This window comes from Chelonia mydas, chromosome 6, assembly GCF_015237465.2.
Source record: "Chelonia mydas isolate rCheMyd1 chromosome 6, rCheMyd1.pri.v2, whole genome shotgun sequence".
In the NCBI taxonomy this organism is placed as follows: Eukaryota; Metazoa; Chordata; order Testudines; family Cheloniidae; genus Chelonia; species Chelonia mydas.
This window is the reverse complement of record NC_051246.2, coordinates 109405606-109687016: the sequence shown is the minus strand read 5'-3', so window position 1 is coordinate 109687016 and position 281411 is coordinate 109405606. Positions and strand designations below refer to the sequence as shown.

At 42.9% G+C, this 281411-nt stretch overlaps 2 protein-coding genes across 9 annotated transcripts; one reads left to right on the top strand and one right to left on the bottom strand.

The window, feature by feature from the left end:
* The first annotated feature begins 19413 nt into the window (after nt 1–19413).
* On the top strand, nt 19414–50233 carry DEGS2 (delta 4-desaturase, sphingolipid 2). 3 transcript variants are annotated; one of them, XM_037900942.2, is made up of 3 exons: nt 19414–19581; nt 38518–39260; nt 49746–50233. In XM_037900942.2, exons 1-3 carry the CDS (start codon nt 19500–19502, stop codon nt 49890–49892), a joined length of 972 nt encoding a protein of 323 aa, XP_037756870.1. In that variant the 5' UTR covers nt 19414–19499; the 3' UTR covers nt 49893–50233. The 3 variants fall into 3 exon arrangements, with proteins under 3 accessions (XP_037756870.1, XP_043404347.1, XP_043404346.1); XM_043548412.1 differs by lacking the exon at nt 49746–50233 and adding an exon at nt 44194–45772; XM_043548411.1 differs by lacking the exon at nt 49746–50233 and adding an exon at nt 43431–43993.
* A 2528-nt stretch (nt 50234–52761) lies between these two features.
* EVL (Enah/Vasp-like) lies at nt 52762–265906 on the bottom strand. 6 transcript variants are annotated; one of them, XM_037900939.2, is made up of 14 exons: nt 265341–265865; nt 159994–160162; nt 151699–151876; nt 87608–87671; nt 81878–81942; nt 77463–77689; nt 75880–76001; nt 66554–66614; nt 63807–63870; nt 61574–61640; nt 61406–61465; nt 57986–58052; nt 57468–57525; nt 52762–53364 (listed from the first exon to the last, which is right to left on the bottom strand). In XM_037900939.2, exons 1-14 carry the CDS (start codon nt 265343–265345, stop codon nt 53327–53329), a joined length of 1245 nt encoding a protein of 414 aa, XP_037756867.1. In that variant the 5' UTR covers nt 265346–265865; the 3' UTR covers nt 52762–53326. The 6 variants fall into 6 exon arrangements, with proteins under 6 accessions (XP_037756867.1, XP_037756866.1, XP_027683109.1 ...); XM_037900938.2 differs by lacking the exon at nt 265341–265865 and adding an exon at nt 238188–238346; XM_027827308.3 differs by lacking the exon at nt 265341–265865 and adding an exon at nt 178030–178225.
* Between the last annotated feature and the right edge of the window lie 15505 nt (nt 265907–281411).

The window sequence follows — 281411 nt, the reverse complement described above, 5'->3', positions numbered from 1 at the left end:
TTGCAGCAAAGCCATCCACTATGACCTGCACATTTCCCAGGGTCACTACCCTTGATATCAGTAGATCTTTGATTGCATGGGCTACTTGCATCACAGCAGCCCCCACAGTAGATTGGCCTACTCTAAATTGATTCCCGACTGACCGGTAGCTGTCTGGCGTTGCAAGCTTCCACAGGGCTATTGCCACTCGCTTCTCAACTGTGAGGGCTGCTCTCATCTTGGTATTCTTGCGCCTCAGGGCAGGGGAAAGCAAGTCACAAAGTTCCATGAAAGTGCCCTTACGCATGCAAAAGTTTCACAGCCACTGGGAATTGTCCCAGACCCGCAACACTATGCGGTCCCACCAGTCTGTGCTTGTTTCCCGGGCCCAGAATCGGCATTCCACCGCATGAACCTGCCCCATTAGCTCCATGATGCCCACATTGCCAGGGCCCGTGCTTTGAGAGAAGTCTGTGTCCATGTCCTCATCACTCTCGTCACTGCGCTGACGTTGCCTACTCGCCCGGTTTTGCTTTGCCAGGTTCTGGTGCTGCATATACTGCTGGATAATGCATGTGGTGTTTAATGTGCTCCTAATTGCCAAAGTGATCTGAGCGGGCTCCATGCTTGCTGTGGGATGGTGTCTACACAGAAAAAAAGGCGCAGAATGATTGTCTGCCATTGCCCTGATGGAGGGAGGGGCGATTGACGACATGGCTTACAGAGTTGGCTTACAGGGAATTAAAATCAACAAAGGGGGTGGCTTTACATCAAGGAGAAAAAAAACAACTGTCACACAGAATGGCCCCCCTCAAGGATTGAACTCAAAACCCCGGGTTTAGTAGGCCAACACTCAACCCAATGCTCAACCCACTGAACTATCCCTCCCCCCAGTATTTCAGGCAGGACTGAATCTCCATTAAACTTTTCAAGGTGCCCCTGACAGACCTCACCGAAACGATTGTCAGCCGTTGATTTCACGGAGGGAGGGAAGGAGGGAAGGGGGAGCAAATGAATACAAAACAAATCTGGTCTATTTCTTGTTTTGATCCACTCCATCTATCTTTTACATTTTTGGCTGGCAGCAGACAGTGCAGTAGGACTGCTAGCCATCCTCATCTCCTGGCTGCTCGGCAGAAGACAGTGCAAAAGGACTGCCGGCAGGTCTAAAGAGAATGACCTGGTCGAGTCACTCCTATTTTAGTCCTTGCGCCTATGTCTGCCCAGGCGCTCCTGACTGACCTTACCGAGGCGGCCAGGAGCACCTCGGACATGATGACAATGGTTATCAGGCCTATTGCACCGTCTGCTGCCACAAGGCAATGAGCTGCTGCTGTGTAGCAATACAGTACCGCATCTGCCAGCACCCAGGAGATGTAGGGTGACAGTGAGCTGAGCAGGCTCCATGCTTGCTGTGGTATGGCGTCTGCACAGGTAACTCAGGAAAAAAGGCACGAAACGATTGTCTGCTGTTTCTTTCACGGAGGGAGGGAGGGAGGGAGAGCCTGACGACATGTACCCAGAACCACCCGCAACAATGTTTTTGCCCCATCAGGCATTGGGATCTCAACCCAGAATTCCAATGGGCGGCGGAGACTGCGGGAACTGTGGGATAGCTACCCACAGTGCAACGCTCCGGAAGTGGACGCTAGCCTTGGTACTGTGGAAGCACTCCGCCGAGTTAATGCACTTAATGCACTCAGAGCATTTTGTGAGGGGACACACACAATCGACTATATAAAAATGATTTCTAAAAAACTGACTTCTATAAATTCGACCTAATTTCGTAGTGTAGACATATCCTAACTCTGTGTACTGGGAGTGGTCACATGGATTTCAATGGGACGACTCAGTATGTAAAATTAAGTATGTAAAATCACAGATCTGTAAAGACTTACCAATATTTAATTTTACATACTGAGTCGTCCCATTGAAATCCATGTGACCATTCACAGTACACAGAGTTAAACACATGCATAAGTCTACACAGGATATGGGCCTAGAAAAAATATTCAGTACTTTGCTGGATCAGGCACCAAGCAACTTGCAGCTGGTGCTCAGCGCATCTTGCAGTTTTGGCCTCTTACCACATTTCTCCACTCCTGGTTTTCCTCTGGTGGTCTATTAGTTGGCAGCATTTGAAATCATAGCCCCTGTAACTGCACCAATCCAGTCTTGTTGTGTCACCTCTAATCCTCTCTCACACAAAACATACTAGCTGTCTCAGATGTAAGGTAAACATATGCCCCATACCTTAGTAATGGCCCTCAATTACATCTAACCAGAACTAGATAACTAGTCCCTTGAAAACAAGAAATCACTCACTAGAAGAAAAATATATTTGAAAGAAAAGGCAGATCAGACAAAAATGTAAACCCTTAAACATCTTCCATCCTGTAAAAGACAGAACCAGGATCATCCCTTTTTTCCCCCTCAGGAGCTGTTTTTGTTCCTAACTAGTCCTACTAGTTGAGTATTCTTTTCTTTTCTTTTTTTCTTTCTTCAACTTACTCTCAGTTCTCTAATACATGTCCTCTCTCACATACTTTAAGCAGCTTAGCTATCTTTCTCCTCCACAACCAGTTCCCATTTTCCTTTCAGTGCTACTTCTGTCACTGAAGGTGGTTTTTGTTTTTGTTTTTTTTCCACCTCCTCTCCCAAACTGCCCAAATCCACTCCCTTGGAACTTTCTGCTTCTAATATTCCATCCTTTCTCTTGTTAAAGGTGTATCACCCACAACATTCTGCCCAATATTTGAATAGCTTTGGAGGAGAAGAATATCACTTCCCTTGTAACCCAACACCTATCTATTATATATTAAGACTGATGTTTTTGTTTACTACTGGCTTAAAAATATCTAAACTAAGCAGTTTTAGAAATAGTTAAGCATTGAATTGCTTATAAATGAGTTCAAATATCAGACACATTTACACATGACAGGAAAATAAAGTCACTGTTTTTAAGACAAGACTTTTCTCTTGGATCACACTCTTAATGGCTATTAGAGGCCCACATAAGCTGTTGAATAAATTCTGCTTACTCAGTGTAGCAGGTGTTACCTCTCCCTGGGAATGACTTTCTACTGATATAGTTAAGACAAGAGAGGTCTTGGAGGGGAAAACCTGGGGTAAGCTCAGGGTGAAAATTTAGGTTAGTAAGAACATAAGAACGGCCATACTGGGTCAGACCAAAGGTCCATCTAGCCCAGTATCCTGTCTTCCGACAGCGGCCAATGCCAGGTTCAGGTGCCCCAGAGGGAATGAAGAGAACAGGTAATCATCAAGTGATCCATCCCCTGTTGCCCATTCTCAGTTTCTGGCAAAGTATTCAGGTACAGATTGAATTATTCTTAAAGCTAAACCATAGGAAGGATGTTAGTCATTTTGAGTCCCTCCATTGATGCAGAGGTGAAGGCAGTCAAACAAGATTTTTGTCTTCATCATTAAGACCCTTCACAATTTAGCCAGCCTTATTCCCTACCTGTCAACTTCTGTTAAATATCTTTGTACTTTCTCACATACCACTTTTTACATGTAGTAAAAATCCTGGATATAATCTGTATAGCTACTACTTTATTCTCCTTCAACTCTCCCCTTAAGATTCACCTCTCCCATGATGACTACCAAACTCTATCTACTGATTGTGGCTAGGCAGGTGATGAATTGCTTATACTGTCACTTCTTCCCTGCCTTTCTTTTCTTTCTCACTTACTCTTATTAATTGCCCCATTTCTGCTGTTCTTTACTGTACTTCAAACCCAATTAATAAAAATCAAACAAAAAAAACCAAAACACATAACTAACAAAGCTGCACCAATTCCTCACCATATTAATTTGTTTATATGTTACATCCTTCTCCCTCTACCTGTCATGTTCATGTTTTATAGGCTGTAAATCCTCCAGAGCAAGGATTTTCTTTTATCTTTGCTTTTACTGTACCCAGCACAGTAGGGCCCTGGTTTTTGCAGCCACTTCACATTGCAAATTCATTTCTAATGTATTGTCCACTATCTCCTCTAAATCATTATAATTATGTATAACTGTTCTAGCAACAACCCTCATCTGATAAGTTGTACCCTTTATTTCCCTTGTTTGTAGTTTATACACACACACACACACACACACGGTGTCTGCTTGCGTTACTCACACAAGTAGTCCCACTTAAGTCAATGGGTGTGATATGCCTTCCAGTAGTTAACCCTGATTTACACTGCATTAAGAGATGGGAGAAGAATCAGGCACTAGAGGAGTACTTGCGTGAGCAAAGGGAGCATCATTTAACCCCCTATATTTAATGTGTTAAATTATATCTAAGCAAAATTATTATTGTTTATTAAATTATGAATCTGAAAGACAAATGCAAATACATTAACTCGTTCACGATTTCCCCCTCTTTCTGATGGATGAAGATTTGTAATTGTGCTTTCCTAATTCACCAAACTTCATTTTTCCATTTGGTGTCCAGAATAGATCTGTCCATGTGATATGTGTGTTGAAGTCTCAAAGAGCCAAATCACAGTGAATGCAGGAGGCCCAAAACCCTGAAAAATAATGTGTATCAGCTGGGTGGAGAGTCCACAGAGGTGATTTCAAAGATGGGAAGGTGGTGGGGGTCATGGCCAGTGTCGTCAGTAAACATATCCACATATGGGGAGCAGGGAGCAACAGCCTGCAGCTGCTACACATACCTATTGCCTGCAGTAATGGCAGTGCTCCTGAGCCCCACACTTGGGTATCTGTTTACATGGGTTATGCACTCTGGGTCTGATCCTGCAAGCTGCTGAACCATTCACTCCCATTAAAGTCAATGGGAGTTGATGGCACCCAGCATGAAAGATCAGACCCTGAACCAGCATTTCACCACATGAGAGAAGAATTACTGACCGAAATTACTAAAATAAATCATTTAGAAAAAAAGAAGGTAAGTTAATGCAGTCCTATGGCAGCATGAGGGCAGCAGAATTTCCTATGCCAAACTAATCATGTTTGTACAAAACAATATATGCTGTGCCTGTTAACACAAAATTAATACTTACTCCAACAGCTCACACGTAATAAAATATATTTTAGCATATTATCACATAAAACTAAGCATGAAAAGTATTTAAATGTAGAAGTGTAGTTTACTTTTCAGTGTGCTAATATTTTTTGTTGAAACACCCATTTAGAAATGCCAACAATTTTCAAAAAGAAAAGGAGTACTTGTGGCACCTTAGAGACTAACCAATTTATTTGAGCATAAGCTTTCGTGAGCTACACGAAAGCTTATGCTCAAATAAATTGGTTAGTCTCTAAGGTGCCACAAGTACTCCTTTTCTTTTTGCGAATACAGATTAACACGGCTGTTACTCTGAAACAATTTTCAAGAAACAGCTGTGGGTTATAAACTCTTTGGAGTGGGAAGTGTCTTTTTGTACTGTGCTTTTTCAATGCCTAGCACAATAGGGTCCTGGTCCATATAAAAGGATTTTGTAGTGCAACATAACCTTTGGAATTCAATGCAGTTTCATATTATTAAGGCAAATAGCCTAGGACTGTATGGTGGTTTTCAAACTGACATCTGTAGAGCACTTCCAAGTGGAATTGTTTCTGTGATGAAGCATCTATCTGTTTCCAAGTAGGGAAATTTTTCTCTAGTTGAAGCTCATTCCCTGATTTGTGGGGTTTTTTGGACCAGCCAGTCTCAAAAACCGAAGCACTTCTCTGCACCTTACTTAAGCCCTCTCTTTTCAGAAGTTTGTCCTTTGGATAGGCAGGACTCTCAGAGATTTTGGTTCTTTTGTTAGTCCAACCCAAAAAGCAGTGAGTCTTCAACTATAAAGCCCTTTGATGTAGAGTCCATGGCCTATTTTTTTCCAAGAGCCCACTCATTTTGAGTGCATTAGGTTTTTGGCACTCACTTCAAGGCACCTTGGATCTGATTTTTAGAGGTGGTTTGCAGCTTTGAAAATTAGATCCTAGGTGTTTCACACTGAATACTGAAAATTAGTGGATACTTTCACAAGTGTAGGTCCATCGGGGTCTGATGGGGCCAGTGGATGCTGCCCTACTGTGTGCCAAAGCACTGATGATGTATAGTGAAGTTACACAGGAAATCCATCATCAATATTAAAAGGGGAAAATCACAGCTTGACCTTGTTTCCTTATCTTCCATTGAGGATCCCAGATTTTCTAATCATTTCAGGAGAAATGATTTAACTGAATAAGCACCATACAGTTCCCTGTGATTGGCAAACATATTTTTGAGTCTGGACTCTCCATAGAATTTTTTATGACAGCTACCCACCTTTACCAGCTGAAACATATGGTTACACCTGCAAACAAGGCAGCTAGCTTTTTTTGGGTGGGAGAAGAGAATTTCTGAGTTCAAATGATTGATGAAATATGTTACTTGGAATCAAATGTTTAAAGGATTGAAAACATGATTGTGTGTATACCACAAAATCTGCTAATGTAGCACATGGAGTCTAACATATCATGAATTAGCAGGGAAACAGAAGCTGGTTAGTACAAACAGGCATTTTTATCGACAGATTATTCCTCACTCTCCAGTTTAGAATAAAGCATAATCTGCCAGTACTAATGATGTGGAAAAATTTATGAAAACTGCTTCTCCTTTTACTTCTTATTAAATTGGGTTCTTGAGATGGAATCCATGAAGGGAATTAGGCATTGCAGTGCTGAGCATCATGGTGCCTATCTTGTAGGTGCCTAGAAAATCATAGGCACAACCCTGTGATCTGCAAAGCTGGGTTAGGCATCTGGGCACCTATACAATGAATGGGGAGAGAGAGGCATCTAAGAATGCAATTGTGATGGGTTCAGTCACAGAGACCCCCTTGGGACTGTCACCTGATGTGCTGAAACTATCTCTGAGCCCATTTTCTCTGATGGCTTGGGACTCCAGAACCCTGCCTTGTTGAGCCAGACATGCAAGCCTGCTGCAACACAGACCCAGGGTCTGAACCACGCCCTCAAAGCTGCAGACTTAACTGAAAATGGCTCAGCAAGTACTCCTGTCTCCAGCACCCAGACACCCAGTTCCCAATGGGATCCAAACCAAACCCCAAATAAATCCATTTTACTCTGTATAAAGCTTATACAGGGTAAACTCATAAATTGTCCACGCTCTATAACACTGATAGAGAGATATGCATAGCTGTTTGCTCCCCCACGTATTAATCACTTACTCTGGGTTTATTAATAAACAAAAGTGTTTTTATTAAGAATAAAAAGTAGGATTTAAGTGGTTTCAAGTAATAAAAGACAGAACAAAGTAAGTTACCTAGCAAAATAAAATAAAACACGCAAGTCTAAGCCTAATACATTTAAGAAACTGAATAAGGTAAATCTTACCCTCAAAGATGTTCCAATAAGCTTCTTTCACAGACTAGACTCCTGCGTAGTCTGAGCCCAATCCTTTCCCCAGTACAGTTCTTGTTAGTTCCAGTTCAGGTGGTAACTAGGAGATTTCTCATAACTGGCAGCTCCCTTTGTTCTGTTCCACCCCCTTTTATATCTTTGGCACAAGGCAGGAATCCTTTGTCTCTCTCTCTCTGGGTTCCCACCCTTCCTTCTAAATGGAAAAGCACCAGGTTTTAGATGGATTCCAGTATCATGTGACATGTTCACATGTCCTGTGAGACTTAATTACTCACTGACTGGTACCCATGGTATACAGGAAGGCTTACAAGTAAACGGAGCCATTTACAACCAATTGTCCTAGTTAATGGGACCATCAAGATTCTAAGCCACCATTAATGGCCCACACTTTGCATAATTACAATAAAACTTCAGAGTAATACTTCATATTTCTAGCTTCAGATACAAGAATGATACATTCATACAAACACACTCAGTAGATTATAAGCTTTATAATGATACCTTACAAGAGACCTTTTGCATAAAGCATATTCCAATTATGTTATATTCACACTCATTAGCATATTTCCATAAAACATATGGAGTGCAACATCACCGCAATTCACAAAAACCAGCATGGGAGGTGGGGAGCCACCTAAGCTAGAAGAAGGAGGTGGTAGTGCCACTGTCCATCTAATAACTTTTAGCACAATGGTTAGAGAATTCACCAGGGATGTGGAAGACTCAGTTCAATTCCCCCCTCTCTCTGCCAGAGGGAGAAGAAATTATTTGAACAGGGCTCTCCCCATGCTCACTAAAGTTCTCTAACCCCTGAGCTATGGGATATTCTGATATGGGGAGTCCCTCAGTCTCTCCTGTTGAAGCCATTTCACTGTCAATAAATAATGAAAGCATGACTGGGGAAGGGGGACTGGATCCAGGGTCTCTTACGTTGGTGCCCTAACTCCTGGACCACAGTGTCAGTCTTACATGTATTTTCTCTCTTGCCCTCTGGCCCAAATACTGTTCCACTATCATTAAATACTTAAATAGTCATTGGGCCAGAGCAAGAGCTAGAGAGAGAGACTCTGTAGTTTGTGGTTAGTGGTTCCTGGGAAGTGAGAGATCCTGTGTCGGGTCCAGTTCCCCTACTCCAATCACTCTTTCATTATTTATTCATTTATTAGTGGAACTGCTTCAACAAGATACACTGAGGGAGCCCTACAGCTCAATATCCCATAGCTCAATAGTTATAGGATTGTAACCCGTATGGTAATTTCTTGCAATATGCTTGGAAGCCACTATTGTGGTACTGGATTGTATATAAACTCTCTAGGGAGGACATGTGACAGAGGTGAGCCCTAGGAGTTCAAAAGGCTATACTGAAAATGTGCAAGACATAGGCACCTAGAGGGAAGTATCAGTGTGCAAACTTTAGACAAAGGTAGGGTCTATAATTTAGTTACCTAGGGAACTTTTACAGTAGAAAATTAGGTGCCTACTGGGTTAGGCAGCAGCCAAGCAGAAGTTTTTGGGATCGCAGTGGTGTCACGCCAATGATGCAGGTGCCTAATTCTGGAAGTTAGGTGCCTAAATTGCTTTGTGGACTGTACCCTCTGTGTTCAGGACACATATATTTTGGGCTCAAAGGTAAATGTAATGCCTACACAGAAATAATGTGAAAAACAACAAATCAGACTAGAATAATCTACATGTATATTCATAATTAGGGAATATTAATATCTATTTATATATAATCTTGTTGCTTTAGAAGCAATGCATACCTGTCTGAGGCTTATTAACAGTTTATATTAGAACCCTGGGATCAAAGTAAAACTGTTCCTGAAATTCCAGAATGGCAGAATTGCTCCATGATTACATTCCCTATTCATAGCTCAGTGCTTATAGTACGGAACAGCAAATCTGTCTCACATGACTGAGAAAATAACCACAAATCCTAACATCGAACAAAATAAAATGCTTTACAGAGCCACCCATCTTCAGAAAGGTTGTAATTGTTTTGGATGTGGTAAAGAAAGAGAGAATGAGATTATAAAATTGGAGTAGTATTTATGTAAAATAAATTATTTCCAATCCCAATACAGATGGCTTTCCTACTGCCTATGCTTTATGCTGTTAATTGCTAGTTAATTGCTGTAAGACTGAATTAGATAAGGATCGGGATAAAGGTCGGGCCAATACATTCTAAAATATTTTAAACAATTCACTGCAAAAAGATCTAAAACTTTTAGATGGTAAAGTCAAGCAATTTCTATTATAAACAGAATGCTTTAGGGAACAGAATTGTCCATTTGGGTGTTCATTTATCCACTACAATCATAACTTAAGAGAGGCATAGAAAAGAAAGGTGGTTAATTAGTCAATCCAAAAAGAAATTAGGATTAATCTTAAAAACTGATTGGCTCTGAAAACTGTCCTTTGGTGTACGTTTTACTTTAAGGATTCCACTAATATAATGTAATAAAACTATCTAGGCATTGTTATTATGCTCATCACCATGGTAACTAGGTGCTAAAATCAGTCTTTGAGCCAAATTCTGCTGGATGAGAAAAGGTTAAGAATACAAATGCATCCCTTTTTGGGTGTATCATCACATAAGAATCATCATTTTGATATTCACTGTGGATTGAATTGGTACCTCCAGGGCTAAAGCAGAAGCTTCTGCAGCTTGAACTAAAGGATTTGCGCTCCTAATTGCCCCCTTAACAAACAGATATCCTTTGTGAACTGAACAGAGAGGGAGTTACAATCACTTGCCTTCACCCTAAATCCAAGCACTGCTGTTTTACAGACGTATTTCTCTAATTCTGTCTAGATTCCATGGTGATAGAATGCATTGTAGATAGATTAGATAATGGAATTTCTGTTAAAATCTTCAACAGTTAATGTCAAGGAAGAATTATTCTAATTAGAAGTGCCGAGGAATGCTAATTCAGATCTAGAAAACTAAAAGTTACTAAATAGTATCTATAGAAAATTCATTTGTGATTAATCTAACTGACCACTAGATGTCAGATTTCCATCAAAAGAGTGGTTTACATAGCAAACAAACAAAAATCCCCTAATGTCCATTTATCTTGCCATCAATTCTTCAGAACTTCCTAATGAGTTCAGTGGAGAGTTCCAGGTGTAGATCAGTGGCAAGATTTGGCTTAAAGAAGCTAGTTTAAGTGTAAGAGAGAAGTGGAAGTACAGCAGTTATTTAAGTAGAATGACCAAATTATCTTGTATCACTTACTTGATATAATAAAATCAATAATTTTCATCATGATTTTGCCTCTGTGTCACTGGACTGGGAGTCAGGAGAGCTGGGATGAATTTCCAGTTCTGTCAAGTCATTCCCCTCTCTGTGCTTCAGTTTCTCCACCTGTAAAATGGGTTTAGAGATACCTACCTGCCTTTGTAAAGTGCTTAGAGATCTATGGATGGTAAATATTATATAAAAGCCAAGTATTATTAAAAGCAAAATAGCCCGATCAGAATAAATATATGAAATATGATTTTTCCATATTTTCCATACACCTTATTCACAAAGGTGCATCTTACTTAATAATTTGTATGCATAAGAGAAAACCACTACGTTCAACACTTTTTCGAATGTGCTGTTTCAAGCATCACAAAGCCTGTGAAACTCAGTTTCTAATAAAATGAATACACTGATCTTTATTCCATTAATGTCAGCTGATCAAAATAGCTGTGCTAATGAAACTCCAAGACTCATTCATAACAGAGAGAAACATAAATGCAGATGTGACTGGATAACTCAGTGGACTCTTAATGGGACACAGAGTCTTTTACTTGTGTGTTACAGGACCAAATCTAGATCACAGGTCAGTAAGCTATGTAAGGTTGTTCTCTGGTTTATGTGAAATTAGTTGGTGATCACAGAGCAGAAAGTCATCAGTAGCTCATTAATCACCACTTTAATGGACTCTAATGTTTAGTCTTGTGGCAAAGAGGCCAAGGACTATCATAGACTATCAGGGTCGGAAAGAACCTCAGGAGGACATCTAGTCCAACCCCCTGCTCAAAGCAGGACCAATCCCCAATTTTTGCCCCAGATCCCTAAGTGGCCCGCTCAAGGATTGAACTCACAACCCTGGGTTTAGCAGGCCAATGCTCAAACCACTGAACTATCCCTCCCCGCAGACTGAACAAACCTGTCAAATGCATACATCTCTCACTTCCAGGAGTGGTCCTTTAAGGTGAATATTAAAGCACATTGGTTGGGTAGTCTGGAGAATTTTATCCAACACTATTGCTGCAGCTGTTCTGTACATAAGTATATGACTTCTTTCCCCATGACTGTCCAATAGACTGGCGCTTTCTTGTAAACCAACTTATACCCAGTGGTGTGAATATACCCTCCTCCACAGATGATGACTAAAATTATCTCTATTATGGTTTATCTACCATGGGCTAAATCCCTCCATGTGAGAGGCACATACAGCTCTCCTTGTCTTCACTGAGAGTAGGAGTAGGCATCTGTATTTGAGGGTAGGATTTCACCATATATTAATATGTGTATATTATATATATATATATATAATTGCATAGATTTATAGTAATTTGGGAGTGCTTGTGGATGCCAGTCAGGACAAGGAAATACAGAGGGATCTAGAGAGATTAAAAATATGGACAGAAACCTAACAAAATGAAATTCATCTTGGAAAAATGCAAGCGAATACATCTGGGCAAATAGGATCCACAATCTGCATATTTAATGGTAGGGAGTAAGTTGGAAGGCAATATTGTTGAAAGACATCCAGAGGAGAGGGTGGATAGTAAGGTAAAAAAGAATTTGCAATGGCTAATGACAGGAAAAAACTTAATAAAATAAAAATAATTATTATTAGGGCTGTCAAGCAACTAAAAAAATCACATGATTAATTACACTGTTAAACAATAATAGAATACTATTTATTTAAATACTTTTGGATGTTTTCTACATTTTCATCTATATTTATTTCAATTATAGCAGAATACAAAGTGTACAGTTCTCACTTTGTATTTATTTTTATTACAAATATTTGCACTGTAAAAAACAAAAGAAATAGTATTTTCAATTCCCCCATTACAAGTACTGTAGTGCAATATCTTTATCATGAAAGTTGAACTACAAATGCAGAATTATGTACAAAAATGTAACTGCATTCAAAAATAAAACAATTTAAAACTTTAGCGCCTACAAGTCCACTCAGTCCTATTTCTTGTTCAGCCATTCGCTCAGACAAACAAGTTTGTTTACATTTGCAGGACATAATGCTGCCTACTTCCTGTTTACAATGTCACCTGAAAGTGAGAACAGGCATTTGCATGGCACTGTTGTAGCCGGCGTCGCAAGATATTTACATGCCAGATGCGCTAAAGATTCATGTGTCGCTACATGCTTCAACCACCATTCCAGAGGACGTGTCCATACTGATGACGGGTTCTGCTTGATAACAATCCAAAGCAGTTCAGTCCAACGCGTGTTCATTTTCATCATCTGAGTCATATGCCACCAGCAGAAGGTTGATTTTCTTTTTTGGTGGTTTGGGTTCTGTAGTTTCTGCATTGGAGTGTTGCTCTTTTAAGACTTCTGAAAGCATGCTCCACACCTCGTCCCTCTCAGATTTTGGAAGGCACTTCAGATTCTTAAACCTTGGGTTGAGTGCTGTAGCTATCTTTAGAAATCTTACATTGATACCTTCTTTGCGTTTTGTCAACTCTGCAGCGAAAAGTGTTCTTAAAATGAACATGTGCTGAGTCATCATCTGAGACTACGATAACTTGAAATATATGGCAGAATGTGGGTAAAATAGAGCTGGAGACATACAATTCTCCCCCAAAAGAGTTCAGTCATAATTTAATTAATGCATTATTTTTTTTAATAGCGTCATCAGCATGGAAACATGTCTCCTGGAATGGTGGCTGGAGCATGAAGGGGCATACTAATGTTTAGCATATCTGGCACGTAAATACCTTGCAATGCCGGCTACAAAAGTCCCATGCGAATGCCAGTTCTCACTGTCTGGTGACATTGTAAATAAGAAGTGGGAAGCATTATCTCCTATAAATGTAAACAAACTTATTTGTCTTAGCAACTGGCTGAACGAGAAGTGGGACTGAGTGGACTTGTAGGCTCTAAAGTTTTGCATTGTTTTGTTTGAGTGCAGTTATGTGACAAAAAAAATCTACATTTGTAAGTTGCACTTCCACAATAAAAAGATTGCACTACAGTACTTGTATGAGGTGAATTGAAAAATACGGTTTCTTTTGTTTAACATTTTTACAGTGCAAATGTTTTTAATCAAAAATAATAATATAAAGTGAGCAGCGTACACTTTGTATTCTGTGTTGTAATTGAAATCAATATATTTGAAAATGTAGAAAAACATCCAAAAATATTTAATAAATTTCAATTGGTATTCTATTGTTTAACAATGCAATTAATCATGGATTTTTTTTTAGTTAATCACATGATTTAACTGCGATTAATCAACAGCCCTAATAATAATTATTATGAATAACAATAAATAAAGTCAATATAATTTCAGGGCTGCACCTGGAGAGGCATCAAATGATGAAGCAGTGAAGCAATAGTCCTCCTCTGTATGACTCTGATATAACTACCTGGAATACTGAATTCGTTACTGGGGACCTTACTGCCAGAAAGATACTGAAAAACTGGATGGAATTCAGAGAAGAGCAACTCAGATATGAGGAGGCTGAAGCCAAGGAACTGATTTATGAAGAAAGATTAGGATGGAGAAATATGCAGTCAAGCTAAGAGAGACAAAAAGTCTGGGACTTAATTATCTACAGCTATTTTAAAAGTGCAAAGAAGGCTAGAGTAAGTTATTTAGGGTGGTATGTGGGGTATAACTAGGACTAATGGGATGAGCAGAGCTGACCTTGGGATCCAGCAAAACCAGTGGCCAAGATCTCCTCTGATTTTCTCTGTAAATGTCACACCTAGTCTCAATTTATGGGACAACAGGTATATGGAAGATTGCAGAATACCCATATCAGAAGAGGCAGAGGATGCTCTTTGGGTAACCTAAGGATGTGGTGGACGGGGAAGAGAGTTCATGGCATTTATCAACACCATCCCATTCTTCCTAAAGTATTCCCAAAAGGAGTTATGAGTGGGTACAAATATTTCTCATCAATTCCTCCTGGCATTAGGCTCTTAGGGGAGGGATTAACATTTCCCATTTAAGATTGGCACCTATATAATCATTGAGATCAGCAAGACCTTTGGGTTAAGAGAAACCTTCTTTGTCTGACTTCATCAAGGGAGCAACAATACTTTCCATTGTTCCTGAGAAGCAGAGTCAGAACAAGGAAACATAAACTAAGGACCCCAGGATTAAGAGATGTAGAGAATAACAAGGATCCCAGAAATTACAAGCAGTGATCAAAGAATAGATTCAGCTCCTACTTGACCATCTTATTTAAGTATTTCTTGGGGTGTTCAGGAAAAGATGTCTAGACAGAGAGTAATTAATATATGGATGTCTCAGATTTTGACCACCTTACATTTTTAACTTCTCATCTCTAGAATGAGGATCAATTGTGTTCAAATATTTGAATTATGCCTTAGTAAGAGCTGGAGTTTCAGCAACAGATTCATCATGGTTTGACTGCTCATTGCTACTGAAAATACTGCCTGAAAATGGCCAGGAGACTGGAGAAATGTGACATCCTGTTTCTATCAAGAAGAAAGAAGGAAGAGTTCTCATCCAGGTCAAGCATTTCCACAGTGCAACACAGGAAAGTGGGGGAAGTGAGCATGAAGTATTTATCTACATTACAGGGATAAAAATTTGTATCATTCTCACTTGGCAAGGTTCCTCAAAAGGAGTTTCTCCAAAGCTTTGCCTGCATCTGAAACAAGTGCATGGACTTTACTAGGGCGAAGTGAGAAATATTCAAAGATATTTTCTTTTTTTATGGAGGTGATATTAAATGCTGATGGATCATTTGTCACAATTGGAGTAAAAAAAAGTGCATAGGGGAGAAGATGCTCAAAAATAAGGAAGTGTAAGCTGTATCATTATCCCATCAATCAATGTAAATTCCATAACGGACATTCATTTCTAGACAAATCACGCAGAAGCACTGCTCCCCTCCCTGCCCCCCACTTAGTAGCATACACCTCACCAAACCACACACATCCCAAAGCATAAGTACGGCCATACTGAGTCAGACCAATGGTCCATCTAGCCCAGTATCCTGTCTTCCAACAGTGGCCAGTGCCAGGTGCTTCAGAGGGAATGAACAGGACAGGCAATCATTGAGTGATCCAATCCATGTCATCCACTCCCAACTTCTGTCAACAGAGGCTAGGGACACTCAGAGCATGGTATTACATCCCTGCCTATACTGGCTAATAGCCATTGCTGGACCTATCCTCCAGGAACTTACCTGGTGTTTTTTTCATTGTAGACATAGCATCAATCTGACATTAAAATGTCCATGTAATAAAGAAGTAATAGCTAAGTTATGTCAACAGTCCATTCTACAGGTATCCAGAATCCCCCAAGAAGAAATGACCCCACAAAGGCACTTATTTCTTGTTAAATATTTACTACCATAGCCTAGGGAGGAAAGGTCACTATGTCAAGTAGCAAGAACTCCTTCCGCTGAACTTCGACTCTTGACTTTTCTGATAAATGTGAGTTGTGATAAATGAAAGGGGTGGAGGTAGCTCCCTTTAATGGACACCCACCCAGCCAGTTAGCTATAAAATCCCACTTAGTAGTTGTTCTCTACTTGCTTTACCTGTAAAGGGTTAAAAAGTCTCCCTGTATAGGTAAAAGGAAGGGAGTGGGCACCTGACCAAAAGAGCCAGTGGGAAGGCTAGAACTTTTTAAAATTGGGAAAAAACTTCCCCTTTGTCTGTCTCTTGTTCTCCAGAGAGAGGGAGCAGAGCAGCAATGCTGTAAGAAGCTTTGGGCCAGGTATGAAAAATCATCAGATTATACCTAGAAACTACTCATTTGAAACCCCAAATATGTAAGTAGATCAGGAAATGTCTGGGAAGATGCGATTAGGTTTATTTCTTTTTATTTCTTTATGGCTTGTGGACTCCACTGTGCTAAACCCAAATGCTTTTGTTTTGCTTGTAACCTTTAAGCTGGACCTCAAGAAGGTTATTCTTGATGCTTAACTTTTGTAAGTGGGTTTTTTAAATCTAGCAATAGCCTGCGTTTTCAAATGTATTTCTTTCTTTTTGTTTTTAATAAAATTTACCTTTTTTAAGAACAGGATTGGATTTTGTGTCCTAAAAGGTTTGTGCACATTATTTAATTAGCTGGTGGCCACAGCTGATTTCCTTTGTTTTCTTTTTCAGCTATTCCCTGGAGGGGGTGTGAAAGGGCTTGAAGGTACCCCACAGGAAGGAATTCCCAAGTGCACCTTCCTGGGTTCTCAAAAAAGCTGTAACCTTGGGAGTTTAATACAAGCCTGGAGTGGCCAGTATTAATGTTTAGAATCCTTGTGGGCTCCCATCTTCTCCACTCAAAGTGCCAGAGTGGGGAATCAGCCTTGACATGTGTCATGCAGCATTCTTTACACTCTTGCATTAAGTATGTAATAAAAGAAATGAAACTATACTGTTCATTATAGTGAAGTCTTGTTACAACTCTCCCAGGACAAAATACTTATAAATAATTCCAGAAGCAGTTAATGCTAACCCACTCCAGTCCAGCCCATTCCTTACTCTTCTAGCTATCTGAACCTTCCCCATCCCTGTATAACCCACCCATGCCACCCCATTTGAACCCATCCCATCCTATCCCCATGTAACCCATTCTAACAAAAACTATCCCATTCCATTAAAAACTCTTGTATCCCAACCCACCTATCTCCATATAACCCATTCCAACTTATCCCATTCTAACCCCTTGTACCCTAACCCACCTATCTCCATATAACACATTTCAACCCAACCCACCTCATTTCAACCCATTGTTTCCCAACCCATGCACGTGTAAGCCATTCTAATACACACCATCGCAGTCCCTTCCAACCCCTTGTAACCCAACCTATTTCCAAAAACTCATCCAACCCAACCCAGCCGATTCCAGCCCTCTCTATCCCTGTTATACCAATAAAATAAAAACCAGCAGGATCTTATTAAAGGGGAAAAGGCAAAATGCCACATTTATTGTGAATACAGAAAGAATCATAGTAGGCAGTTAGTTATAGCTATAACATTCCATTCAGTTTCATATTTATTCACACATTCATTCATACAAACACACACACACACAGGTTCTGCAAGGTTGTTATCATACTTACTAGCCTTAGAGTTGCTCATGCCAAGTCACTGGCCAGGTGGCCTGGACATGAGGAGGGAGCAGGGCCTTGTCAGATACTCATCTGTTGCTCCTGGAAGTTGGTTTGCAGAATCAGACCCCAAAGTTCTCACTTTCTAGAGTCCATTTTTATAGGAATTTCTTCCTATGCCAGTCTATGGGAATTGCTTCATCATGCTGTTGCTGAATCAATCAGCAGATGGCACATTCCTGACGACTTCGTGCTGCCAGATGTTATCTTGTTCTTTGGTTCTCCCATTCTTGAGGCTGTTGGGTGGATTCCAGTCTGCCCTCCGGGGGTCCTCTGGTTATTTCCACTTGACGCCTTCTTCAGCCGATGGACACTGGATTCTTAGGCTGGCACCTCCCTGATTATTCAGTTATTATCCACACCAAGCATACATCCACATACATCCTCTATCTCTATTTTAATTACAATTGTTAACAAAGTGAGATGAATACAACAAAAGGGCAGGGAGTCTCTGGGTGCTGTTTCTGTTGTTACAGAGTATTGCTTTGAGTCTCTCTCTCTGTGAGTAGTTGTTGTTACAAAGAATTGCTTTGAGAACAGACTCTGTCTTAGAAGGTACTAACACAATTAGCAGCTTGCAAGTTTCACACATAGAGAAACAGTACCAAAAATCAAGAGACCTCTTAATTAGTAATACCCTGGAATTTAAAACTTAAAACTTAAAAATTTAAAGTATGGGGAATCAAACTCATTTGTGATTTTACTACAGAATTTCTTTAATATGATCCAACATCCCAACCCAGCCATGTGTAACCTATTCTAACAGGAGCCATCCCATTCTTTCCCAACCCAACCCAACCCACCCCCACCCTCCAGTAACCCATCCCATCACAGGCCACCAGTTCTAAAACAGCCCACCCCCCACAGCCCACTGTAACCCAGCATAGCCCATTGCAGTCTCACTCTTGCCACCCCACCCCTTCCACTTCATCCCACCCCAGGGTAACCCAGTCTCACCCTCACCAGGCTTCCTGACCCATCCCACCCCCGGGTTACCCAGTCTCACCCTCACCTGGCTTCCTGACCCATCCCACTTCATCCCAGCCCAGGGTAACCCAGTCTCACCCTCACCAGGCTTCCTGACCCATCCCACCCCAGGGTAACCCAGTCTCACCCTCACCAGGCTTCCTGACCCATCCCACCCCAGGGTTACCCAGTCTTACCCTCACCTGGCTTCCTGACCCATCCTACCTCATCCCACCCCAGGGTAACCCAGTCTCACCCTCACCAGGCTTCCTGACCCATCCCACCCCAGGGTAACCCAGTCTCACCCTCACCTGGCTTCCTGACCCATCCCACCCCAAGGTAACCCAGTCTCACCCTCACCAGGCTTCCTGACCCATCCCACCCCAGGGTAACCCAGTCTCACCCTCACCAGGCTTCCTGACCCATCCCACCCCAGGGTAACCCAGTCTCACCCTCACCTGGCTTCCTGACCCATCCCACCCCAGGGTAACCCAGTCTCACCCTCACCTGGCTTCCTGACCCATCCCACCCCAGGGTAACCCAGTCTCACCCTCACCAGGCTTCCTGGCCCATCCCATTCGGGTGCAGCTCGGCCCAGGGTAACCCAGTCTCCCGCAACCCGGCCTCCCCTCTGAGCCGCGGGGCAGGGCTGGGGCCGGGGTGGGAGGAAGCGCTGGCCGGAGAAAGGAGCAGCCAGTCCCGGAACCGGGCTGGGCGGGGCGGCGGGGGCCGGGCCGAGCCTGCGCCCGCCCCTCAGGTGAGCCCAGGCGGTATAAAGCTCGGGGCCGGCTGGGAGGGTGGGGCGCGGAGCTGGGAGCACGGGTAGGGCGAACATGGGCAACAGGGTCACCCGCGGGGACTTCGAGTGGGTTTACACGGAGCAGCCCCACACGCAGCGGCGGTGGGAGATCCTAGGTAGGCGCGGGCAGCGGGGGGGAGCGGCTGCTGGCTGCCGTCGCGGGGAGGGCGCGGGCAGGCACCTGCTTTCCCTGCTGCCGTGGCGAGACGGCGATGAGCGGCTCTGCCCTTGCCCTTTGCCCGTTGTAATCCCGCGCCTGGCACTCCCCGCGCTCTCGGGGCTGAGCCGCATCCCTCCGCTTTGCCTCCGGGGTCCCGGCGCTCGCCCGTTCCCGCAGGCAGCGCGTCCCCCGCGCCGGGGAGCCGCCGCAGCGCCTAGAGGGCGACCCTGCCCTGCCCCTTCGGGGGGACGCTGCTATCGTGGGAGTTACTTTGTCTTCCTCTGTGGCTCTGAAGCCCTGTGGGTGACAATCTGCCCTTGCCCTGTTTGTTCTCCCTCTCTGTCCCCTTCCCCCCCACAAACCCTGGGAGATTCATTCAGGATAGGGAAATCCGCAGCAAACTGCTCTGGCCTAAGGCCTGCAAGGTTAAATTGGTTAGCTGTGGCATGTTCTGCAGGAGAATTCCTACTCCAGCTTGCAAACTCTTATTACTGGAGCCTTCTGTCCTACTTACAAAGGAGGCACTGGCTTATTGATCTAGCAGGTTTTCCCCATAGCTAAGTTAGTTTAGACTGGAACTGAGCAGCCTTCCCTATGGGAGAGAATAGCAGCAGCAGCTTGGAACAGCAGGCCAATGAGCCATTACTGGGGGTTGTACTGAATTGTAACCCAAATCTCAAGTGCCAGGAGAGATCAGAGATCAAGTGGTGATCATAGAATCATAGAATATCAGGGTTGGAAGGGACCTCAGGAGGTCATCTAGTCCAACCCCCTGCTCAAAGCAGGACCAATCCCCAACTGTATGTTTATGACCCCCTTAGCTGTATGTTTATGACACGCCGTCTCTTACCTGTAATGTAATCTGTCCGAGCCCCTTGCCCCACCTCGGGAGCCGGGGCCAGGAGTGGGGCAGCGGTCAGCATACAAGGCTGGGGCCTTGACTTCAGGCAGGTCTGGAACAGAGCTGGGGGCAGAGCAGGATTGGTGGCACTCATTCCCGGCCCACCGTGGGGTCTGGCCCATGCCTCATCATGCCCCCCTGCACATTTCTCTGAAGCCCCCGAGAGGGGTACGCCCCACAGTTTGGGGACCACTGTTCTAGGCCCAGTGAAGGACAGATATGGTTGTAATCCATACTTCCACAGCTCCTCCAAACCAGAGATTTGGCTGTGTGGATGATAGTAATGTTGGGGCTAAAACCCAGGTTAACTGTGCAATGAAGACATGCCCTATTATAGTTGCCTCTCTTATTTTTCCTCCCACCCCCTTCTCCACTGAAACTTTTCCCAAGGAGCCAGTTTTCAATGGTGGGAATTGGGATGGGACAGAGATCTGACCATATATATTTCTAGAGTGGCATCTACAGAATCCCACTAAGCAGCTACAAATCTAGAAGCACTCAACAACAAAACAATGAGCAAACAGATCTACAAAACTCAACGTTCTAAAAAAATCTGCCTTGAAAACGGGCCACTTTTAAAAGTCAGTTAAGATTTATACATATAATTTCTGGCCAAACAAAATTTGTTTCTATTTTTGACCTGCTTCAGACACGGATCAGGTACACCCTGCTCACTCCAGGGCAGAGCAGGGTACAATTTTTCTAAGGGTGTGTAAGAATGGCCTGGCAGGCCACAGTTTGACAGGTTGGGGCAAAGAGGTCAGCAATTGGTAGGACCCATGCCCTAGCCAGAAAAAAAAAAATCCCATTCCAGTGACTCGCAACATGCTTTGGCATGGGTTAAAGCTGTAAAGATTTATAATAACCAGGGATTGGATCACCAGAAATATAGTACTTCAAAAACATTCAAATCTAGTTAAATCTTTAGTAAAATGAGGTCCTTGAGACACTTCCTCAAAAGTAGACTCCTAAACTTTAAGGTCAGAAGGAACCATCATGATCATCTTAAAAAAAAGAGTACTTGTGGCATCTTAGAGACTAACCAATTTATTTGAGCATAAGCTTTCGTGAGCTACAGCTCATTTCATCGGATGCATACTGTGGAAAATACAGAAGATGTTTTTATATACACAAACCATGGAAAAAATGGGTGTTTATCGCTACAAAAGGTTTTGTCTCCCCCCACCCCACTCTCCTGTTAATAGCTTATCTAAAGTGATCACTCTCCTTACAATGTGTATGATAATCAAGGTGGGCCATTTCCAGCACAAATCCAGGGTTTAACAAGAACGTCTGAGGAACGGGGGGGGGAGGTTGTAGGAAAAAACAAGGGGAAATAGGTTACCTTGCATAATGACTTAGCCATTCCCAGTCTCTATTCAAGCCTAAGTTAATTGTATCCAATTTGCAAATGAATTCCAATTCAGCAGTCTCTCGCTGGAGTCTGGTTTTGAAGTTTTTCTGTTGTAATATCGCAACTTTCATGTCTGTAATCGTGTGACCAGAGAGATTGAAGTGTTCTCCGACTGGTTTATGAATGTTATAATTCTTGACATGTGATTTGTGTCCATTTATTCTTTTATGTAGAGACTGTCCAGTCTGACCAATGTACATGGCAGAGGGGCATTGCTGGCACATGATGGCATATATCACATTGGTAGATGCGCAGGTGAACGAGCCTCTGATAGTGTGGCTGATGTTGTTAGGTCCTGTGATGGTGTCCCTTGAATAGATATGTGGGCACAGTTGGCAACGGGCTTTGTTGCAAGGATAGGTTCCTGGGTTAGTGGTTCTGTTGTGTGGTATGTGGTTGCTGGTGAGTATTTGCTTCAGGTTGGGGGGCTGTCTGTAGGCAAGGACTGGCCTGTCTCCCAAGATTTGTGAGAGTGTTAGGTCATCCTTCAGGATAGGTTGTAGATCCTTAATAATGCGTTGGAGGGGTTTTAGTTGAGGGCTGAAGGTGACGGCTAGTGGCGGTCTGTTATTTTCTTTGTTAGACCTGTCCTGTAGTAGGTGACTTCTGGGAACTCTTCTGGCTCTATCAATCTGTTTCATCACTTCCGCAGGTGGGTATTATAGTTGTAAGAATGCTTGATAGAGATCTTGTAGGTGTTTGTCTCTGTCTGAGGGGTTGGAGCAAATGCAGTTGTATCGTAGAGCTTGGCTGTAGACAATGGATGGTGTGGTCAGGGTGAAAGCTGGAGGCATGTAGGTAGGAATAGCGGTCAGTAGGTTTCCGGTATAGGGTGGTGTTTGTGACTATTGTTTATTAGCACTGTAGTGTCCAGGAAGTGGATCTCTTGTGTGGACTGGACCAGGCTGAGGTTGATGGTGGGATGGAAATTGTTGAAATCATAGTGGAATTCCTCAAGGGCTTTTTTTCCATGGGTCTAGATGATGAAGATGTCATCAATATAGTGCAAGTAGAGTAGGGGCGTTAGGGGACGAGAGCAGAGGAAGCGTTGTTCTAAGTCAGCCATAAAAATGTTGGCATACTGTGGGGCCATGCGGGTACCCATAGCAGTGCCGCTGATTTGAAGGTATACATTGTCCCCAAATGTGAAATAGTTATGGGTGAGGACAAAGTCACAAAGTTCAGCCACCAGGTTAGCCGTGATGTTGTCAGGGATAGTGTTCTTGACGGCTTGTAGACCATCTTTGTGTGGAATGTTGGTGTAGGGGCCTTCTACATCCATAGTGGCCAGGATGGTGTTATCAGGAAGATCACCGATGGATTGTAGTTTCCTCAGGAAGTCAGTGGTGTCTCAAAGGTAGCTGGGAGTGTTGGTAGCGTACCAAATGCAGCCACCGGGGGCTTTTCGTGCAGCCACAGCCTCGTGGGTGGTGATGAGTGGGGCAAAGCAGCGGCCCCTGCCCCAGACCTACCAGCAGGGGTTGGTCCCTGTCACCTTCTGGAGCTACAAACACTGTAGGAGCAGGTGATCAGTGGGAGTTCACTACCTGTCTGGGGGCAGTGGGACTTGGTCTTCATCCATGTGGAGGTGGGCTCCTTCCCCCAACCACAGGGTTTCATGTTCTGGCCCCAGGTTAACCCACCATCGTCCTGGCCTCTGCTGCCTCCTACAGCCCTCTATCTGCACCCCCAATTGCCACTGCCTCCCCCCACACACCTCTCCCTACACACCTCCCCATCCAGAACTTAATTTCCCCCCCAGCTTGCTGGGGCTGAGTAAGTCTGCTGTGAAAAGTAATATTAACAAATTGCTTTTCACAGTAACAGACTTACTAGCTAGCAAGTTTTTTAAAAAAGCAAAACATGCAAAGCACCTTATTTGTGTTTCTGTTCTGTTTAGGTCCAGTAAAGAATAGAGACAACTGTTGATTATTTTGTCTGCAAAAAAACTCTACATAAATTACAATGATTTGGACCTTTATATATGCACATTTATTTGTTTTTCCTAAAGTTAATTAAGCGTTTTAGGAAAAATTGTCAGTGGCCACCAGCAAGAGTTGGTGGCTGAACTCTGAGACCACCAAAATTTTTCTTGTGAGAACCTCTGATCTAGTTTGACCTCCTGCACATAACCTCACCCACCCAAGACAGCCCCTCTTCTCCTCCTGCGTGCCCCCCCGTCCCAGCCTCTGAGACAGACACCTGCAATCTTAGAACAGTGTGTTTTTTAGAGTTAAATTCTTGTTATGTGAATGAGGAAAGAGCCTGGCCATTCTATTTATCAAACAGGCATTGAGTATAGACTGGGATTCCTAAATAAGATAAATCTATTGAGTATACTGATAGTACAGCACATAAGAAAGTGTGTTCTGGTGTGTTTTTTCAGGGCTTGAGCCCAAGCCACAAAAATCACTATGCTTTCCACTCGTGTGTCACAGCGTATACTTCTCATTTGTACACTATGATGTCCACTTCCAGGCTGCAGTACAGAAATGTGTTTGTTATGGGGGCTACCTCTGGAAAAACACTCATCAGCAGGGCCGGATTAACCATTTGTGGGCCCCCCGGAGGTAGATGGAGCATGGTGTGGGGAGGTCAGTCCCCAGAGTGAGGGGCCAGCCAGAGGCAATGGGGTGTGGTAGGGCAGGGGCAGCCCTGCTCTGCCCAGCTCAGTGGGAGGGCACTATTTACAAACCAGCAGTTGCCAGATGCACAGTGGCCTGCCTGGCCCTGCGGTGCCATCATGCCCCTTTCCTTCAGGGGTGGGTCCATGCTACACCACACAGCCCCTCCCCCCGTCCAACACCTCCCTGACTCCCTACGGCCAGAGCGCCCCCCCAGCCCACTGTGCCCAGCGCCCCCTCTAGATCCCCCCACAAATGCACAGCTCCCTGCACACCCCCAGCCCCACCACAACTGCCCAGCACACCACACAGAACCCCCACTCCCTAGTACCCCAACAAACACAGATCTTCCCTACCCCCTCAGCCCAGCACCGCTCCAAGACCCCCCAGAGACCCCTATCACATATCCTGCCTCCCGGCCGCACTCACAGGCCCTGCTGGGAGGCGACTGTTTCTGCTGGGCTGAGCCAGCAGTGCAGCCATGGCTGGTCCCGGGGTAGGGAATCGCTCCGGCCCCTCGGGAGTGGTACCGTCAGCCAGGCCAGGGCCTGCCCCAGCAGGGCTCCCTCAGGACCAACTTGCCTGGAGGGGCCCAGCCAAGCCCCCACACTGTCTCCCTCAACCATCTGGCTGAGACAGACCAGACTTCTGCACTAGTCCGAGGCAGCTCAGCTCTGGGGAGACAGGGCCCCACAGGTGGTAGGAAGCAGAAACTGCCCAGAGCCAGAATTGCACTGGGGTCTGGCCAGGGGGCAGAGAGGAGTCGGTGGTTGGGGCCAGGGGGTGGAGAGGAGGTTTCGGCCAGCCGGCAGGCAGGCCGAGAGGAGCAACTTGGGGGGGGGGGGCAGCGGGGTCTCGGGCTGCAGCGCAAGTGGAGCAGGCCAGGGACCCTTCTGAGCATGGGCCCGGTTCCTTGGAGCCACTGGAACTATTGTAAATCCAGCACTGCTCATCAGCTGCACTTGTATAGAATACAGCTGTGTTGTTGCTAATCTAAGTACTCATGCTATTATCTTCATAACACCCCATAAGGTAGGGAGATATTATCTCTTCCTGTGAAATGGGGCACAGCTCTTAAATGACTTGTAAAAGAGGCAGATATGTCTTGTGGTTAAGACAGTAGAGTGGGATTCTGGAACTGAACCCAGAACCCCTGGCCCAGCCAGCCCTCCTGTAGGACTTCAGACAATTCAGTTAATCCTACTGTGTCTTAGTTCCCTATCTTTAAAACAGGATAATGCTTCTCTCTTCCACCTTTCATCTGTCCTGGCTAGTTAGTAAGCGGTTCAGGGCAGGGACTCTTTATATGTTTGTACAGTGCTTAGCTCAGTGGGACCCTGATCTTGGGAGGGGGAGTACATCTAGTACATCTACCTTGAACCAGTTGTTACTGTAACACAGGAAGCTTGTGGTCAGGGCCAGTTCTAGGGTTGGACAAGCAGAGCAGTTGCTCTGAATGCCAGCTTCGAGGGGGTGCCAAGTTGCTGTGCCATTTAGCTTGTATGTATGTATTTAGTTAGTTTGCTCTGCTCCAAATGGCTGGCTTTCTGGGGGCTCCATTCTGATTGGCTAGCTGTGTTTTTCTTTGCTTACACCAGGGGTGGGGAAACTATGGCCCATGGACCAGATCTGGCCTGCAGCAAGTCTCCACGCCATGGGTCAGAAGCCCTGAGCCTTGGTGCCCCCCTGCAGGGCTGGAGCCACAAGCACTGACTCTCCCTGCTGTGGGGGAAAGCTGCGGTTACCAGGCCGTTAAGTCTGGTCAGCTCCTGGAAGCAACCAACATGTCCTTGCAGCCCCTAGGCGCAGGGGCAATCAGGGAAGTTCCATGTGCTATCCCTGCCCCCAGTGCTGCCCCCACAGCTCCCATTGGCCGGAAACCGTGGCCAATGGGAGCTATGGTGGTGATGCCTGTGGGCACAGTCAGTGCACATGGCGCAGAGCTCCCTGGCCCCTCCACCTAGGGGCCAGACATGGCAGCCACTTCTGGGAGCCCCACTGAGCCAGGGCAGGCAGAGAGCCTTCCTTAGTCATGCTGCGCTGCTGACTGGGAGTTGCCTGAGGTAAGCACTGCCTGGCCAGAGCCTGCACCCTGAACCCCCTACCCCAAGTCAGAACTCCCAGACCCTGCATCCCCATCCCTGAGCCCTGTCCCGAACCTCCTCCCGCACACCAACCCCATGCCCCAACCCTTAGCTGCCTCCGGCACCCCAAGCCCCTCATACCTAGCCCTGCCCCAGAGCCCGCACCCCCAGCTGGAGCCCTCACCCCATCCCACACCCCAACCTCCAGGCCAGAGTCCCCTCCTGCACCCTGAATCCCTCATTTCTGGCACTGCCCCAGAGCCTAGGGGAAGCCCCGAGCCTCCGCACCCCCCTGCGGGGCTGTGTGACCCATGACTGATTTTTTTTTTTTTTTTTTCTGTGGGTCAGTGGCCCCTGATGGGGGGGGGGAAAAAAGGTTCCCCACCACTGGCTTAGCCTGTGGGGCAGAGAGGGAGATGTTGAAAGCTGAGGGAAGGCGAGCAAAAACTATTTCTATCCTGGCCAGCAAAATGGGTAGGCCAAAGGTGGGAGTTGATCCCCAGTCTCTGGAGTCCTTGTCCAGTGCTTTATTCATCCTTCTGAGGAACAGCTTAATAAATAGAAAAAATGTGTGTGTTCTGATGGGTTTTCTTTTCTTCATGTGTGACACTTCTTGGAGCAACTAGGGCTGTGAGTCACCTTATTGCCGCCTGCCTTTAGCATAAGGGAGTCTTTTCTGCGCTAGCTCCTTGTCGCAAGCAGCCTGTTGGCCACTCAAGCACTCTCCTCTGGGCTATACCAGCCCTACCTATTGACAATAGATGCACCCTTGCCTCTGAGTCACTTCAAAGTGTTCCCTTGTGATATCCATCCCCAAATCACTGGATACCCACAGATATCCCGAATCCTTGGTTCCCAACGGAATAGTGCACCATAGTTTAGCAGTTTTACCTCTGATCACTTCACCTCTGTTTGAGTATAGTAAAACAAAATAACTTAGAAAATTGAGATTGAAACAGACACAAATGTGAGTGATGGAAACAAATGGTTACATAAAAACAAAATGCGAACACATAGGGAAAGTAATATTAATATCTAATAGTTTGGATTCCCACTACCAAAGTTTAGTCTTTTGCAGTGTTTCTTGGCCCCAAGGAGCCAGGACACAATCTTTCATGAAGCACCCTCATTCATCAAGGTACCTCCTCAATGAATGGATGCACAATGTCTTTCTACACTCTGTGGTATACTGAATCCAACTTTTGTCTTTATCCACAGAGAGGGCCATCCTCTCACTATCATATTCCTTGTCGCCAGTGGTTTTGATTCTTATAGTTTCTTTGGTTTTTCATTGATTTATTTTTTTTTTTCGTGGATTGGTGCAAAGGTGGACAATTGAGCAATACACTATGTAATTGGTTAGCCCAGGAGGGATGACAACTTCCTTGAATGGCCTATTACTGTGACACATGATTCCCTAGTGACTCATTTTTTCACTCCAAGATCATAATTTTGAACGTAGTTACATTATTCCTTGTGCACACATCTCACAATGAGTATTGATAAGTTGCAAGCTTTCAGTAGAGACTTCATATGCTATCCTTTATGGATAAACACCAAGGAAGCAAAGTGTTAGATGTATGTGTTTGTCAGGTCTCAGACAGGAGTTGCTTGTAAAGAACAATGTGAATCCTTTGCTAGATGGCACCCTGCATCACAGTGGGCCATTACCTGGGACTAGAACTAGCTGAATCTTTTCATTTGAAACTTTTCTGGTGATATGTTCTCGCTCCTGAAAGAACTTTAACAGAAAAAGTTAGTAGTTTTTAAATGTTCCAATTTTTCAACAAAATTCAAAGAAAAATGAAAGTTGTTTTAGTCCGCTCTTTCTCCCCCACCCCCATTTCCATTTCTCTCCTTTTTTTTTCCATTTTGTCACTGAAAAAGGATGTTTGGGCGATGGTGACTAGAAAAATCAAAAAATTCAGACTTCAAAACATGTTCACTATTTTCTGACCGTCTCGTCTTGTGAGCCAGTAATGTTCACCCTCCACAATTGGTACTAACTGCCCATTTGCTCAGAAAGTGAGTTTCAAGATTTTGATTATACAGTATAGGTTCTGTCTACCTGATGGATAGACTTTCACTCTATCTTATGTCACAGCAGCACAGTTCAACAGGTCTGGAACTGCTGACCATCCCATGGTGTAACTCTTCATACCTGAACAGGGGCAAAGGAGGAACTGGACTTGCTCCCTTAGCCTGTTTGTGCCCCTTCTTCCCCTTCCCCCCAATCTCTTGCTTTCATTTTTGCCCTCTGTTTGAATTTAACTGCTTATTCTCCAATTTTTCTTCATCTTATTCATTTTTCCCTTTTTTTTTTTGTAATGTCTCCTTTTCTTTTTCTTTTCCCCTCAGCCTCCTGAGGGTGTGTTTCTACCCATTATTCTCCTCCTTCCTGTTGTCTTTCTCACTTTCCCTCTCCTCCTTATGGCTATCCCATTATTTGAGAGCTGACAACGTGCCTGGTGCTGTATCCCATACAGACTAGAAATATCTTCACATCTTCCCCCTGCCATGTAGTGTTAAGGGTAGTGGAAGTCCTTGCTGACTCCTTCTACTTGCTTCCTAGTTCATATTTTACCTTTATACTCTGTAGCATAAGACAGATAATTTGTAGAGAAGAGAAAGGACACAATCAGCCAGTGGTCATGCAGGGCTTCATACAGGTCAATATTCTACTCTCCCTGATGAGATATGGGCTAGAAGGTATGGTGCAGTCCAGGAGATGTCCTATGTTTGCAACCAGGTATAATGAGACTGAAACCCATCCTGACTCCAGGATGTGCTGTGTCTGTCACTATCTGGCCCAGACTGTTTTCACCCACAGTGGGTGGTGCCAATTCTTAATCGTAAGATAGAGAACATCATTTAAAAATCAATAACTCAAACACAATGAATGTTAGTTTCAGTTAGCTAAAGGCATCCAGATAGCACAATGAGCAGAATGTTAAGGCCTAGATAGAATGAGACCTCACTTGCATGCATGATTAAGGCTAGTTTATAAAACCATTCTAATAAACTTTACTGGAGAATGGTGTTTTGCTTCACGGAACTTACTTTAAAAGAACAGAGGTGCTTAAATACAGCTGAGATAAAGACTGAATCAGTTAACCTTGCCAGTGGCTGGCTTTGAATGTTATAGCTGAAAGTGATTTACCTTTTAACTCGAAATCTAATTACCAGGTCTCTAGGAGAACAAATTCATTTCCTTTCCTGTTAAGGAAACCAGTGTAATTGATGCACAGTCGACCAGTGGATCTCTTTGCCAGGGGATGTTGTGAGGGCCAAAACTATAATTGTGTTTTGGTTTTTTGTGTTAGAAGTTCATGGAGGATAGGTCCATCAATGGTTATTAGCCAAGATGGTCAGGGATGCAACCCCATGCTATGGGTGTCCCTAAGCCTCTGACTGCCAGATGCTGGGACTGGATCACTTGATGATTGCCCTGTTCTGTCCATTCCCTTTGAAGCATCTGGCATTGGTCACTGTTGGAAGACAGGATGTTGGGCTAGATGGACCATTGTTCTGACCCAGTATGGCCATTCTTTTGCTCTTACTATAAGTCTTTTTTGTGAAAGAGACTTATGCCTATATGTGCAGCACTGCAGTGGTACAGTTCTAGTACAGCTGGTGAAGATGCTGTATGCCAACGGGGTTGAGCTCTTCTGTTGACATAAAAAAACCACTTCTGTGAGCAGCATATGCTGTCAACAGGAGAACCTCTCCCGCTGACGTAGCATTGTGCACACAAGTTCTTATGTTTGTGTAACTTGGGTGTGAATGAGCAACATACGTTTTGTTGACTTAGCCTCTATGCCAATGATTCAACCATAAAGTCAGACACCAGAAAGCAGTGGTGATTTCTTGCACTTGCTCGCTAAGGCTATTTGGCTGCTGTGTCTACACTAGCAATTTTGTTGGTGTAACTTACGTTGTTCAAAGGTGTGGAGGAAAAAAAATACCTTGAGCGGCAAGTTACACCCCCAGAAATGCCACTGTGGACAGCATTATATCAGCAGGAGACTGTCTCCCGCTGACATAGCTACAGACGCTTAATGGGGGTGGTTTAATTATGTTGATGGGAGAGCTCTCTCTCCTGTCAGCATAGAGTGGCTACATGGGAGATTTTACAGCAGCACAGCTGCATCGGTATGTGGCCTAAGGCTGTTTTTACTATGTATCCTGCAGTACATTGGGCACCTTACTGTACCTAAAAAGCACACCCTGTGATGAGTGAGTTCAAAGTGGCTGCTGTTGACACTCGTATATTATGCTTCACTCATGGAGACTTTACACTTTGTCTTCACTAATTCTTTTAATCTGAAATAAACCATCCCAACTGAAAGCCCAGATATGTTTAGGGAACATCACAACCAACCTCTCATTTAGACTAAATATTTATTTTATTTGACTTGCTCAAATTAAGACTAACTGAAGTTCAGATTGTAAAAATGTTCCTTGCTTTTGTATATTTTGACTCCTTGAGTGACTGTTCAGGAGTATTTAGGCTAGTGTCCTACATTTTTGGTCCTTGGTCTCCTAATAGCAAATACTTTTCTAATTATAATACCTGAAGTAGTACTGGCTTTGCTCTCTTTCTCAATATCAAACTGTCGCTTTTGGGCCAACATTGAGAATAACACAAAATCACCACAAACATCCCATGGCTGCAGTGTCTCGTCACTCAACAGCACACCTGGTGGTTAATTAAAAGTTGTATTGAGGGTTTCTGAACGGAATCTATCCAGTCCTCATCTGGTCCAAGAGCTCTACAAGGGAATAGAGAAATTAGGAGATCCTTGGCCACCTATGGCGGATATATTGCCTCACCTAGGCCAAAATGGGGGTGGGGGAAGGGAGTTTAATGGTTGGTGAGTGCAATATTTCTGTATCTAAAGCCTTCTGGTTTATCATGATACATTATGTGGTGCTAGTATCCCCAAGATAGCATGCTGGGGGTTGTGGGTGAAGGGAGGGATTAAAACACAAAAAAGGGTTTGTTCGTTCTGGTGAGCTGCTGAAAAACAGTCTTTTCATGAGAGAATGAAGTGAAAATACATTTACTTTGATCCTTCTTCCATATAAATACCAGATCAATTAAAGGGCGCAGCAGTGTGGTAAGGTTAAATATGCTGTGCTTTTTGGTGCCTCTTATTTGTTCTGGCAGGGAGTCACTACAGAGTGACTTCATGTTTAACAGGGCACTGTCTTGAGGGCCCAGGTGTCACTGGGTTTTTTCCCCTTTGCTTATAAGGCCCTTTGAAAGCCTGGTGTGGTGAGGAATGTCCTTACTTCCATTGCACATGCATGTTGCTGCTATTGTCACTTAGTCCATGAGTCAAAGTAAAGAGGAGCATGAGGGAATAAAACTTCCTCTCTCTGCTAAACACAAGTATAGTTCCAACGCCTACTTATTTAGAGCTCCCTTTCCTTACTATTGCCATAGAGCATCCCTTCTGTCTTTCTCTCTAACATGGTGGGCATAATTATGCCACTATGAGCTTCTCATGTCAGCAAGGAGAAATGGCCCTACTGTCCTGCCATTTGCAGGCCTGATTGGATCTCCACCTCTTGTTCTGCATGTGAGAATGGACCACTTGCTCAGATCTCTGAGGCAACACTAGTGGGAGCCCAGAGCAAGAGATCAACTGCCATTCTAGATGCAGAGAGGGAGCACAGAGCAGTAGCCTCTGCCAATATTAGTAGGTTTTATCCGCTATTTATTTCTTGCCATGTCAAAAAGATTTCTCCAACTGTAATTGGAAATCTCTTTGTATAGCTATAATCCTGCCCTGCACCTATTTGGCTGAGGGGTCTTAGATATGGGAAGACTAATTCCACAGCACAAGTTTCACATATGACATTCATGTAACAAGATGACTGACTCTAATGTGCTACAGTATTTTCAAAACCGTTTTTGACTGGGGTGACCTCAGTGAGCAACCACTAGTTAATGACTTGTAGCCTACTAATACTCCTCAGTCTGAACCTTTTAAAGGGGTATTTTTAGGGTAAACGTCCTTAATTTTGTTGCTAGTAACTTAGATTATTAAAAGAAATAATTACAAAATGTTTTGTTTCCCATACACAAAGAACAGCCATCTACTCTCAATCAGTGACCTTCATTGCATAAGGGAACCCTACAAAACAAAAATAAGGTGTCCATGAAAGAGCACAGTGCCTGGAGGAGGCTACCTTTGAATACAAAATGGCAGGTAGCTCTGCAGGGAGGAGATGTCTCCATTCTAAAAGTGCAGTGGTTGGCACCGGGGGCTACTACCCCTGAATGGATCTTTAATGGCTCCCAGTGGAGCAGATTACTGTCATACCAGTGAAAAAGGTCCACAGTAATTATCTTGCATACACTGTAGTTTATTTGAGAAAAAATTACACATGCGGGGTAAAGGGTTACATTAAGCACATAACTCCTATGTTAGACATTAAGAGCATACATTCCTCTTAGTGAGCCTCTCTTTCACAAACATACACAAACAGGCTCTGTGCTAGCCTCATGCAGTTCCTGCTTGGCAAACAGAGAAAGTGGTTACCAATTCTATGGACAGATTCTTCTCTCCAGGTCTGGTCTCCTCAGCCCTCTGGTCTGTCTCGGATTCCCTCGAGGCAAGGCCTTGGCTGCCTGGAGACCCCTCTGGCTCAGTCCTACTTGAGCCCACGGAGCAGAGTTTTGGCTACTCTGTCTAGCAGCATTGCTTCTTTAAGTGTTAATTAAGGAATCCCTCAACAGTAATTTAATTTGCTTGATTTTTATACTCTACGTCCTCAAAGGAGTCACATGTCTTAAAAGCATGCCCAGTGGGCGTGTGGCTACTAATTTTTACCCAATTAATACTTTAGGAGGAGACTGCAGAGTGGTGCCAACTGAAAATTACCACACATTCACTCCCTTATCAATCATTCACTTCAGCCTCCTGCGTGATGTCCTTCAACAGGGTCGAGATGCCCTGGTCAGCCCAGGCTCCACTCAAGATGTTCTACATGTGTTGTTTGCTTTCAAGTGGACATATTTGCTGACTCAAAGATCAGTATCGATCATAAACGCAGCATGGAGGCAGTAAGTTTCACCTCTGGCATCTGCCTGATGCTAAGAGAAGGATACTGCTCCCAAAATTCTCTTTTGCAGTTCAATCATGTCAAGCCATGTTCTTACACCATTCATTTAGTATGGCTACACCATTCATTTAGTATGGCCACACCAATGTGGCACCATCCCAACACAGTGCAACCTTCCCTTACTTCCATTGTGCAATGCAAGTAGTCAGTGTTTAGTCACTTTTTCTAGTGAGGGTTTCAGACTCTAGTCCAGTGCTGTTTATATGTTTGAGCCAAAAATGCTGCAGGGTGTTAAAAGATCTGTTACCTCTAGAACTATTCACAGCCTTTCACACTGTATGAGCCCTTTTTAAGCAAAAAGCAAATTGAGATAGGCTCTGACCAGCATCCCCTGGAGCTACTCTTGCTCTGTCTGTACTAAGAATACCACCTACCATTAAGGATACTTTACTAAGTTGCTGTGCTACAACAAAGGGCTGAAATGTCCATTAAAATGAGTTTTCCTACCTGTAGTGCTGCACAAGCAATTCAAGTAGCCTTATGAGATTTTCTTAAAGAACTATTGTTTCTGTTTAGGACACACAAAGGGCTGATAGCTATTGTTAGCCCACACAGGCCAAAGAACTTAGGCATCCATGAAAAGTTATCATGGTAGTATCCCAGGCTCTGAATATGTGTTACTTTTTTCAAGTGAAAACATTTAAGTTTTGTCTTCCTATGCCTTTTGGAATACCTTAGCCTGATTCATAAATAAATGTTGACCTTGTATAAAACACCCACTTTGACATAGCTCTTCTCAGTCAGTGGATCTCATTCATCTGCATGTCGTCGTTTAGTTATGGTTAAACTGCAATTATAAATTATGATTGACTATTCTAAGGGATGAAATTTATCCTTTATATTAAAGTTTGAGCCTCATTAGCATGTGCCATGATGTTTTGCATATGTCTGAGCAACAAAGTAATGAACACTTAGCATGTGCTGCTCTCGTGAACCAGGAGGCCTTTTTAAGAGCCTTGTTATCTCCCCTTCTCCCCTCCCCACCCCCCCCAACTGTATGTCAGTACAGCAAGCCTAGAAATCTCAGCTATTCTTTTCAATTCTATTATTTTCTGGCAGTGCAATAATGGCATAGGAGACTAAAAGGTATGTGAAAATTAGTCAACAAATGTTTGGCAGTATTAACCTAAGGACAGTCTTTCTGTGCCATTAACTATTATGCCAGTATTTACTTCAGGGTTTCTCATGTACAGTGTTCCTGAAATTAACCACAATCTTGTTCCTAAGCTAAATTTATACAGATAGTAAGGTACTTGTATTGACTGCAAGCTCTTTTCTGTACTTATTACTGAATCTCTCAATACAATCATTATGGCTTGATCAGAAAATGTTGCTTTCAGATGTGGTTGGTGCCTACATTCTAGTGCAAGGTATCATATATTGCACAATGGGTCAACTATTCTATTATCTTTTAAATATGTATGTAAAAATACTCTAAGCTACTAAATGGCTTTGAAATAATGGACAAGCATCTGAATTGTGTAACTATTCAGGAGATGCTTTCCTTTGAATACATGAGTAGACATTTTTCCTGTGGGTGTTTTTGTTAGGTAGAAATGCACTGTATGTGGTTTAATGCCTACAGTGGGCAATCTGACCAAAGGACTACATGATGCCATCCTTCAGGATGAGATGTTATGTGAAGGCCTTGTCTTAAATGCTGCTCGCTGGCTGGGCATTGAGAAATGATCCCATGCATACTAAAATAAATCTACTAACTTCATCTGAAATAAGAATGTGGCAGTTGTTTAATTATGTATGTTTATACAGCACCTGATCAGTTGCCAACTTTCACATGGTAAACAAGCACCCCGACTTTCACAGTAAGCCAAAAATCAAGCTAATCCCATTTCAAAACAAGCCAATCCCTAAGAACCCCTACAGTCTGTGACTAGATTCCCGCGGTATGCAGTCTGGGGCTGGTGGACCCGCTGTGCACCCCTGACTCTTTCCCCCCTCCCTGCATCTGCTTGCCCCCCCCCCTTGCCTCTGCTTGCCAGGAGCCAATAAAAAAGAAAAAGCAACAAGCTACAAGCCAAAAACTAGCCAACAAGCAACTCACAAGCCAATTAAGCCCAAAAACAAGCCCAATTTCTGCATGTCTCTTCCCCCCCTAGAAACATAGGGGGTTTAGCATGTCTGCACATAATACAATGGGGCCCTAGTCTGTAACTAGGGCTCATATGTACTTTGGTAATAGGAATAAAAAAAGTGATGTTGCAAGCTTCTCAGGGCTGGGTGCGTCTTCCTATGTATTTGTACAGTGCCCAGCACAATGGGGCCTCTGGAAACCTCCACATTATAAATAATACTGAATTACTGAGATTATGAAAATTCACTTTTCTATTTAATTGAATCTTTATTTTAGTACAAAACTTCCATATCCTGTATATGTTACACCTGTCACTGCTGCAAAGTCACAGAACTTATTTGCATTGCCTCCGATGTTTACAGTATCCAGAGCAGCACTGTTCCACACCTTCATGAAATAGCAAATGTGGTGTAATGGTCAGATGACATTTTACTTGTCTAATTATAAAAATTCACCCATCACCCAGTGTGAACACAAATACAGTTTGCAGCCTCAGTTCCCAGATAAAGGAATTGATCCTGTAACTTTCCCCATGTGAGTTATACTTACTAACATGTATAGTGCATAAACAAAAGCCCCCAAAGATGGGTGATAAGGACATAGACTCCCATGTGAGGAAAAACTGGAAAGGATATAGGATTTCTTTAAAGAAGGGACCTAATAGGAGGCTATATTGAAATGGGGCACAAAAAGTAAATTGCACATTCTTGTGGTTTTTTCGTCTTGTAAATCAAGTGGACATTCAACAAAACCAGAAGGGAACATATTTAAACTGATAAAAGGAAATACATCTTTACATAAGTAACCTATGAATTGATTGCTGCATGATATCTTGAAACAAAAAGCTCCTTATGGTTCAAAATCAGACTATTGGCATGGGGGAGAACATCCAGAGTTGTGTGTGGTGTGTTTTTTTTTTTTTTTTTTTATCCTATCTAATAAGGATATAAAACCTCATTCTATAATTGCCTTCTGTAGAATTTCTTGCACCTTTCCTTGAAGCGTATGGTATTGGCCACTGTGAGATGTTACTGGGTTGCAGAGACCAATTCTAACCCTGAGTTACTAATTTAACTCCTCTTCATCCTCAGTCAGTCTGACCTAATCCCACCCAATCAACCCTCCGGCTCCCAAACAAGAGCATGAGTAGAGATTCCAAGATTTCCCCACAATATATTTAGTCAAACTAATCTGATTCTTTTGTTGTAAAGAATAAATCATAACTTATAGAATGGGTAATACCTTCTGGAAGAATCTGAATTCATGATCCTTATGTAAAACATACGGTGGTTTCTTTATTTTTCTTCAATAGTGACAATGTTAAAGTGCATGATGCTCCATGAATATCCACAGCTCCTGTTATGGGCACTTAAAGTAACAAATACTCTGCCTTTATAGAGCACCTTCATCCAAGGGTTTCAGTGTTCCCCAACAGCTAGTATTAACTAGAAATGCTGAGCACCATCAGTATCTTTGACTACACACTAATTCTATCCCATCATGTTGTGTAAATTGAGGGTTAGCAGCTAAAATAGAACTTCTTATAGGTATGCACCCAAAAGAGTAAAGTGCTAAATAGGACACCCTGATCAATTGAAGGAGTATGTTGCCAAATACTTCTGATATAAAAGATGTAAAGTATGTTCCTACCATACAACAAATGTCTTGTAATGGATCCCTAATGCTGTAGCTACATATATTCATAACTACTCCAAATTGGATTGGACAGAGCATTAGTAAATGTTCTGTAGGCAGCAATCTTGAACTAGCCTGGGGGATAAATAGATGTCTTAGCTCTTTGTCTTCACAGCACCATGGAAAGATATTGCAATCGGAGCTATATCAGGTTATTATGGATTTTTCTGGGTGGCATTCATACCTGTCCCTGGTATGTAACTTTACTAAGGCTAATGAACACAAAGATATGGAAATCTACCACTTATCTTCCTTCCTTCCTTTTTTTCCTCCTGATAATTATAACATTGGTTTCTCTTATGTCAGTGCAAACAAGGACTGGTTCCTGATATAACCATTGGTGATTTTTAAAAGGTCAGATTAATGAGTAAAATGCTTGGTTTCCCCCTTATTAGGGCCTGTACAAAAGAGCACAAAAGTACTCTCTATGGATGTGTCTTGTGTCCAATGTTCTGCCCCCTGTTAGCACCCCTGGTTTGTGGGTGTCAAAACACCTCTGTCTACTTTGGGGTCCATTCTGTGGGTCTACCATCAATCTGCTGTTATCCAGAGCAGAGAAATGACCATTAGATCAGGTTAAGTAGCCAGGGGAGTGACTCGCTTGAAACAAGGTGCTCCTTAAGTTTTTACTTTAGTGGCTCTTAGGATACAACCACACATTTCCCATCCCACTTCCCAGTGCACGTGGTACCAAGGACCAGACACCAGGGCTGTACACTTGCTCAAGAGAGGTTTGGTGCAGGGTAACAGTGTTTGAAACTACTCTTTCAGTAGGGTTAATGCACACCACATGGGAGTAATTCTGTACCTGTGCATTACTTTCAGCAAGACTAGGCCCCCGTGCATAAACTTAATGGAAGAAATCAGAGAGGAATGCAAGTGGTGACCATGCTTACTTTCCTGATACTTAATGAGTTTTTTTTGTTTTTGTTTTCTCCCCCCTTTCAGCCAAATATCCAACAATTAAATCTCTAATGGGACCAGATCCCCACTTAAAATGGATTGTATCTGGAATGGTGTTGACACAGCTTCTAGCCTGCTACTTGGTGAAAGATTTATCTTGGAAATGGGTTTTCTTTTGGGCTTATGCTTTTGGGGGCTGCATCAATCACTCAATGGCGCTAGCAATCCATGATATTTCACACAATGTTGCCTTTGGTAACAAGCAGGCTAAGTGGAATAGATGGTTTGCAGTGTTTGCCAACCTGCCAATTGGACTTCCTTACTCCGCCTCCTTCAAGAAATACCACATTGACCATCATCGATACCTTGGTGGAGACGCTTTGGATGTGGATATTCCAACTGACTTCGAAGGCTGGTTCTTTTGCACTCCATTTCGGAAATTTATTTGGCTCATCCTCCAACCACTCTTCTATGGCCTGAGACCTCTTTATGTGAACCCCAAAACAGTTACTCAGATGGAAATATTTAATGCCCTGGTACAATTCTCTATTGATTTTATAATCTACTACCTATGGGGCCTGAAGCCTGTCGTTTATTTAATATCAGGCACGTTACTTTGCATGGGTTTGCATCCTATTGCCGGGCACTTCATAGCAGAACATTACATGTTCTTAAAAGGCTATGAAACCTATTCTTATTATGGACCTCTCAACTGGATCACCTTTAATGCAGGCTACCACATGGAGCACCATGATTTCCCTAGCATTCCTGGATGCAAGCTGCCAATGGTAAGCATATATGTGGATCCTTGTAAAAGTTGCTAGAGCAGTTTAATTTGGAATGGCGTGTATTATAGCAATAGCCACTTTTAACTAAGGCTAAAGCACATTTTTCAACCTACCAAAAGGCCATTGTGGGAGAAAATAGAAGTTAGAGCCAGAAATGGGAGTGTGTGTGTGTGTGGGGGAGGTTTACACACAAACAGTGCAAGGGGGTTTAACAATATGATTTCTTTTGCATGGAAAAACATTACCTAAGAGTTCCAACTCTTCAACTTCCTAAGTTCGGCCTCTTCAGCTTATTGTGGTGTGTACAGCAGTGGTTCCCAAAGCTGGTCCGCCTCTTCTTCAGGGAAAGCCCCTGGCGGGCCAGACCAGTTTGTTTACCTGCCGCGTCCGTAGGTTCGGCCGATCGCAGCTCCCACTGGCTGCGGTTCGCTGCTCCAGGCCAATGGGGGCTGTGGGAAGTGGCGTGGGCCAAGGGACATGCTGGCCACCCTTCCTGCAGCCCCCATTGGCCTGGAGCGGCAAACTGCGGCCAGTGGGAGCCGCGATCGGCCGAACCTACGGACGCAGCAGGTAAACAAACTGGTCTGGCCCGCCAGGGGCTTTCCCTGAACAAGCAGCAGACCAGCTTTGAGAACCACTGGAGTACAGTATATGTGCAATGGTGGATATAGATGAGTAGGTTTTTATGGGATGGAGGTACATCTATGTCTAAAATGGTGCCCTTCATATATGGGCAGGGGCACCGGAATGGGGGGCCAGGGGGCCATGGCCTGCCCCCACTTTCCCAAATGATAAGGGGCAGTGCAGGGGCGGGGCCTCAGGGGTGGGGAAGGGACTGTGCGGGAGGACAGGGCCATGGTTTGGGCACTCATGCTGCCCCCCCACCTCCCCCCGAGAGCTTCCGCTGCTCCTGTATATGGGGATAGCTGAGATGGCCACGTGTCTGCTGCGTACACTAAGTTGGCAATGGAACATCCTACTCCGCATACCAGATGCTGAGGTGGCTCAGATTATTTACATTTAGTGTCAAAATCCTCTTTGGCTGTTCTTGAACAGGACCTGTGAATAGCTTAAAAATGAGTTGGTTGCTTCTGTGTAAACTAAAAACAGCAGCAATTTATCAAGTGGAACTTGTCCAGTGATCACATCACCAGTTGAGTTGTAAAGTGTAACTGCAGACCCTATGTTTGGTGCTGAACAGAACATGAGGGCTTGGCTTGGATTCAGCCTCACTGAGCTTACCAACTTGACACAGACAACAGGGCAAATTAATGGAGTAGCTGATACGAGACTTGCTAAAGTATTAGAGGAGGGGAATGTGATTAATGCAAATCAACATGGGTTTATGGAAAATAGATTCTGTCACAATGACTTTTTTTATGAGATTACAAGTTTGGTTGATAAAGGTAATAGTCTTGACATAATATACTTAGGCTTCTGTAAGGGGTTTGACTTGGTACTGCATGACATTTAGATTGAAAAGCTAGCACAATATAAAATGGTGCACATTTAAAATGGCTAACCAATAGTTACATTTTGAAACCTATAAACAAGGAATCATAATTGAATGGGTATGTTTCTAGTGGGGTCCTGCAGGGAACAGTTTTTGACCCTATGCTATTTAACACTTACCTGGAAGAAAATCATCACTGATAAAGTTGCAGATGACCCAAAAATGGGGGGGGAGTGGCAAATAAGATTGCTCTGAATTAATGACCTATCTGGATAGCTTGGTAAACTGGGTGCAAGCAAACAATATAATATTTTAGTATGGGTCAAAGTAAATGTACACATCTAGGAGCAATGAATGTAGGCCATACTTACATAATGAGGGACTCTGCCCTGGAAAGTAGTAACTCTCTGAAAAAGATTTGGTGGTCATGGGGAATAATCAACTGAACATGAGCTGCCAGTGTGATGCTGTGGCCAAAAAGAAGTTAACGCAAACCTGTGGATGCATAAACGGGGGAACCTAGGAGAAGAAGTTTTTTACCTCTGTATTTGGCACTGGTGCAACTGCTGGTGGAATACTGTGTCCAGTTCTGGTGCTCACAATTCAAGAAGGCTGCTGATAAACTGGAGAGGGTTTAGAGAAGAGCCGTGAGAACGTTTAAAGAATTATAAACCTGTCTTACAGTGTTAGACTCATGGAGCTAAATTTTTTTAGTTTAACAAAGAAATTTAAGGGGTGACTTGATTAGTCTAAAGTATTTACATGGGGAATGAATATTTGATAACTAGCTTTTCAATCTAGCAGATAAAGTTTTAACATGATCCAATGGCTGAAAGAGGAAGCTAGACAAATTCAGACTGGAAATAAGATGAATGTTTAACAGTGAGGGTAATTAACCATTGGAACAACTTACCAAGGGTTATGGTGGATTCTCCATCACTGATCATTTTTAAATCAAGATTGGATGTTCTTCTAAAAGATCTGTTCTAGGAATAATTTTGGGAACATTCTATAGGCTGTGTTCTACAGGTCAGACTAGATGATCAGTGGTCCCTTCTGGCCTTGGAATCTATTTGAACCTTTGAAAACACAGTTCAGAGACACAGGCCAAAAGTGACTAGTGATTGTAGATGCTTCAGTTATAGGTCCCCAAAACTGGAATGTATGAAATTGGCTTGATGTTCAGAAAGTGCTAAGTATTCACTGTCTGAAAATCCAGCCATGTTTATATGTCTAAAATTAGACTTCCAAGAGTTGATTACCTAAGTCCAGGGCCAGGGATGGCTTTGCCTTGGTCTTTGTTTTGTTACAAGTTGCCTAACAGCTCTTCTTGCTTTGGTGGTTGATGCTGGGCTTTATGGAAGAACCCCTTTTAGGAAGGGATTCAAATGTGGAATATTTGGAGGCTTTGTGTACAGGCCAACAGGAGAGAAGGATACAAAAGGAGTGGTGAAGCTGAGGCAAAGTTATGGCATGGACTCCACTTTACTACTGTTTACTGCAGAGAACTCTGGTGTTCTCCATATTGGTTCAAGCACCACTTTATGCTTGTAAATGCTCTGTCCATCCAAGTACTCCTGACACTTCACAAGCATCCCCATGACTGTTGTGGGCACACTGAATTTGAGCAATCCTTGTGTATGCCTCCTCCCTGTGGAGGCTCAATGCAAGCTACTTCAGTGCTGGTGTCTGTGGGGAAGTGCAGGTGTTACTCTTTAAGTGGCTTTCCATGCCTGCTCCAAAGTGCTCTTGCCCTTCAAGTGATGGTTCTGCCACCTGTGCCTGGAGTAGGATGGTGACAGACCCAAAATCAGTCAAGTTAGTCTTCAGCTGGTCTTGGCTCCCTCAAAGCTTCCCTGCTTCCAATGAGAAGAATGCAGGACACAGCCTTCCTGAAAGTAGCTTTTAATTTTAAAGTTTTGATTGCAATTACCTTTATTGATCATGCTTTAAAATGTGACTATAAAGATATCTGCTTCTGCAATGCCAAGCAGAGCAAGGTTAGTGAGTACATTCTGCACACACAAACAAAATAGTGTTATTCCATAAGTGAATGTGTGTACTTCTGCTGGGGGGGGGCCTCTGGTTGGCTGTGAGGCACGTGTTCCAGACTAGTGAGACCTGAAAAAGGGACACTTACAAAAACAGTAATGTGACCCCTGCCTCTTCATGGCACTCAAACAACCACTGGTGCCTCTTCCCACCTCTTCACTGACAAATCCAGGGGGAGGAGGACACCATATAAAATGGGCAGGTGTGGGGTGGTGGTGTGAAACTAGCTGGGAGTCATGGACTTGTCTGGAAGCATGTCCCACTTGCAGGTCAGTGTGTACGGACTACTCTGGTTTTTGGAACTTAGAAGGAGATGTAAAGAGAAGGAAATGAATATGTTGTGATTATGACAAACTTTTAAAGCTATTGCACATTGGAGCTGGCAGAGAACTTTCCGTGGATGTCTTTGACAGAAAATAGCTTTTGGCAGATGCGGAAATTTTTGCAAGCTACTTTTTTTTTTTGGTAGAAATTTTTGACTTTAATTAGAAAGATCAAAACTGAACTTTTCCCTTCATTCTTCAGTTACCAAAAATGCTAGAGACCAACTTTAAACATATACTTTCCCTGCAAAAATTAGTTTTGTTTTCTTCTACCAGCTCTATTGCACAAAATTCACAACATTAGCAAACACATTTTTATGTTTCTAATTTCTATTTTAACAGCAAGCACCTGACCCACCTGGAGCATCCCTGTCCAAAGGCAGTGGCTGGACTAGTTGTAGTGAGCTTAAACCTAGCTCTCTCAAGGGAATAACTCCTGGCTCTCAAAGTCTTGTGTAGCTTTGTGGGCAGGACAACCAATGGAAGGAGCCATTGGAACAGGCCAAATATGTAGGTGATGATATAGTATTGCATATAGTCAGAGTGGTTATATTGTACCTGCTTTATATTAATAAGCATTCAGGGCTTTGGGCACTACAAAAACCCTTCAGTTCAATAGATCAAAGACTAACAAATGCATGCTGCATCTGCTCCAGGGAGCTGTGATAAAATTATGGGATATATCTCAATGCACAATACTGCAACAGTTGGAGGGACCATTTTGTGCACACGCTGCACTGGCTCACTTAAAGGAGACAGGCTAGGATGGAATGAGTGGCCCTCAAAACACTCTGCTGTATTGATGGTTGAAAAATTGTACTGATTTCTTGAATAAAATTTCAAGAAATGTTACCACATTCAGATAAAACTTACTTCATTAGGTCTACTTAACTGCAGTGCTTAACCTTGGAATTGTTAAATCCTCTAATATAGTTGGTCCTTTAGATGTAGAATCTATAGCTTTATCTATCAGCAAGTACAAAATGGGAGCTCTTTGAGTATGATCAGGTCTCGTACATAATGGGGGAAATGAGGGAATAAATGGACCTTGTACTGCACTTTCATTTGTTTATCAGAAATTGATATTTAGCTTCATCTACCACAGATGGCTCATTCAGAATGTCCCAAGCAACGTGTTTGCCATTGGAAAAACCTGTATCAGTGTGACCCTCAGAAGATCTCTGAATAGAAACAGAAAACATTAGGCTATACTGTAACCTAGTAGCCGTTAAAATGGGAGCCTCCTATGATGGCAGCAGAACTCCTTTCCTCCTTCAATGAGCTGTGGGATGACTGCTTTTCTTGTACACCATGAAATTAGTATCCTGTCCTGAAGTACCAGTTTTGAAGAAAAACATGTTCTGCTCAAGGCTGGCTAGTCTTTGTGTGAATTTTTTTCACTGTCAAATTTAATAATATTGCATTCTTTTCTGACCAGGGGAAGAAAGATCCATTCTGCTTATCTGTAGAGTTGACACCCTTGTAAAAATGCTCCAAAGGATAACGCAAGTCTTTCCCACCCCTAGCATTAGAAAAAAAGATCCACTGTTACACTGGGTATTACCTGAGGCAAAGAAGTTATTCATAAAACTTGAGGGGGAAGTACTGGGCAGGGTGTGAAACCAGAGTTCCTAGGCTGACAGCCTCAGAATAACTCTAGTAGCTGTGCTTGTTTGAAGCACAAGTTAAATTGACAGCAGAAGCAGTGGAATTAGCTGGCTTATTACAGTTTTGTATTTTTACACATACCTTAGAACTATCCAGTTGCTCACAGCTAGCTTATGATGTCCTTGTCCTCCTCCTCCTATTCTTTCCTTAGACTTTCAGCACTACTAAAGCACTTACTTTGGAAAGTGATGAATACAGCTGTACTAAAGCACTGGAATCGCAGTGGCGTCTAAGAGCTCCAGTTATAGCCCTGTACCCTATGGTGCCTGGGTGCTGTAGAAACCAAACAAAGTCCCTGTCTCAGTGCTTGCAAGCACTTTAAGAGAAGAGACATCAGTTGGTTAAAGGGGGAGCACAAGCAAACAACAGCACAGTACAGCTTAGGATGATAAGCACTGGCCTCAACATACCACCTGCCAACTAGTTATCCAGCCTCTTGTAGACATTAGGGCAATGCTTCAGGCTGCTGTAGTGCCTTCCACCTGAAGGTATCAAAACTCTACAAACACCAACAAGTTAAGCCTCACACCAGCCCTCTGAGGGAAGGGAGTATTGGTATACCCATTTTACAGACTGGGGAGGACAGGACCTGAGGCAGAGATGTAAAGTAACTTGCCCAAGATAATGCAGGAAGCTAGTGGCACAGCCAGGAATAGGAGTCAGGCATTGACTCCCAGTCCTATACTTTAATCACAATGCCTCCATTTTCTTTGAGATAATGGTAATGCAATCAAATGAAATTAATACTGTGGACTACTGCCCTCAAGTAATACTATAGCAGACGTTAAGTGACTGGAAAGATAACTATTATAGGGTACCTGTCCTTATCTGCATTATCAGGCCAGAGTACATTTAATAGCAATTTAACTTCAGTTTGCTGATCTGTCAGTGTTAGGGTTTTAAAATAAAACTTGCATTAAAATACGCTTCCTTATGTCTAAATCAATGTACACGGTTCATGTTTTGTGATGCTGTTAGCATAGACAACTAAACATGCTCACTGTTTTCATATTGGATTTCTTTATACGGGTAGTTCATCAACAAACATTACAAAGCAGAACTGCACAGAACTTCAGTGCTTTTATTTCAGTGCACTTTCCAGTACGTCACAATACAGGAAACAGGCCATGAGACTTAACCCTCAGAATGCTGGTGTTTTCCAGACACTAGCTAATCAATGTTTAGGACATGGAGTATGGTACATCTGCAATCTGTAAGTGCTGGATAAAAAGCAGGGAAGTCGAGTGTCTAGGTATACAGATATCATGAACTTTAATCCTCCAATAAGAAATGTTGGCATTGTAGATAATTCCTTAAATCTAATACTACTGTTCAAACAGATATATTTTAAGGTAAGGTTTCCGAAGCTCGATGCTTCATTCTCACTCTCTATTGGTACCAGTCCCAGAGGTGTACTGATGCTGCTATTCGTGCCCTGGGGTCAGTTATAGGACTGCCCTTCCTAACTGAACTGGTGGGATGGAACTGCTTTATGCACAAGCTGGGTCCACGGTAGACCTGCCAACTCATGGTGCCATTTTGCCCTACAGCCACAGTGGGGCTGCTCTAAATCATTTTAGTATGTCCCCTGGGTACCAATCCTGCAGAGCCTGGCTCTGCTCTCAGAAACAGTGGGACTCTGGGAGATATAAAGCCTCCTTCCCCATGCAGAGTGGGACAACATTGGGAAAACTTTCTGACTCATTAGTGCTGTTCACATTAAACTGTTCCAGCCTAAATCTAGTTAGCACTAAACTGGGCTCTAACTTTGCTGGAAGCATATTTTACTGAACCCGTATTTGGTGTGCTTATAAACTGTAGGGCACTCTTACATGAGACGTTAGGAGCATATTAAGGGATGATACAATTCTGGGCACACTCAACTTGTGTAGTGTAGACAGCCTGAGAGTTGCTATTTAAACTGATTGTTGAACAAAGCCAGCTGTGTTCAGCTCCTTTCAAAACATGGGCAGGAGTCTGTCAACATAGCAGGATGCTTAACCATGGGATTGGAGAACAATACAATGAGGAGCTTGATGCCTGTTGAAAATTAAACAGCCTGTGCCCATACCCACATGGCAGGCAGAGGAAAATCCCAGTGCTTCAGGAAGCGGTGGTGATGCTCCATAGATAGCACTCAGTCTTTATGGAACCGCTGCCTTAGCACTAGGGTGAAGGAGGAGTGGTGAAGAGAAATATGCTGTTAGAAATGTAGACTCAGATGGGACATAAAACCAAGCTCCTGATTATCCAGGGCCATTTAAAAAGAAGCCCATGATAGTATTGCAAGAGTAAGGATGTTCCCCTGGTATCCTGGCCAAATCAATTTACCTAATTGATTCTAATTAATTGATACCTAAAATTCTCTCTCTAGTTTCACTAACCATCATATGCAGTTGCTTTTCCATTCTGGTGGTGGCTATATTTCAGTGGAGAGGGAGCTGATCTAATAGTCTTAAAGGATTTTACACTTCCCAGAAGATCCCAGTGTGCTTTGCCAATGTAACTATTAATTTGTATTGCAGTAACACCTAGAGGCTTGGGCTCTGGGCTCCATTTAGTAGACACCACATAATGAGGCTTGCCCCAAGGAGCTTACAATTTAAATGGACAAGACAGGGGGAAATGAAGGATTATCCCATTTTACAGAATGGGGGATGGGAATTGATGCACACAGGGAGTATGATTTGAGATTAAGGTCATACAGGGAGTTTGTTGCAGAACCAGAGTGTAACTACAGCTCTCAAGAGTCCTAGGCCAGTACCTTACCCATACAATCACCCTTTCCTGAACTGATACATGAATACCACATATGGGTCATGGTCACTGTTCCCTCTAAGCTGTGAGTGTGTGCACAAGCACAGATCCTAAACCACATGCACACCACGAAACACTGTGCATACAGAATTTTTTTTGTGCACATGGCCTGTTAAAAATTAGAGGGAACATTGGCATGGTCACCATCTCTAGGGTGAAATGAAGGAACTGTTATAATACTGCATATCAGCCCTTCACAATAGCTTTAAAATAGGTTGTGAAAAATATTTTCTAATGGAAACAATGGCATTTTATGAGATGGCAGAATGTGATAACCAGAACTGGGTCTTAACCCTGGTGTCCTGGAACAATACCCTATCTCATGGGAGGTGTGTGTATTGTTCGTAAGGCTTGTGGATTGCTTTCAGCCCTTGCATTTATATAGCACTGTTCATCCAAGTCCTTATTAACATAGTAACTTCCTCTTTTCTTGGGTGTTGGGACTGTATTACACAATTCACGCTAGAGGAGAAGTATAAAAACAGGTAAATGAATTTACAGTGTGACTAACACTGGTTTACACTTTAACTTTATCTGAGTTTCTTTCACTGAAGGTCAAAAACTTGCATATAAATGGCTCTATGGGAAGAATGGCTCATAAAAGCCCAAGTTTAAATGGGGGAAGGGATGGGGGAATTTTTATTGCATTTAACAACCTCGCTGGCTTTTAAATACTGGGTAAACAATGTTCTGGAAGGAAATCTGCTTTCAGCTCCACTACTCTGCCTGGGGCACTATGGCCCTTGTTTGTCTAAAGGGCTGAGTTCAATTTAAAAAAATAAAAATCTGCCCAGGTAAGAATAATCTTGGCAGGTTTGTGCAAATGCAGAGCAGCTCCACTGAGTCACTTGCTGCTACACTCAAGTACGTGCAGAAACAGAGTGCTGAGCTGTTGGTTGGTAATAGCAACTGTATCACCACTGTGTTGCTATAGCATCCCAATTCCATGAGTTCTTGAAATCTCTTCCTTTTCAGGCTGTCCCTCCCGCCTGCAAAACCAACTCCCTGCCCAAACTACACTTCAGATGTCGTCCTGTCCCACTAAAAATCTTTAAAATGATTTAAAAAAAACTTGTTCAGATATTGTCACTTAAGGTTTACAGCCCCCCAAACGGAAACTCCGCTATATGGGAAGGGCAGCCTGCACATACCTACGGCACTAGAGAGAGCACTTCTGAGAGCAGGCAAGGTGAATTTCTGTCACTCTGAGATCAGGTGTGCAGCTACAATACCAGCTAGTAATGGCGCACAGGGAGAAACAGAACTGTGGCCAAGCGGCACTCAGTGTGTCTTCTGAACTGGTTTGATCTTTCACGGACTTGCCACTTGTTCTTGAACCCTTAATCATGTTCAGAAGTGGGTGGCACAAAATGCATGAATTATGCTGTGATGGAGTCCTGATAGCTCAAAACAACGCCTTGTTCTCATGATGAATCAGACTAATCCATGTATCCCTTCCCTCCTCATAAAAGACTTAGTTCTGGCTGCTGAATTCTAGTCCCGTGTAACCAAAATACAAAGATTAGATTCAGAGCCATATATTTTTATTTTTTTTTTTCAAATTCTGGGGGCATGTTTGGACCAAACAGTTGGTTTTGTCCATTGGACATAGGAGCTCCTTATGAAGTTTCCAACTGGCTCTGGATACAGATCAGTTTTTTGGGTTTTTTTTTTTTTAATCAAAGTTCTAGAACCAGAACATCCCTGAATTCTTTATCAGGCCCATGTCTACTGGAAAGTTTAACAGGATGCCAGATTAGTTTGAGACTAAATTAACAGCAACTATTAAATGGGGAAACTTGAAGTGGTGCAGAATTTAGATGCTACAGCTAAAAAGACTTTGGTTTCTGTAATATTTTTTTATTTCCAGTGCAAGCAAGGCTGTTGCTGGAGTATTTCAGTCATATAAAGTGGACTACCAAACACTGTGTGCAAAAATACTCCAGAGGAAAATATGGAATTCTAGTTCAACATTTCTTTCCAGTAGAAATAGTTGTCAAAAATGCTACATCATTCATAGTCATTCAGCAGATTATGACATGGGATGCTTTTCACTGAAAGACTTAATGGTGTGGATCTTAAAGTTACAGTGGGCAAGACGCAATCTAAACTAGATACAGAAGAACCCCTGACAATGCAATGCTGGTTAAATGGGTCTCTTGTTCTTTTCAGGTGAAGAAGATAGCAGCAGAATATTATGACAACCTTCCTCAGCACCAATCTTGGGTTCGAGTTCTTTGGGATTTTGTTTTTGATGACACCATTGGTCCTTACTCACGGATTAAGAGAATATGCAAACTAGCAACAGAAAACCAATAGATTTGCTTTAGTGTCTTCATTAATAATGTTTAAAAAAAATCCAAAATTTGTGAACTTGAGTTTTCGGAGCTAAAAAATGATCTGAAGTAATATTTCTACGCACTTACCTTTTCTGTAGTACTAAAGGTGATAAAATATTGAAGCAAACGACAGGCACTGTCTTTTAGAATACTGTAACTTTTATTAAAAGGATTTTTGCTTATGTAACATTGCTCTTTGGCAGGATATCACACATGTATGTTTATAGCAGAGGCTACATAGATTCACCATCCTTTGTACCTTGGTGAAACTTTTACATTTTAAATCCATATTAAACATTTTTTTCCCCCTTTTCATCAGGATCATGCATGTGTGGTGTGAGATTCAATTTAGACTTGTCCTGGGGTGCAGAATGCTTCTAAGCTTGGGAGGAATGGAGAAACATACTTCAAACAGGTGGTTGGCTTGCCTTAATAGGTCAATGCAAGCAGGAGGCAGCCTGGATTCAAGAGCAAACTCAACCTCTTGCTTCTTTTGATGGATGAGGGCTAGGGCTGTATTATACATGCTACTTCAAGTACAGTCATCTCTGAGCTACGTCTTGGTTTCTGAGCAGATTACAGCTGGGTCAGCAGCTGCTGCAATATTGCTGCCACATCAGATGGGATTGGGAAGGCAGGGACAGACCCAAAATGGAGTAGATGGAAAAAAAAGCTGGAATCTTATTGCCATGAGCAACACAATGGTATGGTTTGTCACATCCAGTGAAGTTATCTGGACAGTGACTGTACAAATGAAGATGGAACTTCATTTCCTATTCTCATCTGTGTCAGATCAACTTAATCAATGTAGTGGAGAGATTGCTTTTCAGTTTGCCAAGCACACTCCCCTTGAGACATCAGGCCTGATGCTGTTGAACATGTGAGTCAGAATAAAACCCTGCTCATTCAACTTTCTCTGTAATTAGCTCTGCTGGGCTAACCTCCTGCCTGTGATGGTTGCAAGCATGATTCAATACATATAGTACATATGCATCTGTTGAATAAGAATGGTGCCATTATGACTGAGCACAGAACCATAGTCCAAGAGGAGACCAGCTATAGCCTTTCTGGGGCTAATGTATTCAGGGAAAAGCCATAAGCTTCTATTCTTTTGGAGGTGCAAACTGAGAAACAGGGTTTCTAATACCTTGAATTAACATCTTACAGGACAACTGCACCGTGTGCTGAACTGTTAACAGACTAGCTTAAGACTAAACACTCTTCTACAATGTTATCTTACTTTAAAGCGTCTGTGATTCATTTTGTTTGTACAGAAAAACAAACTGTACATAAATGTCTAAACTTCTGCTATTTCTAAACATAATGCTCCCTCCATCCTGCTTCACTCGGTCTTGCTGCTTTCAGTTTATGGTATAAACTAGCATGGCAGATTTCTTAATCCTGCCTGAGAGACTTGTGGCAGATCGATAAACTGGATCTCTATTAAGTAAACTTCTAACATTACAAGGCACCCTGACCCTCTCCTAATTTCTTGGCTGTCTTTGATTACTATTGAGCAAACCATCCTTCCTCTGTTGTATCAGCTGCTACCTCATTACTTGCCTCTATGCTGCTTTTTCTGTTTTGCTATTAATTTAGCACTGCTCAAAGAGAGGCCAAAAGCCTAAATAAAATACTACATGCTCTTCAGCTGGGGGACTAGCTGATTAGACTTCACTCATGAAATAAGAAGTTTGCACAATTCAAGCGATCTGGGCTTTTAAAAAGCTGACTGCAGGAGCTACTGCTTCAGTCGCAGTTGTAGGTGGGAAATGACAGTTTTAATAAGAAGTGAGCTCAAACTGTTTGATTTCTCTCATGCATCACAAAATGATCCAGGGCAGGAGGACAGAACAAGGATTCTGCTCTTGTAAATCTTAAACAGACCTAAGTTAGTAGAAATTCTCAAGCCTATACTTGGCTGAAAGAATGGCCCATACTTACTGCACAAGTAGTAAGAGCTGAGTGGGCAGGCAGTGCTGGACTACAGAAAATAAAGGTCAAGTACCAGGTACCAACGTTGCCTCCAGGACTGCGGTGTGACAATGCAGAGGTTGAAATGCCCAGTCTCAATTGAATTGTTGTCTAAAGGCAGCCTCTAGGCTTTGCCTGGAGTAGGGTCATGTGAGCAACCATGGGAAATTTTTAGATCCTCAATAACTGCAGCCACGCTGTTGCAGCTTTACTAACTGTCACCCTCTCTTACTCTGAGCAGCCTTCTTAAAAACAAAACAAAAAACCCTTTACAAATTAAAAGTCAGGGAATGGGGTTGGGGTTTTTGTGGGGGAGGAGGAGGGAGGGAGGTAGGAAGTGAATGAGTGAGAGAGTGGAGGGGTTAGTGGTAATCTGAGTGGAGCAGTGGGACACTGGGACCAACTACTGGTCAGTAAATGTTACTGATGACGATATGAGTTTGCAGGGCTGTGGTATTTCCAGATTCTAGTAGCCTGTTTGCAGTCTGGCCCTGGTCAACATAGACGGAGGGCAGAGGTAAGACTCTGTGCCTCAACTGCTGCAGGAAGATGGGGCTAGCAGCCAGCTGTTCCCCTCCTGGAGCTGCTGCACAGCTGGCATTGCACTGCTAGGAGTGGTCAGGGAAAGGGGAGTAGGTAATGAGTTGCCTGCTTGGACAGATTCTGAAATGCTGGTTAATGCCACATTGATGGGCCTCTCCTGCTTGTTTTATTAAAAATGAACGTTACATGAGATTTCACAACATGCAGGCAGCCTTGCTTTTGTGTTCTCACCAGAGCCTCCAAAACCAGCAAGAAAACACACCACAGCAACACAGTGAAATTAAAGTGCAAAGCTAGAGCAACTAATGAACAAAACCAAAAGCAGGGCCATATGGACAATAAACAGTTTATTACCAATATGAACACAGATACTGTGGTGCACTGACGTACCGTTTTAATATTGTGATAACTGAGTCAAAGACCTTGTCAGCTGACAACTAACATGTCTCTGTTTCTTCTGGTGATGCCACAATACATTTCTGTTGGCAAAGGGTCTTCATTTACATTGCAGACTACCAGTAAAATGACTTTGAAGTCATCTATTAAAAGCAAATGGTTCACATGTTTTCTTATCTACTACTAAAAAGAAACATAATACATTTAAATAAGCAAATACAAAATACAAAAAAGGGCTGACAAATCTGATGTGCTGTGTCAGATGAAATCTAAAAAATCCAGAAATTTAAAATTTAATATTTTCTTTAGATTAAGACTTTTAAAATGAAGCAAATCCAAGGCAGCAGCAAGCTTCAAAGTGTGCTCAGTCTGCTAATAAAAAGGGTTTAAGAACAAAGACAGTGCAGGTGTCCTCTTTCACCATCTTGCATGACCTTGGTACACTTAGAAATGATCCAATCTTCCTAGCATCCTTAGTACCTCGCAGATGCTGTGCAGTCATTATGTTGTACTGATTCTACTCAACTCCTGCCTTATGGCTGGAAAACCAAACCAAAAGGTTAATTCAGACAACTACTCCCAGTGACAGGCGGTAAATACTCAGAGCCAATGGCAGAAGTAGTGTAAGTTATACACTGGTAAGAGGATGCGAGTAACTTGCATAGCAAAGGGGGCAGAAGGGTGGGATTGCAGCTGGGGAAAAACAAGAGGAAGCACTAAAAAAATGTGTGTGGAAGGCTGGAGGTTTGAAAGGGCTGTTCTATTTTGCACCTTCTTACACAAGCCTAATGGTTGTTTCTCCTGTTAAAATTTGCCCCCGTGCCACCCAACTTGCACTCCATGTGTCTGCTCCCGCTCCCATTTAAATCAAAGACAAAACTCCCACTGATTTCAATGGCAGCACAATTAGGCTGCCTTACACCACCATTTATGTTGTCCCAAACGGCAAATCTTAGTCAAATAGTATCAAATTTTTCAATGCCTTTTAACAATACATTGTATTAATACACACACAAAAATAAGGGTCACATTTCTATAATACTGTTTACTGCTTTATACGTTAAGCCTCACACTGCCCTTATGTGTACATATGTACAGGTCAAGTATTATAGTGTAGGTCATACAGCCAGGTGGGATCAGAGCCAAAGAATTCTGACTCTCTTTCCTCTTCCTAACAAATGGACCACACAGTTCATTCTATGCTACCGTAGAGACTAACCAATTTATTTGAGCATAAGCTTTCGTGAGCTACAGCTCACTTCATCGGATGCATACTGTGGAAAATACAGAAGATGTTTGTTTTTATACACACAAATCATGAAAAAATGGGTGTTTATCACTACAAAAGGTTTTCTCTCCCCCCACCCCACTCTCCTGCTGGTAATAGCTTATGTAAAGTGATCACTCTCCTTACAATGTGTATGATAATCAAGGTGGGCCATTTCCAGCACAAATCCAGGTTTTCTCCCCACCCCCACCCCCCCCCAAACAAACCCACTCTCCTGTTGGTAATAGCTTATCTAAAGTGATCACTCTCCTTACTATGTGTATGATAATCAAGGTGGGCCATTTCCAGTGCAAACCCAGGTTCCCCCCCCCCCCCCCAACCCACTGACTTCCTGAGGAAACTACAATCCATCGGTGATCTTCCTGATAACACCATCCTGGCCACTATGGATGTAGAAGGCCCCTACACCAACATTCCACACAAAGATGGACTACAAGCCGTCAAGAACCCACTATCCCCGATAATGTCACGGCTAACCTGGTGGCTGAACTTTGTGACTTTGTCCTCACCCATAACTATTTCACATTTGGGGACAATGTATACCTTCAAATCAGCGGCACTGCTATGGGTACCCGCATGGCCCCATAGTATGCCAACATTTTTATGGCTGACTTAGAACAACGCTTCCTCAGCTCTTGTCCCCTAATGCCCCTACTCTACTTGCGCTATATTGATGATATCTTCATTATCTGGACCCATGGAAAAGAAGCTCTTGAGGAATTCCCCATGATTTCAACAATTTCCATCCCACTATCAACCTCAGCCTGGTCCAGTCCACACAAGAGATCCACTTCCTGGACACTACAGTGCTAATAAACGATGGTCACATAAACACCACCCTATACCGGAAACCTACTGACCGCTATTCCTACCTACATGCCTCCAGCTTTCACCCTGACCACACCACATGATCCATTGTCTACAGCCAAGCTCTGCAATACAATCGCATTTGCTCCAATCCCTCAGACAGAGACAAACACCTACAAGATCTCTATCAAGCATTCTTACAACTATAATACCCACCTGCGGAAGTGATGAAACAGATTGATAGAGCCAGAAGAGTTCCCAGAAGTCACCTACTACAGGACAGGCCTAACAAAGAAAATAACAGAACGCCACTAGCCATCACCTTCAGCCCCCAACTAAAACCCCTCCAACGCATTACCAAGGATCTACAACCTATCCTGAAGGATGACCCAACACTCTCACAAATCTTGGGAGACAGGCCAGTCCTTACCTACAGACAGCCCCCCAACCTGAAGCAAATACTCACCAGCAACCACATACCACACAACAGAACCACTAACCCAGGAACCTATCCTTGCAATAAAGCCCGTAGCCAACTGTGCCCACATATCTATTCAGGGGACACCATCACAGGGCCTAATAACATCAGCCACACTATCAGAGGCTCATTCACCTGCACATCTACCAATGTGATATATGCCATCATGTGCCAGCAATGCCCCTCTGCCATGTACATTGGTCAGACTGGACAGTCTCTACGTAAAAGAATAAATGGACACAAATCAGATGTCAAGAATTATAACATTCATAAACCAGTCAGAGAACACTTCAATTTCTCTGGTCACGCGATTACAGACATGAAAGTTGCGATATTACAACAGAAAAACTTCAAAACCAGACTCCAGCGAGAGACTGCTGAATTGGAATTCATTTGCAAATTGGATACAATTAACTTAGGCTTGAATAGAGACTGGGAGTGGCTAAGTCATTATGCAAGGTAACCTATTTCCCCTTGTTTTCCTAACCCCCCCCTTCCTCAGACGTTCTTGTTAAACCCTGGATTTGTGCTGGAAATGGCCCACCTTGATTATCATACACATTGTAAGGAGAGTGATCACTTTACATAAGCTATTACCAGCAGGAGAGTGGGGTGGGGGGAGAGAAAACCTTTTGTAGTGATAAACACCCATTTTTTCATGATTTGTGTGTATAAAAACAAACATCTTCTGTATTTTCCACAATATGCATCCGATGAAGTGAGCTGTAGCTCACGAAAGCTTATGCTCAAATAAATTGGTTAGTCTCTAAGGTGCCACAAGTACTCCTTTTCTTTTTGCGAATACAGACTAACATGGCTGTTACTCTGAAACCTGTCATTCTATGCTAGCGTCTGATGTGCATGGAAAAGTCTTACAACTTCCTATTGACAGTCGCAGTCTACAGAAATTAGTATTCTTTTTATGTAGTTTCAAAATAATTCTAGAAAACTGTATTTTGCTAGAATATGGTTAAGAAACAAGCTTATGAGAAACAAATCTTCTGAGATTTAGTTTATGATCACTGCAGCTGTTGGGAAGGGGGTTTTGGCCCCCGTGTTATGCTATTACACACTTTGCTGGATGCATTGTGGGGATTTCTCAGAACCATCACCCTGACACATCAATGCTCTGATATGGTACCACCGATAATTAATAATTCTCATACAGCAAATTAGGGGATGGAGTTGTAAATACTAAAACAAGATTTCTTCCTGCTTCTTTTCAGTTGCCTTAGCAACAAGTTCAATGACCCCAGCAATTCTGTAATGGAGTGTTTTTATTGCTGTGTAAACAATATCCTTTGGTCTTGGAACAGTACTAGGTGATAGGTGTTTTCTCAGCTAGAACAGCAGCCAGTATCGGAATCTAGTTAGTTTGTTTAAGGTAGCGCAAAACTTGCTGAATGAACAAAGCCACACACGTGGACAAACTCAGTTTTGTTCTATGTGAGGATTTAAAACCCTATTTTATTTACCACAGGTGAGAATTCATAGCATAGCAGAGTAACTGGAAGACCAAGGACAGCAGAACTTCCTTCTTTCTGGTCTGCATTTAAACCAGTGCTGAGCATCTCAGTTAGATATGCATGGAAGAGTGCAGTCTTTGTATTGCTGGTAAAAATCCCTTACATGAAGCTTTGATATATATACACAGTTGACTATGAAATCAGGATGTCGGGTAAAAGCTAAGCCATCCCCAAAAGGCAACGCAAAACCGCTGAAAAGATTCAGACTGAATGCCTTGTGTTCAAGCTTCAGAACAGAGCACAGATAAACAAGGCATGTAAAAATGCAACTGAGTGATCAAAATTCAGTGGATACTTCTGGGTAGATACTTCTGTCTCTTGAGGTTCCACTCCAGCTTCTGAGCAATAGTCACATCCATACTTGTCACATCTATTTCATATCTACATATAACTAATACATATTTAACAAAGAGCTTCTTGGAAAGTAGATGTAAAACTACTTTCTGAGGAACTCTCTGCAGCTTTTATTTTCTTATGTGTTGAATCTGAGTGAAATCTCTCAGGATCAAACTTAGAAAAATAATGTATTTTGATATTTCTTACCATCAATGATCTCTTCTTTCACTTTGTGTAACTCTCTTACAACTTCCTCCAATATTTCCTGATGAGACAAAACAAAAGATGTACGTTCAGAATTCCATGGCCTCCATTATGGGCTGGTCCATATAGATGATAAAAACTCACTACTGCTGCCAGCTAAATAACTTTACTCCTTTAGGTCCAGTGGTTCTGTGTTCCGGACCTGTGTTCTGACTATCAAAGGGGTTGAGTTCTGTACCTGTTGATGTGCCAGGGAAGAGAGGGTGGCATTGCTGCACAAACATTTTGATCCAATAACAGTGGGACTGTTTCCCCCTGAGCTTCAAGGAACCACTATGATCTACTCTGATCTCCTCCATAATAGAATAGGAGCTTTGTAAGTTTGGGCAAACAGAAAGGCAAAAAGTGATGTTTCTATCTTCATTTAGCCTGACCAGTTGCCCTTCATGTATGACAAATATAAAGGGGAAAGACAGCTACCCATATCAAATTCCCTACGCTCAAAAAACCCACTCACTCACTTGTTTCATTCGATCAAAATCTAAGGCATCCATAGCCACATCATTGCTGCTGCTCACGGGCTTCATCCTTGAGAAATGGAAACAAAGGATAAAGGAGCAAATCAATTCTCTGCAATGTTTACTAAGCCATGTGGTGTTTGCTACTGTCATTATGATTAAAGTATGTTAATAGTCACTGGCTGCAAAACATCTAGATCAGAAGTTCTCAACCAGTGGTCCGCAGCCCCCTGGGGGGGCCCTGAGCTGGTTTCAGGGGGCTGTGGGGCCCCACAGCTGAAGTGTGGGGCTGAAACTGGGAGCAGAACCACAGGAAGCCCCAAACCTCAGTGCCCCCTGGGGGGTCTGAAGCCAGGAGTGAAGCCATGGGGGTGAAGCTGGGTGTCCCAAGCCCCGGTTGGGCAGAAGCCGGGAATGGAGCTGCGGGGCTAAAGCCCTGAGCCTCGGTGTCCTCTTCGGGGCTGAAGCCAGGAGCGGAGTCACCGGCAGTGGAGCCACCGGTACCCCGGAGCCCTGGCGCTTCCCTCAGGGCTAAAGCCCCAAGCCCCAGTACCCATCATGGGGCTGAACCTGGGAGCGAAGCAACGGGGCTGAAGCCGCGAGAGCCCCAGCGCTCCCCCTCAGTCTAAAGCCCTGAGCCCCGGTGCCCGCACAGGGCAGAAGCCCCAAGCCTGGAGTCCCCCCACCCTGCAGCTGAAGCCCCAGCCTCCCCATCCCCCAGCCAGTGGCTGAAGTCCAGAGCCCCAACCCCCTCCTGCCATTGGGCCCTGGAGTTTTTATAGCGTGGGGACGGAGGGGGGGCTGGGGATGAGAAAGAAAAAGGTTGAGAACCCCTAACCTATATGAAATCCCAACACACATCACTTGAGTAGGTTAACTTTTTTAAAAGTTCCATTACTTCCTCTTGTGCCATTCAGGAGTATTTTGCAGCCAGCCTATCTTGCGAAGCAAGCAGCACTATACTGGGACAGCAGACTGCAGCTGATCACTACCATCCAGCAAGAGAGCTTGTTTTCTAATCTTAAAATGCAGCGGAGAGGCTGAGGAGTGAATTAATATGTAACACTTTATCCAAAGAGTTCTGATCAATAATATTAAGTTCTAGATAGTTCTGTGGCTACTTTAAAGTAGAGTCTTCATGGCTGTTAATTATTTACAGTGACAAGGCGGGTGAGGTAATATTTTTTATTAGACCAACCTCTGCTGGTGAAAGAGACAGGCTTTTGAGCTACACAGAGCTGTTCCTCAGGTCTGAGAAACGTTCTCAGTGCCCAGACCAGAAGAAGAGCTCTGTGACGCTCCAAAGCTTGTCTCTCTCACCAACAGAAGTTGGTCCAATAAAAGATATTACCTCACCCACCTTCTCGCTCTAACAGCCTGGGACCAACACGGCTACAGCACCACTGTGTAGTTAGTGTAGCAGTGCTGGAGGTTTGCAGAATCAATGGCTGACTCAAACATTTGAAAATTAAGTCTCTCCTCCACACCTGCATTTCCTAAAAAATAAACACTGTCTTGACTGCTCAGGACTCAGTCAGCTGCTAAAATCATGGTAAACCCAAAAAAGCGATGCTTGCTTAACCTAACTGTATTAGTGACTGTAGTCAGCAGTCCACCCCATTGCTGAGTCCTGCCTTAGGCGGGCTGAGCGGTAAGGCTGTACAGCACAAGCTGTGTTTCTTGGCCTAGCGTCCCAAAGACTTCAGGTTTGTGTAACTACACCCGAGTCCTGTCTCTTTTCTATCGCCAAGGGCACCGCAGTGGACATTATTGAAAGGGCTGACCTCAAGAGAGGCTTGCTTTGTTAAAATAGCCAGTAGAGGTTATGAACCCTTTTTTGAAATTGGTGACTCTTTATGAAGTGTTTTACAAAAAGATCAAGTGGCCTATGCCTAATGAGAACATTTCAGCCTTGGCTCTGCTATTGTCTTTAGGCGCAAGTTCGTTCTTAGGCAAGTCTTGCATTGATTCCAGCGGCCCTTCAGCCGAAGAAAGAGCTGCACAACCAAGTCCTTTGTGTTTCCTGAATTCTGGTCCTTATGCTGCCCACGTGAGCTATGAGCAAGATTATGAGTGGGGTTTTCTGAAGGGACTCAGTGGTGGTCTCACTCTGGTTGTGGTCAAACGCCCACTGACGCTGCTGGAGCAGAGCTGGGCCAACAGGGAGCGCTTTTGAAAATCCCACCCACAAAGTGTATGAATGAGAGAACAAGCAGAGTAGTTTCTTGTGCTAGGCCTAGAACAGAACGTGAATGCACTTCCCACTGAACATCCTCCAAACAGCAGTGGTCTTACAGCAGTCACTGCGTGAAAACCTGGTAACTAGCTTTAGCTCAGCATTTGCAAGGACAGGGAATACTATGATCATCTGAATCTAATGAAAACTGGCACATCTTTAATGGCTGACATTGTATGGTGGATCTGGGATAGACCCAGGCAGCCAAATTTTGCCTTTAGTTACACCTGTGCAACCCCACTGAAGTCAGTGAAATGTGGGGCAGGATTTGACCCTGTTCTTTCACACAGTGCGCTCCGACATCTGCCATCACCCACTTATTTTTCTGTGTGTTAACAACACTGTAGCACAAAATAACAGTGTCAAATAAGAGAAAGTGTTTGTTACTGAAATGAATAATTTAAAGCACTATGTCCCACCTCCAACCCCTAACTTATCCAACAACGCTCAGAGCTCTATACGATAGTCACATTGTGGTACTGGCCGAGGACTGGAAGGAAGCCTCTTTCTAGCTTCCCAATGTCACATTTTAACCTTTCAATACCTGTGATCGTATACTGTGCCTGTAATTTGGCCATTTGGACGGACAAGCTTTGTTGGACTCCTCCCTTTGGACTTTCCCATCTACAAAAGCAGACCCATCCTGTCTCCTCTTTCCTGGTTGCCCTCTCTGGTGGCTCCTATGCTGCACTCAGCTTCATTTTTCCTTCCCCATTCCTCGCTGTACATGTTCCTTACTGGATGCAAAAATAATTTCTCCTCTCTTGGGTGCAGGCCCCCAGATGGATTCTGCTTTTGAGTGTTCTCATGTGCTGGGCAATGGAAGTGTCTCCTGTTAGGAAGGATCACCCGGAAAGATGCTTAAGTCCCGTTGACTTCTGTGATACTTAACCATAGCTTACTTGAATGAGGGCCCCGGGGCAGAAATCCTAGGGCATCCATGGCATTACCACTCACTCCCTGAGCCAAACTTTCTTTGATATCGGATATCGCAAATTCACAATCACTCTGCCCAGTTGAGACCAGCCTCTGGCTCAGAGTTAGTAAAGCAGCGGACAGGAGCAAATCACAACAGGCTGAGGACAGTCATGACAAGGACAAATTAATGTTAGTTGCTGTACCAACGACGACATGATTTCCCAAAGGACAAGCTGAGACAGTTAAGAAGCCAGATCATTTTTCAGTACCTAGAAGGTAGTTGGGACTGTATGGGGCTCTTAGCTTCAAGACTCTTCACTGATGGATTTCTATGGCAATGGAATGAAATAAGACATGAATTGAGCACACGTTATGTAGATAGCATGCTTACAGTCCAGACTGTGCTACTATTCTAGAGACTAACCCGTGCAGCTCACCTAGAGAGTAATGAAGATACAGGCTTTTCAACAGAATTGCTTCTTTCCCATGGCTTCTTCCCAGGGTCTGTAAAGTAATAATGAAGAATTACTGTTTGTTCTGTTTTTTTCCCTTGCCCAGTAAAAACATGAAACTGTTTTTCTTATATATTTATTCATTCAGCTGGGATGGAGGCTTTACAGAGATGTATCCAAGGGAGCAGATAGGCTAGCAATAATGAATAATAATGACTGCTGCTTTTAATTGGGACAGTATTAGTAAAAATCTATGCAGAGGAGGGGCAATGACACTTGATCCCCTTTAGCTAGTGCCAAGCAGTTAAGTGATGTTTAACCTCATACTAAAAGATGTGGAATTCTGAGTTTTGCTTTTTTAATACAAAAATCACTCAAATAGTAAAAGAAGAAATAAGGAATAAATACTATGAGTATAATTTTAATTCAATTACAATATTTTCATTTTGTTTTTCTAGACTTTTCTACATTTAAAGGGCCTCTTCTCCTAATTGCGACAACTTTTTCATCGAAATGACAGACATGCAGCTCTCCAGCTGGGGACCATGGGCCACTAGTGGTCTCCGGACTCCGGATCACCCCTGGTGGTCTGCAGTATGAAGCATTTTGAGAATAAAGCAGTAGGGTTCTGGGAAGCTGGGTCTACAAGAGGCTCTCATGCTTACAAAGTGGTCTACAGAACAGAAAAAGGTGGAGAATCCCGCTGATAAACCCAGTTAAGTGGATTCTCATGCATGTGTCTAATATCATGAATAAAAAGGCTATTTACATTTTATAATATTTAGTTCAAATGTCAGTGGGACAACAGAACTGTAAAGTATTTGGATATCTCAGAAGGGATGGCAGCATTACAGCTATGCAAATCACCATGGAGGATTTCATATGGTCCAGGTTACAAAATGCCAAACCCACTGTATATTTTTACAAAACACTCAGCCAAAAATACCCCATTTTTCCTGCCTTGGCATATCTAGTATATAACCTTTCCTGAAGTTCCTTACTATAAGCCCAATCTTTCTGATTGTAGTAGACCATATGTAAGTGAATAGCCCCACTGAAGTCAATGAGATACAACGTGTGTGTGTAAGGATTTGTAGGAACACATGAGCCCCCCCCAAATATGATTCTTAAGAGAATTACTCAGTTCAACAGCTTAGAAAGCCCTAAAATCCTACAGCTCATCCATATGCACCCTTTCAATCTGATCTTCCTCATCTTCACAAAAACAAGCAAGCAAACAATACCTTCAAAAGCGTTCAAAAGTGATGCTGATCTGACGGTCCCAAAGGACTGACTAAGGCCTGGTCTACACTAGGAAATGAGATCACTATAACTATGTTGCCCAGGGTGCGTGTGAAAAATTCACATCCCTGAGCAACGCAGTTAAACCGATCTAACTCCGCACCCCGCAGACAGCACTATGTCAATGGGAGAATTCTCCTGTCAACCTAGCTATTGCCTCCCAGGGAGCCAGAGTTACTATGTGGATGGGAGAAGTCCTTCTGTCGGCTTAGGAAGCATGGTCACTGAAGTGCTACAGCAGCGGAGCTGCCGCTGCTATGTTTTAAATGTAGATAAGCCCTCAGTGCTCATTTTATTGGAAGGGTTTCCTTGTAGGGCTCGCAAGTCCCAGGATCGTCACCAGGTTGCGTCTGTATGACTTGTAGATGATCTGTGGTTTAATCTTTTCTTCTCAACTTCATCACTGAAAACCACATTATGTTAAGAGCCCAATTCTGTTTGGTGCTGAGCCTCTCAAACTTCCTTCGTTTGGCACGGCACCTTGTGGGATCAGGCCCATTGTGAATAGAAATTGCATTAAGGGCCAGATCCTCAGATGGTATAAATCAGTACAGCTCCCCTTAACTCTCATAATGGAAGCGTATGCAGATACAAGCCAATGGGAGATCTGACCCTTAGAAACCAAGGTCCATATCCCCAAAGGTATTTAGGGGCCTAACTCTCACTGATTTCAGTGTGTGTGAGAATCTGGGCCCAAACAACTAGATTCACCGTTCTATCTTTACGCGGATCTGAGAAGAAAATTCACATTCACCCTTTATTGCTCAAAAGAGATTTTAAAACAAAAACTATTTGTAGATGTTCTGTTAGTAAATCCCCCTTACTCAGAGCTAAGATAATCAACCCAGATTCCAATGGTAAAATGTTTCACTGGATTAAGGAGAAGATGAAGAGTGCTAATTATTAGATTTAATACCTGAAGAATTCTGCTGCTGGCTAGGGCCTCGTGTGACTGGTGAAGGTGAGGTGCTAGCATCTTCCTAAAAAAGAAAAATAAGAAGTTTCTTAAATTTCGACTAAACATTTTTCAAGTGAACAGTCACTGATGGACATGATGGACTGTGCTCTCCACTCATCCACAGAACAGGCGGTGTCAGTGCAAGCTTCTTGCCCATGTGCCTTAACCCTGACGTGAGGGGACCACCTCGAAGGTGAGATGGTAGGTCAATCCCAAGTCCATTTAAACTCTGGTCGCTCCACTAAGATCAGCAAGGGGAAACATTCGGATGGGTGGTGTTTTCTTTTTCTTTTTCATGGGAACACTTTTCTACTAGGAACTCAGCTGAAACCTACCAACTCAGGTCACTGAACAGAGGGCAAACAGTAACATTGCTTGTCCTTCTGTGGGCAATAAATGTTACCGTTCCATTCCTACCTACTAACCACGGCTGGTCTCATGCTCATGACTGAAAGGTGTTGGCTGCCGTTGCCCATTCTTTGAGCTAACTAATCCCCAAGTTCAGAAACTGTCTGTATTGCTGGAGAAATACAGGACCAGATACTGGTCTGTTACCCGCGTATAATTTCAGCTGGATTGCATAGGAGTAAGTGACAACAGGATTTAGACCAATCTCTCCACTAATGATGGTAGCAGCAGTTTCAGTTTATTTAGCTATCCTAACTAGGACATTCAATATTTCTTCACAGAAATTGGGCTGAAGTCACTGGGGTTTACATAAGGGTAAAAGAGCAGAATCGAGAATCTTTACAACAGAGCAGAATCCAGACTAATGTATTTGATCTGTAATTATTATTTAAGAGCTTCCTATGACAAAGCACTAAACATGTCAGCTAAAATGAAAAAGCAGTCAGTTAGTTTGAATGGCTGCTGGCTTTGCATTAGGCTTGATAGAAGGTACCAAAGCAACAATAAAGGTATTGCAAAGTTGTTATTGTTGCACAATCAATGGGGGAATTCCAGAACCATCACACTAAGGAAGGCCCATTACAATGTGACTAAACTAAAGGTCTGAGTGGAATATGAGCTAATGGCAAAGCAGACAGTAGCATTTAACAGCTGAGGGAGAGCAGAGTCTGGGTAATTGTGCCTTTCATTTCTAGGTATATGGTTCAAACCCAGGCTTTGGGAAAAGCTGTGAGCAGAGTGGATGGCCATAGAGGCAGCCTCAGCCCTGCTCACCTAGCTAGGGGTCACGCAAAATCAGCCTTCATTCTCACGGAGTGCAAGCACCCTCAGCATTGTGATTGCAGCAAGCCTCTCCAAATATGGTGGGAAGCCCTGGGGCCAGGCCCCAAAGAGGAGAGGGGAGCAGGTGATGCTTTGTCTTTGAGGCTGGTGCTCTCTGAAGCTGCAGTGTCAGTGTGCCATGATGCCTCCGGACTTTCCTGCATTGGCAGTGAGCCTCCACAGACTGGGGCTCTGCCTTAAAGGCACTACAAGGCCATAAGCCAATAGCAACAGCGCTGATGGGAGTCTCAGCAGAAAGGCAAAGGACTGCATGGGAGTGGTGACTGCACTACTCCTGTCCTCCTAGACATGCTGCCTCTATGGGATGTCTACACTGCAATCAGAGAGGTGACTGCAGCATATGTAGAAATACCCGCTAGCTTTGATCTAGCTAACTGAAATGACAATGGCAGCGAACCCACAGCAGCTTGGGTATGTACTCAAACTGCTAGTCCACGCTGCCATGGCTTTGCTGCTATTGTCATTTGAGCTACCTAGATCAAAGCTAGCTCAGGTATTTCTACACATGCTGAAGTCACCTCTGACTGAAGTGCAGACATACCCTAGGTATGGTGATTGGTGGGGAAGCTCTCCTGGGCTGTAACTGTTCTGTGGATAAACAAAGGACTTCAGCCTCCTGGCTGATAATGTGGCTCCTTTCACAAGCACCAAGTTCACTTTAAAATTCAGTCAAAACTGAAGCCCTCATTTAATCTTTTAGAGGACAACTGAAACATCCAGCAGCACATGGACAGAATGGTTCAAACAGAAATGCACTGAAACTACTATCCCCTCCATGAGCCCAAATTTCATACTGTTTGATCTACCAAACTGACACAAGTGGACACTTGATGGTACAGAATGCATTTACACAGATATGTTACAGCTTTTGAACAGCTCAGTGGCCAAAGTACTGTCCCCCTCCCCATTAGAAATCTGCTTTAAATGTAATCTGTCATCTGCAGCGAGCTGATTTTTGCTTTACAGAGGGGTTAAGTAATCTACTTTCCAAAGCCATCATGTTTAATGGATGACACGGGTCAGTTCAGCTGACGTCTGCTGCCCAGGGATGCAACAAGCTTGAACTAAAATATGTGGAACTGATTTGAAATGAGATACTAATAGGATTTACCATACCAGGGGCTTTTCCTTTTGGGTGGCACAAATATTCCCGAGGGATAAATGAGGGTGAGCCTCTTCAACCTTAAAAACACCACTGTGAGCATAGTGTGAAGAGGCAACCACTGACGTGGTTTAGACAATATCTGGTCTGTGAACAAACAAGAAGGGATTCTTGTTTCTAAGTACACTGGAGCAGTTGAATTTAGCTTGTGTGAACATTTGCTAGTCATTTTATTATGTGTGCAGTGGGCAAGTATTGTGCTTCCAGCCTTCAAGGGATCGCAACGTATCAACTAGTTTGGAAGACCCTTTTTGCTTCACAGACACACAATACTGGTGAACGCTTCACTTACGTTTTGGCTTTCCTCTTCCTTTTTGTCAGCTGGCTTGTCTGACTGTGATGCTGCTTTCCTCCTTTGCACAGGGGTAAAAAAGTAGGACAAAGTCAACCCTTTAGAAATGCATTTCCTGCACAAGGCTTCAATCGTCATTTGAAAAGACTGACTGTGCCTTGCTGAGGATTATCTTTACTGCTGTGGAATTTCTTTAGCAGAAGAGGCTGCAATGGTTAAGAATCCAAACTAGGCCTCTGTGAAGCAGGATCTTCAGGCAGGGGATCAAAATTTGAGTCAAGGTTCCATTCAGAAGTACCAGGTTGTACAGTATAAAGGAACAGGGGTAAGGGAAATGTATATGGCATTGAGCAACTAAGAGGCAATTTCTTGCAAGGTATAGGGCTGCTTCTACAATAAAAATAGGCATATAGACTACTCAGGTAGATGTTCTAATACTGGGCCAGATTATTTTCCCCCTAAATCCACATGCAGAGTGGACTCTCCATGTACAGAACTCACTCGTCCTGCCTCCCCCACCCCTGACCCAGAGAGCACAATCTGTAGGCCCAAGGATCTGCACATGGGCATGGAGATGTGGGGCTGGCGGAAATGCACATTAACCCCCCCCACACACACCCCACCAGCCTCAAAGGGCATCCACAGAGCAGCTAGTGCAGCCTGGGGACACGTTTACATTTCCAATGTGCCACAATCTCCTTTGAGTGTGGGTTCCAGGGTAGCAGGAGGTGAGGGAAAGCTCTGGCTGCCTGGAAGCCAGGAGGGGACCAGAGCCAGTAGTCAGGCCTGGGCTTTCACATGGATAGCCCTGTGCCTCTGGTGGATCCTGGGAGATTCTGAATGCCCAAAAGCCAATCCAAAGGCTGTAGAACTGCTAAGCCCTCAGGTTCATGGTACCTGTAGCATTCAGGGGCTTTAGAGAAAGCTGAATGAAAAATACTTGAGCTGAGACCAAGATTCTGTATTGCTTTGTCAGCCTGAGACAGGGTAAAGCATCACTCTCTACGTGGCTCAACAGATAAGCAGGTTACAAACAGCTGTGATCTATAAGAAGGCTTGAAAGGATTTGATTTTTATCGGTAAATGTGGGTAAACATCAATTTCAGCGTACACATAAACAGCTGAAAACGTATGTCCACGCAGAATAATCTAAATGGACAGATAGGCAAAGTAAGAAAAAATGCAGCTTGGGAAGTTATTAGAGATTAATTTAAGGCTATTTACTTTGTATATTTTGATATGTGATGTTGACAACTTGTGATTTAACAGTTATAAAGCTTAAACTTTTTGAATCTCAACATCTGCTGTCACTATTGTCTTCTGATTGTCTTTTGTCTTCTGATCTCCGCCCCCCCGCATTATTTTGCACAACTGCAAAAACTGAAATCAATAAAAATATAAAACAATGCTTAAAAGCAAACACTGATATTATCTGTTGAACTTATAAATAAAAACAAAATTGAATTCTGCCAAGCCTATTTATATAGGAACAATCCTGTCCTGGCAGAGGGATGGGACAGTGGCCTAATAGGTCACTTCAGTCTATCTTAGTTCCTATGAGAGGCATGGCGCAACCTAAACATAAGAGGGCCAGGAAAGTGGGAGAAGGAGGTTCTGGAAGGCCTGTGGCCCGTCTCCTGCTCTTGCACTCAGGACAGACCAGCACTTACATAGGTGGACACTGCCAAGGGGCTGGAAGCGAGGAAGCCATGGCCCTTCCTCCTACCCTGGCTAGTAGAGTCAGCATAAGAGGAATTCTGGCTGAACTAGCCAGTGTCTCTGGGAGTTCATGCTGTTTAGGAGTTCACCTGCTCTCTCTATAGAGAGGCTTACAAACCACAACGTAGCTCAAAGGAAAGCAAGTATTGTTCAGTTTCTACTTTCTTTCTCTTTTTAGTACATTAGCCACAATGATCATGTGATTCCTGAGGAGTGGGAGCATGCACATTGATTCTCAAGCTCTGCTTAATGTCTAAAAGTACTAGAGAAAACATACCACATTTCTATCCTCTGCAAAGCTTGGCGCCAAAGTCGGGGAAGTGTGGATTGTTTTCATTTTTTCATCAGCATAATTCCTCGCACTTAAATTGTGCTTTACATTTTCAAAGTACTGTGCAAACATCATCTAATTAATCCTAACAAAACCACTCACTCTACTGCTCACACAGTTTTTTATATCAGTTTAACTCTATTGTCGTGAATGGAGTCACTCCTGATTTGCACCAGCGTAACTGAAAGCAAACTCAGGCCCACTGCATCTTCAGAGCATAAATCACACACTATGAACTGACAGTCTAGGTGCATCTGGGATCCTCCTTTTCCCTCATTCTTTACCCCCTCACCTCCATTTACAAATGTTCACCCTTTTCACTTGGGCACAAACTTCATAGCTGCTTTGTTATGTGGCCAGCAGTAGCGAGCCCAAGATGTGTTCAAGTGCAACTCAATTTGATGGACTGTTTGCAGTGTTCTTGTAGCCATGTTGGTCCCACAATATTAGAAAGACAAGGAAAGTTATTCACTCTCACAGAAAAAATTATAAAAGTGAAAAACGCCTTACTACCTGTGTGTGAACACTTTTCACAAAGTGATCACTCCACATCTGATCTCACAGTCCTCATCCTCAAAGGAAACCTGAAAATCACTTTGCTAGACACTAAAACTTCTTGGATTTAATAAAGACACTGGATTTATGGTTTATCACAATAATCCATAACCCACTAACTCCCACTTTTTGTCCTACGACTGCAGAGGTGTTAACTGTCCACTTCACACTGAATGGTCTCTTACAATATGTGTTAACTACTTATGCTAAACAATCTATTCCACCCTGTTTAGCTCTGACACTCTGGGTATCTCTACATCGCAATTAAACACCAACGGCTGGCTCATGTCAGCTGACTTGGGCTCAGGCTTTGGGGATAGGCTACAAAATTGCTGTGTAGACACTTGGGCTCAGGCAGAATCCCAGAGCCTGGACTCCAGCCTGAGCCCAGACATCCACACTGCAGTTTTATAGTCGTGTGATCTCGAGTCCGGTGACATGGGCCAGCTGTGGGTGTTTAATTGCAGTGTAGACATACCCATAGAGCACCTTTCCCAGACCCAAATAAAAGCTCTCAATAAGCTTGAAAACTTGTCTCTTTCACCAACAGAATCAGGGTCAATAAAAGATATTACCTCACCCACCTTGTCTCTTTGATGGACTGTGTGAGCAGTATGGGAGAGTTGTATTGTGTGAATGCTACCTGGCAGCTGTAGGAAAATCCACCTAATCCGGGGGGTAGGGCTCTCAGCCAGAAAGATTCAGGGATGTCTGATTTCCTATTTTAGATTATTAGGTGCAATACAGTTCCACATACCCCATGGACCTTGGCTGTGATGACTGTAATCCATCAAATACTCCTCCACCTGCAGAAGCCACTTCATTAGATTTTTCTTCCACTAACCTGGCAGCATTTTTATTTAGTTTCTGACTCTGAGGCCAGCAACATCCACCCCACAGAAGGAAAATAAAACCCCACACAACTCTCAAAACCAAATTCCAAACCCCTTACCAACTGAATAGGAAAAATCTGTGAAGGGATTTTCCTTCTTCCTGGAAAAGCCTCACAGATTTCAAAAACAGAGGTGGTCTGTGTTTAAATTCTGAAAAAGCATGAAACTAAGATCTACCATGCTGTGTGACTGGTGTGTATGCGTATGGGGACAGGGTCAATATCGTTTATATCATTTTAATAGCATTAATAACTTTACTGTATTTGATATCTCCAGGGAATCACCATAAGTGCTGATTCCATAGGGGATCCAGAGCTCAAGCACCCGCTAAAAAAAAAAAACAAAAACAGGGGGTGCTCAGTACCCACAGGGACGGGTTAATCTTTTGTGGGCCCTGCCCCCTGCTTCGAGGCCCCGCACCCACTTGGCCTCTTCCCCCTGAGGCCTCACCCTTGCTTGCCGCTCGCACGGGGATGGTGGGTGGGCGGAAAGCGGCAGAGAGCAGCATCCACTGGCAAAAACAAAAGTCAGCACCTGGGGGAATGACAATTCCAGTGGTCAGAGGTCTTGGAACTTCTCGATCCTTCTGTGGACCAAAGCCAAGAAAAGCACTGCTGGGGTGAGGGGCTAGTGTTAGAGTTAAGTTCTGGTATCTTGCTGCAAAATTAACGGGTCTAGAAATGACAGTGGTTTGTGAGACAGCACTTCATTCTGCTTTGTTTCCACTTCAGTTCTGAAATGATTATAGCAGCTGCTATCATGGGAATCACTAAGTCTTGCAAGCAATGCTTTATATCACCTGAAACCCAGCTTCTCAGTCACTGTGCCTACCCTGGATACATTCCATCCTTAATGTGCAGACCTATGCTGAAAAATGGGGATTCTGTTGGTCTCTCCATGACTTTTGTATCGTGTGACTTCAGTTGAAAAAGGAAAGATTTTTTTTCTGACTGCCAGCCCTGTAAACACAACCTGCGACACCACAAGAGTCAAGTTCTCCTTGCACCTCGTACATCATCACCAGTAACAAAGTCCTGCAGGTCACAGGAAGTCCTCACTAACACCCATGTAACTGCTCTTTGTTCAGACGACATTCTCAGTGGACACCTGTGCAGTCTTATTGCCTTCAATGGGTTTGCACAGGTGGAATTTGGTAAACAATTTTTCTGACGACTCCCACGGGGAAACAGAACCTGCGGCTCACTCAGTCTCAGCTGTGTTGGCTGTGCAGTGCTAACAGGGGTAAAATGTGGGGAAAGCTTATTTTTGTCACTGGAGTGAGCACATATGACTCTGCATACACCAAAGGTCCACATCTGTTGGCGAAAATAGACGCCACACTTAATTAGCCACTTTCTTAGATTACAGCCACACATTAAAGATGCACATTTTGTGGGGCTTACTACTTCCAAGCATAAGAGATGGAGACTTTCCTTAACATCTGGAGTCTGTCTGCCCATCTGTTCTGATTATTTATACAGCGCTAGTCACTGGCTTGATTACAACTTTAATATAACAGTTTTACTCTTCATTCTTTATTTACACCAGCACAAAGTGAGATCAGAATCTGATCCACTGAATCCAGTGCATAACTATTCTAATTCAAATGAACCAGAGATAATTGTATATTTGGCATTTTATATTGTTCATAACCAGTTTTTCAGGACTGTACATTTACATGGTGCTTTACAACTGCCTGTCTTGTGTGTATAGAACTCTGGTTGAAACCAATAGGGGCTGAACAAGGCCATTTGAATAAGAAAAGTTCTGGGGCAGAGAACATTATTTAGCCATTTTAAATCTGTATGCTTTGTAACAGTGGACCCGTTCCTATTTATTCCTCTCCTCCTCTTCCTGCATTTTTACTCTTTCCCTGTTTACACTTTGTAAAACAATAAAAAATCCTTTAAGATAAACTCAAAAGCATCTCTGACATTAGTGACTTGTGAGCTACAGGCTGATAAAATGAACATTACAATGGAAGGGGGGGAAGAAAAAGCAAAGAAGGGAATCAGAATGATGTGATTTTTAAGGTGTGATATCTCATGTCCTGCCAAGGAATAGAAACACTTGTGTGGACTTGCCCAAACATATTTAGGACTAGTAACATTTCATTGGCACATATAATCAGTAAAAATAATTGTCAATGCCAGGTGTTATGTTATTAATAATGGCCAAAGGATATGTCAAAGGTGTAAAGTAGTAGAGAGAATTTTATTAATCTGTAAAGAATGGAATGTTGTGAGGGAATTATTTATTGTACAGGTTTTAAGATAGGTGGCAACCTATGGTGGGAGAGGTTTCTAAGGGAAGGGAAAAGGGAGGGGGAAAAGAATAAACAGTTAAAATTAAAAATGTAGGCTCTAGTCCTGTAACTGGATCCATGCAGGGGGACCCTTGCACCCATGTGGATCTGACTGCAGGTGAGGCCCATAGAGAATATTCTCCTGGCAGTTACCCCAAACTAACCCTCTGACTTCCATAGGATTGTAGAGAAGTAACTGAGGGCAGAATTTGCTTATGTCTTGACAGACTTCTGAGTGATATGTGCTTTGCTGGTTAAACCGGCCTGCACACTCAGAACTGGGCATCTATTTCCACTCAGTCTTGTCTATGTTCTCTATGCAACAGGCAGTAAGTGGAGTCGCATCTTACGCGGGGGTTAGGTTCTAAAGTCAGCGCGTAAGGCGAAAATCGCATATAATCTAAATTACCCTTGAAAATTCCTTAAATCGCCAATAAAGTACGGTATACTGTACATGATTTTATGTATACAACCCTGTACAGTAATATGTATAAATGTATAATGTATACAGTAATGTACAGTATATAATAAAGAGTACATATGCAAAATATAATTTTACAGTATTGTATTTTTAATTACTGGGGGTAAGTACAGGGGGGTAATTACAGGGGGTCGTCAGGGCTTGATGTCGATCCAGGAGACGGAGGTGACGGAGAGCTTGGGTGACGGAGAGCTTGTCGTAGACGAAGTGGTTGGCTCTGGTTCAGCTCAAGAAGTTGATTGCGTAGGCTCATCTGCTGATGGTTGTTTTTCCTTGAAAAACATGGTGATCGGCAACTGTCGCTGTTGTCTCTTGAGCTGCTCAAACATTTCTTGATACGGTCTCAAATACTCCGTAATACTACGTGTGATTTTGAGGCTTCGTTACATAGAGGGATCATATTCAGAAATTAAATCATTCAAGTGTTTTGCTGCTTGAAACACTTCAGCAAATTTATGAAGATTCCAACTTGCTGGCTCTTCCTGTTCGTCGTCATCATCTTCGTCTTCTGTAAATGATTTTATCAGTTCCTCTAACTCTTTGTTAGTCAATGTTTCTCTATGGTTCTCAATTAATTCTTCAATTTCTTCCTCAAGGATGTCAACAAAGCCATCACCACCCACTTGCCTGGCCACCTGAACAATGGTTTCACTTCTTTGTCAATGGTCGGGAAATCCTTAAAATCATTCACACAGTCTTTCCATAGGTTTCGCCAACATGCATTGACTGTTTCAGGCTTGATTGCATCCACTGCCTGTTTAATATAAGTGATGCAATCAGCAATGTTGAAGGACTTCCAACACTCCATCACATTAAGACTGGGATCAGCATCCATAGCGCTACATATCCGTGAGATCGTAAGCCTCGTGTACGTGGCCTTGAAACAGCGAATCATGCCTTGGTCGAGAGGTTGGAGGATGGAGGTGGTATTGGGGGGGGGAGAAAGACGACTTCAACATCGTTATGTGCAAACCGGAGTGCCGCAGAGTGGCTGCAGGTGCATTGTCTACAATCAGCAACACTTTAAAGTCAAGTCCTTTCTCTTCGAGGTACTGCTTGACCTCCGGAATGAAGCACTTGTGGAACCAATCCAGAAATAATGTTGCTGTCACCCAAGCCTTTTTATTTGATTGCCAGAACACAGGCAGGAGATTTTTGTTCTTGCCTTTTAGGGCACGGGGATTTGCAGCCCTCTGGAGCAAGCCCAGCTTTATTAAATGCCCAGCCGCATTGCCACAAAACAACAGTCACACGGTCTTTAGCTGCTTTGAAGCCAGGGGCTTGTCTTTCTGATTTCGAAATGTAAGTGCGGTTGGGCATTTTTTTTTCCAGACAAGCCCAGTCTTGTCAGCATTAAAAACTTGTTCTGGAAGGTAGCCCTTTTCGTCTATGATTTTCTTTAATTGTTCGGGGTAGGCTTTTGCTGCCTCTTCATTGGCAGATGCAGCTTTACCAGTAGTCTGCACATTTTTGAGGTTGAAGCGTTTCCTAAAAACTGTTAAGCCAACCTTGGCTGGCTTTGAATTCCTTCTCATCAGAAGGCTGTCCCTCTTTGGGGGGAGATTTGAACAGCACTAACACAGGCTAAGAGCCTTTTCTCGCAATGTGTTGCCATTGATAGGCACACGTTTATGGTTCATGTCTTCCAGCCATAAGTTTAATGCCTTTTCAGTCTTCACTAAAAAGTCTTATCACGCACCTTGCTCGTCACCTTAGCAGTTATTGGAGCACTTGATGCCACGGCTTAATGAATTTCTCTCTCTCGAATCTTGATGGCACTGATGCTAGATTCGTTGCAGCCATATTTACGCGCCACGTTGGAGACCGACACACTGTCTCTCAATAAGTCCAACACAGCCAGTTTTCCTCCAGCGTTGGACCAGATTGCTGTTTCTTCAGTTGAGCACCAGAAGAAGTAGTTGGCTTCCGTTCAGGGACCATGTTGTACAAAAAATACGTATCTTTAAAAACTAGAATCACACTCAGCGTGGCGAGATGCTCACACTATGAGAGGCACGTGGTAACTGAGACCGACTGAGGGAACAGCAGATTCACATCTCCCATCTCACGCTCACTCTGAGGCATATGCTCATTGAGTGGAATGGTGGGCGGAATCGCCCGCACTATTTACAGGTATCTCGTTATTTTTGTTTTTTTTCTGCCGAGCGCATATAGTTGAATTTGCGTAAGTTAAATGCGCGTAAGATGCGACTCACCTGTACATTTTGATTTCCAGCAGCATAGAGAAGCTGCAGTGACACCAAAAAGTCACATGAATGCATTCTGTACTGCCGTCACTACCTAGTAAATACTCCTATGTCATTGCTAATAACAAGCATTAATCCCCCTGCACTGCATTGATTTTAGTAAGTTATTCTTTGGGAATCCAGGGAGCATGAAGCACAAGTGCTATGGTGGGAATTATCTGCTTTCAACCCTACGTAGACTCATCAAGGAATCTGCTTAACCTGGCATCATAGCTGACGTGCTGTATTCGCTGGGTAAGAGGTACAGTGACATTTTATTTTACTACCTCAAAGGCTACCAATATGCAATCTTGTTATTACAGTTTTGGATACTTTTTTGGTCCATTCCCCTCGATATACCCCGTAATAATTATCTGGCCGGGGCTCTGTTAAAGCTCATTCCTTTAGAACACAGCAGCTTTGACGTAGATTGTAAACCAGCAAAGTCAGAGAGAAAAATCAGTAACTTCTAAGGCTCTCACTCCCACAGAATCTGCAGGCTCAGCTAGAGCAGCTCAAGCTGGTCTGACACCATTGGTGGCAACACCTATGTGTTTACTGTGTCAAAAAAAAAAAAGGGGGGGGGGTCCAGGGAATAACACCTACACAGGAATAGCAGCGTGGCAGGCTGTTAAACTGATCTCTTGAACTTCCACAATACTATATCCCATGCAGAGTTTTGCCAGTTTCAAAGAGGGATTGGAGGTACCCAATTGCTAGTAGCTACCGAAAGCGTATTGTTCCACTGTCTGCTGGTGGGCTTGTTCTAGAGTTTACTTTAGGACGGAGTACAAACCTTTTTGCCAGTAATTTATTCATTTCTTCCATTAGTCCTCCTCCTCCTCCTCCACTACTTGTTCGATTGGCATCGCTCTTAGAGGCCCCACTGGGGCTGGAGCCTCCTGAACCATCTTCTGGCTTAAGACACAAATTGACATTGCAAGTCACCAGAGGAATTTATTGTAAGCACCGGCCCTTTCTGACTAGTTTAGATAATCACTCGGAGCAAAGCACCATGATTGCAGCATGCAGTCAGAGGCAGAAAGCACAATGGGCCAGAACGGAAGCAAATGTAATTCAGGTCAAACCCAGTGGCTAATTCACATATTAGGATTGGGAAACCCCCGTGGATTTTGTAAATACCTGAGCAAATGATGAAAATGACAACAAAATGCTTCTGAATTTCTGGTGAGATTATGCAACTCGTACTCCTCTCAGTGAGTGCCTACTCACACACAGGCTGCACAATCAAGCCTTTATTTGATAAGTCTAGTGTAGTTTTAACTACTTATCATCATGGTTGATAGCATAATACTAGTGAGTATTCTACAGGATACGCTGGAGAGAAACCAATTATGTCTTAGTCATATGAGAGATCGATGCAGGCACCTGCTAGTTAATCTTCACTGAGCAGTGAGGATCAAAGTGTGAATTACTGTAAAAACAAGTCAGGAAAAAAAACCAATTGGAAAATTTCCTCCTGAAAATTATAAAACCAAACATAGAAATCTGCTTTAAGGACTGTTTCTAATGGACAAGTGGCCACTTTAAAGGCCCAGCCACACTGCACGTGCAGGTCAGGAAAAGGCAAGTGCAAACGGTCATAAATAGCCACTGAATGTGCACCTGCAGTAATTGTGTATGCGACTGTGCACCTAACTTATTTAAAAATTTGACTCTAGGAGAGAAATCCTGGCTGCACTGAAGTCAGTGGGAGTTTTGCCATTGAATTCAATAGGGCCAGGATTTCATCCTACAGGTTTCCAGCCAGGGGTGAAAGTAAGGCGGTACAGGTCAGCACGGCGTACCAGTAAAAAGTGGCTTCCGGTACCAGTCCATACAGCTGACTTTAAGTCGCTTCCCATTTTGTGCCCCCTGTTGTGCTCACCGACGGGGGGCGGGAGGGGGGTAAAGAGGGGAGGCAAAAGGAGCAGCTGCCCTGGGGCTGGCGATTTAAAAGGGCCTGGGGCTCTGGCCGCCGCTGCCGGAGCCCCAGGCCCTTTAAATCGCCGTTGGAGCCCCGGGCGCCACGGGCCAGGCAGCGTGGATGGGGTGGCTGGGGGATGCTGACCCCTAGCCCTGCCCCTTCTGGGGGAGGAGGAAGGAGCCAGCCCTGTACCGGTAAGAGTTTAATTTTACTTTCACCCCTGTTTCCAGCACAAATCTTTTTCAGCCTTCCTTTCAGTAACAGCGTGTACAAGCAACTGACTTGTCACGGTCCATGGAATGGTCACTTAAAACACATTTCATTGGGCTTTGTAACGAATTCTGACTATCCATGAAATAGATTAGCAGAAGGTTAAATAAAACTAGGTCAAGCATTCCCCATTCTCCAGTGAAGGCCAGACTGTGTGAAAACCCCAGTGCCACAAACCTTACCCGTTGTACTCTCCTGAGTTTGGCACCAGCCAGGGCTGCTGCTAGTCCTGACATTGACCCATCGTCAGTGCTACCCCCGTGTCCTCCACCTGCCGGCAGTGGAGGTGGGGGAGGTGGCGCTGCTCCTGTAGGCGGAGGAGGTACTGGTGGGGGTGGCGGAGGTGGGGGCCCACTGGACGAAGCAGGGATTGTGGCAGCAGAGGGATGACCAGGTGGAAGAATGGGACCTGAAACATACAGAAGATTAAATAAAAATAAAGAACATTCTCCCCCATCTCACATACAACCCGTATTGACAATTGGGTGAATGAAGGTCTGATGACATACAATCAGAAGAATGATACACGCTGAGTATGTCAATGGTACATCCTCTGCTTTTTAGTTATCATCGGCAGCTGTGTCCTTATGCAAAACCCCTGAAATATGGAAACACCACCTATCCCGTCCTCTGGTCAGGCTATTGTTCTGTCTCAACACAGAGTACACTTTCTGGTTTACTGTTGGGATATCTCTTCTTCATTTTAACTTTTCAGATGCAGATACATAAATGTTATCAACTAACTCTGTGAACATCAAAGTCCACTTTTCAGATAAAATCCTGGGCTTTAGCTACACATTTCCATACAAGTTCCATTTAATGAAATTTGTGTGGCTAAATCCTCTGCCAGTCTTTGAAAATTAAGGGGCAAGTGTTCAATTTTAGCCATGGTGTACTTCAACAGAAGCTACTGCGTGTAGCAGCGTCCTTCAATGGACTGATTCGAATAGGTTAACGCCTCTGGTATATTTCTCCTATTTATAATGGGACAACAGAATGAGGATTCCATCAATGGTATGTCACCTAGAATTACTCCATCTCATCAAAGGCTTCTGTTGCTATTCAATTACAAACTCAACTGTGCAACAAACATTAATTTGAAAGAGGTTTTTTTAATTGGTTTACAGGGAAAATTTGGGAATGATATTCAGACAATAAGGCCTGATTGTCTATCTATTTAGTTTTGCTTTTTTAATAACGTCAACCATCATTGTGGTCAGTGATAACCTCCAACATTATGGTCACAACATTACTCCTGCTAATAACTATGCTCACAATGCTGCTCCTGCAACGAATTATAGGTGCTATTAGCAGTACATCAGCTATCTCCCTACTTATGTGGGCCCACAAATGAGATAGCTGGCAATTCATTGCGAGCACAGTGAATTATAGGTGCAAATTTACACCCACAAAATTAGAGGCCAGGCTGAGGCCTGGCTGAAAAATAATTGAGATTATAAATTGACCTCACTCAAAAATAATGAGCAAGATACTTCTCTGGTGTAAACTGGAATAAGTGTGTTGAAGAAAATGGTTATACAGTGACCTACACCAGTTGTGGGTCTGACCCAACAGAGGCAGCTGAAATATCTGGGGCAGGAAATTTGTCAGTGGACGAAATATACAAATGTTTCCCAAGTTCTCTAGGCACATCCATTTAAGCACAATATGTTTATACAGAGAGATGGGTCCAACTTGCAAAACCTGATCTGGATTTTGAACAGGCACAACACAGAGCTGTTCTAATCCAGGCATTTTAACAATACAGGCCATATGCAAAATACAGATCCACAAGCAGGCTAGTCTACACTGGAAAAGGTTTGCTGGTTCAGCTATCCTGGCAAATCTTCCTAGTGTAGTTGCAACTTATATGGACAAAAGAGTGTTTTTGCAGGTCTACCTTTTACTGGTTCCCCAAATGAAACAAGCCAGACTGGCAAGAGCACCTTTTCTGCATTTATACTAGGCCTTTCATCAGTATAAAAACGTTAAAAATATTATGCCCCAACTGTCATTATTACACTTGCAACAGTTTCTAGAGTAGATCTGGCCTCAGACTTTAAAAACACTCAAAAAACACACCCAAAGATTGGAGCATTTGGATATGAGGTTTTGTGTCAAGTCCACCACCAGTTATAGCACTAACCTTCCATACCTTTTCCCTATTTGTCTGAACTATCTCGTGCAGTAGTATTAGTCTTTGATTACTCAAGAGTTTTTCCCACATATTGTCCTGTGGCAGAGCTAACTGGGCTTTATGAACAATCAGGTCAAATCTAAAGCTTTTTTAACTGTTATAACTAATTCAAAACAAGTACTTACTCAAGTGGGAAATGGTTGATGAAGTCATGAAAGGAGGGGTCTTCTTGGACAAATTCACCTCAGATACAGCAGCATAAGCGGGAGGTAATGAAACAAAGTGTGACACGGCCTGGTACAATTGCTTTGGAGGATGAGGTGAAGGTTGGGAGGACTGAAAAGAAGCCTGGATATAGGAACCAGCAGGGCTGGTTATAACTGGTAGCTGAGAGATGGGTACAGTTTCTAAGTATGAGAAGAAAGACCCATCCACGCTTTTTATCTGGGTTCTAGAGGAGTTTAAAGGAATTTGTGTGGTTAGAGGTTCTTCGGGTTGGCTGTTCAGGCCTATCTGAGGTACATCTGCAGAGCCTTCTTGGACTGTTATATCTGTAGATCCCCTGATTCTGCCATTCTGGACAGGAATCACAGGAAGGACCTCTGGAATATGCGGCTGCAGGACAAAACCCTTCTGCACGGGGGATGTAGATGTTACAGGAGAAGAGGAAGACTGACGAGAGTGTGAAAGAGAGGAACGTCTAACAGGCTGGTGAGGTGCAAATGGAAAATGGGAAGGAGGCTCAGGCGGTGGGGACAAAGAGATCTGTTTGATGCTTTGTGTTACAGTCCTGTGGTTTGGCCATACTGGAGAGGAGAAGGAACCCAGGGAGGGTGAGAGCTCAGAGGCAGAATGTCTGTGACGAAGCTGTGGGAATTCTCTGGCTCTGTTAGAGGATTTGAAAGAGGTTTTACTACTGGTCTCGGGGATGGTAGATGCTGAAGAGATAACGTTGGCATAAGATGGCGGTGGAGGGGCAGCACCAGTGGAAGTAGAAGCACTGTAGTTACTGTAGTCAGGAGGAGGAGACTGGCAGTGGGAGGGGGAAGAAGACACTTTTATCTGAAGGGTAGAAACTAAAAGAACAGAAAAGAAAAGTGAAAAGAATAAAATGGGTATACAGCAAGGAATGAAAACAAGGCAGAGTGGTTAGGAGACAAGGAATTAAAAAGTAAATTAAAGCAGAAAATAATAAATAAAAAAGGATGGTGTAGTCACGATTTTAGTGATGTCCAGATGACAGCAGCAATCGAGAGCTGTTCCTTCCTTTAGTTCAAAGCAGTGACACACACAGCATAGGCTAGAGGTTTTGCTTTGATGTTTGTAAAGCTTCTTCTAACCCTACAAACCATCTTGAGTCAGAATTACACACATTACCTTTGTTCCAAGGACAGTGGCAAGTGACACTTTGAACATAAAGACAGGCACACAGGTTGTGAACAGCACAGAGATGCCTCCATACATGCAAGAGGGCGCTCAGCTGGAAATGTCACTATCTCACATATCATGCCTATGTCAAGGTTCCTCGCAGAAGCAGAGGTACATCTGTTTGTTTCATTTGTTTTAACTGACACAAAATGGCACACAGTTGTGTGTGCCCAAATTAGGAGTTCAAAGCTGCGGAGCATTATTGTTTATGACTGCCACAGGTGACATTTTCTGTGGACACAACTGAGCTGCTTTTAAATTAAAAAAAGCTGAGCAAAAACTAATCTTTCCCCCCCAGATTCACAAAAAATTCTGGCTTCTTTTTTACATATTTTTTCACAAAAGCAAAAGCCAGATCTTGTAGACAGAAACTTCTCTTCCCACCTCACCACTTATCAGGTATACTTTCCCACTAAACTTACACAAGCCCTCTCACCCTATTATTCCAACTAACGGACTCTTACAGTCAGATTCTCTTCTGTACACCCCGTGGAAAGCTGGAAGAGCCAGGCACAGACAGCTGATCTCTGGGTAGGGGGATCCTATAGTGCCATGGAGCTAGTAGAGTGATTCCTATGCTACCCACTCTCCCTGTGGCTGTGTAGAAAGTGTGGCCTTTTCTGCACCCCAGTGACATCAGTCCCTTGGCACTGTGGGCAGCAGCATAATTTAGAGCAGCCTTTACACTGCTCAGTCTTAAGCCGGTCTCAAAGCTAGCATGGGACTGGAAGAGCACAAAGCTTTGCTTAAATCCACCTTTACATGTCCCATCTGAGTTGCGCTGTGTGCACTGAAGTTTGGACCTTAAATTTCAGTCAAATCGGTGAAATAATGCAGCCATGTTCCAATTTATTAGTTTAAGTCTCTAACTGAAAATGCTTTGAAATCCCATAATGATTATAGCTATATTTAGCAGGCCAGTTATTTCTGTAATAACACATGACAACCACCACCAGCTAGAGGAGACAGGAAGGGAGAGGAATATGTTTGCATTGTTTACAGTTACATTGCACTGCACTGTTTGATACATGCCTGTGGTAGAGGTTCTTCTTTCCAGAGATTCCTGGCGCTGTTGCTGCTGCTGCTCCATCACTTGCCTAAAACAACGGTTTTTAAAACATTCTGGTTTTATTTTTTACTCTTTTTAGAAAACATTCTATACACTGAGATGGGCCCAAGTAATAGAGTTTGCATCTATGGGGGCATTAATCGGCCCATTATAGAAATAAGGGCTAGACCGAAAGGGCTGAGTTGAGTTCTGATCTCATGTACACTGGTATAACTCCACTGATTTCGGTGGAGTTTCTCTTGATTTACACCAGAGAAAGTGAGATCAGAATAGGGCCCTGCACTTGGAGCATATTGCAAATACTTGTAACAGAAGCTTGTAATTTATGTGATAATTCTATAATGGATATTAAAATGTGGAATAGCCAATGAACTTAAAGTAAGAGAGTACTGCAGTGTCTCAGATCCCAATCCAGCATAGCTCTTAAGCATATGCTTAACTTGAAGCAGCTGAGGAGTTCCACTAAAGTCAATGGGATACCTAATGTGCTTAAGTTAAGCACATGCTTAAATACTGTGCTGATATGGGGCACAAGGAATGGCAGTATACTGATAAGAATTTAAAGAAATGTGATTTGGGTTTAGTGGTTGATTGTACATAGCCAACTGCTTCACAGAGGTGTATAAAAAAATTCCTTTATTACAACCATAGAGTTTTGCAGGTGAACAAAGTATTAGACACCTGGTTAACAGAATGATCATGTAATACTTTAAATACCATGAGCCAAATTTTGTCCTCAGTTACTGCTGAGATCAACAGGACCAATATTTCTTGACTGTCTGAATAAGCAATGACCACAAAATTACTCTGCTGAATTTTTAATAGCCTTATGATCATGAGCAAAGTGTTGATTTCAATACTTTCATATGTAAAGCTTTGCAGGGTTGGGCTCTTGGTTGGAAATACATAATACAAAGCAATCTATTAGAATATTCTGTATCAATGGTTTAATAAAACATTCCAAAAATCTTCTCCATTTTATTGAGTTACGCAGTTCCCCAAATTTCCCACTAGAGGTCCTCTCTTTCACACTAACAGTCCTGAAGAAATATTGCTCACTATAATTGATATAATCTCTATTTGACTTTTTTTTGGTTAACTAAAAAGCCGAACAGCTAAAACTAGATTAACAGTTAGCTATTTTAGAATTGACATGATATGAACTATATATTTCAACAACACTTAGATGTGACTCATATTGTGGAAGGAAATTATATTTATATTACACATACAAAAGAATGGTTTCAGAGTAGCAGCCGTGTTAGTCTGTATCCGCAAAAAGAAAAGGAGGACTTGTGGCACCTTAGAGACTAACAAATTTATTTGAGCATGCTAGCTCACGAAAGCTTATGCTCAAATAAATTTGTTAGTCTCTAAGGTGACACAAAAGAATGTTACATTTGCAAAGTCAGGCACTCGAAAGTCAAAGCACTTAATTTGGTCCTCTTGTGTATATGCGTTATGATACTGTCTAATTATATAATCATGTCATATATTTTCCATAGGACCCCAGCCTCATTTTATGTACAGTCGAGTAACCTTAACTATAGGTGGTGCTACCAGCTCTGCCTATAATGAATTGATACGCAGCGGCCGCTTTAAATAGGTTTTCCCTGTTATATTTTATATGCATTGTATTTTAAAATACATATATTTGATTTACTGTGGAACTTATGATTTTTACTATATGTAAATGACATGTCCAGAAAAATTACATTAGGGTATGTACAAATAAAGTTAAATGCTTTAATTTACATGACAGACATTCCTACATTTTAGGCTCCTAGCAATGGATTGGCCCATCCATAATTAGGATTATTCATTATGCAGTGATCAATCTTGTACTAGATTCACAATAGAAACCTGGAATGTAACTCCTCCACATGAAGTCACAGGGTATAAATTGTATGCAATGGTGCAATTTTTGGAAGAGCAGTAAGGGCACATGGAAATTATACTGTAAGAGATGGAGTCCGCGCAGCGTGTTGCATGTCCCATTGCGGTCCCAGTGCTGGGCTGAAGTGAAAAATCTAGCAGAACGTTCTCTCCCTAACTGTTCCCACTGCTGGAGGGGGAGCTTGGCCCAGCTGGGAACCGCAAGTCTGTATATGCTCCCAAGGGAAGGACCCAATGCAGACACTTGAATTTCTGGCTGGCCCTGGCTGGCCGGCTGCACCCTACATGTGCTAAGGGTTCAATCCTACAAACATTTGTTTATGTGAGCAGACCTTACACACATAAATTGTCACATTTATATCAATGGAACTAAGGAAAGATTATTTATGTGAGTAAAGATTTGCAGGAGAGGGCCTTATGTACATACTAAGGGCTACTGATACCAGTACGGTACTACTCAGTATGAGTAGGAGTAGCCAGATTGGGCCCTGTGACTTTAATCTATGTTGTGTTTAAAATAGTTAAATAAAATCTTTTAAACAAATGCATTTTGCATTGTTTTCCTCATCTTCATTTTCCTGCCCACACAAAACTTTAGGATAAGATTTTCAAAACGGACACACCTACAGTTAGGCCTTTGGTTGCTCTCACTCTGCTGGCATTGTCGAAGCAGGAACTCTCCCCTAGTGTAGACACACTTATAAAAGTGTATCTACTGGCGTAGCCAATACTGGTTCAGTAACTGCACTAGGACTTTTACCAGCATATGTATGGTACAATGTGTTGGTAAAAAACCCACATCCCTTACTGACGTAATTATGCTGGTAAAACTTAAGTGTAAACCAAGTCTTAGGCTCCTACATCTATATTTAGGCACCTATATTTGTGGCTTCATTTTCAAAAGTTCTGAGCACCCAGCCACTCCCATTGATTTAGACAGTATCTATAAAATTAGCTCTTTACTGGTATAGGAATACAGCTGTACTATACTGGCAAAGTGCGCCAAGTGTGGATGCAGCTATATCGGCAACACTATGCTCTGTACCGTTAAAGTAAAACCACCCCTGCAACAAACACAACAGGGCTATACCACTAAAAGAGCAGCTTTGTCTGTATAGCTGCGTCTACACTAGGGACTTCTGCCAGCACAGGGATCACACACCTTTTCCCATCCCTGACCAGCAGGGCTATGCTGGCATACGTCTGCAGTGCAGACATAGCCTTCAATAAGAACAGGATTAGGCTCGTATTGTGCAGGGCATATTTCACACAAAGCACTGCAAAAAACACGCATATTCCCCACACCTCTCTGAACCACCACCAGCATACTGGTGCACATCAGGGAGTCTCCTCTGTGAACTTTCTGAAAGTTGAATAGTCCCAAAAATAAATCTTGACTCTCTGAAATGAAACAGTCTCTCCCTCTGTCCTTTAATATTGATGTGGAAACCTTCATTAAATTTGAAGTCTTTTCTATGGGCCACATCCTGCCTGGTCCTTACGTGGATTTGCAGTGTGTGGGGCATTGCAAGGACCAGGCAGAATTGTACTACTGGTGCTTACTGGAGAGCAGCAACTACTCCCTCCCTATACCACCAGGGGTGCAGTGTCCCAAAGGGGAGAGATTCCTGCGTGCCCACATACCAGCAAACAGAGTACGTCAGTGGCATGTAGGGTAGTAAGCGGCACCATGGCCCAAAGGAACCTGGGGAGATATCCTGACTGTGAGTTGTTCCTACAGGCATAGCAGAAGCCCTCTGAGCCCTGAGTGTTTGTGATGTCATTAAGACGGACTTCTACAATTTCTGCTACTTGGTCTTAGCTGCGTTCTGCAAATACGTTCCACTAAAATCCTGACAAAGCTATTTCTTATTTATTCCAAACTTTAGGTCAATTCCCCCAAAGGTCCAACTGCACCCCTGCTGTGACTCCATTCACTCCAGCAATGACTTGGGCCCACTTGTTTAGAGAAATTTTTGCAACTTTCTAATTTAAAACAACATCTTGGCAATAAACCTTTCCTTAAATTCTTAGAGTTCTGTCCTCTGCTGGCGAATATCGGGGTAGCTCCACTGACTTCAAAGTGCTCCAGCATACACCAGCTGAAGGTCTGATCCAATCATTCTTTGTCACCTGTATTATGGCAGAATGTAACTGCAAGCCTACTTAGTGTTCATTGTATGGGACAGACTGTGCACCTGGATGAGGGCTGGGGAGTTGGGACACACAGCCTTCTCCTCTTGTCCACCTGCCCACAGTTTAACTGGGGAGCACAGGCACTACTAGCCACAGTGCCAGCCTCCATAAAATTGGTGGAATGAGGAGAAGGACACAGCCCTGACTCTTCACTCTGGTCAGGAGAGTTGGCCCAGTATGAACAGGAGTCCATGCTGCACCTTTCAAAGGAAGGGGCTGCTCCTGCTCCATTGTGCATTCCCTAATGCCCCAGGAGGAATTCTGGCTGAATCAGCACGTCACATCAAAAATTAGCATTACAGTTTGGCTATGGGTGACGTATGCAACAAAATGCAACCTAAGCATAATTTCTTTTGGACATCAATATGCGGACACGCATACAGTCAGAGACAAGGCAGAATAGGAGACAGAAAACAACTGTGGCCTATAAGCCAAGATACACATTTAGATCAGGACTCTTATTTGGATTCACAACTCCATTTTAAAGTTTTATTCAGTCGTCATCCTAGGTCAAGGCATGATCCTAATAAAGGGAACTATAAACCTTTCAGGAAGTAGCACCAAACCCAAAGGGTTAAATTCATCACCAGGAACGCATACTGCCAATAGCGTGGGCTCTATGCAACATGATCTGCTACTGCTAAGAACTGATCCAATACAGGATCATATAAAGCTCTCTTACTAAGCTTAAGAAAAAAGCACACTAAAACATGATGCAAATTACTTTAAAACTGGTGTTATCTGTATCTCTGGATATCAGTATATCTTATTCTTGCCTTTTAGTTGAAAAAAATATCTGGGGTTTGAGTTCTTTACTATTTAGTAACTAAAAATCATTGCAGATAAGCCAGAATCATGCCAGAATTTAGCTGTATAAAACAACTAAAAAGTTAAATATGGAAAAAATGGCATCTATTAGCAAAGGTGTCCTGCTTCCTATACATTGACTGCACATAAATAAAATATAAAATCATGTTAATTCACTAAAACTAAGTAGTTTGAACTCACCAAGTATTTTCAGAATAATGATATTCAAAGTACGAAATTATCATTACTAAGTGAGCCAAGTGCTGGTTAAAGCAGTCTGGCTAGTGATTTTTAAGTATAATAATGAGCCGGTAGAAGGTTTCTCTTTTAAATGTGTGTGAATGCATGTGTATGTGTGTACACAAATGACACACAGATGCCCCACTGTTATAGAGTCAGGAATGGTCCTGTTTGGGAATCCAGGGTGTACATGGGACAATGGGGACTCTGCCCATTGGAGATATGCAGTGTTCAATTTGTGTGCTGGAGCCAGAGTATATTTCCTAATTTCAAATTTTTTTTGATAAACCCTTAACAAACAAACAAAAGATGAACTGTGGGAAACTACAGAGTGTTAAGTCTGACCAGTTACAGGTGCCATCAACCTGAATGTGACCAAATCAGGGCCAGATTTTGCAAATGGATATACACAAGCAGACCTCTCTGCCCTGGTAGAGCCCCACTGACTACAACTGCATGATTGGGGCCATAATTAGTATAATTAACATGGGTCATTTCTTTTAAATATAAAATCATTTGAATCTAATACATTCTTTTCAAATTTTATTTCTTACCTTCGCTGCACTTCCATTTCATCCGGAGAGGGTCCATTCTGAACTTGGCGCTGGATATTTGGACCTATGTAAAATACAACAAATTATAATTAGCAAAGCAAATGCTGTGACAACATTGCTACCATTTCTGAAACACAGTGCTGTTCACAGACTCCTTGAGCACACGTAAAAAGAGAGATCAGCGCAAAGATTCAAGAAGCAGGTTTTCTACCCTTTATTAATTTTAACATACACTGAGTCAGATGCTGAGCTTCTGATGAATGTAGCTTCCGTTTCATTGACAGAAACTGGCCCAATATCAGCATGTTGGAACAGATCTATCAAGTAACTAATAGGCATTGGTGATAACTTTAGACAACATAATGTAATTGTGTTAGAGTGAAGATCTGCAGACCTGCAACATTCGAAAGGATGATGTGGTACAACTATTAACCAAACTGCACAGTTTAAGTTTCTACAGAGTTTAAACCAGGCCTGGTTGGATAGGCTCTTTTCAACCTATCCTTTGCTGCATACACTGTGCAAGTTCTCTGTGTGGAACTTCCACTGATATCCAATATGCAGAATGAGTACAGAATGGTGATAGGTATCAAAGGACAAGAGATCACAGCATGGATCAGAGAGAGCTCTTTGCCCTAAGAGGGTTGCTCAGCTTCACTTCACTGTTCTCTCATCCACACCATTCATAAAGGCAGCCTCAACAGCACTTATTGATTTATAGCACTCAGAGGACAAATGTAGGAGGTCATGTAAACAGTAGTGTACATTCCATATTGGTAACTCTGCATAGGTCAGTGTAAGGGAATGTAAGCTGGTGCCTCTGAAGTACCAAGCCGGCAGAAGGGCAGTGTTAAAGCAAGAAAAAGCAACAACCAGGAGGATGTAAGACTATGTAAGATAAAGCATGTGTGTTACAGGCTTTGTTTTTCCTTCTCCAATCCTGACTGTCCACTTTCCCAGAAGGAGTTACGCCAAGTTAAATCCTCACTAACATATGCTGATTTACCAACATTTAACTTATGTCCCAATTTAGGTCACATTTCTGCATTTGGTCCTAGCAGTTTAATCTGCTTCTCTTCTTGGACACCTTTATTAAGTTCACTAGTGTTTACATATTATTTTCTGAGAGGAATGAAAATAAATAACAAACACAGTTGTTAATAATCTATGCTTTATTAAATTCTATGTGTGAAATACTGGCCCCATTGAAATCAATGGGAGTTTTGCCATTGGAGTCAATGGGTGATACTTACAGAACTCTATTAAATGCTACAGGAAGTCTCCTTAGAGGGAACATTTTGAAATAACGTGGCCATAAAGTGCCCAGTGCACAGAATCATTATGGACTTTGGGCTTGTAAAATTTCAAATTTAAAGGTTCAGCCTTTTTTTATCCTCCAAGACAGTCAGAACAAAATGCTTACGATCAGAATATTTATAAATATGTATATCTAATAGACTCCTCTCATAACTCAAAAATTGCTGAGATTTCTCTCAAATTCTCAGTTTTTTAAAAAAAATGTCCCGTTGGGCAGACAAAAAGCATTGAAAAGGTGAATATTTTTGAGTTATGAGTGCATGAAAAAGAGAGGGTATAATGGAAATTGATTCGCAACCTTACCTACAGCAGTCTGTACTACTGACAGCAATAATATACTGTGGACGGCTGGGTGTCGATATCTGCATACTCCAGATAGAAACACACACCGAGTTTACATAATGTACATGATGGAGTGATGTGGCATAAGGGTTTTATAGGCCTGAGTTTTTGATGATCACTGACAGAAGGAAAAGCCAGGAGCGAGTTTAAACGGGGCATCAAAAGTTTTATTGGCACCCGTCTAGCTCACCCCACATAATCACGTATTTTTCTATGACACAGTAGATTCTACTGAAAAATTATTTTATAAGGGTTTAAAAACCGTTGGTACTATTTTTCTCTGTTTGCAAAGACTGGTTTCCTGAGTGTCATTAACGCCACTGTGCCCAAGGATTCAGAAGTTATGTCTACACAGCAAAGAAAAACCTGCGGCTGGCCTGTGCCAACTGACTCAGACTCGCAGGGCTCAGGCTGTGGAGCGGTTTCATTGCTGTGCAGACTTCTGGGCTCAGGCTGGAGCCCAAGGTCTTGGACCCTCCCACCTCACAGGGTCCTAGACAAATACAATTGAAATCAGAAAAATTAATAAACGTAAGTATAAGAATCAGATAAGTAAAGTGGTTTCCTGCATTGTTCATACTTCAACTTTATGGGGACCATTTGAAGTAACAAGGTCAGTGGAGATCCCTGGCATGACCATACTATGGCTTTTGCCATTCTGTGTCATCCCTGGTGATTCACTTTGGACAGAAAAGTAAGTGGAGAACATCATAATAGGATGAACCCACCAGTAGTAATCAGGTATTACACCTCTTAATTCATAAATTTACCTATCAGTGACCACTTAACTAAGTCTCAGTCCCTCTGCATAAGTAGCTTTTCAGGTAACCATAATTAGGGGTTCGGTTTGTTGCCATAGGCTAGATGCATCAATGTATTTGCATCACCGTCAACACCTTTCCCAATATTTCCAGTACGTCAATGCGGCTAACTGTGAGGGTACATGTTGCTCAAAACCCACCTACGATTTGGTTATTTTCCAGCTTAAACTATCTTGCGGTTAACATGTTTACAACAGGGCACTTATTGCTAAATACTATAACCTTAGCTTAGTGGCTCTCAACCTTCCCAGACTATTATACCCCTTTCAGGAATCTGATTTCTCTTGTGGATCCCCAAGTTCCACCTTACTTAAAAACTACTTGCTTTCAAAATCAGACAAAAAAATACTCAAGTGTCAGAGCACACTATTACTGAAAAGTTGCTTACTTTCTCATTTTTACCATATAATTATAAAATAAATCAACCGGTATATAAATATTGTGCTTACATTTCAGTGTATAGTATATAGAGCAGTATAAACAAGTCATTGTCTGTATGAAATGTTAGTTTGTACTGAATTTGCTAGTGCTTTTTGTGTAGCCTGTTGTAAAACTATGCAAATATCTAAATGAGTTGACATACCCCTTGGAAGACCTCTGCGTTCCCCAGGGGTACGTGTACTCCTGCTTGAGAACCACTGTCCTAGGTCACTAATGCTAAGTCTTTATGCTTCTTAAACTAACAAAATTGTAACTACTATAACTAGTAGGCATCCCTAGGCCTCAGCTTATTGCCACGCCTATCTTAATATGAAAAAAGAAAAGGAGGACTTGTGGCACCTTAGAGTCTCTACGGTGCCACAAGTCCTCCTTTTCTTTTTGCGAATACAGACTAACACGGCTGCTACTCTGAAACCTACCTTAAGAGAATACTCATATTGTATGTTCCCCTACTTGTGTTTTAGCTATACTGGCATCACTTATAACTAATAAAAGCACTTTTATACACAATATCTCAGTGAAGCTCGTCTTGTAACCTCTCCAGGATCAGGTCAGGCTCACAGGTCAATAGCCCACACATACTTGTAGATGCAAAAAAGGTGGCCAGGTTTTAAAAATCTGTCCCTTTATCTCAAAAATTGTACTATGTAGCTCCAGCCCTTAGAGTATGGAACAGACCGAACTGAATTCTGCCAACTCTATTTTAAATTTCTTTTTTGCTTAATTATATTAATATAACTTGATTTCATCTCCTTGATGAGGGCTCCATATACCTCTGTTCTGTACATTAATACATTAGCAGGGTCTCTTATTTAAGATCCTAGTTAAAGAATTTTAATTGGCATCTTGTTTTCTTTTATTTGTTAACAGCGTGTAATGTGCTTAAAGTGAAGACATTTTATTCCTCATTAAAAACACTTATCTGTTGAAACTGACAAACTCTCTATGACATCTTAAGAAATGGCCTTCTCCACACATGCAAAAGAAAAAGTCAGATGGGAAGAAGTTATTCAGGACTTAAACAACGGACATTCTCTCTCTCTCTTACACACACACACCCCTTCCATCAAGATGGTGTGGAATTTACATGTATATTCAGTTAAAGGGCCAGATGTTCATTTCAGATGCTCAGTGTATACTGCCACATAGCTCAAAAAGTTCCATTAGTTCTCTGTCAGATGTCTTGGGATATTGTGACAATTAGTGCTGTAAGTGTAAGATTAGAATGTGTCTGCAAAACAGAGTTACGTTCTCAGATAGAAATCCCTGCACTGTAGGATAATGTATGAAAATCTTTGGACAGAAAAAGATCCTCCACTGCTTTAAATGTTTTCCAACATAAACGTTTACTCCTTTCGCTGCACAGGTTAGTTCTCTTCTGCACAAATGTTTGCGTTTGACCCAATATCCCCCTCAAGCTGCTTTCAATAAAATGCAGTGATTTTGCGGTTATTGAATTTTGTAAAAGAGTTACATTTTTGAGGTGGTAGTGTGGAACTGACTTGATAACTGGGATGCATAATATGTCACTGTCAGTGAAGGACAGCAATGAAGTCTCAGCATGTAATGACTCAATCCCTTATGCTCCTCTGCATGGGTGGGTAGGTGAGAATAAAACCACATAAAACTCCATGGCAAGGCCGTGCACAGAGGAAACGTGGCTATGCAAAACTTCAGAAATTCCATGTATCCCACTGGCTGTGGGGCAACAGGAGTATGCTTAGTAGTGAAAGATGAAATTGCACTGGGTGGCTTATTTGTCTCCTCTCTCCTGCAAAACAAAAAGACTGCAGAATGATATTAACATTTGTGGAAAGATAATGCTGCTCGAACCAGCATTAACGCTTGCTGCATATCCTACTCACAGGGTTCACCCTAGCCAGTGGCAGCATGGATTCTTACTGCCAAATCTGGAAAGTGGGGGTAGGCAGTGGTCTGGACATGAGAGTTGGGGAAAAGTCCCTCAGAGGATAACTCGGGATAACTGGGAATATTGAGCCTCTGTGGCTTTTGCTGCCCCTGCATCCCCACCTAGACCATGGAGGGGAACATACCAACTCAGTTTGTTCCCCTTCACTTCCCCCACCGCCTTCCTTAACAGGATTATATACGAGCATCACCAAATAATTCCTTAGACATTCCTGCTCTGATCTCCGTATATAGGCAGAAATGACTCTTTTCTAGGGAAATGAGAAACCTTCACTGCAAAACTGACAAAAATGCATCCAATTTTGTTCAAAACCCAACATTTAGGTCAGGTTTTCCAATAAATTTACAAACCTGGGCTAAGCTTCTGGTAAACCTGGCAGGATTATCATGGGAAACTGTAGTTCTGGCTGAATTTTGCTTCAAGTCTGACTTCCCTGCAAACCCATGCAAACCCAAGCCTGATTAAAAGTTTGCAAGGGTCTTACAATCCACAATGGTGGAGTCTCACGCTGCTCAAGTCCTTCCTCATCCCTGGGCTTGTTTTAGTTTTCTAATGTGCCAAAGCTCACATAAATATTGAATGCAGGGATTATTTTCATAACAGCCTGATTTCATATATGCATGTGCTGCGGGAGACAGATCACAGACAACAGCTCAAATTGAATTTTTTTTTTAATTAAATGGAGCTATTGCATTTAACTGCTCACATTTTCATGTGCTTTCTAAATATGAGCAGACATGTGCAATCAATGCAGCTGGTAATGACATCCCCATATAAACATCCCTCTCAAGTTGCAACATGATTTACCTCCTACCCTGACAGCTTTTGGGAACATCCCCCGCCCCGCCCCGGCCAGTGTGACTGAATACAATGATCAGGAGATACCCTTCAGTTCCTACACTGTTTCAGTTTCATGGCTGCTGCAATCTACATTTTTATCTATTAATTCAGGAGATGTATTGCTGGTGTCTGATGTTTCCATGCCTCTTTGCTTTGTAATAATTTATTGCATTTTATATGAACATCTTGTGACTGAGCTCTAGGCCTATTTTTGGGTGTACAGACACTGGAAAATTTCCATATTACTTTTGTTCCCTTTTTTGTTTGATGAGAATTATCCATAATGTTTCCCGACCCAGAAAACATTTGCTGTTTTCACATCAGTTCCTGACACTGGCTGGTTTATTCCTCATCAGCCTTGGCCCTATGTGACATTGATAGTCCCAGCAGCACTGCCTTTGGCCTAGTTATAATCTAACTGAATGCAACTTCCTGGTGCTGATGCTGCTCCGTCCCCTTTTGTACAGCTTTCGCCTTTCCCCTGACTGAACTAACAGGGCTTGAAAGGGAACTTTCTGCAGTATGATACTGTTACCAAGCTTATTCTGACTGTGGGTCTTACTGTGTATATTTGCCCATTTCTATTGAACTTTTGTTGAACTTTGTCAATAAAACCTGGCTATTTCATTACCACTGCACTTTGCCATTGTAGGGGGAAAGATATTATTATTGTTTTGACTCAGAAAATTAGTCAGTAAATGAAATCAAAGCTAGATATCTGTTATTGAGAGAAATTATGCGCTACTGCTTGCATTGACTCTTAATGGAAAGCCTTTGCAGGAAGGAGCCCTCTTATTGTTTTATGTGGGAACAACCCAAATTTCAAGCAGTGTTTTTCCTAACACAGTTTTTGTATTCTGCTCTTTTGTGTGTGTTTACTGATGCAAGCGCTACCTGATCCTGGACATACTTAAGAAAACAGCAAACCACAATCATTTTTCTGAACATCCATGAACCTGGGTTCAGAGAAACAGGAACTCTCATCTACGCCACACATAGTTTTTCCTAGAGCTGGTCAGGAAACAGATTTTCTGTCCTCAAAGAATTTCAAGATTTTGGAATTTTGTTTGGTCTCAAATCAGGATAAAAAGGCAAAATTTTGATTATTTTTTGCAAAACAAAATTTAAAAAAAGAAAAAGGTCAACTTAAATGTTTTGTTTCAATAAATTCATTGTTTCATTTCTATTTTGATTTTTAATTTTTTAATATAAAATAAATGTCAAAACAAAAAGTCATTTCCAAATGAAATAAAATCAAACCTTTTCATTCCGAAAATGGCATGTTTTAACATTTTCAGAAATGCTCCCCCCCCATCTTTTTTTCCTGAACAAAATTTCGTTCAAATCAATTTAATTTCACAATTTTTTTTGGCTTTGTCAAAACAGCACTTCCCAATGGAAAACTGCTCCAATGAGAATTTCGCCAACTGCTCGAGTTTTGACACTGATTTTTGCAAGTCAGCACAGCAGCTTCACAGTGGGGCCTCCACACCAATACCGATTATGCAGGGGGGGGATCACTGTGCCAGCAAAACACAGGCTAGCGTGCTGAGCGTGGTCATGGTGGTGGGCTAATGACAGGGTCATGGGATCCACATTTATATGAATATAGTCGCCCTAGTTCACCAAACAAGTGGCACTGGAGGACTGAAGCCAATGGGCTCAAGAAGCAGCTGAAGAGGTGCCATGCTGCAGAAACATGTCCAGGACCTGGGTTGGGGACTGGATTTTGTCTCCCCAACCACAGCTTCTTCACTTCACCTGAGAAACTGAGAGGAATTACCTCCTATCTAGGCTCAAATTAGTCCCTTCATTGTGATATCGGAACACCTCATATACAGCACTTTAGCCAAGGCTAGTTGAGACTGGGGCATGGATGAGAGCAAGTTGGCTGAGGTTCAACCCAGACAAGACTGAGGTAATGATGGTGAGCTGGCGGAAGCAGCTGGAGGAGATGGCAGAGGTAAGATCAGTCCCTTTGCCTGAGAGAGTATGTCCACCCTTAGTTACTTGGGTTCACAACACGGGTGATTTTAGACCCCAGCTGCTGTTTGATGAGCATACTACAGCACTGACCTAGTCAGATTTTTACAATGTGCCTCTGTCCAAGAGGTTGGAACCTCTTCTTTTAGATGTGGACTTTGCCATTATTACCCATGCATGTGTGATGTCCAGATTAGATTATTGCAATGTACTCTGCATGGGACTACTCCTTAAAACCATTTGGAGACTGAAGCTGGTACAGAATACAACAGCTCACTTATTGAGCACTGCATCTTGAGCGAGCACCTGACATCAGTGCTCTGGGATCAGCACTGGCTTCCCATCAGTCTCTGGGTGGAGGTTAAAGTGTTGGTTATGACCTATTAAGTGGCCTAGGGACGGCTTACCTGGGGGACAGCCTGGAGACAGCCTCTCTCCCTGTGCCATACTGCAGCAGCTGAGGTAAGCAAGGGTGCCTGACCTGGATCCCCCTCATTATTAAAGAGAAGGGGTGGCTGGCAAGGTGTTCTCTCTGAGGACTCTAGACCCTGTTCCCCACTAGACTGTGGGAAACAGCCCACATTTGGCGACCTTCCAGACATGCTGCAAAAATACATCTGTTTGATGGGTTTTTTGGAGGCTGCTCTCCAGAATGATGAAAGGAAGCTTTTTCATAGGCGGCTGGCTGGCAGAGTTCCATTCTGAATTATATTAATGCTGCTGTTTTATTGTAATATTAATAATGTCACAGGCTTTGTCTAGGTGTCTTCTTTTTATTATGTAAATCAAAGTTATACTTAGACATTAGACAAACAACCTAGATACATTAAAACAAATACTGCATTGATGCTGTGCTTCTCTAATTGCTTTTAAATAATGTCGCAGGGTGGAACTTGATTTTATAGAGCACTTTTCATATTGAATAAATACTATAATGTCATCAGCTACACATCTGTGGCACTTTTCCTCTCAGGATGACAAAGCACTTTACAAGTGTAAATTTAGCATCAGCAATCCTGAGAGGCAGAAAAAGTTAAATGATGTACTCAATGTTATACTAAGGCCTATCTACTCAAGAAAGTTTGCCCCAGATTAATGACAGGTGTGATTTTAAACTAATTTAGTTAAACCAGTACAAAAGGTTGTGTGGATACTCTTATTTTGGTTTAAACCAGACTTACTACAGTTTAGCTTAAGCCAATTAGAAATCAGTTTAAGCTAACCCAAAGCAAGCCCATTTTAAACTGAAATAAGAGTGCCCATAAAGGTGTTTGCATTAATTTAACAACCAGCTTAAAATCTGATTTAAGTTAAACCTGTGCAATTTTCTCATGTAGACAATGCCTAACACAGAGACAAAGCTGAGAATATAAAGCCTGCAGTCCTGGCTGGCAGTTCCCCACTCTAACCGCAACACTGCATCCTTTTTAAGTGCAAATGTACACACAAATGTGTGTACAGTTTTATTAAAAAAACAGGTGCAAGAAAGGATCCATTGTTTGAAAATATGGCTCCTAATGTGCTAAAAGCTCAAAGAGTATTGGGTGCGAGAACAACTCTAGATTTCAAAAGAGGAATCCCACAATAAAGAAATAGTAGTGAACACCCCAGCAAGTTATTGGCCTAGCGTCCTCAACTGCCAGGGTTATTAATTAGTGAATTTTAAATCTGTTGTGATAGATACACACAGAGTGAGGTAGGTATTAAAATAATCATCAGTCATTGTCCTGGCACAGGAATTTCTAGTCCTATATAAATAGTGGTTTAATTAGTTAGGTAGAAGAGAAAACCATGAGGGAACATGTGAATTTTGTTTGCTCTGGACACAGTAAAGATGCTTCTGTGATAAAGTAGATCCTGAAACTAAGCAGATGTAGGTGCCCTGTGGTAAGAGAGACCGTATTCATATTTAATATATTAGGGACACTGGTCAAGCCCACTTCATCCTAGCAGTATCTGCTCAGTCAATATCAGGTAGGGTTACCTCTCACGGAAGTGTCAAGCAGCCTGCAATACAGAGGAAGATTGTGCTCTCACCTAACTGGTACAAGTCTAGAGTCAGTGCAACTGAAATCAAAATTTTCCCCATGGCAGAAGGCAAATTGCTTCAGAAGAACGAGCATGAAGCCACACAGGGTTCCCGTCCATTAACGCTGCAGAAGAACGGGACCAGATTTGTCAGTGTCTGTTACTGGGCGTGATAACCACTGTACAGACACAGCCCTTTATGAAACCGGCCAGGGCCTGATTCTGTGCTTGGACTGTGCAAAAGGGAGTAGATCCATTGAAGTAAACTGAGTTATACTGGTGGGTGGTAGCAGAATCAGGCCCCCGGTGTGCATAAGCCGTGAAATAGTGAGGGATTGGTGAGATGAATGCAGAAAACACATTTAGCAGAGTTCATGGAAAGGTGCAACTGGAGCATCCCAGGAGTATTGTTTTGCTGTGTTAAAGCCCTGAGCCAGAAACAAATAATTCAGCAACTGTTCAATTATGTCCTAATGAAATACAGGCTCATACAGGCTTGCCACCTGTTACCGGAACACTGAGCAGCAGAACAACGGTTAGCAGCTCCTTCCCGCTATGAAGGGAGGCTGAAACTTTGCTACATTGACAGAAATGCCCTTGTTTCCATAGACGGCTTTACTGAACATAAGCACCTCAATCAGTTAAATGTTAAGTTACATTTATGGCAGGACCATCAAAAGGTTCCTAAGAGAAGTTTATTAAATCATAGATTGTGAGTGTTTAGCCTATGGAAGACCTTCTCCTTTAAAAAAACAAAGTCACTCTGCTCTGGTTATTTAATTCTGGGGCTAGGGCTCCTTCGGATCTGGCTTCATGTACATATCAACAGAAGAAGGCGGTGGCACAAGAAGCCAGTAATGCCAACATAATGGGTTCAGAAATCATAAGTCAGGCCCCACAATCACGAGGCTTAAAACTCATGATATTTTAAAGAAAGAATATTTTGGTTCTTTGTATTTCTCTTCTCGCTTTTGAACCTTTAGGGTTCATGTTTTCAAGCTGTTTTCCTGCAATGAGGAGTGCTAGAACGTTTTTTTAAAACAAAAGTTGTTTACAGTAAATATCGCAAAACATGCAATAAAATCAGAGCAGGCGACACTTGGAGACTTCCCTTTCTTTCCCTTCCTCTATATGGAGGACTGGCCCAAACAAGGAGCCCAAGTAAGTCTAGTGCAGGGGTTATCAGGATACATTTTTTGGTGGCCTCAGAGTGCTGCAATACTAATAATTAATAACAAGAGTGCAGTGAAAAAGGTACAGTTAACTTTCATTTGTGGAAAAGACATTGGACAATTTTTACCAGACTTTCATCAGAACTCTGCATTAGGATCAGCGAGCACAGACACCTGCCCAGAGTCCTACTGAACCCAATGGGACGATACTGACAGGTGCAGGGATCTGAAGGACTAGTGCAGGAACATGGCCTTATATTGGTATGTATCCAGAGATTACATATGGATTTTCCTGTGTGAAGTTGAGAGTGCCTTATAAGTGCAACTTGAGCAAATTAGTACTCCAAGATAAAAAACAAACAGGCCACCCTTATAAAAAATATTAGGAAAAAAGAATGCAGATTTAGGACCTGACCCAGCTCACACTGAAGTCAAAGGCAAAACTTCCATTTGCTTCAATGGGTGCAAGAACTTCCCCCCTCAATCTACATACATTCCTTAAATGGTTTGAATTTCTACAGCCTAAGAGCCTAATCCTTCAACTCCAGAGAAGTCAAGAGGAGCGGAATGTGCGAGGCAGCTTCCAGGAGAAGCTCAGCACTTTGTAGGAGGAGGACAAAAAGGGTATGTCTCCACTGTGACCCTCCCCGCTTGCAGGGTCTCAGAGCCCAGGCTCCCACCCGAGCCCCAACATCTACACTGCAATTTTATAGCCCTGCAGCTTGTCTGAGTCAGTTGACCCCTCTTTTATTACAGTGTAGACATTCCCATAATAGTTAAAGCTGGTATAAGACACTGTTCTTGAACATACTTTGGTACTGTTAAAACGATACTCTAATTCCATTGGTACATGAGCAATAGGATATTTTAATGCAGTAAATAAAAGGAAAGAAAGAAAGAAAGAAAGAAAGAAAAACAAATCAATGTGCTGCTAAGAATAATTATTATACACTGTACACTACTGATTTCTCCTGGTTTAACAGCCCTTGCCGATGTAAGGGTCCAGCTGGTTGGATCATTTCCATCAAATATTGTTAACAACTCAGCATTTTAGTACCAATCTACTGAAATTAACAAAACAAAAGACAAGAAACCAGTCAAATACAATTTAAAGCATATAAACTATTTGCCACAAGAATCTGATGGAAGTGCAGAATGTTTCCATTTTAAAATGTGCTCACGTCAAACCTATACAATTTGAAGAAATACCGCTCCCGCCTCCAGCAGCAGTTCACATCAGAAAGAGGCATGCAAGGCAAGGTACAGCAGATTAAAAACATTCCATCACCTACACGACATTCTGCAAAGGATGATGCAGTCACAGTGGCAGAGGCAGAAGCAATGACAAATCCATTCCCTGCTGACCATAGTATGGCAGCGCCTGCTTTAGAACAATCCTCTATGCAACTTTCTCATGATCAGCACTTACCTACCGTCCCACTACAGGCCAGGTTACATCAAGTGTAATCAATACACCACTATGTCAGGGAAGTGGGCCTCTCCATTTAAATATTTATTCAGACTTTCTTCCTAACCTATCACACTGTTTGAACGCTGGACTTCATCATCTGACACATTATCTGGACAGTGAGAAGAAACACTGCTGAAATAGTACTGCAAAAACCAGAAATAAACTGCAGGCACTGGACCACCTTGGTCTAAGCTTTACTGACTTATTCCTGTGCAATTAATTTTAATAAATTAAGAGCTTGTGAATGACGAGAGAAGCTAATACATACTGGTGAAAAGGACTCTGTACATATTGGATCAAATTTCCCTTGGTGTCACTCCACTGGCATCAGTGGGGTTACATAAGGGCCGAATTTGGACCACTAGGTAACAGCTGACATGCTGGATTTAGAATTAAATATGTATTGTTTAAAATCCCCATCTGCTCTCTCTCAGTTCTCGTTTTCATCATCCCATCATTCCTGTTCTTCTTCTGATCCTCCCCATCACCTCTTTCCTCCCTTCCCACTTTGTCTGCTACGTCTTCCCTATTCAAATGAGCCAGATCCCACAGAAAGGACTCCTCTAGACGTTAATGGGTCATTTGTGCGAGGAGGCTCTGCAGAATATTTACTCTCTGAGTATGGCTACATTGCACCTGGGAGTGAGCCTCACAGCCTGGGCAGGCAGACAGACTTGTGTTAATAGGGCTCTAGCTCATGCACTAAAAATAGCAGTGTGGACGTGGCTACACCACCAGAGGCTTGGGCTAGTCACTTGAGTTCGAATGCACCCGAGCCCCTGGGTCTGAGCTTGAGTCTCCACCAATGCTGCAATAGCCAAACTACTGTTTTTAGTAGTTGCAGTGCACACGTACCCCTTGGTCTTCTTTTCCCTATTATTCTTTCATCCAGCCTCTCTTTTTTCCTTTCCCCACCAGTCCCTTCTCTGTCTTTTATCCCTTCCTTCTACCTACTGTGATTTCACTTGGCCCAATCCTGCATTTGTCACACACTGGGCCAGATCCAAAGCTAGTATAAACTGGTGTAGCTCCATTCACATCAATGGAACTGCTCTAATTTACACTAGTTAGTGATCTGGCCCCTTGAGTTTAACGGTTTTTTTGCATGTCATATCTAACTCTTGAGAGCTGCTGCACAGAGACTGAAAAGCTCTTGGTACAGTTAGAACATGTCAATCACCTGTTGGAGTCAATTTATTCCGCTAACTGGAAATATATCAAACAGAACCACTCTCATCACTCCTGATACCTATTTAGTACTACAGACTGTGGGCTCAGTCTCTAAAGAAGCTCCATCCTTGGTATATGAAATATTCTCAAACCGACTGGGTGACATTTATAGACTTTTTATGATCACACTGCATATTTTTTATTTTCCAGTGTTTATTTCTATTAACTATTTATATCCCATTTTCAATCAACAGTATTTATACTTCTGCATTGGGCACCCTTAAAAACTAGACAGTTACCACCTGCTGTAGTTAAATTCAAAACAGCATGTGTGTTATTGCACAGTTACAGGGACATTTGACTATTAGTCAATTTTTTCCACAAGCACCTCTGTGCTTGCTCCTATGCTGCCCCTTCTCCATGGAAGGAAATCCCTATAAAAACCAGCAGAGCCACTACATTATCCTTCTTCAAATCTCTCTGTAAAAATCACCCGTGCCATGATGCCTCCAAAACCCTTAAAGTTTAGGCAGCTGGTGTGCTGCAACAACAGTTTATTATATGAATCATAATTGCCTCAAGAGGCTCCTGTGCTCCATTGTGTTTGTTGTATCCACTTGTCTCTTGCTATATACTTAGGCTGTCCGCTCTGTGGAGCAGGGAGTGTCATTGTTATCTGTTTGTCCAGTGCTTAGCACAATGGTGCCCAGATCCCTGAATGGGGCCTCCATGCAATACTGTAAAATAAATCATGATAATAATAATAATGACAGGAAAAAGCAAAAAATACTATGATAATGGTAGATATTGCAGTGCACTACATGCCCAGGGTTTTGCATAATTACACATTCGTCATATGAAACATTTTGCTGTAAAATAAATAAAATTATTCATATTAATATTATTAGTAAATACTTTTATAGTACATGTCGCGTTAGGACAGGCGCTTCCAAAGGTTTTTCCTAGAAGAAAAGAGCATGTCATTCAAATCACTGCTTCGCTATCCCACAGTTTGAGGCATTTCCAATGTCTTCATTTCCCTCCTGCACCATGCAATGAAGGGAAGCATCTGGCCAATGGCAAATATCAGCACCGATCTCTAAAACACTGACCTATTCTGCTTTGCCGCTGGAACAAGCTGGCTCTCTCAATAGTAACAGCACAAAACAAAGGAAGGCAATTTACAAAAATAATGAGGAAATCTACAAAAAGCAGAAATCCAAAACTATACTCCATCATGGATTCCAGACCGAAAAAAAAAAAAAAAGCCACTTACTGCCTGTCTGTAGCTTAACTTGCCAAGAATGTCTGCTACATGCATGTTTCCTTTGCTGCTGAATTTATCTGTTACATCTTGCGGTTCTGTTTGCAAAGGGGTTAAATGCATCAACAGCTGAAAATACCTCTTCATAGCCAAGGCAGAGCTCAGAGAAATCCTGGACTGATCTGATGAGATTTAGCAAACTACCACATAGCCCTCCATACACCTACCATTGGCAGAAGATACCTTGGCAACAAAGTCCACTTTCCAACCAGTCACATGAGCCAGTTATAACACTCTCCTCCACTCTGCCCCATCCCTGAAATCAGCAGTTTTATTAGTACATTCATGGGCAAAGACCAGGATGCTTGAAAGGGATAGCTCAGACAATCCAACAGAGGATTTGCTATGCCTTGCTGTATACTGGGCAGGAAAGCATGCCACTGGGTCATCCCCCGATGATGACACTTTTATACTGTGAAAGGGAGATGGTTGGCCTGATGATCCCTGAAGCAGGGGGAGCGGGCTACCAAGTCGCTCAGAGGCCTTGATGTCCATATATAATTATTAAATGAGAATATGGACTTGTACTGCATTGGGTCACAAGAGCCAGATGGCTCCTTTCTAAAGTGAGAAAGCCCAAGAGAAAGATGAAAGGATCCCAAAAAGCAATGAGCAGGGAGACTCGGTGGTGGGAAAGAGTGAGTCTGTAACAATCAGTCCCCTTCCCTTTCTGTTTAGGATAAGTCAGTGTGTGGTTTGCTGGATCCTGCTCTTCTCTGTGTGCCAGTGTTGACTCGAGTTTGGAAAGAAATGCAGTTTTCAGGAGAGGCCAAGGTATGTTTCTACACCATTCAATCAGTTAGATCTTGGAGGAATTATTGTTATTTGGTCCTTGTCTTCATGTAGGTTAGGGTCCAGAAGTCCCTGGCGGGGTAGCAGATTCCTGCAAGTAATGCTAGATCAGACATTGTGCCTATGAATATGAAAAGGCTTCATGAAGCAATTTTAATTCCCCAACTTTGGCTCCTTTACCAGAAGCAAAACTTGACCCTATTGTGAGTGCAAACAGATGCCAATTGGCTGGGAGGCAAATGTTTTCACAACTAGCTTGTCCTGTTCTCCCCCCTCACCCCGCAGGAAATCAATGTGCAAACTGAATTTTGACAAACTACTGGCAAATATATTGCAGAGAGTGACAAATCCCTTATTATGCCCATTGTTTACTTAGCTTATCCTGCTGCAGGAGATGTGATGACAACACAGTTTTGAACTGAAGGATGCGGGACTCTTCTTTGAGGTTGGAAAACTTTAATTACAAAACCCTTAACAATGAAAACAAAGTAAGACTCCGATCCTGCAAGTGATAGTGTGTGGACAGACATGCCTGCATGAAGCCATACAGAAGTCTAAGGAAGGATGGGTGAAGTCAGCGGGCTTTGTTTGGTTGCAGTTGTCTGTCTGTGCATGGACCAGTTAAGCATGAAGGTCTGGAAAGCTGGAGATTTGATGAAAATGAGGTAATACATAACCATTATATATAAAATTAGAGCATTACCTTGTTTGTGCACTCTGTCTTTTTATTTTAATTTAAGGTTGGGTTTTTTTTCTACTCCTATACCCAGCTCCCATCACATTATCAATCATAGACAAGTTACAAAAGGCAGTAAATGGATTAGATGAGCAGTTCTCAACCTTTCTTTTCTGAGGCCCCCCCCAACATGTTATAAAAACTCCATGGGCCACCTGTGCCACAAGAACTGGTTTTCTGCCTATAAAAGCCAGGGCTGGTGTTAGGGGGGTAGCAAGCAGGGCAATTGCCTGTGGCCCCATGCCAGAGGGGCCCTTGCAAAGCTACATTGCTCAGGCTTTGGCTGCAGCCCTGGGGGTTTCAGCCCCATGAGGTGGGGCTTCAGCTTTCTGCCCTAGGCCCCAGCGAGTCTAACGTCGGCCCGGCTTGGTGGCCCCCCGAAACCTGGTTGTGGCCTCCCAGGGGGCCCTGGACCGCTGGTTGAGAACCACTACATTAGACATTTAAGAGCTTGGGGTCTTAGTGAAAGTGAAGTATAAATAGAAGCTGAACGAAGGTGAATGCTGGGATTTATGATTTTGGAAGTATTTTTATTCGCTGACATTCTGATGGGGTCTCCCGTTCAGAGACTCCAGCAACTACAAGCGGGACCATGAGGAGTCCAGACACGGCGGTGGTGGGCAAAATGCAGTGAAAAAGCCAAGTTAACTCCATTAATGTTACACATCCAACAGGATCCTCGGCAGGAGGAGTCCTGAGGCTCTTGGTTCTTTAAAAGAGATTATGTCTCTCCTAGGCAGGCTGTTTTAGCTCACCAGCTCTGTCCCCTGAAAAATCACAGACACCATCTCCAGGGTGTGCTCCTGCTGCCGCTTTCCCCCACTCCCAACCTCCACCATCAGCTTCCACTCTGAAAGCCTCAACAACTGCTACACAGGGAGCATGAGGTGTTCTACCCCCATACACCACTGACATGGGACAGATGTGAGTCATATAACTTAATACACTTGGAGAAGGCACTCAGATACTAGGGCGATAAGGATGATATAAGAACCTAAACAGAGTAGAATTCAGAGGTCATCTGACCAGAAGTTGGGAGGAGGCATTATGCCCACACATTCCTAGTCTCTATGAGGTTGCTTCCACCAGAGATAAACAATCTAGCTGAGACCTGATACAGCATAGTACCTAATCCTGCACCACTGAAGTCAATGGATGCAAGATCAGCCATAGACGGACCGGTATTGCTTATGAGTAGAGCATCTCATCCCCACGACCTGTGGAATCTCCTTGCTTCCCCTCAGGAGCCCGAAGTTTGAGAATCTCCTGAGACAATTTTAGAGATAACTGTGTTAAACTGGAGCTAAGGTGGAGAACACCTATCAGTAATTAGAGACTAAATTTTTTTCCAGAGAGGTTATGATGCTCCAAACCAAGCAGCACAACCCCAGAAAACTCAAAGTCAAGGTTACACTTCAATGAGGTTACGATGAAGGCATTTTAGTGTTTGTGATACAAGGTCAGATTAAACTGATTTTTAGACACATTTGCTATTCATATTCCCCTGCCCCCCACGGTGCCACCGTGGGGCAAAATTGTACACGAAAGGTGGTGATTGGTTGAGTTACTTCTGATGTCACAACGGCCCCACTTAAGAGTTACCTAAGCTATCAATCTGTCCACAGTCTATATAAACATAACAATTAAATACAATTGTTAATAATTTAACTTAATTACAAACTAATTTCTTCAAAATGTGGCCTATGCATAAGATTTTCATTAATTTTAACTATTTGGAAAGTTTGAAGAATCTGTGCTGCAACATTATTAAGATCACTCAGGACAAAGAAAAGACTGACATGCTAAATTTCCTAGAGAACCCAGTTTTAATTAATTTTAACTCAAACTAATTAATGGATTTACTTGTAAATTCTCAGAAAATTCATTCTGTATTTAAAGAGCAAGTGTTGTAAATATGGGGAAATTACATTGTATTTTTCACACAAAACAGAGAAGCTGAATGCCAGCTTTAGGTACAAAACAGAACTCCAACTTAATGAAGGAGTCGTGACCAGCACCTCTATATTTCTGGGGCAGATGCCAGCAAGGGTGACTCATAAAATATGGCAGCCTCATGTACCCGTAATTGGCTTGGTGATTAGTCAACAAGCCGATCTAGAGCCAGATGCAAAAATTAGTAATTACTGAGAAACAAGCACCAGTCAGTATCCTGGCTGCTGAGAATGCATGATTGGGTGCACCATTCTCTCCAATATGAAATGGTCTTGTAAAATAATTATGTCATCTGAGTTACACTGTGACTATTTCATTGGTGAATACATCTTGGATCTGATTCAACCTCACTACATAGAGAAACCTCCCATTGACTCCAATGAGACTTTTGTTGGCAGAATCCGTCCCTTCCTGTGATGTATGGCGGCTTATCAATCATTTGGGTTTTGCTGTTAAATTTGCTGATTATTATATTGCTCCTCAATACTTTTGAAAGGTGATTTGGTAAACAATTCCAAAAGGTAACTGACAAGGTATATGCACTTAGCCCCCAGCAAAGAGAGGGAGGAGCTACTGAACTTCCTGAATGGGAGTTAAAATAGCTGCCATGCCCTGAAGGTGTTCATGAGATACATCCACATTCAAACAAACATACAGAGAAAGTTTTAGCTCAACCACCTGAAATATAGCAATAGTGTTGAACTATATGTTCTCAGTCAAATTAGGCAACAGCAGTGCAACAGTTAATTTATTACTATTTGAAATTGAAATTGTCTGTTGCTATGTACAGGTTTCTGGTTGTTTAAAATATTCTCAGTGTCTGATTATGCTATCAAATGTTAGCTTGCCTAAGAAAACTGCTCCAGGTACCAATCCACCAAAAGAAACAGATGTACCTCAGGAGACTCATTTGATTAACATGCTAGCTAAATCATACACAAATGAACTGGTGACCAGATTTGCCATATGCTGTGATCTATCATTCAGTCTACAAGTTCTCAGGAAAAAGTTTTGATGAGTCGAAAGCAACTATTCTTTGAAAGTATCTTTTGACTAAAACTCTCTGAACCTCTTTAATCTAAGATTTATGTGAAATTGCAATAATGATTGGAGTTTTAAATGGATACATTCATAGAGATTAATCACAGGTTTATAACATTCTGTCCCTTATGGGCACCCAAGGATTTGAAACCCTACCACAGTATTATTAAACAAGAATCATGTGTGTTAGCTTGAACCACCAGATGCTGAGACTTGTGTGTGTGTGTGTGTCACAGTGTCTGTCTCCCTTGGGAGGGCTCATGATCACATTCTACAAGTACCTATAAGTGGAACCGACTTCTGACACTAGATGGCTCTTCAAGATCCATTGGTTGGAAGCTTAAACTAGACAAATTCAGACTAGAACTTGGGTGCGGTTTTTTAACTGCAAGGATAATGAACCACTGGAACAATTTACCTAGGAATGTGAATAACTTCCTAAAATACATACTATAGATCAAAGAAAAGTCATTATGGCCTCAATACAGAAATTATTGGGTGAGATTTCTCTGGCGTGTCTGATGCAGGAGGTCAGACTAGATGATCGTAACGGTCCCCTCTGGCCTTAAAGCGTATGAATCTAGAGTGCTGCCTTCTGGTAGGTGGGGACTGCCAACAGCACAGAAGCTGAACAAGGGGCCACTGGAGGTTTAGATTTTCAGCCTCAAAGACAAGCTGCCCCCACTATGAGACATAAGATACTTTATTAAAATTAAAAATCTCCATCAAATCGAGACAACAGACCACCACCGAAGGGCAGCTCCTTTCCCCAATTTTTTTTTTTTTTTACACTAAAGCCCCCCCACAGAGACCACCTTCCAGCACCAACATAATCCAATGACAAGCTGCTGCTCCGCTTTGCGACCCCTGTGTCGCTGTGTGCTCCCTGCATCATCTACCTGTCTACTGCCCCACGTTTACCAGTTATTAAGGGAAGCATAGGATTCTCCCTTGGTATGCCCCCATCATAGTGCCAGCATTTCTTTGCCTCTCTGGAAACCAAGCCCTCATCTGAACGGAAATAATTTATATTTGAGAAACAGCTGACACGACTAAGCAGAGCTAACAAGGCCTGCAAACAGTGTGCGGTGAAAAGCATTCCGAATGCTATCATCAGTGCTGGGGCAGGCAAGCCAGCTGAGAAAGACCACAATGTCCTGCACTGTTCTTGTGCCAAACATATCTTACACCGAAACACACAAAGCAAGTGCAAGCCTAGTGAAGGAACAGAACTGAGTTCGCATCCTGAGTCAACCTAACACGTCTGAGCTGCTCATAACTGTGAAATTTTGTATTGCACTGATGGTGTTCTTAGTCTGTCACCCAGCCTGAACCACAAAACACGTCTGCCTGTCCTAGTTACCAAATGACCTGAAATTAAGCACAGTCATCTGCACTAACAGCTGGCTCATTGATGAGTAGAAAAGCTCCTGTCTGCTTGCTGAACCGCATCTGTGCAGGGAACTGAGGCATGGCACACAGAAAGCCTTTCAGTGCAGAGCTGTCCTGTCAACTTTAGTAGGACAGAATGGCCTAAAAATGTCTGATTTTTCCTCCAAATTTTGCATCCATTCCTCATTGCCCTGCATATTTATTTTTCATGCATAGGTTTTTTTTAAAAAATAGATTTTGGAGATCTGACATTTCAAAGGGGAAAAAATAATAAAAGACTGCTTTGTGCAAATTAAAATGAAGCTGGGACAGGCGCCTGTCATTTTTATTTCTCTTGAAATAAAGGAAAAACTTAAAATCATATTAAGAGTAACACTTATCACCCTGACACACAAAAAGTTAGAGATCTAAATAACTGTGATGGATGTTATGCATTTTTTTAAGCCAACATCTGATCTTCAAACATAGCAAGCACTTCTGAGATTGCTTTGATGTGCACTGGATTGAATCTCTTTTACTTTATTGAGGAATAACGATCCCTTAACATACTGTATCTTTTTGCTGAATGGCGGTTTAGTTATTATCTTTTGTGGTGAAAGTCAGGTAAAGAACTACTGCAGCAAAAAGGGAACACAGAGTTAAGGCTGGGACTTTGGATTTAGATGGCCTCTCTTGTTTTTTTTTTTTCCAGGTAGGAGGAAATTTTACAAGTCTGCACTCCTTTCATGGGCATCCTCAGCTGGTGAAAATCAGCGTCACCTCTTCTACCCCAGCAGAGCTGATTTACAGCAGCTGAGGATCTGACCCATGAAGTTTTATTCAACTTGCTCTGCTGGATGGCTGGAGTTTTCCCTTGCCCTGTAGGAACGGCAAAGGGTTCTACATCTGTGCAGTATCAAATATACTGTATCAGCCACAAGCTCTTTGTTCACAAAGGATGCAGTCCTGCAAACAATTAACTCATGTGCTTAACTTTAAAGGAACTGTGCACGTACTTACAGTTACTCACATGCATAAGTGTTTGAAGACGCACTGTAGGTAAAAGAGAAATAGAACACTTCAACGCTGATGTTCTGCCTGCTCATCTACACACCCAAGTCCAAGTTCTACTATTTGAGAGATATACATGGTTAACTTGAACACTTCTGGGGATTTCTGCACACAGGATTGGGGCAACAGAATGTATACCAGAACTCACCCTTTGATTTTCAGAGACGCATGGGTATGGATCTAGCAACAGCTACGTTATCTACATCTGGGAAACAAGATCAATGTTTACTCCAAATTTGGGGTGTACCATATGCTTTGTTCTTAGTGTTTAACTCACAGCGGGCTTCTGAGTAATTTCTTTACCAGACATAATGTCAACCATCTTAGCAAATGATTAGAGTTGTGTGAAGAACAAGCTGCAGGGTCCAAAGAACTTAGCCAACATATGCATGAATGAGAAGAGGAACAAATATTATGTGTGTGTTTGACACCTCCTCTCATGCCCTAATTCTGAGTATACATTTATAAAAGAAATATGACCCAACAGTAAATGACATCTGAGCCAATACACACTGCAAAAATGCTTTCTCTAACCAAATTCATTTGTGACATTTTCTCTCAGATGGTGCTCTGAAATTCTGAAATACACAAAAAATATTTTGAATCTATACTAGTAATTTATATACAATTATTTTTGGATTAGTTGTTAAATGGAGAAGAACATTAAAATGAAGAATATATCCATGTCACAAATGAAAAACCAGTCACCACTGTAATTGATTCCCTGGTTTTATTATTGTTTACTATTTGTTAAGTGCTGACAAAAACAAATATGAAGCCACTCTGCTCTAGAGAGGTCACAGTCTAGATCAGTAATTCTGAACCTGTTTTGTAAAGGGACCCCATTTTCCATACCAGGACCCCCATATCCACCTCCCATCTAGCTGGGAGCCCCCTTCCATTTACCAGTATGGGAGGGGCACAGTGGACAAATTATACTGAATGCAAAATGCCTTTGAGAATCTGTCTTGCAGGTGTTTGCCATGCAGAACAAGTGAGGGTAGGGTCTACTAGGGATTAAAGCAGAGGTGGGCAAACTACAGCCCACGGGACCATCCTGCCCAGCCCCTGAGTTCCTGGCAGGGGAGGCTAGCCCCGGCCCCTCCCCTGCTGTCCCCCCCTCTCCCACAGCCTCAGATTGCTGCGCCGCCAGTGCTCTGTCCTGCCGCTCTTGCTGGTCAGCTCGGTGGTGTGGCTGCGAGCTCCTGCCACTCTGAGCAGCATGGTAAGGGAGCGGGAGGGTTGCATAAGGGGCAGGGAGTCCCGGGGGGCAGTCAGGGGACAGCAGGCGGAGGTTTGGGGGGGGGGGCCCAGGGGACAGGGAGCAGGGGCGGCTTGGATGGGGGTGAGGTCCTGGGGGGCGGTTAGGGATGGGGGTCCAGGGAGGGGGAGGTCAGGGGACAAGGAGTAGGGGGGGTTGGAGGGGTTGGGACTTCTGAGGGAGGATGGGAAGTGGGAGGGGGCGGGGGCCAGGCTGTTTGGGGAAGCACAGCCTTCCCTACCCAGCCCTCCATACAGTTTCGCACCCCTGATGTAGCCCTCAGGCCAAAAAGTTTGCTCACCCCTGGATTAAAGGCTCTCCTCAGAAGGAAATATAAACAACCAGTCTCACTTGGAGTAATGTTCACTCACTGCAAAGACGGCCAGCACCATTTAAATGGTGTGCTGGCCCTGTGCACCGCTGTGATTTCATCGTGAGACATTATTGCACCCCTACAGTGAGAGAGGTTACAAAGCTGTGCTGAGTCTGGACAGTTAGTGCCAGAACGGCTGTGTGGCCTCACTGAAAACAGGGTCCCCTGTCCCATCCTTTGCCTGCTCTGAGGTGTAAAGGAAACTCAGAGAAGAACCTGGCACCAGAGTGACCTTTCCCAAAACTTGTCAGAAAATGACTCTCTCTTCAGAGCCCCAGTCCAACAAAGCCATTGAGCATGAGCTCAAAGAAAAAGAGGCGAGTAGTCCCCAGGGACTACGAAACAGCTTAAAGAGAAGCACACACTAAAATGTTTTTCTGGATCTAGGCTTAGGGGAATAAATAAAATGTAATGTGTTTTCTTGAGATTTTTTTTAACAGCACTTCCTGCTCTAGCTGCATACACATTTTTACAATTCCATATGGGTTGTTATATTATTTGGGTTTGTTTTTACACGTTAGCCATTGAAAAATAATTTCCAGAGTGTGGATGTTTGAAGTATTCTATATTGTTTCTTTACAGACACAATACTTTATGATGCACTCTCTACCTGCTCATGAAACTGTTCCATAAAGGGAAACAAAGGAGAACAAGAGAGCTATATACATGTTTGTAGCAAAACGAGCCAAATTAATTATTTTAATTCTCCTATTCTTGTAGTTTTGTGAAAGATGCTGGCCTAACAGCCCTGGAGACCAAAGTACTCTCTTAGCCCACCGAAATAGTATGGTTTGGGCAGTGGCAGCATATGCTTCCACCCAGTGACGTGCCAATGTGCCTTAATCTGCAATCTCTTAATCTTTTGGAAGAAAAACCCTCTACAAGTGAGAAGGTAGGTCTGTCTGCAAGACAGTCAGTCATGGGCCCCTCTGCTGAGTTAAGTAATAAGTGGCTTTTGGGATGTATACATGGACCCAGTAAGAATCAGATTGTTTACGTGCCTATAAGAATTAGGTCTCAGTCAGGGACTGGACAGATGAAGTCTGATTTTCAAAGGTGCTGAGCGCCCTTAATTCCCAGTGATATCAAAGGAGCGGTGGTAGCTCAGCACCTCTAAAATCAGTTGAACAACAATGACTTTTGCCCACTACTGATCATGGCTGAAATTTGAACCAGACAAGAAGAGCTCCATATCCCACTTCTAATTCCCTGAACATCCAATTAAATAACAATGCATTACAAGCTATATATGACCAAGCTCACACTAACTGTATTACTTGAAGTATGTTACAGAAATTAATATACATCCTTTGCCTAAAAGGCTTTATTTTGGTAGTGAGTTCGACTTCTAGGAATGCTTGAGGGGAGCAGACTCTACAGGATCTGCTTCCTGGATGTTAAGGAAATACAGACAATATAAATATCCTTTACAAGTTATAATAAATCATGGCTCTGGCTCTATTTTAACTCATTGTACAGGGAATATGTGGTTGTTCCGATTTAGCACAATGAATTGCACTTCAATGGTAAGGTATTCCATCCCCCTGCTAACTGACAGCTTTCAGGAAAGAATGGCTTCCACGAGTGCAAAATAAAATATGTAAAATTACACATCTGTCTTCCATTTCCCTGTGGATTAGTCCAAGAGTAGCTCTGTAAAGCAGATAGGCATATCTATCATAAAAAGGTGCAGGTGACCAAAGAATTAGAAGTGTAATTAGAAAGCCTCTTGGTGTGGCTTTAAAACAGAGGGCCCTGCAGGAAGCATGTAGTCCATTTGTGTTAGGGGGGAAAATAACTGCATGTCACATTTAGATCAAACTGTAGATTTCACATGTTATTCCTATTATTCAAGAGGACAATCAATCATATTTTACAATCAAAGCCAGTCTCAAAGGGCCTGCATTCTGCCCTCTTCACACACAGATGTAAATCAAGAATTGTTCCACTAGTCAATGTGGTTACACTACTGTAAAAAGCGATACAAGAGGAACCAGAATCAAGCCATGCAAAAACTGATGCAGACAAGTGAAGAAAATCTTCAAGTTTCAATGAGTACCAAAGAATAACATTCAGTGGTTGCATTTAGCCTTAGTTAATTTCTTCCAACTAATGTGAGATAAATAAACTTTCTATTTTTTTAAAAGAAAGAATACTAAACATCTGCTTTAACCAAGATTATAGTAGCTACATAACATATTCTGTTTATAATAAGCAGTTTCCGATCTTATAAATAACAATAATTAAAAATAAAACCAACAAAAACAGTGAAGGCCATATTGCACCGTCAGTTTTTGCGAAGAAGTCCACACTGAAATCAATGAAGAGTTCCTACTGAAACACTTATGTCATGGTATGGCATTGACTGCCTTGAAATCATCTTAATTAACATTAAGATTCTACTTACCATGCATACTCAGGCTGATCGTAGCCCATCTCCCTCCTTTGAGATGATCCTGCCGAGCCCGACAGACTGGCATTTTAGAGAAATAAAATTACTTCCCAAGTTGCAGTACAAAGAGAGACAGTTTAAACAATCCTTTGGACTGATTTCCACATTAGACATAGAGGATAATGTATCCAACTGACACATCAGGAGTTTTGTAGCTACACACTGACTGAATCAATATCTAGCATAATCAGGGAAATCTGGTGTGTAGAGAAACTCCCAAAGGAAAGGGGGGAAAAAAACTTATCTGAAGTACAGTCAAGCACCCTAAGACTCCTTGGGATATTTTGGACCTAAAGTCCTCCAATCAGAAATGTGGTGACAGGAAAAATGAACGCAAGCCCTCCTAGACCATATATGTATTAGATTAGGCAGACTTTGAAGAGACTGAAACAGGAGATGAGTCTTCGAGATCAGTCCGGGCCTACCCATAACCAGCATCACATGTCACTTGTCAATGTGAAATACAGTAGGGTTAATAGGTCATGTCTGAGAGGCAGCGTAAGGGGAGAAAGAATATGCATTAAGCACAAGAGTTGAAACAGCAATGTGAACATGGTAACACTAACTAGTTTCAATTAAGCAGGACAACGCTAAAATGAAACACTAACTTCAAGGGTTATAACTTATTAAGTCTTCAAATCTAGATATTATTTAGCATCAGATCTATATAAACCAATACTGATGAGTTGCCTGAGAATCTCCAGCGAGTCTCTCAGATAAAATTAGCAGTCTGAAGCTGTTTTGAAGACACTCTGTTTTGGACCAGCGCTCTTGTGCACCCACACTTATGTCTCCAGTGAATTGTAATAAATTTAATCACAGTTAACTTCTTTTAGCAAACTGATTCTTAAATTCACCAGTGCATTCAGGGCTATGTTCTGAATACACACGCTGGATTGGGATTTTTGATTCTTTAGTGACTAGCATTCACTGAAGAGTTGTTATTTAATTTTTACCATTTAGAGTGATATTAAGTGCAAATCACAAAAAAATGAAATTATAAAATCTGGCATGAAATCAATAATAATGTAGCCCTTCTAAACTGCTAAACTGATACCAGAGTGACAGCAAGGTCACTAGATACTTTCGTATTGTTTTGTAATAACACACTTAAAAAAAGAAAATTAATGCTAAAGCTGGGTAAATTATTTTAAATCTACCATTTATTCTGCAAATTTTATCTTTTTCTGCGTACAAATGGTCTGCCAACAGATGGTTTTTTGATAAACTTGTGTGTTACTGACATTTTTTCACTGAAGAGTTTCTGCAAACAAATGGTCTTTTACCAGTTCTTGCATGTGAATAGTTCACTGACAATATCGGATATGAGCTGTTTTGATTAGACACATAGAAACATACCATGTGATCTGTTCCATGATCAGACAAGCATAATTCTTAGAATAAGGATTCTGATAAGAATATTTGTCATTACCAATTCAAAGTTTGTAATATTCACTTAAAGCACACTCACTTAGCAAACACTCCTGCCAGCAAACTTATTCACTATACTATATATAGCAGGGAAACACAACCAGGGACGTGACCACAGTTGAAACAAGTTCATTTAAAAATCTGAATGAGTATTCATGGGATAGCTGTGCACCATTTTCTCAGTTCTAATCTAAATTAGATTAGATCTAAATTTACTTTCACTGGAAAAACATCAACATACTAACTAATAACATGTCAAGTGAATTTTCAGGACTGCATTGCTTAGGGATTGGTAAACAGACACACAGCATTTCATTGCTAGGACAATGGTTCAAATGTGGCTCAAGTCAGTAGCAGGGTGATAACTATCTCACACTGTTGTCAGCTCATAACAATAAACAAACAACAACAAAAGTACTGACTACAGGTCAATTTGTTTTACAGGTACAACAAGGGATCTGTTTAGGTGGGCATTCTTAGAGCACATTTTCATTTCACTGGATGAAGCGCATACCCCTCATTGATTTTCATACCTGAAGCTGAGGCAAACATGGCTTCTGATAAAGCTCTGTCAGTCAGAGGGTGCTTGATATACTGGATTCTGAAATCTAGATTGTTTGTGGGTCTAATTTTTGAAAGGCGGTTATCTGAATATGTCAACAGTATTAAGGATCTATATCCCCATTTTGCTTTAAGAATTATAGACTTTTTTTTCCAAACAAGCAGTCTGTGTGAAATTGGCGTGTGTTCCTTATACACAGCTAGTGTGGCATCTATTTCTATATGGGTGTTACAAATGTGTAAGGACAGGAGTATCTGAGAGGAGACACTTTCATATCAGTTCTTATTGGACATGACATGATCTCACATGTAAAATATATGCTAATTATATAGCAGTCACATAAATGAACACGTTTATTTCATGTGGGTAAATATCATGACTTTTTAATACAATCTCTTGGGAATGGATACAAATGAATCCCTAGGTATCTTGGCAAAGGAAAATTTTGAGGAGGATAATAAGGTAGCTTTGCTGAGGTTTATGGGGTGCTCCTCCCAAGTGTGAGGGGTAGCACAGGAGAAATCATGGCACTTATAGAGGGGGAAGACTTGGCAGATGTCCCCAACATTCTGACAGATATGTTCCTATGCTGTGTTGTAGCCGTGCTGATCCCAGGATATTACAGAAACAAGGTGGGCGAGGCAACATCTTTTATAGGACCAATTTCTGTTGGTGAGAGAAAATTTTGAGCTCACAGAAAAGCTCTGTGTAAGCTCAAAAGCCTGTTTCTCTCGCCAACAGAAGTTGGTCCAATAAAAGATATTATGTCACCTACCTTGTCTCTTTCTAACAGAAGTACAGGAACTTTATGTAAAAGCATTTGAAAAACATTTTACTGCTGACAGAAAAGGATTAACTTTCATTTTCTTAAAACAACTGTTAAGAAGCTGCTTTGCTGACAGTCCTATCAGGAAGCCAAGGACTGAATGGGCCACATAGCATATAAGGAGTATAATTACCCTTTAAAACATGCTAATATTAATGGAAACTAGGCCGAGGGAAGAAACTGAGTCTTAACCTTGTTTTTGATCTTCACCTAACTTTAATCTGCACGCAGATCTGCTATTGAGTTCAGAAGGAAGGTTAAGGGTGGCTAAGGATAGCACCCAAAGGACATTTTAAAATAATTTAAGAAACCTTAACAGGAGTAAATCTCTAAAACAAGTAGAAATTGGCTTAAAAAGCTCCCAAATTTATGTATAATGTAGATGAGGGGAAATACCATTGCAGCGCAAAGAAAACATAAAACAGCTGATTACCACAACCAGTTATAAAGACTGCTGAGGAAAACAATGGCAGCCAGCCACCATAAATAATGCCTAAATAAGACATGACTCCATGTTTACACCACACTCAAATGAATGGAGGCTAAAAGCAGGGAAAGCTCTCGACACAGTGAGACATGTGCATGCCAACATTTGGAACGCTTTCCAAGCCCACAGCTGTTACATGGCAGTGCTGGTGTCTGAGCTCTGGGAACATGCTGGGAAGAAGGTGGGGGTGCAGAGAGGCAGAAGTGGAGCTCTGTGCATACTTAACTGTTTACGTCCAGGCTCCTGCTGATTTTAGAAATGCAGTGTTGCAGGTCCCTCCTGAAAACTACAAGATACCAAGGGCTAGATCTGCAGAGGGACTTCGGCACGTAAAGTGGCAGTTAGCCACCTAAGTCCAACATTTAGACACCACTGACAGCCTCAAAACCCCACTCACCAGCTGCCTAACCCTGTAGGAACTTAAATTCCCATGGCACCTAAGTTCCTGCTATGGCATGCACAAAACCACCTAAGCCCTGATGGCACCACGCAGCTCAGCACACTAGCTAATGCTTCAGACCTGGCAGGATTCACAAACTAGGCATTCCCCCCCAACCTGTCTTGCCTGTGGGACCCAATCTGGTAGGAGTGCTTAATGCATGCCTAACCCACACCAAAGACATCCAGGGACAAGCAAATCTGTGTGTGTGTGTGTGTGTGTGTGTGTGTGTGTGTGTGTGGGTGGGTGGGTAGAGAGCTCAGTGGTTGGAGCACTCACCCTCACCCATTGCCAGAGTGGCCTGGAGTGTCACTCTAGTACCTGAAATGCCGGACAGAGCTAGTCCCACCCCCCCTTCAGAAATCTAGTGAAGCCCTGTATCTGGGGGTGCCAGGGCTAGGAAGGGGATGGGGGGATGTGGCTTCAAGTGGAAGCTGAGCTAGCACCGTCTGTCCTTGCCAGTCCACCCAAAAGTCAGGGCCCACCCACGCTTCCACTCCTAGCTATGCCTCTATTGTAGAAGCTGATCCACTTTGCATAAATAATTAAATAGTCACTGGGCTAGAAAGAGCCAGCGAGGATAACTCTCTAGCCTGGTGGTTAGGGCAATCAGCGAGGAGGTGGGAGAGTCTAGTCGCTGCTCCCATGAATATTTATACATATTGGAACAGCTTTAACAGGCACATTTGAGAGACTTGCCTCAGAATATCTAACAGTCTGGTGGGTGGGTTGTGGATCTAGACCCAACTGAAGAAAAGCAACTGAATCCTCATTGTAGATCATAAAAATAAAGTAAATGTCAGAGTACCTTAATGTGTCATGAAATACAAGGGAATGTTGGTTTTGATTATGCAATGTGAAGACGGATATTAATGTGTTTGTTGTGAAAATTCCTATTTCTGGAACTGGTGTTATCGCATGAGCCCTAATCAAATCTTATCTTTAAAAAGAACCCTTAATAAAACAATGTGAAACCCATTAAAGCAGGATACTATTATGGCACAGTCACCAGGTGGCGCTGTTACACAGAGTTGTTTTTTAAAAAAATAATAATTAAAAAAAATCGTTTCAGTGTGTGAGCATAGAATCATAGGACTGGAAGGGAGGTCATCTAGTCCAGCCCTCTGCGCTCATGACAGGATTAAGTACTATCTAGACCATTCCTGACAGGTGTTTGTCTAACCTGCTCTTAAAAAAAATCTCTAATGATGGAGATTCCACAACCTCCCTGGGCAATTTATTCCAGTATTTAACCACCCTGACAGTTAGGAAGTTTTTCCTAATGTCCAACCTAAACCTCCCTTGCTGCAATTTAAGCCCATTGGTTCTTATCTTGTCCTCACAGGTTCAGAACAACAATTTTTCTCCCTCCTTCTTATAACAATCTTTTATGTACTTGAAAACTGTAATGTTCTCCATCAGTCTTCTCTTCTCCAGACTAAACAAACTCATTTTTTTCAATCCTCCCTCATAGGTCATGTTTTCTAGACCTTTAATTATTTTTGTTGCTCTTCTCTGGACTTTCTCCAATTTGTCCACATCTTTCTTGAAACATGGTGCCCAGAACTGGACACAATACTCCAGTTGAGGCCTAATCAGCATGGTGTAGAGCAGAAGAATTACTTCTTGTGTCTTGGTTACAACACTTCTCCTAGTACATCCCAGAATGAGGTTTGCTTTTTGCAACACTGTTGATTCATATTTAGCTTGTGATTTACTATGACCCCCACACCCCTTTCCTCAGTACTCCTTCGTAGGCAGTCATTTCCCATTTTGTATGTGTGCAACTGATTGCTCCTTCTAGTACTTTGCATTTGTCCTTATTGAATTTCATCCTATTTACTTACCTTTTTTCCAGGTTTGTCCAGATCATTTTGAATTTTAATCCTATCCTCCAAAGCACTTGCAACCTCTCCCAACTTGGTATCATCCGCAAACTTTATAAGTGTACTCTCTATGACATTATCTAAATCATTGATGAAGATATTGAACAGATCCAACCCCAGAACTGATTCCTGTGGGACCCCATTTGATATACCCTTCCAACTTGTCTGCGAACCACTGATAATTACTCTCTGGGAACGCAAAAAGAAAAGGAGTACTTGTGGCACCTTAGAGACTAACCAATTGCGAATACAGAATAACACGGCTGTTACTCTGAAACCTGTCTCTGGGAATGGTTTTCCAACCAGTTATGCACCCACCTTATTTAAGTAGCTCCATCTAGGTTGTATTTCCCTAGTTTGTTTATGAGTAGGTCATGTAAGACAGTATCAAAAGCCTTACTAAAGCCAAGATATACCACATCTACCGCTTCTCCCCATCCACAAGGCTTGTTACCCTGTCAAAGAAAGCTATCAGATTGGTTTGACACAATTTGTTCTTGACAAACCCATGCTGTTACTTATCACCTTATTATCTTCTAGGTGTTTGCAAACTGGTTGCTTAATTATTTGCTCCATTATCTTTCTGGGTACTGAAGTTAAGCAGTGTAGACTCTTTGAAGAAATGCTGTTACTTTTGTGATGTAGTTTATTGGGGGTGGGAGGAGGATCTGTGGCAACAGAATTTATTCTCAGACTTACTCTTTTTAACTGTAGTTGATTCCTGGGACAGAGTTGCTCCCTGGGAATACAACTGGGCTATGAGTTCAGAAAGAGAGGTTTGCCTGAATGGTGTCTGACCACCTCTGTTCCAGGACTGTTATACATAGGATAAATAAAATAAAATACACTAAGGATATACCCAGACTCTGAGTCACTGATTTCTTCTCCAGTGGGAAGCCAACCTGCAAGTCCTGGCCTCTGTTACTGTTCAGCAGAAAGGCAACACAAAATGTATCACCATATGGGTGATTTGTGCACTTTTAATTAACCAGTTAAATGTTAATCTTACCCCCCACCCCTTTTAAATCTTTCACAAAAAATCTGAAATCTGCCATTTAACTATAATATTGGTTTAAATCATTTAAAAATTAAATAAACAATACTTTTCAATAGATCCTAGTCTACTGAGCCTGCTTCTGCTAAAGTCAATGACAAATTTCACATTGATTTGAATGGGCGGCGTATTGGGACTCTTCTCCCCCACATATGCTTATGATTCTACTTAAAGCCCTGTAGTTTTTGCAAAAACAAAATAACACGATACACAATGTATACAACTAAATAAAAATTTGCCCCACAGTAGCAGCTCCCATGGCTCCTATTCTGGAGGGCTGGATTCAGCTCCCTACACTCAGGTGTTGAGACCTGGCACACCAGGTCACAGCACCACTCATGCAACTTTGGCCCAACCACCCCTCCATCATGATGATGGAGTGGTGGCCAGGCCAAACCTGAGCAGCGCGGATACGCTGTGCGCCAGGTCACAATGCCAGGAGCGGGGAAGCCAGGCCCAACTCCCCGTGACAGGAGCCACCAGTGTGGGGGTGAGTGCAGGTGCGCTTGCTCTGCAACCTTCCCTGGCCCTAACCTCCCCACTCTGTCCCACACTAGGTTATGATTGTTTGAAAAGTGTGAATTGGGAGTGCTTTGTTCCAGGTGAGCCTTGAGTGGGCCTGACTGTTATAAAAAGTCAGTCAGCTGCGAACCAGCTGAGCGGCAAACAACAACAGAAAGGCTAAAAGAGGGAGTTTGCCTAGGAATTCGCCTGGGGAGAGCCCACTGAGGCTTACATCTTGCAGGCTTCTCTGAGTAATTACTACAACACCTGAGGAAGCTCTTAGAAGGAAGGTAATGTGGATGGTGAGCGTTCAGCTGTTGTTACCTGCACAGGATGTGCCAAGTTTGTCTTTCTTTCACAGGACAGAAGCGACTTTGTCTGTACAAAGTGCAAGCTGGTCTCCATATTGGAAGAGAGGGTTCAAGGTCTGGAGAAACAAGTATTGACCCTGCGTTGCATAAGAGAAACTGAAGATTTCCTGGACAGACGTCAGGATATGCTTCTACGGACAAAATGTTCTGAAGATTCTGAGCAGGCTGCACAGCGGGGACAGAAGGACGGTGAAGAAATTTGGCAGCATGTGACCTCCAGAAGAAAGGGAGAAAAGAGGGAACTGAGAAAGAGGGACGATCAGCGAGTTATCTTAAGTGCCTATACACAAATGCAAGAAGCCTGGGAAACACGCAGGGAGAACTAGAAGTCCTGGCACAGTCAAGGAATTATGATGTGATTGGAGTAACAGAGACTTGGTGGGATAACTCACATGACTGGAGTACTGTCATGGATGGATATAAACTGTTCAGGAAGGACAGGCAGGGCAGAAAAGGTGGGGGAGTTGCATTGTATGTAAAAGAGCAGTATGGCTGCTCAGAGCTCCGGTATGAAACTGCAGAAAAACCTCAGAATCTCTGGATTAAGTTTAGAAGTGTGAGCAACAAAGGTGATGTCGTGGTGGGAGTCTGCTATAGACCCCCAGATCAGAGGGATGAGGTGGACGAGGCTTTCTTCCGGCAACTAACAGAAGTTACTAGATCGCAGGCCCTGGTTCTCATGGGAGACTTCAAATCACCCTGATATCTGCTGGGAGAGCAATACAGCGGTGCACAGACAATCCAGGAAGTTTTTGGAAAGTGTAGGGGACAATTTCCTGGTGCAAGTCCTGGAGGAACCAACTAGAGGCAGAGCTCTTCTTGACCTGCTGCTCACAAACCGGGAAGAATTAGTAGGGGAAGCAAAAGTGGATGGGAACCTGGGAGGCAGTAACCATGAGATGGTCAAGTTCAGGATCCTGACACAAGGAAGAAAGGAGACCAGCAGAATACGGACCCTGGACTTCAGAAAAGCAGACTTTGACTCTCTCAGGGAACTGATGGGCAGGATACCCTGGGAGAATAACATGAGGGGGAAAGGAGTCCAGGAGAGCTGGCTGTATTTTAAAGAATCCTTATTGAGGTTACAGGAACAAACCATCCTGATGTGTAGAAAGAACAGTAAATATGGCAGGCGACCAGCTTGGCTTAACAGTGAAATCCTTGCTGATCTTAAACACAAAAAAGAAGCTTACAAGAGGTGGAAGATTGGACAAATGACCAGGGAAGAGTATAAAAATATTGCTCGGGCATGCAGGAGTGAAATCAGGAATGCCAAATCACACTTGGAGTTGCAGCTAGCAAGAGATGTTAAGAAGGGTTTCTTCAGGTATGTTAGCAACAAGAAGAAAGTAAAGGAAAGTGTGGGCCTCTTACTGAACGAGGGAGGCAACCTAGTCACAGAGGATGTGGAAAAAGCTAATGTACTCAATGCTTTTTTTGCCTCCGTCTTCACGAACGAGGTCAGCTCCCAGACTACTGCACTGGGCAGCTCAGCATGGGGAGGAGGTGACCAGCCCTCTGTGGAAAAAGAGGGGTTTGGGACTATTTAGAAAAGCTGGACGAGCACCAGTCCATGGGGCCGGAGTTGGAGGATGTGACTGCAGAGCCATTGACCATTATCTTTGAAAACTCATGGCGATTGGGGGAGGTCCCGGACGACTGGAAAAAGGCTAATGTAGTGCCCATCTTTAAAAAAGGGAAGGAAGAGGATTCGGGGAACTACAGGCCAGCCAGCCTCACCTCAGTCCCTGGAAAAATCATGGAGCAGGTCCTCAAGGAATCAATTCCGAAGCAAGTCGGTCCTGTAGCTGGTTTTGTTCAATATCTTCATTAATGATCTGGAGGATGGCGTGGACTGCACCCTCAGCAAGTTTGCAGATGACACTAAGCTGGGGGAAGAGGTAGATACGCTGGAGGGTAGGAATAGGGTCCAGACTGACCTAGACAAATTGGACGATTGGGCCAAAAGAAATCTGATGAGGTTCAACAAGAGCAAGTGCAGAGTCTTGCACTTAGGATGGAAAAATCCCATGCACCGCTATAGACTAGGGACCGAATGGCTCGGCAGCAGTTCTGCAGAAAAGGACCTAGGGGTGACAGTGGACGAGAAGCTGGATATGAGTCAACAGTGTGCCCTTGTTGCCAAGAAGGCTAATGGCATATTGGGCTGTATAAGTAGGAGCATTGTCAGCAGATTGAGGGATGTGATTGTTCCCCTCTATTCGACATTGGTGAGACCTCATCTGGAGTACTGTGTCCAGTTTTGGGCCCCACACTACGAGAAGAATGTAGAAAAATTGAAAAGCACCCAGCGGAGGGCAACAAAAATGATTAGGGGACTGGAGCACATAACTTATGAGGAGAGGCTGAGGGAACTGGGATTGTTTAGTCTGCGGAAGAGAAGAATGAGGGGGGATTTGATAGCTGCTTTCAACTACCTGAAAGGGGGTTCCAAAGAGGATGGCTCTAGACTGTTCTCAGTGGTAGCAGATGACAGAACGAGGAGTAATGGTCTCAAGTTGCAGTGGGGGAGGTTTAGGTTGGATATCAGGAAAAACTTTTTCACTAGGAGGGTGGTGAAACACTGGAATGCGTTATGTAGGGAGGTGGTGGAATCTCCTTCCTTTGAGGTTTTTAAGGTCAGACTTAACAAAGGCCTGGCTGGGATGATTTAGTTGGGGATTGGTCCTGCTTTGAGCAGGGGGTTGGACTAGATGACCTCCTGTGGTCCCTTCCAACCCTGATATTCTATGATTCTATGAGCTGAGGAAGGCAGAATGCCTCTGGGAGCATACACAGAAGTCGCGAAGGGAGCCTTTAAAAAGATGCAGCATGCACTCCCCCATTATTGGTACAAGTCTTTGAGGGGGTTTAACATTAGTGGGAGTACTAGGATTCCCCCATGTATGCTCACGGAGAGCAACCACAGGGATTCTTCTTGTCATCTGAAAGAGTAAGAGGGGGCAGTGAAGAGCTCCAAGGGCCCGCTTCCTACCTTGAATATCCTAGTATGGCCTGTATTTAGGATCACATCAATGGAAAAAAGTACACAGCAAGCGATTATTTATAAACAACAGGAATTTTAGTTTCCATATGTAGCTAGACACACACACGCCCCTGAATCATGAATGATGCATCTCCTGTGTAATTTACATGGGCTTGGTATTCATCATCAAGGCTTACTCAGAAAGAGGAATGAAATATTTGTTGGTGAGTCCACAACCTGAACAGCTACAAAGAGACAAGGGCATAGGCAACCTGGCCTAGCAGTCACAGCTAGGCTGGTTTCCACCAGTCAAAGATGGCCACAAGGTGGTAGTCAGTGAGCAGGGTTTGGCATAATCACTACAGTCAGGATCGATAAACAAGAGTCAGAGTCAGGCTAGAGTCGGAGATCAGAAATAGCTACCAGGCTGGAATGAGGAGACAAGAGCCAAGATCCGGCTGGGGTCAGACACTGGAGATCACAAAGATAGGTGCAGTCTGGAGTCACAATAAGGCGAAAGTCCATATGATTGCCCAGACAACTTCCTGAGCCACTCTCCTAGATTAAATAGTGTACTTGACCAATCAAAGGGTGCACGGTGCTGTCACTCTGGACCTTTTGGGTGGTACTTCCTGCAGTGCCTAATCTTCACAGTGCTCCTTGAAGGTGACACTACCTGGCCTCCTTATGGCAATGTAGGAAGGGCAACTATCCCAGGCTCTGCAGACCTATGATATAAACCCATTAACCTTACAGTAGAGGCACAAGCAAAAGGCACAAACACACCTACCAATGCTTGAGTAAATTCTTAAGAAAACAGGAATGTGCAAGTAAAACCGGCTACTAAACAGGTCTTGTGTACATGATCTGCACTGATGTAACAGATGAGTCAAACAAGCTGATCACTGAGGATGTATTTCTACACTGTTGCGTTTTTTTTTTATAAGCTTTTGTCAGTAAGTTATGTACAAAAACGCTTTCCTTGCACATCAGGCTTTGCTGGCCAGAAAAAAAACCCAACACAGTATAATTCAATGCACATCTATCTGATGCCTCTGTAATAATTTGCACAGTAAATGCAAAAATGATTTAGAAACACGGTCATGTTGGAACATTTCATCTGCACAAATAGATGTGATAGAAAACAAGAAAAATATACAGCACATCTCTAATTGGTTATCTTCTGAATCTACCAGTAAACCCTGACTTGCAGGAAGAAGGAGGTATGTGGGTGAGCATTTATGATGATGACATATTGATAGGCTAATCCACAAAGCAATCTAGTCTGGGAGAAAAGAGTCAATGAGACAGAAAAGCAGCACTCTAGGTTCATGACAAGGGAAATTTTACTGTAGCAGATAAGAAACAAAGAACCGGTATCAACTAGCCTAAAATGGAGTACTGTATGTTCATATTTATTGGTAATATTTTACATACCAAGCACAGAATTTATACCTAAAGTCTGTGATGACTAAAGTTAGAGGAATTAGAATGGTCATCAAGAACAGAAATAAAACTGTCAGCAGAAAGCATGGTGTACCTTTTCTTTCATATTATCATGATGAATGTACCATTCTTCCTTTTATAAATTGCAGGTGAAATCTTGGCTCCACTGAAGTCAGTGGGAATTTTGCCATTAACTTTAAGAGGACCAGGATTTTACCCTGACTCTCTTTGTGCCTTTAACGTGAGTGTGCAAATCCTGTCCTTCTGCAGATGGGGCTTGCATTCCCCTGGTGCACCCCCACCATATACTCTACAGAGAGCTGCCTACATTCTGCTATTTTCATTTGGCACATCACACTGATCTATAACACTCTCCTTTCTTGCAATATTTTGGGTGCTGTTGCTGAGAGCCTTTGCATTCGATGTGCCAGTGATTGATCATTCTTAGTCATAAACAGCACTTAGTAGTTTGGCAGGTTTTAAGGTACAGAGTCAGATAAGCCAATTAGGAGCCTTCCAACAGCAAAGACCTCAGATACCAAAGCACCCCATTCAACAAACATATGTCTTTGCTACAGTTAGCCCAGGTTATAGCCTGGATGTTGCCCCTTAACCTTTTCTGTCCAAACAGAAAAATCTCTAACATGGGCTTGAGGGTGCTTTAAGCTAGCAGGCATGACTGTACAGAGAAAGGCTCATTTATTTTCTTCATCATTTGGTTAATTTTGTTGTTATTGCTGGTTTGAATTGTTTTGTTTTTCACTTAACTGTCCACAGGTGTGTACAGACAAACTGTCCCAGGAGTGATTATTTGATTTGATTTTTTTTTTATTAGAGATGCATCTGAACCTGAGCCCCCAGATTTAAACACTCTACGATGTTCGAAATATGGTTTCAAATTGAGCCACTCAGACCCGTCTCTAACGCATACAACACTATTTGTTGTTCAAGGCCTACGAAAGTATAAGCTGTGCTTTTTAAAAATACTGTAATTAAAGTGCCTGGTTGCTACGGCAATAGTTGCTACAAAAGCAACACAATGAATGAATAAATATATTGCCCGTTGGGGAACTATGTGTATTACATACGACAGAGGATTAGCACAGTGATCTAACACTCATTAGAGAAGAGCCCCAAACCTGGATCTAAAATGCTTGACTTTTAGCAGGGTTTGAAATATAAATCTAGATCCTTATTTTTTTAAATGCCCCTCCCCCCCTTTTAAAAAATAATCTACTGAGCCAAACCCCCAGATCTGAACCCTCTCTGAACTTTTGGGCCTTTCAAAATACAATGGAGCCCATCTCTTATACTACCAGATCTTTTCAGTGTCTTACTTCTGTGCGGCGTCCTGGGTCAGTAAGTAGGGAATCAGGAACCTAGAATTCTAGTTCTAGCCCTGTCACTGATTTGACCTTGAACAACTCTTTGTGCCATGGTTTCTTACTCATTTAAAAAGCTTTCATATCTTTGGGTGGCAATCAGATAGTAGAGATGACAAAATCTAGAAACAAAGGAAATCAGACTGGTAAATAGTATATCATGTTATACACAGAATGTTTTGTATTGCAAATCAAACAAGCACACTTGCCTGAAAAATGATGTTAAAAAGGCGCTACAAACACGGACCCAATCCTGAAAAGCACTGAGTGAAGTCAGTGGAAGATGAGGGAACTCAGTGTCCGGCAGGACTGGGCACATAATACGAATTTAGGATGAAATCCTGCCTTGCCATTGCCTTCAATGGAGCCGACTGTTGACTTCAATGGGACCAGAATTTCACGCCTGAATTTTTATAGATTTAAAGGAAAATGTAAAATGCTTATGTCACATTTTTAACTTCTGGTGGGTTTACACTCAATTTTGATGCGGGGAACATGGCATTTCTCATGAGGTCTATGAACTCTTATTTACTAAGCTTAATGGGGTAAAAAGAGGAGACTAGCCTCATTTGTAACGAATACCTCCTGAACACTTGCATTACTTGAATGGTTTGAAGAAAGCCTGTCTAGGCTCCTTAAACAAACTATATTTATTCTAGTGACTAACACCTCCATCTCCTGCTGAGATCAATAAGCTAGTGAACTGCATTACTAACGTACACATTAATTTCATAAAATAAACACTATCCAAATACGAGTGCTCCGTACACCAACATCCAAAGATACGAGTGAAGATGGGCTGCCACCAGAAAACTTGGTGCCCACTGATGGCCCTAGTGCGTCACAGTGTGTTTTGAGTTCTATGCTGTAACATTAGCACCAGTGATACTGAAAGAGGCCATAGTATTAGCTAAGAAACAGGCTGAATGCTGATCATTCATCCCGTCTTAGAGGCTTTCAGGGATGATGTTCCAACACATAACAGTGGAGTAACAATTCCATCTGCTCCACATTTTGGAAAGCTTAGGTCTGCATCCTGGATCTGAACTTAACAGCCGCACTCTGGCTCCAGAATGGGCCAAACCAAAGCCCTGGATTTGAATATTTTAGGCAAGTTCAAATCACCATCGGTACAGATCAAGGGAAATGAATCCATCTCTATAGCAACCTATCAAACCTGTCTGGGGGCTTCAAAATATCCCTTTGTGTGAGGAGGTAGGCTGGGGTGGGGGGGAGGGGGCAATACATGCAATTTCTGAACATGTGCATGTGATATTACTGACTTGAACTGGGACTGTATAGAACATTGTTGCAACCAAAGTCCTGTAGTGGCACCAAACCTTGTATAAAGGGGGTCAAATGAGGTGTCTAAGACAAGGTTATGGTTTGCTGGTTATGATTATGCTGTCTATATGTGTGTATCATTTTTATAGTTAAAATTATGAATACTGGATATTGAATCTATACTGTCTGTATTTCAAACTTGTGCTATGCTTCTGGGGAACACTCCAGACAAGTTGGTGTCAGCTCTGCCTAGCCTGCTTGATGGCCCATTAGGGACCATCAGCTATACAACTGACCCATTGAGAGAAGGCAGACTCGCCTTATGACTCAGCAAGGTATGCAGGAACATGCTTATGGACAGAACCCTGAGGTTTTTTCATGCCATGTGATGGACAGCTTGTCTTTGGGACAAAGAAAGAAAGACCACATGGCAAGAGAATATGAAAAGCTGCTGCAGCTCCTCCATCTTGTCTTCAATCCTGCTTCTTACCTCTGGAGGGACTTTGTTACACTGAAGCTTTGAACAAAGGACTGATGACCCATCCCAGCTGTGGATGTTCTCCACAGACTTGATTTGAACCTGCAGTTTATTCTATCACTGCTGCAAGCCTGAACCAAAAACTTTGCCATTACTGTACGTAATTGATTCCATTTAACCAATTCTAGCTCTCATCTATATTTCTTTCCTTTTATGAATAAACCTTTAGATTTTAGATTCTAAAGGATTGGCAACAGTGTGATTTGTGGGTAAGATCTGATTTGTATATTGACCTGGGTCTGGGGCTTGATCCTTTGGGATTGAGAGAACCTTTTTTCTTTTACTGGGGTATTGGTTTTCATAACCATTTATCCCCATAACGAGTGGCACTGGTGGTGATACTGGGAAATTGGAGTGTCTGAGGGAATTGCTTGTGTGACTTGTGGTTAGCCAGTGGGGTGAGACCAAAGTCTGCTCTGTTTGGCTGGTTTGGTTTGCCTTAGAGGTGGAAAAACCCCAGCCTTGGGCTGTAACTGCCCTGCTTTAAGCAATGTGTCCTGAACTGGCACTCTCAGTTGGGTCCCACCAGAACCAGCATCGTTACAGTGCAGTACTACTCTAATTAAAACCCTGACACATCTGCTCCTTCCCACACCTGGCTCCCCACTAGCTATTCAAGTTGCTTTTAAAGGTGAGTGAGATCAGCTAACAAATCAAAACATTTCAAGCTTGCAGTCTCCTCTAGGTCTCCCGATTTGTCTGATATGTGCCCATCTTTTAGACGATAAGTTTCTCAGCACAGGGACTACCTTTATATTTGTATCCTACACTACAAAATGCATATTGTCCATGCAATTATTATTAATAATACAATAAGTATCTCTTACTGCGAACCATTTAAAATGACCGTTAGCAAATTGCTTGCCAACATGATACCACAAGAGACTATATAAAAGAGAGAAAAGTTCATCCCCACCAACTGAGTATCACATGATTTTGCAAGTACTAGCATATATAAAATGTCAGGCTCACCTGTCTTGTATTCCCTTCTGCTCCTAACTTGGGAAGCACATCACCTCCACATGAGCTACATTTTGATTTTTATACCAGAGCTATTACTGTTTTTTTCTTCCAGCATTTGTTAATGGGGGCTTGTTTTCTGAAAGCATCATTAAGCCAGCTGCTGCCAGTTTCCACATAGGAGCTTTCTGCCAGTTTGCAGAATGCCACCAGCGTCCTAAGGTAAGTGAAATCCACCAGTTCCCTTGGTTCTCTTTGTTTTCTCCAGAGCCCTGCACAAAATCTGAGTAAAAGGACTGTGTGCACAGAACTATGCTGGTGGGAAAAGATTCCATTGGCCATCCTGAAGGCTGGGCAGCTACACAGCCTGTTACATTATAGCCCACTGAAACAAGGGCTACAATCTCTATGCATTCCCCACCAGGCAATTCATGGTTACCGCATCTCTGGGATTACTGACTAAGTGTCATGTCCACACTCCAGCCACCTCATGTCCCTCCCTCTTGCTGCACTATGTAGGGTTGACATAGAACCTAGCTCCACTGCATGCAAGAGGTGTGGAGTTCCCCTGCACATGGCTTTGCCCTCTCTTATGCATAACAAAAGCCCAAGTGGTTGCACTGTACTGAGGTCTATTGAGACCCCTACACTGATGAGTAAATGTTACTCATACTGAGCTCCAAACATCAGCACTCCAACACGTATATTTTGCATTGCTTTTAGTTTCAATAGTTACTTTCACATTGGGCATGTTCAGCATTTGTTTCTCCAGTGGCATCTTTGATTCATGCACTTTTGGCTAAGTGAGACAAGTTCATCAGGCTTGGTTTTCCAAAGAACGATTACACAGGTGTTTGAAAAAGAACAGCATCTGTCATTATACTAACTAGGATAAAAGTTACATGCTTCAGAGCACAAATGGATCACCAGCTGAAGGCACATGCCTATTCAGTGTAGAATATTACACAATTTAGGTTCACTGAGGTTCCAGACTTTTCTCTTGGGGATCCAACACTGACCACTGTTAGAGACAAGATATCAGACCAGATTGATTATTGGAATTTCCAGCTATGAAAATTCTTACGTCCTTGCCTCTGCCTAAGAGGCTAAATTGAGACTGTTAACACTCTAAAACTTCTCCTAAGTCTAGCAGACATTCTATCATTTTACTCAGTTGGTGTTCTGAGTGCTCACAGAGTGAGGAGCAGAACCTACTCCATGACTTGTGGGGCTGGTGGATTCTACCTAGTCTAGCAGTACAAATTCTACTCTGATAATATAGTTCCTTAACTAAAGTTGCTTTGTGCACCAGTGGCCAGATCCTCAAATGGTATAAATCAGCATAGATCATGGAGATGCTGATTTACACCAGTTGAGGATCTGGCCCTAGCACTCTTACTACTCCATCTTTAGATTCAACCTATTATAAAATTGGACCAGTCTGGCATGAACTGCTGATTTAACGACCGGCTCTGCATTCCTTGCCCACCCAACTTTTCTCAATGACTTCAGTGAGAGTTTGGGAAGCTAAAAAGTACTCCTGATTGATCCTTAAATGCAAGAAGACATGGGCAATGCATTGTGGTCTCTATGTTTGAAAGGTGGGCTTATTTAATCACTGTATGTCCTCCCTAATACCAATTTGGAGGATGAGCTTGAATCAAAATAAAGCAAAGACAATACAGCAAATAATTATTCTAAGTTTCTTTTCCCTTTAGGGGATGCAGTGTGTTTGTATTTCCCCCTTTAACTGCTGTGTCATGATGTAATTTATATATGAAACTGTATTAGATATTTACAAAGAAACACACACAATAATTTTCAGGTGTTAAATTAGCCACAAGAAGGAGCCCAAAAAGACAAACAGATGTAGAGGAAAACAAGTACAACTTTTTACATTATATATGGGGCTGTGGAGTCCAAACAAATGACATATCTTAGCTCATACCAAGATCTAGAGGTACTCAACAGTTCATGAAAATCAGATTTATAGGCCAAATCCTGAGGTTCTGGAATTTTGCCTGGTAAAGACTTCAGGATTGGATCCTGTCGGTGAGAGCCTGGCCCTATACTTGCCATTGACTGTATCTTTTGCTGGTTAAAGAAAATAAAAGAATATTCCATTTCTGGTTTTGAGTTCCTGGATTTTGGTTTTAAAATTATTTTTATTTTTTGGATCTTTAGTGGATACAAAACTGCATCCTACCAACATGGTATGGAATACATGAGTCTATCAGTTTGGACATCAGTATTTAATATAAATAAATGCAATTCAGCAAATTATTTGCTCCAACAAAGTTTTACAGAAGGATTCAAAATATCTAACTTCACGAGAATAACCAAGTACAATAATAATATTTTATGTTGAGCTGTAAACAACAATATAATCCAAAATCCACTTTTGCAAGGGAAATTCTTACTAGCTCAATTCTAGCTTGAAAGATTATAATTCTCTGTTGGCCTAAAATAATGTAAATTGCCTTTCCTAAGTATAGTACAACATCCAAAGCAAAAAATCCTTTTGAAAATAAAGAATCGCTATTCCCCCTTATTATTATCTATTACCTCTGTCTAAATCTGAGACATCTCTGGATACAAGTTTGAATTTGTCCAGAAACTGTTCTGCTGTTTCCGTCCCACAAAACATGGGATAAAATCCTGTCCTTAATGAAGCCAATGGCAACATACCCATTGGCTTCAACACCACCACCATTTCACTTATGATTTCTTGGTATGTGACACTCTTAGCTTTGCTGGGTACAAACCGCGGCTTCCACCTCCTTGTTTTAAGAACATATTTCTCACGGGTATCCGAGCTCTGCTCTTTGTTAACAGAAGCTGAAAACTGAGAAGAAAATAATTTGCTGGAATGTAGATGCTATTTCCCTTGTTGTCAGACATGTTTCAGTACTTTTTCTTTACTCTTTCAGTCCAACTATTTAAATCTCTGTAATTTGCCAGACTCTTGTATGCAATTTTAGATGCTCTTAACCATATAGAATTTTTTCTCTCTCTTTATATAAGCTGAATATTTTCATCTACCACTTCTCCATAAAACTATTCAAATTTCCCTTTCCTATGTTTTCGTATGATCCCTGTACCATGACACTATGTGCACGGGCTTGATTTTCACAAATCTCAATTTTATATTTAGAGCATTATTTTCTTTTAACAGGTTGTGAATTAAGTTAAACCAGTGATCACACTAACCATAATGGCCTTGAAAGGCTTTTTCCATCTGTCACATGGTTTTCCATTCCTGCAGTTTGATGTTCTAGGTTATTTAAATATAAGGTTTCTCATCTAGCTTTGTACCATTGTAGCTTTGGGGTGGGATTTTCAAAAGCACATAAATGACTCAGGAGCACAAGCTGCATTGATTTTGCTCCATCTCCCTTATGGGCGCCAGCCAGCACAGCTGAGCCATGGCAAAAGCACAAGTAATCTGCCACTGGCAGAGGCCACTAATGGATTACCTCCTGAAACCAAGGGGGAAATCAGGAAATTAACTGACTCTCAGAGTCACAATTCATGCCTTGGTCTGCTCCAGGGACAGTGCAGGTATGCAGGTAAGACCCCTTACTTAGGGCAGCTTGTTAAATTGCGATCTAGCACTCAATTATCATTTACACACATGTCAATTAACACTCCACTCTTTGGAAGAATTTTCCTAACCATTTAACTCTGGTGTAAATCTGAGATGATCTGCACTATGGCATTATATACGCTTCCAGCCCCACAGAGTCACTCACATAGTTATTTGGCAAGTTGCACTTTACAAAGGAGGTCAGTATCATTATCCCCACTTTACAGACGGGAAAACTAAGGCACAGAGAGGGACGTGAGTTGCCAAAGATTACCCAGCAGGCCAGTGGCAGACCTGGGGAACAGAACCCAGGTCTCCCAAGTGCCAATCCAGCGCTCTATTGACAATGACACATTACCACAAAGACTCTGATGTCCTGGCAGATTTTAATGTGCACTTCTGCACTGCGGGCATTGTACTTTGGATGTAACTTTGCCATTTGGTGCTCTCAGGCTTGTGGTGATTTGCCAATAGGATCTACTCCTCCTTAAAATTAAAAAAAAAAATGAATCTGTTAACAAAACTAATTGAATTGGGAACCTTTGAGGAAAGACCTTTATCTATACTGCTAATGCAGATGTCGAGATGAGCTGCCATTTGTAAATCCACCCAAGTGCGGAAGGCAGTGTCATTAAGTACTGAAGAAGAGTTTTACTTTCAATTTCATCACCCACTTAAGTGCGTCTATCTAAAATGGAGGCTGAAGAGGCAGAATTATAACATATGCCTGTCAGGCAAAAAAGCTCAGTGAATTTTGTTGTTGGTCTACAATTTGCTGGGACTGACAGGAGAAATTAGGGGAGCATTTCCCCAGGAAAATGAGCCTTGTTTCTGGAACGTCATACAGCAGGCAACCCAGGATGCTTGACCTGGCGAAGAGTCTGAAGATGCATGAGAACACACAGGGAATGTTTCTCTGGCACCATAGAGGAAGGCAATTAATAGAGTTTTGTGACTTCTCTGTGGAGAACGGCCAGGTGCAGAAAGGGCTGTGCAGCAGCAGCATATGGTGATTCACTCAGCACAGTTAGAGTAAAACGGGAGATTTTCCTCTCAGTTGAGTCTGTTGCAAGAGAGGACTGCATAGTTGGGCCATAACTCTTCAACTGCATCATTACCTATGTCATTGGTGGACTCTGTGCTCCCAAGCGGGGAGTGTTTTGACTGAGAACACATCTTGTACTGAACTCAAGTATGCTAAAGAGACTGTCTTTTGTCCAGCGGCTAAATTACTAATTTAAAGGTTAAGACAGACCAGAACACTATCCCTTTTATTTTGATTACATGGAAGAAACATCTCAGGAACAGGTTTCAGAGTAGCAGCTGTGTTAGTCTGTATTCGCAAAAAGAAAAGGAGTACTTGTGGCACCTTAGAGACTAACAAATTTATTTGAGCATAAGCTTTCGTGAGCTACAGCTCACTTCACCGGATGCATTCAGTGGAAAATACAGTGGGGAGATTTATATACATAGAGAACATGAAACAATGGGTGTTACCATACACACTGTAACCAGAGTGATCACTTAAGGTGAGCTATTACCAGCAGGAGAGCGGGGGCGGGGACGACCTTTTGTAGTGATAATCAAGGTGGGCCATTTCCAGCAGTTGACAAGAACATCTGAGGAACAGTGGGGGGTGGGGGTGGGGAATAAACACGGGGAAATGGTTTTACTTTGTGTAATGACCCATCCACTCCCAGTCTCCATTCTTCAACAAAAAAACTTCAAAAACAGATTCCAACGAGAGACTGCTGAACTGGAATTAATTTGCAAACTGGATAAAATTAACTTAGGCTTGAATAGAGACTGAGAGTGGATGGGTCATTACACAAAGTAAAACCATTTCCCCATGTTTATTCCCCACCCCCACCCCCCACTGTTCCTCAGACGTTCTTGTCAACTGCTGGAAATGGCCCACCTTGATTATTACTACAAAAGGTTCCCCCCTCCACGCCCCCCCCCCCGCTCTCCTACTGGTAATAGCTCACCTTAAATGATCACTCTGGTTACAGTGTGTATGGTAACACTCATTGTTTCATGTTCTCTATGTATATAAATCTCCCCACTGTATTTTCCACTGAATGCATCCGATGAAGTGAGCTGTAGCTCACGAAAGCTTATGCTCAAATAAATTTGTTAGTCTCTAAGGTGCCACAAGTACTCCTTTTCTTTTTATCTTAGGAACAAATCTTCAATAGGCTTCCTCAACTTTGTTCTTAAAATTTGCAGGCATCTTTCTTTTGGTAAGAAAAAGCAGACTATTTGCATGTGCAAAGGAGCCATCTCCTTGCAGAGATTTGGTAGCCAGAGAAGTAAAAACATGATGTATGCACAACGCGCAAACACATTTGTGTGTGTACCCACTAACTGTTCTAGGGAATTTGTTGAGGATCATTGAAAATGTGGGCCTGCATGTGCCAATGTCTGACTCCCTGATAAAAACCATGGATTTACCAGAGACCTTGGGTTTATGGCTCCTTACAACCCCCAAGACTGCCTGCTAATCCTTAACTGTCCGCTTCATTTTAAGTTGTCTCCTACAGCATGTGTGAGCCCCTTATGCTTAACAATCTGACCCACCTCTTATTGAGCTTGGACACTCATCACCTTTTCCAGACCTGAGGAAGAGCTCTGTGAAGCTCAAAAGCTTGTCCCTTCCACCAACAGAAGTTGGTCCAATAAAAGATATGAAATTCACTATGTTGTCAACAACATTTTGAGGTGTGTGCAGTGTGGTTGTAGCTGTCTCTCTCATATCCTGGGGCCAACATGGCTACAACCACACTGCATGCCAATTCACTATGTTGTCAACAATTTTTTTTTATTGTTTTCCTCTCATTTAATCGGTGACAGCAGCGTCACAGAATTTTCTTTTCACATTTTTAGTTTTAAAAGACTTTAAAATACCAATAAAAATAAAAGGGGGAGGGGAACAATGTATCTATAGGAACAGAATTAAATAAAACACGGTTCCACTTGAATGAAAGCACATTTGACAGACCAGGGCCAAAGAAAAATAAAATGCCTGTCCTGTTAAACTAATTCTTGTGCTTAATGAAATCAGTCACATTTTTCTAGAGCCACCAGAGGATACTGATTATCCAAACACTTAAATAAGGATGGTAGCAAGTGAACATAAAACTGAAGGAGGTTTTAAAAATCAAAATTATTTCAAGGATCGATTTCTCTTTCTCTGAAAGAAATTAGGTGTCCGATAAACAGACAAACATCCCCCAGTCTATTATCACCGAGCCAAAATGGCAGTGCTGAGACTCAACACACCAGATTAAATCAGCTGAGAAAGGAAAGAGAAGCCGACAGTTCGCATCAGTGAAAGTCATTTGTTTCTTCTATGCTGCAGATTTTGAGAGAGACTTGGGTGAGGATTCCAACCACAATGCAGCAAAGAGCAGAAATGAGATGTATCAGAGAAACAACCAAATACTGACGTTGCAAGTTTCAGGGGAGCCCAAGGGAACTGGGCAACCAGAGCCAACTGAGTTTTCAATGGTATTGCAGTGCCTATCTCCCCTTGGCTCCTTTGAAGATCCCAGTGTAGGAGCCTGGTTTTGCTGTCATTACACACCATTACTCAGCCAGAGTGACAGTTGCAGAATCAGGCCCTAAAACCTATGGTCTCCCCCTGCATATACCAAATTATTTCTCAACAACAAAAACTACATGATTTTCTCTGTCTGAAAGAAGGCTAGATTGAGGATGGGATGATGTGCCTGCACAAGGGAGTAGGAAGCCTTGCTGAACCCCTTCACCTTGCTATCTGGACCTTGGCTTCAGGCCCACAGGAAGAAGTGGAGCTATTCCCCTGTTTATTCCCTCTCTGGAGAAAGCGGGCAGGGATTGGGCAGAGTCTTGGCTCCACCCTCCCTACTCACTGACCAGGGTAGTTGAGCAACATGGTGGGAGGATGGAAGTAATTTCCTGAAGGAATAGGACAACCCCTCTGTGACACTCTGTACCTCAACATAGCACCCCGGATCCCCCATATTCACCACTGTCATACGATTATATGTTTTGTACAACGCATGCCTTGTGAGGTATCGTTTGTAGGTCTTGGATCTGTTGAACCATAACATCCTGTTGAATTGTATGTGCTGTCATTATATATGAAGATATGAAGTACTGCTATATGGTTGCTGAAATATTCTGTGAGGTTGGGAAACACCCACAGCCAGCCTTTCAGTAGGAGCAGCTATCACTGGCCAGACAGGTGTTAATAGCCCATCAAGAAGAATCCGCTATCCCACAAGCTTCTCAGAGAGGGCACGTATGCACTGAGGACTGCCTGATCCCATGTCACAGCCAGGGTCTTTCTAGCAGCTGGAAGAAAGTATAAAAGAGGGACAGTGATATCGTCACTTGACCTCTCTCCCACACATCTCAACACCTGGAAAACAGTCTGATAGACAAAGATTTTGAACTAGGGAGACTGGTCCAGGCTGGAAGGGAATCCAGCCTGTGTATTGAGGAACTGTGAGCTGCCTGCAAATCTGTCAGGGTGATAGACTGCTTGATTCAATTCTTGCTTAGTCCGTTAAAGTTAGAATTTAGACTGCATTTCTATTTTTATTTCTTAGGTAACCAAATTTGATCTCTATGCCTGCTACTTATAATCACTTAAAATCTGTCTTTCTGTTGTTAATAAATCTGTTTTAGGTAAAACGTAAAACAGTGTGTTTTTGGTTGAAATGCTTGGGGAATCTCACTTCAGATTACAAAGGCTGGTGCATGTCCACTTTCCTTTGAAGAAGTGGTGAACTTATGAGCTTGCACTGTCCAAGGGATTCTTAAGCAGTGTAAGACAGTATATTTCTGGGGTGCAAGGCTGGGAGCTGGGGTGAATTGCTGGTGCCTCTCTCTGTATGATTCATGAGTGGCTCAGAGAGTATTCATGCAGTTTAGCTGGGTGTGTAGCTCCACCTGTTGATGGCTGAGTGATCACAGTGCCTGGAGGGGTTTTGCTGCTTGTCACTGGCCTAGCTTTGTGAGAGACAACCCAGGCTAGAGAGTTAAGGAGGCACAGTGGTCCCAAAGTTTCAGGTTGTACCCCGGGGATCCCATCACACTCTCTCATGCGGAGCAAGGAAGAAGCAGGGGAGGGATTGTGACTCAATGACTCAGCGGACTGTCTCTGTCGAACAATACCTCATGGGGTGAAGGAGCTTCCACATTATCCCTTGCCTGAAGTCATAATCTAGCCCTACGTAACAAGATGGTAGATGCTTAATGTAGGACATGTTGATTTATAGGTCAAATTAACCCCAAATGGAGTCATCACTAGTGAGTCCATAAAGCACATTCACGAAGGAAACAGTTTGTAGATGTCCTCCACTAAATCAGAAACTAAAGCCTAGAGTAGGTTGCTATTAACAAACAAATACTACATTTCTTAAGGCTTGATGGATATTTTCCCAAATCCTCATGCTCTTCAAATACTTCTATCACTTATCGGGATTAGTAGAAAAGCCAGGGGGAAAGCACCTTTTGTCCCTGAACTCTGGGAATTTCACCAGTTTGTACATCTCTCTGGAATGTAAACAGGGTAGGTAGGGTAGGGTGACGAAGCTGGAGAGTCTCACATGTACCACTCTCCTTTTTCTCTCCACATGCTTCAGTCCCTCTTAGCTTTCTCAACACTTTTTCTTCTTTAGACTCAATTTCCTTCCTGAAGTGTTTTTCGCACAGCGCAGCAGAGAAGGGACTACAGAGCCGTTAGATTTGTTATGCTCTTCAAAGATGACGGGAAATCCTTTGTTCTAGATGAATTACAGTATTTCTGCTGCTGTTGCTGGTCTAAAGCGCAACAATGCAGGAGTCCTGTGGAAAGTGGCAAGGAGATGCTGAACGTCTGTTAGAGTAAAGAACTCTGTTGCCCCAAAATGGAGAGTTGTCAAGGACACAGGAGAAAACTTTCCACCACAGCTTATTGAACCAAGTAAATGACATCCACCTTTCAACAGCAGAAAAATTAAGCTGACACTCTGATGTTCCCTGATGTGAAAATACTGATAACATTTCGAGCACTAGAGCTCAAAGGATTCTTCAGATCTAGTTTATCTATTCACTGTTTATACCATTTCTTTACATCCTGCCTTTCACTCCTCTTGAGCCAAGATAACACACACTACATTAATCAGTTTCCCTCTCTGCTTCTCCTGCTCTAGCCAAATCCTACAAAGTTTGGGTTAGCTACAGACGGAATGTTTAAAGCACCACAGCTCTTCCCCCACCTACTCCAAAAATGGTCTCACCTGATATTTAAAATTCGTTTTTATTAATATTAGGTCAAATCATGGGATGAGGGAGATGCAGTATGAAGGTCCATATGCAGTGAAAAGGCCATGTATCCACTGACACAGTGAAGAGGGCACGGGGTGGGGGGGCTGTCCATCCACTTAGAAGGTTTTACACACTCATGGATGCTGCAAAGCAGCACTGTGACTCTCTGTGCTGCCACAAGGAAGAAGGAAGTGGCTCCTTGGGAAGCATGGACAGCGGGCTTGTATGACAGCCTTCATCTTGGCCAGCATGCCAGGAATTGAACTGAGGACCTCCAGAGCTAAAAGCATGAATTGCTATACTGACTGGGCATGGGGGGAACTGTAACACACACTTACCAATGGGTAACATGTGCACATAGGGCTAATCCTCAAGCATAATCCCTCTGTTGGCTGAAAGCAGTGGATGATGTCACTACTAGCTATGACAGAAGTTGGTGCTCAGTTGGTACCCACTGTGCTTCTAGTCCTCTTCTAGGAGGAAGGGTCAAAGAAGGAAGAAGGACCAGTGGAGGGCAGGTGGCAGGATACTGCTTCCTAGACATGCAGAGGAGAATCCCACTAAGCCCTGGTCTACTCTAGGAGTTTAGGCCGAATTTAGCAGCATTAAATCGATTTAAACCTGCACCCGTCCACACGATGAAGCCCTTTTTTTCGACTTAAAGGACTCTTAAAATCGATTTCCTTAATCCACCTCTGACAAGTGGATTAGCGCTTAAATCGGCCTTGCCGGGTCAAATTTGGGGTACTGTGGATGCAATTAGACGGTATTGGCCTCCGGGAGCTATCCCAGAGTGCTCTACTGTGACCGCTCTGGACAGCACTCTCAACTTAGATGCACTGGCCAGGTAGACAGGAAAAGGCCTGCAAACTTTTGAATTTCAATTTCCTGTTTGCATGGTCACCTGCAGCTTGCCACGCTGGCCAGAGCTCATCAGCAGAGGTGACCATGATGGAGTCCCAGAATCGCAAAAGAGCTCCAGCATGGACTGAACGGGAGGTACGGGATCTGATCGCTGTATGGGGAGAGGAATCCGTGCTATCAGAACTCCGTTCCAGTTTTCGAAATGCCAAAACATTTGTCAAAATCTCCCAGGGCATGAAGGACAGAGGCCATAACAGGGAACCGAAGCAATGCCATGTGAAACTTAAGGAACTGAGGCAAGCCTACCAGAAAACCAGAGAGGCAAATGGCCGCTCCGGGTCAGAGCCCCAAACATGCCGCTTCTATGATGAGCTGCATGCCATTTTAGGGGATTCAGCCACCACTACCCCAGCCGTGTTGTTTGACACCTTCAATGGAGATGGAGGCAACACAGAAGCAGGTTTTGGGGACGAGGAAGATGATGATGATGAAGTTGTAGATAGCTCACAGCAAGCAAGCGGAGAAACCGGTTTTCCCCACAGCCAGGAACTGTTTCTCACCCTGGACCTGGAGGCAGTCCCGTCCCCCCCCGGACCCACCCAAGGCTGCCTCCCGGACCCGCCAGGTGGAGAAGGGACCTCTGGTGAGTGTAACTTTTAAAATACTATACGTGGTTTAAAAGCAAGCATGTTTAATGATTAATTTGCCCTGGCATTTGCAGCTCTCCCGGATGTACTCCCAAAGCCTTTGCAAAAGGTTTCTGGGGAGGGCAGCCTTATTCCACCCACCATGGTAGGACACTTTACCACACCAGGCCAGTAGCACATACTCAGGAATCATTGCAGAACAAAGCATTGCAGTGTATGTTTGCTGGCGTTCAAACAACATCCGTTCTTTATCTCTCTGTGTTATCCTCAGGAGAATGATATCATTCATGGTCACCTGGTTGAAATAGGGTGTTTTTCTTAAGGGGACATGCAGAGGTGCCCGTTCCTGCTGGGCTGTTTGCCTGCGGCTGAACAGAAATGTTCCCCGCTGTTAGCCGAGGGTGGGGGGGTGGAGGGGCGAGGGGCTAGCCACGTGGTGGGGGGAGGAAAAATGCGACCTTGGAACGAAAGCACATGTGCTGTGTATGTAATGTTAACAGCAAGGTTTACCATGAAAGAGTGTAGCCATTGTTCGAGAAAATGTGTATTTTTAAATACCAATGCCTTTTTTTTTCCTCCACCAGCTGCATATGTTTCAATGATCACAGGATCTTCTCCTTCCCAGAGGCTAGTGAAGATTAGAAGGCGAAAAAAACGCACTCGTGATGAAATGTTCTCTGAGCTCATGGTGTCCTCCCACACTGACATAGCACAGACGACTGCGTGGAGGCAGACAATGTCAGAGTGCAGGAAAGCACAGTATGACCGGGAGGAGAGGTGGCGGGCTGAAGAGAGGGCTGAAGCTCAAATGTGGCGGCAGCATGATGAGAGGAGGCAGGATTCAATGCTGAGGCTGCTGAGGATCAAACCAATATGCTCCAGGGTATGGTTGAGCTGCAGGAAAGGCAGCAGGAGCACAGACCGCTGCTACAGCCCCTGTGTAACCAACCGCCCTCCTCCCCAAGTTCCATAGCCTCCTCACCCAGACGCCCAAGAACGCGGTGGGGGGGCCTCCGGCCACCCGGCCACTCCATCCCAGAAGATTGCCCAAGCAACAGAAGGCTGGCATTCAATAAGTTTTAAAGTTTTAAACTTTTAAAGTGCTGTGTGGCCTTGTCCTTCCCTCCTCCACCACCCCTCCTCGTGCTTCTCTCCTCCACCCCCTCTCCTCCGGGCTACCTTGGTAGTTATCCCCCTATTTGTGTGATGAATGAATAAAGAATGCATGAATGTGAAGCAACAATGACTTTATTGCCTCTGACAGCGGTGATCGAAGGGGGGGGGGGTGGTTAGCTTACAGGGAAGTAGAGTGAACCAAGGGACGGTGGGTTTCATCATGGAGAAACAAACAGAACTTTCACACCGTAGCCTGTCCAGTCATGAAACTGGTTTTCAAAGCTTCTCTGATGCGCACCGCGCCCTCCTGTGCTCTTCTAACCGCCCTGGTGTCTGGATGTGCGAAACCAGCAGCCAGGCGATTTGCCTCAACCTCCCACCCCGCCATAAATGTCTCTCCCTTACTCTCACAGATATTGTGGAGCGCACAGCAAGCAGTAATAACAGTGGGAATATTGGTTTCACTGAGGTCTAACCGAGTCAGTAAACTGCACCAGCGCGTTTTTAAACGTCCAAATGCACATTCTACCACCATTCTGCACTTGCTCAGCCTGTAGTTGAACAGCTCCTGACTACTGTCCAGGCTGCCTGTGTATGGCTTCATGAGCCATGGCATTAAGGGATAGGCTGGGTCCCCAAGGATACATATAGGCATTTCAACGTCCCCAACGGTTATTTTCTGGTCTGGGAATAAAGTCCCTTCTTGCAGCTTTTGAAACAGACCAGAGTTCCTGAAGATGCGAGCGTCATGTACCTTTCCCGGCCATCCCACGTTGATGTTGGTGAAACGTCCCTTGTGATCCACCAGTGCTTGCAGTACTATTGAAAAGTACCCTTGCGGTTTATGTACTCGCTGGCTTGGTGCTCCAGTGCCAAGATAGGGATATGGGTTCCGTCTATGGCCACACCACAGTTAGGGAATCCCATTGCAGCAAAGCCATCCACTATGTCCCAGGGTTACTACCCTTGATATCAGCAGATCTTTGATTGCATGGGCTACTTGCATCACAGCAGCCCCCACAGTAGATTTGCCCACTCCAAATTGATTCCCAACTGACCGGTAGCTGTCTGGTGTTGCAAGCTTCCACAGGGCTATTGCCACTCGCTTCTCAACTGTGAGGGCTGCTCTCATCTTGGTATTCTTGCGCCTCAGGGCAGGGGAAAGCAAGTCACAAAGTTCCATAAAAGTGCCCTTACGCATGCAAAAGTTTCGCAACCACTGGGAATCGTCCCAGACCTGCAACACTATTCGGTCCCACCAGTCTGTGCTTGTTTCCCGAGCCCAGAATCGGTGTTCCACCGCATGAACCTGCCCCATTAGCACCATGATGCCCACATTGCCAGGGCCCCTGCTTTGAGAGAAGTCTGTGTCCATGTCCTCATCACTCTCGTCACTGTGCTGACGTTGCCTACTCACCCGGTTTCGCTTTGCCAGGTTCCGGTGCTGCATATACTGCTGGATAATGCGCGTGGTGTTTAATGTGCTCCTAATTGCCAAAGTGATCTGAGCAGGCTCCATGCTTGCCGCGGTATGGCGTCTGCACAGAAAAAAGGCGCGGAATGATTATCTGCTGTTGCCCTGACGGAGGGAGGGGCAACTGACGACATGGCTTACAGGGTTGGCTTACAGGGAATTAAAATCAACAAAGGAGGTGGCTTTGCAAGAAACTGAATGGCCCCCTCAAGGATAGAACTCAAAATTGGGTTTGGCAGGCCATTGATTTCACAGAGGGAAGGAGGAGAAAATGAATACAAAACAAATCTGGTCTATTTCTTGTTTTGAGCCATTTCATCTATCTTTATACATCTTGCTGGCAGCAGACTGTGCAGTACGACCGCTAGCCGTCATCATCTCCTGGGTGCTCGGCAGAAGACGGTGCAGTATGACGACTAGCCATCATCTTCTGCTGGCTGGAGGTTAAAAGACAGTGCACTGCCGGTAGGACTGAATCGCCACGAGACGAAACTTAAAAGGGAAATGACCTGGCTGAGTCACTCCCATGTTTGCCCAGGCACCCGATTAAAAGAGCACCCAGGACTACGTACTGCACTGTCTGCTGCCAAAAGGCAATTAACTGCTGCTGTGTAGCAATGCAGTACCACGTCTGCCAGCACCCAGGATACATACGGTGACGGTTTGCTGAGCGGGCTCCATGCTTGCAGTGGTATGGCGTCTGCACAGGTAACTCAAGAAAAAAGGCGCAAAACGATTTGTCTGCCCTTGCTTTCACGGAGGGAGGGAGGGAACGGGGGCCTGACGATATGTACCCAGAACCACCCGCGACAATGTTTTAGCCCCATCAGGCACTGGGATTTCTACCCAGAATTCAGATGGCGACGGAGACTGCGGGAACTGTGGGATAGCCACCCACAATGCAACGCTCCGGAAGTCGACGGTTGCTCGGTACTGTGGACACACTCCGCCGACTACATGCACTTAGAGCATTTGTGTGGGGACACACACAATCAACTGTATAAAAACGCTTTCTACAAAACCGACTTCTATAAATTCGACCTAATTTCGTAGTGCAGACATACCCTTAGACTACTGAGGTGTATCCACCTCTCATAATATGGAAGACCAGCCTCACACTTCATGATGTCAGTGGGACGATACGGGGCAGGCAACTCTTTACTCCACAGAGGTTTGCAAACTTGTTAGGGTGGAAGAAATGTCATCAGCAATTAATTTCTCCTAGCTTGCGGCAAATGGGTCTTGGTTCGTAGGTTTATGTTCTGTGGCTGCCATGCTCCATTATTGATGCATTATGCAGCACTGTAATGAAGATGAAGTCTTTTGTCTTCCCACACAATGTGTCTTTTGTTGTAGTGGAAAGTCTTGGGGCAATGTTATCTACCACAGCAGTGATGGCACTGGGTAAAGGTCTATGCATATGGCTGACTCTCTAACTTTTCCATTCTTTAAAGTGCAGGCAGTGGCTTTTGCTGTCTTTGAAATACAGGTATTAAGAAATATGCCCAACTACTTGGAATAGTTCTAACTGAAAATGACTTGACTGATAACTGTCTGAAATACTGCCAAAAATAAAAAGCACATGGTCACTGGGCCTGCCACCACCCCAGCTCCAAACTATGCAGTGCCACACCCAGTCTCTTGCAAGGAGGTTTATTTTCTTAACAGAAGCCAGCAAACAAATAGAAAAACAGTCTTAGCTAACTCCTTGCTTTCAGGTTTCTGCTCCATCCCTCTCGGACCTTTGGCAGGTTCCCAATCTTGACCAATTCTACTCCTTGACCAGCAGCAGCCCCAGGGCAGTCACTCTGAGCAACTGGCCCCCTTGCTACAGGGGACCCACCACAGGACCCTCGACTCTGGTATGGTTTTCCCTCCCCAGGGCACAGCCTGTCTCAAACAATCCCTCCTCCAGCTGCCCTTTATAGGCTCAGGCGTAGCCTAGCCCTCTTTAATTGGCTGGATTGGACTCATCTGCTCTCATTCAGGGGTGCTGGGCTTAATCTATCCACAGGGACCAGCTACCCTATGACACACATGCATCACATTTCATTCAGAGTCATATGCACCATAATCTGCATTCAGATATCATGCTGATAGGTGCATCATGAATGGGAGAGATTTTATGTCAGGCTGCACTTTTACCAGTGTACCTAGAACCTGATAGATTAATATCTTATATTGATAGCATGCCTTTCCTTCTTCAGGATCCCAAAGTGCTTTATCCTACTCCTATGTCACCAGTGAAATGCAGCCATTCCTGGAACAGAGTGCAATACCAGAGGAAGAGGAGTCATGCTGAAAAGACGGAGTGGAAAGGATCCTAAATTCTGAAAACTCCCTGGGATCCAGCCCAGGGGAAAGGGTGCTGGAGAGGTACATGTAAAATGACCTACGCGGAATGGTGAAAAAGAAAAAGAGCTGCAGCAGAGCTCCTAAACGAAAAACAGGAGTGAGGAACATCCCTACTCGTTGCCAAAACATGTCCCCCATGCAAAGTTGATTGGTAACCTGAGCTGCAGCCATCTCAGTGCTATGTGCTGACTGTGCCAGAAGGTAGTCAGCTGAACTCTACACGCTTTGTACTGTATATAGAGAGATATATTTATCTGTGTGTGTGTGTGTGTGTGTGTGTGTAAGGCAAATATACACAAGAGAAAGAAACTGCTTTCTACAGTGAAAGTCATTCCCTAGTCATGCCCTTTGACCCATTCTTGTTCTTGTGCCTACCTCCCGGTGGCCCAAGCACAGCCTGATCTTGTGTTTCCATCGACCAATTCTCTCTAGCACACACTCCATCCATGAGGCCCTCCAGCAACAAGGCTCAGGTAGAATTTAAATTCAGAAATAGAAATATTTTGTTGATTCTCTAGCTTTGTAAAACAACAAGGACAAGGCACCTATCAGAAAGCTCCAGACACCTGCATCAAAAAGGAAACCGCAATCCCACAACATACAAAATATACTAAATTATCAGGCAGCACCAAAAATAAACCAGATTCTCCATTTTTCTCCAAATTATACTGAATTATTAATATCAGAAAGCCCCTCAGCGTCCCCAGTCATAAAGATGTGAAACCACAGTCACATGGCAGTAAAGCCACACCCTCAATTTCCCTGTGTGGCTCCCACGGAATCTACTCTGCTGCAGCTTTGGGGTTCTGTGGGGATGGGGAGGAGAGAAAAGACTGCATTCCTGAGACTCCACCTGCAAGCAAACAGATGGGTGTGTGTGTGTGTAGCCATGACTGTGCCTGCCCCCACCACCAGCAATTTATTTTTCTCCAGAGCAAGAGAGGAGTAGGGAAGGAAATGTGACTCTCTGATTCCCCTCCTCAGGCAACGCAGCCATGCGCTATCCCCTATGCACAGTTGAACCTAAAGGCTTAGCCTCGCACTGTGGGAATAACCACTCTTCTCAGGCTACATTCATCTATGCTTGTAGCTCCACTGAAGTCTATACAGTTGTGCCGGGGATTAATTTGCCCCCTTTTGCTTGCTGATGTCTTCCCCCCATTACCTCCCTGCCCTACCCACTGTTCTGCTGCTGGTTTTTGTTGCGTGCTTGATCTAATGTAGACTGTAATCTCTAAGGGTCAGAGACTTGGACATCTCTACGGGTCAGAGATTTGTCTATTTGTAAAGCGCCAGAGACGCCTTTGGCATGATATGTATTAAAGAACCAGGAGAGGGGTGATATGAAATACTCCTCATAGGATGTCTGGAGTTGGGTAAGAAGGGGTGCTTCCTCTGCCAACTGAACACCTAGGCTGTGAATGAGGAGGAGCAGCCAGGGGCAGTAACTGCAAGATGTAACTCGTGCCAGGAAACAAGTTTGACTTCTCTCTGTGAAGTGGAGGCTCATGAAAGGCATTCATTTAATGGGAACCCATTTGTCATCTTGATGGCTGTAATAAATGGTGCCGCTAACAACATTAAGCATGGGAGTAGTTATCCGCAAGTCAGTGATATCAGTTCTAACTTTGCTGGATGGCTTAGGGCCAGCTTTTTATTTTCTAGCACAAAGATGAAGGAGAACAGAATAAAGAGAGACATAAGGAAATCAAAATAATGAGGCATATGCAAGCATTGACAAGTAAACAATCATGATTCAGATTGACTACAATCAACAATTCTGAAGGCTGGATGGTGTTTGTTAGGAACAAGCGTTGGATAGAATGCTTGTAGCATGCTCCCTACCATATACAGCTACTGCCGTGAACAGTTACCTGTAACCCACTGAGCACACTCAGTTGTACATTTTGAAGGAGTTGAAAGGAAGGGGTAAGCACACAGCTCCCATTATAATACTGGGAATTACGTACTCACCTAATATTGACATAAGCCTTGGAGTTTGTATCTAAGCATTTGATTTCATAGAATCATAGAATATCAGGGTTGGAAGGGACCTCAGGAGGTCATCTAGTCCAACCCCCTGCTCAAAGCAGGACCAATCCCCAATTTTTGCCCCAGATTCCTAAATGGCCCCCTCAAGGATTGAACTCACAACCCTGGGTTTAGCAGGCCAATGCTCAAACCACTGAGCTATCCCTCCCCCCCCAAAATAAATGTTCCCCATCACTGAGAAGGGGCAGCTATGCCATCAATCACATTTCACCCATTATAGGATCTATGGGGTTATGTCAACCTGTAACCTCCCTTCGCACGGTGGTGGTCTTTGTCCCCTTCTAGAGGCTGGTCCACATAAGAGGCTTATGAGCTGGCTACAGGGCTTAGTCCTCTAAGTATAGATGCTCATATGTTTAAATCAAGAAGTACCAGGTGCAATTCCTGCACATAACCCATCCAGAGGGCTGTTACCAACTGCTACAGAACCAAGAGCTAGGTGCAAGTTTAGGTCTAGATTTTTAACCCAACTGTTGCTATCTGGGGTTTTGTTTTAGTATTTCCTTATATGCCAGTCTGAAAATGCAACCCACACTGTGTACTTTCCGAAGAAACACCTGGATAGCCTGGATAAACACCACTGGATCTATGGGAGAAGGGTGTCTTTTTTATTTAAAACCAGAAACTCGTTGTCATACAATGACATTCACTCTGCACAACAAGGCAAGCCCTGTGGAATTTTAAAGCTCCATCACTGCACAGTCCTTTGTATATATCCTGGTGCTTCTCTGAAGATAGCAGCCCCGTGGCATGCACAGGTAAAGAGACCGGGGATTCAACTGCATATTCCCCTTGTAGTTCATGTCTATTTATGTATCTGACATTTCTCCTCATTTATTCAAAAGTCAGCACTGCATAAGAAGTTTACTTTTATTGCTGAAAAACTGACTGCCATAATTGCTTAAACTCTAAATTTAAGATTAATGTGACAGTCAGAGAACACATCATTGCTTTGAGGGCAGCTTTGTCTTTTCTACAGTTTTACTCCAGTTAAAATAAACTGGCTCTGCATCTGCTAGTGGCATGATATATTCTCAGTTTTTCTTTACAAGTCTTCATGATTAATTGTAGTCTATACAGGCGGGTGTTTGAGCTAAAGAGGATAGTAGTAGCTGAAGCCAAAACCTCGAACAAACCACAGTGGGCCTTGCAGGCACCAAAACAACAATGTCATGGAGCTGATATATGAAGCAAGCACACACTAAAAATAGCACATCCATGTCTAGTACAAGCAGCAGGAGGTGCTGATGCACTGTGCTCACATTTTCCCCATGTGTTAGGTTTAGATTACAATTTCCAAAGAGAACCTCTACTTTGCAGTAAAGATTTGGGGTCTGAATTTCAGTACCTGGCCTCCACCCTGTGTGTGTGAAAACTGTGTGCGCACACACTGCACTCCTGCCTCTTACAGTCGGAAACCCCTGCACGTGCACTTAAACAACATTAAAGCCTATGTTCACATCACTGTTAGGATTTTGCACTGAAAAATCTATTTCTCCTAATGGCTTTCCCATATGCAAAATCTAACATTTGTGCAACATGCAGGTGACAGAGTTTTTAAAAGTGTGTAGGCAGGGTTTTTGCCTATAAATACACATGCTCATAATTCTGTGTGTCCACAAATAGAATTTGTGAAGGCCAGCTAAGAATTTGGTCCGACAGAGTTTTCAAGGTTTCAAAGTTTGATAATGAATAAATTTAACAATTTCCTTCCTAAAATATGCATTGTTATTAGAGACACTAGTCCTCAGTGAGGACAACTAGCTTAGAACACAAGTTTGGAGTTTTTAGTCTGAACCATTTTAAGATATATTAAAGTTAAATAACCAAAAGCAAAAACCTATCATTTTTCAAAGTACCCCTGTTTCCAAGGCACCTTCTTTGAACAATGTCATATTTTGCAAAAACAAACACTGTCCTTTGGCTAGACAACAAGCATAAGACACTTCAGATGAAAAGTTAAGGAAGTTTTAGAGGAAAACCAGGTTAATCATGGAAAGTCAGCTAAATCCAATGACTTCCTCATTACAGTCTTCAATTGCCAAAACACAATCTAATTGGTTGAGATCTTATCATGTGACCTAAAATAATGTTTCAGGCTTTGCCGTTCTTTGAATTGAAGGGCCTCACATGTGCACAACATAAGACCTGGTATTGGAGACATTCAGAGTCATATTGTGCTGGGTCCTGCAAAGGTGGGCTTGGGTGAGGGGGAAGAAGTGCTGAAATCAGCCAGAATTCCTCCTGGAGTCTCCTACTTTGGCAGAGCCCTCCACTACCCCTTGGGCTGAAAAAGGCAGAATGTATGCCCCGATACTTCTGAGACATGGTATGTGTGGAATTTGGGGCAAATTTTCTTGCTCTCTGTTGATTTTTTAAATTTATCAATCTATCAAACATAAAAACTGTGGGGGAAAAATATCAGCCAGATGGCATATAAAGTAAAAAGACATACTTCCAGATGCTCCAGGGGTCATTAGGAGAGGAGTGTGACATTGCTCTGAGCTTAAATGGCATTTTAGTGTGTTTTGTGCAAGTCAGAAATTATTCAAATATTTGAGTTATTACTTCATTTATTTAAGATGGCTGCCACTACTGCCAATGAGGCACTGCACTTGGGTGAGATGGTAACATGAAACTGTAATCGAACACAGATGCCTCAGTGGAGGGTAACTGGAACTGAAGCACTTCCAGAGGGAAAATGGAGGTCTGAAGCATTTTTTGGCAGGAAAATAAAATAAATGGTATAACAAAGCGTTTAGAGTTATGTTCTACACTCAGTTAGCCCACATGCTTCAGTGAGGTAACAGACACATCACTGAGCGCAGAATTTGACTCTGATACTATAGATCAAAGGCTTTAAGCTTACAGAAGAAACTTAAAACCTCTTCGGTTATGAAAGTGACCTCCACTGGGCAATACGGCCCCGAGTCTGTGTCTTTGGCAAGACACCACCAGTCACCTTTTCCACTCATGAAGCAATTACTTTCCACTATAAACCTGAACTGCAGTCAATATACTACTTGTAACAGCATAAGCCAAAGCCAAGGTTTAAATTTTTGGCCCTTACTGTGTCCTATAACCAGAAGCCAAACACTGTACATATACGTACCCTCTATGCAAGGGAGGTAGGCCAATGTAGCCAACGTTTGTAACTGACAGATAAGACACCTGAAGAAATACAAGCTCCAAGTTCTACATGTAAAATTTTATGAGATGTCACAGCTTTCCTCTAGCTTTTTTGTTTGTTTAGATTCAGATTCTGACACTCTTACCCATATTGAGTTGTACATTACTCCACCAGTAGTTTCATATAAATAAATGGAGCTACTTGCCCAGTCAGCTACTGTGCAGCGTAAGGATGGCAAAATTTTGCCACTAATCTCTTGGCGTGGACTAGACTGAGTGAAAAATGAAAAGAAAGAAGGAAAAGCAAATCATACAAATACGTACAGTGCCCGCCACAGCAACTGTTGGTGCAATTAAAGACCCTCAACAAGGAGACTAAATTACACCTTTCTGCTTATTTGTTTTGGCATGGCACAGAGAGCGGGCGTACCTGCAACATATGACTGAGGTACGTAAATGCAGACAGCAAGTACCACAGGCTAGAAGAGCGATTAATAAAAGAGCAGAGCAAAGTGATTGTTCATACCTCCATCCTGTGAATTCATGATATTCAGGGCAAACAACATTGCATTGGAGAACGTGGTAGCCTCTTCCTTGCTTGCGAAGTTCAAGCCGTAGACTTGCCGTGCATCGCGCCACTGATGAAAGGTAGGTGTTGCTTGATTGTACTTCAGTCCTTTCACAATTGAATAATTAATCACTACCTGCAATTTGACATATAGATGAAGGTTACAAATATTCAACTCTCTGATAGGAAAGAAAAGGCAAGGATCACTTCAGGTCTGTAATAGCAAAAAAAATGTATGCACACCTTCCAGAACAAGGTAGGCAAATGTGAGTTTTGACATTTACAGACGCATGCCTGCTGAGGAGATTTAGAATTGTTCGATTCAGTGTCAGGGCACACGGGCTCGACCTGAAAAATCTGTTACCTGCTCATGCCTCCCTCAAAAGCTCCACCATACACCTACATGTTGCAGACAGGTGTTCGACTGTTGGAGAGCAATCACCCACAGTTGTTGGAGAAAAGAAGCAACTGATTCATTTGCATCAATCCTCCCCCACAACAGGTTACATGTTTAAGTGGATGCCACAGGCCTGACTTGCTCCTCCTGCATGCTCCAAGTTACTACCAGTTTCTCAAGTGGAGGCATTGTTTTGTCTAGAATTAGATCAGCACAGATAGTACCAGAGGACTCAGAGTGTCCACTTCCACCTGCTGCCTTGCTGCAAGTTCTGTAGCTGCCACTCATGGCTACAGAAATAAAAAGGCATTTTAATGGCATGGGGAGAGAAACGCTTACAATGTTTTTTTATCTTTTTGTTGATTTTCATCTTTTTCTTCTCCTAAAGATGGAGCTGCCAAGTGCTATGCTCAGAGACAAATTAAAACGATTGGCATCTAATTAGTAAAGGTTCGTAGTTATAGTATGATGGTTGTCATCTTGGCTGACACACTGGGGACCGAACTGGGAACCTCCAAAGCTAAAAGCATGAGCTGCTATAGCCTAAGCTAAATAGCGAAGGATCCCTAATTGATGCCACAATAGCCTCAGGTACTTTGTGGCCTGAGCACAGACGGGGACCTATAATGCACGCTCGCCAGCAGGCTACACTGGCACTTTATGACAGGTAACATAAGGCCAAAACAAAAATTCCTATCCTGAAGGTCTCACAGTCCAAAGTTACACACAGATACAGTGCCATTAAAATATCAGTGTGCTCAGCGGAGGCTGTCTCTTTACTAAACAGGTGGGACTGGGGGAGAGATAAGCCTGAAACTATGTCCTGGATAAGAACATTCCAAATATTCAAGTATTGCAAATCTAGGTCTGAACTTCATAGCTGGCCCCTACAGGTGGGGTTGTTTTGACCCTCACTTTACAATAGGCCCAACCAAGCTCCAGGCTATAATTCTGATTGAAAGCGCACTGAAGTCAATGCGAGTCTTTCTTCAGTGGGGTTCAGATTAGGTAGTATGTGAATCAGCTCCATCACTGAGTGATAAGAAGTGACTTCCAGGAGTAGAAGGAGAGGGTTTGCAGCACACTGTCTGGGAGACTATTTTAAGTGCAGGGGGCAGCATGAGTGAAAGTGTTAAGACAGGAATGAGAAAAGAAGACGAAGGAAGCAGAAAACAGAGACATTTTGGCAGCCCACTCACCACAAAGGGCTATTGGAAAATAATACTGAGGTGTCAGATAATTAAATAGCCCCCGGAGTGGCTTGTGTAGCAAGGACGTATATGGAAGGAAACTCTGGGGTAAACCTTTAAGAAGCCTCCCTTCTTACAAGTGTAAGAATCAGTCCACATTACTTTGTCACCACCAACTTGACTGGAGAAGCTCCTGATTCACAGTTGTGAGAGATCAGAAACAGGACACATAGCCATTTTGGGTGATGTTTCAGACAGATATCTGTGGGTTTTTGTGTTTAAGATTTCATATTTTTCAGTACAGATAATGATTTGGCCAGCCAGAGAACTACAGAAAGACCAGAATGAGAGCTGTTACACTAAGAGCACAAGTTAGTTTAACATCAGCATTGTCCCTTTAGAATGTGGTGGATCTGGAACTCTCAAAGTAGATATTCTATAATTCCTACCACAGCAGCATTTTCAAACTGGCACACAGGATTGATCACAGGGATTTTTATTTGAAAAGCTTATCTGAATAGAAGCAAAATGGGCAATTATGCTTTGCCTTCTTTTTTTTTTTTTTTTTTTTTTTTTTAAGGAAGAATCCTTTTTTTCCAAATACTTAGGTGATATATGCCTCAGAAACATATGTCATACCTAGATTATTAGCTCTCTGAAGCAGGGATTGTCTTTTTGTTCTGTGTTTGTACAGCACCTAGCACAATAGAGCTCTGGTCCACGACTAGGTTTGCAAACCACTATTGTAATACAAATAAAATAAATAAAGCAACAAAAAAACCCAATAATAATGAAAACAAACAACTCCCACCCTACCAAAACCCCCCTGCTGTCATTTAGATTACTCAAAGGATTGAATCTGGCATCCAGAATCTTGCACCTCTGTTCCCCATTCCCAATCAGCTCATGTGTCTAGTGAATGAAGTCTGTTGCTGTCACAAGGCTGCTCAGTTGACTATGGGATATAAATTAGCAGTATCAGTCCAGTTCTGCAAGACCACAATTACTGCCACTAGATGGCAGACACAGTGCCGGGGGGGGGGGGGGGGGGGGGGAGAAGGGGGGGGGCGGGCAATGCCTGAATCACACAGAGACAGAACTACTTGCTCATCCTACAGACAACCCTTCTGGGCTTAGGCAAGGGAATATAGGGAAGTTTGCATGAATAATGCCCATGGTGAAATGGGTCTGTAGAGAGCAAAAGGGGTCTTATGTCTGGGCTAACAAGCAAGTATTTTTCACATTTACCAATTTAAAAAAAATTAAGCTTTTCAACCGTCTCTGACTAACTTAAGTCAGGGAGGCAGAGCCAGAGCCTTTGAAGAAACGTTTGGGAAGACTGGTGTGTGGCTCTCTCTTGACTCTGAACAGTCTGTCCTCTTCATCTGGAGAGAGTCTTTGGTTTTAAGACGCAGGACTGTACAAATCTGAAGAGCATTAAGGGGTGTGGAGCATTTGATGACTAACACAATTAAAGATAAAAATTGCAAAAAGCCGCTGCAATAAATTATTTACCAATGCAGGTAAACTCTTCAGTTTGTGTCTCAGAGCATTTAATTCCATGTGGTCTGAAGAATTCAGAATGCTACCTTCACTTTGAGGATTTAACCACTTCAAGTGGAGGAGAGACAGAATTCTGAACCCTCTCACCCATATTAACTCTTGGAATACTGCTACTTTCCAGGTTGCCAGCAAAACCAACGTGCAGAAGAATAAGTATACAACCTGTCCTCATGCTCCAAAGTGTGGCTCCCATTAAAAGGAAAAGGAAAGGAAGTGGTATGAGTTTAATTTTACTTCCTTAGTCAGTAGTTTCAGAATAAAGCAAACACGGGACTGCTTTGCCTCTTGCTGAAAGAATGAGGGCAGAGTAGCATCCGCTGTAGATGGTGCTTAGATCACAAGGTGAATTGTGAAATGGAAAGTTGGATGCTTCAAAGGAGCAAATAAAATAAATAAATACAGTAAAATTTTCCACTGTTCGGAACATATCTTTTATAACATTTCTAGGGGAAGTTTCCTCTACAGCTACATATGTCAGAATCTAGGATTTGCCACACTGGACGAGACCAGTGGTCCACCTAGAGTAGTATTTAGCTCCAACAGTGGCCAGCAGCAGCTGTCTAACAGGAAAGTGCAAGAAACTTGCAGAAAACAGCGATGGATTAATCTGCCCACCAGGAAGGATTCTCCTTTCTAACTCCCAATAGTTAGAGTTTAACTTCAGGCCTGAAGCATGATGGTTTTGATCCCTCTGTAAACCCTTTTTCCCCTGTAGAAGGGTCACTCACTGGCCAGTGTGCCCCCATCATGGCTAGGCATGGTGTAGAAGCCTCTGGCACACCCTATCAATGGCCACTCTGCGCCTGAGGTGGTTTGCCTCTTCTCACAACTCAGCCCTCCCATAAGGTCACTTATAGGGCTCCACCCTTTCCAGGACAATAAAGAGTCCAACAAACAGTCCTAGGAGCTTATGTCAGGTCTTCAGCCCCAACCTGAGCTCAGTAGTCCTTACCACCTTGCATTAGGAGGGATTTAAATCCCTTCTGTGGGAACCCAGACACTCCTTTTCCTCTGTGTTCCAGTCTTGGAACCCTGTACTACCAAGCTGATACATTCTGCTTCCTCAGACTCACTGCTGATTCCCTGGGCCACTTCCTGTCTTTGAGTTTGTGGCTGGTGCAGAGTCCTCCACAGATACCCTGACAGCAGTTCCTCTCTGCCTGAGCTGCAGCCTTGTATCCCACCCGCTGTTGGTTACATAATCAGTTGCAGGTGAGGAAGTAGTTGCTTTGTCCATTAACCCTATTGTAGCTGTTGCAGCACAGGATCTGTACACCCCATCACACATCCCTTTTAATATTTACTGTTGAAACACCAGATAATTGTATCATCTACATAAATGTCCAATCCTGTTTTGAATCCTGCTAAGCTCTTGTCCTCGGTGACATCTCGTGGCAATGAGTTCCACAGCTTAATTATTAATTGTGTGAAAAAATATTTGTATATCCATACTATATTTGCCATCTTTCAATGCCACCATTTCTTTTCATGATGGCCAGGAATGTATCAATGTTACCTTGTTCTCCCTTTGTTTGTTGTATCCATCTGTTGTCTTTTGTGTTGTGCTTAGATTGTAAAGACCTTGGGGCAGGCCTGTCTTTTTGTTATGGATCTGTATGACATCTGGAACAGGGGGCCTTGTCTATGATTGGGATCTGGGCACTACTATAAGATAATAATACAGGGACATTTCCTTTCAGGTTGATGCTTGTGGCACTTGCAACGTTTCCCCAGATTGTCACCAACTGTACATACTCTAAAATTCAGAGGGTTATAGCCTAATAACCTCAGAATGGCTAATACCTCCACAGGGCAAGCCAAATTTAATCCTGCTACAAGCAGGCCCAGGCCCCAACAACTTCAATAAAAGAGGTACCCCACCTACACCAGGGATGAATTTGACCCAACATTTTCAAAAATGTGGCAAATTTATACCACAAGGATGCTGTCAGGGTACAAGCTCCAATACTGGCCTAACCTTGCAGTGGTCAATTCTGAAAAGTACCACCTTCTCCAAGGGCCCATTTTTATAATAATTTTCTAGCTCGGGACTTTATGTAAATCCTCCAGACTAGTGTGATTCACTTTTGACTTGTCCCGTCTATTTCTTCAGCACAGCCCTGCCACATGCATCTCAATAAGGCGCTCCTCCTGAGGCCGTATCACTTGATATTAAATTCCTCACTTAACAATCACTCAGTCATACCTCTGAATTAAACTAGAAGCAGCTGACTTCTGCAGACAAATATTCAAGGCGAATGACTAACAAAATGGAAGTGGTTAAAGTGCTGGTGACCACAGTTTGAAAAGTGCCTCATCTTGTACTGCTGTTGCTTTTTTGGGGTTGCTGATCATGCTGGTATGAGTCTACACAGATACGTGCATCTGTGCAGGGGAAACAGATGACTTCATTTGCACTATGTCGTTAATAAGTACTTTAACATTGCAGCCGAGAAAGAGCGAGAGAGAGAGAGAACGAAGCGTGCAAATGAGACCCATAAATAAGACCTATAAAATGGTCTGATGACCACTTCCAGTTGTTAAATTTACATATGATCACACTCAACATCATCTTAAAAACTACACTAGTGGGATGGAACCTTTTTGGTGAGCTTTTCAGTGGTGACTAATTAGAGAAAAGGACAAACGGAGATAGAAAGGTAAGGAAAATAAGGACTAAGTTGTAAATGTCGTTAAATGAAAACCAGGAAAAGGGCCAGAAGAAAAAGCTAGAAATAGCAGCTAGAGAAAGACAAGAAAGGGAAAACCTACATGCAGCAGAAGATGCAACAGAAGTCAGAGAATGCAAATTAAAATGAAAGATTCTGAGAGATCTAGGGAAAGGAGTAAATTAAACAGAAGACATTAAAAGCAGACAAAGGTCATGTCATGTAGATTATACTGATCTCTCTCTCTCTCATCCTGCCAATCAGTATGCAATACAAGTTTAAACTGACCTTGTGCTAGGGATTTTGGGCCAGATCCTCAGTTGGTATAAATCGGCATAGCTCCGGGTGATTTCACTTCATGCCAATTTACACTAGCTGAGGATCTGGCCATTTTCAGAAAACATGCTTTGCTAGCTAAATAGTTAATTTTAACAAACCCTCACTTTTCAATGGGACTTTACTGAAGTCAGTATGAGGGTACATGAATTGGTTTGAACAGAGAACAATTTGCACTGGATGGCATTTGTTGTTGTTAAAAGCAACTATTTAGAAAATCTTGGTTGCAGTAATAAACCACTACAGAAGATGTGATATTTAGAGCTGTGAAGAAGTTTAAATTCTGAACCTGAAAAACTTTGAAATGATCTTTTAAATCCCAGTCTTATCTATCAGTTTATGCTATGTCCAATGGATTTTGTGATTATAATGCATTTTTTGTATCATCTTTAAATTAGTATTTTCTCTAATACCTTCTTATTTTCTGAAGAGATTTTAACCTAGTGCCAGGTAGCTTCACAGTTATTTTTTGTCATCAAATGCCTGAACACCTCCACTCAGTAGTCATATGGATTTTATTTTCTTACATATGTTTCCTCCTGAATTCAGATGTTTTCAGTGATGACCTGTGCCTACTTATTTACTTCATGCAAACAATGACTTTTGCAATCCAATCCAGTGGCTAAAGCTAATGAACTGACACATTTAAAGCACCACTGCCAAGATTTACAATTTAAGTCTCAAAGTTGTCCTAAATTTAAATTGTTATAATCTGATTAAGAAAGCCCACTAAGTTACAAATAAGTAGTTCAGGGGGAAAAAAAGCCATCACCCAATTGCTGAAAAATTTGTATACAAAATACAACAGCTGTTATTTATGTTGGGCCCATGTGAAACAACGATTTGTGCTTCCCTTACTGGGCTAGGTACTAGAAGTTCATTAATGTGCACTACTTCACAACAATCCTGACATCAGTCAATGATACCAAAGTATAAACAAAGATATCTGATCTTGTTACTAATTAAACACAGCAGCTTTACATATTCCAGCACTATTCAAAATACAAGAAAAAGATTCAAGAGTTATGTATATTTATAACATCTTTGCTGACCAGAAAAGGATAAAAATAGAGATGAAAAAATATTTTAAACAGTTTCAGAAGTACACTGTAAATAGTTGAAAACCAACATACTACATTTTCCAAAAATTATTTGGGTTTCCTTTTAAAAAACATGAAGGCGGTGGGTACATCAGATTGTCTAACATTAAATACTAATTAGCACATATGTAGCACTTTCCATCCACAGTTCGCTTTTCAAAGCAGAGTAGTAAGCATCATTACATTTTACAAAAGGCAGACACTGAGACAGAGAAGTTAAGTGACATGCCCTATCACACAAGTGAATGACAGGGCTAGGACTCTTGACTCCCAGGCCCTTGTTCTAAAATGTAAAGTGGGACTAATTCATTGATTTAACAGTTTACAGAATCATGTGATTTGTTCACTTGAATGTGAATGTTACATTTAGAATGAGACATCTATTTATAGTTCCTGGGAACAAATGCTTTCACACTTCAGCCTGACACACCTGATACTGCTGCTGACAGTGCCCCCATATCATACTGATAGCCATTGACTAGGGAGCAGAGTCTGAACTCGGTTTTGATGGTGTAAATCCCACATAGCTCCATTTATGCCATTGTAAATGAGATCAGAATATGTGCCTAGGTTTTTAAAATGCAATATGAGAACTTAGTTACTCATCACAAGAAGGCAGGAATCACAGGGAGAGTGAATGATCTCTTATTTGGCAGGAACACTAGAAGTTTGTACCACGAATGGAGCAGTAAAGAGCAGTTGGGGAGTAGCAGGGAGCAAAGCCTTCAGTAGAAAACAGGGATAATAAAATGGAGCAGAAAACACACAAATTCTTCCATGCCTAATGTTCAATGAGATTTCTTTCTCACGTAAAGGACAAACAACAAGCTATAATAAATAGAGGTACAGCCCTGGATCAAGAAATCACACAGGACATGGCTTTATGGAACAGAGTATAAATGTATATACCCTTTGTAGGAGTAGGATTAATTATATAACTGATTACATCTTTAGAGATCAAAGGATATGTACAGGACACAAAAGACATAGTTACTCACTTGTTGATCTTGTAGTTTAACTCCAACTACTCTAAAGGTGTTACTGGCAGTGTTGTGGTATATGTTGATTCTGCTGAATCCCTGCTGTCCAGGCTTTATTGGCACCCATTTCTTACTGGTATCATCATAGACCATAACTGAAGCCCGGGCTTGGCAAATACTCTGTTCGCTGGAGAACAAAAGTAACACAACCATAAAATACAGTAAATGTGTGGTTTCTTGCAAACTATTCTGAGGAAAACACAGTTATCAAATACATTTAAACCATACATTGCATGTCCGGTCTATTAACCTCAGAAGGCTGGCATTTTGCATTGTGCCTGCCAAATTAATGTTTTAATGGTTAAATGTGTGTGTAAACACATATACACACACACTCTTCAGTGTTACTTTTCTTGACTTTTTTTTTTTTAATCTTGCACACCAATACTAGGACCTAAGTGGAAACTTAATTCACAAACATTTTAAGAAAGGGAACCAAAAGCATTAATGCTCTATTTAATTTGCACCTGTTGACAAGCGAGGCCTTTCATATCTGCTTTGACATTATTAATATGTTGTAGCTCATTGGCAAATTAATTGGAGTAAAGTTTAGATACACAATTTAAACTGGAAGCAAGTGGGCCCTCAAACCAAAAGCCCTGTTAGGTAAACTGAAGAAATCAATTACACTAATCCAGCTAATGTCTGTAATACTCAGAACTTGATGACACATTTAGAAGTCCCAGAATACACTGTAGAAGATGCACAGGCTCTTTAAAAAACAGTTTTACTTCAGCTTACTAGCAAAGAAGGAAAGATCAAGGGGTTGGGGAGATGCAGTTCAATTACTGAAATAATCGCCTTTCAGAAGTAGCCCAAAATGTTAAGAAATACAAGATTACATTAAAAAAAATCAGAATATCTGGATTCACGTATTTCAGTTATTTTCAACCTGAGCTAAAGATGTGAAGAACAATTTTAAATAAATGTAGATAATGACACATGAATGACAACATGAGTTTTCTGGGGGAACTGTGGTTGGAAGATTTCCCCAACTAAAGAAATATAACAGAGGTTGCTTTTTTTCTGAACTTTATCTAAGTTTTTTATATTTTTTATTTTTTAGTACTAGCAGAGGTGCTGGAACAATTTGTATAGTGGGGGTGTGAGAGCCATTGAACCAAACTGTAAACCCCATATATGATGGAAACCACTTCAAGCCAAATAGTGAGGCAGCACCCCCAGCACTTCTAGTTCTAGTACCTATGAGTACTAGTGAGTATTTGCAGTTTTAAGCAACAAAAGTATCTTGTTAAAGTGCATAATCATTATAAGGTAGTTACTGTAAATGTTTATTTTTGTTCTGTAATTTCACATGAGTTTATTATTTCCCTCCCACTGAAATTTATTCTTTGAATAACAGCTCTCTCAGACAAACGGTGCACTCCTCCAGATTACTGTAAAAATACATATTTCATATGAAACAGATATCATTGGGTATATAACTGAGGTCACACGAACACAGAACATAATACTCAACATCCGTCACTGACATTTTTGGACTGTCAACCAGTATTTCAACTATTGCTACCCTGAATTCCCAGCAGTTGCACACACTAGGACTACTCTCACGAGAAATGGGTAAATGCTCAAAATTTCTGTGATCCAAGATCTGGGCCCTCATCCTGCACACAAAGGTAGGTTTGCATGAGTAACCAGTGCAAGATCAGGCCTATGGCCTTTTAAAAATATAAATGAAATTGTTATGGTTTATGTCCAGCATAAGTCCTGAGCTCATGACAACCCTAATAATTTTATACCTACATACCTCTTCACACATAGATCTCTTTCTTAGTTTAGGATGAGCGGATGGTAAAGTATTTTCAAGTATCTAATGAAAAGCAGTAACGCTTGAAGAGTGGTCTCATTAATCTTTAAAAAAAACAATCAAAGAAACAAATAATAACCAGAAAAAATTTCAATCCTCTCTTGTGCCATCAAGGTAGAAAGAGAGAGATTCATTGTTGTCATTTCTACCTGTGAGAGATGCTCAGACATGATGCTGATAAGTATGATAGATAGAGACAGACAGTACGCCCTATATTGGCAGACAATCCATTAATTATCCTAAAGCTAAGAAATCCAGAATAATAGGCTATTATTACTTAACAGCATGAAAATCGGTAGGGTATGTTACTGGAGCATATAGGAGAAGGAGCTTGTATAGTCTGAAATATTAACGCTAGTATTCTTTATGTATGTACTTTAGGTCTCTTATAAAGGATATGCCCATGTCCATCCACCTGTTGTTGTCTTGTTATATGGGACAGGGAATGACTTTTTATTACCAATATTTTTCATTATAGTACAATGGGGCCGAATTCCTTTAGGGCCTTTAAGCACAACAACAACAACTTGGTCAAACCTCTTGGCAGAGTAATCATAAAACATCAGTTGTTTGAAAGGTTTTTCTGAAAAGCACAATTCAACTTCTGATGTTTTTATGGGAGGATAGTTCATACTACAAAATGGAGCTCATGGCCCTGCCCCTACCCCACTCTCTCATTATAACGCATATGTTTGCTTATAAAAAAAAAACCCAGCTGTTTGATTAACTACAGGCCAAACTAAGACAGGGCTGGGTACCTGCTGATCATAAGCGACTCTCCCTGGAGTCAGTGAATGTTTAGGACATCAAGAACAGGCTGCTTCAGAGTAAAGTACGTCTGCTTTCAGCAGCCAAATACAGTGTCCTCCATGATGTCAATTGCACATCTGCGCCCTTATTCATACTGATGAGAGCTGGTCAGAGAAATTTTGACCAAACCATACTGCATCCAAATTAAAATGCTTTGCAAAATCAAGTCGATTTTACTGGAATTTTCTTTTGGAAGAAAACAAGGGAAAAAAGTTTGGACGATACTGAAAGGTCCAGTTTTTAATATTTTCAGATTGAAATGTTTTCATTTATTTCTTTTGAAATTAGTTTTCATTTTGAACTTTTGTGCTATATTATATACTACCATATTTTCTAATAAATGCAACATTTTAAGAAGTTAAAATCAAAACAGAACAATTATGTCAAAACAAAACAGTGTGCTCGACAAAAAATGATTTTTTATTTTACTTTTCCTTCACAAAGAATTTATCAATTTTTGGTTTTCATTCTGATTTGGAATGAAGCTAAATTTCAAAATTGCAAAATCCTTCATGAAATGGAACCCCTGCCCTCCACATAGCTCTTATATTGACATTGTGTGACTAAACAAAACCCCCAAATCTTTGCACTATTCTTTTTAAAGGTGCGCATGTGCATTACAGCAGCATTTCCCCAAGTCAGATTTAGTAGCTGAGGCATTTTAATTAATTCTCCTATAACACAAAATATCAGGCGCTATTCCAGCTTCCCCTGAAGTCAATGGGAGTTTTTAACCATTAACTTCAACAGGAACAGGATCAGATCCATTACTTGGCCTCCACTGAAATAACAGAAAGCAACATAAAAGACGACAAACAATGCAAGGAAAACCACTCTTTGCAAAGTCCTTCATTATCCTGCAAACCCTACAGTCCCTCCCAGGACCTGACTCTAGCCTACAGTCTCTCACCTTGAACTAAGGAGCACCTCTATATGCCTAAATTCTACTTTCTCACTTTACCCACGCGACTGCTATAGTAACTTCCCACCAAATACCGCATAAAATGTCCGATCCAATACCCATTGAAATCCATGGGAATCTTTCTACTGAGCTCAGTGGGAACTAGAATGGGTTATTACATTGTTTTATACCTAAACCAGATAATGATAATCTCATGTTGCTACCAGGGAAGTTTCCCCAGCTATTTTTCTGGGCCATAAGTCGTCATTAATGCTGTGAGGCAGGGGAATGCACTGCAGGCATACAGTAACACTTTATATCATATGACTGTGAATAGCCTATGTTCTCTCTCTCTTAAAACAGTATGGATCATATCAGCATTTGTATTTAGTCATGGTTTAACAACCACAACTTTGAAATTTATACATAAATTTCCCGATGCATCTAAAAAAATATGATTAATGAGAAGAGAGATATTCTGTAGCAGATCCAATTCGCTATTTCGTTACACATAACATTCAAAATGTAATTAATTTCTATATTGATTATTTAATTATATTACATTGCATTAACATGCAAGGTGTCCGACTCCACTGTTGCCAGCCTGGATTTCCATTATAGTCGAGTGAACATGAGGAGGATAAAACATGGGTCTAATTTAGGGTTGCCAATCAACTGCACAAAACTGAACACCCTTGCACCACCCTGCCCCAAGGCCCCACCTCTGCCCCGCCCCTTCTCTGAGGCCACACCCCCACTCACTCCAGCCCCCCCTCCCCCAGTCGCGCACTCTCTCCCACCCTCACTCACTTTCATTGGGCTGGGGCAGAGGGTTGGAGTGCGGGAGCGGGTCAGGGTTCCAGCTGGGGGTGCGGGCTCTAGGGATGAGAGCTTTGGAGTGTGGGGGGGGGGCCTCTGGGCTGGGGCCAAGGGGTTTGGAGAGCGGGCTCACGGCTGGGGTGTGGGAGGAGGTTTGGGGTGTGGGCTCCAGGAGTTTGGGTGTGGGAGGGGGCTCAGGGCTAGGGCAGGGGGTTGGGTTGCAGGGTCTAGGAGGGAGTTAGGGTGCAGGAGGGGGGTTCTGACCTGGGGCAGGGGGTTGGGGTGCAGGAGGGGGTTCAGGGTGTGGACTCCAGCTGACATGTCCGGCCCCTAGGCAGAGGCACGGCCAGGCAACTCTGCGCTGTGTGCGCTGCCCATGCCCGCAGACGCCGCCCCCACAGTTCCCACTGGCCACAGTTCCCGGCCAATGGGAGCTGCAGAGCCGGCGCTGGGGCAGCACATGGAGCATCCCTGATCGCCCCTGTGCCTAGGGGCCGCAGGGACATGCCAGCCACTTCCAGGACCTGTGTGGAGCCAAGGCAGGCGAGGAGCCTGCCTTAGCCCCACTGCGCTGCTGAACAGACTTTTAATGGCCTGGTCAGTGGTGCTGCCAGGATCCCTTCTCCACAGGGTGTTCCAGTTGAAAACCAGACACCTGGCAACTCTAGCCTAATTACAAAGCAGTACATGCTTAGGAGACCACTGACTTTTACACCATAGTAACAGAAATTTCAATACGTTACAGCGTAACGTATCACACGTGATGTCCAGACTAGTTTTGTACAGTTGTGTGATTAACCTAAAAATTTTCTTGTTCTGAATTTTCTTCTTCCCTTCTTAGAGCTCTCACACACATTTTAAGACTTCCCATACGCTGGGATATCATTTTGGACCAGACTAGAGACATCCTATTAAAATGGTCTTTTCCCACTGAGAAGCCAGTTTGAACCCAAATGGTAATATCTATAAGTTAGCCATTCCTAAACTATTTCCTTCCAAGTGCAGTATGCCTCTGACATGACAAAGCTCTATAACAGGACTATTAACAAACTTAAAAGTTGAAGCAAATGCATTCATCTGCATAGCAGATGCTAGTAGACCCCACTGTGTATAAAGAAGCATGGCCATTCATGGCTCTTTCTATTAGATTCTTCAATGATGTCTACCACTGAGGTCTCTGAGTCTCACAGGCTTCTTGATCCACTGCACAACGGCTTTTCTCCCTCTGCTGGAATTTACCTGCCCACTTGTCAACACTTTTTAAAAAAAATTTATTTGCAAGTGAAATGATAGATCTGACAAATAGCAGTAAATTCCACATTTAATTTATTTTCAAAAAAATTGGTCAATCTCCTCTAGATTTATGGCTATGTCCTATAGTGTTTGTCGCTAAAAAACCCTCCTTTTTGTTTAAAGGAGTTTTTTTCATGTGAGTAATTTCATTTTTGTTGTAATGTTAGAACCACATTTATGACGAGCTATCAGGCTTTCTTGTCTGGTGGCTGACTGCTCTGGTTAGCTTAACAAAGAGAAGGTTATGGGGTGACTTGGTTACCGTCTGTGAGTATCTACATGGGGAACAAATATTTAGTAATGGGCTCTTCAATCTCGCAAAGAAAGGTATCGAGTGAAACAATGGTTGGAAATTGAAGTTAGAGAAATTCAGACTGGAAATAAAGCGTACAGCGGAGTTGCATCTTACACGGGGGTTAGGTTCTAAAGTCAGCGCATAAGGCAAAAATCGCATATAGTCAAAATTACCCTTGAAAATCCCTTAAATCGCCCATAAAGTACAGTATCCTGTACATGGTTTTGTGTATATAACCCTGTATAGTAATATGTATAAATATATAACGTATACAAGAATGTACAGTATATAATAAAGAGTACATATGCAAAATATAATTTTACAGTACTGTATTTTTAATTACAGGGGGTAGTCAGGGCTTGATGTCGATCCAGGATACAGAGGTGACAGAGAGCTTGGGTGACGGAGAGCGAGTCGTAGACGAAGTGGTTGACTCTGGTTCAGCTCAAGAAGTTGATTGTGTAGGCTCATCTGCTGCTGGTTGTTTTTCCTTGAAAAACATGGTGATCGGCAACTGTCGCTGTTGTGTCTTGAGCTTCTCAAACATTTCTTGACACAGTCTCAAATCATCCGTAATACTACGTGTGATTTTGAGGCTTCATTCCATAGAGGGATCATATTCAGAAATTAAATCAGTCAAGTGTTTCGCTGCTTGGAACACTTCAGCAAATTTATGAAGATTCCAACTTGCTGGCTCTTCCTGTTCATCGTCATCATCTTCGTCTTCTGTAGACTATTTTATCAGTTCCTCTAACTCTTCGTTAGTCAATGTTTCTCTATGGCTCTCAATTAATTCTTTAATTTCTTCCTCAAGGATGTCAACAAAGCCATCACCATCCACTTGCCTGGCCACCTGAATGATGCATTTCACTTGTCAATGGTTGGGAAACCCTTAAAATCATTCACACATTCTTTCCATAGGTTTCACCAACATGCATTGACTGTTTCAGGCTTGATTGCATCACTTATATTAAACAAGCAATGGATGCAATCGACAATGTTGAAGGACTTCCAACACTCCATCACATTATGATTGGGATCAGCATCCATAGCGCTACGTATCCGTGAGAACGTAAGCCTCGTGTATGTGGCTTTGAAACAGCGAATCACGCCTTGGTCGAGAGGTTCGAGGATGGAGGTGGTATTGGGGGGGAGAAAGAAGACTTCAGTGTCGTTATGTGCAAACCGGAGTGCCGCAGGGTGGCCAAGAGCATTGTCTACGATCAGCAACACTTTAAAGTCAAGTCCTTTCTCTTCGAGGTACCGCTTGACCTCCGGAACGAAGCACTTGTGGAACCAATCCAGAAATAACTCCGCCGTCACCCAAGCCTTTTTATTTAATTGCCAGAACACAAGCAGGAGATTTTTGTTCTTGCCTTTTAGGGCACGGGGATTTGCAGCCCTGTAGAGCAAGCCCAGCTTTATTAAATACCCAGCCACATTGCCACAAAACAACACAGTCACATGGTCTTTAGCTGCTTTCAAGCCAGGGGCCTGTCTTTCTGATTTCAAAGTGTAAGTGCAGTTGCGCATTTTTTTCCCAGTCTCGTCAGCATTAAAAACTTGTTCCGGAAGGTAGCCCTTTTCTTCTATGATTTTCTTTAATTGTTTGGGGTAGGCTTTTGCTGCCTCTTCATTGACAGATGCAGCTTCACCAGTATTCTGCACGTTTTTGAGGTTGAAGCGGTTCCTAAAACTGTTAAGTCAACCTTGGCTGGCTTTGAATTCCTTCTCATCAGAAGGCTGTCCCTCTTCGGGGGGAGGTTTGAACAGCGCGTAGAGGCTAAGAGCCTTTTCTCGCAACGTGTTGCCATCGATAGGCACACGTTTACGGTTCATGTCTTCCAGCCATAAGTTTAATGCCTTTTCAGTCTTCACTAAAGTCTTATCATGCACCTGGCTCATCACCTTAGCTGTTACTGGAGCACTTGATGCTACGGCTTGACAAATTTCTCTCTCTCAAATCTTGATGGCATGGATGCTAGATTCATTGTGGCCATATTTACATGCCATGTTGGAGACCGACATACTGTCTCTCAATAAGTCCAACACAGCCAGTTTTTCCTCCAGTATTGGAACAGATCACTGTTTCTTCGGTTGTGTACCAGATGAAGTAGTTGGCTTGCGTTTAGGGGCCATGTTGTATGAAAAATACGTACAGTATCTTTAAAAACTAGAATCACACTCAGCGTGACAAGATGCTCACACTATGAGAGGTACGCGGGAACCGAGACTGACTGAGGGAACAGCAAATTCACATCTCCCATCTCACGCTTACTCTGGGGCATGCACTTATTGAGTGGAATGGTGGGTGGAATCGCCAGCACTATTTACACGTATCTTGTTATTTTTCTTTTTTTTTTTTTGCTGAGTGCGTATAGTTGAATTCATGTAAGTTAAATGCGCATATGATGCAACTCACCTGGACATTTTTGACAGTGAGGGTAATTAACCATTGGAACAATTTACTGAGGATCATGGTGAATTCTCCACCACTGACAATTTTAATGTCAAGTTTGAATGTTTTTCTAAAAGATATGCTGGAACATTCAAAGACAAAGGCTCATTTACCAGCATTGCTAACATCTTACCTACTGTAGGATATGTGATATGTTTCCAGGGTTGCTGTAGAGGATGCAGGAGTTGTTCTTGAAGGTCCTGATCCTGTTAGGTGCGAACGGCCCTCCACTGCGGTGATATCAAAGGATACAGAGCACCTTTGATTAGGTGCTGGTCCACAGAGAAGCCTTTGGAATGGGTCTGAGCTAACCTTCCATACAGGAAGGAGTGGGGATATGCAGACATAGATGAACCCCTCCATGCACGGATCTCATTAATTTACATATTATTAGAGGGCTAGATTTTGATATCTTTACGCTCACATATAGCAGCTTCTTACTACACAAGAAATACTGACTTCAATGGGGTTATTTGTTCACTAAGGTTCTATATTTCACAGTTAAGGGCATCAAAAGATAATTCAATAAAGTCTCCCAACAACATTTCAGGAAATTGCCATATCTGTCACACTATTCAACATGAGTAAGGGTATCAGAATGTGGCCTAAATTAATTTAAAATCTGAGTACTTTTGTGTAAGTAAAGCAACCATGGAATATACTTGCAAAGCTACTTTAGAAAATATATCTCAGAGATATCTATATTTTCAACATATTTAAAGTACTGTGCCATAGGATAGAACAAGAGAATTCTAGATCATTTAAGGCGTGTAGCTGGGGCAGTAATAAAAATTGTTTAAATGGCGTAAGTGTTTGATTGAGATGTAATATTAATGAAACCCACTGAACAGATTTTATTGATGTCATGGCATTAATTGTTAATTTGCATTCTGGTTATTGTAGAATTACCCTCCATAATATTAAAAAAATGTAATAATTCAGAAAACATCCATCGTAGCATGAATGCATGTAAAATATGTTGCTCTTTTTTATGCAAGCTGAAAAATAAAATGTTCTGTTGAATCACACGGAAAAAGTTGGGAAGGCAAATGAGTTTTCCTACAATGTACACAATCCTTTAGGGAGAAGTCACGCCACTGTGTTTTGTGTAGCCCTGCCCTACAGTTGTAGTAGGGTTGTTGGGGTTTTTTTACCCACAATTTACTATGAACTGAGCTGAGACAATCAAATGTATTTCTCTTAAGGCCCATGGCTGGATATAAACACTCCCTTATGAGAAAAGTACTGAAGTATTCTACTGTAATGGTCTAAAACACTGCAGCTTACAGTAGAGATACTGCAGTGTATTACTGCAGGCTCTCTGCAGGGCCATTACTGTACAATACTGTAGTTTTTTTTTTTAAAGGGACAATCTTAAAAATGAAATAATTTAACCTCTGAATTACTTAGGCTCAGATCACCCTTTTCTATGTAAAAACAGTAAAAAGGAAAAACTGATCTCCCAATATAAGGTTATTTGAACTACTATACTATGCTGAACTGATTTTAACAATAGTATTTAATTTTAATACGAAAATAATTTTATTATTATTTCAACAGAAACACTTACAGACACCAATTAAGCTAGGTCAGCTGCATTTTTCATCCACAGATCTCAAAGCACTATAGAAATTATGGTAAATATAATTATCCTCATTTACACTGGGGTACCTGAGGTACAGGCCAGGGATAGAATCCCCCCCTCAGATAACTCCATCCAAGGATTTAAATTTAAAAAAAAACAACCTCCTCACCTCGCAAAAAAATAAAATAAAATGCAGAATATGATATTTGCTGCCAGCGCATTGTTCACTTGTCTGTCTTGTCTACTTAGGCCTTGTCTTTATTGCAGTTAGGTTGAATTAGCCACACTCAAGTTAACTACTTGAGTTAGCCTTGTTCGATGTCATGAATTAGGGCTCGCAGCTGAGCCTGGAACCAGCTAGCTCTACCTACCTAGTGAGGAACAGAGGACTGAGAGCTGAATAAGAGTTGGCTTGCAGCAGAATCACCTGATTCGCCAGGCCACCCAGTTGGCTAGAAGAACCAAGAGGCATGCTCTTAAGCCCAGCAGCAGTATTAGGCCAATGGCAGCTCAAGTATTCACCCACGTTTGCATTAGGTCCTTTGCCTGCTTGTTCCCACGCTCACTCCAGCGCTTCTCCTGCCTTGTTCCAGCCCCACTCCTGTCCTGGACCCAGCCTTTCCCCTGCTTTGCCACTTCAGATAACCTGGCTTTAAACCTTGTCTCTGACTTCTGACTTCACCCTGACTCTTGGCTCTGGACTCTGACTCCAACTCTGACCCTGGGTTTCTATCCCTGACTGCCGACTCTTGATCCAGTCACTAGGCCCGACTGCCCACATTCCGGTCAGTGACGCTTAAGTGAGAACATTTGCACAGAGTGATTGAATTAACAGCAGAGAAGCTGAGTTCCCACTGGATTACTAGCTCAATTATCAGCAGCATGGGAGCTGCAACCCCAACCTCCCCTTAGGCCAGCTAGCTCAAGTTTAAAGCACCACCTACCTTGTGGTAGAGAACCGTGAAAGGAAGTCGGGTAGGGTAAGTGTCTTTGTTGGATGGGAAAAAGGGAAAACCACAGGAAAAATTAAGAGACAAGGCTTTATTGTAAGGGACATTTTAGGCAAACACTATTTCCTCTAGCACATAATGTATTTTTCTCTTAAGTGTATACTTCCACTGCCCTCAGATATACAATGCAATTATTATAAGCTTCAAGTTAATGTTTAAAATGGTACTTACTATCAGTTTTAATACAATTCAATACATCTTCAAATAAGGGATGGGTGGTCTCCCTAAGGGACAAATCAAAGAAATAAGGGATGATCCCTTAAAATAAGGGATCGGTGGTCACCTGAGAGTCGAGTTAGAGGCAACACTTAATTTACCTTGAGTTAATACTGCAGTGAAGACAAGCCCTTTGATTGTAAGCTCTTCAGTGTAGAGACTGTCTCTTATTCTATGTTTGTACAGTGGCTAGCACAATGGAGCCCTGTTCTTGGTTGACTCCTGGAGACTACCATAAGAAAGATGACTAATAACAATCACAACCCATTTCTCTTGACTTCCAGTTCAGTGCCCTATGTAATGGACCACATCCTCTATAGCAGCAGTTAGAACCATGTTCATTGTAAAGGTTACCAAAGATAATGTAAGCCATACTAGAGCTATGACGAAAGAGAATGTAAAATGCGTATGTGGAGAACAAGGAGATATCTGTATTATTTTTTATGAATATCAGTTGCATTTCAATTTACCTGTTTGATATTTTCCTGCATGATTGCATGGAATTAAAGGAACCTTTCCCAGGCTGGAACCTAAGATCAAAGGAGCACTAAACCATTAAAGACACCAGCATAGAGAGAAAGGGAGGTGAGCAGGCAGCAGCTGCTGGAGCTTGCAAGCAAAGAATACAGTTAGGTAAGACCAGGTGGATAGGCCTTCTGTTGTTAGCCTCTTTCTCTGCTTGCTATGTACCTTCGGGTTAATAAATAACCCTTTGTTTTGAAGAAGCTGTTTTTGAGTCTCTTTAAATCAGCAACTGCTCAGAGGCTCTCAGGTGCCAAACCCAGTTGGGTCTGTCATGCTAACTGTTTCACAGGGGAGCTGCAGCCCAGAGATCCAGTCTAAGAACACTGGGGCCACGTAATTCCACCCAGGAGGCGTGCACTTGAGAGGGACTAAAAGGAGCTAAACCGCAGCTCACCCTGTAACCATGACAGCTGATCATAGCCTTTATTGGGCCATGGAACTCACTCCCACAAAAGATTATAGTGACCATGGAACTAACCAATTTCAGAACTAAAGGCTGCATCCTGCACAGTGTTGAGCACTCGGACCCCGATCCAGCAAAGTACTGGAGCGTGTGAGTAGTACCACTGAAGCCCATACTGGCTCTCAGACTTACACAAAACTCTGTCTGTTTCCCTGGAGCAGATCCTCAGCTGGTGTAAACAGCCATAGCTCCACTGACTTGATATTTCACAAAAGCTAAGCATATGCCTCACTTTTTAAAATGAGGATGCTAATAATTACTTAGTTATCTTCATTAACTAAGGTGTTTTTGTAAAGTTCTTTGAAGTTGCAAACTGCTAGTTAGTGAACATTTTCCTAAACTTTTGTTTTCATTTTGTTTATCAAAACTTGGTTTGTACTATTTTTCTTCTCACCAGCCTGATCGTTATTATTGATATCAGAAGTTATTTGGGTGGTCAAGGACTTGTTCTACCTTGCAACAAATCCACTTCACAAGGAAAAATTACAAAAGCCCTCTACAATATGTTTTTAACATATTGTACTTTTTACAGGAAGTCACATTTGTGTGGTTAAACCTGCTGTGCAAGTTCACATGCTGATATAATTGGGTTCACATGCTGATATAATTCATCCCACATTACCTTTAAAAAAAACTATGTAAATAAGAAATTGTACATAACGAGAAGTATGGCTAGTGTGATATACGAACATTAACCTCAGAGGTTAACGAGATACAAAGGTAGAGACCACATTCCTGCAGCAGCTGGGGTCAGCTGCAAACTCTAATGGACTATTCTGCTAAACAGAATTATTTCAATTATTTTCATCACACCAAATGAAGTAATGATTAGGGTGGGAAGAAAATATTTTTTAATTAGATGTAATTATTTAAAGAAATGGCCATTTATGGAGTGGCACCATATTTGCAGTTTTTGTCCAACCTACTTATTCAAATGGAGCTTAAAAATACCTCTAGAAACTTCAGAGCAAAAAAGCATTCAGTCAAGTTACTACAAGCAAAACACTGCCCATATTTGGCATCTTAGCATTTGCTGCAGATATGACTAGGTCGCTAATTTTGTCCTGCCATAGAATCTACCACTTCTACTTCCTGTCCGAAGTCAGCATCACTTCTGGAGGATCCTCTACCACAGGGGAGGGCAAACTATGCGCTGCAGGCCGGATCCGGCCCATCAGGGCTTTCAATTCGGCCCACAGGATGTGGCGCAGGGGGGTAAAGGCAGGCTCCCTGCCTGCCCTGGCCCCGCACCGCTCCCAGAAGCGGCCGGCACCATGTCCCTGCAACCCCTGGGAGAGGAGGGGCAGAGGGCTCTATGCACTGCCCTCGCCTGCAGGCACCGCCCCCCCCGCAGCTCCCATTGTCCGGGAACAGGGGACCGTGGCCAATGGGAGCTTCAGGGGTGGTACATGCAGGCAAGGGCAGCATGCAGCGGCGCCGCCTGCCCCATCCCACCCGCAGGAGTCACTGCCAGATATTCTGGCAGCTTCCGGGAGCAGCGCGTGGCTAGGGCAGGCAGGGAGTCTTCCTTAGCCCCACTGCGCGCTGTTGCCATCCCAGAACTGCTCGAGGTAAACGACACAGGGCCAGAGCCCACACCCTGAACCCTTCCTGCACCCCACACCCCAACCCCCTGCCCTGATTCCCCTCCTGCACCATAACCCCTTGTCCTGAGCCCCCTCCTGCACACTGCACCCCAACCCCCTGCCCTACATTCATGGCCCTGCATACAATTTCCCCACCCAGATGTGGCTCTCGGGCCAAAAAGTTTGCTCACCCCTGCTCTACCAGATACCAAGCGAGGCAGGACTCTGCTCCTGCATTAGAGCAGCGGTGGGAACAAGTGGAAAACTCCCTTGACCAAAACTGTTGTGAAGGTTGAGGGCATTTAGCCACTGGCCCAACTAAGGGGGAGGCATGGTCTCTCATCCCCCGTATGACCCAATGCACAGAAGGATCTGCTCAGGTCACACCACCTTTTATGCTCCCTTCTCTAATGCACTCTGAAGTCTGGTGAACAGGAGGCAAGCTATGCACCAGCCTCCTTTCCACCGCCTTTGATGTGCATTGAGGGATTGTAATTGTGGCTGGCCCTTGGATGAGCTGTCAAAGGGGGAAGATCCATCCACACTGTGCATCTGCGTATAGCCATTCACAGCCTTGCCCTCAAATTGCTTCTTTGTTAAAACTCCCAAGTCTCTATAAAATATCTTAAATCCAAAAGATACCAATAACAAAAATTACAACAATCCTGTACTCAGTGGTTCTCAAACTTTTGTACTGGTGACCCCTTTCACATAGCAAGCCTCTGAGTGCGACCCCCCTTATAAGTCAAAAATACTTTTTAATATATTTAACACCATTATAAATGCCGGAGGCAAAGCGGGGTTTGGGGTAGGGGCTGACAGTTCGCGACCCCCCATGCAATAACCTTGCAACCCCTGAGGAGTCCCGACCCCCAGTTTGAGAACCCCTGCGCGCACGCACACACACACACACATTATATATATATATATATATAGCATCTTTCATCCATACATCTCAAAAAGGCTTGATGTTGTTAATGAATTAAGCCTCAGAACATGCCTGACAGATAGGGAAGTAGTTTACAGAGAAGGTTTGTGTGACTAACAAGCACGATGCCAACTACTATGTGTTGTTATAAAAGAACAGGGTTCAGAAGTTGCTCTTTATGCTGATGGTGTTCCCCTTAATTGATTTCTCCTTTCTGAGGTTATTAAAACACTATATTGAGCAATGTGTGAAGACATCCATCTAGACTTGTGAGCTGGAAACCAAAGAGACAAGTCATAGAGAATCCAGATTTTACACTGAGAGTCCAGTCCTAGTAGGCCAGGACTTTGGGGGCTTAGTCACTTCAGTGTGAAAATTCATGTAGTGCAGCCATGCTCAATAAGGCTCACAGTTATTTACTTGTAACTTGCTGCATCAAAGCACTGAGACATGACCGTGAGGTAATCTGGGATGCAAGTATAACATATGTAAAGAAACACCACAGACTAACAGATCATTCATAGAGGTCTGATAGTAATCTCCTACCAATTCTATCCTACTGTGCCACTGATGTGAATGAATAGAGAATTCTGATTTGTTTATGTCTGGTACCCACATATAAATGGCGTATGAGCTGCGAGTCAGCAGCAAATCAGATCAGGGCTGATGGAGTTGCTCTGTATTTACACCAATGAAATTGGGAGCAGAATCTGGCCCCGGCACTTAGTTTATCCTGCTAAGATTTTGGGTAGTAGCTGGTGGATTCATTTTAACTCCTCTGTTTCCTGTTCTGGTACATTCTTGCGAAACAGAACAATTAACTTAAGGAAAAAAGGGTTTCAAGGCAAACTCCACTTGGGAACACGTCAACTCAGCATCTTAAAAAAATATAAACAGCTGCTGAACAAAAGGCATCTCATACTCAGCAATTTAGTCATTAAAAACATCACTCCTGTCAAAATAGTCAGATACATATGTAAGGGGACTGTTGCCCCCTTACTAACATTCAGTGGGGGTGTTTTAGTTGCTAGCTCCCAGTACTAAAAAGGGGGAAGGGTCTATGGGAATCAGGACCCTGAGACTGAGAACTCCCAGGAACAATGGGGAGAGGCCAATGCTCCAGGTCAGCCTGAATGACAGGGCAGGCAGGCTAATCAGGGAGTCAGGAGGCCAGAGAGGTCCCGTCCTCTGTGTGAGCTGGAATTGCCTGGGTCACACAGAGTGGGGCCGAGCTAAGGAGAAACCAGGGGCTCAAGCTGAGCTGGGGAGCAGAGCTGTGCTGGATCCAGAGGGACCAGAAAAGCAGCCCAGAGAGAGCAGATCCTGTCCTGGGAGCAGAGCTGCAGCCCCAAAGCCAGAGGCACAGCCCAGAGAGAGCAGACTTGCCCTGGGAGCAGAGCTGCAGCAACCAGAGCCACAGGGGCCAGAAAAGCAGCCCAGGAAGCAGGTCAATGCTGGGAGCAGAGTCACAGAAGCAGCCTGCAGAGCAGACCTGTCCTGGGAGCAGAGCAGTAGCAACCAGAGGTAGAGGGGCCAAAGAAGCAGCCCAGGGAGCTGGAGGCAGAGCAGCAGAGACAGAGTGGTGGAGCTGGGGCTGGAGCAGTCTGGAGCTGGGTGTGGTGAGCAGCTGGGGAGGGCGAGGGGGACCCTGGGCAGCGGGCCCAGCACAGGGAGACGCCTCAGCCAAGGGGCTCTGCAGGCCAGGCTTGGATCGTAACCCCGACAGGGCGGGGGCGACACTGGGAAGAAGGGTCCTACCACTTAGAGCCTGAGAGCGTGTGGCCACCACCAGAGCAAGTGTCCAACCCACAGCACCCCTGCAGCAAAGCCAGGGCCTGAGAAGAAGGCCTGGGACTTACAAGGAACAGACTGTGAACTGCCCTGACATTCCAGAGACACTGTTTGTGATGTTCCCTGCCACAGAGCGGGGTGATGTGTTTCCTTTAACCTTTCCCATTTTTTCTTATTCTTTTTAAATTTAATTGTTGATTAAATAACTTGCATTTGCTTTAACTTGTATGTAATGGTCAGTGGATCAGAGAAGTGTCCAATGCAGAGAGAGTACCCCGGAGTGGGGACACCCTAGCTCCTGTCCTAGGTGACCACAGCAGGGTTGGGGGTCGAGCCCCCCAGGAATCCTGGGCCCAGCCTTGTTGGGGTTACGAGGACTCTGCCAGACAGGAGAGTGGAAGGGGAGTCCTCAAGGGCAGGGAGGCCACTGGGTAAAGGAAGTGGGAGCGAGGACTCAGATTCTTTTGCTAGCCCACTTAACCGGGGTAGTGCAGAAGCCAGGGAAGTTCCCCACAAGAGCGGAACTATTCCCCGGCTTACAGATAGGAACATGCCATACTCCAGGGCGGAAGCTTTCCTTTGACCTTCAAGCTATTTAAGCAATGTATGCACACCTCCACCTCTCCAGCACTTCACTGATCCATTAACTCTTTAACCTACTCACTGTATCTTCCTGTAATAAAGCGCGGTACTTTATAGCGTCGCACATGCCATCTTGCAAACAACCTCCACTACACACACCAAATTCTTAGAAGTAAGTATCAGGATGGTAAGCGTAGAGAAAAAAATGACACAGACTTGATTAGTCTATTACATATGCTGAGATATAAAATTGTAACGAAGTATCCTTACAAGATCAGGCCATTGCTAATGTAAACTACTTCCCTTTTTATAGAAATAAGAACAAGAAGTAACTAATTTTGGAAAATACTGAAACAACATGCACAAGCAGAAACTATACTGTGAACGGAAAATGCAAATTTTAGACACCAGCTAATGCTTTCAGACAAACACTCTCAAAGCCATTGGAGTGTGTTTGAGTAGAACAATGTTTTAAACAAAGATTTTAAAATATTCAAACATATGCAAATTACAAACATGACACTATCCATCAGGACATAGACACATGCATAACTGTACACAACACAACAAACTATATAAGGCCTTGATCCTTCAGTGAGATCCACACAGGTGAATTCTTATTCCCATTCAGTTCTCAATGGGACAAATGAATCTCTGATAACTCCACTGAAATCATTTGACTTGAAACAGAGATGAATTTGGCCCAGTGAATCAAGTTCAGCACTGGAAGCCAGAATCAGAGCAATCTATTATTGCCACAAAAATCTAATTATCTTTTCATAACTGAAACAAAAACCTTCTGAAAGTACAGTTTAAATAGGACATGCTATTCTTTATATTACACCATATGAGTTTTGTTCAACGAAGTCATTATATATTCACAGTAGAGTCCCCAGGTACTTACCAGCTTGCCATTGAAAAAAGGATTTTGCAGAAGATTCAGAAACAATGTATTATCAATCTGTCACACGTAATTTGTGCTAAATCAGATATTCTGTTTCTCCAATTTATAGAGCGGAACAAAAACTCGACAGTAATGCAGTTTGAGAGTGTATGCATAAAGCCCTATACCCAAACAGGAAAACGGAAGTTTTACCAAAAAAGAGAGAGCAGGAAATAACACTTGGTTTAAAAAAAAAAGAAAAGAAAAGAAAAGAAAATTTGTTCAGTATAAAAAGATGAAAAGAAGCAATAGTCCAAGACCGAGAATTTGGATTAAGATGAGATCAACTGCCATTTTTTCCACTGGTAATGTTGATATTAAAAGCATTTAATTAGTTTTTCTTGTCATGGATTCAGTGACAAAAAAAAAAATCCAACAGAATTACTGTCATTTGTGCAACACAGTCACTGTACTTGATCCTGTACAAAACACAGAGACCTTGTCTATATTGAGGGATACCTCTAATTTCAGCAGCTAGCACAGGGGTTCTCAAACTGGGGGTCAGGACCCCTCTGGGGGTTGTGAGGTTATTACATGGGGGGGTCGCAAGCTGTCAGCCTCCACCCCAAACCCTGCTTTGCCTCCAGCATTTATAATGGTGTTAAATATATAAATAAGTGTTTTTAATTTATAAGGGGGGGTCACACTCAGAGGCTTGCTATCTGAAAGGGGTCACCAGTACAATAGTTTGAGAACCACTGAGCTAGCATATCAGTGCAAACCCTCAGTGCAGGCAAGGAAAGTCACCATTTGCATTGGTGGAGCGTATCTGCTCAAAAGAGTTGATAATCCATGCAGTCCTTATTCATGCTGAATAGTACTTATTCAGTTCTGAGTGCATAACCTGGGGTGGTCTAAGTTGCACTAGGGACCAGGCAGGCCCCCAGACAGGTCAGAATTTGGAGAGGGAAAAGGTGGGAGTCTGCCCCTTCTTCCTTTTCCCAGCCTGTGCTACACAGCCTGTGCTAAGCCTCCTGCAACATGCAGCAGAGAATCTGTCCTGATGTAAATACTATTCCAGGTTACAACTCCTGAAGGTTTTAAAAAAATAAAGCTGAAGTGCAAGTGACGAGCAAGGAAACAAAGCTGCTTCTAGATGATAATAGAGAGCTATTTTATGACATTTTTATTTTAATTTATTTTGTCTTTTTTTTTTACTATCACAGAACTGATTTTAAAAACCTGTTCAACTGGCCCATATTGGGATCACAGTAAAACATCACAGCATGTGTGCGTGGGATTCTCAGCAGTTACTGGGAGATAGGAAATGTCACCAAACTATGTGACAGACCAGGGGTGGGCAAACGTTTTGGCCCGAGGGCCACATCGGGGAATAGAAATTGTACGGTGGGCCATGAACGCTCACAAAATTGGGGTTGGGGTGCGGGCTCTGGGGTGGGGCTGGGGGATGAGGAGTTTGGGGGGTATGAGGATGCTCCGGGCTGAGATCGAGGGGTTTGGAGAGTGGGAGGGGGATCAGGGCTGGGGCAGGGGGTTGGGGTATGGGGAGACACTCAGGGGGTGCAGGCTCCGAGCATCGCTTACCTCAAGTGGCTCCCGAACGCAGTGACATGTCCTTTCTCTGGCTCCTCTGCGTAGCAAGAGACGACATCTACTTAGGCCCTGTCTACACTGGCAAGTTTCCGTGCAGTAAAGCAGCTTTCTGTGCTCTAACTCCCGAGGTGTACACACTGCCAAGCCACTTAGGGCGCAGAAACTGCGCAGCTGTACCGCTGTAAAAAAGCCACCCCAACGTGAGGCGTATGGCTTTCTGCGCTGGGGCTACAGCGCTGTGGTGCCAGTGTAGACACCCTGGTCGATTACAGTGCTGCGACTGGACTCCGGGAGGTGTCCCACAATGCCTGTTCTCGCCTCTCTGGTCATCGGTTTGAACTCTACTGCCCTGCCCTCAGGTGACCAACCAACCATCATCCCCACCCCATAAATTCCTTTGGAATTTGAAAGTCCCCTTCCTGTTTGCTTGGTGATGCGTGCAGTGATCTCACCGCATCTTTCCAGGTGGCAATGGCTGCACCACACAGCAGGTGATCCCCCGCTTGGAGCAATGCCGAGCTGCTGGACCTCATCAGCATTTGGGGAGAGGAGGCCGTCCAGTCCCAGCTGCACTCCAGCCGTAGGAATTATGATACCTACGGACAGATTTCACGATGCATGGCAAAAAGGGGCCAGGACCAGGATACAATGCAGTGCAGGGTCAAAGTGAAGGACATGTGGAACACCTACCACAAGGCGCGGGAGGCAAACCGCTGCTCCAGTGCTGCGCCCACGAGCTGCTGGTTCTACAAAGAGCTGGACATGATACTTGGTGGCGATCCCGCCTCCACTGCGAACGGCATTATGGATACTTCGGTGGCTCGCGTGCCAGTCAAAAGTGGATCAAGCCAGAAGGAGGAAATCTTGGACGAGGATGTGGAGGGGACCCAGAGGCAGAAGATGACTCGGAGGTCAGAGATGCATGCAACCAGGAGCTCTTTTCTACCCTGGAGGAGGCTAGCCAGTCACAACTGCCAGATGTTGGTGAAGTGGAAACAGAAGACGAGGCCCCTGCTAAGTGGATTTGATTTTGGGAATTGCTGAAACGAGTTGTTGGGGGCAGGAGGGTTGCAGGAAGCAGGCTTGTCTCCCACCGCATGCCTAATCTGAGCGGTGGAACAGGCTGTTGATTGACTCCCTCACTTCACGGGAATCTGCCTCAGAGATCTCCAGGAAACTCTCATGGAGATACTGGGCAATCCGTTCCTACGGGTTCTTCAGCAGAGCTGCTTTGTTTCTTGCCCCATTAACAGTAACTTTCCCATGCTGCTGTGACACCGTGGGGGCGGGGGGACCATTGTTGCACACAGGCAAGCTGCATAGGGGCCAGGGCGGAAGTTGCAGGCTTGGAGAAGACCCTCCCTTGATTCCCTGCTCACCCTCAGCAGCGAGATATCTTCCATAATGATCACATCCTGTGGAAAGTGTGAGGACAGAAATGATTATCAGGCCTCCCCTTCAGTGCTGGCTCTACCCGAGTGCCACGTGCCCAGTGTACAGCAGGGTCCAGGAAGAGTGATATACCCTGCCCCTGGGGCTACTCACCATTTTGGGGGTCTTGTGGCTCATGTGTGATTGTCTGGGGTCAGCCAGACAGTGACAGGTGTGAGTGTACTGGCTGTGTTTTAAATCAATGACTCACCGTTCTCTGTATTGCAAACAATACTGCTTCTGTAAAATGTTGCGTTTAAACTTCACAGAGATGACCTTGGGAGCCCAGCCTCCCTCTTTGTTATCGGTGGCTGAACGGCTGCACAGAATTAGAAAGCGGCCAAGAAGAACTAAGGAGGGCTTTCTGCGTGAGGTTATGATGCACTCCGCCGCTGAGAAACAGGAATTGAAGGAGTGGCGGGACAGCGAGAAGAGCATGCCAGAATAAAGCCATGGAGCAGCTTTTAAAGGTTATGGAGCGCCAAGCAGACACGCTCCAGGTGATACTATCTCTTCAAACCGAGCAGCTCCGCGCCCGCCCTCCCCTGCAGCCGCTGTCATTAAATTCTTTCCCATGCGCCCCCCCCCCCCCCGCCGCCCCAGACACCGTCAAACACACACTTATTAGGAACCTCCTGGCTCCAGTCTATACCTGCGGCATTCCACTCCTCCCCCTCCTCCTCACAGTCCGGCACTGCGGACTTCCACTACCCACTGCACGCAACACACATCCCTCTGCAGTTTGGCCCTGCTGAAGAACAGCACCCGCTGCATTGTACTCCGAAGGAGAAGGCTGGATATGACCCCTGGACATACACAAATCTTTAGCCGTCCCGGGACCCCTCCTCCTCATGGGACCTTCCCTTCCCCCATCCCCCTCACTGCTGTTTTTTTTTTCTTGGTTTGATTTTCTCCTCCGGTTGTTGTTTTTTAATAAAAGAATTGTGTTGGTTTGAAAGCAATCTTTATTCTATTAATTTAAAGCAAAAAGAAACCTGCAAAGCAACATACAATTATGTTAAACCCACATATTGCATCGTCTGCACCAATCACCTCCTAGTATTACAAGCACTGCACTCCCAAGCATAGCAACAAATATTAGTGGCTTTCAGCTTCAAATTGCTGCCTCAAAGCATCCCTGTTCCTTATGGCCCCGCCCTGCACCCCTCTAATAGCTCTGGTCTCTGGCTGTTCAAACTCAGCCTCCAGGTGCTGAAACTCTGCGGTCCAGCCCTAAGTGAAGCTTTCACCCTTCCCTTCACAACTATTATGGAGCGCACAGCACGCAGCTATAAACATAGGAATATTGTAATCGGCCAGGTCCAGCTTCCCACAGAGGCAGTGCCAGCGGACTTTTAAATGGTCAAAAGCACACTCAACAGTCATTCTGCACTTGCTCAGCCTGTCGTTGAACTCTCCTTGCTGCCATCAGCTTGCCCCATGTATGGCTTCATAAGCCATGGCATTAAGGGGTAGGCAGGGTCTCCCAGGATCACAATGGGCATTTTGACTTCCCCTACGGTGATCTTCTGGTTCGGGAAGAAAGTCCCTGCTTGAAGCTTCCTGAACAGGCCAGTGTTCCGAAAGATGTGTGCATCATGCACCTTTCCAGACCAGCCTGCATTAATGTCTGTGAAACGCCCACGGTGATCTACAAGTGCCTGGAGAACCATTGAGAAATACCCCTTGTGATTAATGTACTCAGTGGCTAGGTCAGGGGTGGCCAACCTGTGGCTCCAGAGCCACCTGCGGCTCTTCAGAAGTTAATATGTGGCTCCTTGTATAGGCACCGACTCCAGGGCCAGAGCTACAGGCGCCAACTTTCCAATGTGCTGGGGTGGGGGGTGCTCCTGCACACCACAAAATAGCTGATCAGGAGGTGCGGAGAAGGAGGGGGAGGCGCTGATCTGCGGGGCTGCCGATGGGCGGGAGGCACTGGGAGCGGGGGTGGCGGGGAGCTGATGGGGGGCTGCTGACATATTACTGTGGCTCTTTGGCAATGTACATTGGTAAATTCTGGCTCCTTCTCAGACTCAGGTTGGCCACCCCTGGGCTAGGTGGTCTGGTGCCAGAATTGGAATGTGTGTGCCATCTATCATCCCTCCGCAGTTAGGGAAGCCCATTTGTGCAAAGCCATCCACAATGTCACGCACGTTGCCTAGAGTCACAGACTTTCGGAGCAGGATGCGACTACTGGCCCTGCAGACTTAGGCAAACAGTCGACTTTCCCACTCCGAACTGGTTAGCAACCGATCAGTAGCAGTCTGCAGTAGCCAGCTTCCACAGTGCAATCTCCACACGTTTCTCCAATGGCCGGGCAGCTCTCACGCCGCAGGGCTAGGGTGAGCTCATCACACAGTCCAATGAACGTGGCTTTCCTCATCCGAAAGTTCTGCAGCCACCGCTCATCATCCCAGATGTGCATCATGATGTGATCCCACCACTCAGTGCTTGTTTCCCGAGCCCAAAAGGGGTGTTCCACTGTTGTCAGCACCTCCGTGAATGCCACAAGCAATCTCAGGTAGTAGCTGCTATGCATGGTGAGATCAATGTCGCACTCCTCTTGCCTTTGTAGTTTAAGGAATAACTCCACTACCACTCGTGATGTGTTGGTCAGAGCGAACAGCATACTAGTCAGCAGTTTGGGATCCATTCCGTTGAAAGATGGCGCTAAATGCAGACAGAAGCACAGGGACTGCTGGGATGCGAAGCAATGCATCACGGGGCACTGAGATATGAGACAGGACTCAGGATGCCCTGCAACCTCCTCCATCTTCCCACAGCTCTTAGCAGCAGAAGAGAAAGAGGTGCTCTGTGGGATAGCTGCCCAGAGTGCACCGCTCCAAATACCACTGAAAGTACCGCAAGTGTGAACACACTATTGCGCAGGCAGTTGACAGTGTGAACACAGAACAGCGGTTTCCCTTCAGTGCTCTCTGAGCAGCGCTTTAACTCCCGGCGCTGTAACTCTGCCAGTGTAGACGTGCCCTTAGTGTGTAAATGCCTCACTGCAGCAGGTGTTTCTGTCACCAAGTTCAGGGGGGTAGACTTACACTGCTCATCTCACTGCTATACAATCTGTCACTGCATGAACAGCATTCCATTGTATGTTGCAGGGGCATGGCTTGAAAAATTTGTCTCTAAATAATTATTAGCCCAAATCACAAAATAATTGTGCCAAAGTCACCAAAGTGGCCGTGCTGCGCTCTGTACAAGTCTGGTGGGGATTGGAGCAAAGGTGGCTCTAAGCCACCTTTACATTTCTCTGATCCTACAGGCATAGGTCTGGTCCCTCGCAAAAATATTTTAAGCTAGCTGCCAAATGCCTGGGAGTGGAGGGGAAAGAGGCTCAAACTCAGTCCCCACTTAATTTTCCTGCTAAAAATAAGCAGTTTTGACTCTTAATATACACAGTGATTGGGTCCATTGAGCAAGAGAAAGCAGTTTTTTTCTGGCCGTAGCTGCACTTTGAGGGTGTTATTTTCAGAGGTGCTGAGCTAACTTCAACTGGAGTTGTAGGTGTTCAGCTCCTCAAAACACCAGGTCCTGAGTGATTTGCCCAAAGTCACACAGTAAATCAGTGACAGCGAGGGGAATAAAACCCAGTGCTGACTCCCAGTGCCAAGTTAATTTAATTAATCACTACTGTGCACATTCCAGCAGAAGTATCTCTAATCATTCATTTGCACTGCTAAAATGCCTTGATGGATTTGGACTAGAAAGAGAGGACTGTGAAGGAAATATCACCTTGGGACAAAGTACAAATAGGATCTAGGTCTATGGGGACCTAACAAGGACTGAACGCTAGATGAACATATGTCTAAAACAATCGGTTTAGATCTCTGCAAGAAGATCAGAATTTCTTGCACACAAGAGCCTAGCCTTAGCTGCAACGGTATAAATATCACTGGAACCTTTTTAGCAACACACCTACCGAACATATTAACGGAGGGATACTATTCGAAGGAGGACGAGGTGCTGTATTTGTGTTTCTTTGAGAGAAAGCTGCATTGGCAAGCCACGCATGATTTTCGGATGAGATGTAAGATATGCTATCAGTTCTAAGGGCTACCGATTGAACCCAGATAGATTACTGGCTCAGCCTCAAAATGATACATCATGTCAAGATATGAAAACCATTTAATTCCTTAAGAACGAAAAGAAGCACTTTACGATGTCCTAGGTTTGAATGCACAACAAGACGCTTATACTCAATCATCCGAAATAAACTCTACTATCTATGAGCTATTTTGAAAGAAGACAAGCTGAAAACATGCTTTTTCCACAATTAACACAATATTTCAGACTATCTGAATTACTTTTTTATGCGTACGTATTTGTTGTTTCATATTTAGGTTTTATTATTTATCTTAAAAAGAAACCCATTACAATGAGTAAACAGTAAAAGGAAGTATTTGCATAGACTAATGTCTTTCCTTTACGGACAGCATAATTAATAGGCGTGAGAATTCACTACTAAAATGACACACTAATAAACGTTGAAAATCAGTAAGAAAAATTGTACACACAATATATGCATGTCTGCTGCATAAGGTATGCACAAATATACATAGATCCAGATTTGCAAAACTCATTTTACAGCTGTCAGTCATATATAAATATATAAGACCATTTTTTTCCTCATGCTCCCAGATTTGCATCCATTACATGTGCATGCAGATGGATCAAAAATTCTTTGTCCACAAACCATTAGCCCTGTATGTAAAAAATGCACTACAAGTCTTTCAGGGCTCTAGTCTCCCACGTTCCACAGAACCTTCATTTTACTTCATAGGGAGCTGTAAAAAAATAAAAAATTCAGGATATAATATGATCTACTTGTTTAGTATTAGGAGGTTTCTAAATATTTAGTAAGATGCTAATTATTGATGTGACAGAGATGCTATTGTGCCTACTTAGCATGCCAGCTCCACAACAGTAGTTGTTAGAGGCTATTCAATTAGAGTGAAATCCTGGTCCCAATGAAGTCAATGGGAATTCTGCCACTGACTTAAACGAGGCCTGGATTTCAACCTTAGTGTGCACCCAAAATAATTACTTAAAAACTAGGCAAACATTTGGCAGATAAAGCACCCCCAATATCTTTCTAATCAGCTGAACTATGCAGATTTTGAGGAGGTGTACTTGCTCTTCCTCAAACAAATCCTTCCCTCCTCCTCTGCAATCACAGTGTGTCCTTTTGCAAGAGAAACCAGAACACTACCAACAATACAATTCATAAGGAGGCTAAGAGGATCAGAAAGCAAGGCAATAGATTGAGTTTTCAATGGATTTCATCACTCGTTGGTATATATAGGAGTGAGGTAGCTGATGATTTGGCCAAAGTTGGAAGACTGGAAATTCAGGTAAGAATGACAATGGCTGACGATATTGATGCCCTATCATGGAAAATATTAGCAGAAATAAAGGGTCAACAGATAAAAAAATCTTGTGATTAATATCCAAGCATCGCAGAAAAAACACCTACTATTGTGAGATTGCAGACAGGGCACTCCACAGGAATGCAAATAAACAGAGATGAGACTGAGATATAGCCCATGCTTTTGAATGTAATATTGTAAGGAAAGTGACCCTCTTCAGATCTGACACCTTGGCTCAAGCCCTCACAAAGGACTGAAATCATTCTTGAACTTCATGGCCTGGCACGAGTATCAGGGGACAAGACGATAACGACAACATGATGTACGGTTCTGTTGCACAAGTAAGGGCAGGATTGGGCAAGGCGGACAAGGTGTCTACCACACACTCACGAAGCCCAGCTTCCCAGAGAGTCCTTATATGCTAGTGTATGGTGGGGACTTGGGGGCAGAACCAGGGAAAGGCAAGTGGATCTCTGTCCCTGTGTATTGTCTATCCCACACCACTAAATGATGGGACAGGTACAATCAGTGCCCAGAGGCTTCAGTAGAAGCTATGGAGAGCTCCTCCATGCAGCATGGGGACAGGACTGCAACCTCTACCGTCCTGAAGGAGCTCTGCAGGGAATAGCTGTGCACTGGGAAAGAAATAGGAGCTTCAGTTACAACTAATATATTGTCAGGAAGGATATGTGAAACGATAAATATAATCCGGAGACTATTAGTACCACTTTTAACAAATGTCTGTCCTTTCACACACAAAAATCCCCATTCCTTCCTCCAACCTTACAGCATTATAAGCAACTAGGAGGTCAAGTTAAATCATCAGATGCATTTGCTGTCTGAGGCCTACATCTAGCCCTGACGTGAATATCTAGTAGGTGGTCTTTTTTTTTCCCTCTAACCAGTTCAACATGGGAACCCGCTATACATCCCGAAAAAAGTTTTCTAAATCCAGTAAGTAAAGACTTAAAGGCCTGGCCCAGTGCTGCCCCATGGTATGTCAACAGCAAAACTCTGACTGGCTTCACAGCAGGCGCAGGCCTCATCTGCTTTCAAAGGAGCAGCCTCTTTTGTTTGATGATACAAATAGCTTGTATCACGTTAGCAGTGTAAGTACTGTATTAGAGATGCTGAATTACAAAGTATTAACTCTGTGGTTGCCTTAAATTTTCCTCTCCCATAAGCTGTGATACAAGGGCAATGAGCCCAGACCCCACGCTAAGCGGCAATGCAACAATTCATAGACCATCATCTGCCACTTCATGTACAGAATATCTACAATGCCATTTTTGTTGGAGTCGGCTAATTGCACAACCACAAATCAGCAATTTCATAACAACTGGAGCACCACGATTACATGGCAGTTTATTTAATATGATACAGAAAATGTTCCCATTAAAATATGAAAGGACTTGGGATTCTGAGTGTCTGAGACATTTTACAGTCATTATAAAATAAACATTGGCATTTACATTTTAGCCCATAGTAAAAGAAAAGGCCCAATCTTGCAATCTCTTGGCTGTCAGAACTGGCATTATAGCGAACGGTGGTTCCAAGTGTGGAGAGCCTGCGAGTTAAGGATGAAAATGTATAGCTCCATATTTCTGTTTAGAAACAACCATGCACTATGGGTCTAATCCAAAACCAACTGAAGTCAACAAAAAGACTCCCATTCACTTTAATGGGCTTTGGCTCTTTTCTAATGTTTTCCTGCCTTTTCAAATTAGATGTTGAGGATTAAAAAGGTACAGAATGTTTTATGTCCAGCTCTGTACTGTAGCTTTTAATTTCTGTAAGAGATTTACTTTATTTTTCCCTGTAAAAACATTTCAGATAAAAGGTAGAAAATGATCTAGGTTTCAAGAGCAGCTATTTATGGTCTGAATGTTGGCTAACACTCATTTCTAATTACAGGAGTTGTCGAGAGACATTCTCACATACATTGAACCAAATACGGAATGTCAATGAACATGTGGTCTACAGCAGTTACTCTCATTTTTACCCTGTACATTTCCTTTTACCTCAGTAAACAAGGTTATCACAACTGTAGACAGCAGGCAGGGTGAGCTGTATATGTTATTTCTGTCCTTACTTTTATTTTAGAGGGCTTCTATCTTTTAAAAATTTTACATAGCTAAGAAGGTTATTAACTTTACGATCATGAAAAAACAGAGACTAGGAACCTCTTACAGAAAGTTTTATAGTTGCTCATTTTTGGATTTAACTTATTTCCAATGCTACCCAACACCAGAAGCAAAACTGCTGAACAGTGTAACCTGCATATCATGTTTTACTTAATGTATAAGATCCATGTATTGTGGTAAGGGCACAATGACACAGCCTTCTGGATACTAACGGAAATGCTTTTATCATAAGTACTCTAGAAATGCATGGATGAGGGAGGTATAACAGTTATCAAGTGAGAAGACGCGGTTAGGTCATGTGAAGTAAGGGGCATTAGACTGAGATGAAGACATGAGAGAGCTGCAAGACTCTGGCTAAGAGTCTGACAAATCACAAAGGTAATGAGAGAGAATATTCATTGTGGTTTTTATTGTTTTGTTCCCTCCTCTCGCCCCTGGCAGAGGGCCAAAAGGAAAAAGGATACAGTAGCTCAAACTGCCAGAGATTGAGTATGGGTTTGATAAATTTGGAAAGTGCTTTCCCAATGAGTCAGAACCGCTCATTACAAAAAACAGACCCCAAAATATAATTAAAAAAATGAAGGTAATGTTCTATAGGAGGGCTAAATTATTATCTTTAATGTTTAAGGAAGGAAGTAGAGCTAGGAAGGAATGTGTCAAGGTTACAAAGGAGATATTGTGTAGGACAGTGGCAATCCCAAGTAAATGCCTAGCATTACATAAGATTGTTATAGCAATGTATTTTCAATAGTGATACTTCTCAGAGAACATGGAGGGGCAGGAAAAGATTGGCTTGTGGTGGCTAGAAGCTTGACTTCTTTGGAGCTACACCCATATAAACCAACTGAAAATCTAGCCCCAGATGAATAGAACAAGAACAAAGGATTAGACTACAATTCTCCATAATGCTCTTAGACACAGTAAACTGCCAAACTTGCCAATCCACCTAAGACTATAACACCTCCTATTGGGAATGGATTTATCATAACAGTTATAATTGATGATGTCTCTGTATTTCTTCCTCTTTTTCAACACCTGAATCTCTTACAGTGTAACAGAGAGGTTCTTAGTGCATTCTGAGTTGCATCTTAACATTATTTGGCCCTTATTCCTACTCCCATTGAAGTAAATGGGAAGCTTCCTATTCAACGTGAGCAAGAGCAGGTTCTTTGCAAAGTGTATATCAGACAAGTGCAATCTGCTACTTTTCTATCTATGTTTCATAACAAGCGAGAACAAAACTCACCAGTAAATTAGCAAAACAAGGTTAACAGCTCTGGGCGATTGAAGCCTCACCCGAAATGCACTGACCTCAACAGAAAGATTCTGATTGAGTTCAGTGGGCCTTGAGTTTGGCTTTGGTGCATGCAGGTATACACCAGCTGTGAAAAATATGACCTAATTCTACACATAAATAAGAGTGTATAGAATCAAGTCTATAGCTTGTAGAAGCTGGATTAAATAAAACGTTGAGTGAACATTTTGGGCCTATGCAGTCATATCCTCTTCTGCAAAGAGGCTGTGAGATGCTACCAAATGGGAATGGTGGCATTTGCACACCCAGCATCTGCCCACTCTGCCCAGGTGTCAACAACTACACCAGGGTCAGGGCAAGAGACGATAATTAACTATATTGAAATTTTTAAAATTCTATTTGTCTGACTAGCTTCTAAGGTTGCCAGGACTCTTTGGGCATCCTCCTCACTCTTTTGCAGCAGCAGTGTGTAAACCAAGAACCACTTTCAACCCAGTATTCTAGTGCAAATGCCTCAGTAGCACAGTGGGAGTGTTACCAGCTACCAGCATAGGGCCTGTTTCTCATCGTGCTACACTGATTTTACCCAGGTGGAATGCTACTGAATTATCTGGAGTTGCACTTGGGGAAAACTGATGTATTACAGTGGAGAATCAGAATACAGCAGAAAGTGGTGAGAAATGAAAGGTCCTAGAAGACCAGTGACCTTTGTTGAAAAGACAGACGTGTGCATGGAGTTGCGGCCAGTTTTAAATTGCCTCATTCTTCCTTTGTACCCCCCAATTCCTGTCACCCGGCTGCTGAGCTTTAAATCTTTACTCTCCCTTAAGAAACTGAATTGGGAGTGCTCATACGATGTGACAGAGGCATTCCAATAATGTACCAAGGTGTCTACTCAAGTATCAATTCAATATCAGCCATGGCCAGAAAGCTCTCAAGCCAACTTTTTAAGCCAATGGCTAATGCTCCTAACCTCTTCTGAAGATGCTGAGAGTCACAGCCAGACTAGATAGGAAAGGCAGATTCTTCTCTTTCAAATGCAGCCAATAGTACTTCTCAACTTCAATAAGAACGTTGAAATCAGTGTCCAGAGCCAGATTATAATTAGACTTAAGTTAGAAACAGGTTTTGAAAGACTGACTAAATTAATATTACCTCAAATAAGGTAGCAGATCGAGGGAAGTGATTATTCCCTTCTATCTGGCACTGGTGCAGCCACATCTTGTGTCCAGTTTTGGGGCCCACACCAGTGTTCCCTCTAATTTTTTATGCCCATGTGCGGAATGAATTTTGTTATGTGCACCAACATGAAGGTGATGTGTGGGCTCTGGGGTGGGGCCAGGGATGGGGGGTTTGGGGGTGTAGGCTGCCCCAGGGCTGCAGTAGGGAAAGAGAGGGGACTCTCCCCAGCCCTCTCTTGCCACAGCAGCTCAGGACAGGGAAGAGCTCTGGTGGGCCTGGCAAGTCTGGGGCAGGTCCACGTTGGGGCCAAGGGAGGCGCGCCTCTCCCCCGGCCGCAGCAGGTCCGGGGCAAGTCCGTTTTGGGGCCAGGGGAGGGGCACCTCTCCCCCAGCCACGGCAGGTCCACGCTGGGGCCGTGGCGCCTCTCCCCCCACCGCGGCAGGTCTGGGAAGGGGCTGGCAGGGCGGGGTGCCTCTCCCTGATGCAGCAGGTTCATTCTAGGGGAGAGGCATCTCTCCCCACCACAGCCCTGAGCGGGGGTTAATAGGTTGCTGTGCACCAGTGCAGCTTAAAGGGAACTTAGCCCCCCACTACAGAAAGGATGTGGACAAATTGGAGAGAGTCTAGCAGGCGGCAACTAAAATGATTAGGTGGCTGGGGCACATGACTTATGAGGAGAGGCTGAGGCGGAGGCTTATTTAGTCTGCAGAAGAGAAGAGTGAGGGGGGATCTGATAGCAGCCTTCAACTACCAGAAGGGGGGTTCCAAAGAGGATGGAGCTCGGCTGTTCTCAGTGGTGGCACATGACAGGACGAGGAGCAATGGTCTCAAGCTGCAGTAGGGGAGGTCTAGGTTGCATATTAGGAAAAACTAGGAGGGTGGTTACCTAGGGAGGTGGTGGAATCTCCATCCTTAGAGGTTTTTAAGGCCTGGCTTGACAAAATCCTGGCTGGGATGATTTAGTTGGTGTTGGTCCTTCTTTGAGCAGGGGGTTGGACTAGATGACTTCCTGAGGTTTCTTCCAAGCCTAATCTTCTATGATTCTATGACTACTCTGTCGCCTAGGTCTGAATTGGGCTATTACTGCACCCCAAAGAACCTACCCAAACTAAAGACGGTGCATGAAACTTTAATTCACAGCACAATCGCATGAGGTGAACTTTATAATTGGTCTGTTATCATCTGAGGAATATCTTATTGTTATTTGATCTGTTTACGCCAACTCCCCAATGTGCAAACAGAATACAAAATCAAGCTAGATTCTGTATCGTCTCTTGGGCAGCACTCTCAGTTTAGGCAGTAACAGCTTAATGGATAAAACATTGACCTCTGAGACCTCCTTTCAAATCCAGATTGCAGTTTCATGACAGGTAGTGGAACTGGGTTAGGGAGCATTAGTTTCAAACAGCAGTTTCTAAAGTAATGTCTGCATTTTTGCCATAAGCCTTTTCTCTTCAATATTTCTGCCCTCCTTGCCGGTTTCATCTCTTTCTATGTTTAGGATGACTGGCTTCTAACACGCAAACAATGGTCCTTATTTACTTAATAATACAACCACAGCGGGAAATCAGGCAGTGAATTTTGAGAACACTTTTGTGAAATACATGATAAGTGAAAACAAAACGTCCCTGTCTCGCACTGCAGATTATTTTAGCCTCGAGCGTGGAATGTTTTTCAGCTTACAGCTCTGCATTAAGCAGTTCATGGAATCTGTTATTTCCCCTAGGATATCTTTTGTGGACCTTTTGTACCTTAGATTCAGGTAGCACTTGTAGGTGCAGAACTGCCACCTCAAGTTGTTTTCAAGATTTCTTATGTCCTCTCATCTGCCACCTGTATAGTGCTGGGGACCAGTTCCAATTGATCAACTGACCCGCATAGTTGTTTTAAAAAGAGTGAGTCTTCAACAATCCTCCCTCCCCCACAAAAAAGAGAAAACTAAAACCAAAGCTATTCATGTGTATTACATATGCCCATTGCGCTCAGTCACTCGCTTTTATCCCCACTTAGAATTACATTCACACAGTTTTCAAATGAAAATAAGAAGAAAACCTGGTGTTGCTTTGTTAGGGTCTTTGAGACTTTAGATTCATTCTTAGACTATAAGATATTTGGGGCAGAGCACATCACGTTTGGTATGTCTGCACAGTGTCTGGCTCACTGGGGACCTGATTCTTATTAGGGACTCTGGGTGCCACTATAATATTTAATAATAATAATAATTATAATCTCAGAAAACTCAGACAGGCCCAAGTGAAAGGGCCCTGCTCACACGCAAATGTATTTCCACAGTGAAGCGGAGGATGAGAATCTCCATCTTAATATGTACTTCATGTCCATGGTGCCAATGAATCACTGTTCCCCTCCTAAATCAGTGTCAAGCCATGTACACTAGCGGATTGTGTGTCTCCCCCTCCGTCCAGTCCACAGAGGATATAGGTCCAGCTACAAAGTCTGGCCCTTAAGATCAGGTAACAAAGACTCATGCATTTAACTCTGGAGGTTCCCCAGTTCAGTCACCGGTGCGTAAGTCAAGATGACTGTTGTCACACTTGGATGTACTGGACCCATCTTCCCGGCTTTGTGAGGCCCTCTGGGAGGAAGTCTCGTCTGTCTATGGGAGAGGAGCATCCTATTTTCCTGGTAGCCAAAGCAGCACTTAACGTGCACAGTGACCGCTCATCATCCATGTAAATTTGGGGCCTGATAGTCCCAGGTAAGTGGGCTCAGGATTTGGCCCCTATCAGTAATACTTCAGACAGCCAATCTCACAAGCCCAAACAATCAGTCTCCTTTGGTACAGCAAAGGAAGGATTACAGCTCTTAAACTATCTTCACTACCAGTATTTTAACCACACGAACACATTATTTACTAGGTAACCATAAGATTCTCAGAACCAGCTGGAGTCATTTATCACCATGGCCAGCAGGCTTGTTGACCAGATGTGGGGTTCCAGGCCTGTCCTGCTGTTACAGGCCCCCTGCCAGCCACAGTCTGCTCCCTTGCTTGGCTTTTCACCCAGCCTCCTTGTCCCAGCTCTCAGGCTACCTGTCCCCTTTCCTTCTGTCTACAGCCAGCGTCCAGTCTGCCTCTTCCCGCCTGCTGCTCCAACCTCACATGTTCTGTCCCTGAGCTGCTCTGTATTCTGACTGTCACTTCCTTTTCCTTCAGCACAACAGGGATGGACTGGAGGAGCCCCATGGAGCACGGTCACCTTTATACTCCTGTACTGGAGTGCCCCCAGGGGCTGAGGGCTTGATCTTGCTCCTCTTGATTTCAGTGGACCTGGATGTAGCCCTGAGTTAGAAACGTCCGATGTTGAGCCTTCATTGTAACAGCATAAGCCATTGTGCCTTCCTGCCAGGCTTGGGAACGTATCCGCCTTCACGTACTAAGTCTGGGAGTGTTTAATGGCAATGCCCATTGCTAGAGCCTGTAGTGGCCTTGTACTCTGAGCGCCTCCAGCATTTGCCTTGGAGTTTGTGCTGCACAGAGCATACTACCAGCTACCTCACACCCGGTAGTGCTGTCGATTACAATGCACATCAAAGCAGTTTCAAATCCCGTGTTCTATGATGAAGGTCTATCCGTATTTATAGAGACAAAGTGGGGGAGGGAATATCTTTTATTGGATCAACTTCCACTGGTGAGAGAGTTGGTCCAATAAAAGGTATTCGCTCACCCACCTTGTCTCTCTAAGATCCAGGGACCAAAAGGGCTACAAAAACACTGCATATCAATATTGATAATGGTACCTAGGTACGGGCACTAGAAGAATTTGAAATGTAATTGCTATAGAAAATTTGCCTCTACTGCAAAGAGCAGAGAAGCAGAATCCCAGCCAGTCTCACTAACCCCCTTAGGCTGGAGCTGTGTTTCCCACAGTAGCTTCACAATAATTCTGAGGGATGGAATGATATAGGGTGGGTGGTTAGGAAGACATGAAAAGAAAACAGTGATGCATATAGCCAGCTGTGCAATTCTATTTCAGTGGGTGGGAGCTATTGTACAGCTGACCTACTTATGGTGACTGTGAAACCCTTACTTATTTACTCACATGGACTACTCACATGAGTAAACGCTCACCACACTCTGGCCCAGAAAGAAACATTGCCATTTGATGGATAAATCAAAAAGCTGATTATAATCTTTGCCTCTTGCATGCTTCTCCTCCTAAAGGCTGTTCTACACACAAACTGGCACCAAAATAACTAAATCAGTTTTCATTTACACCTTATGTTATTTTGGTGCAAGCCTGTGTATGGACATTCAATCCAAATTAAGACTGATTTTTGCATTGCTTGAAATTAAATAAAATCATGACACTAATTCTGAAATAAGAGTGTCCAGACACAGGCCTGCAGAGAAATAATGAATGGTCTGAGTTAAACCATTTGCAATTATTTCAGTTCCAGTTGTGTGCAGACAAGCCTTTATTGTTTAGCTGGGATTTTCAAAAAGGCCTATGGGAGTTAGGTGCCCAAACCCCTTTGAAATTCAGTGGGAGTTTGGTGCCTAACACCTCAGGTAAGTGGGCTTATTTGAAAATCCCAGGCAGAACGGTTCCCATCGGAAATGACTGAGGTGGTTTTAATTCCATTCCCGCTGAAGAGCAGCCCCTGGCCACAGATCCGCCGCAGCTAATTTGGCAGAAACCGCCCATTTTTTTTGAAAAGGGCAACATAAATTTGCAATAAAATTGCCCCAGCATGTATGTCTGAGGCAATCAAGAGCTTTTGTTTTCCATGGAATGACAACCACACCACAAAGAAAAGAACACAGTAGCAAGCCATGAATCTCTCCTATAAATTGAAAACATCCTTTTATGTGATTTTCAATTTCTACAGAGGCAGCACTGCAGAAAAGTGCTGGCTTGGGGGTAGGAGAAGGGAGGGGCAGAAATTAGAGTGAGGCAGGAAGGGGAATGAAGATCCCTCTTCTGTGGCATTGCTTGGGATTTTAAACTATTTCAGCTTCTCATCTTTTAACTTACAAGTAAGTTAAGAAGTAAGAATGTGATATCACACACACACACACAGTTCTGATAGTTTGCAAAAGGATCCAGGACTAATTTGCTCCTCAGATCACACTGAAATGAACAGTGCACTGAAGTATAAGAAGGGGAGGGGACATCGGGAAGGGAATAAGTAGGCTTAGAGTGTATACACACGAGTCAGAGCACCCTGAGCTACATGCAGGAGAAGGATACTCAGCTGCAAACAGCTAATACGAATGGGCTAGAACTGGAACAAATAACTGCTATCCACCAAATGCTGCTACCACCCCTTTCTCCTTCCTTCACATTGCACTGAAGCTGCCATTCCCAGGATGGGCACAGAAGCTCCTAAATGAGGCCTAAGTGGAAATGCTACACTTCTACTGCAAGGGTGGGTGAGCCACAAAGAGGCCACTCAGTGGCTGCAGACCTCCCCATACTCTGCATGCCACAGAGCTCTGCTGTCTCTCAGACTGGAGGTGTGTCATGGTGTGGCCAATGGATGCCCCACTACACAAATCTACAGGCCTAAAGCCTCTGCATCAGAAGCCTCCAGCGGCTCATGATGTCTTTAATTTGTAGTAGCAGCACAAGCCATTGGGCTAGGTGAGAGGATTCTTCTTCCTCCAGCCTTCTTTAGATCACTCTGTGCAAAGCCTGTTTACTCAGATTTACTTGTGGGTATGAGTGAGTGCAAATTTGGCCTTCAGTAAATTGAATGTAACCAATCTAGTCCATTTTGGGGTCATGTTACACTATATGAAAAGGGGAGTAACAGCATACAGCAGAAAGAATCAAAGACGGGTATTCAGGGCTGAGCAATGAAAACAACTGAATGCTAGTGATAACATGATAAAGAAAGACCAGAACCATACCCCACACAACTTCAGCCTTCGTCAGGGCCTATCCAGGACTTGCACAGATCCGTGGCAAGTTTTTCTTTAAAGAGAAATGATAGACTCAGCATTGGTAAAAGATGAAATCTCCTGCCTACTGCTGATATTCTCCCATCAAAGAAACAACTGCAGTATACAGGCTTTGATCTGAACATTATATCACTGCTTGTGTACTTGAATATTTTTGCCCACTTCACTAAAAAATGCTGTAATTTTGCACAAAGATTTCCACTGTAAAATTCAACACCTTACATATTTATCACACACACACACACACACAGAAGAGGTCCCACGCTAAAACGTGCAGCTGGCTTTAAATAATTTGCGTTCTGTTCCCCTAACTTCTCTTGAAGTGCACTGCATGTTTTGATAGGTGAAATGGCAAGAGAAGAAACTGAAGAAACCATCAGAAAATTAATGGTTTAAACTGTAAACAGCCATCACATCTTTTATACATTCAATATGAGCGCCACTGTTTTCTAAATCTTGAAATGGAAAAGCCACAACTGCTAAATTCCACTTAAAAACCAAATCCACCAAACTGATTTCTCCATTAAAGTAAGGAAAGGATAAGATTATGGCAATTTTATTTTGCTTGCAAGTTAACAGAAGGTAGTTTGAAATAGCTAGACTATTTACCCTTCAGTAAGTTGAAAGGAAATCATGTTTGTCTATCTGTATAGGTCTTGGGATCTATAATGCTGCGATTGCTTAAACTGTCATTTTGAATGTACATTTTGCTTTGGAACAAAAATAAATCAATGCTCCTCGCCCATGTAGGTCAAACCTAAGGGCCATGCAAGGGCCTGTCATTATCACAGCAAGTCCATACATTACGGTTCATATTTTCAAAGTGGGGGTAGAGGGCGGAACGGTCTTTTACAGTGCAATCTCTTATAGACGCCCTTTTTGCTATAATCAGTGATGCCACATTCTGAAATACAACATTTTAAGGATATTACAGGATAAAATGAAAAATCAACACAAGAGCTCTCTTTCATGTCACTAGTGGCCCAGACTCCTATACCGAGAAAGACAGTGGTTGACCTACTGCTCTAATTAGGCTAGGAGCAATTCTGACATTTATGTTGTATAAAGCAGACATGTTAATAGCCAGCGGGAAAGCTGTCAGTCCTTCTAAAGATCACAGCATCCCTGCATTGCACACTGGGGCCTTTAAATATTCAAGTACTCATCGATTCAGAGTTTAATTTATTTTACTGATAACAAAAACCACAGACGGATCATTCAGGAAGACCAACCGGCAATACAGGAACTCGTTTTATGCTGTGGAGTGTAGTATTTCCTCCCAACTTCAATATAGTCCAGTTGTACAGGGGGTTTTGTCCAAACAATTAAAAAAAAGATTACCAGGAGTATGTGGGTTATATAGGTTAGTGCATTCATGTATGTCAGACTCACCTAAGTATGAAACCAGTTACTTCTGGTCATTTATAAATATGCTGCAGGTTTTATTGTATTGTATCTTATTCTATTCCATTGATGAAAACATTTGCTATTGTATGTTTTAAGTACAGTGAAAGTACCCAGAGCGACGGATGGGCACTTCGAATTTACAAGTCAAAATTAAATGAAGTTATTGTAGAATATTCTCTCTTTCCAGTGCCAATTTACTTCACACTTACTGAATGTGCTTACCCTTGTGACACATGGATTTCATGGGTGATAGCCAATCTCTTTTGTTTCAAATACAGTATGTGGAGTTTCTGTGGTTCTCTTCTGGGGACCAATCCTGCATTCCTGATGTCACTGGGAGCCCCCTAAACTCAAAGAGCTCTGGAAATCCACCACAGACTTTGTACCTCCAGAATGTCCCCGAACCCCCCCAGCTGTTTTGCGATGGATTCACTAACAAGTGCTTCCTGCACAGCATAGGGAAGGCGTGCGCCACAGTAAATACTAGCTCTCCAAGAGTCTCTGAGGTGATGGGTTCAATGCACTGAAAGCAATCCCTCCTAGAGCAGCCGATTAGAATTTTGTCAAGAAGAAAGGGCATGTGATCGTTTGTCCCTGTGAAAAGTTTCTTGCTGCCCCCAGAGAAACAAAATAGATATATGAATATGCAGGGTGAAGGGAAAATCTTAAATGCAGTCATGTGGGAAAAGGCTTGTGGGGTATCCAAGGAGCTTCTAGGGGCTAGCTTTGTGGAGGTGACTGGAGGGGTAGCTAGGACTGTTGGGGTGCCCATAGTTGGGTAGTTCAGAAAAAGAGCAGTGGAAAGCAGGGTTCATAGGGATATATGAGGGGAAGATAGGGTGGCTAAGGGCTGGGTGGAAGCTGAGATCTGTTGTGGGGTGGGGCCCACAGAAATCAAATAGATACATGAATATAGAGCATGACTGGAAAATCTTAAAGCCAGGGGGATAAGGGAGCACAGCTGTAGCATAATGTAACTTTCACTTCCATGCAGGGGTGCTGGAACAATTTGTATAGTGGGGGTGCTGAGAGCCATTGAACCAACCTGTAAACCCTGTATATAATGGAAACCACTTCAAGCCAGGGGGGTGCGGCAGCACCTATGCTTCCATGGAGTGATGGAACTGACTAGTCTATTCCCCAGAGCACAGCGACTATGTTACTTTCTATTCACCACCAAAGTAACAGGAAATAGCCCCAAAGGATCGTTTGCATCCAAAAGGCAGTATTTTCAGGAGCCAACATGAGAATTACAGTGGCTTGAAAATAGGGGCCTGATTCTCCTCTCCTATCTGCTTTACACTGGTAGAACTCCATTGACTTTGGTGGAGTCATTCGTTGTTTACAATTGCATGAGAAGTGAATCAGGCCAAACAGCTCTATTCCCCACCCCTTGCAGATTATTATTTATATTTATTATTTTTATTGCAGGGGAACCTAAGAACTCCAATCAGAGACCAGGCTCCATATTGTACTAAGCACTGTACAAACATAAAAGACAGTCCCTGCCCCAAAGACCTAACAATCTAAGCGTAAGATGGGAGAGAACAGGTGAAAACAACAAACAGACATGATGAGGGAAGGGCAACAGCACAAGATAGCAAAGAGCACTATGGATACAATGCTCGGCTGTGGGCAAAGCATGCTAACTGCCTAACCGTTGCAACCTCTCTTGGTCTCATAGCACAGGACAGTTTAAGGGGCTTGAAGGACAAAGTGGTGACTTGGGGGGCTCCTTGCACGCATAAGGGATGGCATGGGAGAATGCAAAAAGGTGTCTGGAATGTGCATGAGTGCCACGGATTTAACTGGAGTCATTCATATTTTGTGTGTTGAAAGGATGGCCCCAAAGAGTCTAACCGAGAACACGAAATTGGAGTTGGGGCCAAGAGCAGCTGTTTACAGAATGAATTAATAGGCATTAGTGTTCCAACAACATAAGAATTTTGAAGTGAAAGAACGGAGCACTTTAACAGCAGAAACGAAGGATGATGTAAACAAAACAACCTCCTGCTGAAGGTAAGTTAAGAAGATCACTTTCCCCAATTCCCTGAATAATTTTTAAAGAGCAATCTGTAAGGAGGAGACAGATACTGTCCACATGGTATGATCCTGGCACCTGCAGAGATGTGCACAGTGCGTAATTAATGGAATTCGCAATTTAAAAGCAATACCCCTCAAAAGTGAGGTCACAGCTTGGGCTCTTCCAGGCACACATTTCCCCCCATCGCCAAGGTAACAAACAGCTCCAAAATAAAAGTTCTTCCTTTCTAGAGAACAAACACAGACAGAGACCTTGTTCAGAGCTTCTGACACACAGTCTGCTCCTCGTGCAATTGGGGCTGCTTCCTCTCTTCCATAGCCCACAACTGCCTGATGAGCTTCAGCTCCCTCCATCTCCTAGACTCCTTTCCTGTCCTGCCTGAATCCTGCCAGAAAGCACAGGAAGGAGCGAGGGTTTTCACTCAGACTCTCCTTGGGTGGCAGAACCTCAAGTGTCCAAAGTCCTCTCAAGACACAGGCACAGGTAGAATAAAGAGCAGAATTCCCATTTCAACACACAACTTCAAAGGTATGATAGATTTAGGACATAAATGGCTTGAAAAGGTCTCTGAAAAAACATACATCTGCATCCCACATACTTGAAGTTTCTTTTTCCCATCCAGTGCTGTAGTCCGACAAGCCAGAGCAGCCTCACTATGCCAGATCTACTGTCAAATATGGAGCTCCAGCCAGGTCCTTCTTTCAAGTCTGACAATCACCATAGCACTGTGGAGGAAATGCGGTACTACACCAATGGGCTCAAATTTAGCACTGAGGAGAATTATTTTTCACAGGAACGTTGAAAATCTTGGTGGCGCTACGAAGTTTCATGGCAGAAGAATCTTTGGGCCTCAATTTCTGCTCCTCTACAGCTTGTATTGCTATTTCCACCCATGCAAAGTGGGCGTAAAAAGCTGATGTGGTAAGCGTTTTATGTCCACTTCACACAAGGATAAATTACCACTCAAAGTAATGGCGAATAAGGCTATTTAGTGCTTCGAGGCCCATATGCATTTAGCAATTTGGGCAGCAAGTTTTCTACATTAATTGTTACTCAGGTATATGTTCTATTTCTTTTATTTGCCTCTATACTGTGCACTCTTGTCACAGCCTTTCCAGTGGCTATTATTAAACAATTTTTCTCCAGATAATAGGATGGTGGACTAGATGTCTTTGGAGCCAGTGCTGCTTTCAAGTGAAGCTGTTGAAGACTAAGCAGCTGCGCACTGCAGAACCCAAGACTGCTGTAAATAAATGTACACGTTAAATGAATTAATTACTAAACTTTTTTTGTGGTCGAAATACCTTGATTGTGGTTTCTGGAATAATCATGGTGACAGCTCGTTTAAATCACTGTCATACCAAAATCATGGGACTAACAGTTGTTGAAGGTTTATCAGAGAGTTATTGAGAACAGGGGTTAGTGGCTGAATGGGGACAGTGGAACTGCCTACAGAATCCCAGCATCCTACCAAGGAATCCGGTGTCAGCCCCACAGTTCCCAAGCTATCCATGCAGCATGCTTTTCTCTCTGTGATGCTCCCCAACCTACCTCTTCCCCCTAGCGGCACGGCTCACCCAGAAGAGTTGATGGGCCTAAACCTCAGACTGAAATTTCAAGTCAACAATCACTATTCAGAGTGGTAGCCATGTTAGTCTGTATCAGCAGAAACAACGAGGAGTCCTTGTGGCACTTTAAAGACTAACAAATTTATTTGGGCATAAGCTTTCATGGGCTAAAACCCACTTCATCAGATGCATGGAGTGGAACATACAGTAGGGAGGTGCTGTGTATTTATACCTCCCTACTGTATGTTCCACTCCATGCATCTGATGAAGTGGGTTTTAGCCCATGACAGCTTATGCCCAAATAAATTTGTTAGTCTCTAAAGTGCTACAAGGACTCCTCGCTGTTTTTTTTTTGTAATCACTATTCACAAAGTTTGCAAGTGTTTGATTGGACTCGTTATAAAGTTGCATGCAGGCTTCAGATCCAAATCTATGTTTGGGTTCCGGGGGCAAAGAAATAGTCTGAGGTTTTCAGATCCATGTTGTTAGTTCAGACAAATTTCTACTCATGCTACAACTGCCTCTCTCATCACAGTTGTGTTATGCCCAGCATCAACATTCATATCTATTAGGATTTCCATCTGGAAATCTACCAGTTGAGGGAACTCTTAATTTTAAATGTCTCTAGCAATGTCCCTTGGGAGACTCTTCTAGAGATAATGTCTACACTACGGAGGACATGCTGGCATAAATATAGCTGCGCTGCTATGCCGGCATAGTCCCCTAGTGCAGATGTAGTGTGTGTGTGCTGACAGAAGGAACAGTCTGGTGGTATCAGAATATCACCTCCTAAATGATGTTAGCTATGCCAACAGAAGCCCTCTTCTGTAAGCATAGCTGCATCTACACCAGGGGTTTTGCAAGCATAGCTATGTCGCTAGGGGCTATGGTTTTTTCAGACCCCTGACCGACATAGATAGGCTGGTATATATTTTATGTATAGACCAGGCCAGAAACTGATAGGCTCTCTGTAAACTATGTTAAGAGAAACACACCAGCCTAATGGGATTAGAGAATACCAGACCTTCCACATTATTGAGTTAGACAGAGAATTGCTCTGATTGGGTTCTTGTTCTAGGTTAGGACTTATTTAAATATTCTAGGGTTATCACTAGTCAGGGCTAGAATACTTTGTGAACTGGGATTAGTGTTTGAGGAACAAAATAATCGGGGAAAGACACGTTCCAGACCAAAAATTTCAAAAGGCCTCCAAGTTTTACTTATGGACAATACATTTTGCATGTGCTAAGCTACCATGCTATTTTCCACCAGTGGAAGATCTGACCATATATGTGTGCAAATGGATACTCTTATTGCATTATGTCCTTCTACATTTCAGTCCTATCTTGGGCCAAGTTTAGAAATTCAAACGCTCAAGCCTTAACTATTTTCAGAAGGAATGTTGTAGGAAGAATTCTTCTGATTCACCAGCAAAAAAGGAATATGTTATCATTCTGGAAAATACAAGGCATCAATAAAACTTTCCGGCTACCAAGTCTGGGTACTAGTTGAACGCTGTAAGGAAAGTGTTTAATTTCAGATTTGTAAAACAATGTTGAATCTAATTAAATTCTGATAATGTCTTTCTATTACTGATGCTTAAGGGTGTCTTTGTGCTGCTAAATGAAAACCCATTTGGTTCAGGAACTGACTGAGGTTCCAGTTCCCCGGGCTATGCTGCAGATGCTCCAAGCGTCTGGAAATTGATGCCTGTAATCTCCACAAGGATGCCAGCTGCACCAAAGCAAGCTCTGCCACCCAGAATATGTGGCACTAACAGAAAACAAAAGCATTTTATTGGCACACAATTCAGGGGTGCAATGCGCTGTTGCAGAAGAGAGATGAAGAAAGCAAAGAAAGACAATGACTGTTCTTACAATAATTCATTAGAAGAAGCGGTGATCTTTGGGCAGCTCTGGCTTTCAAGTTGAGGTTACTATAGACATAGATGTACATTTTCGTTCCTTAATCTACAAGGTTTGGTTTTCTGTTTTTCTAGACTATCAGTTTCAGCTTAGTTCGGTTTTATGCTGCTAGACTACAAGACAGAAAGGAGAAGTGCTGTGGTGGATCTGACCTTTACTGTAGCAATGAATTCATATCACGAACAGTTGTTTTTACTGAAATATTAAAGAATGGCAGAATGAAACCTATACAGTGAAAGAGCTGTGTTAATATGTCCTGCTTGATACCAGCACTATTCTCATCCCATTGCTACTAAGAGTAAGAATAATATGTAAGAGTGATGGTTATTTGTATGGACCACTGCTTGATATGTTTAGCTGCATATGCAAGACCACACCGATTTGCCTCACGCTCCCCTCTGAAACGACAGTTCTGGAGGACGTGTGGATTGGTCTCCCTATGACTTTCTGGAGGAGACAGAATCAGGGTAACTAACTTCTGCCATGGGTTCTCATTGCTGCAAGCAAGTTTTCTGGCATGTGCAAAGTCACTAGACCAGCTCCCTTATATTTCCACACACATATAACCTAACACATACAGAAACAAATTCAACCCTGGTGTAGCTCCACAGATGTCAGCATGATAACAGGGATTATGTGGGCCCTGGTACATTTGTAACACTGTCCCTCGGAGAAAGCTAGACGCATTTCTATCACAATTAAGAGGCAATCAACATTTTAAAAAAATGTGCTGAAAATATTCCATTAATTTTAGGGATAATGAAATATTGATTTTGGGAAATAATTTTCAAATGCCAGTGATGATAAAATCATCTTCTTATCTATACTTCACAATGAAGACCCTAGGTCAAACTGCATGCTGACTTATACACTGATTTCACTGAGGCAGAATGGAGTATAAATCATGGTGAAATTTGGCCCTATATTTTTGCTTGTCTGAATCAGTAATAGCAAATATGCCTTAATGAGAAAACATTATTTTAAAAAATCTGCTGTTGAAAATGGCTGAAAGAATTTTAAAACACAGCTCTGCTGGGGAAAGTACCTCCATATTGGTGACCAAGTGTCATGTCATACCACATTAATTCGCTTATGATACAACATGATCCATACATAACATCACCATTAAAACAACATTTTTAGATTACATCTGTAGCTAGTATACACTGATCCTGTGATCATGCATGGGTCCTTTACAGTGTCTAAATTAGAAATAAACAAAGAGAAAACCAGAAAAGTAATAGATTGTTCTGTTTGCATTCCTCCATCCTGATTTTGGTGATGATCGTTAAATAAATGTAATAGTCTTGTCCATTGCATTGCATCTGTTTCTTTTGTATTTTTCTTGAAAAATCTTTAGCAGCAGCAGTTTTATTTTCAGAGAGTTGCACTGAAAGACATTAGAACACTGCTTTGCCTTTAAAAAAGGATGAAGAAACTTGAGAAAAACCGTTGTGGCTCGACAGGGCACTTCATTTATTTGCTCAAAAGACATCGAAGGGCAAAATCCTGCACTCAGTTCTCGTTAAGATCCCATGGAGGAACCCCATTCCAATGGTCTCCCTACAAATGCAGAGCTCCCACTGAAATGATATGAGGATTTTGTGTTCCATGTCTGAAGTCAGGTGTATGTCATTCCTTACACACATTCTTCAACTACCAGCTTTCACTGTAGGTTTGGCAATTTGCTAAAGTACAAAGGTTATTCAGCACATATTACTGTTTAGTAATCCCTCAGCTAATTATAGCATTACATCTAAAATGCTCTGGACATTTTAGTAATTTTGCTGTAAATACATTAGAGAATATGAAAAAAATACCTAATACAGACCAATCAAATACAAAACCTTATTTTTATATCAGTTTAGAGGAACATTACTGCAACACAGTTGTAAGATTATTCTACCTAAGTGTGTGTGTGTAAGTAAATTAATATTTGAGTTGCGGCCTCCTGTTTTTAATAGGACAATAGTAGTGAGCAAAACTCATAAGCTTTGGGAATTGAATCAGAGAACACCCCACATTTCTCCTCATTCCTTGCATTCCTAGTAGATTCTATACCTGTTCCCATGGCACAAACTCTCAATCAATTCCAGCTCTCTTCTATTGTGATCATAGAATCATGGAAGCACGGAACTGGAAGGGACCTCAATAGGTCATCTAGTCCAGTCCCCTGCACTCACGGAGGATTAAATAATAATTAGACCAGTGATACTCAGACTGTGGATCTCAAGCCACAAGTGGATCTTTAATGTGTCTCCTGAGGCTCTTTGCAGCACACAGTAATTAAATCACAGTATTTTAATATTAACAATCTAAGTTATTAACCAGTCAAGATGCTTTTACTGTGTTATTAACCAATTAAGTTATCAACTTGCACTGTTATTAACTTATTTGCTGTGAGAATAATATTATATAAACTAAATATTTCCCCTGTCATTCACACTGTTGTGGCTCTTTCAGGTAATGTTGATCACTAATTTGGCTCCTGAGGTCTAAGTATCACTGAACTAGACCATTTCTGATGGGTGTTTGTCTAACCCTGGGTGGGCAAACTTTTTGGCCCGAGGACAACACTGGGGTTGCAAAACTGTATGCAGGGCCGGGTAGCGAAGGCTGTGCCTCCCCAAACAGCCTGGCCCCGCCCCATCTGACCCCTCCCACTTCCCACCCCCATCCAACCCCCCTGCTCCTTGTCCCCTGACTTCCCTGACCCCTATCCACACCCCTGGCCCCTGACAGGCCCCCCGAGACTCCCACGCCTTTCCAACCCCCCCTGTTCTCCATCCCCTGACACCCCCCCAGAACCTCCACCCCATCCAACCACCCCCTGACAGGTCCTCCAGGACTCCCACACCTATCCAACTGCCCCCCGCGCCCTGACTGCCCCCTGAGACCCCCCAGCCCTGCCCACCTTACTATGCCGCTCAGATCAGCATGTCTGGCAGCCGCGCTGCCTGGCCGGAGCCAGACACGCTGCTGCACTGCCCTGCGCTCGGTGGCGTGGCTGCCAGGGAGGGCCGGGGGCTAGCCTCCCCGGTGGGGAGCTCAAGAGCCGGGCAGGACGGTCCCGCGGGCCGGATGTGTCCTGTGGACCGTAGTTTGCTCACCTCTGGTCTAACCTGTTCTTAAAAAACCTCCAATGATGGAGATTCCACAACCTCCCTAGGCAATTTGTTCCAGTGCTTAACCACCCTGACAGCTAGGAAGATTTTCATAATGTCCAACCTAAACTGCCCTTGCTATAATTTAAGCCCATTGCTTCTTGTCCTATCTTCAGAGATTAAGGAAAACATTTTTTCACCCTCCTCCTGGTAAGTCCTTTTATGTACTTGAAAGCTGTTATGTCCCCCCTCAGTCATCTCTTCTCCAGTCTAAACAAACCCAGTTTTTTCAATCTTCTCTCATAGGCCATGTTTTCTAGACCTTTCATCATTTTTGTTGCTCTCCTCTGGATTTTCTGCAATTTGTCCACATCTTCCCTGAAATGTGGCACCGAGAACTGGACACAATACTCCAATTGAGGCCTTATCAGCACAGAGTAGAGCGGAAGAATTACTTCTTGGGTCTTGCTTACAACACTCCTGCTAATTCATCCTAGAATAATGTTTGCTTTTTTTTGCCACAGTGTTACGCTGTTGACTCATATTTAGCTTGTGATCCACAAGCACCGCCCAATCCTATTCCGCAGTCATTTCTCATTCCCGCAGTACTCCTTCCTAGGCAGTCATTTCCCATTTGGTATGTATGCAATTGATTGTTCCTTCCTAAATGGAGTGCTTTGCATTTGTCCTTATTGAATTTCATCCTATTTACTTCAGACCATTTCTCCAGTTTGTCCAGATCATTTTGAATTTTAATTCTATCCTCCAAAGCACTTGTAACCTCTCCCAGCTTTGTATAATCTGCAAAATTTATAAGTGTACTCTCTATGCCATTATCTAAATCATTTATAAAGATATTGAACAGAACCGAACCCAGAACTGATCCCCGTGGGACCCCACTCAATATGCCCTTCCAGCTTGACTGTGAACCACTGATAACTACTCTCTGGGAACGGTTGTCCAACTACTTATGCACCCACCTTACAGTACCTCCATCTAGGTTGTATTTCCCTAGTTTGTTTGTGGAAGGTCATGTGAGACAGTATCAAAAGCCTTACTAAAGTCAAGCTATAGCAGGGGTGGCCAACCTCTGGCTCCAGAGCCACCTGCGGCTCTTCAGAAGTTAATATGCGGCTCCTTGTATAGGCACCGACTCTGGGGCTGGAGCTACAGGCACCAACTTTCCAATTGTGCTCACTGCTCAACCCCTGCCTCTGCCACAGGCCCTGCCCCAACTCCACCCCTTTCCACCCCCTCCCCTGAGCCCGCCATGCTCTCACTCCTCCCCTCCCCACCCCGAGCCTCCTGCACGCCACAAAACAGCTGATCGGGAGGTGCGGGGAGGGAGGGGGAGGTGGTGACTGGCGGGGCTGTCGGCCGGCAGGATGTGCTGGGAGCGGGGGGAAGCTGATGAGAAGGGCTACTGATGTATTACTGTGGCTCTCTGGTAATGGACATTGGTAAATTCTGGCTCCTTCTTAGGCGCAGGTTGGGCACCCCTGAGCTATAGCATATCAACCGCTTCCCCCCATCCACAAGGCTTGTTACCCTGTCAAAGAAAACTATCAGGTTGGTTTGACATGATGTTCTTGTCAAATCCACATTAACTGTTACTTATCATCTTATTATCTTCTAGGTGTTTGCAAAATGATTGCTTATTTGTTCCAGTTAAGCAGACCGGTCTGTAATTCCCCAGATTGTCCTTACTCTCCTTTTTATAGATGGACGCTATCTTTGCCCTCTTCCAGTCCTCTGGAATCTCTCCCATCTTCCATTAGTTTTCCAAGATAATTGTAAATGGCTCAGATATCTCCTTACTCAGCTCCTTGAGTATTCCAGGATGTATTTCATCAGACCGTATCTACCTAAAGACATATAACTTGTATAAAGGCTGGTCTACACTCAAAATGCTGCATCGGCACAGCTGTAGTGTTTAAGTGAAGATGCTCTTATGCTGACAACAGAGCTCTCCCGTTGGCATAGTTAATCCATGTCCCTGAGAAGGGGTAGCTCTGTCGACAGGAGAAGCTCTCACATCGACATAGCGCTGTCTACATGGGGAGCTATGGTTGATATAACTACGTCACTCAGGGGCGTGGATTTTGCACACCCCTCAGTGACGTCGTCTTGCCAACATAGGCCTGTAGTGTAGTGTAGTGTAGACCTGGCCTAAGTAATTTTTATCTTGTTCTTTCCCTATTTGAGCTTCAGATCCTACCTCAGTTTCACTGGCATTCACCATGGTAGATGTCTGATCACTACTAAGTTTTCTGCTGAAAACTGAAACAAAAATATCATTTAGCACTTCTCCCATTTCCACATTTTCTGTTCCTGTCTTTTCCCCCCTCATTGAGTAATGGACCTACCCTGTCCTTGGTCCTCCTCTTGCTTCTGATGTATTTCTAGAATGTTTTCTTGTTATCCTTTATGTCTCTAGCTAGTTTAATCTCATTTTGTGCTTGGGCCTTTCTAATTTTGTCCCTACCTGCATGTGTTGATTTTTTATATTCATCCTTTGTAATTTGACCTAGTAGCACCCCCCCACCATGACATTCATCCCTTTTTATCCTTACCCAGAGACTTTCAACAAGTCTCCTATTTCCATGTCAACCTCAGTGGAAGTGAATACATCTTTGATATACAAAGCAATACCTCATCCCTTTTTCTCCTACCTGTCCTTCCTGAGCAAGCTGTACTCAGAATTTCAGTCACAGGTGCTTGCTTCCTCCAGGGACGGGGGTGCTCAACCCTCCGCTCCGCCCCAGGCCCCGCTCCCACCCAATCCCTTCTCCCAAGTCTCCACCCCTGCCCCTTCTCGCCCTGCTCCACCCCAGACCCTGCCCCCACCTCTTCCCGCCCCCTCCCCCGAGCATAACCCACCCCTGCTGCTCCCCCACTTCCCCAGCACCTCCTGCATGCTGTGGAACAGCTGATTGCTGGGGCCGCCAGTGAACGGGAGGCGGAAAGCTAGCTGCCAGTGGGTACTAATCACCCACTAATTTTTTTCCGAGGGTGCTCCAGAGCTGGAGCACCCATGTAGTCAGTGCCCAAGATTCCAGATCCTGTGATGCCAACTATGTCATAGTTAAAAGAAAAGGAGTGCTTGTGGCACCTGAGAGACTAACCAATTTATTTGAGCATAAGCTTTCGTGAGCTACAGCTCACTTCATCGGATGCATACTGTGGAAAACACAGAAGATGTTTTTATACACACAGACCATGAAAAAATGGGTGTTTATCACTACAAAAGGTTTTCTCTCCCCCCACCCCACTCTCCTGCTTTTTCATGGTCTGTGTGTATAAAAACATCTTCTGTGTTTTCCTCAGTATGCATCCGATGAAGTGAGCTGTAGCTCACGAAAGCTTATGCTCAGATAAATTGGTTAGTCTCTCAGGTGCCACAAGCACTCCTTTTCTTTTTGAGAATACAGACTAACACTGCTGTTACTCTGAAATATGTCATAGTTGTGATTATTCACTAGTATTTCCAGTTCTTCTTGTTTATTTCCCATACTTCTTGCATCAGTATGCAAAAATCTAAGATGCTGATTTGATTTCCCCTCTACATTCCCTCTTGTCTCTCCTTTGTACCTGTTATAATTGCCCATGCTCCCCCCAGATTCCGAACCTTCGTGTTTTTGACTTCTCTGTGGGCTTTTGTCTCCGGCCCCCACTGAAATTTAAAGCCTGCCTTGCTATGTTAACCAGTCTGTACCCAAAGATACTTTTCTCCTTCCTCGACAGGTGGATCCCAACTGCACTCAGCAGTCCTTCTCCCTGTAACACCATCCTACCTTATGGTCAAGGAAGCCAAAGCCCTCCTGGCAACACCATTACTCCTTGACCTAGTCATATTCCATTTCTCCCTCAATGCCCAGAGGAACAGGCAGACAGAGGGATTGGGATATATACCGTACTTTAATGTGCAACACACCTAGCATCCTGGAGTTTCTGGTTAATTACTGAGCTGGGGGCCTGGGATTTTAGGTGTTGAAATACATCTTGCTTTATTGGGATAATAGATTTGTTTTTCAGTATCAAAGGGGGATTTTAAAAAAGGTAAGAGAAAATGCGGGGGGGGGGGGGGGGGGGGGAGGGATTTCAACCTTAAATAACAGGTGACCATTCTCTGGCACTGAAAGTCTGATGGATGTCCTAGTCAGCATAGAGCTTACCATCCTGAATCTGTGGCATGGCTGTAGGCATATACCATCTCCCTTAGTATGCCCATTTCTACAAACACCTGATCTTCTCTTTCTCCATTGAGGGCAGAGATTCTTTTGCTTCCTGGGATGTTCGTTCCACATCTATATCCCCACATTAACATCCAATCCAGTGCCTGGACCTGATCTCACTCCAGTTACAGATGATGGAAAGACTCCCTCTAATTCTACTGGGAGTTGGATAAGACCTGATAGTTCCAGCTCAACAAACTTTTATTTACAAAAAAACAAAACAAAACAAAAAAACCTTGTAAGAAGAAACACAAAGACAAAAAGTGTTCAGTATAAATCTTGTCTAGTCCTAAGATGTGAAAAGTCGTTGTAGTACAGGCTATGAGGCCTAATCATAAAGGATAAAGGAAACCCTTACCACACTCTCCAGATTGGTATTTCCTCATTGTAAACCTGTGAGGTGTTTAGTTAATTTCCCTGGAATCGGGTTTGACTGTCATTCTTCTCCTAGATACTGTGTTCTGTTTGTACTTCTCTGCAGCTTTCTTTTAAGGATTTCACACTAAGAACCACTGAATTAGAGGCAAACTTTTTTTTCCCACAGACCACTTGAAAATTGGTGAGTGTCTCGGTGGACCACTTAATGATCTTTCCAAACGTTGTTTGTACTATTGTTAAGCACTTTGGATAAAAGTGATATATAAAAAAACAACAACATTTTTTTGTTCTACAAATAAAAGCACAAAACTCATATTTTAATATCAGTAGTCTTACCGTTCTAATGCGATGGATGTGCCCTCTCTCCCCTGCCGCAGCAGCCCCTGAGCTGGGGCTGGGAAGGAGGGGCGGGTCTCTCCCCCGCCGCAGCAGCCACAGAAGTGAGGCTGGGAAGAAGGGGGGTCTCTCCCCAGCAGCTGCAGCCCTGGAGCTGGGGAAAGTTGCCTCTTTCTCTGGCTGCCGCAGCCCTCCACATCCCAAATTCCACCCACCCCCTCTTCTCAGCCCACTGCCCCCCAAGGCCACCACCTCACCTTACATGTGCTTCTTCTCCAGGGTCCAGGCACCTAATTAGTGGAGCCACGCCTGCGCTGCTCCACTAATTAGGTGGGTGGCCCTTCATTCTCTTGTGTGCTGCCACCCAGGCACGCACCTTAGAGGGAACTATCCGCGGACCACCCAAATGGAGCTCGAACCACAGTTTGAGAATGTCTGATCTAATACATACACAATCATTGCATTATCCAATTCACCATATTCCCAGCTGAGCTCAGTTTCCCATGCCATACAAGCTTTTAATTTCCTTCTCCATATATGGTCTTTTCGAATGCCTTCCTAAATTTCAGAGTGTATCCTTTGAGGCTGCACAAGGTGGGTTTCCTCCTCACCCATGAGGCAAACGTTGTTCGTTTTTCTCATCTATTCTGTTTAGATTATTAAACAATGGTCATCACTGTGGTATCCAAGTGCCTTCTAGGATAAAAGCAACAAAACAGAGATACCAACAACTATCAAGGGGGACTTTTCTCTATTCCTGTCCTGCATGTGCACGTGCTTGATTGTTTTTAATTAAATGGTTTCTTCGCTGATGTGCTATGTGTTCTTACCTAAGGAAGCCAGGTTAAAGAAACTTGTTTTGCATGTGGACAGGAAACTGCTGAAGCTTGTGGAAGTTCTTTGTTCTTGGTTTAAGCTAGCTCTTAAACTATTCTAATGAGTTCTCCCCCTAGCAAGCATTCCTGTACACAAAACCCAACCTTTCCTTATACAGAGACATTAGACTATATGGCCTTTCTGGGACCATCAGACTTTATGGCATGCAGTTATTTCTCCCCCGCTACAGCCAAACTGCATCTGTTTTCCTTGAAGCAATAAAACTTTTTGTTAGACGTGTGTACAGTGCTTAGCCCAACGGAGCCCTGTTCCCAGAATGAGGCCTCTAGGTGCTACTGCAATACAAATATTAAATATGTTATTTTAATAAATTTAATAATATTCTATTCACTACATTATTTGTATCATAGTAGTGTCCAGAAGATCCATTTTGCTAAGTGCTGTACAAACATATAGTAAGAGAAATCCTTAGGTTAGGGTTAGGTTTAGGATTAGGGTGGGAGGTAAAACAGAGGCACATTGAGATAAAGCAACTTGCCCAGGTGACCAGTAGAGCTGAGACAAGAACTCAGATGCCCAGGCCAGTGGCCAAAGAACAAATTACTACCTAGTCCTCCAGTTAATTGAAGCCTAGCTCCCCTGATCTTTCAAATAGTAATCAAACAAAGGTGCTTATAAAAAACCCAGCCTAAATATTAGTCTCATGCAGGGTAAAGATCCTACTGCACTTTTTGTTGTTATAGCAGGTACGTCATTTCTCACTTGAAATGCAAACAGCTGTTCAGATGGAGATTTAGAAGGAGAAGGAAGAAACTTGAATCTCTAAGTCACTATAAGTGGAATTTTCCATTAAGGCGGTCTATTATTTGGACGGATGCTATTAGGCAAATTCACAATGAGCATAATTCTTATTCAAAACAACATTCAAACTCCATAACCCACAGGGAGCTAAGGAAGAGCGTATGGGACTACTTTACTAGATTTCCACGTGTGAAGTGGTAGGTGTGACACTGGCAAGCCAGATGCCAGCTCTTGCCAAGACTGCAGGCATTAGTGAAGAACTGACAAACTCATAGCTGGAGACCAGACCAGTTCACCTGTATGTTAAGTGGTAGTGTAGACATGACCTATATTGTCAAAACTTATGTCGCTCCTGGGTGTGAAAAAAATACCCCCGAGTGACTAAGCGATGTGAAGATTTTTCATCTCTTTACTGTTTGAACTCTCACAGGGCCAAGCACCAAACTGAAGCCAGAGATCCCCAGGGGTTGCCTCCTGCATCTGCACTGAAAGGCACTTTGGATTGATGGATCACTACAACTCTGTTACGCTTAGAATTCAGATAGCAACTTATTTTTACATATGTTTGCTTGCTTTAACCTGTAGATAACTCCTATTTCTCTTTCCTAGTTAATAAACCTTTAGATAGTTTATTACAGGATTGGCTACAGGCCTTTTCTTTGGTATGGGGTCTAGCGTACTAATTGATCTGGGGTAAGTGACTGGTCTCTTGGGAATGGAAGCAACCTAAATGTGCTGTGATTTTTGGTGTAAGTGACCATTTATCACTAAGTCCAGTTTGCCGGGGTGGCAAGACAGACTGGATGTCTGTGATTCCATCCATTCTAAGACTGGTATAGTGATCCAGGAGAGGAGTTTACATTTGTTACTAGCTTGGTAAAATCTAACTACAGAACACACCACCAGTTTGAGGTGTCTGCCCTGTTTTTGACAGTCTGCCCCTAAGGTAGGCACTCACGGTCAAGAGCTACTCCAGACAGCGTGACAGGGAGTATAAATACTGAGCTGGGTCACAAGTAAAATGTGCTGATTGTTTTCAAGAATGTATATCTGTCCGCACCAGAAAACTCTCTCAAGCTGTACATGACCCAAATGAGTTTAAACTGCACCAAAGAGAGGGTCTGGATGACGATTTAACAGCCTGATTCGTTTGTCTGCACTGCAGGGACTGAACCTGGGGCATCTAAAATAACAACATGCCCCAACTGCTTGAGCTAACGCACAAGGAGACATTAGCTTGGAGACAACAGTGTATTCATAAACTTCTTATATATTCTAGCCACTAGAGGGGGACAAAGATAACATTCATCCAGTATGTTACATTAGAATCCTCTTGAGCAGGATGTTTAAGTTCTAAAGGACTGGTCCATGCTACCATTACACTAAACGGTCTTGAGTTATTAAGGACTAGCCTCGAATACGGGAACTAGTGGCTCTACCAAATTGTTTGGCACTTCACTCTTTGTATTTGCCTGAATTTGTTTTAATTAAATAAAAAGTTCCTGCCTGAAATCACGTTTATGGAATCACAAAAAAAAAAAAAAAAAAAAAAAAAATAACCCCTCATGAGTATAGCTGTATCAACTCCACAGACTTCACTATCTGACTCCTGGTATTGTAACTGAATTTGCCTTTTTTTTTTTTTTTTTAAAAAACAGGCTTCCTCCACTTCTTTGGAGAGTTATTCATGGGGCCAAGATAATGCAAAACCTGGTCTCCTCATAGCTCGGGTCCTAAACAGTGCAAATATCTAGAGGATCTTGATGGTGCCTGCAAAAATGAGTATGTGCAACAGGTGTCTGCAAATCATGGAACTAGGTACTCAGTTTGCATCACAAATTCTGTATGCGTACACAAAATGCTGCATACTCTCTTTTACATAAATAATCCGTTATGTATACAACAGTGGATGTACAAAGTCAGTGGCAGCAGCTGGACACATGGTTCTTGGACTATTAGGCTGACAAAACAGGCACAGCTTTCATTTAAATAGCAACATCTGAAAAACAAAACAAAAAAACAAAACAAACCCCACCACCCAACACAATCCCACCACCCCAAACTCAGACATTTTCAGCCCTGAGTGAATTTTCTCCCCACAGAGCCTTAACTATAGCACTGCCAATATTCTAATCAAATCACACATTCAATATCTTCTTGTTTCAAGCTCAGTTTCAGAATGAGTCCTGTACGTTGATTTCATTTCTATAATTCACATTTACAGAGCTGCTGGTTTCTAGCTTCCGCTTCCCCGTTCATTCACAATTTCCCAGCTGCTGCAGCTGCTAACAAAAACTCAAATAAAGAGCGTTTTCCATGATCTACGCTGTTCAGCCATGAAATGTGGATCTGCAACTAGTCCAACACATTTCACTGGGGGAATACTAAAATCACTTGCATCATCCACCTTTCTCAAACTGGTATCAGGAACAATGCTTAGAACAAGCAGGGACAGGAGTCAAATCAACAATTTCGATAAAGGTTTCACTGATGGAATGTGAGTGGCTTAATTACCAAGGAAGAAATTAAAAGTTGGCAGAACACAGGCACATTGTGGACATGGTGTTTCTAGACTCCATGGTTACAGTGCTACTTGCACCTTTTGGTCAAAGCACCTTCCCTTGTGGATGGAGATTTTAACCAGGATCCACACTCATGGAAAGATCAGACGTCCATGGGCTCCAGCCAACTCACATCCGAAAACATTTAATCATTGTTTAAAACTACAAATATTCTTTCTTTTTCTTAAATCCTGACCGTATAAAATAATGCCATCAATTTCAGGGGCATAAATTCTAGCTATCCAAACAGGAATATCCTTGAGAAGTACCTTGAATGCTGACTAAAAGGAAGGAAAGAGATCATTTCCCTGTACTATATATTCAGGTAGAAGAAGTTGTAACCCACTGGCTGTTTTGTGTCTTCTGTCTTCAAATGATACTATTCAGAGTATGAGATGCTGCTCCCATCTGAACACAGACCCCAGTAGAAACGGTCTCAGGAATACTTAAAGGACAGAATCTTTTCTGCTAAAGGCCTTGCAGGCACATTATATGGGAGCGAACAGACTAATGATGACCTTCGGCTCTGCTCTTCTAGCACCTGTTTGTTACGCTGCAGTTCGTATTTCAAAATAGAAAGCTCTCTCGTGCTTAACACAGGATAACAGTGCCCTGCACCTAGAGGTGCTCTTCTCTGTTTTAATGAAGCCTGCCTGTGTATGTCGTTAATGAAGCCGCAATAATAGCGGCATCAGAATGGATAAGAATCACCACAATGTGCTATTCACCGGAGTCAATTCTAAGCCTTAATGTAAAAAAAAAAAAATTCTCTTTTCTATTTCTTTTACTCTAAAACATTGGTTTCTTTTTATCCAATTAAAAACATTACTGAGAAAGATAATTTTTTTAAAGCTCCTTAAGACAACCAGTAAGGCATTCAGATCGCCTCCCAGCAGAATCTCACATCCAATGCCCCAGGAGGTACCCTAATTGGATGGTACATTAGATTGGATATATAATATATGCCTTATTACTCAGCTGCGCTACTGCAAGTCTTTAGGGTGTCTTCATTATTACTTCTAGGCTCAGATTCCATTCTGCACCTCCAGAAGGTGCAGCCCGGGGAGAGGGGTTGGCAAAGGTAACTTTATCCAGAGAACAGGTGCTACAGCAGCAAATTAAGTTTCCTTCCCTTATTGTTTTATCTGTAGCTAGAGAGGACCACTCTCCAGAAGAGGGGAGCCTCCGGCAGAGAGGCCAGCAAATGAAAGGGAAAGAGGGCACAAACTGGAGAGGTTTTGAATGATCCAAGATACAAAGAGGATAGAAGGCTCTGGATGCAAAGAGATGAGAAAATGCTGGGAGCAGAGAGCCACAGCTCAACAGTAACGTACACAGATGATTCTGGCACATTTTGTTTGGCCAAGTGTCAATGGTCCCTAAAATACCAATGAAGGTTATTAATCCAGAGAGAACATTAGATAAGAAACTGCATGAAATGTGTTATTACAACATAAAACGCGGTACTCCATACTTTCACCATTCAGGACATAACATTATCACTATGCTCAAATAGACTGTTTTGATCTAATATACTCAGCAAATCCAATCAAAAGTAACTAATCCTGAAGAAAACATTGCAATTGCATTAGATATCGCCCTTCATAGTCCATTTGCCAAGTGCATCAGTTTCATATTACCTTTCCAGATCGAAGTGCCTAGTTGAAATTCCATATGGGGACACAGGCTCTATTCCCATCATAAGCCATATTAGCTTTATATTTCTCCAAACAGTTCTGTTGTAACACCTTCCCATTCATCCTCCTTCTGCCCACCCTCCCTAGGACTGGAAATCCCTAGGGTTTGTTCTTGCTTACAAACCTGGAACGATTGCAGCTTGTGAAGTTAAATCAAAATACTTGAGACTGTGGATATTTAAATATGTCTGTCTAATATCTAAATATGTTATCTACACTCATAATTATGGTAGATTACAGAAATGAGAGTAGCATTCTCTGAATTTTCTGTCTTGGCTAATCGGAAATTAAGTCATATTCCAGTTTTATTTGAGGAATAAGAACCTGAGTCAACAAAACACTCAAGCACATCCCTAACTATAAACATTTGGTTAAGTCCCCAATTCACCAGATCATTTAGGTCCCAGATTTTTAAAGTAAGCAGGCATTGCTAAGCAAAAAGTGTCACAACATCTAATTTATTAACCTAAATCTCATTTTCAAAGGGGATTTAGGCACTTAGGAACCTACATCCAATTGACTGTTTGTACTAAATGCCTAAATCCCTTCTGAAAATTAGATTTAAGATCCTTAATCAGTTAGGTGGTGCAACGCTGAGCGCTGCAATGCCAAAAATCTGGGCCTTAGCCCCAACCAAGTTAATGAGAATTAAGCACAGCTTAAAGTTAAGTACATGGTGAATGCTTTGCTGAAATGGGCCTCACATTAGAGATTTCCTCCTCTGAACTGAACTGGCGAGATGAGGCCAGATCCTGCTTGCTTTTCTTACATGATTAGTGACTTCAGTTAGGCAACTTCTGAGAGTAAGACTAGACCCGTCTGCAAAATGGGGACTTTGCACTGTGGATAAATTCATTAGTGTGTGCAAGGTGCTCACACATTAAAGGTGATGGTGGTCACCTAAAAGCTATAAATAAACAACAACTGTAGCTAACAGGCTGTGTGTGGCTATAAAAGTTGCATTAGCAGATCTGCAGTAGTCAAAAGTTAGGATCAGTTGCACTATTACTTTTAAGAAGAAAGATACCTGGGGAATAGTGGACAGCAGTTTACATATGCAATGCAACATGGGCTGGAGTCAACAGGAGTCTTTCCTAAGAATGACAGGTTTCAGAGTAGCAGCCGTGTTAGTCTGTATCTGCAAAAAGAAAAGGAGGAGTTGTGGCACCTTAGAGACTAACAAATGTATTTGAGCATAAGCTTTTGTGAGCTACAGCTCACTTCATTGGATGCATGCAGTGGAAAATACAGTGGGGAGATTTTATATACACAGAGAACATGAAACAATGGGTGTAACCATACACACTGTAACAAGAGTGATCAGGTAAGGAGAGCTATTACCAGCAAGAGAGAAAAAAAAACCTTTTGTAGTGATAATCAAGGTGGGCCATTTCCACCGGTTGACAAGAATGTGTGAGGAGCAGTGGGGGAGGGGGAGGGGGGGGGAGAAATAAACATGGGAGAAATAGTTTTACTTTGTGTAATGACACATCCACTCCCAGTCTTTATTCAAGCCTAATTTAATGGTGTCCAGTTTGCAAATTAATTCCAATTCAGCAGTCTCTCGTTGGAGTCTGTTTTTGAAGCTTTTTTGCTGAAGAATTGCCACTTTTAGGTCTGTAATCGAGTGACCAGAGAGATTGAAGTGTTCTCCGACTGGTTTTTGAATGTTATAATTCTCGAGGTCTGATTTGCGTCCATTTATTCTTTTACGTAGAGACTGTCCGGTTTGGCCAATGAACATGGCAGAGGGGCATTGCTGGCACATGATGGCATATATCACATTGGTAGATGTGCAGGTGAACGAGCCTCTGATAGCGTGGATGTTGTGATTAGGCCCTATGATGGTGTCCCCTGAATAGATACGTGGACACAGTTGGCAACGGGCTTTGTTGCAAGGATAGGTTCACAAATCAGACATCAAGAATTACAACATTCAAAAACCAGTCGGAGAACACTTCAAACTCTCTGGTCACTCGCTTACAGACCTAAAAGTCACAATTCTTCAACAAAAAACTTCAAAAACAGACTCCAATAAGAGACTGCTGAATGGGAATTAATTTGCAAACTGGACACCATTAAATAATTAGGCTTCAATAAAGACTGGGAGTGGATGTGTCATTACAGAAAGTAAAACTATCCCCCTCCTCCCCCAACTGTTCCTCACACGTTCTTGTCAACTGCTGGAAATGGCCCGCCTTGATTATCACTACAAAAAAAAGAAATTTTTTTTCTCTCTTGCTGGTAATAGCTCACCTTACCTGATCACTCTTGTTACAGTGTGTATGGTAACACCCATTGTTTCATGTTCTCTGTGTACATAAAATCTCCCCACTGTATTTTCCACTGCATGCATCCGATGAAGTGAGCTGTAGCTCACGAAAGCTTATGCTCAGATAAATTTGTTAGTCTCTAAGGTGCCACAAGTATTCCTTTTCTTTTTGTAAAAGACACTTTCAAGTGGCTGACATCATTTCACCTGTACGATCTAAACAGCAGTTTCACTGCAGAGAATCTAGATCTGCTAATTCAATATGTACCTTTTCTTCCACGAGTAAGGACAACACAAGCACTTTTCTTTTGGAAAATATAATGCTGCAGAACACTGTTCAGTTATCTCTAGTACATTTAGTTCTAGAAGCAAAATATCTGCCATTTAAGGTACAGTATGCCACGAGATAAATATTTCTTTAGTGGCCATTTATTTTAAATGGAGAGTTTTTTGCCGCTGTCCACTGTTTTACTACTGGATTAACCTCAACTAAAACATCTGCTTACTTAGCCAGTTGCTTTAAACATGTGCCTTCTTTAAAACTAGGTCAAATAGATGATGGCTTTTACTCTAAGCCAAATTTCTTTGTGTAGTTAATTTTCTCATTTGTCTAAGCTGACAGGAGGAAAGCTATCAGTACATTTTCAAGTGAAAGTAGTTCTCTTGCTGAGGGGATGGCAACTAGTATTTTATAATTGCAATGAAGATGTCAGCACAGCAACATTAAGAATGATTTACATACTCATCTGACTGACAGTAGTGCATTCTGGGTAAGTAGAAAGTGTGCACTAATATACAGCTACTGAGTTCTGGCCCATGCCAGCCGACTTACCTTGTGGGGCTGTTTCACTGCTGTGTAAACTTCTGAGCTTGAAATGGGCTCTAGGACCCTGCGAGGTGGGAGGGTCCCAGAGGTCGGGCTTCGAAGTCTACACAGTAATGAAACAGCCCCACAGTCCAAGCCCCGCCAGCCCAAGTCAGCTGGCATGGGCCAGCCGTGGGTGTTTAGTTGCTGTGTAGACATACCCAGAGTGTCACAGCTAAGTACAAGGTGGAACAAATTGTTTAGCATAAGTAGTTAATATACAATGTAATGGACCATTCAAGGCTAAGTGAATGAAGTCACAGGACAAAATTCATAACTCTTCTAGACACTATAAAAATCAGGGTTTTAATAAAGACACTGGATATATGGCTTATTACAACAATCTGTAACCCATGGCTAATCCCCCCTTTTTGCCCTATGACTGCAGGGGTGTTAATGGGCTACTTCACCTGGAATGGTCCCTTAGAATGTGTGTTAATTACCTTTGCTAAACAATCTGTTACACTTTGTATTTAGCTGTGGCACTCTGAGTACCTTTCCCAGACCTGAAGAAGAGCTCTGTGTAGCTTGAAAGCTTGTTTATTTTAGCAACAGAAGTTGGTCCAGTAAAAGATCTTACCTCATCCACACTCTCTAATATCCTGGGACTAACATGGCTACAACACCGCAAAGCACAAGGAGAGCAGAGATGCAGCTCCTGGGCAGAGATAGCCCTCAGTTTAACATAGGGTAGGTTGCTGTAAATATTACTTTAGAAATATTAATGCAGCACTTCCCATAGCGTGGGATGCACTACCATAGATAGTGGGTCACAAAGAATTAGTTTGGGATGGGGCGGGATATGGACTCAATTGTTCCCCAGAGCACTTGATAACTGCCTGAGTTTGCAGAGAACATGAAACAACTTGTGAACAGTCCCATTATTTCCATGGATACTAACTCAGCTGCCAATGATATTTTAAATGTCAATATTGTTAATGATTTCACTGCTCACTGAAGCATATAAGAAAGAAGATCCATACAAGGAACACTCATTTGGGGGTAGGCCTTTAACACAAGGAGGGGTTGATGAGGGGCACAACTTGTTTCATTTTCCTGAAGGGGGGGGCTCAACTTTCAAAAAGTTTGGAAAACACAGTATGAGTGAACAGTCTGGTCCAAAAATGACGAGGCCTGAAATAACAAGAGAACCAGAACACTAAGAACTCTCTCCTCTACATGAACCAAGAAAGGAAAGGAAAAAAGAAAGTCTCTCTCCTATTTGTTCTGTGGCTTACTATTGATGGAACTCATTGATGGAAAAATGTCTTGGGGAAACAAGGACACTTCCCTGTCATTCTCATTCATATAGAAGGATGGTTTCAAGAAATGGCAGACTACTATATGCACTGCAGGAATCACATTATAAACATACCTCAAGGAAGAATTTAAGGTAAGCTTACAACACCCCAGAGAACTGCTTCGGTGTCAGAGAAACACAGTAGAACTGTGCTTATGCTCAAATAAATTGGTTAGTCTCTAAGGTGCCACAAGTACTCCTTTTCTTTTTACAGTAGAACTGTTAAGTGCTCATTCCAAGTGAGCAATGGATCAGCATGTTTGATGGGGTGCAGTAGCAGCTGTATAAAATACCTTTAAAATGTTGAAATCTTTTAACATTCTTTTGCTTCTACCCAGCTCACAAGTGGATTCTGTCTTGACTTACCATAAAGGCAACATAGTCAAGCAATAAACACACAAAGCTGTGATATCGCTCAAATCAGAAAGATTTGGCATTCACATGTTTAAAACTTAAAACTGAAGTTAGATATGAAGGATCTTCAAAATATAGAAGCTATAAGTTAGGGAGAGTATGAAAAGAAGAGGTCAGAAAACAAAAGTGATACTAGCAGAATTTTAAACTCTCTAGAACACATGCAAGCCTTAAAGAAAGAAGCACGGCACAGCCACCACCTGTTAATATTTGACCCAGAAAAAGACCCCATTCCCCAGTGTTGTCCGTTAATCTTTGGTTATGGCTCAAGGATCAGAAGGTGCTGGTTTGGGTTCAAATTCCAGGCCAAACTTCTAACAAAGTCTGCCTGAGAGTTCATGAGCAGCCTCAACATCTGGGGTCAGAACAAGAGTCCCAACTACAGGTCTCCTCATATCCCTTTCTTCGGGGCTTGACTTATTCCCCAAAATCAGAATAAATCAGCTCAGACTACTGGGTAATAACTATGAAAGGCTTTCCAGCAGGGAGTGGAAAGGGCACACCCTTTCCCTCTGGTAGCTTCCTTTGCACCAGTTTCCCCCTTTCTTTAAATCAGTGGTTCTCAACCAGGGGTCCAGGGCCCATTGGGGGGCCGCATGCAGTTTCAGGGGGTCTGCCAAGCACTGCTAGCATTAACTTGCTGGGGCCCAGGGCAGAAAGCTGAAGCCCACCCCGGGAAGTTTGGGGCTCCAAGCCCCACCACCCGGGGCTGAAGCCAAAGTCTAAGCAACTTAGATTCACAGGGCCCCCTGTGGCATGGGGCCTCTGGCACTTGCCCTGCTTGCTACCCCCTAATGCTGGCCCTGTTTTTTATATGCAGAAAAACAACTGTTAAGGCACCGACGGGCGTGGAATTTTTATAGCATGTTGCGGGGGGCCTCAGAAAGAAAAAGGTTGAGAACCCCTGCTTTAAATAACATCATGCACCTCAGCCATGTGATAGGCAGGAACTCACCAAACCCTTACATGCTGGAGCACCTTTACACTTTGTCTGAGACATACAACTTAGGCCTTGTCTATACAGAGGAGTTGTCCTGATATAAGCCATTAGTCGTCAGCAACAAGTGGAGCTCCAATGGTGCAAACTCCTATTGTAGACAGGATAAACTGCTACAAGTTACGATTTACACGAGTGCATTTTACAATAGGTTTCCCTGTTCACACGAGAGCTCTGGCTAGCTATTTTTTGGCTGAAATTGGAGCCAGTCGTCAGTGTAGACAATCTCTAGGATTTCCTGCTTTCCTAGAAGGTTGGCCTGAAATTGTAACCCAAGCCAAGACATTCCAGTCCAGGTGTTAGAGAGGGAGTACAGTTTAGAGGTTGAAGGAGTCAGGAGATATGATTTGTATTCCCAGCACTTCCATTAACTTGGCATCTTGGGCAAGTCATTTAACCTCATTTTTTCCACTAAATGTGAAGTAGCGATAACAACACTCCCACAGGGGTGCTGTGAGTCTTAATTCATTAACGTCTTTAAAGTGCTCTGGGATTCTTGGTTGGGAGGAGCTAATGAAGTCCAAAGAACTATTAACTATGATGTATACAGAACTATTATTATCCATTGCGTTTACAGGAACAGCCCTTCTGGTCATTTTTCTTTCATGCAGACTGGAATAAATAGCAATATGCTACTGCTCTGGATAACTCATACTTAACAATATTCCTATCCATATTTCTTCAGGGTTTCAAGTCTTGTTTTCAGACGCTTTGCAAACTGACCAGGATCCCATCTTTACAGTTGCCCGCACTAAAGCATGCATGAATGCAAGGCACTTTCGTTTATTTCTTACTGTCTGCTGAAAAGTGATGAGATATTTAGTATTTAAAAAAAAAAAAAAAAAGCATTCTGCCAGTAAGTACACCAGACAAATAGATTTGAATTTCAGCAACATAAGCAAATCTTCTGGCCTCTGCCAAGTCTAATGGACTAACACACAAATAATTCCGGTCTAGAAACCGCACTTGTCACTGTATACAGCAACTTGGACTGGAAGAACAAAACAAAATCAAACTGCCTTCATCTTACACCTTTTGAACCCCACCAACCTATAAACAAATGTGTCTTCTCTCTAAGATGATGGTCACATTGTAACATTCTGTATCCTGAGCTATGAGGGAAATGGTTTCACTTACAGCAGTAGATAGAAATGTAGATATAAATATATAGTCAGACAAGAATACAATGGGTATCACTCAGAGCTTGGCCTGTTGATGGTTTTTTCTTAATAAAAGCTGTCAGCAGCTAATACAAAGTACTGCCCTAAGTAGGACTTGGGTTGAGACAAACTGAAGGACACTTGATCTCTGAATATCAGAGGGGTAGCCGTGTTAGTCTGGATCTGTAAAAGTGGCAAATAGCTAACTGAGGCTGGGGAACATGATGGTAATCATGGAGATAATACTGTATTATTAGGCGTAAGTATCCCTGTCAATGCATGAGTGTACTTCCTGGAAGCAATGCAATCCAAGGGGTTAGGGCAGTGACTCTCAACCTTTCCAGACTACTGCACCCCTTTCATGAGTCTGATTTGTCTTACGTACCCCAAGTTTCACCTCACTTAAAAACTACTTGCTTACAAAATCAGATATAAAAATCCTCAAGTGTCACAAGACACTATTACAGAAAAATGGCTTACTTTCTCATTTTTACCATATAATTATAAAATAAATCAACTGGAATATAAATATTGTCCTTACATTTCAGTGTATAATATATAGAGCAGTATAAACAAGTCACTGTCTGCATATGAAATTTTAGTTTGTACTGACTTCACTAGTGCTTTTTATGTAGCCTGTTGTAAAACTAGGCAAATATCTAGATGAGCTGATATACCCCCAGAAGACCTCTGCGTATCACCAGGGGTACACATATCCCTGGCTGAGAACCACTAGGCTGGGGTACTTGGGTAGACATTCTGGCCTCATTAAAGTCAATGGAAGTTTCGCCACTGACTTCAGAGGAGCCAGGATTTCACACCTCAGTTCTCTTCCTAGCACTGGCAGTGACTTAAGTCAAGTTCTCTTTCTCCATTTCTCCACCTCTGGAATACGGATGATACCCTCCTTTTTAAACTGCTTTGAGGGCTATGAATGAAAAGCTCTAGGTAAATGCTATTACTGTGTACTATTTTCTCTGTCAGTGCACTGAAAAAAAACTGGGCCTCATACTGCAAGGTACTGAGCATCTCCCATGGGGCGATGAGTTCTCTCAACCCCCATGGACTCTCACTCATTTCGCTCAGCCTTCAAGATGCTCAGCATCTCACACAGGCGCTCCACACTGCATAGGATTGGGCCGTGTATCCCATAGTCACTTAAAGAGAAGGAACAAAGTGTATTACTCTTGCAGAGCCTCTAGCATCTGGTATTGCAGCTTCAGAGGAGGCAGTGCGTTCTCTCAGCCCGAGGGTAAAAGTGCAGCTGTTGCTATAAAGAGAGGGGGGTGGGAATGGGAATTATCAGGGGGGCAAATGGAATCGCAGTAAAGAGTGAGTGAAATCTTAAGGTGAATGAAATATGCTGAGTCATTGCCACAGAGAGCTTACTTGGCCACACACAGCTATGCAAGCAGAGCGGCGGCTACCTGCCATAATAAAAAATATTCCACTGAAAGCTACAAAGGCTGGTTTTGATTAGCCAGTCCAACTCCATACATAGTGTGACATGTAGATTCTACTCTGCTCCCCAGCTGCCAGGATCATTTCACAATTCTTTATCTTTATGGACACCCTCACACACCACGATAAAGACTTGTACTCCTCACTCAGACTTGCAAGTATTCTACTAATCCACATCCACTGCAATGCACTTTTGAGAAAGCAAGGACAACTGACCAACTGCTACCTCGCTTGAGGGCTTGTGTTTTGAAGCACAGAGGTCACTGTTAGTGTGTGGTCGCTCCAACAGTATATCTGGTAATGTTTGCAAATAAACTTGGCATCCAAGACAAATACTCAGTCTCCTGCCCCAAGTGTCACTCTTATATTTACCCCACTGTCAAGGGAAACGTGTCTCTCAAGTCCGTAGACTAAACACAGTCTGACTAGAACTTTGGAATGTGACCATACCTAAAATAGATGTTGTGTTAACCAAGGTTTCTCTGGTCTAGAATAAATGATAATGATTCTGGGCCAGAACTTCTGCCCACGTAATGGTGGTAGCTCCAGCAAAGTCAGTGGACCTGTGCCTATTCCCAGCAGCGAAGGCTCTGGCCTCCCATCTTTACCGCTGCCTTTCTGAGTTTGCTCTAACACAGATGTAGGACCTGAAGAGACAAACAGCACCTCTTCCTACAGATATTTTCCAAATCTAGCCACATCTAATCTTTGTTTTATTGACTGGTTTGCGGTCTAGTAATGGTTTCACCAAGCAGTCTTAGTAGAGTTTCTAACTTTTTTTTTACTTTAATGCTTCTGTAGTTGAGCTCATCATACAGCTGAGGAAATCGCTGGTTAATCTGCTGGATACAGAGAGCTTTGGAGTACAGCTTTCCTGCTCATCATCATCATCAAGCTAGCAAGAGTGCCTAGCTGCAGTATGCATGTGACCTTCTGTATTGTAGCACAGCAATAGACAGATTTTGCCTCTTTGTCAGCTTTTCTTAACAGCTTTTTCCACCAGGTTGAGCAGGCTTGGGACTTGAGCATGCTAACCTGAAATCCCCATGCCCATTTATGCTGTAGGGATCTTCTTCCCTCAAAAGGACATGACATCTCTCCTCCCTTGCATTGTTGTAGTACACAGGTATTGACTGGATTCTGATTTCATAAACTGTTTTCTTTCATGTGCAATTCCATGGTCGTTTCCAGACAATAACAGATCTTAAATCCTCAGGAGGCGCTGGGCACCCACACTACTCACTAGGCCTCATTTTGCAATACTCCTTCCCTCTACTGGATGCAGGATAGGAGCAGGAAAAGCTGACCTGAAGTCACCTTTTGCAACTCCCCAATTTTTGCCCATTACAATTTAGAGCAGCCTCATGGATGCTCTAACCTGGGTTGGCTTCCAGTGGCCCTCTATGAGCAGTTCTGCCAACAGAGATTAGCTAACACTCCCTTCCAGGTCCCTCCTCCTCTGACATACCCCCTATGCTGGGGATAGGGAAATGGGGCTGGTATAGGGCCATTATCCTGGTTCTATGCTGGCTGGAGAGAATCCCCATGTTAGGTTATTCTGCAGATGGCTGCCGTCAACATCCTCTTTATGCCACTGGAGCAGCATAAGGGGCCACATCGTAAAGGCCAATTGCGACCACTGACTTCAGTGGGTGCTTAGTCTCTCTCTGAATCAGGCCCCAAGTTTGAGTTCTTTCCCCTTAAGTACAGCAGGATCTAGAATATATACTGGGCCAGACTGTCAGTTGTTGTAAAACATCATAGCACCACTGAAGGACTGAAACGATGGAGCTATATCAATTTACACCAGCCAAGAATCTGGCCCACAGTATTATTTGTTGGTGGAATTCCTGCTCCCCCTCATCTTCTCCCCACCCGCATCTCCACCCACATGCAGTCTCTCCATATGCGTGCTGCACTCTCCTAGCTCGCTGCACCACCTTTTCCCCTATTTTTTCATTTGAGTTTTTCTTTTGCTCCTTTTTACACTACCCCTCATAAGCAGATCATTCAACAAATGTGTAAATTGGGATTATGAGCTCCTGGTGTCGGAGTGTATTTGGAGTTGGGTGCAATCGGTCAGATCCTTAGCTGATAAAAATTAGAATAAAGTGACTTCAGTGGAGCTACTCTGATTTACAACAGCCAAGAATCTGGTTCAGTGAATTTATTACCCAGTGCTAGTGGCAGCAATATATATAAGACGCAAGAAAAATCTTTGATGTTTCATCTTTATGTTTTGACACATCTTTTTCCAGTCTGAGAATAGGTTTTTTTCTCCCTCTGGCATTGAGTATATATTATACACTGTCCTTCTTGCAGACTGCCCCTTGCAATCAGACTGCCCCCCATCCATATGGGGATGCGTCCAATGGCGCTATACTGCATTTTTACATGTCATAGTGTTTCAGTACTTATTTGGCTTGGAGGGTTTGTTTCCCTTGCTCTAGTGTATGATTAAGGTTCGGATGTATGCTTTGTTTTCAAAGCACATATATTGATGCTGCATTAACTTGGCATAACTGGGACATGCATTTATCTATTCCCAAGAAGTGCTGTAACTGTTGTTTACACTCAAGTTTAGGCATAGATGTTATTGCCTGAAGCTTTTCATGGTGACAAGGTCACACGACAGAGTACATTTCATTCACCTGAAGCTAATTTTTCTAGGGTTAAACTGGACCTTTTTGACATTAGCCCTGCCTTGCTTTCTTATCAGAAAATGCTTTTGTCTACCATTTGCTACAACCACCATGTTATCACTGAAGACAAGAAATATCAACAAACATATCTTTAAACTAAAAAAACTGAACAAAGCCCTAACCCCCAAACATATTGCTCACCTTGTGTGAAAAATCATCTGCAGGAAGCTGTAAGGTCTGCATGCCAAGTTAAGTGTACACTTATGAGAGAACACTTTATCTAATCTTATTTACTTGTAAATAACCTGTCACCTGACAGATTCTACACCAGATTCTACAATTTTAGGGGCTTTCTACCTTTTTTTCTGTTTTCTGCAATCTAAGATTTTATCTAACCTCGTCCTTTTAGACAGACATATATGTTTAGAGCCCGCTTAAAAAAAAAAAAAAAAAAGTTCAGCACCCACAATTGAGCCACATTTTCAAAAGAACTCAACTATTCAACTCCAAATCAGTCACCTAAATATGAGAACTAGTTTTCTAGAATGCTCAGCATCCAGCAGCTACTGCTGAGAACAATGACAGTACCTGGGTGCAGGGCACTTTTGAAAATCTGACCACGCCCACTGAGGCGCCTAAACTGAAGTGTTAGGTGGACTTCTGGTCCTTAGATTTTTCCCCCCCTCATGTTGAAGGGAAAAACAAACAAACAAACAAAAACCCCTCTTACTTGAATCCCGGATAACATGGTAACGAAGGCCAATTAGGAACCTGGACAGAAAGATGGATACTCTTGAACCTGAACACTGTGTTAATTGATACTCTGCTGCCCTGCTAAACCCACCCTTGTAAAAACAGTCTCCAGCCAAACAGCAGCAAGGGAGCAATTGCTAGAGCTGGTCAGAACATTTCTGCCTAAATTAAAATTAGTGGAAACATGCTGTTTTCTCAAAGCGGACAGGCTTCATGGAGATGGATCAGTTTCAACTAAGAGAGCAGGACTTTCTCACAGCCTAGCACCTGCTGGATAGGGTATGGGACATGGGAGACCCTGGTTCAAACCCTTGCTCCATCTGATTCAGAGTGATCTGGGATGAAAAACTCTGCTTGGAATCAGGCAAAGCAAGGATTTGAACTTTGGTCTCTCACAGGCCAGTGTCCTACCCACCAAGCTACACCCCTACCTCCCCCAATCAAAAAGCTCAGGTTTGGATCTGAAAATGGACATACAATCCCATTTTTGTGAAAACATTCAGGAGGATTCATTTTTGTTCCAATGCAGAATTAACAAAATCTTGACAGGTGCCACAAGAGAATCATCGTCCTCTGGTCAGCTCTAGTGATCGCCCTCATTGGGTGCCATCTTCCTGGCATCCTGGGTACCCCCTTTAAACATTAACACCACTCAGCACAGCAGTCTGAGAATCACACTCAATTGGAGTCAAGGCACTTTGGAAAGGTTATTCTTCATGTTCCGTCCTCCTCTTCTCCCAAAGAGGAGAACTTTGCTTCCTTTTTCTTCTGCAGAGCAAGACTTTGCTCTCATTGTTGCCGAGACTGGAAGGAAATGGGGGGATTTTTACAGCCCCTTCATCCTGGGAATTCTTCCTCTTTTCTGCCCAGCCTTACCGCCTCTCCAGCGAGTGCAATGAGGATGGCCAATGTGTCTGTTTGTGTTTTAAACGGTTGTACGTATCACCTGGTGTGGGTGCTATTTATACCTGGATATTTATCTGATAACTTTGCAATATCCAGTGGGTCAAATTTTGCTCTCGTACGAGTGCTACACCCATTGACCGAAGAGGAGAGCCAAATTCAGCCCTGCCACTAGCAGACAACTCCCCTTGACTTCAGTAGGAGACATGCCCTGTTACACGAGAGTGCAGTTTGGTCCAGAGTTTAGATCTAAGTTTGAACTCTCCAAGCCTGATGTGGCTGAAATCCTTCAGCTGCTGCTTCGCTGTGCAGATCTTCACCAGTCTGTAGCTATATGTGTCATTTTAAAGAGACAGTAACCCCATAATCATGGACTTTGGTAAGTAAGTCTTCTCAGTGGCCATCACAATGTGTTAAAATCAGGAGGGTCACAGGTTTTTGTTTTTTGTTTTAACTGATTTTCCAGTGCTCCTGCCAGCTTCTCACCTCATTCATGAAATTTAGTATTTTAATCAAATAACAATCCACTTACTCTGCAAAGTACCTCATTTGTGTGTCTCTCAAAGCTCTTTACAAACATTAATGAAGCATCTCAATAACCCTATAAAACAGGTATCATTATTAGACCCTTCTGATAGCTGGGAGAACTGAGACATGAGAGGTCAAGGTCACACAGGAAGTGAGTGGTAGCTTTGGGAATAGAACCCAAGAGCCCTGACTCCCAGTCCCATCTGCTACAATAACTAGACCACACTGCCTCCCTGTGCTGGGATTTGTTAGAGCACACAGTTTAGTAACACCTCATGTTTAAACGAGAGGGATGAGGGGCAGGTGATCCGGATTCGAATCTGGGTTCTGCCACAGGCTTGCGTGTATGACTTAGGTTAAGTCCCCCCCTGAACCTCTGTGTTCCCACAAAGATAACACCAGTCTCAGAGGCGTATTGTGAGGCTTAATTCATTAATGTTTGTAAAGCATGCTGAGGCTTCATATGGAAGGTGCTATAGCAATACACAGAATATTATTATTATTGTTATTCCTTTTTGTCCATAACTACCATGTTTTTCTCCCCTCTCCTAGTCCATTAATGCAGTGCTCATGGGGCATGGTTTTTCCAGCTGGGAATATGTCTTTCAAATTCAGTCTCTCATGGTGCCAAATTGTGAGGTCCTTATTCAGTTTTTGTTTAGGCAAATGCAAACACAATCACTCTTCTTATGAGAAGGGAGGACAGCATGGATCTCCCAAGCTCTGGCTTTGGATTGGGCTCCATATTCCTACTCCCACTGAAGTCAAGAGGAGTCTAACATTGACTTTGAGAACAAGATGAGGAATATGGAATCCAATCCAACACACTGAAGTCAATAGAAAGACTCTCAGATCAGGCTGTTAGGCAGAAAGTTGTAGTGAAGCTACAAAGTACAGTATATATGTTTTATAGGTGTTGAAAACAGCAGATCCTACAGCAGGTGTACTTGGTCACACTGTACTGGAACAGGTGAGAGTGGGTAACTGGCCTCCCTTGAAGATGAATGGCTGGAGTTGGGGCTAGAGGGAGAGAAACTGACTACCTCTTGAAGAGAACACTATGCTAGTGGAAACCAGCACTCCATCCAAATGAAGATACCACCCTAAGTGAGAAGCAATGGGTAGTGGTTGTGTGTAGGGAAGTATCTTAATCACACTTTTTCAAACCTTTATTGAATTTTGATGCAAGGATGTGCAAAGGCAGATCAGGCTAAGGCTGGCTCATCCTTCCCCACTGGACACAGATTTTTTTATTTTTTAATAAAAGCATCACTGCATTGTGTAGATTAAGTTGCTTCATTCCTTTCAAGTAAGATATTAGGATTCAGGGTCTTGTTTTTAGTTAAAAGCCAGGCATACATTTCCATACATCTCTGATAATGCATATTAGTCTTGCGAGACTCAAGCCTGGATCTTGCCTGCACACAGAGTGTCAAATTTTGTTCATAGCAATTACAATAGGGATACTAGATAAATATTTTCCAAGGACCAGGTGGAGACCATGAGGACATAAAATTCAGGACCACTATAGCTGGAAGACTAGTAGAACCTATAGCCCACTGGAATCTCTATCCATTACAGTTATTAATATTATAGAAGCTCTCAGATGTCCCCATCAGGATTGGGGTCCCCTTGCATAAACACAGTATACATGGACATATTTACTAATATTTCGATCTCTAGGATAAGGTTACATGCATCCCATTCACAGGAATTTTTTTACTCCCAAGTAAAAACATCCCTACCCAGCATACTCCCTCGGACCTTTATCACTGGGATAAAGTTTAAGAGAATCATTACAACATAGCAGGAACATTTTATTTCCATGAATATCTTAATCTCCAGCAAGTGTATTCAGAGTCATGTGTGCTCCAGGGATGTTCTCTCACATTACTTCTCCTTAGAAAAAACACAACTCCTTTTCGTCAAACATCTAATTTCTAAATCAATGAAACATGGGGCCAACTGTGGTATCAGTTCTTGAGAAAATATAATGTATGTAGCTGAAAACTTTCATTGATACAATAATCAGCTGTTTGAGGAAGCGAATTTAACATTCCCATGAGGAATTAACATTCTCTCAGCAGTTATAGGTTGGTAGCATGCCTGAATAACTTTACTGGCTGTCCAAAAGAAGGGTTTTTCATATTTTTAAATGTGATTTCAACATTCACATAATTAAATACAAAACACTGAACGGCCACATTTTGTGGGCCTTATTCAAGCAAAATTCATATAAATCTTTAGTGCATGTGGCACATAAATATCTTGCAACACCAGCTACAACAGTGCCATGCGAATGCCTGTTCTAACTTTCAGGCGACATTGTAATTAAGAAGTGGGCAGCATTATCTCCCATAAATGTAAAGAAACTTGTTTCGCTTACGATTTGCTTCTGGAAAGCCCACAGAATTTGGCCTTAAATTAGTCATAACATTAAAATTGAGATTTTAATCTCACAAGATGCAAGAGTGTCAGTGGAATGGTTCTCACAGCAACCATAAGTTGACCTGTTTGTGCCCATGAACCATTTTCTCTTACTGCCACATTATGCATCTCCTCAGGCAGAGTTATATTTGCTATGGGAATTATAACTGGATTTTCTGACTCTGGTGTGCAATTAAAATCTTCAACCTGGACATTACATTTATGCCAGTTTTTTATTTTAAATTTCCCTATTTGTAAAGAAGGAATAAAAAGAAGGGCACTGGTTGGTCTGTTGGAAGGTTTAAGCCACTAAAGACTCTGAACGAAAGCACCATCTCAACTATAACTGGATTTGGTCCACTGACATTGAAATGTCAATTTTAAACTCCTGCTTGCAAAAATTCTTAATTGCTATTGGTTAAATATCTCACAAATGTTTTGTTCATGATGCTGCAACTGCAGTAAATTCAGTGCTGCAGGTTACATCAGTTTTTTGAGACACTGTCTGCCAAATGCTGCCCAAGAATAGCATCTGAATCTGCAAAACCCTTGACACCCTTTTTTAAACATTCTCCCCTGCCTCTTCTGTTTTAACACCATTTAACCTAAGCAGCTTTACTTCGTTAACTCCCTAAACTTCCTTCTCTTCTTGTCAGAAAAGAATAACTACCCCACTTTGTAAATTTTTTTCACTAGTCACTTCATCTTACCTGTGAAGTCACAATCCCTTAGATTCAGAACAATAAGTAGCTTTGGCTTTCCCTAACAATTATAATACCAGTGCCACTCACAAAAACTACATTCTTGCAAAGGCTGAAATGTTCCTTGAACTTCTCCTTTCCTCTCCCTTGATCATTAATATTGTCATTTTCTCTAGCAAGAAAAAGGTTAGGATCTAACTTTTCAAAAGTAACTACAGGATTTTAGTACTCCTAAATTTGGGGCCTAATTTAAGACACCTTAAAAGGGGGCCTGATTTTCAAAAGATGATTGTTCAGTATTTCTGAAAATTAGGCCCCTGTAAGATGCCCCACCCAAAAATTGATGCATCCACAGTAATTAGTCATTTTTGGAAAGTTAGGCCCTCATCCACCTAGAGCACTTGGCTTTATCTGGTCTGGAGATCTTTCTGCTATTCCTTTCTGAAGATGTATCTATCTGCCTCCACTTCAAATTTCAATATCATTTCCATTTTCATGGAGTAGGATGGAAGACAGACAAACAACTTTCTTTTATTTATTCTTTATTAAACTTATCCCAGTGGAGCTCCCAACCGGAGGTACCTGAAATGCTGGTAATAGGATGGGAAAAACTGCAGCCAACAAGTAAATCTAGGATTATTTACCACTGGAATTTGCTTTAGTCATACAGTACTCAGAATGATTAATTTTTTTCTATTTTGAGGTATTTATATTTTTTATTTGGCAGTGGTTAAAGCAGAAGGCAAGGAATCAGGACTCCTGGGTTCTATTCCAAATGTGCAACAAAACTCACGAGTGTAGCCTTCTGCAAGTCACTTAATCACTCTGTGCCTCAGTTTACCCATCTATAGAAGTGGCATCATAATATCTTCTTCAGAGAGTTATTATAAGGCTTTATTAATATTCCTGAGCACTTTGAGATCCTCAGATCAGAGGTGCTATATGCACACAAAATATAAATAGTCTATTTCTGTTTTGAAATGCATTATATCAATTTTTGAAAAACAACTGTACTTGCCGTATTCACAAACGGTTGACTTTGAAGAGACTAAAATGTCCCTTTTTTGTATTGTTACTAGTTTTACTCAGTGCATAGGGGACTAGAAAGTTCCCAGATGTGATGGTGAAGGTGCATTAGAAACAGACAGACACTAGTTCATTGGGGAGTATGCCAAGTAATACCCCAGGCTAATATACCTAAGGCAACAAGAGGAAAATCTACACTCGGTTTAACAAAGCTTTCTGTTGCTACAAAGACTGATCTAGATTGGACATAACAAAAGTACAGTACATTCTTGGCAAAAAGCACAGCAATCTTCTCTTAACATTATCCACAACAACCTATCACAGTGAGGTGGGGAGATCAGTGAGAGGTTGAGAAAATCCAGCTCATGAGAAAATTTACTTCATTTCACGTATAAAAAAATGCATGTTAGGCTATTGAGTCTATGCAGACTATAAAAGTAAAGACAAGGGACCAGATCCTCAGCTGATGTCAGGAGGTAAAGGTCCAATGACTTCACAAACTGATGACCTGGCTGTGTAAGTTTCTGTAACCCTCAGTTAAAAAGAAATAAAAGTTTGCTTAGGGGGTAATGCCCTGTCCCAATGTCAGGAAAAAAACTGCCCTTGGCTAGAACATGGAATTATGAAATTCCCAATGGACTTTAGCTCCTTTGTTTCCTCTGAGGTTCAACTCTTGGCTCATCCACCCACTCATCCACATTGGTTATATTTACCAAGGGCCTTTCATCCCAAAGTGCTTTACAAATAAGTGTTTTATAAACAGCACACCAGGGTTGCTTTCTTCATCCAGTCCAGAAGTGAGATGCTTCTGCAGAGAAGTCCAGCAGCTGTTTAAGAGTACCCAGCACTACCCAACCATTCGCCAGGAAGTGAAGGTCACTACAGCAAATTGAAACTCCAGGGGAAACTTGGGTAGACAGAACGCAATCACTCTGCAGTATCTGGAATTTGTCCAAGACACCATGGCTGTGCACCTCTTTCTTAGAGATTTTTTTGGGTTCCTTAGGGCCAATATCTAGTCAGAAAGTAGGTGTAAACTTGCACGTGCACAAATGAAAACCTATTTTGCATGTGCTCAATTGTATATGCATGCACAAATGGAAGCTTTGCTCACACTTGGCTAGACAGACACCGATCTGTAGACAAATCCAAGATTTAAACTGGATGTATGTTTTTGTACATGAGCACATGCAAGAGAGCACCTACTTTGTTAACAGAAGTCAGGCCCTGAGTGAGCACAAGTGACCATGACTTCAGTTCTATATTTTATCCAAAAAGATGGCACCTCCCACAGCACAGTGCCTTTAACACCATGTTGAGTCTTTAATTCAGGGAACAGCACCACCTACTGAATCATCAACTCCATATCTTATAGGCATAGGTGCTCCATCTAAATACTGAACTAGGCCAATCCTGTATTAATAATATGTTTTAAACACTTGGGTGCAATATAAAGAACTACTAAATCAAATAATGACATAGTAGACTGTGTGCCTGTTTGCAATTTAACTTACTGCCAACAATTGGCTAAATCAAGATTTGTGAGCATCTCTTGACAATCCTATGACAACTGCAGTTACACAGCATCACAAAGTGTTCCAGTAAAATCTTTTCACTGAGGCAGTATCCTACAGCATTTCATAAGCAGTAGAAGTTCTAGTCCCTGTTAGCCTGTATTTCTTCATCATTTATGGCTAGATTCTAGACATATGGTGTTTTTTTAATTATTATTTTTTCCAGTTGCTCATTTCTACTACTTGTCAGCATCAAGATGTGTACTCACACACACGTACGTCATCTGGCAAAGCACAGATTAACAAAATGGAATCAATATTTTGTCTGACGTTAAAAAAGTTTAATAGAAAAAATAATCAGGTACTGAATGTGTATTGTGAATGCAAAGCCAATCTCCTTCACGTCCAGTTACATACTTAAACCATCTTTTTCTACCTCTAAATAAATCAAAGGGATTTTTTCATTATATTATATTATAGCAAAGGCATAGAGAACAGAAAATATACCAAGAGATTACCCCGATGTTGTCATAATACTATCACCATTTTTATCTGGCCAATATTATAGTGTGACCTACAAGAAACAGTGAATAAACCTAAAACAAAGTGAAAGACCCCCTGAAGATCAGAAATTTTCATAGAGTACAGTTTCAATGCAGGTGAAAACATCAATCGTGTTAGAATGTCTATTCATTTTGTTTCAGCTATCTTCAAAAACCTGTTATGGTTTAAATAGATCTTGAAGCTGCATAGGGAGAGTGTTATATTGGGGGGGACCCAGTATTGAGCAGCACTAATATTAAATAAAAATATGCTAATTTTGTACTTTAACAAGCACAGCTGTTCAAATGTTTGCAAACAAAAACCCAACCCAACCCCAATCTAACCATATGAATCACATTTAGAAATATCATATGAAATTCTACAGCTACAGGATTATGAAAAACAGGCATGTAGACTGTGCTGCAGCACAAAAATCTAATCCTAGCTATGATCTAAGCATCAATATTTTTCCCTTAATTATCATAATCCGTATTCTTTAGAGAAGAAGCATCTGTCAGGTCTCAGGAACCAAAAATAGCAAAGACCCTTTTCAGCAGAACACTTTCTGTTTTATAACTCTATACTGTACTTGCACACATTTTATAGTCATGTAGCCAGAAGCTGCAAGATATAATCAATTATCCAGTTTTACTCTCCGTCATGCAGTTAGCTATCATTTACCTGCAGCTCATTCTTCTTCACACTTCTCCCAATACACAGGGTAGAGATTTTAAAATGCAAGAAAGATTTACATTTTGGAGAACTAACTATGGAGCCGTCTGACATTACACAGCAAAAACCTTGTGAGAACAAAAACCAAGCACACTGATGTATAAAATAGAGAGCCTACCTGAATTCTTCAAATGCATACATGGCCTAGTAACTAGACAAATTCTCTGAAATTTAAAATAATCTTCTTAACATGCAGGAGAACCATTTAGTTTGTCAAACTGCAGCAAAATGCATAATTAAGAAGCAGTATATTTGAAATACTCTGAAGAGAAAGGGTATGCAGATACTGGCCTGCAGCCTACAGCTCAGCCAGCTGCTGACAAGCAGCAGCTAACAGGGAAAGGCATAGAGTACCATGTGATCATTCCAGCAAGTCTGATTAATGCAGTATACTCCAAGAATAAAAGGCGGATATCTTTATTATTCAAGCCAAATAAGCCAAATACTTTACATGACAAACTCAATGGTTAAATTATGGTTCATATTTTACATCAAAAATAAATTCAAATAGAGGAGAAGGAGGAAACAGACCAGAAATATGGTATTACTGTTACAAACTGATAGATTAATTAGGCCTATCTAAACAGACTCTCTTACCTTGCACTGATACTTTAATATCATGTAGTGTTTTTATTCACATGAACTGTCAATGTTGCAACAGATTACAACTACGATCCACCCCTTCCATGGAAGCCAAAACACATTAAAGTAGTTTAGCGACAAGAAATCATCACCTACTGTAGATTAATCCTGACCAATTTAACTCCCCATTTCTTTGCTATCACTTTCAATCTGCCCCAATACATGTGGCTCTTAGGAATTCAGGGGGTTAATGCTAATAAATCACATCAGTGCAACTGAATGAAGAAGGATGAAAGCCAAATAGCCACATTTCCAAATAAAAAGAAAGAAAATAACAATGAGATAACTGAAGAATTTCACAAATTGTGGCATGTAACTGAAGATGCTTCAGCTGCCTAGCAACAGAGCAATGCAATCTCCGAAGCAACATGAAAAGTTCTATGGCAAAGGAGACAGGGGTTCAACCAAATGGGAAGCTTCTTTAAAATGTGAATAAAACGGGTTTCCTTGCATGCCTCATGATTAAAATGTGGCTCAAACAGCACAAGGGTAGGAAGTTGCCAAAGCATAAGTGGTATATGACAAGAATCACAACAAAACAGAAGATATCTCAAGCTCAGGTTACAAAGGCCAAAAGTTACATGTACTGTATGTAGATAAGGAAACAAACATCAGGATGCTGGAGTAAGACAGACACCAGAGCAACATTCCTAGAATACTTCAAAAGGCAAAGCATATGTTCTTCCGAAACAATCTGGAGAGGCTTTAGAGACCTTGTGTTTTATAAACATGGCAGAAAAAAAACGAGAGAGAGAGAGAAATCCATAGAAGTCTGTGTTCCCTGAACATCAAGCCTCAATGGGCATTTTGGGTATGCAAGAAATGCAGGATCAGGCCCTAAAATAGCTATTTGTTTAGGTAAAGCATGCACCTTGTTCTCAAGGACGTTTCACTGAGGATTCCAACAATCCTAACTCTGAACCCGGGAAGCGTTCTTGAGAGCAGAGAGGAAAAGACAAGAGAAAGAAATGACACTGGAGACTTATAGAAAATCTGCATTAAGTTCATTTGGGGCAAGAGCATTTTTTGCACAGAAAGGACGCTGGATTTTGTTTGCATTGCCTCATTTGTTTAAAAGGGAATAAGTTATTAAAACGGGAATAAATGTATATTGTAGTAACAGAAAAACATACCTGGCCAAATTTTGCCCTTGGTTTCACCATCTGATGTCTGATGTAAATGAAGGGTGAATTTGGCCATCAAAGTATTTCTTATCCTCAAAAATAAACATTAAGATGCAGAGGTGAAATGAAAAGTAGGTGTTTCTGAGTATCCTACTTAGAAAAAAAGAAGAGCTCCACGTTATCAGAGGAAAGGGGAACAAAGACATCAGAAAACCACCTTGCTTCTTCATGGTAGGGTCCAGTGAAAGTATATGAGATTCCTAGACACTGAGGGTGAAATCCTGACCCCAGTGAAGTTAACGGAAGTTTTGCCACTGACTTCACTAAGACCAGGATTTCACCTTGAAAGTCAGGATTAAGACTGGAGATCCCACAGTGATGAGGGACGAAAATGTGAAGCACTCTCTTCTACCCTCCTTTTGGCCCAACCCTGATCTGAAGACTGTGGCTAAGCTCCCACAGTGTTGGCCTCTGTGTGCAACACTGGGATTTCTAATGCCAGCTTTAAAATATTATATTAATAAAATACTGTTTAAAAACAAATCCATTCACCTTGCATTTGAATTCACTAAATCACTGCCATGCTTTCTGATTGTTGCAACTCCTTAGGAGCTAAAGAAACAGTCTACTGTTCAAGCCCTGACACCCTCATCAATGGCCACTCTGTGAAGGCTGGAGAAAGTCTCAAAAAAGGTAAACACGCTCCAGAAAGCTTTTATATTTAGTAAAGGTCAATTGCTGAAAGTTCTTATTGAGATAACTTTTAAAACTTAATTTTTATCCAGTGTTTTCTCAGTGGCTTGTAGTGTCACATACCGCTCAAGCATGGTTCTCAGCCTACAAGGAAATTAATGGTGTAATTTCTTGACATTAAATTAATTAAGACTCCCACTAGATTGGACAATCTAGAGCATGATGTCACAGTGTCCACATGAATGAAGATCAGCATAAGTTCTGTCAGGAAATCTTGTATGACTTAAGTGTCTAGTGCAGACATAAGGGGGCAAAGAAATGCCAGAGGCTTATTGATCTACTGCCATCATCGTCATAGAGCATTTTAAACCTGAATGGAATATTCCTGCCAGAGACCTTCTAGTTAAATTGGAAGACCGTGCAAAATCATGTAGCACGTCATAAAGATGGAATAAAGAAGCAAGCACTGCAACTTCTCACATACTGAGTACGGGCATTTAACACTGGCTTTAATGTGTCAAAAAGGAGACAATTAAAGTCCTGTACATCAGAATCAGCAAAAGACAAAGAATCGCTCAATGACAAGGTCATTCATTCTCTGCTTGGATACCCAGCTCAATCACTTGGGGAAAAAGACCCACGTTGCACCAAAAATTGCTATTATGTTATGGAACAGAAACATATAAACTAGAACATAAGTGTATGTCAGCAACTGGAGAGTAAAGTAACGGAAAATCCAGCCTTTCAGTTTCCACCTTCCAATCTGACCCAGGTTAAAGCCGTGCTAGTTACTATAATTTATTACCATTTGACAGCAGTTCAGTGGCTTATATAAAATGAGTTGGTGGTTTCAGTCTAGTTCCTACTAGACAGGTGTCCATGTGACAAAAATGGTCATCCCTGTTAGAAATCTTAGCAGAGGAGAAAATGACTGAAGGGGCTTTGAAATATGACAATCCAGAACAGGGCTGAGGCATGTTGCCAGAGGCTGTGGGTGAACTTCTCCCCCAGTGCTTAAATGGGACTCAAGTTGTATGTAGGCCTTATGTTAACCCTCTACACCAGTGGTAGGCAATCTTTTTGGCCCGAGGGCCACATCGGGATTGCAAAACTATATGCGGGGCCGGGTAGGGAAGGCTGTGCCTCCTTAAACAGCCTGGCCCCCGCCCCCTATCCGCCCCCTCCCACTTCCCGTCCCCTGACTGCCCCCCTCAGAACTCCTCACCCATCCAACCCCCCCTACTCCCTGTCCCCTGACTGCCCCGACCGCATCCACACCCCCACCCCCTAACAGGCCCCCCAGGACTCCCATGCCTATCCAGCCCCCCCAATTCCCGTTTCCTGACCGCCCCCCCCAGAACCTCCACCTCACCCAACCATCCCCTGCTCCCAGTCCCCTGACTGGGAGCCGGGACCCCCGCTCCCTGCCCCCTTACCATGCCAGAGCCAGTCACGCCACCGTGCTGCCTGGCAGGAGCGGTGGGCCAGAGCACTGGCGGTGCGGCATGCTGAGGCTGCGGGGGAGGGGGGACAGCGGGGGGAGGGGCCGGGGGCTAGCCTCCCCGGCCGGGAGCTCAGGGGCCCGGCAGGATGGTCCTGTGGGTTGGATGTGGCATGCGGGCCGTAGTTTGCCCACCTCTGCTCTACACAGAGTTCAGTTTCATTTAGTGTAAGAGCATGCACTCTCTCTGTCTGTCCAGCACTCACTCTGTTGACTCCAGTTTCCAGTGATGCCTTATCCATCCAGATGCTCAATGGTACCATCTGATCACACAAGATTGAAACATTTGAATAAAGTGCTTGTTTACCTTGACAAGTGGAAAGACGTTCACTATGTTTGCATTTGTCATTGGACTGTGTTATAATTTTGGTGATGTGGATTTGACCTCTTTGAAAAAGGAACTCAATGGAATGATCCAGCATTAATTTCAGTTGGAGAGGAGGCAAAAACAGAGTGGAAATGGAGAAGGAAAATAAAGACAAGGCAGCACATTGAGCAGTATGGATACATTTGATCAGCCCTATCTTTTCTGCACAGTGGTAGGTCATAGACAGCAGCCAAGGATATTGCTTAAATATCTCCTTCAGTAGAGTTTTCTTTGAATTCAGTGGTCTTTGTTGGGTTTAGCAAAATAAGATTTGAAAGTGTCTAGTGGAGTGGGGGAGGGAAAGGTTACCTTAGATTATTCTAGTATTGGGAGAATCCCTGAAACAATTCCAATAGCCCAAGAGACTTTAGTGAACAATGGCATTTACGGCATCTGTGGTGACAGTATTGACGCAACAGCATGGTACTAATATCACTGGCAATCATCAAACCTCCAGATACTGAAGTAGAAAAAAAAAAAATGAATCACATGTTCCATTTTCAGCTATAGTACTTATAACATGTTTTGTCATGAGATAGTGACATGGTGTGATGAGACAAGAAAACTATTCTTGTTCATTTCAATAACTCTCTTGACTGAGAAATTCCTCACTTCCTTCATTCTGTGGTATTTATTTTGACCAGCATGGAGATTATTCTGGCAAAAGAAGCTTGAATCTGTGTGTGGGGAGAAAAATACTCTGATGGCAAAAGGTTACAAACACACAGGACCCAATTCCATCACCTGCACAACCCCAGGAGGGGTTGCATGAGTATGTCTGGCAACAGATTTCCCCCCCCCCCACATACTCTTTAATACTGTTAATATCCAATGTAAATACAATTGGTTTGTGAAAAAGCTAGCGTAGCAGTAATGCATTAATGAGCATGTTTCCCCTTCCTCCAGCTTGCCTGTCCCATGCAGGCACTTCTGATGACGCTTTAAAAGTATGCCAGATCAGGGACATTTGCACAACAAAAACCTGCCCTCACCCCTCTCTGATTTTGTCTGAACATCAGCTGCTTCACTCCCTGCAATCCATCTAGTGCCTAGGGATGACCAGGGGAGTGGACGTCCTGAGATCAGTCCCAAACTTGTGCTCCTCTGCGGCCAGTCTTGCTGCTTAGACAGCACACCCATTTTCTTTAATAGATGCTCTGTACAGGATCCAAGGTGCTGATGAGCACACAGCAGCAACTCATCACAGCATTGAAACGGAAATGCTTCTAACACAACCATTTGCTTTGCTTTAATACTTCAAGGAGGGTGGGGAGACCAGGTAGAGTGGACACAATTCCTAATGTCTTTCTAACCACTGGGTTTAAGTAGTATCAGATTCTGCAATAACACAGAACTGATTCAATTCTAATTAATCAATCAATTAAAACAAAGTTGATTACAAAATTACATTCTTTATCATTTTCATTGGGGTTATGCTCAAAGAACCTAGTTGGGTTTTGGAGCCCCATTGTGTTGGGTGCTGTATAAATATATAGCAGACATGGTTCCTGTCCCAAAGAGCCAACAGTTTAAATAGACAAGACATGGCAAAACAGTAATAGAGAAAAAGCACTTGCTCTGAAGGTCAAAAGTAATGAGAGGTTTCAGAGTAGCAGCCGTGTTAGTCTGTAGCCACAAAAAGAAAAGGAGTACTTGTGGCACCTTAGAGACTAACACATTTATCTGAGCATAAGCTTTTGTGAGCTACAGCTCACTTCATCAGAAACCAATGCATTCACATTATTGCCTAACCAAAAATTAACAAGATTCACTGTTTTCAGACACGTTGTTTGAAACACTACTATATATGATCAAAACCTTCAAAATATATGCCTGACCTGGATTTTTGCCTATGTACTATAAAATCCATACCAAGGAAAGGTACAGGACAGCATGAATTTGAAATCAAAGGCAGTCAAGGTATTATTTGTTCCTAGATAAAAAATGGTAAACCACAACTTTTTTAATACAACAAAGTTTAATTTGACTCATACAGCATAAAAATTGCCCTAGCAATTAAGAATTATACCACATCAATATTCACAAGAAAACACCCATAACATCTTATAGTAGTTACACCTCTTCTGATTAGTATCCTAATAACCTATTTGAAAACTGAACAGCAGACAGGGAAGGCACTATGTGAGTAAATAAAATGAACTACAGATGTCAATTTTCCATGGAAATGTCCCTCAAACTGGCCATAATTAGGTAAACCAGCTTTTTTGGGCAGGAGGGTGTGTTGGTATTACAATATAATCACCACCAAATGAATATTCAGCAAAAATTAAAACAATATATGAATAGATACCTCCAGTAGCCACGCAATTTCAGTGGACCTTTTGGCTTTCATATGTTGAAAAGGTGCCATGTAAAGGTGGATAAATATTATATATATATTTGAATGCTGTTATATGAATACAAAGAAGAATATTCACAAAGCACCAAAAATACTCTGGATATCTGCAGTAGTTTTCAGGTAACCAAATGGCCCAGAGGATCTTGTAAAGCATTTAATTACATGGTGGAGTGTTTGCAGTCAAAAGTTGCAGCCAACATGAACTAAGCAACTTCCCACACACAGCTGAGCATATTAATGCCTATTAAATCTTGGTGTCATTATCAAGCGTGTTGTCAGGACACGGGTAAGTCTTACCCTGTGAAAATATTACCATGTATGCCTTGGCATCTACCTGAATAAACACAGGAAGAAGAACAAACCTTCCTAACATTTAGTAGTAAACTCCTTAATGACATGGTAGGATGCAGCATAGAGAATTAAGACTTAAAAGCTCACTTTTCAACTACAAAGTAATATCTTCTGAGGGCCTAATTCTGCTTTCATTTACACCACTGCAATCCCACTACTGTCAATGAGATTGCACAGGTGTAAATGACAGTGCAATTTGATCTGTTAGGTGAAGTTTCTCTACCACATAGCCTATGTGCCAGTTACGTCCCAGGTAAGCCCTATTTTGAGGCTCTAAGTGGAGCTGGTATCGTAACATTCCAACATGTAACAATTTTCCCTGGGTACCACTGGCACATGTTTTCGCTGTTATTCATTTATTTTCTGACCCCAGGGTCAATCATTAGACCTATGACAAACAAATTGCTTTAGTAGCCATAGAAATGTACGGTCAATGATGCAGAATGATGGACTAAAGCCAGCAGAGACAGGTAACTATAACTGCCAGTGATGTCATTTCTCAACCACAGGCTACCATTCTCTCACACACTATCTAAAGCACATCTACCGAGGTTCTACTATTGGGATTGTCCATGTATAGCACTCTCACATCTGAGTAAGGGGCTGTGGAGTCGGTTTCCACACGGTACCATGACTTAGGCTCAGTACAGCTAATGCTTTCCACATTAAGTTGACCATGTCATCTCCATCACTTAAACTAGACTTCCTAAGCAATCTGCCTGGAACACCTCAAGGGTCTCCCTGTTGGCATAGTACAATGGGATACTTTCTATCCACCCTGGAGCAGCATAGAGAGGGTACAATAAGCCACTAGAGAATTTTGCCATGTATGGGGCAGCACAGGCCCCCTTTGTCTTGGGCACCATCCAGCATGAGGGCATGCTAGGGGTGGGAGAGGAAATGGCCAGGGAGCTCTGCACTCAGATTAGTCTAGCCTCACTGTTTCTCAACTATCTCTACTCAAGTCACTCTAAAATGCTGCTGCTAATGCCATCGTCCTCTCTCACACTCACCACGCTCCTCTCTCAGTCCTTCCATTCCTATCACGCTCTCTAGCCTGCTACAGGCCTCTAAGGCTGTCTCTTCACTGTGCAATTAAGCTGGGTGATCAGCACCTGGGTCTGAACACCTGGATTAGCCTAGATCAGTGTTCCCTAGCAAGCATTCCTGTGGCAAAGCCCTACCGAAGTTACTGAATCCTCACTGTTTCTGCATGCACTCATGTGTGTCTGGGGGCATCTCCCCTAATTCTTTGTACTGAGACGCTCTAAGATTCTTGCCCAGTCATTTGCGGGATAACTTGGGGGGGGGGGCAGGGAATTGTGGGAAGGCATTGATGGACTGTCAGCACTTGAATGATTTAGCCTGCATGCTCACTGCAAAGCGAGCTGGTTCTAGGCCAGTGGTCCCCAAACTTTTTATGCCACGCCCTGTCAGGGTTCCCTCCCCACTCTGAACTCTGGGGTACAGATGTGGGGACCCGCATGAAAGACCCCCTAAACTTATTTCTACCAGCTTATGTTAAAACTTCCCCAAGGCACAAATCCTTTCTTTGTCCTTGGACAGTATTGCTGCCACCACCTAGTGATTTAGACAAACATCCAGGGGAAAGGGCCACTTGGAGTCCCTGTTTCCCCCATATATTCCCCCAAGTCTCTTCACCCCCTTTCCTGGGGAGGCTTGAGAATAATATACTAACCAATTGCCTTTATTAAAGTACAGACCAGACCCTTTATCTTTAGGACACTAAAATCAATCAGGTTCTTAAAAGAAGAACTTTATTATAAAGAAAAAAGGTAAAAGAAGCACCTCTGTAAAATCAGGATGGAAGGTAATTTTACAGGGTAATAAGATCTAAAACATAGAGGATTCCCCTCTAGGCTCAACTTCAAAGTTCCAAAAACAGGAATAAACCTCCCTCTTAGCATAGGGAAAATTCACAAGCTAAAACAAAAGATAATCTAACGCATTTCCTTGCTTTACTTACAATTTTTGTAATCTTAGATGCTTATTTCAGCTAGGGTTTTAGGAGATTTTTTTTCCTGCCTGGTCTCACTCTCTGTCCCGAGAGAGCACAACAAAGAGAGCACAAACAAACCTCCCCCCCAGATTTGAAAGTATCTTCTTTCCTTATTGGTCCTTTTGGTCAGGTGCCAACCAAGTTATCTGAGCTTCTTAATCCCTTACAGGTAAAGGAGGAATTTTATGCTACCCTTATCATAGAATCATAGAATATCAGGGTTGGAAGGGACCTCAGGAGGTCATCTAGTCCAACCCCCTGCTCAAAGCAGGACCAATCCCCAACTGTAAGTTTATGACCCCCTTAGCTGTATGTTTATGACACGCCGTCTCTTACCTGTAATGTAATCTGTCCGAGCCCCTTGCCCCACCTCGGGAGCCGGGGCCAGGAGTGGGACAGCGGTCAGCATACAAGGCTGGGGCCTCGACTGCAGGCAGGGCTGGAACAGAGCTGGGGGCAGAGCAGGATTGGTGGCACTCACTCCCGGCCCACCGTGGGGTCTGGCCCATGCCTCATCATGCCCCCCTGCACATTTCTCTGAAGCCCCCGAGAGGGGTACGTCCCACAGTTTGGGGACCACTGTTCTAGGCCCAGTGAAGGACAGATATGGTTGTAATCCATACTTCCACAGCTCCTCCAAACCAGAGATTTGGCTGTGTGGATGATAGTAATGTTGGGGCTAAAACCCAGGTTAACTGTGCAATGAAGACATGCCCTATTATAGTTGCCTCTCTTATTTTTCCTCCCACCCCCTTCTCCACTGAAACTTTTCCCAAGGAGCCAGTTTTCAATGGTGGGAATTGGGATGGGGACAGAGATCTGACCATATATATTTCTAGAGTGGCATCTACAGAATCCCACTAAGCAGCTACAAATCTAGAAGCACTCAACAACAAAACAATGAGCAAACAGATCTACAAAACTCAACGTGCTAAAAAAATCTGCCTTGAAAACGGGCCACTTTTAAAAGTCAGTTAAGATTTATACATATAATTTCTGGCCAAACAAAATTTGTTTCTATTTTTGACCTGCTTATTGCATTCCATCCTCTCTTCTTCATACAAAAATAATCCTATACAACAGTCCCATCTCTTGTTAACCATCACTATCCAAACACTGGAGATTCTTTACTGAAGAGCCATGTAAAGGAAATTGTCCCAGAGCCAAAAATATTCTCTGGTGACAGCCAAGTTTGGAGCAACTCTCCATATAAGGCGATAACTTTAAACAGTACATCTTTTCAAAGTCTTACTAATCGTCGTCACCTAATGAAGAATCATATTGTTTATAAACGTCTGGTTTGCTGATATAACAATAGGGGTGAAATGGGCAGAGTTCAAAGGCTGGTTTCAAATCAAATTGGGCTGGAAGTCCCATAAGATTTCTGGAACCAGCCTTTCATGCAGTATTTTGGCATTTTTTCCAGCCCGAGATGATACCAGGAAGTGTATAGGTATACAAAATTAAAACCAAAAGATAACCATTTCCTCTCTCTAGAGCACTGGTCTCCAAACTGTTGGGCATGCCCTAGAACTCCCTAGAACATTTGAGGGGGCATACAGTAGGGCTCGTGTCAGTCCCCATGGGGAGAGGGAAGGGAGCGTCACCCAGCCCAGCTCCAGCCCCAGCCCCACTCCGCCCCCTGCTCTACCTCAAGCCCAGCTCTGCCCTCATTCCCTCTCCACTCCCAGGTCAACTCTGCCTCTAGTCCTAGCTCCTCCCGTATACCCAGTTCTGCCCACTTCAGCCCAAGCTCCTCTGCTGAGACAACCATGTAGTAATGGGGGTCGGAGGGCGGGGGTGTTCAGCAGATTTCATTACTGGTAAGGGTTGGGCAGAACAGGAAAAGTTTGGATACCACTGCTCTAGGGAGAGATTTTCAAAGGGATTTAGAAGTACACTGCTCCTAAATCCCTTTAAAAATCTTCACACTGTGTGCTTACAAGCCCCATCATTTTAGTATCCGAGTTTTGATTCATGTTAAATTTTGGGCTAAATTTCAGGTAAGTTCTTTATTTACTCAACATTGGCTCACCCATCTCTAATAACACCAGGACTGCTGTGTCATTTTGCTTTTATAAATACAATTTAAACTTATCTTTAAGATGTTATTGAGAAGTCCCTCATATGCAAAAGTACAGAGCTGCTTTCTACATAACAAACACATACTCTGTCCCAGCGTCACACACAACCTATGATAACTATACTTTAAAGATATGCAGAGTTTGATTTTAACAAATGACTCATCCCTGATTTTAAAAAAGTGAAGCTCCACTGATTCCATTCATTTACTCCTGAATTACACCAGTGTGAGATCAAAATCAAGCTCCTTGTCTATGGCCCTGATCTTGCAAAAACTTCATCACATATGCAATTTTACTCAGGTGAGTAGTGCCAACTGGACTACTCATTTAAAATTATGCATGTGCATAAATATTTACAGGGTCAGGCTAAAGTTTCTATAATTTTCTTCATATTTGTAAAGGCCTCAACTAAAATCATACATACAATTTATATTACCACAATTGTACATATTGAGTCTTTCAAATGATACTTTTGGATAAAAATTAATATAATCCTAATTCTATCATTTAAACATTTTTCTATTAAAATATTATTAAATATTGTAAGAAAATTTGCTGTAATTTCTCACATTTGCATGTTCTACTTATAAAATGTATACATATGATTTTTTTTAAATAGCAATTTTCCTTAATATTGATAAAATCCTAAAGAGGAAAATAAATGGCACTGCGTTTCTTGGTGCTATTTGATTAGAAATTCTTCCATTTTTATACTTTAAAATTATCCATGTTCAATAAGTAACCACTCTTGGGGGAAAAAAATCTCTGCCATTTTCAGAATTATCTTTGCATTTCTGTTGCACTCATCCATATAGTACACATAAGGCCAAATCACCCGTTCATCATAGAGGATAAAAGGAAGTTAAAGGGGAAAAGGTAGGAAAAGCAACATGAAAACTAGGTAAGGGAGCCTATGGTATTGGGTGGAGTGGACCAAAAGAGTGCTGCTGGTGGCTAGTCAGACGGTATACGCACTTAAATTCCATGGCTAGGGATTATACATCAAGGGAAAGCAATACAATACAGAATCAGGCCATGAGTAATGCATGGAAATCACATCTAAGAGTAAATTAATTACATTAATTCATTAAATATATTAAACTAAGTTAATTAGAATTATTAATTGATGCATTGATTTTAAAAGGGCAGAAGGAATCATTATGTTCATCTACCTGGTCTGACCTCCTGCACAACAGGGAATATAGAATTTCACTCAGTAATTCCTGCATCAAGCCCATAACTCGTGTCTGAACTAGTTCATATCTTTTAGAAAACTATCCAGTCTTGTTTTAAAGATTTCAAGTGATGGAGAATCCACCACGTGCCCTGGTAAAGTGTTTCAATTGTTAACTACCCTCGTGGTTAAATATTGCACTTTATTTCCAGTTTGAATTCATCTAGCTTCAACTTCCAGACATTGGATCTGGTTACACGTTTTTCTGTTAGACAGAAAAACCCTTCAGTATCAGACATCATCTTCCTGTATAGATACTTATGGACCATGAAGTCACCTCTAAACCTTCTCTTTGGCTTGGCTTACACGGTTTTAATTAGATCTGTTAGAAACGGATATAGTTCAAATAGCACAATGCCTTAGCATGGATCTCTAGCATGTGTTGATATAAGTGCTTATATCGGTACAGTTTAGTACTCTAAATGTAGCCATTGTTTAGATAAACAGATTGAGCTCTCATTATAAGGCATGTTTTCCAGACCTTGAATCATTCTTGTAGTTCTTCTCTGAACCTTTTCCAATTTTCAGTCACAATTATTTCTGTAGGTGACAGGTTTGGGATTGTCTGGAACCAATATGGTACCCGGAGTCCCTGCTGTCTTATATTTTGTTGCCTATAGGTCTGGGACAGCAATTAGCTGCAATACACTCCCATTGTTTCAGGCTCTCTGCACACTGAGGAAGACATCACTACACTGAGTTATACAGCCTTTAAATTTGGAAGGGTATCTTTCCAACCATGAGGGTCAGAAACTTTATTTTTTTTCCAAATGAAAACTTAGATTCTATTGACTCTGTGTAGCCCAGGTGAGCTACATGCAGGACAGATATTTGACACCACTGGACTACAGGAAACTAGGACAAAGGAAATCCTGGAGAAACCCCCAGGAACAGCCACGTTTGTTGATAGTGGTTTTGAGATACAAAAGAATTCATTCCCCAGGCTAGGGTAGAGTTTGGACACTAATTCAGGGTCGGTGTGCTCTGCTGAGTTCAGGTTATGGGCTCAGCCAATTCCCCATCTACGTGATTTTTCCTCTTGCTTTTTAGCTTTGTTAAAACTCATCTTGAGTCTACTGAAGAAATGAGAGACCTGGCAACCGCAAATCTTCATTTCTCAGTCTTTCAATATTTGTAATATCCTGGCTGATATTAATGGGACATTATAATGATGTACTGAAAAAAAATTCTAGAAAAGGATGAATTTATGTCTATTTTAAAAATTAACAGATTACTAATCCATATTTGAAAACATCCTGCACGTTAACAAAACAAAACAAACAACAAAAATGCAATGTACCTGTCTAGGGTTTTTAATAGGGGAAAAAAAAAAAGTAACCATAAGGATTCGCTTCCTACAGTGAAGTGTGAAAGTCACTTTTCGTATTTATTCAGTCTCTCACCTGATTCTCACCTTATTTACACTCTACTGACTTTCATATCATCACTGCCGATTCTCAGTGGTGCAAGTTCAGAAGTGGATCCTCCTAATGTACTTTACACGTTTGTCCTATAGTACTCAATTTCATTGAGATTTTGTCCTGCATGCAAAAATACGGACACAAAATAAATGCACTACATCATATTTAGGGCATGAATCTCTAAAACTTCCTTCCTATGCAGGTGCCATCTGTGGAGTCGAACTGCAATTCAAATCCATCACATTTCTTCGTTCTGGCCTCAGGGTATTCAAATTTGACCCAACACTCCAACCCTACCTCGCTGACATGGAGGTGTACGCCATGCTTCCAAGAGAGAATCACATTTGGACTATGACCTCTAGTAGCTAATGACATTTCTAATAAGCTTTTTCAGGGAATCTTCTGCTCTCATTTGCTTGTATAGTCAAAGCAGGATCCTCGCACTCTGAGTTAGCAGGACTGGGCTCTTCCCATACCATGCCCATGTGAGGAATAACCACAGCAGTGAATGGAAGTTCTGCTCACAGAAAGTTCACAGGATCAGGCCTAAATTGGATCTATGGCCACACACTTTGGCCAACAAGAGATGGAGACTGAAAGAACAGACTCATATCATGGACAAGATGCCCAAGCGGATATGGAGGGTATACATTAAATTAAAAAAAGAAAAAAAGAAGGCATTGTTTTAGCACCTGAGCTTAGAAGTCTTGTATATGTCTATACATCTGATGCCTTTCATATTGGTTAATCAATCTGACCTCTGAATTAAATTAGTAATTAAATAAATATTCATTGACTACACATACCAGAGTTTGACCTTACTGCTAGAGTGTTTCAATAAAGCATTTGGGACATATTTGTATATAGAATCTACAATGACTGGCTTTTCTCACTGGTGCCCATACAAGCAGTGGCAGAAAGGTTTCCATCACCTGATGAAACGTCAGCAGAATACATTGCCTGGGAATGGAGCCAAGATCTGTGGCTTTCCAGCAATTGTTACAAAGGATTTTATTTACTCAAAACAATCTGTAACCTGACAGTGTCTCAAGTAGGCATCTAAAAATTGATGTTACCCAAAAATCACTAGCTCCTTTTGAAGATGTAGGCCTTGAGCCCTAAGCAGTAAGAACAATTCTTTCCATGTACCCTCCTTACAGAATGAAAGCAGTGTTAAAAATCCATCAGTAACACAACCAGTATTCAACACAGATTTCATACTTTGAGGTACTGACTGACTAACTGCATGATGCTAAACCGAAAAATAGTATTCATATTGCAGACCTTTCAACATAGGTGCTTCATCGTTTGAGGCAAATCACAATATGCATTTTTCCCTTTGTGAACTTGTTTCCATCTTCTCCAGTTCAGTGTCTAGTTCTGAAACTTTCTCCTGTGCTATTTCTGTAATGCTCACAAGCTTTCACACTATATAATTTTAAAACAATGGATTGTTGGATTTTATTTTTCTGTTTCCAGCACAGACGTGTAATTACGTTTGGTTATACAATTCTGCCATTAGTTTTTGTTTATCAGCTCAGGACAGAAAAACAAGCAAATCTTATTTACATTGGGTGGATGGAAATTGTAAAGTTTAGATCTGAACTTTTAATTAAATCAAAAACAAAGTTTAAACTTTTGACAAGAACGAGACAGGGTCCTCAGCTACTTAACTGCCTTCTTTGAAATTACTGGTGTGTCACTCCACCAAATTCAGAGACAATGGGTCAAGTTTTGCTCTGACTTACATCCTGAAGTCGATGGGATTTCATAGGGTGTAAGGTCAGAAAATGGTCCTCTGTACCCTCCCATATCATTCAGAGAAGCACTGACTTTCTGTGGTTAGGCTGGAAGACCATTAATTGGGAGAAATCCAATCCCTTTGGCTTTTGCCCTTTTAGTATCTTAAGAGAGTCAGTGTGAAGAGAAATATAGCAGAGTCAAAAACACCATAGGCTTTTGAATGGATCCTTAAAAATCTTTTTATTTACTTATTATTTTTTGTTTTATTTTCTCTGGAGTCTGGACCTTGACTATGCTTTGATTAAGAAATTTCAACCTTGATAAAAAAGAATTGACTACCCCTGCTTTAGGAAAAGGGAAAGGCCACCTGGCTCAACACAAGCAACCTATTTTGGTGTCTCTTAATTCCACCTTCTTGTTTTTTATGACACATTTCAAGCACTTCTTTGTCAAGAAACAAATCTAGGGGACTTGAACTTAGGACAGATCCATGACCCCAACTGTGCTTCTCATCCTCAGCCAGTGAAGCAGCTCCCCTGTAGCTGGGTAACTTAGAGCAGTTTTGAAGCTGGCCCAGAATCAGGCCATTTCCCCGCCCCCACCTTACTCCTCCTGTTGGTCTGGCTTTGCACAGGGTTCTTTGGAGCTAGTAAGCTCCAACTTGCCACCCAGTGACCTGCTAACAGTCATCAGAATAGACGCTGAACTCTGACAGAGGACCCCAGTCCTAGAAACTGATTGGCAAATGCTGGGCATCCTGATGGGTTTAGAAGCTGTGAACCAAGCACAGGAACAGGAAGCTGTCCATGCAACTGGGTTCTCCCTGCTTTGGGCTACTTCCTCTGAGATACCAGCACCTACTGCCTGCTTCTGATCTCCTGGTAACCTAACCCTGCGTGCTCCTGACACCTACCCTTGTTTACCCTCTGGCCTGTCTTGGACTCTGACCTCCTGCTATCGGACCTGGCCTGACCCCTGACTCCTGCTGTGACCACTAGGTCAGATTGCCCATTGCCCAGTCCTGACACCCCTCCTCATTCACTTCTGTCAGGCCTAGAGACTCTCAGTCTCCACTGTACCACAACTAGTTCCTTCCTCAAATCTATTATATTATATATTTTAAAAGCAACTAATTAGAAATCCATGATGCAACCTTTTGTTTCTTATTCACTGCAAGAAACAACATCTTGCAAGGGAGATATCCAGCTCCTTTCATTTACTGCTTCTGATCTTTTGTCCATTTGTTATGATTTTGCTCTAATTCCCGATTGTAATCCTCTCAGAACACCTTGTAAAGCACCATACATACCCAAGATGCAGTATAAATAACAAACAACTAATACATTCCAAGGACCGTGGAGCAGGAGTAGTCACATATACCATGAGGTTGACTTTGGGCAACAATGTCCTGGATGTACAAGAAACAAGGTGTACATGCAGGGTATATGTTTATCTCATTGTGAAATTAGTTCAGATACCAGCGAATGGCCAGGACCTATGGGTATCATGAAAATACAATTCAGAGTGAGTCCTGTATATTAGCTGAGAGATAACTGCTGCACACAAAGAAGGAATAGGATAAACATAGTCTTCTTCTCTGTAGAGTACAGGATTTCCCTTACTGTGTCATGTTCTTTAAAATTCAGAGAGGAAAATATTTGTTGCTGTTTTGTTTTTTAATCCAGGTACATTAAGATCAGGACAGTATTTTCATCTCCTGTATTAGGCCCCAATCTTGCACTGAACTCATTGACATTAATTAAACTTCCCACACTAGTAAGCTTAAGCATGTGTGTAGGGGCCTTAATGCCTGGCATCAGCCAGCCTCATTTCTGCCTCCAATCTTTTACCTTGTTGGGGCAGCTGTTAAGATCAGCAAGGATGGTCAGGAGTTGCAGGCTCCAGGATCCAGACTCCAGCAGAGCCCAAATCTGGCAAGGTCTTGAAAAGAGAGAAAGATGTGGTTTGGCTTGGCTGCTAGTGATTCAATGTCTTATATACTATCATGGTGTCTCTGTACCACCCCTCATAGGTACTTTTGCAGTAATGGTAGGTTTAATATTCTACATCCCAGCACTCTGGTCAGGGGGACAGATGCTGCTCGAGTCCAGCAAGCAGCTCAGACTCCAGAAAGCCTCTTCGCTCTCCCATTTGGCTGAATACATATTGCTCTTGAATCCAGTACATATGCTTAATCCCTTTTGACTTCAATGGGAGTTTTATACACGTATCCTAGGGCACAGCTTGGCTCTTAATCTGTATCTGATACTCATCTCCACTCTGTTATAGCTGCCTGCACACATCTCTGCTCTCTAAGCTCTCTCTTTTTTTTCTCCTCTTCCTTTTTAATTAAAAGAATTGTTTTAAATGCTGCCTTAAGATGTTTACTCCATATGAAAAAGTTTTATCTGGGAAGCAAGGGAAGTTTGGCATGTTGATAATCTTCTACTCACAAACAGATGTGATCAAGAAAAAAGTTTCAAGCCGTGAACCAAAAAGGAGTGAACTATTCGACTTAGGACAACAGCTGATTTTTGTACCTTGCTTTCCTTAGCCTGAATGCAAAGCCCATTAGTTTGAAAACAGCCAGTGCGCTGGTTTAAAAGTTTGCTTTCAGTCCACTGCAAGAGGAGAGAAAGGGAAAATACTTACTGCTATACAAGGTTACTGAGGCAGAGTTAGGGCTATTTCTGTAACAGCCTACAAAACAGCATTTCAGATGCAGTAATGATCCTGAAGTTCTATACTTAAGAGAAGCTACCCAACCCTTCTGTCTGTGCTTGAATAAATGGACAGTTCTTATTTTGGGGAAAATGTAACAGCAACAAATACGGCAAAAAGAAAGTGACTCTGTATCCAGGCCACTGTATAAAACGCTAAAGAAAAAGTAAATCTATCCCATTTGGTGCATTTGTGACAGGCCAAATCCTGTTTGCTTTACTTACTTGGCTGGGTTACAGGCGCTACAATGAGATTAGCTGAATGAAGAAAGCAAGCATGACTTATTTAGTGGCCCATCAACTTTTGTTTCTTAAGAAAATGATTGCTGAGATCAGAAGTTCATCTGAACCAACCCAGAAGATGCCATCAATTGACAGAGATTAGCATATAAACAAATTGCAACTTTCAACTTTCATAATACAATAAAATTACAATAGGTTACTAAAATTACGCCATTACGTTATGAGATAATTTTAGTCTGTGCTAAAGCTCCTACTTACTGAAACAGATATTAACCAAAAATGACTGAACAAAAAAACCACTTATTTCTGTATCAGATACAATATTTGCACTTTTATTTATTTATACTGTATATTGTGACAATTCCCAAAGGTCCCAGTCAGGATCGGGGCCCAATTGTCCCAGTTGCTATACACACATGCACACACAGGGAGCGCTGTTATTGCCCAACAATTTAAAAAAAGGTAAGAGGGAAAAGTGGAGAGCACGCCATTAAAAGGTATTTAAGACAACCTGTGCTAGCTCTGCTCTTATTAGTGTGATAAAAATAGTACGGTAGCTGAGGTAGCCTGAGCGGCAGCTCGGGCTAGCCACCTGACTATGTATTCAGGGGTCCGGGTGGGTACTTACTCGGGGGGGGGCGCTAGCCTGAGCTACCACCTGGGCTACCCTGGCTACCTTACTATTTGTAGTGCACTAGTACCTGCACCAACTCTGGTTAAACTACTATTTTTAGCACGCTAATGAAAGCGGAGCTGACACAGGTACGTCTGTGTGAACTGGGAATCACATCTCCCAGCTCAAGTGCAGACATACCCGGAGTTCCATTTCATTCTCTCTTATGTCTGTTCGTTATTGGAGCAGTGGTGGGGTAGTTAACAGATGCGTGAGAGTCAGGGAAAGAAAGGAATAGAGGCACTGAAGAGGAGGGAGGGAAGAGCACATGGGAGAAGGAAGGATACATAGAGAGAGGTGCATGGAGTACAGGGAATACATATTGTAATACTTAGCATTTGTAACTTTTCATCCTCAAAGTGCTTCCGCTCTAGCAAAGCAAATAAGCACTTCAATGGGATTACTCGTGTGCTTGAAATTAAGCACGTGCTTAAATCCTTTGCTGGATTGGGACCTAACTAATATATCTTAACACCTCATCGGGTAGGTACTATCATCCTCATTCTGCAAATAGGGTAGTGGAGCCAAAGTAGTTAAATGATTAAATTGCTGCAGACCACCATGAGTCTGTATGTGTTCACTACAGAGTTAATCCAGGTGATCAGCACCCAGGTCTCAAAGCTTGGGTTAGCCTAGCCGGAGTCTGAACAGCCACAATGGAAAGCCATACCCAAGTTACAGTGTCCTCACAGGTGCTGCACTCCCCTGGGTGGGTTGCTAGGATTTCTGGGGGCGTATCCCATGGTTCTGGGTGCTGCAGTAAGCTGAGCAGCATTATTTCCAAGTAAACGGTGGGTGAATGAGTCTGCCCTTCTAATCATAAAGGGGAAACTGTGGGAAGGTACTGGAAGTCTATCAACATTCAAGTGATGTAGCTTACGTCTTCACTGCACGAAAGCAGCATCTGAAGCAGCATACTCTCAGCTGGGCCAGTTAGCCCTGGCGTAAAGCACCACTACACTTAGAGTAGAGGGCTGGGTGAGTGGACAAGAGAAGGGTTTGGGCCAGCATCCAAGCAACAGAAGTGAAGACATACTCTGTAGTGAACGCATACAGTCAGTGTCAGCACTGGGAACAGAACTCATGAGTTCCTGGCTCCCCGGCCTCTTCTCAAATCAGGGTTGCATGAAATATTCAGTGAAATTTGAAAGCTTTGCAATTTGTTACGATTTCAATCAGCTGTAGCAGAACACTGAAACGTTGAAGTTTTTTGCTTGAGGGGTCATTTTGCTGGCAGGGGGTTTACATGGGTATTTTGAGGGAGGATTTGCCTCTTAATCCCTCTTTGGCAAAACTTTACTGTTTTCATAATTTTGAATTTCATATGGGTTAGGATCGATTTTTGAGACTCAATCTATAAAAAATCTGAATGTTTGCATTTTGATGTGAACACTCCATTGTGAAAAATCTGGTGGTGGCAAAATTGTCTCTCATCAAAAACTTAAATGTTTGCAATTTCACACAGCCTGACTCAGTTTACTAGGTCATGCCTCTGTTCCTATGAGAACTGTGCTTTTATTAGTAGGCAACTCTAAAACTTCAGCAGGGGAGTGGAGGAGGGGAGCTTTGTCAATGAATAGCTTAGACACATCTCTGTGGAGCTCTGAGTTAGAGTGGAGATAGCAACTGCCCTCATTATTACGCATTAAATCAGAAGAGCAGATGAAATGGAAGCCTTGGATTACCGCTGATGAAATCTGCCTAGGGGTAAGAGTAAAGATAAGAAGTATTTATTTACCCAACTGTGTCAGCCCAGGCAAAGAAATTATGACAGTTACTTCAGCTTTACCTCAGTACCCTTGAGATCCAAGGTTTGGGGTGAATAAGAGAAGATTTATGGATCAGTGGCAGCTCTGAAATGAGTGAAAAGAAAATATAGGACATCTTTTAAAACTCAAACTACTTCTACAGGAATAAAGCCAATGCTTAAATGAGTGGAGACCATGGAAATCAGACTGATGAAGACTGACACCACGGTTTTCTACATTTTCTAAAGCTCTGATCAAAGGAAATAAAACAGCAGATTGGAGAGCTGAATATTTATCTTCAGGTCCAGATTCAGGCAGGAAACATGAGGTTGTTACTAGGATCTCCTCGGATACAAGAAATCCATACTTGAGTTAATTAATTTAATTTGTGGGCTCAACATTAAGGAAAATCCATTTAATTTGGAAGTTTAATAAATTCCCTCAATACTTCAAAGCTAAGACAAAAAGGAGGCTCAATACTGTTTATCACATGCAATGGCCAGCACACAGAAAGAGTACTGAGAGCAGCAAGCAAGAAGGCAAGAAATGGCAAAATAGCTAAATGGCAAGGTTCAAGAGGTTTTTTTGAGCCAAACAAGTATCCTTTCAAAAATGGAAATCTAACCCTAGTGAAGGGAATAGAAAGGAGCATCAGCTATGATGGGCAAGGTGCAAAATGAAAATTAGGAGGGCCAAGGTAGACACTGAAGAACAAAATAGTCAAAGATATAACAACGAACAATGAGAAACCCCTTAAACATATCAGAAGCAGGGAACTTGCAAGAGAATCAGGCAGTCTGCTGGACCACCAGGGAGTGATTCTAGGAATGACAAAACCAATGAGACCTATTTCACTAGCAAGGAAACCAGTTGAAGCAATAAACTAAATATAGAATTATATAACACCTAGGTGATCCTGAGGTGATTTGGACTAATCAGCAGAGTGTCTGCAAAGGAGAACCATGTCTTTCTAGCCTACTAGAATTCTTTGAGCATGTCAACTAAGTAGAAAATAATGGAGAGCAGGTTGATAAAATGTACTTCCCCTTGATAAGGTCCCTTACAGGAGGCTATTAAGGAAAATTAAATATCACAAAGGTAGAGAGGTACTTGTAATGTCATGGAACAAAAACTAAGAGGCAGAAAACCACAGAAGAGGAGTAAAAAGTCAACTTTCATTGTGGCACAGTATTAACTGTGAGGTGTGCCAAGGTTCTGTGCCAGGGCCAGTGTTGTTTAACATGTTCATTCATGATCTGAGAAAGGTTATAGCAGGGAAGTGGCAAATTCTGCACAACTGACATAACATTATTTAAGGTTTCAGAGTAACAGCCGTGTTAGTCTGTATTCGCAAAAAGAAAAGGAGTACTTGTGTACTCTAAGGTGCCACAAGTACTCCTTTTCTTTTTGATAACATTATTTAAGTTAGTCAGAACTAGAGAAAACTGTGATGAACTCCAGAGGGACTAAATAAAGCCAAGTGAACAGGTAACATGATGGCAGATGAAATTCAATATTAATAAATGCAAAGCAATGAACAAATAGAAGGAATAATGTTAACCATTGATACATAATCTACATTAACTAACAACGCCAAATAAGCCGGGGCAGCTCTGCTAAAACCACTGCACAGTAAGCAACAGCAGTCAAAAAAAAACAAACAAAATGTTACAATGTGTAAGGAATGTAATGAAATATGACAATGGCAGCATGTATATCAGTGGTATACCCTCACTTGGAGCAGTGTTCAGTTCTGGACATGCTATCTCAAAAAAGGATATAGCAGAAATAGGAATTCAGAGACAAGTGATGTAAATAATCAGTAATATGGGGGGGAGGAACCTCCATGTGAAGAGAGATTAAATACTTCCAGTCTTTTCAGTTTAGAGAAGAAATGAAAAAGAAGAATCAGCATAGAAAAGGCATAACAGACTCTTTTGCTCATACTTACTCTTAATAAGAGAACATTCTATTAAACTGTAAGGCAGCAAATCTAAAACTAATAAAAAGGAAATACTACTGCTTACCACCCACCCACCCTCTTAATTAGTCTGTGGAACTCATTTATCACAAGACATCATTGAAGCAAAAACCTCAGTAGGACTGAAAAAACAAAAGGGACGTTTATATAGACAATGAGAACAACACAGTTACAGTATATAGGATTAAAACAAAGTTTGGAAAGGCTACAAGCTTCATGCTTCAGGGGTTAAGTCAATTACTAACTGATAGGGATAGAAAAAACTTCCTCTACAGGCAGGTTGTTACATGATTACCCACTTGGGGTTTTTTTTGCTCCTTCCTCTGAAGCACATGGTACTAGCCACTGACAGAGACAAGATACTGGACTAGATGGAGCTGTTGGTCTGATCAAATAAGGCAATTAAAAATGAGGTGATATACAAAAACCAGCATACTCTCCTTTTCTGTGATTATAATCCTGATTGTTATGTGGGCAAAACAGAAAGGAATTTAGAGCAAATAAATAAAGCAAACACTAAAACTAAGCTGCAGATACAGCTCTCTTTACATCAAACTAAAAGTGCTGGCCACTATATATATGCTGCCACATGAACTGCTAAATGAGTAGAAATGAGAGGGCAACAAGGTAATTGAAATGCTGGGTTTATTGCAACACTGTCAAGACTTTGCTCAGGTAAATCTTCAATCAAAACTATTGGATTAAAAAGCTCATGATGCACACTGTTACTACTGTACATGGTTACTGTATGCATATTTGGTTCTGTTTGTCCCACGGCAGTGGGTTGGTTTCATCCCTTCAGATTAGGGATGCACACAGATAGAGCCCTGTGAGATTTTTGTGTGTGTATGTAATTTTTTTATTTTATTTTTAGGAATTTCATGTTGTTTTATCTTTTTTATCGCGGGTGACGCTGGGGGCTGGGTTCTGCTCTGGAGAGCATAGGATGCCCTGGGGGAGGGGGAGAGGAAGAGGGAAGGGTTGGATCCTGCCCCTGACACGGGTGGGAGAACCAGGGGTGGGGAAGGAGTGAGATTTCAGTCACCAGGTTGCAATGCCGCTCACTCAAATTTGGCCCCGCTGCCCCTCCATCATGACAAGGGGATGGCCAGGACACAAGTGAATGGCCCTGTAACCAGGAGCCATCACTGCAGGGTGAGTTTTTGTTTTGTATGTCACTTTGTTTTATTTTGTGTTATTTCACTTTGGTTTCAAACACAAAGCTCTATACCTAGATATGGCATCTTCCTGGGATTTTCTTTTTTTTTTTTTTTTTTTTAAATTAGGCGACTCAGCACAAGCCGGCACCACTTCTGCAACAGAAGTCTGGAGAGATTCATAGATTTTTAAGGCCAGAAGAAACCCATTAGATCATCTAGTCTGACCTCCTGTCTAATACAGGCCATAGAATTTCACCCAGTTACCTCTGCATTGAAGCGAATGTACTTTAGTAAAGCACACGTTGTCTTCCAGAAAGGCATCCAGTCTTGTTTTGAGGACTTCGAGAGGTGTAGAGTTTACCACTTCCCTCAGTAATTTGTTCCAATGGCTAGATCACCCTCACAGTTAAAAAGGAGGTGCAGCTTCTCAGTACCCATTTTTCGATAAAACGAATTACATAGGTTGAGGGAGAGCCCTCTCAACTGGTGTATAGCTCGTAGCCATGTGTACAGTGGTATGATTGAGGTGGACATAAGTTAGCTACTTGGGAGGGTAAAGGTGAAAAACTGCTCCACAGACCCACCCCAAAATACTATGGCCGGCTCCATGTATTTCTTGTGGATGCCTCTCAAACACAAGGAGGTGTTTCATAAGCCATACTGAAGATTAACAAATCGGCAGGAAACTATACAAAGATAGCCAGAACATGAAGAGATTGTGTTTATAGATGTATTTCTGTAAAATGATAGAACTGCATGATGCTTGCAAAAATAAATAAAACCTGCTACTAAAAAAACTAGCAATATTCATTGTACAGTGGGAGGTAATATTTCTGCACGTTTAAGTACTGAATAAGTAATAATACGTTGCACTTAGATAGCATCTATCTTCGGAGGATCTCAAAGCACTTTTATAAGACAGTGAGAAAATAAGTTATAATAGGTCAGCCGTAATATATGGCATGTTCTCTATTCATACATTATGTTCTAGATTATCTCTTTGGAATAAGACAAAACTGAGGACACAAAGGAAAAATTAAAATATACAGTCAAATTTTTTACTTCAAACTGAGAAACATTTCATTTCAGTGCAAAGAAAGGTACTGTAATCTATTCACCATTGAAAAGCAATATAAATAAAAACACACGTATAGAAAGATTCTTGAAGGTTTTTATTAAATGATTGCAGTCTGTCAGGATCTCTTGGAGTAATACAACCTACATTTATTAGAGGAGAATTTTATACCTAAATACATTTTAAGTGGGTTTTCTTTCCCTTCTGAGGAGGGAAGAATAAAGTAAGTTAGATAGAACCTGCCAGTAAATGTGTATATATTGGATTTAACCAATTCAGTATTTATACTAATATCCATGGTATGTATCAGTGTCCAAATATGATTTTATCCAAAAGACACCAATGTATCAACAATGCACACCTTTAAAAATACAAAATCAAATTACCCACTTAAGGCGGCAAAACAAATTTCTCCCCAAAAGAAAAAAAAATAGTTTTAAAGAGACTATTTGAAACATGATATAGCTGCATATAATGAGTGCCCTATGGGGAAAAAAAGTTTTTAAAATTCTATTGTCTTTCTTATGAGCAATACAAAACAAAAGTCTTACAAGTCACCAAAGACACAGAAGACAATTTGGTCTTTGATTGTGATTTCCATTCCTGAGACAAGCCATAGTGCTTTAATAAATAAAGGAGATGGTGAAGCAGAAGGAATCAACAGTATTATACAGTGGGATGGGGAAACAGTGGAAGCCACATTGCTTTGAGACACTTACAACCAGACTGAACTCCTGCACTGCTTGGGGGGAGGGGAATTACGGTCTAGAAATAGATGACCTCTTCCTTCCAGCTCTGTTCTGATTACATGAAATCTATGTTCTCTGCTCCTAAGAGTCATGATAGCCAAACTGCCCTGGAAAAACCTACAGCAATCTGGCCAGCTCCCCCTGTTAGAGGAAGATCTTTGCATGATCAGGAAGGATCTACACTGAAATCTTTCAAGGGTACACTTTCTCTGCTCCCCTGAAGCTCTTTTACAATCTTACATGCTGGTCTGCAGCCCAGAGGGCAAGGGAAGATGAGCCTCGGCAGAAGCTGGAGTGTGCTACCCAAACATCAGCCTTGGAGATTCCCGGCTCTGTGCTGCTGCACTATTTTCAAACCCGCCTGCAGCCTTTTATAACCACGGACATAATCTGTCCCACGGATTTAAAGTAATGACAGTCAAACCTGCCAAAGATGTCACCACCCACTAGTATTATCCATCCGGGGAAGGACAAGGAGGCGCAGCGCTGCTTAACCTCCTCCCCCTGTGCAGGAATCCCCCCCTTCCCTCCAAAGGGCCGCAAATTACACCAGTCCTTGAGAGACAGACAGCTAACCCAAAATCGCCCACGGGAAATCCACCCCCAAACTCGGCGGGGGGGGAGCTGAGGGGGTCCCCTCCCCCTGCACAAACACCGAGCCAAGCAAGTGCAGCGCGAGTGAGAGCAACTGTGTCACCCTGGGGAGAGGCTGTCTGGGATCGAGGATGGGGAGGATCCAGGGGACCCCCGCCCCATTATTCTTGCCCGGCTCCAATCGCCCCAGCCCAGAGATCCAGCGCTCCACCCCGGCCAGACTTCGCCGGGAGCCTCAGCAACCCGGCCAGCCACCCGCCTTCATAAAACCACAGGCGAATGAATGACCCGCGTGCGTCCGGCAGCACGTCTGCCCCCACCGCCTCCGCCCTGCCCTCGGGGCTGCCCTCCCGCGCCGCGAGCCAGGTGCGGGGAACGAAGCTCGCAGCCCGGCGTGCCCGGGCAAGGCAAGGGGCCGCCCCCGGGGATACGCGCGCAGCCAGGTGGGCGGAACCCGCCAGCCACGGCCATGGCAGCGGGGCGCCGCCGCGAGGAGGGGGGCCGGGGACACGCGGCCCCTGGGAAACACACGCCTGGCCACCGGGCGGGGGGGTACCCGAGCAGCCAGCCCGCCCCCGGGGCTCCCAGCCGGGGAGAGGCGGGGCTGCAGCCGGGCGCACGGGTTCTCCCCCCAGCCGCCCGTGGGAGGACCGGACGCCAGATGGGACGCTCCTGCCATGTCGATCAGCCACCCCCGAGCTGCTTCCCCAAACCAGCCGGCTGCTGCTGGGTCCCGCTGGGCGGAGCCGTCGCCTCCCCCCCCCCCCCCCCGGCCCCCGCCGCCCTCACCTCATCTTCCCTGCAGTTCGGGGGACTCGCTCGGTGCGTCCCCGGGGAAGTTGGTCTGCGAGTCCGGCTCGGCGAGCTGCGGCCGGGTGATTAATGTCGGACCCCCCCGAACGCGGTGAACGCCAGGGAAGCGCGGAGGCTGCCGCATCGGCTGCACGAAGCGGGGCTGGGGCTCCCTGCTGCTCCGGGGCTGCTCTCACCCCGCGGCCCTTGCAATCGCATCTTCCGGCGTCAAGGGCGCTAGCTGTGGAGCTGGTCCTCGGCGGCTGACAGCTGTTCCCGGGGCCCTGCCATCTTCCCCGCTCCCTGGGCGCGTGAGAGAGAGGAAACAAACACAAAGCCAGCGGAGCTCTGCTGCCCACTGCTGCCGACAAACACTTCCGCCAGCCTGCAGCCAGCCCCACTCCTGCTGCCGCCGCTGGGAGCTCGGCTTTTCCCACGGCAGCCAGCCCACTACATGCGCCACCCGCCAACCCAGACACACACGCAGATAACGCGCACAGTCATGCACATGTGCACCCCGGAGACATGCACACACACGTGCGGTGTTTATGCACCTCCCACATAATGCAGAGACTACAGTGCCCGCAGAGCACATGCACAGACATGCATACAGGCCCAGCACACACACCATAAACACACACATCGGACGATACTGAGCACAGCACATGCACCCACAGAACAAACAGCAATCTGTACATACAAGCAGTACTGCATATACACACCTAGCGCACTCTCAGTGCTATAGAAATAATACATCATAATAATGCTGTGTACATTTTACACTGGTTCTGGGGCTTTATGCACTCATTGGGCAGTGATGCCTTTCTGGTAATTGCTATTTTCAGTTTTCATTCAGGTGCTCAGAGGTTAATAAGGCACCTTGTGAACAAACAGCTAGTATGAGTTAGTAAGGGCCGGTGGACCAGTTTTTTAATAGATAGGAAACCATTAGAAATGACCAATGGTCCTATTTATTTGCTCCAAAGTAAACTTTACATTCACACGCATTTTTCATAAATATGATTAACTTTATTTAGTAATGCTTGGAAAGTGAGAATTATCTTCTCTTGATTGTTTACATACATCTGGTCTAGAGAGTCCAAAGAAGGCACAACACATTTACTTTGCATGAAGGAACAGAAGAGTCTGTCAGAAAGCAGGCATGATACTCAAGGTGTCCCATCAATTACCTCCCAGTAACCCCATCAGAGGAGATTTGGATGAGTTTATGCAGGTGAATGTAATAAGCTTATCTAGAAATGATGAGAAAAAAATAAAATCTATTTTCTTTGGCTTTTCTGTGAGAACCCTTCAAACCAGCCCATGTGCCATATGGCAGATTGCCCTTGTTTGCTTGTATTTTATTAACCTGTGGAGTTTTATAGCAATTTTAATTGCATCTGAACTATGAATAAAAGTGAGAATGTTGATTTTTATTTTTAAATAAAATCATTTCTTAAAACTAAAGTCCATGATGACAAATTACAGTATGAAATGGGGGGAGGGGAGAGAGAAAAAGATCAGGGGACAGAATGTGTAAATATGGTTAAGATCTAAAACCAGAGTAGGCAAGAAAATCTGATGTAAGCCTGCAACAAAGCATTTATTCAGATACCTTAGGCCTCAGCTTCACAATACACAGGGTCACTGAATGCATCCACTGAAGTGAGCTGTAGCTCACGAAAGCTTATGCTCAAATACATTTGTTAGTCTCTAAGGTCCATAAGTACTCCTTTTCTTTTAGATATTATACAGAATCGTTGTGGCTCTTTATAAATAGAGTATGCTACACAAGATGCCTCCATAGTAACGATACATCTAGTCACATACAGTTGTGCATGAGGAGGGGCTGTAGGCCATTGGTTAGAGTCAATGACTGGGTATCAGGATTCCCGGCTTCTAATCCTAGCTCTTAGTAGATATTACCCTCAGGCACCTTGCAACCCCTCTGTGCCTCAAATTTCCCCAGCTGTAAAATGTGTATAATACCAACCTCTCTAAGGTGATGCGAGGCTTACGTGTTTGTAACATGATGAAAGGGGATATAGAAGTGCAGAGAGTTATCCAAGCACAATGGCCAAATATTTTGCAAGTGACATTCTTGTATTAAAGAAAAAAAAGGGAGAGGTTATTTCATGTATTGCCATAAATGCACAACCTACCCTTCAGATTTCTCAGGCTGTAGACTACAAATTAGCATCTTGCATTACAAGTCAAATCCTGGTCCCACTGGAAACCACAAAGTTTCTCTCTTGACTGCACTGGCCCTAGCATTTGATCATAATGACATCACCCCTCAGCTGTCTTCACTTAGATCCACCACATGCAGAGTACCTTTTTCAAGGGGTTCAATCTTGTATTTTAGGCCCAGCCTACATGAAAGGGCTTGGTGCAGGGTTTTCTCTTAGAAGCCCTGTGGATTGGATGGAATCTACTCTCATAAGTGCAGAGCACCAGTGACCCTTTCCACCACTGCTACTCTATCCTTAGACTGCAGAATTAGCCATTCACCTGCTCCTTCTCTGGAATGGTAGTGTCAGTGAAAAACTGCATGCAGTCCTTCTGGGCAAACCCTCCATTGCCTGAGATGTCACATCAATAGCTGGTCAGATGGTGATCACTGAGCTGTTCCCATCAGAGAGACAATGTCACTTTGGAAACTACACTTGGATGTAGGAAGTGTCCTATGAAGAGATTTTTGCTACTTGATTTGCCCATCTTCTTATAATTTTCTCCTGAAGCACATTTACCCCACACCACCCCTGAAGTGGCTAAGGTGGCTCAGAAGGGTCCAATCAATCTTATAGGCTTCACCTGGGGGACAGTCAGACTTGAATGATAAGCACTAATTGAAGACAAAGCCCTGTTGGGTAGGAGCAGGGTGGGCTTGTAAAAAGCCAGCAAGTTAGAGCAGCTGGGGGCTAAGTATGCCCTACAGTTGACAATGCTGATGTAATCCAAGGCCCCGAGAGGAAGAGTGAAATGACTCTATTTAGAATTCTAAGAGGGCATTGTGGATTAAATAGTAATTTATTTCTGATTAACATAGATGGATTATGTCTAACAGTTAAGGTCCAGAAAATGATAAATCATATCCTTTGGGATTGCAAAGGCTATACCTGTGAAAGGAGAGGTTTATACTGGAAACTCAAAATAACAAAATTTTCTTTGCAACTTCTAACAAGAATACAAGGAAAATGGGGTCCAATTTAAAAAAACAAACAAACAACCCTCTTCTGTATTTCTTTAAGAATACTGGGGAAGGTGTGAGACTCTAAGTCATGACAAAGGTACAAGATACAATTCATGGTGGTCATAGGCTGAGGAAGCAAGTCTGCTACACCACCAAACTGAAGAAGAAGGGGGCTGCAGGCAGAGAGTCTGCAGTCACTCTCTGGGCACAGAGAGGTGGGTAGGAGGAAACCCGGGGGGGAGGGAAGCCCTGGGATCCTAGTCCTGCAGAAAGGGTTTACCCAGAGGAGTTGCAGGGAAGAAAGTCTGTGGAAATCAGCGTAGTAAGAAGCCCAAGGAAAGAGCTTTGAGTGTTGAGACTGTGTAGACCTTGGTTGCTGCTGACAAAGTCCCTGGGCTCGAACCCAGAGTAGAGGGTGGACCTTGGTTTCCCTACCAGCCACTGGGAAAGTGGCACAGCCCAGCACTTACAGAAGACTGCCTGAGATGGCATGTGGGCAAGTTGGCCAGTATGACTTGGCTACCCCAGAAGGGGAACCTGCATAGTGACCTGGCCAGAGGGCCAAGCCAGGAAGCACTGTGACTCCTAGTGAGCAAGTGGGGTCGTGGCAGAGCTAATCCCCAGAGACAGCCACAAGGGGTGTCCCAGCAGTGAGTAAACCCTGTGACATGAAGCTTCCATGCTTTCCTGAGGTTCATACTCTTGTATAAAGCCTGATGCTATTCAGAGATGTCGGATTTTCCCATCGTCTGGATTTATGTACTTCCTCTGAAGGATTTTGCCAAAGTGTGTAGGACATTCCTTCATTAAAGTACCTCTTCAGAAGAACTTCTTACAGCAAGGAGTTGGCTTAGCATATGCTGGGAAGATGTGGCAGTGCCCCAAGTCATTTTAATATATTTATTTCTAAGAGATGGTCTACTGAAGGGCAAAGTTTGACTCTAAACTTCCCCAAAGCTGCAAACTTCCCCAAAGTGTAGGATTTTTGCTTTGGCTCATTGTAGAGAGTGGGATAGCCACAAAGTTTAGATGCAAAGTCATATCCAAGCTTCCCCCAAATGCAATAGCATTTAGATGTGGGGATTGGGTTTGGGTCCATCCATCACCATAAGTTTATGCTGGGCTTGCTGTACCACCAAAAGCAGCTGCATCCTCACTGATATCTGTAGTATTATCGCGTGGCAATAGCCTAGGTCCTGCCCTTGCCTTTTTATGATAGTCCAGAAGATTTGACTGATGAGAAACGGGGGGGCCTACAGGCTAGTGCTAGAGTTGGCAACACACTAAGCATAGTGCAGACCCACAGATAGGCCTGTGCTGCAGTAAGATGGGATGGGGCAGGAGCTGTAGCAGGAGAGAAAAATGGAAGTGTGCATTTGAACAAGGCTTGATTTCTGTGATGGGGTATACAGATGATTGGGGGCCCTTTGGCAGGGGCCTGCATTTCTGCTGTTTCCTAAGGAGGAGTCAACAACTGAGCCAAATAGTGTCATGGTTTGTTTGTTTTTTTAAATTAAATCCTAGGAGTGCTTTTCAGAATCCCAGCTAGAAGGTGAAGCGTAGCTGAACCTGGCTGGGGATGTGGCTAATCATGTGGGAAAACAGGTTTTTCAATCAGAAGCAAGTCTAAGACTGTGTTGGATACAGAGGAGGTGCTGTGCTTGTTTGGTTGCAGAGAGTTTGGAACGTACAGACTGTTAAACTGCATGTGGCCAGATCCTTTGCTAAACAGGAACTGGAAATGAACTGGAAATGCCAGAGCAAGTTTGTAGCTTAAATTGAGCCTCCTGTCACTTTCTCTCCGACTACTCAGACTGTGGCTCAGCCAGAGTCTCTTAGCACACACCTTCTGCTCTTTTTAGATACCACTGTTAGGCCACAGTGCTTGAATGTGTGACATAACAATCATTTCTATGGCAACACACTGACATCATAAATACAGGATTAAGATTTCACCAAAAGCTGTAGCTGGAGGAGAAGCTGGACAGGGAAGGAAAGAGTCCTTATTAAAAACCTTGACATCTTATTAAAAACATTGACAAGGGAACACTGAGCGAACAGCCAAGTAAATTGCTCTTGCACTCTCTTCAGGTTACTGCCAGAATAAAAGTGTTTAAGATGTCTGAGCAGTGAGAGAGCAATGCGAAGGACAGATAGATTACAGTAATCTAACACAGCTGGGAAACAGATCCAACATTTTAATTCTGCCATCTAACAATACTGTCCAACAGCCTGGAGGCGACTCCTTCAGCCAACAGTCTGAAACCTGGAACAATGCAGCTTGTGTAATCCTGACAGTTAAACCCCACAGAAGAATAGGGTTTGTTTCCTCCTGGAATGACTATATATTTTTTTCTAGATAAACCTGTAAAAGACAGATTTTCAAAAAAAGTTCAGCTCCCCGTTAGGTACCTAGATCAGTGGCTAGATTTTCAAAATTGCACAGCACTCAGCAGTTCCCACTGAAAATCTGGCTACTTCTAATGGTGCCTGAATGTGATGGAGCTCTTCTGAAAATCAGGCCCTAAGTGCTTCAGGCTAACAAAAACTTCTGCTGGAAACTGACATCTAGAGTTGAGATTTTCAGTGGACTCTAAGGATATGTCTAGACTTCAATTAGACACCTGCGTCTGGCCTGTGCCAGCTGATTCTTGCAGAGCTCAGGCTAAGGGGCTGTTCAATTGCAGTGTAGACATTTCGGCTCGGGCTGCAGCCCGAGCTCTCGGACCCTCCCACCGCGCAATTAAATAGCCCTGCAAGCCCAAGTCAGCTGGCACAGGCCAGCCGCAGGTGTCTAATTGCAGTGTAGACATGCCCTAAGAGTTAGGCACCCATGTCCCATTGAAATACAATAGGAATTGGACAGCTAACTGTTGAAAATCTCTCTCTAGGACAGTGCAAATAGGATCCCAGTATGAGCAGGAATGCCCAGTTTGTTCTTCAAAACTCTGCTCTGATTAATAGCCTGAATTGAGGGGCTGTAGTTATTAATAATATACAAATCTCTGTAAAGAGTACACAGTGAAAACAGAGACCCTACTAGAAGAAAGAGCCTGCTTACTGGAATTTTCTTTTTTAATATTTTCTTCTCTTTGTCTTTAGTGCTCATGAAATGCACTGAGTTGAAAGAACTCTGCTGTTTGTTCAGAGCAGAGTCAGCATGGTGAGCAGCACACAATGTTCTACCAGTTTTCATTCTACTTTGCCTGCCGGCATGTGCTTCAACCCTGATCATCCCATGGGGGAGTCTTCATGACCTACTCCATCACTGACCATTATGTCAAGACTGCCGACAAGACTCACAATTAGATGGCAGTTTTTGTGGTGTAAACACATATCCATAGAGAATTCAACTGGGGTCCCTAACCTCATTTCATACAGGTTACTGACAGTGTGGTAACAACTGACATGGGGTGGACTAGCACCAGCAACCTAGAGGTGAAGAACCCACTTCCCACAAGACATCAAAAAGACATGAAATATAGGAGCCAAAAGGAGACCACACTGAAACGAATACAATACATAATCCTCATCCACTTACAACAAGGGAGATTGTACACTCTTGCACCCACATCACAATCATGATGCCGGGGAAAACTTCTATGTTGCTATGAATCGTCCTCTGACTGTCAAGGCTCCTGAGGCCAATTTTTATAGTAAATTATAACTCACCCTCTCAATACAATCAGGGTTTCAAATGAGTAGAGCAGCACTATTGGACTCAGTGCTAAGTGCCAAGTTTGTCCTGGACATTCTTCAGTGGCTCTTGATCTTCCATATTTAAAATATCCAGGGGCCAAACCTCCACTTTTTCCTGTGATGTGTAGTTAAAATTTAGCCTCCATCACTTGCCTTTTTGTTGTTTTATTAAGAAACCAAGTTCAATCCCCCTCTGTTGATTTAAATGGCAGAATATGAGCCTCTAAGCTTGGGGGCTACTGGTTGGAAGTTTTCTCTCCTTCTCTCTAACTGGAAGATACACACTTTTCTATGCCCTGTTCTTAGGGTTTGGAAGGATCCCTCTCTCCAAAACAACAAAAAGTCCCCCTTCCTGTCATGTGCCATCACTAACTCCACTGTAAAACTGCCTCCTTAATGCTTTCACTAACCTTTTTTCTTTAAGATCAAATTAAGACAAATTTACTTGAGAAAATTTTAGCAACTTACTAGCACTCTTCCTCCCCCCCCCCCCGTCCCATAACGTTCTGATAATATAGTAGTTCTCAAAGTTTTGTATTGGTGACCCCTTTCACACAGCAAGCCTCTGTGTGCAATCCCCCTTATAAATTAAAAACACTTTTTTTTATAGTTAACACTATTATAAATGCTGAAGGTGAAGGGGAGTTTGGGGGTGGAGTCTGACAGCTCACAACCCTCACGTAATAACCTTGTGACCCCCAGAGGGGTCATGACCCCAAGTTTGAGAATCCCCATGATATCTTTACACGTAGGCAACCTCCCTACATGGGAATAAACAGGAAGAACTAGAAATACTACTGAATAGTCACAACTATGACATAGTTGGCATCACAGAGATGTGGTGTAATAATACATACGACTGAAATATTGGTATGGAAGTGTTGCTCAAGAAAGACAGGCAGAGCCAGATTAACTCTCCTGTGGGCCCGGGGCTATTAGATTTTGTGGGGTCCCTGTATACAAGTTTTTTTCCTGAGAGGAAGTTTGGTGTAGGAGGGGGCTGGAACAGGGGATTGGGGTGCAGGAGGGGGTACGGGGTCTGGGAGGGAGTTTGGGTGCAGGAGGGGGATTCTGATCTGGGGCAGGGGGGTGGGGTGAAGGAGTGGGTGTGAGGTGTAGGCTCTGGCTGGGAGGCGCTTACCACAGGTGGCTCCCAACTGTTGCATGCCATGGCCCCACGCTGCTCCCGGAAGCGGCTGGCTGATAGCACGTCTCTGTGGTCCCTGGGGGGAGAGGGACAGCGTGTCTCCATGTGCTGTCCACAAGCACCACCTCTGTAGCTCCTATTGGCCAGTTCCTGGCCAATGGGAGCTGCGAGGATGGTTCTGGGGGTAGGGCAGTGCATGGAGCCACCTCCCCTCCCCGCCAGGGGCTGTAGAGATGTGTTAGCAGCTGGCTGCTATGACGTGATTGGAGTAACAGAGACTTGGTGGGATAACTCACATGACTGGAGTACAGTCATGGATGGTTATAAACTGTTTAGGAAGGACAGGCAGGGCAGAAAAGGTGGGGGAGTAGCACTGTATGTAAGGGAGCAGTATGACTGCTCAGAGCTCCGGTACGAAACTGTGGAAAAACCTGAGTGTCTCTGGATTAAGTTTAGAAGTGTGTGCAACAAGAGTGATGTAGTGGTGGGAGTCTGCTATAGACCACCGGACCAGGGGGATGAGGTGGATGAGGCTTTCTTCCGGCAACTCACGGAAGCTACTAGATCGCATGCCCTGATTCTCATGGGTGACTTTAATTTTCCTGATATCTGCTGGGAGAGCAATACAGCGGTGCATAGACAATCCAGGAAGTTTTTGGAAAGCGTAGGGGACAATTTCCTGGTGCAAGTGCTAGGGGAGCCAACTAGGGGGGGCGCTTTTCTTGACCTGCTGCTCACAAACCAGGTAGAATTAGTGGGGGAAGCAAAAGTGGATGGGAATCTGGGAGGCAGTGACCATGAGTTGGTTGAGTTCAGGATCCTGACGCAGGGAAGGAAGGTAAGCAGCAGGATACGGACCCTGGACTTCAGGAAAGCAGACTTCGACTCCCTCAGGGAACAGATGGCCAGGATCCCCTGGGGGACTAACATGAAGGGGAAGGGAGTCCAGGAGAGCTGGCTGTATTTCAAGGAATCCCTGTTGAGGTTACAGGGACAAACCATCCCGATGAGTCGAAAGAATAGTAAATATGGCAGGCGACCAGCTTGGCTTAATGGTGAAATCCTAGCGGATCTTAAACATAAAAAAGAAGCTTACAAGAAGTGGAAGGTTGGACATATGACCAGGGAAGAGTATAAAAATATTGCTCGGGCATGTAGGAAAGATATCAGGAGGGCCAAATCGCACCTGGAGCTGCAGCTAGCAAGAGATGTCAAGAGTAACAAGAAGGGTTTCTTCAGGTATGTTGGCAACAAGAAGAAAGCCAAGGAAAGTGTGGGCCCCTTACTGAATGAGGGAGGCAACCTAGTGACAGAGGATGTGGAAAAAGCTAATGTACTCAATGCTTTTTTTGCCTCTGTTTTCACTAACAAGGTCAGCTCCCAGACTGCTGCGCTGGGCATCACAAAATGGGGAAGAGATGGCCAGCCCTCTGTAGAGATAGAGGTGGTTAGGGACTATTTAGAAAAGCTGGACGTGCACAAGTCCATGGGGCCGGACGAATTGCATCCGAGAGTGCTGAAGGAATTGGCGGCTGTGATTGCAGAGCCCTTGGCCATTATCTTTGAAAACTCGTGGCGAACGGGGGAAGTCCCGGATGACTGGAAAAAGGCTAATGTAGTGCCCATCTTTAAAAAAGGGAAGAAGGAGGATCCTGGGAACTACAGGCCAGTCAGCCTCACCGCAGTCCCTGGAAAAATCATGGAGCAGGTCCTCAAAGAATCAATCCTGAAGCACTTAGAGGAGAGGAAAGTGATCAGGAACAGTCAGCATGGATTCACCAAGGGAAGGTCATGCCTGACTAATCTAATCGCCTTTTATGATGAGATTACTGGTTCTGTGGATGAAGGGAAAGCAGTGGATGTATTGTTTCTTGACTTTAGCAAAGCTTTTGACACGGTCTCCCACAGCATTCTTGTCAGCAAGTTAAGGAAGTATGGGCTGGATGAATGCACTATAAGGTGGGTAGAAAGCTGGCTAGATTGTCGGGCTCAACGGGTAGTGATCAATGGCTCCATGTCTAGTTGGCAGCCGGTGTCAAGTGGAGTGCCCCAGGGGTCGGTCCTGGGGCCGGTTTTGTTCAATATCTTCATAAATGATCTGGAGGATGGTGTGGATTGCACTCTCAGCAAATTTGCGGATGATACTAAACTGGGAGGAGTGGTAGATACGCTGGAGGGGAGGGATAGGATACAGAAGGACCTAGACAAATTGGAGGATTGGGCCAAAAGAAATCTGATGAGGTTCAATAAGGATAAGTGCAGGGTCCTGCACTTAGGACGGAAGAACCCAATGCACCGCTACAGACTAGGGACCGAATGGCTAGGCAGCAGTTCTGCGGAAAAGGACCTAGGGGTGACAGTGGACGAGAAGCTGGATATGAGTCAGCAGTGTGCCCTTGTTGCCAAGAAGGCCAATGGCATTTTGGGATGTATAAGTAGGGGCATAGCGAGCAGATCGAGGGACGTGATCGTTCCCCTCTATTCGACACTGGTGAGGCCTCATCTGGAGTACTGTGTCCAGTTTTGGGCCCCACACTACAAGAAGGATGTGGATAAATTGGAAAGAGTCCAGCGAAGGGCAACAAAAATGATTAGGGGTCTAGAGCACATGACTTATGAGGAGAGGCTGAGGGAGCTGGGATTGTTTAGTCTGCAGAAGAGAAGAATGAGGGGGGATTTGATAGCTGCTTTCAACTACCTGAAAGGGGGTTCCAAAGAGGATGGCTCTAGACTGTTCTCAATGGTAGCAGATGACAGAACGAGGAGTAATGGTCTCAAGTTGCAATGGGGGAGGTTTAGATTGGATATTAGGAAAAACTTTTTCACTAAGAGGGTGGTGAAACACTGGAATGCGTTACCTAGGGAGGTGGTAGAATCTCCTTCCTTACAGGTTTTTAAGGTCAGGCTTGACAAAGCCCTGGCTGGGATGATTTAACTGGGACTTGGTCCTGCTTTGAGCAGGGGGTTGGACTAGATGACCTTCTGGGGTCCCTTCCAACCCTGATATTCTATGATTCTATGATTCTATGATTCTATGCTTCTGGGAGCAGTGTGGGGTCACGGCAGACAGGCAGCCTGCCTGAGCGCCCTGCTCCACCGTGGGACTTTTAGTGGCCCGGAGTTGGAGATCGCTGCCTGTGATTTATTTTTGTGAGGCCCCCCTTGAGCCGGGGTCCTGGGCTGCTGCCCCTAAAGCCCCTCTCTTAATCTGGCCCTGAGGACAGGCAGAGAAAAAAGGGAGGTGGTGTGGCCTTGTGTATCAGAGATGTATTCACATGCACTGAAATTGAGATGCAAATAGGAGACAGATGTGTTGAAAGTCTCTGGGTAAGGAGAAAAGGGGTAAAAACCCAGGGTGATGTCATAGTAGGGGCCTCCTAACCAGGGGCATCCTAACCTAACCAGATCACCTAACCAGGAAGAAGAGGTGAATGAGGCTTTTTTTAAACGACGAAAAAAATCATCCAAAGCGCAGGATTTAGTGATGATGGCGAACATCAATTACCCAGTCATCTGTTGGGAAAATAATACAGCAGGACACAGATTGTCCAAATTCCTGAAATGCATCTGAGACCTTTTTTTTTTTTTTTTAGAAGGTGGAGAAAGCTACTAGTGGAGAGCCTGTTCTAGTTTTGATTTAGACAAATAGGGAGGAACTGTTTGATAATTTGAAAGTAGAAGGTAGCTTGGGTGAAAGTGATCATGAAATGATAAGAGTTCATGATTCCAAGGAATGGTAGGAGAGAAAAACAGCAGAATAAATATAATGGATTTCAAGAAGACAGACTTTAGCAAACTCAGGGAGTTGGTAGGTAAGATCCCATGGGAAGCAAGTCTAAAGGGAAAAATAGTTTGAAGAAGGTGGCAGTTTTTCAAACAGACTTTATTAAGGGCACAAGAGCACACTATACAATATATGCGTAGGAAAGATAGGAAGTATGACAAGAGACCACCCTGGCTTAACCAGGAGCTTTTCAATGATCTGAAACTCAAAAAAGAGTCCTACAAAAAGTGGAAACTAGGTCAAATTACAAAGGATGAATATAAAAAAACAACACAAGCATGTAGGGACAAAATTAGAAAGGCCAAGGCACAAAATGAGATTAAACTAGCTAGAGGCATAAAGGATAACAAGAAAACATTCTACAAATACATTAGAAGCAAAAGAAAGACCCAGGACAGATGGGGTAGGCCCATTACCCAATGGGGGTGGGATGAGGTGGGGTGGAGACAAATACAGGAAATGGTGGATATGCTAAATGCCGTTTTTTTATGCCGGTTTTCACCAAAAAATTTAGTAGCAATTGGACGTCTAACAAAGTGAACACCAGTGAAAATGAAGTAGGATCTGAGACTAGAGAACAAGTTAAAAATTTACTTAAACAAGTTAGATGTCTTCAAGTTGCCAGGCCTGGATGAAATACATCCTAGAATATTCAAGGAGCTGACTGAGGAGATATCTGAGCCATAAGAGATGATCTTTGAAAAGTCATGGAAGACAGAGAAATTCCAGAGGACTGGAAGAGGGCAAAAACGTATTGTGCTAATCTATGAACAGAGAAACAAGGACAATTCAAGGAATTACAGTCCAGTCATCTTAACTTCAGTACTCCCAAAGATAATGGAGTAAATAATCAATTAATTTGCAAACACCTAGAAAATAAGGTGATAAGTAACAGTCAGCATGGATTTGCCAAGAACAAATCATGTCAAACCAACCTAATAGCTTTCTTTGACAGGGTAACAAGTCTTGTGGCTGTGGGGAAATAGTAGATGTGGTATATCTTGACTATAGTAAGGCTTTTGCTATTGTCTCACATGATCTTCTCATAAACAAACTAGGAAAATATAGCCTAGCTGGAGCTACTGTATGGTGGGTGCATAACTGGTTGGAAAACCATTCCCAGAGAGTAATCAGTGGTTCACAGTCAAGCTGGAAGGGCATATTAAGTGGGGTGCCACAGGGATCAGTTCTGGGTCCAGTTCTCTTCAATATCTTTATAAATTATTTAGATAATGGCATAGAGAGTACACTTATAAAGTTTGTGGACAATACCAAGCTGGGAGGGTGCAACTGCTTTGGAGAATAGGATTAAAATTCAAAATGATCTGGACAAACTGGAGAAATGGTCTGAAGTAAATAGGATGAACTTCAGTAAGGACAAATGCTCCAATTAGGAAGGAACACTCAGTTGCACACATATAAAAAGGGAAATGACTGCCTAGAAAGGAATACTGCAAAAAGGTATCTGGAGGTCCTTGTGGATCACAAAATAAATATGAGTCAACAGTGTAACACTTTCACTAAAAAAAGCGACCATCATTCTGGGATGTATCAGTAAGAGCGCTGTAAGCAAGACATGAGAAGTAATTATTCTGTTCTACTGAGCACTGATAAGGCCTCAACTGGAGTATTGTGTCCAGTTCTGGATGTCACATTTCAGGAAAGATATGGACAAACTGGAGAAAGTCAACAGGAGAGCAACAAAAATGATTAAAGGTCTTGACAACAAGATCTGTGAAGAAAGACTGAAAAAACTGGTTTGTTTAGTCTGGAGAAGAGAAGACTGTGGGGGGACATAACAGCTTTCAAGTGCATAAAAGGTTGTTACAAGGAGGAGGGCTTAAATTGCAGCAAGGGAGGTTTAGGTTGGACATTAGGAAAACCTTCCTATCAGGGTAGTTAAGCACTGGAACAAATTGCCTAGGGAAGTTGTGGAATCTCCTTCATTGGAGGTTTTTGAGAACAGGTTAGAACAATACCTGTCAGGAATGGTCTAGTTATTACTTAGTCCTGCCTTGAGTGCAGGGAACTGGACTGGATGACCTATTGAGGTCCCTTCCAGTCCTACTCTTCTATGATTCTATGTCACCAAGCTCTCCCTTGTCTGAGAACATCACACAGAGAAGATTAAACTAAAAATACATTAGGTCAAGCAGAATTTTCTTTTGGACCTGCAGCCTTCTGTTATAACAGACAAGGCATTTGCTTTAAGCAAAAAGCCATTTTGCCAGAACATGTCTGCTTTTCACATATATCAGATATTCACATACAAAGCTCATGGCAGATATGAATCCAGGGTCCAATCCTGCAAGCTGATGCATGCCTCAGCCATACTTGGCTCCCTTGTACTTCAATCGGAATTGGGAGCACTGAAAATCTCTGACACAGTGTACTGTAGATTTGGAGTGTCAGTGCATATTCAAGCACAATTAGACCTCTCAATTCCCACATGGCAGCATTGCTGTGAGCTACAAAAGCATTCTGGGAGTTAGCATGCAAATTAGTTCTGTAAGCATATTCTTTGCTTAAGATCTCCCATCTCCAGTGCTGATATATGAAATGGCTTTTTATCCAAGGTAAGTGTCCTATTATGAACTGTTAGTGTCTACAAATATTTATGGAGCAGAACAGAGTTTCCAACTTGCCAAACTGCGTTTTGTGAAATAGATTATAAAGCTTTTCACACAGCTTTAATTATACCTGAAAGGATAGAAAAATCTGAGCAAGAAATGACCTAACATAGAGTTTAGTCACTGAGGGATTGATCTGATCCTGTTGTTACACCTGATTTACACAAATGCAAGTGTCTCCCAAACCTAGCCAGAGAGGGTTAGACACGTGTAAGTGAATCAGGTTCATCTGGTTTCTGAACCAGAACTCTCTCCCTAAGGGACCAGCGGAGATCAAGTAAAGGAGGATGGAGGGATACATCAATACAGAGGTCTGAGGGGGCCTCTAGTTTAATGAGGAGTAGCATGAGTTCCTTCTTTCAACAAGTTACTACTGTTCTGTAGTTGGACGTCTGTGAAAATAAAATTTCAGCAGTTAAGGTGAGAATGGATTCAGAACCCTGAGCTAGGTTGTGTCCCATAGGAGGAGAGTCTGTCTACAGGCTAGGACACTTCCTGTTTCAATTCTTGTAGGAAACTCCGTGTCAGCCCATTTCGACTGGAGAGCTGTAACACAGCCTGCCAGACCAGGGGAGACCCTGAGATTGGTGAGGGCACTATTCAGATTTTGCTAAGACTCCAGAGGACTGGAACAATTATGCCTGGACTCTGCACCACTACCTTCTTCCTTAAACTCATGGGAGGGAGTTGCTTTCCCATCCATGCATGCCCCCAAGCTCTGCCAGACTGACCTTCCAGAGGGGGAGCCCATGGAAGAAAATGCCAGTATGGATGCCATTATCTTATATGGGGAAGCCCCCAGAGGTTTGACGGGGGATGATAGCATGGAGAGCTGCCATTCACATGATCCTACCCAGCCACAAATGCAGCTCCACCAAGGTATGAAAGAGGGATATCGATATCTATTTGTTAGGCTTCTCAGAAGTACTGCGCCTTTTCAGAGGCAGTTAAGGGATTTTTCCCACTAGCTGTGGTATGTTCAAGGATTTCATCTAGTCCTCTCTGAAGGGCTCCAGTTCTAGGCAAAAATTTTACATCTCAAAGCAGTTCTAGATAAAATGGAATCTAACATTTTAGAAAGGTCGGTTATTTTCCCAATGAATTGGTATCACATGGTGCAAACAGATGTTAAGAAAAAGCCACTATATTTTCTACATTAATGTGTTTTGGAGAACTGATTAATATCAGCCATGCTTTCCTGAGATCACATGGGAAATTGTATTAATTAGGATTGATCAAATATGATTTGATTAAAAATGGCTTTTAGAATTATAAGAATTTTTGTGTGAACATTGTCATATTGGTTGAAGTTTTCCATTTTTTTAACAATTTGAACCAATTTTTTTTATGCAGGTTGAATGAAACTGGAAAAAGCATTCTCCTCCTTCCTCCCCACCCCACTTTTTTAAAAAATGACTTGGTCTCAATAAAGCTATTACACTGTAACAGATGAGACTTTGGCCTTTTGAGTTAAGAAAATATAAAAAAGAAAGTGTCAGCTGAAGTTGTTTGACATTTTGTGACTATTGCAGTGTGTCAGTAACCTCAGGGAAATTATGGAATGTGTTTACATACACACACACACACATCCTCCCTGAAACTTCATGTTAGAGAC

Excerpts from the sequence above, each read along its gene's own strand:
- DEGS2 (XM_037900942.2), top strand. The coding sequence starts at position 19,500 with ATGGGCAACAGGGTCACCCGCGGGGACTTCGAGTGGGTTTACACGGAG. Across the intron at positions 19,582-38,517 it reads GCGGCGGTGGGAGATCCTAG|CCAAATATCCAACAATTAAA; the intron begins GTAGGCGCGGGC and ends CCCCCCTTTCAG. Across the intron at positions 39,261-49,745 it reads CTGGATGCAAGCTGCCAATG|GTGAAGAAGATAGCAGCAGA; the intron begins GTAAGCATATAT and ends TGTTCTTTTCAG.
- EVL (XM_037900938.2), bottom strand. The coding sequence starts at position 238,210 with ATGTATGCATTTGAAGAATTCAG. Across the intron at positions 151,877-159,993 it reads TTAAACTACAAGATCAACAA|GTAGTGATTAATTATTCAAT; the intron begins GTGAGTAACTAT and ends GTCAAATTGCAG. Across the intron at positions 61,466-61,573 it reads GTATCTTCATTACTCTCTAG|AAATCCATCAGTGAAGAGTC; the intron begins GTGAGCTGCACG and ends CCATTGCCATAG.